Below are 216,923 nucleotides of genomic sequence, written 5' to 3'. Positions count from 1 at the left end.
AATACCTGAATCCGTATAAAACTAATTTTCATTGGTAAATCTATTTTCCCACACCATGCGCATAGGAAGCTCGCATATAAGTAGGTAAATTTATTTTTTATATAAAAAATATAAATGTACATTTTGTTAAAACATCACTCAGCTTGAAAATGACAATAAAATTTACACACTTTAACTCTCAGTGTATACTGAAATCTAAAACTGAATGTGACATTTACAATGTTATTACATTTATATTACCTATTTAGGAAGTTGTAATATTGAGAAAGTATAATATTTTCCCTCTGCCTACCCTGCTGTGTGCGGGATACAGCGTAAAGCGTTTTTTAATTTTTTTTTATAATATTTTCACATAAAAATAACAATTTGCTATCAGTTTTTTTGGATATTCGATCGTGTGAACTGGCTTCGTTAGTTAATTTTATTCACATCAAGTAGTAAATTATTATAGATGAAACCAAGCACTAAATTATTATATAGACATATAAAAAGAAAATGACTAGGTTTATATAAAAAATTGAAAACCTTACTGAAATAGATGCATATCCCGATGACATAAACTTTTGGAGTAGGATAGGGTAGAATTACATAAGCAGGAATTGACTTAAGTTACGTAACCTACATCTCAATGATAGCTATAAAAGGTCTGACCTTATTTCATTTTAATTTTGAATGTATAATGTGTATTAGTAAATAAATATTTTAAATAATAATAAATCAATTTCTTGCTTTGAATTTGAGTTTCTTTTTGTTTTCTTTATATGATTTAGGTGGTTCATTTAAATGTTATGTCGACAGAGTTAGGTGTAAAACTTATCTGTTAGGTGTATAATTAATAGTGAAAACTGTACAACACAAGTTAATGTACTCGAGATAACTGATACAGAATGATTGTGATATCATTAATAAAGATAATACGACGGCCACGTTGTTTAATTTCAAATGAAATAGATATTGAACGAAGACATTTGTTTTGTCGCGAACCTTTTTGTCGATGTGGGAGCTCCGAGCGGGCTGCGCAAGTTCTTCTACGCATCCGCGCCCTACCGCGCTTGGGCGGAGAAGAGGACCTCTACATTGTCCAGTCGTGCAACATTTGCTAGGGTCGCTGCACTGTAATAACACGTAACACAATTGTATCTATTTATCGTAGTGCTTGTGTGTGATATTAAGGATGTCCTTCGATAATGACGAACTCCGCGACGAGTGAGTATCATTTAAATTAGACATTTGATTTATACATATAAATTTGCAAGTTATTGTACGGTCCAGATGAATATCATAATACAAGGTTGGTTCTGATTAATTTATAATTTTTGTATGTATAGGTATGTCTAGTTTGTCTATTTTATATTGACACAAAAAATAACATTTTTAGTACATCCTCTCGTAATTACATAATTCAGGATATATTTAACAGAATGTCAAATACTATAAGTAAGTATCTACTTCGTTTTTCATTTAAAATGAGTTTTTTTAAAATGAAAATTAATTATGATGGATGAATCGTATTGTTGCATCAGTAAACAATAATAGTTTGGTCATAGTGAAAACTAGGTGAACTTGACTCGACCTCTTGTAACCAGTAACCTAGTTTAACTGTAGGCTTATCTACGAGTATACGGAAACACGGATATAAAGCTCATTGATTTCCTTAATTTTAAAAATATCTTTTGATTTTCTATTTATTTTATCTTTGACTCAACAGAATGTAACCAAAAAGTACGTCTGTACATATCTACATCAAATATTTTTACAAAAAAATAATATACAATGATGAAAAAACAATAAACTATGATTTTAAAAATGTTTGTCTACCAAATTGTACACGCAAATCTACGGAATAACTAGACTGTAATAAATGACTTAAGTTTTAATTGATTGAATGGAAATCAATAAAAATAATAAATGTAGGCTATTGTAGCACAATGTGCAAGCGTTAAGACAGTTATTGCGATAGTTGTGAGTTCGGTTCTATTCAGGGGTGTATTTATGTTTAAATTATTTTTATTCCACTCCGGCTAGACAACGTTGAGTAAATAAGTCAACAATGTCACAATGTCTCGCGTATTGGTAACGGAGAACGAAGACACTTGATATGAGCTGTACGAGAACTAATTTATTAAAAGGATAAGATTTTTTCCAGTATCATTATGTAAGTAAGCTTCATCATAATCATTACCCCCGCCTTTACACGCCCACTGCGGCATTGGTTTCATTAATAAAATGATCTACTTAATAATTATTTAGGAAAAGTGGGATAAGTTTGAAGCAGCCTCAAATATTAATATAAAAGATTACTTATATGTAGAGATGGACTTATTATTCTGTAAATAAATGATTCATTTTTTAAGGAAAAATTGCTCGGAATTAGGTAGCTATTATAGAAATTGTACACCATGCATTGTGCATTATAACTATATACCTACCTACGGGGTCGTGGGGGGCGGTGATCACCATCAGGTGAAAAAAATAATTCTCACTAGACATCTTTCTTTTATTAAAAATAAAGCGAGGACGGTCATTTTCATCATATTCAGAAGAGATATGCGACTTTTTTTATTATTGTGGCTAATGCTGGATATCACGTCTCTTTGATACCGGCTAGAACTGCTGGTAACATTCTCTCTCATCTTGGCTATTTTCATATCCGCGTCAACGTCCGAGTCCAAGTCCGCTTCCGCTTTCACGATTTTCTCCTGATAGCAAAGATTCGCACAATTGATGGGGGACAACAAATTTTATCTAGGCATCTGTAAACAAGTAAAAAATTCAAATACCATATCTGTTAAAACATATCATTGGTATCATATGGTATTAGAAAATATATGTGTTATATGGCCCCCGGGACCATTATGCAAGCAATATGAGGGGGCCCGAATAACCAACATCATGGAGTCTATTAACAAGCCTATAAAACATTCAATATTGCTTATTTTCTTTTTTTAATACCATTTGATAAACATTGAGCAGAATTAAAGAAATTGTTATAGTTTTTTTCTGTAGTCTTTTATGTAACTGTTATAAAAAATAAAATATTTCTACTTTAGGTACTACCGGCTTAATAGAGCCACTTTTTTTAAAATAAATCTTGCAATTATCAAAAATATTTAAAGGTTTTTATATTACAATATAAAACAGTTAAGAAAACAATAAAAAAAATAACGTAAAGTATTTTGTTTTTTTGTACTATATAAATGTACATAATTGTACATGCTATATAATTTTTCAGACCTAAACATATGATATGCAAGGGCAAAGTAAAAACACCCTAAATGTATTTCCTTAATTTCTTTAACAGTATGGTTAACTGCACATACTTACTCATATTTATTAATTCACATGATTGTCCACACGTGTGCGTCGACTGGTTGGTGGTTGGTTAAGGATTAAGCGTTTCTATGGTTGCCTAGAGACTCTAGAGAGCCCCAGCTGTCGGAATCTTATTTGTATTCGGGAAACTGACGTAGCGCAACGCTTTCGTTGTGCTCTACTGTGATTTACGTTAAATATCATTTGTGTTTATATTGTATACGGTAAGTTTTTTTTTCTATTTTGTAATATTTATTATATTTATGGTATTATTGCACTTTATTAATAATTTTTACATATTATGTGGTTTTATAGTCTTTTTCTTAATAGTCTCTACATGTTTATATTAAATATTATTTTATGAATTATTAACAATTTTGTTGCAAAATAATAGCTTTACGGTATACTTTCATAAAATGTAAAGTGCACTCAAATGCAGCTTGCGCAACAGTGGCTATTCGTTGCAACATGCATTTTTTTACATAATTCCTTGAATCAACATCAGTAAAATTTCTATATTGAATTATATTTTAAGAAATATATAAAGTTAAAATTTTATATGCAGTTAAGCTTGTGGTATTTGTGTAAGTGAAAAATAAAAAAAAATATATATCGTATAATTAGAAACTTTTCAATTCAGTAAAAGACTAAATTATTTCATAAGCACATTCTTCGATCACTATTATCTTTTGTTGCCCTTCCATTTATCTATGTTTGGATGAAACAACTACTCAGTAACCTTGGTCGAGTTGTTTGCCAATATTAACAATCACGCAATTCTTTATTATATAATATATGATAAAAAAATATAAATTGTTTTTTGCAAACTTACAAACATTGTTTACAATACAGAAAATGAAATGTTATCATTTATTGATATTTTATAATAACGTATTGGGTTCTTAAAGTAAATAATTTTTTACTTCCAACAAAGTCATACGTAGTTCAATTTGCTTTACCTGGCAAAACATGCTGAGGTACACGCAGGTGGAGAGCATGCATTTACAAGCGGTAAAAAAAAAGAAAAAAAGGAGTAGAGCGAGTATAAGCTTTGTTATTTTATTTTTGCCAGTCCTAAGCAATGCCTCAAACCAACGCGATCTCTAACAATGTCAGAAGAATGTCAGAAGAATGCTTGAAGAATGTCGATCAGTCGCCCGGACACCAAAATGGACACCACACGCCGCACAGGAAGACATTTGACGGCGAAGAGTTTCATCCTAACAGTACAGAAGAGGTGGACGAAAACAGTGTTAGGTTGTTCTTTTAAATCGATTATACGGATGTTAAATTAATGCCTTGTGTTTTTTAATTAATCAATTGTTAATTAATCAATTTATAATAATTATTGATTTGATTTTTTTTAAATAATAATTATTCAAAGAGATAGTTAGTTCCGCGGGTACTTAAGTAAGCAAATAAAGTTTTTGTTTTATTGACATTTCATTCTATTTTTAGAATAACAAAAAATATGTGAACTTTAACACGAAAATATATATTTGTATCCACAGAACTTTCTTATTGCTCCAGAGATAACAGCGTTTTCTTTAGTTTCACATTTTCGTTATGTATATAGTAGAGAAGACTTGAGATTACCTAGTGATAAAACACTCCGTGCTCCGCTTTTCGCCCACATTCGAGACGCTACGTAGATGCATAGTATTGAGAGAGGGACTCAACGCCGCTATTTGTCTACTAGGGTGGAGAAACGAGAACAATTCCTTCCCCCAGTGGGAATCGAACCCGCAACCGTCCCCAACAAGTCTAACGTTTCAATGGACCAGGATGGTCTCTATTATTTACTTGAGAAGAAAAATCATATTCTTATTCTTTATTTATTTTGTTTTCTTTTAAAAAAATATCTCTCAAAGGTTAAGGATATTTCAGAAACCCATTGACATTAAGGGGACAAAACTATTTAAATTTAGAAACATAATTAATTATGTATGTATCCTCATGTGACATTATTACAGATACTTTACGTTAATTTAATTTATTCGAAAAATAGAGATACAAGCTCAATTTTTGTATACTACTGCAATAGGTATCTTTACACCTTATAACCGTTTGATCTCATGAGTTTTAATAAATTATGCTAATATAGTTGACATTAACTCTAATATTGCCTATTTCACAGGAATGATGATATAAATGATATAAATGATGCTTAGTAATTATGATATTTATTTTTTAAGATATCCCGATGGCACTGTACGTCTTCGCAACCCCAATATCGAACTTATGGACCAAGATATCCTCTATCATTTGGCGCTGGGCAGTGGTTCTCATGACCTCGTTGAGATGTTTGGAGACGTTAAGGTAAGATGAGCTACCTACCTACCTACCTTTTGGTTAAAACAAATATTAAAAGACCAAAAACCATACTAGATTTAAATGTTTTATTTATTGTCTTTAGTTCGTATGTATGGGAGGGACACCGAAGCGTATGGAGCAGTTCGCATACACAATCATGGCAGAGATTGGTCACAAGTTACCTTGCGGCACCACGTTGCAGGATATCAGTCAGTTCTCGTATCGATATTCCATGTATAAAGTCGGCCCCGTCCTGTGCATCAGTGTAAGTTTAATTTAAGCTTAACAGTTTAATAGTTTTGTGTTATATTAATAGGACAAGAAAACTTTGAATAAAATATAGATTGCTGTTACGTGTAAGCTAAAAACCTCCTTAATAATTCATTATTTTAAAATAAAAAATATATATATTATATAAAAATATATAGCAAAATACATAATTGATTTAATATACGAGTACCTGTATTTAAACAATTTCTTTTTCTTCTTTATTCCGTCGTTTTTATGTGGTAAGTAGGTCGTAGGTACACACTGATTAATTCTGCACGAAGATGCTTTTTAATTTAAATACTGTTCGTGGCTTTCAATTATCTCAATGTTAACTGAGACGGACTGGTATCTATTAAGAGATATTAAGATAAATTATCGAGATAGATCTGATTTATTGAATTGCACTTACAATGCAATTGTTATTATACAATTATTTTTTTTAAAATGAATATTGGTATACTTTTTAATTCAAACATTTATTTAAAACTATCGGCCCCCCCGCGGCTTCGCCCGCTTGAAATACATGATTATTCATTTAATAAACAGAATTGACTGACAGTCAAATGTGTCAATGTCAATGAATAATTTAATTTACTCGTTCAGAAACAGCCTTAAATGTTAAATTATTGATTTGTGTAAGGATTTATAATATTCTTTGTAAAATAATTGTAATGATTGAATGACGTTAACAACCAATGGCAATTCGGCGGAAAATGAGGATCAGAGTGTCTTAACGCTAGGTTCCTTCTGCCTACCCTGTTGTGTGCGGGATACAGCGTGAAGCTAATGCTTTTTAATTTTTTGATGATCTCAATAATAAAATCGTTGCGAATAGAATGCCCAAATATAGTCATAAGATTTTTTTTCGCAGATAAGATAGCATAGCTTGAAAGATGCCGAAAATTTACCTACCTATCATAGAACTTACCAATTACTTTTTAATTGATGTTTTACATTTTAATAGATCGATGTGTAAAAGATTTATTTAGATTTTTTTAAAGTCGTGTTTGAAAATCGTAGGTAATTAATTTAAAGTAGCTGTCAACAAAATTTGATTAATAGTAATTTATTATATTACAGCATGGCATGGGTATACCTTCTGTCGGGATCCTACTACACGAGGTGATAAAGTTGATGTACCACGCTAAAGTGCGAGACCCAGTTTTCTTTAGAATTGGCACATGTGGAGGCATCGGCTATGAGGGTGGTACCGTTGTCATATCTGAAGAGGCGGTTGACGGTGCTCTTAAAAATGTTCTTGAACTGGTAAGCCTATTAAGATACATTTATTATACGCACAGGTACTTATTATATTAATTTCAGGTACAGTCGATTGCCAGATATTTTTTTTTACTTTCTTGCTATATTCTGCATAATAGCAGGGTAGGCAGTAAGAACCTCGCGTCAAGACACTCCGTTCCCCAAGTTTTGAGGCATTGTGTGTTGAGCGGCGGAACACAATACCGCACTTTGCCTCGTTACTAGATTGAGGAAATGAAAATAATTAATTCCCTGTTCTAATAAACCACGAAACAGGTGTTCAATGAAATATTTTTAAGTCTAAATTTAGAATTCTATAAAAATCAATGGCGATTTAAAAAAAAAATCCATACAAACTTTCAACCCTTATTTCATCCCTTTAGGGTTAATTTTTCAAAATTCCTTCTTAACGGAGCTGCTAGCTAGAGCTAGCTGTCTAGATTACTAAAATAAACATCTGTCCAAATTTCACGTTTCTACGCACAGCGGTTACGGCTGTCCGTGCATCTCACCTCCGTCGGTGGGAACATGTCCTTTTATATATACAGATAATAAGCCTTGGGATTGGGAATGACCATTTAACTTATAATTTTAAAAGAAATGATTTAATTTTGACTTGACTTTATTAGTAGCATTAAATATATATTTTTTTTATATGTTGGTAATAGTGCGTCCTTGGTAAAAATATACAACGCCCTGCAAAATTGGATAGAAGGCTCGCTCGCGAACTCAAGGGGCTCTCCGACCCAGAAGATCCTTATGACACGGTGACTGGCAAAACCATGTGCACGTATGATTTTTATGAAGGTATTATTTATATATTTTTAATTGTTACTATTTTAAGATTTCGATTATCTACTAATGTTTTGGCAATAATATTATTACTACAATTTATGTAATATGTTGTCGTAATGTAAACGTTATTTACGCAAGCTTGTGATTACACTTAAAAATATTTATCTGTTTTCTTTTGAAAGAAGTTTGTTTTCTTGTTTTCTTAAAAATATAAACTAAAAGGTCATCGCCTAAACGATAGCAAAACGTGAGACATCATACGTTAACATTTCAAAGATAAAAAATATTTTTTTAGGACAAGGCCGATTGGACGGTGCATTCTGCGATTTTACTGAGACTGACAAGATGGAATATTTGGAGAGCATCCACAAGTCTGGTGTCGTTAACATCGAGATGGAGTCTCTGGCTTTCGCGGCGCTGACCCATCACGCAGGGATCAAGGCTGCCGTTGTTTGTGTCACTCTCCTCGATCGTTTGAAAGGGGATCAAGTAAGTGCCAGTAATATTATAAATATCATACATATATACTTCATAGATATTCATAGAACCAAGTAATATACTTTCATGTATTTTAGAGATTGTTTAGTAATGAATGTATATTATAGAATAGAATAGAATAGAATATACTTTATTGCACACATAAAAGAAATATATAGAAAGAACAACACAAATAAAATTTAAAGAAAAACACGTATGCAAAGGCGGTCTTATTGCTTTAAGCAATCTCCACCAGACAACCTTTGAAACATTACGGATAAATTGTAATGAGGAGAAAGGGGACAACGTCTCAGTGCAAATTTTATGAAATATAATTAAGTATTATATAATATATAATAAACTAAGTCAATAATGTAAAATAAACTTACATAAAATGCACTTTATACTTACGAAATTAACTAGAAACATAAGTTTGTAATAGTTTTTAATTATGATTTTATAGATTTTTTCCTTAATTTATACTGTAAGTCCTCTTCTAGGTAAATTTCATAATTCTACGTCAACGTAAACGCCCATGTCTTTTGACTGCGTTGACTTAGAAGCTTAATTGTTTCTGTGCTATAAAGGAATGGAGACAAATTTCAGATCGAAGTATTAGAAAATAGTAGAAGTAGAATTTATAAAAAATATAATATATATTTTGTAATTAATATAGGTACAAATTTTAATTTTCGAAAACGCGGCATAAAATTTCATATATTTTTTATTTATACAATGTTTTCATTGTTTTTACTGGTACTTTTAACCTGCGCTATATGTTATTCTAGACATGCTATGTTTTAAAAGCTTAAAACATTTCCTACGGCCCGAATGCCTTTCATAGCAAGATATAATGTTTGCATTATTTATCATTTTCAAATAAGTATTTTTCCAATAACTAACGAGTCACGTATGTCGTTTTATAGCACGAGCCATAATTCCTGCATAAGGAAAAGCACTTTAGTTGAATTATTTTATATTGCTCCATAAAACGAGGAAAACGTGGAGTCATTTGTCTACTTATGTGATGCAATTTCACTGCAGTTGAATACACACAGAATACAATATAATTTAGGGAAAAACTTTACCATCAGACAAAAAAAATTATTAATATTGAATACAAGTATGAAAAACATTTACACACAAAATTGCTTACAACTTACATTACATACTTTCCTTAACATTAATATAGATATTTTAATTACCCGTAGCGCAGCCAGCGGACTGTTAGTATTTTGATTTCCATTGAAAAATTTTTATAAGTAAATTATTTTCATTCGCGACTCGCTCTGGTAAGACGGACCGCGCGGCATTATGTTCTGCCAGTACACGTAGTTTTTTGTCACGTAGGTACGTTGTCGAATTCGAGTGAAATGTTAAGAAAATTGTTTTGACATCAGTTTCTCTCTGCTTATTCCGCTATGAGGCAAAAAGTGTGAAACTGACTTAATAAATCTAAACATATTATAAGGTTTTCGAGTTTGCACTGTTAATTTATATTCAAAATACTTATATCAAAAAGCAATAACATCTTGTTCAAATAAAATAAAATAGCAAAATATCTATTCTAGGTTTTGGCTCCCAAAGAAGTATTAGACGAATGGCAACAACGTCCAACTAAACTTGTATGCCGTCATATTAAAAGGTAATTTACTTAAATATCATTGTATGTACGTTTCATTTATTCACATTTTATTTATTATAATTTACCTTGTACATTGTAGTGGTATTTCATACAAACTTATACAAAAATGATATTTTGACATTTGATTCATAGTTTGTTGAATCCAAGGCTGTTTGTTGTGTGACAACTTGACAAGGTAAAGTTGTCTTAATTTCTTTTTTATTTTAAGGTATTTACAAATGAAAGGTCGCTTATCGTTGGACGGCCATGGATCCGTCGCTGTCAAAAGCCCCCGGCGATTTAAACTTGTGCAGCAGGAATCGGAAACGTACGACTAATGTGACTAAAAGACTTCACAATGGCAAAAAGAACCTTAGAACATATTATAAATGTTCTATTCTCAATCCTTATTTTAGGTTTATTAGTTTATTTAAATTTGAAAGGTAGATCTGAATATGTTGGCACGAAGTTTGTGTGTCACTGCCAGTCCTAAAATTAGTTATTATTTAAATATTTTAACAATTTCGTACATGTCATTTGTTAAAGTTTTAAGGGTTATACGTTAGAGTTAACTATTTTAGCTAAGTTTTTGATATAACTTTTGGAATTTAAAGTATTATATTTTGAGACCCTGTAAAATTGAAATAAAAGCATCATACATTTTTCGAATTGTATAAATTGTTAGTTTTATAAAACTACACGCTGCACCAAGTAGATTCTAAAATTCTGTTTGCCTACGCACTAATTTATATGTGGGTCCTCCATGGTACATCTAATACATGTTAATTTACAGAAAAATAAACAATAATTTTGAAAATAATTTCAAATAGGTATGTACCTATTCCAATTTTAATGGATATAATTTTGAATTTATAAATTTTATTTAAAGACCGACATATCAATTTACACATTATTTATTTTACATTATAAACAAGTACCTACTTATGATAAGAATTACAAACGGCATTCCATTTACCTAATATTTAAATTAAATTTTTAAGAAATGTTACTAATGAATAAATATCTTTCAAAAATTGTCTAGTACATTTCAAGGTAAAATATATAATTACTGCTCAATTAGTACAGCCACGTTCATGACTAAATTTATTAAAATTAAATTTTCGTTAACTGCTAATCTACTTAAATCTGTTTATTATAAAAATTCAACATATGGTTTAAATGACATGTAATTTAATTATTTTTAAGTAAACTAAATAATCTTCTATCTGCCGGATAACAATGTTTTACCTACTTTATATCGATTATAATTATCATTAAAATAATAAAGCTTCAAATGTAATCATCTGCTATTGATAAGGTACATATTTTGTTAAAACTTTTTACTCTGAGTGACGAAAGTTTTATTATAAGTAATATCGATGTTTAACAATTAATATTTGTATTATTTATTATTATAATCAAATATCAACCTACACTTAACTAGGTAATTTCACATATCTAAAAGATGTTTATTTTTAACCAGTATTAAATCTGTACTAGGATTGTGATAAAAATAAATTTAAGGACCACCACAGACAACCTTCTTTTTAGTTGGTATTTTTAATCGATTATCGATATCGATTTACTTTTACTTACTTATCTATATAAAAAAAAACTTTATATATTTAATCCAATTTTTATTTTGACTTAAATGTAACATTTAAAAGTTTATTGTATTTATTCCAGCTAGACGTATATAATAAAGAAACATCGAAATAATTTATGAATCCAACTTAAAAGTTGGTCGTCTGAAAGATTTATGTGCTTCCACGAGTGATTTGTAGGTTGTTGTTCGTGCACAAATCGGGCAATTGCTATTAATGTTGGCAATGTTTTTACATATTTTGTTATCAAGATTAGATAAAGCATAAAACAGTCTTATTAATAAATGGTTTATTAATATTTCACGTCATATTATAATTACTTACCTCGTGACAAGATGCGTGCCCCTCACTTGTCTTAAGGAACCTTTATATGTTAATCTTCATTTATTAATAAGACGGTAAACGTTTGTTCAAATGTTGTGCTAAATCGACATTTTCAAATTGAATATTTATGAAATATATTCGTAAGTTATTAAAGTTACTGAAGTTATATTCATGTAAGTGTTAAGAGTTTGTGTGAGTATTAAGTCGATACGTGACTTTGACCTATGTTTATGGCACCAATATTGAGAATTAGTTATAGAATATAATTACATGTAAGCTTAAGTGTCAAGTTATATGTATTATTTATTTAATGCTTCGTATAGAGTTTTCGTTGTAAGTGTATATCTATAAGTCGCACGATCGCTATGGAACTTCTACAATATTTAGTTATAGTCATATGAATAACTACGAGTGACTTTTAAAATTTCAATATATTTTGTTATATTATATTAACAAAAAAATTAAAGTAGCTGTTCTCCAACCAATATGCCAAGTAGTAACAATAATTTCTTATGAAATACGAGGTAATTATATCAAGCAAATTTATTTGAACATTTTAATAATAGATAAGATTGTTAACATAATATAAAAATTTAATCAAATTAAATACATTTTTGTTATACCTACAAGTAAATATGTATGTTTATCTCAAAATCAAATTAATATAATAAAGCGTTGTGTCTGCTTGCATGTGTTATATACTAATAAAGCAGTTTGTTTCATCTATGACCCTTTTTTATTTTAAAATTACGTAGGAACATTTAGTTTTAGCAACATTTTTGTATTCTTAACAGGTTAACACTTCATGATGACCTCAGCGAGAGATCATTGTTATTACCGACACATTAAAACATCAAAATAAATATCACAGTAAACAAAATAAAACATTTTAAACTTGGGAAACATGCATCGGCATATTATAAGCCATATTAGCAAGTGAAAAAGAAAAATAGACCACAACTCGTAAAAAATATTTTATTGTGGTATCATACATTAAGATACAAGTAAATACATTACAGATGACATTCAGTCTTTTCCCATCAATAAAGTTACATGTTTAAGAAAAAAAGCATGGAAAAGCCATCAAGAATCCTATTTTTATATAAATAAAGTGAGCAAACATGTTCGTGCCAAATAATGAAATTATTCGACCAAAATTTCACCTATTTTAACTGCAGGAACTTCATAAGCGCATCATGAATAAGACGTGGGCTGGCGTCGCTGTCCGCCGTGTATCTAACCCCCCTGAGCGCACCGTCTTCATTTCTGACTACTCCATATTCCCCCACGATGAATCCATCTGGAGTTCTTTCTTCGACTCTATACTTCCTGAACTGCCGCCCTTCCACGACGTAGCCAACTTTGCAATTCTCTTGTTTACAGTTTTCTTGACCAGCGGGTTGTTCCCCGTGAGTTCTACCGTCAGTCATTACGCTCACTTTTTCATCTATTTCATAATTTTTTTCCGGTTGCTGTTCTAATACTCTATGATTAGAAGGATGGGGTGGGTTAGTGATAGATGGTGACGTCGTACTTATTACTGTGCTACTATAAGTTGACGTCGCTGGTTGTTTCCTCCAATTGACTTGATCTGATAAAGTATCAGGTGATAAATGTAAAGAAGCGGGTTGACTGTAAAATTTTGCTGGTTCACTATATATTTTGGCTGGTTCACTATAGATTTTAGCTGGTTCACTATATATTTTAGCTGGTTCACTATAAATTTTAGCTGGCTCACTATAAAACTTTGCCGGTTCACTATACACTTGTGCGGGCTGGCTATACACTTTAGAAGGTTGATTATAAAATTTATTTAAGTCTTCATTTTCGTTTTGATTTGTGTTTACATACGCTGGTAATGGTTCATTATTATAATTCAGTTCTTTAGGTGCATCATGCACCACATTGAAATTAACAGTTGTTAATCTGGAGCTACTACGATGCCCTTGTGGTGGATCTTGTATATAATTTTTGGAAGAGTATGATAAAGGTATGGATCGCGCCAGTGGCACGTCTTCAATAAGTTCATCATTTTCTACAACGGAGTGAACCGAAGATTCTGCAACAGAATCATTTGCTTGATTAGAAAAAGATTGGTCATCTTCTAAATGGTAAGGATGTAATCTCTCGTAATGGTTTAAACCTCTTGTACCCTTTTTTGCTTGGAGCTGTTTAATATATTCGATATTAGCACCAATAAGGCTTGGTGGTATATCTGTCGCAGTTTCAAGATCTTCTAAAACTGTTGTTTGAATAGTAGAAGTTATTATATCAGCTTCAGTCGTAGAGGCGAATGTTTGAGCTATGTCTATAGGCGAGACAGTAGTAAGGAATTCATTCTCGTTATTCATACTACTTTTAGCTGGTATTTTGTAAGTCGGTTTCGATTTTGTTCTGCCGACAGCTACTGATGATGTAATTCTTACTGAAATGATTTGTTCGTCATGGTTTGAACTTTCTTCAGACTTTGGTATAATTTGAGCATTAGGTAGTTGTTGATGTGTGTTCGCGAAACTATTTTCTGGTTCCACATGATGGGGCTCTTGACTATGCACCGGCTGTGATTTCACCAGCACGTCAGGCAAGATCTGAAAATAATAAGTATATATTTAATTTAAATTAGAGCGATTACAAAATGTTAAAGAAAATCGGTCTTTTCATAATTTTACAAAATATTACCGTTGCGTAACAGGACATCGTCTGATTGTAAATCCAACGGTTCAATCATTGCTCAGAGGGAATAATTATTTTCATTTCCACGCTCTTATAAGACAAAGCGTAGCGTAGAAATCCGCCACTCAACACATTAACATCTCAAATTTAGATACAAGAGTAAAACAGAGTGTTTTGAGTCTTAAGTTTTTTCTGCCTACACTATAAGCGAATTTGTATCCTAAAAAAATTAAACCAGCTGCACTCTGTATTCCGTACATTGCTATGGTAGGCAGAGGGAACCTAGTGTTGAAACACACCGTTCCCCATTTTCCGCCAATTTCTGGAGGCGTTGCGTATTGAGTGGCGGATAAATATTTCATTTCCTAGAGTAAGGATCGGGCCCACAATCAGTCGTGTTTACGGCTTAAGTTCAACTGATTAAAGCTTTTTTAAAAATGAGTATGAATTTAAACGTTAAGAAGAGTATATGCATCATCCGAGAGATAAAACGAGAGCGGAAATGATTCTCTGAATGTCGTAGTAACGACGGGCGGCGCCTGCCAGTGACCGCCGCCGGCCTTGCGGCTATGTGGAGCCGATGGTAGTAATGGTAGGTACAACGCTCTCTTACATTACTGTCTTCGGCATTAATAATAATATATAAAAAGAAAAGGAAAAAAATATGAACCAGTGAATTATTAATAAAAACCCTTTGTTAAACAAAATTTATTGATACAGCTTTTCTATTTATGACCCAATTGAAATAAAAGAAATATAAAATATTAAGGGAAGTTTCCACATTACAATAGTGAAAAATAAAATTTAAATCGGTTCCACCATTTCTGCGATTAGCGAGCACGAACAAACAGAGAAATAGGCAAAAAAAAACATTGCTTTTGTACTGTTACATTGATAAAAGCCTTAATGATTAATTTTCTTATGTATCTTCTATAAACAGACAGTAATTAATAACATTTTTATTATTATTTTATTTTTCATATTATAATAACATTTTTATTAGTATGAAATTTTTTCCCGACTGCTAAGGAAGGGTTCCGCTGTTTAGTTCCGCCACTCAACACGCAATGCCTCCAGAATTCGGCGGAAAGTAGGGAGCGGAGTGTCTTAACACTAGGTCCCTCTGCCTACCCTGCTGTGTGCGGGATACAGCATGAAGCTGATTTTGATTTATAGCAATTTTGTCGAACAAAATTCTTTAAAAATATGGTTGGTATATTTTTTAACCAAAAAATATACCAATAAAATAGTGAAAAATGCTATTAAATTAATTAAGTCATTTCTGAGGTTAGCGTAAACAAATCCAAAACAAATATAAAATAAAAACATTGTTTTTGGTGCTATTACGTTATTACATACCATCAATAATATTTTCCATGTATAGACACCGATCCCTCACGATTGTATTATAAGTATCGATATAGATGTAATGAAGTTTTAAATGCCACTTCATTAACAAAAAATGACGTTGGAATTTGGAGGTAAAAACGTGGGCGCCTTAATAGTTGTATCGAAAACAAAAAATATATTTAAGAAGATTTTAATTGGTGACATATAAGATAAGGACAACAATAATTATATTGCTGATAATCTTAAATAACATATTTTTAATGCAGACATCAATTAAGTATGAATATGGTAACCATATAAAATAATTAAGACAGACTTTGATAGAAATAAGGTTTAATAGTTTAATAGTTTAATAGTTTAATAGTTTAATTAAACATTTTCAGGTCCTTACTGATCCCCGTCGGCGGGGTCCTAGTTCATCTTACCATTTGTATTATCGATGTTTCGGATGCGGAATTTTTGTCCGCGGATACGAATGCGGATTCGGCTTTTAGACGCTTTTAAACACTTCAGAAAAACTTCTTAAAAATATTTTAATTTAGTTAACAATTTCTTGGGTATTCAATTAGTAAGAGGAAAATTGATATTAGTATATTAAATTAAATTCTAATAAGATTAAAAAGGTGAAGAACAATTCATCATTCATTCATTTCATGATTGTATGCAAATCATTTATTCGAATGATATTCTTTACAAATATAAGTTATTTTTCTGTCATAATAAAGAAAATCGGATTTTTTAATTTATTAGCACTGAAATCCGTTCTTTGCTTCTGATTACGCTGCGAGTATTGAAAAAAATATATATATTTGAAAGACACCAATCCAATATTATTTATATATTTACCAAATTTCATAATATGTCTATAAATACATAGTTACGTATGTACCTGTTGCAAAAGCCGAAATGAACTCTACAATTAAACAATTTACTCATTTTATCCGATAATATTTAAAATTTACAATTAATATAAGTATAATATATTGAATTATTAAAATAGAGTCTGTGGTTCGTTATCCTTGATAAAATATATCTATGTAAGTCGGTAATTACTGATAACTAGTACTTATCCAAAGTTGCGGTTCCGCTAGAGTTAGTTAGCAGGCCTTTGAAATATTTCTGTGCAATATAGAACGGTGATGATGTAATACTATAATAAAAATGAATTGTAATTTATGTATTCCTTACGTGAGAATACTCGTTAATATTATTTAAAAAGCCTAATTTATTTTAAAAATGCTTAAACTGCTTAATCTATATATATAAAATCGAAAGGTCACTCACTCATCACGAAATCTCAGAAACTACATGTGCTAGGAATCTGAAATTTTGCATAGGAGTTACTTATAGGACGCAGGTGCTCGCTAAGACGGGAATTTGTAATATTCGATTCGACTTCTAAGGGGTTGTTTTTGGGGTTGAAAGTTTGTATGAAACTTCGTTACTCCAAATGCTTGGAGTCTCAAATTTTGCATGGACGTCACTAACAGGACGTAAGTACTCAAGGGGACAGAAATTAATAATAAAGTAGTTTACGCAGACAAAGGCGCGAGCGAGCCGCTAGTATTATATATTTTGTGAAATGTTTTTATGAAAATATACAAATGTATTAATTTTGTTTGTTGGAATAAAAAACTTTGCTTGCATTTCAGATTGACAAAAGAGTCGTGTTTTGCTTTTGATATATAGAAAATTAAAAATTATTATTTCTACTAGCACTTTGATTTACGTAATTAGCTTCGTAACTGATAAGCTTGAAAAATTAATATTTATTTATATTTAGTATCCATCAATTATATTTCATAATTGGTGAAACAATTTTGTAAAATACATTTCATTAGTAGAAGTAGTTAAGTAGTTAACAGGCGGGGAAATTAATATATAATTGCTTTAATACATTTAATAATTAAGTACACGCATTGTAGGTACTTGATTCAAATAAAGGTAGACACATAAACCTACATAAATATCTATTCAATTATTATGAGGTTTTCCCCAATTATGTAACTAGCTCAACAATAAATCTGATTTTTTAATTTTTTGCTGACTTTATAAATAATAATTTAGTTGTTGCCTTTTTAGAATAAATGTCTGCGTATCTTTGAATTTATTGTTTAGTGAAATTTTGATATTATTACCTATTGTGCTCTTTAAAAATTTCACAAAAGTATTCGGTTCACCTTTTCCCTGCATGCCAGGGAACGTTGAGGGAACTTAATTTTAAGACACTCTCTTCTTCACTTTCAGCCCAATTTCATGAAAAATTGCATATTTAGCGTCGGAACTTACCGCTGTGCTTGGTTCTATATACCTACACATATATCGTAAATAATCTTGTAATGTAACTTATAAGCCCAACGTGTTTCCGAGATTTACGCTAACACCTACTCATAATGCGCTCATAATATATTAACCGCTCTCAAGTCTGAGACGGGTCTTGAAATGCTGTTTTCATTCATTAATTATATAACTGTGAATGATAACGACATCTTAAGATCGATCAGAGACTTGAGAGTGATTTATAAGTACGGGCCTTAAAGTGCCATAGGGATAGCCTCACCCCTTCCCCCACCGCGCAGTTATCCCGCGAGCCTGATCATAACCACAAAAGTACAGTTGAGTGCCACGGTTTTACAAAGTTTTCGGTGTGTTGCTTAATACTAATACTACTTTGCTACTAAAATATAAATAAATATGATTTGATACGCCAGTTTGTATTATATCATATTAGAAGAAAAAATACGCTTTCGTTTGCACATACATATTTTTGTTTTTTTCGTACTCGACTGTACCTATTCATGCGTGAGCTTGACTCGTGCCTGTTTTGTCAGACATCATAACAGTATATTATAGAATCAATGTATTAACATTAATTAACCAATTTTAATTAATTCCATCATGGCCGACATGGATTCCGTCGTAGCGCGGGCATACAAGCACGTGACTGTAACGCAACGGTTATGGGTTCGATCCACACTAGGGAGAATGAATGATTATTTTCATTTCTTCGATCTGGTACACGCAATGCCTCGAAAATTCGTTCGTTCGACGTTAACGTTAAGTTCCTCCCTCTCTGCTAAAGGCACAAAGGAAAGCTGAAAAAAAGCATAAATTCTATGTTTATATTACATAAACATTTATCAAAACAAATATACTTGTCAATATTATGATATTGTAATTAGATGAGTATTTAAATTATTTTGTTAAATTATTTTGTTTCATAATATTATTGCAACGGACATACACTTAAAGGCATTCTATCGCCTTATATAATAAGTATAATTCGTTCTGAAATCTTACATTGTTAGTGCCTAAACGAAATGAAGGCTTAAAATAATTGATCGTGATTTAAGTGTTTAAAATATCTATTTTTAAACGTTTGAATTCTATGAAATGAATGAAAACATATTGTTATCTACGTCAGTAGTGGCGCAGGGGCACAAGCGTGCGACTGTAAACATGACAGGTTGTAGATTCGATTACTACTCTGGTAACGAGGAAAGCGCGTTGAGGTCCTGAATATTCGATATTAATTTCAGCTTCATGCCCCCACGCTATCTCAGGTTTAATGTTTTTGACAGACGGACAGACGAACAGCAAAGTGAAAAAGGTTTCATTTTTCCTTTTGACGAACGGAACCCTAAAAAAATATTATAAAGAAACGTTCACAATCCTTTGTTCTATATTATCTGTATTGTGTTTGCCATAAATGTGCAGGGCAAAAAACCTGTTCTGATTTACCAGATCGTGAAGTATTTTAAACTTGAATGCAAATAAATTGTGAGATGATAGCGAACATGAGACCACAAAGGAAAATATATAGAGTACGTACACATTTTCTGTAGCGTTCACGAGTGAATGCCAACATGCATGCCAAAGCGAAGGAGTTATTAAAATTCATACGTTTGGGGAACTGCAGTTTTTTTATTAAAAATTTAAACCACTGATGGAGACCAGTCGTTGCAAAGAGGCACAAATGAGATTGTAAAAGCGGCAGTTTATTGGTTTGATTCCCACTCGAGGAAATAAGTCAAATCAAAATCAAACTTCACGCTGTATCCCGCACATAGCAGGGTAGGCAAAGGGAAAGGTAGTGTTAAGACACTCTTTAGAAATAAAACATTTAATATTGCCGTTTTCTTCGTTCTGGTGTGGAGGCAAAGCGTAACGTTGATTTCCACCACTCAACACGCAATGCCTTCAGGATTCGGCGGAGAATGAGGAACGGTCATCCTACTAAGTTCATATTTTTGTACGTTTTTTAAATAAGTATTTTTCTTCCTAAATGTGGAATGACTGGCCTCTTATATTCTGGATTATGACATTATTATAATATATAGGTATGAATATATTTGCAAATATCTATGTATTTATGTATAAATATTATACATTTTAACAAATATAGTTTACCTATATATTGTTTATTTCAAATATAATTTACATGCCACTGGATTAATGTTTTTGAAAGTGATTTGCGTAACTTTAAGTACAGTATAACTAGGACTACTCCAGTAAGTGGTGACAAGTCGGCATAAATCAGGGTTTTTTATAAATTATAGTTACTTTAAAAACTAAAATTACTAGTTACTATTGGCAATATTTCAAATAAAACCGTTACTATTGGCAATATTTCAAAAATATGATTAATATATTTAAAAAATACTAGGAAATAAAACACCTTACCTCGGGCCCTACTTTTATTCGTAGACTATTAAGAAAACTACCTACCTCGTAGTTTAAGGCTGATCTATGAATCGACAATTTATTTTCAGGAATGTTAAAGAGTTTAATTTTTGATTTGTTATGTCTAGTCGTATTAATCCGCTTTAGAGGCATATTAATGTAGACCGTTAAATATTTAAATATACGAATATACCGAATTATCTATGTATTTACCTATTTTGCAATAGTAATAATTATGCATTTTAAATCTATAGAGATGTGGTTATTGTAATAATGTGAATGTAAATATTTATATTATGTTTTAAATACATAATTTAGTGCCTAAGTGGTACAGCAGTAATAAAATGACAATTCCGTGATATAATTATACTTACTCATAGTTTTAATGAATGTATGTTTAATAAATATAATAAAAAGAATATATTCATCATTGATAGATTTTTAATAAAATGGTTCATCAGATGACAATTTTTCAACCTACATTTACATAGATATTAGGTACTAACTATGAGGTTTCGATTACGAGCGTTTGCGAGAGTATGCACACTTACTTTCTATGAAGTGAACTACAACTTTTCTATGAAATACCCATAAATTTTCGCTTTTCGGATCTTTCCCTTTATTTCCATTTGTAAGTTGTTACTTCGTGCTAAATTGCATAACTGTAGGTCCACGTGAAGTACCCTATAGGTTTTGATTATTGGCGAATTCCATACAAAATGCAAAAAGAATGTACCTATAAATGTTTTTATGTGCTCCAAAAGACTGTGTTATTAAAGATTTGATATTATTTTCAACTTGATATGTCCACGGGATCTTGAGATAAATGAACCTTTTTTCTCCCTTTTGAGTGAGGTACATAATCCCAAAAATTAATATTATAAAAAAAACATGAAAAAGAACAACTTTTTATTACCATGATATTTATATACTTACTCTGGTCTTTTTATTTAGATATCTTTATATCTGTCAGATCTTAAACAAACAAAATAGTAAAAAATATTTGCACACATACCACATTGAGGTCATTTCATAAAAAATCAAGGAAGTGTTTTACCCAGACCTGTTTCGCCCTCAACTGGAATAAATTCATCAGTATTTTTTATAATATTTGTTTAAAGATCACAGTGACATTTTATTACTTTACAATAATTGAAGATATGTAAAGTATATCACTTATAATATATACGTGAGTGCATTCAGAACATCATTTGTTGAGGTTCCATATATTAAAGTAAAAAAATAACAAATATTTTTATAGGATTAATTTGTTTTTTGTCCGTTTCTTTGTCTGCGCATCTGTCAAGAACTGTTTCTCTCAATATCGCTGGGTGACAAGTTGAAATTAATATTAAATATCGAGGTTTTTAGTCTCTTATATAGAAGTTTAATTTCTATTATGCTATAGCACTTAAATTAAATTTCTATATGCAATTGAATCAAAAGATGCGAGGATTTGTTTATGCTTTCATTTTCCACATTATGTATTTGATTCGCAAAACTTGTTGGGTAGGCTTATAATTACGAAATTGACAAGAAATGACAATTAACAATACATATTATAATACCGAACACCACTAAAAATATTATTTACATTATATTTAGTTCATTTCACAATAAATGACTGGAACAAGCACAAACTAAACTTTGTCAATTTTTATAAGTTGTACTTCTCATTGATCTTTTCAAGAAATTGGGACGGAACCCTCGGTGAGTGAGTTCCACTCGCACTTGATCAGTTTTTAGATATTAAGTGAAGTATTTCGTATATCAAAAAACCAAGAAACAAAATAAATATGAACAAATTACTAAACATTTGTTAATAATTTTACTATTAACATTAAATATGCACAAAAACTGTAACGCTATCTAATAATAAAAAATAGCAGTTAATTTAAGTATCATTTTATATTATCAGACGGTTATATTTTAGGTGAAGGACTTCATACCACGACGTAGCGGAGCAGATCGGAATGCAAGTTACTGTCTGGAATCTGAGTTTACACTACATTATATGGTTTTCCTTTTCACATGTTTATTTTATAGCGATAATGACAATTCAGGAAGTGACACATGTTAATATAATAAAATATATTAAAATATACAATTAACTGGACTGCAATCAAAGTGTTACAGTGCGGTCGAAATGTCGTGGCCCCCTTGAAGTTAGGTTTTCTGAAAATTTGCGAATTGTACACTCGTGAAGAATATTAAAAGTAAGACAAATTCTTAAAATCAAATATGTGCAGTCATCTACAGCTAATTTCAGAGCGGCCACGACTCGTTGACCGTACTGTAGTTGTATAGGTAAAAACAGAAATTTATAATGACAGTGCGTGTGGACTGGATTCTTAACACGCCTGAGTTTAGCGTCATGCTAGCTCAGGGTCAGGGTGAATTAAGTTGCAGATGCAAGTATCAATCTGGTCGTGCTCGCTTTTACTAAGTATGTAGTAGTGTAGTTTATAATAAATTAATGCTATAAATATTTTAAAAAACATTTTTTAGAGTGCTCTTGAAAAAAGAAAAGTTTTTTTTTATTTAATAAAAATCATCAATTACGCATTTTGTATTTACATAATACAATTTATATGGTATGAAAAAAGTATAACCAATAGAGCCATGAAAAAAGTATAACGTAGTAAATGATTATGCTAGTGACATGTGAACCCGCGAACGCAATTGCTGTGTGCAGTCAGATAGGTTTCGACTGCGCCATTATGTATATTGATAGCTAGCTTGGACATCTAACTAACCATTTGCGTCTAGATCTAGATTACAATTTACATATTAAAATAAGACACAGGTAAATAACAATATAAAATAATAATTCCTTCATAAGTAAGCAGACATGACGATAACAAGGTTACCAGGGTAACTTGTAGCTTATTTCAAAATTATTCTTTTTGAAAAACCACTAAACACTGCTTTTAGAGATGTCTCAAGTATTGTTAGTTAATTGCAATTATTTTTTACGACAAGTAATTATGTTTATGAATACTGAACCTAAACTGTTAACATTTGTGCCATATTATTTAGCAAACTTTTAAAATCTGCACGCGTTTGTTCTGGTATTGAAGGTCGAAATAAGGCTGTATGTTGAGTGAGCAATGTGGGCGTACTGCTTGAGACCTTTATATATTGTAACATATAAATCCAAGGGAATAATTTTAATGACATATTAATATTAATTACATATTTTTTTTAATATGTATTTAATGTATATTTCATACATATATGTTTCTCATTAAATTATTTTACACCTTACTATTTTAACTTCTATTCTATACATGTATACTATATATAATCCATACCAGTAAAATGATCCATATAAAATAGATCCTCATCTCGTTACAGAAGAATGTATTCCGCACCAAAACAGCTGATCTTTATTACTGTATTGATAGAGACATGTCCACTTTAACTATAACCATTAACAAAAACATCATTTCGAATCACTTTTGCTCTATAATTATTATTCTAAATCGGTCATTTTATTTTTAAATGTTTTGAGGCGGCTTTCACACAGTGTAAAACTAAGCGAGGCTTCTATTTCTCTATTCGTTATACGAATTTAAGAAAAAGCGATCACTTCTAGTACACGTGTGCCCTGCGCGCGCGCCGCGGTTAACTACTCCATTCAACAGTAAACACCAACTAGTGACCTTCCCAATTAAGTATTTAATTTATGTAATGCACTTTCTTAAAGAACGTTGTGACGTATGAGGTCTAATTCGCCACCGGGCTTAAATGTTATTGGCATGAAAATGAAATAATATTTGTTAAGGATAGCAATAGAAATTTTATTAATAACACCTACAATAATTAACCATGCGTATACTCAATTCAACTCATTTCTTTTAGTTTAAAAAAGACAAAGTGTTAAGAGACCAGCTCGATTATTTTGAGCAGTTCCACTTTAATTTAGTGCCCGTGGTAAGCATCGTGTTCATGCTGGAGAGCCTCATATTGTGGTACTTGTGGATCATACGAGGGATGTGGTACAGGCTGTAATAGATAAAAACTAAATAAAAAACACCATTTATTTCTTATATCGGTAAGTATTTCCAACTAATCGTTATATATTATAATAATTATGTATGAGTTATAGGCATTGTTTAAGACGCATAGACTTTTTTCATAGCTAAGTAGGTGTATGTACGATTGAAGGTTTTCCGGTCAGCTTGTGCTGGCGTGGTGATATCGTGATTATTTATTGAATACTTTAATGTTTACTTTTATTAATATATGTATTATGAGTTTTTTTTCAGCTTCCCGCTGTATTCCGCAGGGTAGGCAGAAGTAGCTTAGTGTTAAGACGCTCCGTTCCCCATTTTCCACCGAATTCTGTCGTAACACTACACTCTCTCTGTCTACCCTGCTATATGCGGGATACATCGTGAAGCTGAAAAAACTTACTAACCTGATAATTGTGAATAGCATTCCTCTTATCGGACTCGTGGTGGTGTGTTTTTAAGCTCATTTGATAAGCTACTAGCTCTTTTACTTTATGCTGCGTTGAAATTAAATTTGCTGCTAACGCTTTGTTAAAGGCTTTTAACTCTTTTAGTTTAGCTTTAACAGCCCATAAGGCGTCCTTGAGGAGGTCCAGTTGGCCAGAATGCAGGTCCTCTATGTCTTCAAAATCATCTTGATCATAGGACGGCGTGTCGTATGCAGCTCTTAACAGTTTTTGTTCGTCCTCGTTCAAGTCCGCGTATCGTGGCTTTGTCATTGCTGAAATGATGTATATTAAAATAGAAAAATATAAATAAGCAATTTATAAATATAAAAAACGATTTTTAGATTATGCATTTAAAACACAAAATTATATCTTATAAACTTTATATGAATATATTTTAAAACAATTTTTGTCTTAATAAAAAAATATGAAATGGCTAATGAGAAACGAAAAAAAATGCTGTCAGATATATATGATTACAATTAACTAAGTATATTTACTACTTACCTAGATTTCCACATAAAATAACTATTAAAATAATATTAAACATCTTTAAATTATAATTTTTCTGTAACTAAACTATTCTTTTTAATAAATCTTCTTATGTGCACGTTTTGTAGTACAGTGCAAATTGATGTTTGATATATCAAGTTCCTAGCCAGCGTCTACCCTCAAATTTATTATTTTTATTGCTACATAACATGTAGGTAGGTACGTATAGTAATTGTTATTTACTTTGTAACACTCACTATTACACCGTTGTTATTACAATATTATATAGGTATACTTATAAAATAAAAATTACATTAAGATCGATATTTTATTATAAAATACTTAAACACGTATCTAATAGTAAAAAAACTGGTAAAAACGTGCGAGTGGCTCACCTAGGGTTCCGTATTAATTTCAGGATTGTGGTTGAACGGCGACTATAACTTATAAAAATTTACAAATTTAAAGTTTCAGGCATATGATAATTTTGTATGAAATAAACTACAAATATAAGTTTGTAATATTTTTCACTTTTCGATTTTTTTCATTAGGAATTTGTATTGTAAGATCCTCACACTTCGTACCAAATTTCATAACTGAAGGTCCACGGAAAGCACCCTATAGCTTTTGAAGAATAAATGAAGAATTTATTTTATTTTTATATACCGCGTATTTGATATTAATTTCAGCTTGATATCTTCATGCGATTTCGCGATCGACATTTTGAGATCGAACTATAGAATTTTGCCATAGCCATAGTTCTTTGTATGAGTTGTATGAAAACTTACACCACCGAGCATTTGTATTATAAGTTATCTATAGTAATACAAACAATTATGAAGAATTTCCAAATAAAACTTACATAATTTTATTTTAGAATTTATTTATAACAATATATTACACAAATTGTTTTTTCTATATGACTACATTACATTTATCATTAATTATACTACTTTGTTGCTACTTAAAATAATTTTGCTAAATCCTAAGCACATTTTACATACTACGACTACGTTTGAAGATTTTGATACAGCTGGTTAGTTACATATTATCTCTAAATGCATCAAAGAAAATGTATGCAATTTAAATATTATTTTAGTATTGAAGGAAGGAGGAGAAGGAGGGTATTAGATCTTTCAGGGGGGCTGGTTTACCTGTTTTAATTACAAATGTGGCGCGTTTAAATATTATCTGAATGCAGTTGCGTGGATACAGAACACCTTGCACATTTTAGTACGTAGAATGACCTGCACATTTTATGGATATAGAGAGCTGTACTTAAAGGGAAGAAAACAAAATTTTCTTATATATCTATTTTATTTATATTACGAAACAGTATGGTATAAATTTTGTAAAAGAAAAGAATTCTGTTATTTTTGATGTATCTAGTGCATGTGCAAAACTTACTAATGAAAAATCTAATGATTATGTGGCTAACAAGGTTAACCAACCAAAGTCAAGTAATTACGATATTTTAGAAAGATTACCTTTAAATTGAGTGACGTTAAATATATTTTACACCTAAGTTAATTATAATGTAATACAGATGAAACATTGTAATAGATAAGTATATAATTTGTTTAATAAATAGACAAGAAAACTAAATAAACGTGATATGTGTAATAAATTCAACATTTTAATCGTTTTTAGATCAAAGTCGACTTTTTAAAAGGAAGAAAATGTGATGAAATAATACATTTTGTCTCGATTATCTCTACTTATGTTCGATTATTTCATATTTAGGTTCAAATCTGACCATTTATTCTATAAACGCCGAGCCTTCCGGCTAGAAGCGGGCACGGCGTCGCGACTGTCACAACGCCGCCCGCCCCTTGTACAGTTCCTCATCCAGGTCGAATGCGGGATCTGCATAGCCAGAGTCGTCGTATCGTAGTGACCTGTTATAAACAATTTTAATAAACAGTGATTTAAATTGTAATAGTTACTAATAAAGTTTTATTGTTATAATTTATTCTATATCGAGGCCGTCGTGGCGTAGAGGCACAAGGGTGTGACTGTAACGCGACGGTTGTGGGTTCGATCCCCACTCGAGGAAGTTAAATATTTATTTACGTTTATTTTTCCATTTCTTCGCTCTGGTGTCGAGGCAAAGCGCGGCGTTGAGTTCTGCCACTCAACACGCAATGCGTCCAGAATTCGGCAGAAAGTGGGGAATGGAGTGTCTTGACACTTAGTTCCCTCTGCCTACCCTGCTGTGTGCGCGATACAGCGTGAAGCTGACTTTTTTATTCTATATCATGGCCGCTCTGAAGTTCGCTGTAAATGATTGCACAGATTTGACTCTACGATTTTTCTTACTTGGTAATAATGCGCAAATGTTCAGAAAACCTAACTTCAGGGCGGCCATGACTTGTTGACAGTACAATAATAGATGTTGACGCCATGACGGATTTGTAACACACATTTGGTATACGTGATGATTTTGTGTTCGATTAACAATTTAAATATGAAAAAATAAATAATTTATATAATTAGGTGTCTACCTATTTTAGTTCAGTTAAGAAAACATGGAAGGAGAGTAAATAGATAAACTAATATATTTTGGTAAATATTATCTGTGACTTTTTGATTGATATGCACGATGTCATTGTTAAAAGTTTAATATTAATAACGGTAGTGTAAGCACTTCAAGTGAATGTTGAGCTATAAGGAAAGAATGGAGATTGGAATTAAATTTATGGGACTGCCGATGTCGCCGTGAAAATCGTTAAATATAATATGTTAGCTTGCAATGTTTTTTATTATAAGGTTTATACGGTTTCAATTTTTTCCTTGCCTACAAGATTTTATATAGATTATTTATAAAAACAAAATATTTTAAAATATTACCTTACCAATTGCAATAGTTACAATAGTAACTAAGTATTTTAAAATAAAAATAAATATTTTTTACCTTGTAGGTTAAGACTAAGAATTAATTTTGTTTTTAAATACAGATGATACCTTATATTGTAATTTGTGTGTAAATGTTTAAAAAATAACGTTATATATTTTTTTATATTGAGGCCAGTCGTGGCGCAGGGACACAAGCGTGTAATTGTAACGACACGGACTGTTGGTTGGATTCCCACTAGAGGAAATTAAATATTTCATATTTTCATTTCTTCGCCCTGGTGTCTAGGTAAAATCAGGGCGTTGAAGTCCGCCATTCGCAATGCCTCCAGAATTTAACAGAAAGTGGCGAGCGGATTTTCTTAGCACTAGCCTATTCCTTCCCTGCTACGTGCAGGATACACCGTGATGCTGAAAAAAAATATTTTTGCAATTAACTTATTTTTTCCTTTATGTTAAGTACCTGTCAGGAGTTCTAGTTCGACATCTGGAAGGAGGAGGTGATCTGGAAGACGCTCGTAACAGAGTTGGATCATCATATCGACGTGATACTATTGTAAAATCATGATGAGCATCTATAAGCTTCTGGAGCCTGGAGACCATCTCAAAGTCCGACACCGAAGCTGGCACCAGTATACCGAGAAGCTTGGCAATGGAATTTCTATAAAAGAAGATTTTTTTAAACATAATCTCCAAATCTAATTAAATTATATTATCTCCAAATTTAATTAAATTATATTAACCTTTAAAAAATAACGAGACCGCGACATCTAATAACAGTAACGATCGAACGTTTAATTTAAATTCTGTTGAGTTTAAGTGTCAATGAAATACAATTTCATTTTGTAATTCACGGTATCAACTCTGCATTTAAAACGGCAAGGTTAAGGGCAAGCAACTGTGTAATTTTCCGTGTGAAGGCAATAGGGCGTCCTGGGTAGGGAATACGTAATATATAAAGAAATAGCTTTCACATAAAAACATTCAGTATTTTTACGAGCACATTTCCCCAACTTAGCATTATTGTATTCCTTTCCGGGCGTATGGTATTTTTATTAAAAAGCATTTTTTATATAAAAAACTATCTGTACGAGAATGTATAATCCATTATTTATGAAATAACATTCGATCGTTAAGTTGAAGAAATTGTTGCCATATATGTAAATAACACAAATTTATGATATGACTCGTTTACCTGAAGCTTTGTAACTGGGCTTCTCTCCTTTGACATTCAGCAAGAGCTTCCTTTGTTCTAGAAATGTCGTCCCGCATCATATTAATCTGGTGTTCCGTGGTGGTTCTTTCTTGTTCGAAGGTTTCTCCGGTTGTTCTGACTTGGTCTTTTAATACGTTCACTTTGCGATTGTACCGGGACCGGAGGAGATCCGCTTCGTCGAGTTTCTTTTGGAGTTCGTCTATCTTACGCGCACGTTCTAATGAGGTTATCTAAAACATCAAATATATTCAATTGACCTGAATACTGAAGAGAACGAAATCATTAAAAAATATTTTATGATTTCGTCTCTTGAAATCTTACAAGGAAAGACAAGTAACTTGCCTTTCCTTATAACATAATAATAGAATTCCATTCCCCAAAAAATCCCAAATAAAATATTCGTATGATGACCTTAAGCGGTTTTACCCGCTCGCATAGCAAATATAAAATTAATTAAAAAAAAACATTCAAAATACATTAACAAATATAATATGGATATTATAAAAGTAAAACAATTGATATAATAACATAGTACTAGGTACAATTTATAAGTTAAGTGTGTTAAACACGGCCATGGCCTTTAATGTAAAAGATTTCCGAGAAGGAATTTACATAGTGGATCTAAAGCTTTACGTTCTTATAAAGTAACATTGATTGAAAGTTAATCAAACTTATGAAACATTTTATTTTATCTTCACTCTGTACTCCGATCATAAGAGGGTAGGCAGAGTGGATCTAGTAATATACTCCGGAGTTCCCTACATTCCGGCGAATGCTATAGGCGTTGCTTGCTGAGTGGCGGAACACGGAGAAAATGAAAATATAAGAAAATTCATGTTCTCGAGTGAGAATCGAACCAAAAAACGTGTCGCGCTTACAATCGCATGGTTGTGCCTCTAAGCAACCACTGGTTTCTAACATTACCAACATCAAGTCATCAAGTCTTTTCACCATACCACTAGCAAAACCTGTTAAATGTGTTTTTCTTGAGCCGTCATTATTCCTACAAAAGTACCTATAAAGTAACTTTATTAAAATCATACAAATAAGTGGGTGAATATCTAAGAATAAAATCACTCTGCAACCAGTAAATCGCTTTAACCTTGTAAACAAATTGTTCTAGTAAATCCACTTCCAATGTACTGACTTATTAGTATAACCAATCGCGTCTGTCATGCCGGCTCGGAGCAGCGATGGTTTCTTAAAGTAAATCATTTTTTCCTGTTTCTTAAGTGAGAATATTTATCGTCTAATTTCTAATAATATCTGAGACATTTTTTACCATTATAATACGGTTAACGCCCTCCATTGTAGGTATTAATTATGTACTCAGTATCCGGGTGCGAGATCTTTATAGCCAAACCACGACGTATAATATGAATAATGAAATTTAAACATATTTAATTGGCCCTATATTCAGTACTTTTTTTTCGGCTTGATGCTGATCCCGCATGTAGCAAGATATGCAGAGGGAGCCTAGTATTAAGATACTCCACTTGTGTTTCGAGTGGCGCTTAGCCTCGACACTAGATCGAAGAAATGAAAACATTTAATATTTCATTTCCTCGAATCGAACTCAAAACCTGTCGCAGTTATATACTCACACGCTTGTGGGGCACAAGCGTGCGCTATGACTCAATAATAAGTAAGTATATATATATGAAATAAATCGAATATCAGGAGAAATGGTAAGCTGACCTTGTACTCAGCAGCGTCAGCGATCTGTGCGTTTAGATCGCGTATCTGTGCGCGTGCGTCACTGAGCTGCACGCCGAGCTTATCGCACTGGCGGGAGAGCTTCTTACTACGATTTACAGCTTCATCGCGCTCTGCTTGTAGGACTGCACGGACTCGTGAGCTTTCTTCCTGTGAATGAATTTCTTATATAATATCAAATATAAATAATATATAAATAAGTCTTATACGTTTTTTAGATAACGTATAAAAAAAATAAACTGTTCAAGCGCTCTGACATCTAAGCTATACCAATTTATTTATTTTGTGTAGTTTTACCGTAATATAATTGCTAAGAATGGCCATTTATCATAAAGAAAGCTATTCATTAATATTTCTTTTGACATTTTTAGAGTTTTATTCGAAACTTAGAAAAGAGAAATACCTACGCAAAAAAGATAAATATTCTAGAGCGCTTGGACGGTGCAGGCTTAAAGGGTCCGCTATGTAGACATATTTATACTAAGTGTGGAATAATACTTTAAAATTGTAGATGAATTTAAATTTTATTTATTTCTCTGTCCATGTACAAACATTAATTTTTACCTGTACGCTAAGTTTACGTCGGAGTAAATCCAAATGCAAATCTTTTCTTTGTAGCTGTTCTCTTAATATCCGGATACGTCTTTGAAGCTGGTACACCACAGCCGTCTAAAAATAGGCTTACTACTTATATTATTAGTCGCGATTACTTCAAAGATATTTTTAATATAATTTAATATTTTAACAACATCTACATTAACTATTGCTATATTTTATACGTATATTGTATAATAAAATGTAAATATCTACATTACAAATAATTTAATGATATTGGGAATTTTCGATCAACTGCATGTAACGGTAACTGGCTTTCGATAATTAGATAGTGTTAATAACTATTTAATAACTATTGAATAGCGTGAAACATTTGTTTAGCGTGCTAATCACTTACACTGTGGTCGTCGCAGAAAATATCATTAAGTGTCATTTATATGAAGAATTTGCGGATAAATAATTGATATTTAAGCATGATTCGGACCTACATCAATTATGACATGCCAATTTTGATAAATCTTACTTCTTTAAGGTAAGGTAGGGGAATTGTGCTTAAGATGACATACTTTTTGTTTGAAGACAAATATTTCAAATAAATAAAATGATCTGAGAACAGCATATTGCGTATACTATTATATATTTCATAATCAACGAAATTATTTTAGTTTCAGAACAATCATCTTTCAAACATCATAAAAATAAACAAAAATCGCACTTATGTCGACTAGTGTAAGACGAAATATCTACAGGGTAAAATGACATACTTAGTATGTGGCATAAAAATGCCATCATTATTTGTCGAGCATAGTTCACAAATAAATAGTTTCTTCTTTGCTGGGGGGCTTTAAGGCCAGATTCATACATGTTGCAAATTTTATGAGGTTGGATTCCGTTATCAGTCACTTCCTTTTCCAAAAGGGAAATAAGCTTTGCCACATGCGGCTATTGAATGCCCTTGCTCTAGCAGCCTTATCCATGTCTTCTTGTGACCAATATATATTCGTTTGTAATTGCCAGGTATTTTGTCGGTAAAGCAAAAAAAATACATCGATTCTATTTATAAGGGTAAGACAGTATGCCATCTTATACTCACGTTTTGTATGTCATCTTACCCAATAGATATATGAATTTAATTTTAACCGTTGTGACAAAAGGTTATAGGCTAGGATGCGCTTTTAGCGTTAGTTGTGTCATATAATAATCCTATTTTACATTTATAATTAGTTAAAATAGAAAATCTTTATCTTACATGTCTTTTCGCCATCAAGCAAAAGCGAAAGAAAAATTTGTTACAATTGAAAATAACGAAAACATGAATTACTTGCCCATCTGCATTAATTTGCACCCATACTGAATTTAAGCACTAGCTGCATCTACAGACACTCTCTAAAACGTCACAAGATCGAACTTAGCGCTATTAGTTTCATCAATATTGGTAGTGTGTCATCTTATCATAGTATGCCATCTTGAGCACAATTCCCCTAAGTCATGGAAAGACCGTTCCCTTCGTAGTCTCGGGAGAGTGCCATAGTATCCATAATATAGCAGCTATTAAAAATACATAAATTATAAAATAACTGCTTTTTATGGGCAAAGGTATGACACAGGTCATTTTAATATATTATTTATTCTGATTTCAATTCTTTAGGTGGTATATTTTGCTTTAGCTGGCCATTGAATTTCAAACAAGTTGATTTATATACTGGCGGTTGTTGTCAGTAAATCCAAGTACAGTATGAAGATAAATGGTAGTGGTTAAGTCAATACACGCAAGAATCCAAGTTAATGTTTTTACAAAAAAAGGTAGAATGTAGTTTTTTTTTATCGCTTTTATGCGGTCTGATACGTACTTTTGCAGTTTGTTTTGCGTAACTCGTAAGACATATAGGTACTTATAGATATCGATAATTAACTTTAGGAAACATAGCAACCAACATACCAAAACACATATTTACAGATAATATTTTCATAGAACATAAATTGGATAAAGAAAGATGAAAACTCATTTGATATACACTACATATATACAGTTTTCTCATTATTATATCGTAAAGTAAAATGTAAACGTGTGTAAAAGGAATGTAATGTAAGCTGTATTTACTTTTTTCCTTTCCCGTGATATGCTATACAGAGAGTGACTGACTGACCTTGTCCACAATTTTATCGCTCTCAAGTCGCGCAAGCTGCTCCGCCCTGTGCATGATGGACTCAGTGTGCAGCTCCACGCCGGTGTCCTGAGTTAGCTCATCCATATTGAGTGTACGACTCAGCCGCTCGAGGAATGCCACGAACTGTAACAGTTGTTTTATGTATTGCGTTTAAAAAGGTTATATTTCTATGTTTTAAATATACTATATTTTTTACGTCACGCTGTTTTCCGCAGACCGCAGGGTAGGCAGACCCAGACTTAGTCCCAGTGTTAAGACCCTTCGTGCCTCATTTTCATCCGAATTCTGGAGGCATTGCGTGTTGAGTGGCGAAACTTAACGCCACGCTTTGCCTCGACACCAGAACGAAAAAATAAAAATATTAAATATTTCATTTCCTCCAGTGGGAAATCGAACCCACACCGTGTGCACCTGCGCCACGATTTGCGCACAATTCTTGTCCGTGTGTCAATTTAAGACCGATTTATTTGGACTTGTTTATTATAAAAATTGTTGCATTAAAAAATTTTAATACCTAACAGGAATAAACTAACTACACTTAATATAAATATAAAGCGTTTTAAAAGTCCAATGACAATTTAATAAAGTTATATTTATAATTCCATATAAATAAAATTAATTAACAATTTTTTACTTAGGACACATTTCGATGGGTACAATGATAACATAAGCAGATATGTCTGCAGAGACAATGAACCAGCATTCAGAAATGTCAATCAGCGTTATATTACATTAAATTAATTTATATTAACGTATTGGTTTTATAGCAGCTAAACAGTTTTTTACGTATCTGAATGTGGTTCGTAAAACTTAGGGACTTATATTTAGTAGACTTAAAGTGGGGTAGGACTTGAGTCTAAATTCTTTATTAAAACATAAATAAATATAATAATACATAAATAAATAAATATATATATAAGTCAAAGATAGTAATACTTACATTAGTTTTGTCTTTTCGTAAGTTTTCTCTAGACAACTCTAAAGCGTTGAGGTCTGACTCTAATTTGTGAACTTTTGATTCTAGCATATTTCGTTCATCTTCCAATATTCGAACCCTAGTAGTGGCTTGATCATGTAAATGTGCAGTTCTACCCAGTTGCTGAGATTCTAGGCCTAATTTTTCGCGGAATGCTTCCAATTGCTTAAAATATAAGGAATAAATAAAATTATCCATTTTCCATGGTTTCCATGGTCCTTTATATGGCTATATTTTTTTTATGAAAAATGGCTAAAATAAACAATAGCTCGATTTTGTAATAAATCTCCAATAAAAAATCTAATCCAAATTCGTCACAGCGGGTGAAAGTTTGTATATATTTTATACGAGGATAGATTAAATTTATTTCAAAAATGTACAAAGATATGACAAAAAAATAAAATAATATATTTGATCTTTCAAAGAAACGATCGGTATCTATAATTAAGGGATTTAAATGATTAAGTCGGTTTTCCTGTTCATCAAATGTTTATGCAAATTGAAATCAATGTCTTAAACTTTATGCAAAGTCAAATTTTGCTTTACGGCTATTAAATAAAGCGCGTGGTATCTCTTAGAAGATTTTTATTTTTATTTTTTTATAGTTTCACTCTGTTTTCCGCACATAGCAGGTAGGCAGAGGGAACCAGAGACCTCTAAGTTTGCACTCCGTTCCTCATTTTGAGTGGTGGAGTAGGACCAACCTACAATCTACAACCTGTCGCGTACAGCCGCACGCTGGTGTCCCTGAGCCAAGACTGGCCTTTCTGGACTGGACGTTTTATTATACACAAATACTAATGGATTTAAATGATATCTAACATTACCACAGATTTGTCCTTATTGTCACTCAATATTTCCCTTATTCGATCTTTGATAGTAGTTTCATGTGCCTCGACGAAACGTGTTGGCAAGCTGAGAAGGATTGCAATAGATTCCATCGTATTTCGAAATTCTGTTTGTAGTCTTTGATATTTCTCGTCACGATGTCTCAAATCCTCTACAATTATTGAGAAAGCATAGGATTAACATTTTAATGCTGATTTATTTTGAAAATGAAAAAGTTAGTTATAGTTTAAGTTATTATTTTAGTATAAGAGTGGAAAGAAAAAGTAAACGAAACAAACTGTATATACTAAAACTATAAGTATTTTGTGTGTGAGTGATTAACATAGACTACGGAGTCTCAGAGCTCACGTGCAACTTCTATGAACAACATGCATGTGGTTGGTGTGATTTTTTATAATTAAATATTCATACTTCCGCAATCAATGTACTTGCGATATTGCCTGAGACATTAGGCTGACTAAGTCCTTTAAAAATTCTGTTTTTAATAATTATATAGTAAATTTTGCGACGTCATATAAGTTGTATGGATCAGGATCCATTCGATGACCAGTGAAATAAACGTTTATTTTATACATTTTGGTTGTTGTTGTCGCAACTAAAATTTATTTATTCGATTTTTTTTTCAATTATTTAAGGTGTTTCGTATATTTTGTTCTTTATAATATGCGCAGGTCGTTGTTTTAAAATCGTAGAGAAATATAATATTTATAAATATACCTTTTAACTGTATGATCATGGATTCATTTTGATTGACATTATCTGTAACCACATTTAAATTCTTTGCACAGTGTGATAATTTGTCTCTTGCTTCGTGTAACTCTCTATCTAAGACTCTATTAGAAACGGCAAGAGATTCTTTTTCCTGTTTAAGTCTCTCTATATCTAGAAGTTGAGAAGAAAGCTGTCTTTGTAAAATATCTTTATCTGCGTTTGCCCTTTCCAACGTATCTCTACAGCTTCTAAGGTCTTGCTCAATTGTCGATAAGCTTTCAGTCGTATTCATGCATTTGTTTTTCATTCTCGTGATATCTTGTACAAGCTCCGCGGCTTTGATAATAAGGCTTTCGGGAGAATGAGTATGTGCCGTATCACAAAAGTCCGCGTCTAATGCTACGGACAATCGTCTAACCAAATCGTGGAACTGACAACGTGCATTTTCCTTTTGTTGTTCTTCACTATGACACTCTAATTCAAGCGATCTTAATTTCTTTTCTAAATCCTTTATTTTTTCTTCGCAATACCGATTATCTCTCTGTAGTGTCTGTACAGTCAAGTCACTTCTACCTTGCGATGTTTGTAAATTTCTCTGAATTTCTTCGAGATCTTGAATTTTCTTCTTAAGTGATGATATGATCGCGTTTTGGCGAGCATTTTGTTCCCGAAGATGATCTATCTCGACTTGCTGCTCCAATATTCTTTGATCGCGAGACAGCATTTGATTTTTTAAATCGCTATTCTAAAAGAAATCATATAAATATGTTATTATTATAATAATTTATTGTGCTAAAATTTTATGGGAAAAAAAATATAAAAAGAGCGTACTTCAGAAAATAATTTATCTCGTTTGTACTGCAATCCTGCTAAATCACTCCTCAATGCGGTCACCACGTCATTGCCAACATCTGCTTCCTTCTGTAAATCATTATTTGTAAAGTATGTGGGCTAATGTTATCATAAAAATAAAATTTAATATAACAACTGAGGTCAGTCGAGGCGCAAGGGCACAAAATGTTACGCTACAGGTTGAGGGTTCTTTTCCGATTTTAGAAAATGAAATATTTAATATTTCCATTATCTTCGCTGTGGTCTCGAGGCAAAGTGTGGCCTTAAATTCCGCCATTCAACACGCAATGCCTCCAGAATTCGGCGGAAATTGGGAAACGGAGTATCTTAACACTAGATTCCCTCTGCCTACCTTGCTGTATGTGGGTAACAGCGTGACGCTAAAAAAAAGAAACTTACAAAATTTCACCATAAAATTTAAAGTAATCTGATTGCCCGCGAGACGCTTATCGGTAGCGTGCTACAGCCGACTGGCATTGAGGGAGCGAGTACTTTTTGTTGGTAACTTAGCGTGATAAGGGTTGCTATTTCAGGCTCAGGAGACTCACGATATCTTCTTATGCACGGATAAATGAGCGCTCGTTCACAATTTAACTTCGTAATTTCCATAATAGTCATGGTAACCCTACGATCATTGTTTACGTTGCATGCAAATTGATTGTGTCAGAAATGTTCCTGTGACATGCCTTTTTGGTAAAGGTACTTACCTAATCTAAGTATATCTATATTGATATTATTAAGGAGAAGTGTTTGTTTGGTTAAACGTACTAATCTCAGGAGCTACTACGAATTGAAGAAACATTTTTGTGTCATATATTCCATGTATCGAGGAAACAGGAATGTTGCAAAATGACAATGTCAGAGGGATAAAAAGATATTGGATAGATTATCGTGCGAATTTAATATATTTTAAATAAAGCTTTTTTTTAAATTTTACCTCCGTCCTCTGTTCATTATACATATAACTTGGTTGTTACTTGTTTTACTTTAATCATGAGACATCACATGCGTTATGTTTACTTTAAGATAGGAAAGATATAGCTATAAGTACTACTTATATAAAATACAAAACATAAAAAAACTATTCTATAAACAAATAATATTTATGAAATACTTCCAACTGCTTCAAAAGCACTTAACCTATAATAATCGAAGCAAATGAAAAAAGTTGATTAGCAAGGAAGTCATTAATATCAACTTTAAAGAGTCGGGGAATTTTGTGCAAGGCACGAGGAGGCAACGTTTATCATGCTATTCGTCGCATCGAATGTTGTTGGCGAATAATTCAATAAAAGGTATAAAAATCTATTTCGAATTTATAAGATTTATCATTCTCTCTTGGGTCACCTTGTATGCCGCACACACCGAGGTAGGCGGAGGGAACCTAATGATAAGACACTCCGTTCCCCATTTTCGGCCGAATTCTGGGGGCATTGCGTGTTGAGTGGCGGTTCTCAACGCCGTGCTTTGCCCCGACACCAGAGCAAAGAAAATGGAAATATTAAAAATTTCATATCCTTGGGTTTGCACCCCTGCGCCACGACTGGCCACATCATTATCTATCTCTATGTATATGAAACATTGATAGGGACGTTGAAATGTCTCACACTATAAAAATATTGCTGTTAATGTGTCTACGATTAGATTGATTAGATAAAATTAAGTATATGAAATTGTTATAACGTTATATTTTATAAGTCAATAGCTTTTTTAGTGATTTAAGCTTGATATTATTTCCTGAACAAATACTAATGTAGCTTGATAGTTTTATATTTTTAATATTCTGAGGAGATTATTTATTTAGTAGGTACCTACTATTTCTCTACAAGCAATGTTAATTAAACTGAAAATTAATTGTAAAAAAAGCTTCGTTATAGTGATCAAGAAAATGTATATAAGTTATAATACAATATGACTACTTATACAGGGTGGAAGAGGCAGCGCTTCTTTTATTGAAACTGCATATAGGGTAATGTATTTCAAACCCACACCTAAGAAATTAAACAAGGTACCTCAACAGTTTGGACGTAGGATTTTTTTTACATTTCACGATTTTTATCCATACCTGTATTTCGTGTAACGCACACATAGGTGTGCGACGTTTCCGATTTGACAGGTAAGTGTGTGCGTGCCTATGTTATACTTTACAAATGGCGTTTTATTTTAAAACGATAATTTTATTATTTATTTTGTTTGAAAAAATAACTTTTTCATTTTTGGGAATTATTTTTTTTCCGAATTATATTAGGCTTTTATAGAGTAGTTAAAACTGTGGTTTCATTTAAAGTGGTGCTGACAATTCCACCCTGTATAAACCGCACATTTAGAAAACCCTTCCCTCTCGGCTTCGCCAGCTTGAACTATACGAATATTTAAATATATAAAATAAAAATTAAATCACCTTCACGCTGTACAGCCACACACAGCAGCGTAGGCTAAAGGAACCGAGTGTAAAAAACTCCGTTCCGCCGTATTCTGGAGGCATTGCGTGTTGAGTGGCGAAATTCAACGCCGCTCTTTTGACTCGACACCAGAGCGAAGAAATGGAAATTTAAATAAATATTTCATTTCCTCGAGTGGGAATCAAACCCACGACCAGTTTACAGTCACACTCTGTACCCCTGCGCCACGACTGGCGTTATATAATATTAATTATTTAAATATTTATACTGTTATGCCCTTAATAAACCCTAATTTAAAACTGTTGGGATTTTATTTTGGTCGCAAAAATTTGATATACTTATTTAGAAAGGCAGAAGGTACCGACGCGCGCGCGACCAGCACTGTTTTTCTTGTAAAAAACCCTATCGTTAGAGAATTTTGAGACAAAATTTTTGAAATTATTATTTCAAATATTTAGGTCTACGGTCCCTTAGAACACACAAATCAAGCTTCTTAAGTCAACGCAATCAAAAGATAGAAAGAACTTTACGAATAGATTTTACTGCATTTTGTATGAAATACACGGTGTAATCAAAATATAAAATTTCGCGTGGACCTACAGTTATTAAATTTGGCACGAAGTAAGTAATTACAATATAAATAAAGGAAAACATCCAAAAGATGAAAACTTATAGGTACTTCATAGAAAAAAATATTTGTATAAAACTTATATTTGTAGTTCGTTGCATACAAAATGAGTGCATATGTCCGCAAACATAAGTTTGTAAAATTTTATTTATTTTTGTACTTCCCGTTGACCTACAATTCTGAAATTGGCACGGAAGCCTCGGTGGGCGAGTCCGACGCGCACTTAAAAAGTTTTTTTCTTTTTACTCATTACGGTTCCGATTTGTGCTCTGAAGGAAAATAAACATCGCCTACAAATAATATTTTTGAGTAGTATTAAATGTCAATATGAGTAATTTATTACTTTTTACTATAGTGTTTTTTATTGCATAATTTTTTATGTTATACTATCCTAGACATAACGTTTGGCTTTATTAGAAAAATCTACTTTATGCTTTTGAACGTTTTTTGAATGTGAAATTATAGATTAAATGAGTAACATATAAATATTTTTAAAAAAATAAGGGCTTACTGTCTTATTTTCAAATAAATAATAACCTAATAAGATCAACTTACTTCTGATGGACTTTTTCTTGCCACCGTTTCGTATGCTCTCCAATCTTCTAGATCCTCTTTGCTTTTTTCTTCTTCCATTACCGTGAATTTTCCGTTAGTTTTGGCGTTATGAGTGTATGATAACAAAATATTGTAGTTTCAAGGCAACGACGACCGCTGCGTTGCTATGAAGTTACGGACTGAAAACATGTAAACAGATTGTCGATCGATCGGTCCTACGAGCCTGTAAAACCATGGTTGCATTTCACTATTACGTAAAAATTTTATTATAAAATTACATTAAGTTTGTTTCGCAATCACTAGTTTAATTAATGTAATATAGATACATCCATACAATTCTAAATGTAAATACTTTTGTTTATGCGTACTACAATCACCTAGCACCTAACGTATAAATATATTTTTCTTATTTTTATACATAATATACTCACGACAAACCACAGTGGTAGGTAGAGAACGTTTTTTAGACTCTTATTACGATTTTATAGATATAGGGAGAAAGAGAGATTGTAGAGTTAAGTAGGTGTGTTGTTTAAAAAAATATTTACATACAATACAATATATATTTTTAGTTTAACGCTGTATCTTGCACACAGTCCAGTAGGCAGACGGAACCTGGGAACCTAGTGTTAAGACACTCCGATCACATTAAGATCCAGTACCCCACTTCCCGCCGAATTCTGGATTCATTGCGGGTTGAGTGCAGGAACACAAAGCCGCGCTTTTGCCTCGTACTTAGTCCAAAACCTGTCCCTGTCCCACGACAATCGATCTACTCAAATCGTGGCCTCAAAATTTATTTTAATTATATATGTAATTTTATATCCTCACCTCACGTGGTCTCTCATACGCTCACGTGACCTGACATCCACATATGTGATTTCATATCCACACATGATCTCAGATCACATGCTCCATGTGATATACATCAGCGTTGCCAAATTTGTCTAGGGCAAAAGCGGGACATTTATCTCTGAAATTATCAGTAACTTATTAAAAAATAAAGTTACTGAAAAATAATGTTCCGAGTGCGTAGAATAATTCACGAAAAGCGGGACCATGTGTGTCTCGCTCAGGACATTAAAATTTTGGGTTAGAAATAGCTACGTCCCCAAATGTGACTAAACGTCCATAAATGCGATCAGTTATCCACAAATGTTTCCATACCACACATATTAACAAAATATTTGATCACACATAAACACATTCACATGCCCTCTCATAAATAGATTACTTCTAAATACACCGAACATATTGTTATATAAAAAAGTAATAAACCTCCATCACGTTATAATATAACAATTACATTCAGGTTTTAGTGTTGTGGTTAAAAAAATATTCAATAAAAAAAGTAAACCAAAGAAAAAAAATAAGAAATAAAAACGCTTTATTGAAAATTTTACAAAATAATCTTAAAAACTAAACAAACTACAATGAAAATAATAATGTAATGTAATACGACAAAGTTACCTTTAATAATCAAAAAAAGTCTTATGGTACGATATCATTTTAAATCTTAAAGCAAAAACAAAATAGCCAACTACTATTGGGCAACTTATTGGCACAACAAAATTAACAACTTCCAAATGACCACGTGAGTTCACAATAGCTGTCATGGAATGTTTTAACTCTATAATAACAAAATAATGAAGATATGTATGTTTAACTTTAAATAACTCTTATAGTGCGTGCCAACCACAAAAATTTTAGCAGCTTATCTGTTGTTTACATATTAACGTTATATGTATTATAGATAAAAATAAATCAAAATATTATAAAAAATAAAAAAAAAATACTGAACAATAACGTAAGAATATGGCAGTTAACAATTAATTAAAGTTAGACGGACCTTACCAATTAGATTAAAGTATTTACTATGTAGGAACTTAATTATCCCGTAACTGTCAAATAGTTAATATAATTACTAGGCACATTGATTTGAAAATATATAAACTTAGTATATATATATATATATATATATTGCGAAAGAAATTTTAATGCAGTTTTTGAAATAGTCTCAATTTTATACTAGTTTACTTATTCCTTAATAATTACTATAAATTTTGAACAATCAACATATCAAATATTTCCATCAAAAATACATATATTTTTCCTAAGTCTAGTAATAATAAAAACAAAGTAACGTTACACACGTCAATAAAGGATACTCTATATCAGAAAGTAGCAAACCACCACTTTGGTAAAGCTGTCATAATCAACTGTTGGTATATCAATAAATTTTTGTGTTCAAAAGTGTAAACTCTAAAAAACGTCACTGGATTTACCTAGACGTCATATATATCAGTAAGTGATAAATATTAATAAAAATATTTCTTTAAAAAAATATTCATCAACATTTCTTTTTATTTAATGGCCTCTCCATAAAAAAGGGCGACACTTCATCAGTATCGTTATATAGAGTTTACACTTACACTGTATTTAGATTCAAAGGCTCGATTTAATGAGTCGTTTACAAAAAGTACAGGGTCTCATTGAGCGAGTAGTGCGGCTGGTTGTGTAAGCTATTGGCCGCGAGGAAGGCCAGCTTGTGCGCGTACTGACACACCGAGGGGACTCGCACCTGCGTCGAGCAGTTGAAGTACATGTGGGTCAGCTTGTATGTTAGTCGTTGAATCTGTAAATACACAACATCAATTTATATTTAATGCCACTGTAGATTTTTCACTGCATCTTGCATTAAGCGGTGAAGGCATCTTCTAAGACATTGCGTCTGTTTAAGGCACACTTTCGTCTTCTTACCAGGAAAAGAAATTGAAAAGAATTCATTTATATTCATACGCGGTTCCGCCCCGTCACGATCGACCGACCGCAATTCAAAGAGAACAAATGAAGATGTCACAAAATTGGTATATCTATAAAATTTACTTAGTTTCATATCAACATTTTTCAAAGGTTGTTATAAAAAATACGACAGGAACCGTCAGCCGTTCGATCTGTAAATATTAAAACTTACAACGCAGCTACAAAACCAACAGTGAACATATAAAAAGGAAAACAAATAATTTGAATGTCTATACGGACAGTTTCGTCGTCGAAAAATTTCGACAATATTTTACAAAGGTAAAGGTTTAAAAAGGTTTACCTTAAAGTTAACTGTGAAATTATTTAAAGAATAAAAGAAATGCAAAAAAATGCAAAAAATGCAAATGCAAAATTATTTATAAAATATAATTAAAAAAACTTTCTTTAATAAAACTGCAACTTTTAATATTTCTACTAATTACTTACACATAGAACCGTGGAAATTCGACATAGCAGTGGCGAATTATACATTTTGAAGCTGTAGATTCGTTTAGTATTTACGGCCTACAATAATTGTCAGTTCGTAATTTATTGTAATAATCTAACAATTTCGTTGCAATTTTGCAGGAAATGATTTTGGACATATTCTAAGTCAATTGCAGCAGAGTATAATACACAAAGTGGATATAAACATTAATAAATATCATTCCCCACAAACAGCGCCGAGTTTTGTCTTCTTCGCCAGAAAGAGGAAATAAAACACCATGGCGGCCTCTCTAGAATCTAAAATGTAATATAACTTACACGATCTGGATTCAAGCCCGATGTATCTTCAATAACGTTGTAGGAAGTCGGCGCTATCGTGCCTTCACGCACATTCTGAGATACCAGATAGAAGTCATATCTAGAAATATAAATAAATAGTTGTAAATAAAGATAAGTAAAATCGAATGTAACACAACATATAAATTCTTTTTTTCACCAAGTTTACATGACACAATTTGCAAAATTTTAAAATGTGAAAAAGCTTCACGATGAAAAACAAAATAATAAAATCTTTTGTAGTCACCTCTCTGGCAATGTAATAACATCATCGATGACGGTGCCAGGGCGCGGGTTTTCTCCAGAGCGGCCATAATCCACAAAGACGCGGGTGTTTATCCTCTTTGATACTATTATAAACGCCATCTTGTATTCTGTTCCACCATACACCTCTTCAAGGTTCTTTTTGATTTCTGCCACCTGAGAATATTATTAACAATTTCGTAATGGACACCTAGAGATTTTGATGTGTTATAAAATGTAATGATGATAATGATAATGATGAATAAGCGAAAAAAAAAACCACCAATGTCAAGTTTTTATTTCAAATAAGAGTTTGGAAACCAGTATGCTTACTTTTGCATTGGTGGTGGTCATTGTTTATAACCAAATGTTGATTGATTCATTATTTTTTACCTGATTTGGTCGAAAGATTCAAAACATGTTAATATAAACATTGATTACGTAATAGAAAAACAATATTAAGATAGTAGAAAAAATTGTACTTACTTCATGGCTCTTGACATAAGGAATTTGTCCATCACCAACACCATCGCGATAAATAAAAATTCTTCCTGGTAATACTCCTATGAAATTTAAAATTCTATATTAATATGAGTATTGCGGAGAAATACAGTACTTTTTTTATGGAAAAGACTTATTCTTCTGATTAATTTTTATAAATGTACATAAAATATTTTTGTATTATTTATATGCATGTAGCAGAGAGAACATAATGAAACTAAGCGTCGCCGTCGTATGCAAAGTATAGACATACTATACTTTGCATACGACTACTGTACTTACTGTACTGTAGTAGTAAACGTAATGTTCTATAATTGGGGAATTGAACACAAATATGAATGGCATACGGTATGAATCTTCAAAAAAAAAAGAAATATATATAATGAAAAAAAAGAAAAATACCATTCTTTTCGCGGTATTTGCGCACGGCAGACGCAATGTTGAAGCCCATGTGCGCGCTGAGCTCCTCGCCTGAGGTGTGCGCGTTGACACTGGAGTAGTAGTGCGTCATGTGCTGATCGAGGGTCGCCACGAACGCGCCGAAGCTTTTCTCCTTAGAGCGCGTGTCGTGGCACACATCGTAGCCCACCACCATCACCGTGGATATTGGAATCTCCACTGCCCAAGGTGCGCCGCCGAGCTGGAATTATTTTAGCTTTATGCTGTATTCCGCACATAGCAGATCCTACACTAGGTTCCCAGGACACTCTGAGAAGACAAGACACTCTGTTCCCATTAGGAAACTTCAGGGCCCCATGATACTAAAAGTAAATATTAGGTAAGCATTCATTTTAAGTGGCAGAACTCAACTTCAAAGCAGTAAAATGTAAAAAATTAAATAATAATTCTTACGAGCAGCAATCGAATCCACACACTAACATTTAGATGTATTAATTTATAATTTTTATTGCACACAATTGATAACAAATATGTACTAATAGCTAACTTTATTACATGAATAGAAATCATATGTAAAATTGCAAATATATATATAAATATATTGTAAAATTTTGTTAGGTTCATGCATGATAAGCCATAAATTAAGCTTTCCAAAAAATGTTTTTGTTAGATATCTGTATTATTATAAAATGTTAGTTGCACGTAGTATTATGAAATTATAATTTTTTTAACAATATAATTTTTTTTGTTATCTGAATTCTGGGACATAACTTCATCTTCGCTTGTAGGACAAAACATGTATTTTGTCTTACATAAAAAATTGTTATTTAAATTTATAACTACTTAATTTCGCCTGTGTTACTATATCATTTATTTATTTCAACTATTTACCTTGCAGTTTATCTGGATAGCTACTTTTGTAGCGATCGACATGGCCGACTTACTAGTCAAATTTCTTGCACAAACAACTTGGGTAGGCACTGCTCTATCTACTGTACACTTTTTTTTGATAGCTTCATATCTAAAAAAAAAACAGAATAACTCAGTGTCAATATTTAAGCTCACTTCATAATAAGTAACAGTAATTAGTAAGAAAATTATAATTTGTGAAATAATATTTACCTGTCAGGGAAGTTACGTGCCAACACACACATTATCATGGCGGGATTTTTCTTGGCAATTACAGATTCACACATATTCGCATATTCCATTTGGCTATCACGTTGTATAGTGACTAATGACAAAAAATTGAAAAAATCTAAAGTAAAATCCACCATCATAACATTGTAGAAGTAATAGTGATAACACTTAATGGAGGCCAGTCGTAGCGCAGGGGCACAACGTATGACTGTAAACGCGACTGGTTGTGGGTTTGATCCCCACTCAAGGAAATGAAATATTTATTTAAATTTATTTTATCATTTCTTCACTCTAGTGTCGAAGCAACGCACGGAGTTCCGCCACTCAACATGCAATGCCTCCAGAATTCGGCTGAAAGTAGGGAACAGAGTGTCCTTAGCACTAGATTCCCTCTGCCTTTCTTGTTGTGTGCGGAGAAGAGTGCTGTGTACAGCGACCTGTTTTTTTTTTAAATTCAAGCTATCGTGGGACCGAGGCCTGAGCCTGATGTCTATAAACGTGACGGTTGTGAGCTTGTGGGTACGACCCCATCTTGGAGGAATAAATTACTTTCATTTCGTCACTCTGATAACAAGATAAACCGCGGCGTTCCAATCTGCCACTCAACACGCAAGATCTCGAAAACTGAGCGGTGAGAGGGGAATATATTGTTGTCTTAATTCTAGGTTCCCTGCTGTATGAGAAAAAAAATAACACTTACCAATCTCAGGCCTGGGCATTCTGAAGCCAAATCCAGCACCAGTTTTCATGATATTACCAATAAAACTTTCAGTATCTTTGTAGAGACGATCAGGCGTTATTACTACCCATGAAGGCATTTGAGCTAAACTGAGTAAGTTCTTTGACCTGTCAAGACATCATTTATTTTAATTAGGGATGAGTTCGATATATCAAAACGTAACGTAACGTAACCTAAAACCGATATGTTAAGGAAAACATAACGTATCGATATATGTTTTTAGAAAACCGTTTTTACAGAAACTTAAAACTCAACATAGCTGTGATCTGAACAAAACCGTAATAACGCAAAACTTTTGAAACGTCAAACGGTTTTATATTAAAACTAACTTCCTCTCTTTCTAAGTAACTTATTCCGAACGGGTGTAAATGAGATAAGGCGAATATCTGATAAACTGATATTCGCTACCTCTCCTTCTATCCGTATATTCTTCACGGGTGTAAAAGGAATGAAGCGAATACCCGATAACTAACTAACTAACAGATTCATGTTTCGGCGGTTTTCTTACATTACATCTACAAGTTATTATTTCGTCGTTATGAAATCGAACTTCTAAATAAATGATTAAAGTTGAAATTTGGATATGATTTTGTATTTTAATATTATTTCAATTTAATTACTAAATATTGTTTTTTTTACATTTGATTATAGTTTTTATTTATATGTAATACTAATTATTATGATATTATAATAATATATTATTATGATATTATAATGTTATAATTATGATTTTGCGTTTATTGACAATTCGAAAAAAAACGATATCTGAAAACCGTTTTTGATATCGATACGAAAACCATACTCGTATATCGGTTTCATAACCGTTAACGGAAAAAAACGATAACGCCCATCTCTAATTTTAATTCATATTTACATGGCGTATAGTATATATTGCAGCTATTTTATTTTTTATTTATAGCTTTACACTGTATTCTGCATATTCTAAAGTAGGCAGAGGGAACTTAGTGTTAGCAGAACAAAGAATTCATTCATCTCAGTGGAAATTGAAGCCATAACTGTCGCATTTACAGTTAGGACGGTATGCAATGCTTCAACAATGAATTACAAGACGGGGAAAAAAAAAAATCTTCACATAAGTTGTTTCATGTAAGTGTGTCTAAGATGGCTGATGAAACTCTGAAGTGTTTTTAGTTTTTATATTAACTTAACATTTATTTACTTACCGCATATCCCTAGTCCAGCCATCGAAAGTGTTACCAGCGGGGTATTTAGTATTTCCTCCTTGAAGAATGTTTTCAGCTGGTAACTGGCGGCCTTTGAAGCGAACTAAATCTTTAGACAATCTCATGGACCATGTTCCTAATTCCTGAAGAAATTCAGTTTAAAGTTTAACCATAACCTTATTCAGCATTATAATATTAGTATAGAAGTATATTTTGAAAAACAAAAAATCATCTCTCACCTCAACAACTTGTTGGTTTTGCGTAAACCTGCGGTTGAACGCTAATAATTTTTGCATACGCATATCAGGGCCAATTTTGGTGTGATTTGATAATGACCGCATCAGTTGGAAGTTGGCTCGCATCTCGTCAGTAAGTCCCGTCAAGCGGCATAACTCCGGAACCAGGTATACCAGCTCAGGCATACCGGCTCGCACGTCGCGAGGCTTGGAACGTGATATCAGCATAGGCTGCCCAGGGTCTCGTATACGTATGTTGTATTTCTGTAGAGAACAAATGTATCATGTTATTATTTAGTTAGCTTTTTGGTTCATGCTTCAAAAGAATAGAATAGAACCCTCATAACCACTTTGTTGTTTGCCTGTCCAACTTTTTCTCAAGAATGAAAGAGGGCAACAAGCTAAAATAAATATCAAATGTCCAGGTCTACTCTCTTGGAAAGATAAAATTAAAGGTTAAGTCAACATGATCAAAAGATATCATTGTTTTTGCCATAGGTTATGGGTAATGGAACTATATCTAATAACCATGAACCGAAAAAATACATTCCATTGAGGTACAGGTTATAATAATTATCAATAAACACTTTTCTACTTACCTTCTGATAATAATCAATGTACGAAATATTTTGGTCTTTCATTTTAAAAGTGGAAGTTGGATTCTGTTCCCAAGTAACATCATCAATTCTGTACGTCTTTTTATTATAATCAGTCATCACAATTTGTCCTATTACTTCCTCCATGAATTGTCTCTTAACATTATTTCCTTTGCCACTCAAATGTTTTTGCATTAGTTGTAAGACAGTGTCCAGGCGAAGTATCTAAAAAATTGAGGAATGAAGATGAAGAAAATGAATCATATAGATACAAATACAGCAATATACTTTTTTTTTCAAGTAAGTTACAACACTTTTTCGATATTTTTGCAAAATCTAGTTCATTTTATTTTTTAATACTACATATGTGTTATGATATCTCGATTATAGTCCTATATTATACATGGATTAATCTAAGTAGATTGTTTAATTCCATAGTAAATAAAATGAAACTAACCTTATGAGTAATTTCTGCCACTAGAAGTAATCTGTCTTCATACTGATTTATAGAAGTTTTATAACCAGGCCATATTTGTAAATTGTACTCTGGAATGTCAACCTAAAACAAAAAAAAATAAAATAAAGGATAAACAAAGGAACTTCTTGTAGTTGGTTATATCCATTGGCCTTAGTGATTAGATTCAGTATGATTGGGATACTGGAAAATGGCTTCTCAGTAGGACATTGAAATAAATATTAAAATGTAATAAATAAACATATATAGTATCTTATTCCTTACCTTTGCATCTGGATCAAAATAATCTCTTCCCATTAGCTGTAGTTTTAGAATATTGAAGCACTTCCTTATGATAATATTGAATATCTGAATATAGTGGTAGTCCCCTGGGCTTACTTGAGTTACAAGCTAAAATGATAATATACATACATCTATTAGTGAAAGAGAAAATAGACATAAGTAATATTAGAGCTCACTTTTAGGGAGTCCGATAAATCAATTGTAATTTTTTTATATTTTTTCTATTATATGTGACTTTATAAATACGATATCTCGAAGGTTCTCCTCAGGTTCGTCCAAAAAATGAAGTATGTAACTTTTTATTTTGAATAAAATTATTTGATTTTTGATAATATGTACTTAGTGAATATATTTTAAAGACTGCAGCAGAATATTTTTGAAAAAATAAAAAAGAATACAAAAAATATTTTCCATAAACATTATTATTATCTAACATTGAATTTATATATTAAAATATTATTATAAAATGTATATGACAGCTTGTACTTATTCACCTTAATCAGCAGTCTCATGCGTTCATTATCAGTCTTCCGATCTGAGTATAGTTCCATAGGATCTGGATGTAATCTATTTACAGTGTAAAGTACAGTCCCATCAAACAAATATCTGGAAAAGAATAATATTCATAATAATAGATCTATTATACATAGGTATGCTATATTAATCAAGTATAAGTTTAAGCACTTCCATTTATGTACATTTTTATTTTAATAGAACTGCCTTTATATAAATTCATAATATAAAAATCTGTTAAGGCATGGTTGAACCTACAAATTCTGTTCTAATACTTAATCACAATGAATGAATGAATGAATTTAAGTCATATAAAAATATTTAAAACTCTAAATCAATAAAAAAAATACATTAAGCTCAATACATTAAAACAAGCTTATTAGTGTTTTTGTCAGCACCATGAAACCACAGTTTTAACTACACTATAAAAGCCTAATATAATTTTTTTTTCGCAAATATGAAAGTTTTTTTTCAAACAAAATAAATAATAAAATTCTCGTTGTAAAATAGAATGATATTTGTTAAGGACGACATATGCAAACTTAAATCTATCAACGGGACACCGCCGCACCCTCACTCCAAAATCGAGTCGTAGGTATTGGCGGCAAAGTTCAAAGTTGTTTAACCTTTAGTCGTATTTTTATAGTAGTATGTGTTTACGTTATTGGTATCTATGCGTAACTACGTCACATGAAATACAGATATGGATAAACCTCGTGAAATGAAAAAAAAATATATTGATAAATTTCTTTAGGTGTGGGTTTGAAATATTACCCTATCTGCTGTTCCCGTAAAGGGAGCGCTGACGCATCAGTCTGTATAACAATGGACTTTATAAATTAATTACCCGCCAAGTTTGTTTTGATGTATACGTAATAATCCTTTCCGAATAGCAGTATTGTCTTCTTCAGGATCAATATCAACCCGGTATTGATATAGTGACCAATTGGGTGTAGTTTCGACAGTGAAGTAATTCGCACATAAATCCAATAGGGTTCCAGTAATTCCTGAGAATAAAAACAAATAATATACAGAAAAAAAAACAAAGCAACATTTATTTACTAAAATTAATTCACATAAAAAAATAAAATATTTGAGCATATACATAAAAAGTTTTTTTTTAAATAATTGAAAATGAGGTGAGATGTGTATTTAATAAATATGTTAGTGATAGCTCAATATGCAGGTTGAATCCAAAATGGTCTAATTTTTTTTCTTTTTAGTGAAGGTGACGTTGAGAAAATTAAGTAAAGACATTTGATTTATTATTTTTCATCCACTTTACCGACATTGCTCAAGTTTATGGAGTATATAAAATACTATAGTATTTTATATACTCTTAATTCTATATTATTATTCTATATTATTATTCTATATTATTATTCTATAACTTAATTAAAAGTATTTGTGATGTTTAAAATCAATATGAGTATTGAGTTTTTTTTATATTTACCTTTCTTGGAAGTAACTGATTCAGGACGGGTTCTCAATATAGTCATTTGTTCAGGTAAGATTCTTCCTCCTCCTCTACGAGATCCACGGCCCACTACTGTAGATCCACCTTCTCCACTTGGTTGTGGCTGACCTGAACAGGATATTTTACATATAAATCATGTATTATAATTTTACAGCTTTTTATATTTTATACCGTACATAAAATATAAAAATTATTATTTAATATGAAAGAGTATGCAAAGAAAAACTTTAGTATCAAGACATTTATTCTCTGCATGAATTCGATACATTGTGTGCTGAGTGGCGGAACTCTACGCCGCACTTTCTCGTATTAGGGCGAGTAAATGAATATATAATTAATTTTTCACAACAACGGCTTTGATTATTGAAAATATGTCTATGTTTACTTGGTTTTGTTCGATAATTACTTATTTTAAAACATTTATTTTTAAAAATACTGTTGCTAAGAGGACACTTCTTAATGTATGTATGTAATGTATGTATCAAATCTCAGCATCTAAAAATATATTTGATGGCCTTATTTATAAACATCACTAATAAAATAGAATTTGTAGCTTTCAAGTGTTTGTATCTTACAATTCACATTTTGGGGACGTTACTTTTTTCATGAGAAAACCAAATTTTCTTCGTGGAATATGACCAGAACGAAGCCTAAGACCCATAACAATTTGTTGACGCGTCAATTTTTTTTCCGCGAACCAAGGGATATGAGGAAGCTTGTTCTGAATAACCCTATACCATATCGCTTTTATTATATATGTAACGTAAATAAAACACTGAGTTCACAATAAGTATTGTATTAGCTAGGTAGCCTAACATGAACTGAACTTGTCATATATAATTGCAGCTTACCTACTTGAATTCATTTTATTATTTAACAAAGCAAATAGTACCTTCTAAATTTAAATCTACATAATAATCATTGACAATTCATTACTTTATATATAACAGCTTTACTTTTCGATCTTTATCAAAATACTCTGCCCACATATTTCTCAAATTATTTTTGTACCTGATTAAAATTTCAGAAAAATCTGGTAAAATATTTAAATTTTCTCCTTCGACTAATGCCGTTCGTGCTAATTTGTCAGCTTCCTAATTTCCCTTTATTCCAAGGTGGGAAGGAACCCACTGGAGTTTTACAACAATACCCTTGTGAAGTAACTTGATTACCTCATTTAACAACTTATATGCAACTGGTATACCTCTATTGCCTTTAATACAATTATCTAAATGAAATAATGCTCTTTTACTATCAGAGTTATTTAACAACCTTATTATAATTAACACTAGAAACATAAATAAGTGCCATAAATATAGCAACAAGTTCCGCTGCCATTATAGTGATATTATTTTCAATTTTAAACATCCTACCAACTACACCATTTGCATCAAAAAAGGAACATAATTGGTACTTGGTACTATTTGGTAATAATTATTTGTACTTATTACATAAAACATGCAATATATGTAAACAGTTTGTGTTTTCTCATATTATTATGTCGAGGGGCAGTGGCACAATCATGTGACTAAAAACATGGTGGTCAAGGGATTTGATTCCCACTTGGAAGATGAAATTATTTTAATTTTTATTTCCTTACTAAATGGCAAATTCTATTCAATAGCAGATCTATAGAATAGACATATTTTACACTCCACCTATTAAAAAAAATATTGGATTAAATGTACAGTTAAGTAAACTTTCTATCAACAAATAGTATTTAAATAAGTGGTCTGTGAAAAATAAAATCCTTGGTATCTCTTGTAAAATTAATGCTGATGGCTGGCGAAGCTGGCTTGTAATTTAAGGTATTGCCCTAACACTAGCTGAATAGTGCTGTTTCTGAGATTATTAAATATATATAGATTAGTAATTATAATATAATATATAATCTACATAGATTATATCATTTATAATCTATTTTTTGAACCTCATGAAACTATAATAGCATTATATTCACACATGGATATTTAGCATTTCCGTTCCATTAGTAAAAGTAAACTGCATAAAAATATTCTAAAAGCTTCATTTGTTTTATTATTAACAGTTGTTAATCACTCTTTTAAGACAAACTTTACTTACAAAATTTTTGTAGAAAACTACTTAATTTTCTAACATGAGATATGATTTGTCTTCAAATTGTTAGTAAATGTATATTCTAAGCAAATTATATTAATAAATGGTCAAGTGTTTCCCAAGACAATCAAATGAGTATTTTTAATTAAATCCTGGTCCTGCATAGTTTTTATTTTTTAATAATATATAATTCACTGTACACTGTTATGTACATTCAATTCCTCTCAATTATTATAAAAAAATTGTCTTTAATAATATGTGTACATATAATAAGTAAAGTGGATTACTAAAAAGAACAAAAACTTAGTCAAATGTAATAATATTTCAAAACATTTTTTATAAAAGATAATTAAATCTTTTACAAGCACTTTTGAATCATTAAATGAACATAAAACCTGCAAAATATCTTGTATTGTATAAATTGTTGATCTGAAATGTTCAGAAGCCACAACTTAAGGATTGAATTAAATTTATATATTTAGTTATTGTTATTCTTATAACTTGGTTAAAAATTGGAAAGCAAATCAACAAAGTAGTGGCACAGCAGCACATTGATATCAATTACCACCTAGTTATTTTCATTTTCCTTGTTCTGGTAAAGACACAACATGGCATTAAATGTCACCACAATATCTAGAAAATCGGACAGAAAGATGTGAACAGTGTCTACACCCTAGGTTCTCTCTGCCTACCCTGCTATAAATGCAATATATCATAAAGCTTTAAATAAAGGAACAGACTAGTAATTAATAATATTAGCTTACTTATGGCCATGCTTGACATCCTTTGTTGAATGTCAACATCTCCAGGATGATCATGGGTTGATGTGGTTGTTCTATGGGAAGCCCTGCCAGCAGCTTGAGTTGGCATTCCCGCTCTTACAGCAGGTAAAACAGATGGCGCGCCCCAAGCTGACGGAGGCTGAGGTCGTGGACGTGGTGGTCCAGGCTGGTGCTGTGGAGGTCCTTGTTGGTGCTGAGGAGGTCCATGTTGTTTAGGAGGTCCAGGCTGCTCCCCAGGTCGCCTCGGTGGCTGTCCTCCACCACCTGCAACCCCTCTGCCCGCACGGCCCCTGGCTCTTCCTGCACCTCTTTCAGACATGTTTCTACTTGTCTAAAATTGAATTTGTTTTCTATTATAACAAAATATTTACTATATGCTATTAATATTCATGTTCTATTTTGAAATATATTATACAAAGAAATTCAGATATAGGTATTGTATTAGTCTTAGTAAGCACATTTTAAAATATCCTTTCAAAGGTTTTAAATATGGCGGAAAAATGAGGGGTATATTTTATAAAACTTCATAAAATACTTAGATTTTTAATGTATTAGTTAGTTTAAATAACTTATTATATATATTAACAATTAGTATTAATAATAGCGTATATCAATTAAAATGTTGTTATTTAAGGTAATTATAATAAAATGGACGTTTCTTTAAAAGTATGTACCTAAATAAGCAGTTTCGAAATCAATAAGTTTAACTAAACCTAATCAATGTACGAATAATCTCAACAATGAATAATAATGTAGTAACTATCAATTTAATTCATGTTATTATATAAATCTTTAATACATTATTAAAATAGTAAATTACCAGTTACTTATTGCTGAGCTTAGCAAGATGCAAATGACCACAGAACACATTTACTTGCAAATGACAATTGGCAAATAAAAACTACGAAATCAAAACACCAAACAATTCGTTAGAGTTCTGTGTTGCCATCTTGTCCATCATTAATTTACATAATCTGACGTAAGCAAAAAATCGCATAAATATTGAAAGATTATTTCTTAAATTGGAGTAAAATTAAAAATAAATTAATTTAAAACTTAAAATCATATCAGTTGGGAATGTGTAATTATATAAATAAGTTTTTTACTTAATGAGAGTATTAACTGCTGCTATTGTTATATAACAAAAATCGCTACCTGGCATAAACATCTACATATTATGTAATTACATTTTTAATTATCTTTAATTTAAATATTCAAAATCCTTTTTAACGATGATAATATTTAACGACGATAAAACGCTTAAGGGATCACTGTCGTATGTCTGAGTATTGCCATATGCATGTCTTATTCATGAATATATGCTGCATGGGATCTATTCAAATTACTGCATTACTTTTAATGATTGGTTGATATATTTTTAACCAAACTTGTAAACATTACAGTGGTTATAGTTTTAAGTAATAATATTTTTTATGGTAAATTTGTGTATAGCATGGTAAATTTTTGATTTTGGAATCACAAAAACTATAGCCTATAAGACTAAGTAAAATATTTTTAGCTGACATTGTATCATGGGTAGAAATTTGTATATATCATGGCGGGCGCAGAAAAGGCCTCCTTATACATGCACTCCCGCGCACAGCAGGGTAGCCAGAGGGAACTTAGTGTTACACTCCGTTCCCCACTTTCTTGCATGTTGAGTGGCAGTAATCAACGCCGCGCTTTGCCTCGAGACCAAAGCGAAGAAAATGGAAATATAAACGTAAATAAATATTTCATTTCCTCGAGTAGGGATCGAACCCACAGCCGTTTCGTTACAGTCACACCCCTATGGCCCTTTATTTTTGATAGTAAATAATAATTTCAGATTAAATAATATTAAAATATATTTTTATTTTAATAATATTTAGATATATTTTTATTTCTTAATATTGTATTTAAATGTCTTAAGAACATTTATTATAAGGCTATCGTTTGTCCTTTGAAAAATCACACCCTAATGTAGTTTTGATGTTATCGAAAGTACTATAAAAGAGTCTGGTGTGGTTTTCGTTCTATAGAAATTAATGGTCGTATGACCCTGTGACGAATCGCCGCTTTCGATTAAGGTAGGTACCTACTTACTTCTTCGTTTAAGGGATTCGACATTGATAAAGGTATGATAAGTTACGTTTGCTCATAAACATATTTAACATGTGAAAATTTATTACATATTCCATATTCAAAATACATACTTTAATATGTAATATCAGAGAATGCCCCCCCATTCTCTGCAGGTATCTTGAGCTATTAAGACTAGTGTCGTTTGAGGTCAGTTGTGGCGGAGAGGCTCTAGAGGGCGACTGTAAGTGCGAAAGGTTGTGGGTTCGATTTCCTCTCGCTCTTCGCTCTGGTAACGAGGTAAAGCGCGGCGTTGAGTTTTGCCATTCAAAACGCAATGTCTCTTAAATTCGGCGGAAAGTGGGGAACAGGATGTTTTAAGACTAGATTCCCCCTACCTTCCAGTGTGCGGGATACAGCGTGAAGCTATAGAAAGACCAGTGTCCGAGAAAACGGCAATAAAAGTTGATTTCGTAACTTAAATTTAGTGATTTAAAAAGGGACGGTTTATTTAAGTAATGTTTAAAATTTTCTGTAACCCTCCTCGCTACCATATTTGTAACGCGGAAGTGAATTTAGAATAGGGGTTTATGTCCATTTGACACTGCTTGAAAATAGCACGTTTTTATTCCGGCATTTTTATTAGCCCTCTTTTCCTCTTTGTAACGCGATGCAGAATTCTACCCTAATAGCAAAATTTATTTAAATTCTTAGAAGAATATTCTATCTTTCGTTTGTTCTGAAAGACTTAAGTGTGCCGGTTAGAATTTCTACTTGCGCTCATTGAAATATATTTTAAATTTGTATTCAGATGCAGTTATTTGTTTATTTCCTTTTGTTTATCTTTTGTTTTTTAGCATAAACTCTAAAGAAGAGATTATCAGAGACACTAAATACTATTAATTAATATTCAGTTGTGTTGTCCCTGCTTCCCCGTAATTAAGTGCTAGTAGAGTTTAGTATGTACCCTTCCCGAGGGACAGGATGCTGACACCGGGGCACATAAAACATTCACGCCCTAAAACCTGTTAATTGCGACAGTTTAAATATCAGAATATTAAATGTGAAACGTATTCTTTATTTATATTAAATTATTAATTATCAGATATCTGTTTACTTTTACCGTTTTCATTTGTTGTTAAATAAGAATTAATTCTTGAACAGTTTATTAAGGAAGTGATTCCTTGCTTATCTAACTATAGGGTGGTCACAAGAGGGATAAGTGACAAATCATATTCTTCTTTCGTCCAATTATTGGGCTAGTAATTGAAATTTATTTCAATATGAATTATGTTACTTTCAATTTTTTAGGCAGAGGGAGGGAGGGAGGGAGAGGAACTCAACGCCGCGCTTTGCCTCGTCACCAGAGCGAAGAGATTAAATATTTCATTTCCTCGAGTGAGAAATGAAAAGTAACATGAACAATACAAATGTAATTATTTTTAATATTAATCTGCTTATAATCCGCATCCGACGACATCATTGCAAACAATATCTCTGCAAATTAATCAAAGTTTGAAATGATTTAAATATTGATTTAACTCCAGTAAGTAGCGGGGCGGGCCGGCCGGCCCAATATTTGTTGTACGCAAACAGCAATATCGTTGCGCCTCCGGGCTATCCCCGCTTCCGTATTTCAATCCCGCCCGATATGATAATGACGGATTCCCGTAGTGATTGCTGATGCGTGCTTGAAACAGCTTTGTGTCGGATTTATTGCAATTTGTGCGGGCTTTTAATGGAACGCTCTGCAAATACAGTCGTACGTATTAACTGCTAAGTGATTTTGTACGTAGACTTCGTATATATTACGATTACGATACTTTCTATGTTCTACTTGTTTAGTAGTTTTAAGATTCAAGTTATGAGTAATTAATTCGACTTTGGCCCTTATTTATAAACCGCTTTCAACTCTGAGATCGACCTTGAGATGCCATTTTAGTCCAAAAATTATATATCTATGAATGAAAACTGCCTCTAATATAATTATTTTGAGTGAAAATTTTATCAAAGTTTAAACTTTAATAGGAAATATTATACCGTTGTGAGATTCGCCCTAATTACTTGTCAGTTGTCACTTTTAATGAGAGTTCTAATTATGTTTGGATATCTTAAACTTTTGTTTTTAGCCCCAAAGTATGTAATGGTACGTTATCGATCTATTAATTTACACTTTACGTTTACGAACGCAAAGAAATTTAACAATAATTTATATTTACAATAATAAATATACATTTGAGGCGGTCTTGGCGCAGCAGCGCAGCGTCTGATTGCAACGCGACGGTTGTGGTTCGATTCCCACTCGGGATTTTTTTTTTTTTATTTCCACGCTCTAGTTACAAGACAAAGCTACGCTACTACGGGAATAGTGTGTTAATGAATGAATGATAAAATGTGTGCCGTTATGTGTGGGTATATAAAGCGTGAAACAATTAAAAAAAAATGAATATAAGGAAGTTTTAATGTGCTATAAAATATAAACTGTATAAACTAAAAAAAAACGCAGCAAATCGTTCAAACTTTGTCATAATCTAGAACTTTAAAATAAGCTTATAAAGCCATATATTATTATAAACTATAGTTTCTAGTGTATAAAATATCCAAGAAAATGTTATAAGAGGGTGAATTATAGGATAATCGTTGAGCTCGTGGAGTGTCGCCTCATCAAAGTTTGCGGGTACGACTTTGATAATGAAGACTTATGAGTCTAGCAAGTACAAATCTCTTGGAACCTTCATTTTCCTTATTAGGGCTGAGTAGAAAATGACGTTGACACATTGATACTTCGTTCTTTTTTAATTATTATCATTAGTTAACCAGAATTATGTGCAAAAATATAGTACAAATTTATAGCCACATGTTGTAATTTTTATTTGTACTGATATTTTAGTATTGATAGATAGGTATTATAATTTTTTGCCTCGGTTCAAACAGGGCTTCTATTTTTTATTTTTCTTAAATATTTATGAATAAAATATTTATTTAAATTTATATTTCCATTCCTTCGCTCTATTCTCGAGGCAAAGCGCGGCGTTAAGTTCCGCCATTCAACACGCAGTGCCTCTAGAATTCAGCGGAAAGTGGAGAACGGAGTGTCTTACCTCTAGGTACCCTCCACCTACCCTGATATATGCGGGATACAGCGTGAAGCTAAAAAATAAATAAAACATTTGACTTATCGACTCTATCTATAAATAAACTCCTAACACATATAAACCCCTTTCCCGGTACTTATCGGGGTTTTAATGCGTTGTACATCGTTCCACGTGAACGAGTATGATTCATCACAGCCCATTCACAAAGATCCCTGGATTCAGACGTGCTTTTATAGGGATGTGATTTTGAAAATAAATTATAATCGATATCTATTTAAGCAGCCAGTCGTGCCGCAGGGGCACAGTGTGACTGTAAACACGATGAGTTGTCGGTTCGATTTCCATTCGGTGGAATGAATAATTATTTATTATTTTTTTAATTTCGTTTCTCTGGTACCAAGGCAAAAGCATGGCGTTGAATTTCGCCACTCAACACTCAATGCCTCCAATATTCGACGGAAAGTGAGGAACGGAGTGTCTTAACATTAGGTTCCCTCTATCCACCCTGCTGCGTGCGGGATACAGCGTGAAGCTTATTTATTTATTTATTTATTTTATTTATATTAAACTTTTATTTAGAAAAACATCGTAGCAGTCTGACCACAACGCCACCACTAAATTCGACAGATCTAGGCGACGCGTCGACCGACGGATTACCGTGATTTCCCAGGGGGCTACCACGGGAAAGACACCTTGGTTGCATTCACATTATTACTTTCCTATACCCCGACCGCACTGACAGCTGTGACGACGTCTGAGATGTGTAATTATTTCTCGTAATTATTATTTGTACGACTTATGGTTAAACGCGTTTGTCAGTTATTGATTTTCCCCCTACTGGTTTTGGATACTTATGTTTTAATTGATTTTTTTTATCTTAATTAAATATCATATCATAGATTTACTTGGCAGTTAAGTTATAATTTTAAGATTTTTACGCACGTTCGGGAGGACTAGTAAGTTCACGTGGTTCCTCAGATACTATTCAACTGCTTACATTATTCGGAAATAAAAAATCAGCTTCATGCTGTATCCCGCACACTGCAAGGTGCAAGCAGAGGGAACCTAGTGTTAAGACACTCCGTTCCCCACTTTCTGCTGAATTCCAGAGGCATTGGGTATCGAGTGGCGGAATTCAACGCCCGCGCTTTTGCCTCGATACAAAGCAAAGAAATAAAAATAAAATTTAATAAATATTTCATTTTCCCAAGTCGATCGAACCCCTAACCTGTCGTGTTTACATTCACACACTTGTGGCCTTGCTCCACGACTGGCCTCAATACATTGCATACTGGTTCATTATTCTAATTTTTTTGATACGAATGCTCTTACTATAGAAAGATTAATTACTTGTAAAATCGTACCTAATTTTTGTATTTTACTAAAAATCTATAACTAAATAATGGAAGATTAAAAAATAATAATCGCATACTCGTCTATATTAAAAATATAGCAATACAGCATATTGATGTTTGTGATGAAAATGAAAACATCGGTGTCCACCCTCTCCGAGGCGACGACAATGCATCACGAGGCGACATCCGGCGGAAGTGGCGTAACGAGGCCGTTGTTCCGAAGGCCCCCCCTTCCCCTCCTGTCTACTTTTCCATAGAACCCTGCAGAGATTATTTTCGGATATTCATAGCTCAATGCCACGGTGATGAATGCGAGCTCACATTAATATGTCCGCGGGCTCTCTTTGAATACTTTGAATAAAAATTGAAAAGTAATATCTCAATTAACGTCATTATCAAAAGAAAATTGGTTTAATTGGGCATTAGTTTGCTCATATCTGTATATGCATATATATGTATTTTTTTATCCTATCTGGTGTCAACACTGCGTTCTCTACTTTTAGCTACCGACATGTTGTACAAAATTTTATTATTATTAGTAAGGCAATGCAAAATTTATACGGCATCCAGTCATTTATGTGAGTTAGTAAAGCTTCTTAGTCCTCTAAGCTTGCCTAATTGGCGCTTTGAAGAATCGCAAGTATGAAATGATTGCCTCGTTAAGTTTATTTCTATTCAAAAATATATTTCTATTTAAAAGCAGGAAATCCACGTAGTATTAGTAATTTTTATTTCAATTAATATATTAAATTGTTAATGTAATAAGAAAAAAGAAATAGAAAATTATTTAATAATACTTAATATAAGAATTATTTTTAGTATCGTAATTTTTTATTAATAATAATAAATAGTAATAGATTTTTAGAAGTATTATAAGAGATTTTCTTTGTTTGCTCAGCGTAATTCTTAAAAAAAGCTTCATAACAAAAAATATGAATTCATAATAAATACGAACCAGTTGTCGTTTCATTACAAGGATAATTTGTAAAACTGTTTTTGTTGTCTTAAATAAATTAGATTGTTTCATTTGAAAACTCAGCACGACATAAAAAAAGGGTTCCCGAGACCCGACGGCGATAATAAAATCGGATTAATGCAAAATTAGTGATTTAAAGCTTAGCTGTAATAAAGAATATTGTTATACTAAAAAGTTGTATGACATAGTTTTTATAATTTAACAAATCTAAATACAATTCTGATGCATCCAATAAAAGTGATCTCTTGAAACTTGAATAGAGGAACTCGTCGCCGCACTTTGTTCATTCCCACGAGTGGAGGTCGAACCCACAAACCATCACGTTTACAGCCATATGACGTCCCACATACCGCACACCGCGACGGTGTTGGGCACAGTAGCGGTACTTATATATTGTTATTTGTACTAGGATGCTATTCAACAACAACACATTCAACATCCATAATTCCTTTGACAATGGGCACAGGGAACCTAGTGTTAAGACACTCATTTCTCCAGTTTCTGCAGAATCCTGGAGACCTTGCGTGTTGAGTGGCGGAAATCAACGCCTCGGTTTACCTCGACACCAGAACGAAGAAATAAATATATTAAAGGCTTGTGTTTAAACGGCACCCAAAAATGTACCCATTTTACTACCAATAAAATTTTACCAAAATGGATAAACGGCTACCAAATTACGTTTAATTCGAGAAAATGATATATTAAATAATTTCATTTGCTCGCTCTAGTAACGATGCAATGAAGAAGCTCAGCATTGGGTCCCGCTACTATGCACTCAACGCCTCCAGAATTCGGCGGAAAATGGGGAACGGAAGTGTCTTTTTGGGAACGTCGTGTCATAACATTAGATTCACGATAAAAAGACAAATTTTCAAGCAACTGCTACTATGAACAAAAACAAAAGTTTATTATATTCAATTCAGCTAAGCGAAATAGCCAATTTTGTTCTCCCATACTAATAAATACAGTTTTATGGCGCAAAGCCTCTTATCTCTCTTTCCAAGCAGGCGAAATCAGCAACGCAATGTCCAAAGGTCTTTAATAGTATACGACTGAAATTATTATGATCATTAATTATTAAAAATTTATTATCAATTTAAAAAGTTTTATGATTTATATACTACTTTACAAAAATAGTAAACCACTATATATCTACTAAATAATATTCGATAGCTAAAATATATAAAAATTCTAAATTTAAAATATAATATTTAAATATATTTTTTAATTACCTTACCTTACAGGAAACTTGGTCCAATAAACGACAATAAAATGTTAAAATTTTTTACTATGCATTCTTATGAGTAGGCAAATAAGCTATATACTATATACTATAATATAGCTTCAAATGTTTATTAACGACGTACCATGAAGCTATAATATTATTTTTATAATTATTATTAATAATTGTGATTCTTGAAAACGAAGAAATAAGTAAAAGAAATAACATTGTTTCTTAATTAATGGAAAAAATTATTCCAATAATATTTTCAACAGCTTGGAAAAGTATAAAGGCGACAAGAGGGGATGGAAAAGCTGAGGTATGAGGTAGAGGACGGGGGTGGTTGTAAACACAAAGGTTGTGCAAAGCCGGCAGTCACGTGGCGCGTTCGCCGGGGGCGCATCACTCTTAAGGGTGGTATCGCTACGAGTACCAATACAAACATTGAACATATCATCGGTTCAAATACGCACGTGAAGCGTTTCAAGTGAACACATAATATCAGTTGAACTAATAGCGTTTTGCAAAGTGTATACAATCCTTAAGAGTGATGGCCTCCGAAAAGTAAAAAAAAAATTATGTAGGTATTAAAATATAATATACCTAGTTCGTAGATTCTTTAAACTGAAACGTCTCTGTACCAACATATGAGAATTTGTATTTAATACAACAACCAGTCTAAAGAATATCAGTATAAGGCATATCAAACTAAATTAACATATCTAGTACATATGAATAATTTTTAATGTAGGATAATTCATATTAGTTATACATATATCGTCGTGAGTAGTTTACAGTCTCGTATATGTGACAGCGGTGAGTTTTTCATTTTGTTTTCTAAAATCTGGATGTTTTTATTAAAGCATGTTATACGATATGTTTTGTACAAATTACGATATTAGGTAAGTCACTTTTAATAGCACATATTGCATGGTAAGCACTTTAGCATGATTTTATTAGGTACTTTATTACCCAATTTATGGTATGCTACCCTTCATTTTTTATAACTATGAATAAAATGCAGTTTTAGGATTATTGTGATTTAAAACAACATCTGTAGGTCGAATATAAGTTAATTTTATAAAAACGTATACTTTTGTTTCTCGTTTATAAATAAACAAATAATTTCACAATAAGAAAATTGCAAGTAGGAATATATTTTTTAATCTGTACATATTAAGTACAGATAAAAAATATATATTCTTAATGTTTACTTAATATGAAGTATGATGTGTTGAAGACTCAGCGATGAGTTGAAAGCTCAGAGTCATCTATCTGTACATGAGAGATATAATTTGTGAAAATCTATTATTGGGGGGTATTTATTAATGTCATAGAATTTAAAACAATGGTTTTTTAATTTTTGACCGTTTCTCTGTTTGTCTGTGCGTTTATCCACGCTAATTTCGAAAACGGCCTCACTGATTTAAATGTAGTTGTCACAGTTGTGTGTATTTTGCCAAACTTTTCAAACCCTCTACATTTGGTGTTTGTTGTATTTCAATTGGTTAATAAATAAAAAAGTTATGTCAATATAAACAATTGCATGACAATTTTGCTATTAAATACTTAAGTATTTTATTAAATTATCTGGAACTTTAATTATCAGTTTATAGATAGTTTTATAATGATAATATTAGTTAAATAATTTTAACAATTACGCCATTAAAAAGTATTTTTAATGGCGTAATTGTTAAAAGATAGGTTGTTAAAGGATAGGTAGGAGTGTTTTAAAAAATTAAATTTATTTAAATGTTGATATACTACAGTACTCAGAGATTTTTTTTGTTAAGAGAATGATAAGAAATATTTAACTTACGCTGTAGGATCGATGCCAGTTAAAAATCTAAGCTCACCAACTGCCTGGAACGTAAATCTGACGGCTTGCTCCCTAAAATTTGTCACTTCAAAGTGTAGCTAAAAATAAATATATAAAACTGTATACATATATCTGTAAAAAAATAAGTAAAAAAATATTCAGGCCAGTCGTGGCGCAGCGGTAAACGTGACATGGCGTGGGTTGGATTCCCACTCGAGTATATGAAATGTTTAATGTTCTCATTTCTCCGTTTTAGCGACTAGTTTTGGCACATAGCACATTCCAAATGCCAGAAGTAAATGACTGGCAAGTAGGTACAGTGGTTTACATCATCATGTGCCATACGCATGAGTAACTATTTGCATTTTACCACAAAGGCGAAGCCGCAGATACCAGCTAGTTTCCCTGGTCTAGATAGGATACGTGCGGCATTTTTGGACTAAAGTAAAAAGCCCAAATAAACTAGCCTGTAAACGTTCCCCCGGAGCTCCATATAACCTTGTGCTTAAACCAATCTGTACAGACGTCAGTACTGCACCTCTTTGATTCACTAGCTGAAAAATTGAAAAAAAAAAAACACATTTAGAATTGGAATATATTCTTTACTAGCGACCCCCTTGCGGCTTCGCCCGCTTTTACTACTGGATTATTCATATAATGTATGTTTGCAAAGCACTTAAGATAATAATAGTTAAATTATTAATGATAATAATAGTTAAATTAAACCAGGAAAACAATTCAGATGAGAAAATAAATAATTGTGTAGTACGTACAAACGGACGAAGTCGCGAGCGGGACATTAGAATAAAATTATTTTATATATCAACCATTAAATAAATTGATAACTTTATAAACTTATCTATTTCTCTATTTAGATTACTTAATAAATTCTTCACTTTTTATTAGTATAAAAACGACAATTTTGTATTGTCTCCCGTGCTTCATGCGGGATACAGCTTGAAGCTGATTTTAATTAGATATTGGAAATTAAAAAAACAATAATATATTTACAAATACTAAATGTCAAAAGCTACAAAATGAGATGAAACACGGTTTTACACGAGAAATAATGCAGGTCGACAGGAATGTCTTTAGTATGTGGGATATTTATTATTTGGCTATAATATAAAAATAAGTCTAAGCGAGCAAAGCCGTTTTAGTTTCTAGTCCATATGTATATAAAAACACGAATGCTTTCGTAATTTCGCGAGCGGGTCGCTAGTAGGTACTAATTAATATATGTATGTGTATTCTTTTCTTCCAATGTATGTAAATTTAATATATTAATTAATATATGTATGTTTATATGGATGTGTATTCTATGTAGTTTATGAGAGAGTATTTATGCAGGTGTATAAATATATATAGGTATGCTTGATCGCGCCATGCCCTGTCTTTTAAATTGATTCCTCTAAGATTAGGTTGCCTGGAAGAGATCACTTTTAGTGATAAGGCCGCTCTTTCACATTTATTTGTTGTACGATTTTTTTTTGTATTTGTTAAATATGTTTAATATGGTGTGAAATAAAGAGTTTTTATGTTATGTTATGTTAATATATTCCTAAGTAATCGAATATTCATACGAAGATTAAGAATTAAGAAGAATTTAACTTTTATTAAGTTATAGGATATGAAAACAGCTATTCTTGCTAAGAACAACAGTCAATCAACAGTCCAACAGCAGTTCTTAGCATCCAATATGATTTTAAATTATTAAGTGCCTATAAAATAATTGTATTTTTTGATTAAGTTTAAAAATATAACAAAAAGTAATAAAAGATATGGACCTAGCAAGATCCAATTTCTTAATAATGCAGCTAAGGAAAATTTCTTCCAATGTATGTAAATTTAATATATTAATTATTTGGTTGTAAACAATCTAATTTTAATTTGTTCATATATTAAAACAAAAATCAATATAAAAAGCTTTTAACAACCCTCGTGAAAGCATCCGAAACTAATTCAATAACCATCCCCAGTAACGGACCAGCATACGTCAAAAATTGTTTGCGTCGGCACAAACTTAATAGATAAATTAAATTTGGCTTAATTTATTCAATTTGGTGCAATTGCTGCGGAACAGAGAGACAATGGCAGCGAGGGCCGAGGGCGGGGCCACGGCCGGCCCGCCCGTTTGCGCTCACCTGTAAACGTATTAACATAGACGTTATTCAAATTCGTAGTATTCACTTTGTCTGTATCTACCTACATATACGAGGTATATATGCGGTATTATCGATTGATTGAAGCTTTTGGTAGTTGGTTCGATCTGCTTTATTACCGGCTTTAAATAGTTCATTCATAATTAAAGTAGAGGGTCTCTAGTGTTAAAACTCTCCGCTCCCTACTTTCCGCTGAACACCACCAGTGCGAAGAAAAGAAAATATTTCTTAGAGTAGGAACTGAACCCATAATTTGTTGCGTTTACATCCACAGCCTTGCGGCACAATTGTGCTCAAATAGTTATTAAAAATAAAATAGCTTTAAAATATAATAATGGTACTGTTCAAAATTAATATAATTTTTCTCTTTTCTCTCTTTTTAATCTTTTTCAAATGAGGCGAATTTCAATTGCATTACTGTATTTTTACACAATTGGAAAAACAATTTATGTGAAGCGAAACTGAAAAAGAACTTATTTAATTTTATAGAAAAAAAAAAAATCTTTTGAAACTAATTTTAAAAAATCAAATAACACAATAGAACTTGTAAAAGAGTCGTTGAAATGTTACCTCAGTCGTTTAAGGAACGTGATATTTATTGCATTTTGAGAGAGACCGCTCGAGTGGCGTCCCCGAGGAGCGATCGGTCGGCAAACAGTGATCCGTCGCGGAATCGCTGCGATCGTATTTGTTTCTTATTGAAGCTCTTAGGAAAATAAACTTTGGTTATTGCTTTTTCCCCAGCCTTCTTTTATATGTAGAAAACTTTGTATGTATGTTGTTTTTTTTTTTAAGATGGTGTTGTCTTATATAAATAGATTTTTTAAAATGGTTGTACCAGAACTTAAGACTATTAGAAATGTAATTTGAACAAGTAAAATAAAAAAAAAATCGTCTACAATTGACAGTTCATTGTCATCTAAACTTGATTTCTCCTTTCATTTCGTTTTTTTATGATAAAAATGCAATGGAATTCTTTTTATTTTACTTAATAAAGCGTACCTATATAAATAGAATAGTACGCAGGAACTGTTTGAAAAGTGATAAACAACTTTAATAATAACTTTTTATGTTTAATGATGAATATTAAAGAGGGTGTAACAATTCAATAAACTCCTTCTAACATTCGCTTGAGTTCACAATTTTCTATATTAAATCTGCACACCGTTTCGGAGTGGGTGAGTTGCTATGATACCTCAGAGAAGTTAATAAGTCATAAATAGAAGCGAGAGAGAGACGGCTTGATAGGTGCGCCAGTGTGTAGGACAAAGAGGGAAGCAACCCCCAGGTATAGGTGGTGGACTGGTGAGAGGCAATCGAGCAGAAAAAGGTGATTTTGCATAACTTCAATGCTACCTCTATAGAGATTAATGAAATATTTAAGTTTCATCAATACTGGATTTATTTATTTTAATTTATTAATAATAAAGAGAGAATAGTGTAGCGTCACTAGGCTAGGATTTCTAGTTGAAATTTCTGTTTAGTTGAAACGAAAAGAAAGTAACTGGAACTGAAGTAATGACAGCAGTACGTATTTCATGAATATCAATCACCTCGTCATGAATTAATTTATTAAATTGATTAGATTTTTTATTATAATTATTTGTGACTTGCTTAGTAAAATATGTGAAATTTAAATATAAAATAATAAAAACTTATAATAATGTTCAATAGTGAATAGAATGAAATAAATGTACAATATTTGAGTCGTTGAGAATCCGTTGCAACTAGCCTAAAGCGCATTAGGCACATTTTATTCTCCGACGGGATTTTCTACGCAGAATATTGATAACCTCCACTGTTCTAAAATATACTAGAAAGCATTACTATATTTTAAATGTTATTATTAATAACATTGTTTTATTTATATACCTATACTCGAGCGTATATGGAATAACAGCTTAACTGTAAATATTATATTTGTCATATAATTCAATTTACTAAAATCAGCAATCAATTTCATAATTTTTTATGAATATTTTAATATTCCTACCTATATTTACACTTCTCGATAAATTTAGGTACATCTATTTTTTCTGAAAGTAATAAAAACATACATGTTATATTTCCTATCTTTATAGAGAGTAAAGATAATGAAATAATAAAAATAAACCATAACGCAAAATAAACGAAATTATTCTCTTTCTTATTCTTGTAAAGAACACTGTCTATTGTATATATATTTTTTGTCTAATCTTAAATAGGCAATTTTAGAGACGTCTAAATCACATACATTATCATTAATTATATTTATCTGAGAAAACTACTCTATAAATTCAATATATATACGTAATATCAATGCAAAGATTTAAGATCGATAAAGTAATATTGTGGTCATTATTTACGTATTTTTAAATAGAACATCTTTTCATAAATATTCATTGAGATCTTTTCTTAAAAGAAACCTATTTTCTTGAAGTAAGTGACGAAAATTTGTCTTTACATGCATTTGAATAACATTAGTAATTTGTCTATTACCTACTCGATTTATCATAAAGTTTATCCCAAAATTAAAATTTTGTTTCTTTCTGCATAATTGTGGTCGAATTTCGTTGTTGCGATGTTAATTTTTGTATTGCACCAAACCGAGACAGTAAGTAATTGTTTACATTTTGAATAAAATTATTTGAATTTGAATTTATAATATTAGCACTGTTTCTTTATTAAAAAACAATATTTAAGGAATTTCGCTATATTTATAACATATCTTGGGTACTAAGTAAATGAATAATTTTCATGTCAAAAAAATATTGAACGTACTTTATTGACGAATAACCTATTGTGACACAGTATTGGGATTTAGAACCATGTTCAAGTAAAGCTGTATCACCCCTTGGCTTGTAAAGTGGTAACGTTAAAAGCCGATAAGCGCTGAGAATGCTTTTTGAAAGTAGTCGATCGCTGTTAAGTGCTCGCCAGCTCGCTCTTAAACCAAAAGGATACTTAAATATCTTGAAATGTATAGAGAAAACGTAAACTTACATTTTTTTATTTTGAACTTAAATAAAGTCACTTTTGTTCTTTTTAATTACTGGTCATGTGTTGTAAGACCTAGTAGTCGCTAATATGTAACTACCTTTATTTGTTGTTAGTGTTCTTACAGTGATTTGAAAATATGTATTACTTTTAATATCTGTCTATTATTAAAAAAAAACAATTATTGAGTGACTGACAGACAGTGTATAGAATACTTCTAGATTAAAACAGTTCAAATTTGGCTGATAACTTAGGAAGTGTAAGAAAGCGCTAGGAGAGGATTCCTCTAAATTCTTGTAGGACCGGGAAAAATACCATTTTCTATTTTACGTTCGTTACTTAATGTCCAAATAACAAAATTAAGTCAATTGTTGAGCGTATTATAGCGTATTATATACGACTAGTATTATGATAGAAGAATATAATTATAGGATAGGATACTAAAAGTAAAAATGCTAAAAATACTAAAAATAAAATTATAATTTTAAAACTAAATTAAAGGAGCATCTTATAAAAATTAAATAGAATCCGACCCTGTATTATGACTTCTTCAAATGTGGGTAAACCTAACTTCATTGTAAATGGTCATGGTCAAATATGTTTAAATTATCTCAATGTACCCCCTTTTATTTACATTTGTTAATTGATATTGTTTTCTTTTTGTTATTAACTATGTTTTGCTGATTCCAACGCTCACATTGTTTAATATGTATTTATTTAAGATAACTCTGTATTTCTCTTTAAGTGAAATGTAATTTCTTTTGAGAAATAAATAAACTCTTTAACCACAAAATGTATAAATGTCCTATAAATTACCATAGACTAAATACATTGTTGTGGCTGTTTTTAAAATATATTTTTAATATATGTATAATTATATATTCAACTTAAAACGTTTGCGCCAACAAATCCACGAAGTCAGCGTTTAACTAGATTGCGTTTTACCCCCCGCTGACGTTTCAACTCATAAAAGAATGCATTAATCAGAGTTAGAGAGGGTTGCCGCAGTTTGTCAAGCAGAGTTAGTCTACATGTCTGATGATTATTGTGATGTGCATTAGATGGAAAGTATGGCAACATTTAAATGTTGAGCATTAAGTTTTTATTATAATGGTTATATTATTTGTAAGGCCACTCGTGGCGTAGGGGCAGCGTGTGACTGTAAGCGATAGGTTGTGGGTTCTATTCGTATTTGAGAAAATTAAATGTTTAATATCTTTGAGCTCTAAGAGATTTGGTAACGAGGGAAAGCGCGACGTTCAGTTTCGCCACTCAACACGCTATGCTTACAGAATTCAGCGGTAAGTGGAGAACGCGGGATACAGCGTGAGGCTATAAACATATTCGTAAAAAGGCAAAAGACATTTTATTGAATATAGGAGGAAAAATATATTTAAAATACCTAATGAATCAATTAAACACAATGGGTATTAAATTATCGCAATTAGAAAACATTTTCCGAAACCTTCCCAACACAGTTTCCCTTGTGCCTTTAGTAAGCATGGCCATTTTCTTAGCCAACACAAAAATATATCCCACTTTTTATTTGTTTATAATTATACATTGGCATAAATATTTAAATAACTTACTTAAGAAAGCGGGGAACGAGGAGGTTCCCGGAGGGAAAAGATCGAATCCATACACCTTCCAGCTCTAAAGCCTCCTTGGGTCTCCCACAACAGCCTGTCAGATCTCTCTTGCATTCTCCTCGTTAAAATTTTAGCATACACTTTACTACCTAACGTAATCAAACTGATAGCCATATGGCTTGTGCAGTCTATCTGTGAACCTTTGCATTTATACAAAGGCACGATTACTGCACCTCATCAATCGTCTGCGACCCCCCTGATTTCCAGCATAAATTGCACAAAAACCAGAACAAGTTCAAGACGCGTGGCCCACCATATTTGATCATCTCAGCAGTAACTCCATCTGCTTCTGCTGACTTACCACAGTTCAGGCTTTGTATTGCACTGTCAATTTTTTTATACTGATTTCGCCGTCAGCTACATCAAGACTCAGCGTTTCGCTGCAACTTGAAACTGAGGCGTCATCACATTCATACATCTCCTTGTAAAAAACAATAATTTAAAAAATAGCAAGTTGGCACTGACTCTAAAACTTCTACTACTTTCTCAAAGTTTATATTTTTATAAAGTTTATAATTAAATATAATGAGACTTATTAAAAACTCATTTTATTGTAGTTAACAAATATTATTGAAAACGTTATTCATATCAGTGAAGTACATTCATTAAAGAAAAATTTAATACTGTTATAGATAAAATATTATACAGATTTGCGTTCGGTGGACCGGGGAAACTTCATTTGTGAAATCCTTTAGCCGTGAAATGAACTCGGGCCGATGTCGATATTATAGCGAAGTCAGCAAACGTAAAGGCGGGGGTAAATGTTCTCTCTTCAGCATAAATTTGATCTCTTTTAAATTACCATTTTAACTTAGACTTTTTTATGTTGATAATTTTATAACTGTTGAATATAAAAGTAGCTTTTGGTTTTTTTAATGTTGCCATTGTTATTAAATCGTATATGTTTATTTATTTATATTATATCAGTATTATATATTTATTTATAACTATAACTATCAGTAGCACAGGCTACAATTTAAGTAAATATTAGCAATACCTAAGGCGTTATTCCGATGTATGAAGCTATATTGCAGCAAAGTTTGATCAAAATCCGTTCCGTAGTTTTTCTTTGAAAGTGGAACAAACATCCATCCTCACAAGCTTTCACATTTATAATATTAGTGGGATGTTTTATTATAAAATGTTTCAGAAGCTACTGTTTTCACTAAAATAATGTTTATTTTCATTATTTACCTTTTTCTTTAGTAATAAATTAATTCTTTCTTTTTTTTTTAATTTCCTTTTTCATTTAGTTTAATTTTTCTTAGAAAAGTGATCGTGGTCCCATTATGATGCAATTTAAAACTTTATTTCTGATCAAAATAGTAGCTACGCTAGGTTTCACAATTGTGTATTCTAAAATTAAATGCGATTTACACGCATGTGATAATAATAAATACATAAATATATAGTAATAAATACATTTATATGAAATAGGAAATGATTATCAATTTTAAGTGCTTATTAGACATAATTTTTTTAAATTTTCTGAATGTCTTATGAATGACTCGCTGCCATTCTATATACTACTTATTATTCTCCAAACCAGTAACGTTTTTTACTTTAGTATCAAATTTAAACATATATGAAGAGTCAGGAAATTTATAAACATGTTTTTGCATTTTCACTTTTATCGAAATAAAAACAGAGTGTTCTATCATTACAAAGTTAATTTGATAAATAATTTACGGTATTTGCCAAAATGCTTTACAAATACAAGAGAAAAAAACTGTTTAAAAAATAAGTAATAATCTGGGAGTTACATTTTTATTTACTGCTATCAGAAGGATAGCAACACAAAAAGGCAATATAAAAAGACAAAATTTGAATATTAAAACAGTTAATTTGGTATGTAGAATAATGAATTTGATAAGTAAAAATGTTAGTGTGAAGGGAAAGGTATGAATTTGGAGTTAAAACCTTTATTAAACATTTGTTAATGACATATATATTTCCTTCCATAGTTTTCGATTTTAATGTTGTAACGAAAATTATGTTATGGTATTTATTATTCAATTGTATGTAAAATAATTAACTAGAATAGATGTTAAAATTATAAAAGTAGGTAAATTACAAATGTGTACTCGTGGATAACTTTGTCGTTATATAAGATAATTTTTCTTGTAAAATATTTTCGTATATTAAATATCACTTAAAAAAGATTGACACTTGCTAATGTACACGTACAAATATACGTATTATTACACATTTGCTATAGTTTGTATCGTGAATTATCAAAATTATTTTCCCTACTTTGCAAAAAAAAAAATTATGTAAAATATGGAAAATAATTAAAATTTTATTCAAACTACTTTTTGAGTTGTTTTTATATAATCAATTTGAAATACATAGGTTTTCTTTGCATGAAATATTGCACATATTTAATTATATTATAGTTTTATTTAAAGTATTTTTTGTAATATTTTTTAATATATAAAATATTTAATAATTGTTGAAATAAAATTAAAATAATACCACTAAACAAGTTATTTATTTAGTGATATTATTTTAATTTTATTTTAGGTAAAGTATGTTCAGATAAAGCAATAACAATTAAAGACTTTAAATAACGAAGTAAAGATAATTAAAGTAAATTTTGTACACAATCTAAATCAGAAATCTCAGTTGTGTGCTAGCACAAACATTAAGCCTGCGCTCCTCGCAAATTATTATCAAAGAGGAAGCACTGTTGGGTCGATATCAACTCTATGTACTTTTGGACCTCCTGAAAATTTTCTGAAATGTTACAAATCTCCGCCCCTTTACAGCTAAGGCTTCTATTGGTGGATGTTCGCGTAGCTCCGTAGATATATCGACCAATGACGGTAGGGGCTACGCGCAGCCGTAGCGTACCGTAGAGCGGTGCGGGGCGCTACACGATCGACAGACGCTGCTACGGACCTGCTACGCCTAGGAACAGAAAAAATGTAAGTAAAATACTTATTTATTAATCTACAACAAATTACATATTCTATGAATAAAAGTTTAGCTTCATATTGTATGGAGAAGTATGTATAGAGGTATATTTAGATTTCAAATACAGATATAGAATTGAATACATATATGTATATGTGCTATATGATATGCATTCACATATATATCATTGATGATAGGTTATGTAACTTTGATTCAGTAAGATTTCATATTGCACCACCTTGATTTCTTTCACAAGTGTTAGTGATATTTGTTACGTAATCATTTTGTTACACTTAATGTCGAATGAAGAATAATTATTGTTATTTTTTTATTAATTTGGTTTTACAGTAGTTATTTCTTTGTTTTATTGTATTTTAATTATATTTTTTTTCTTTTGTAAAAATTGTTAATTAATTAAATCGCATATATTTAGTAATTATATATTTGTGCTACCTCCGGCTCCTTTCTCTTTATGTGTTGGATTAAATTAATAAAGGAGTAATTAAAGGCAAGTAATTAAAGGCAATCGTGGCACAGGGTCACTAGCATGTGACTGTAAACGCTACAGGAAAACTGACTGTAAACGGTTGTGGATTCGTTTGCTACTAGAGGAATTGGAAATATATATAATTTTCATTACTTCGCTCTTATGTAGAGTCAAAGCGCGGAATTGAGTTCTGCCGCTTAACACGGAATGCCTCCAGAATTCGGCAGAAGGTGGGGAGCGGAGAGTTTTAATAGTAGGCTTCTTCTGCCTAGTATAGGATACAGCGTGAAGCTGAAAAAAATAATAATTTTAATCCACATATAATCGTAATTTATATTAAGATATTGTTAAGTTATATAACTTTATATTTATTTTTTCAAATATCGTCAATAATATTTATTCATTGAAAACTGGCATACTGTTAATTGTTTCTGAAATTGATCCTTTGGTAACAAGACATGGCGTGGAGTTACGTCAGTCAACTACTAAAACTAGGTTCCCTTTACCAATCCAGTGACATGCAGAATATATCACAATATTAATAAATATGTATCAAAAAATTCATTGTTGTATTTGTACAGGTGTTAGCATCGTATAAGTGTGGGTACATGAAGAATATCGGGCTCCCACAATGCAGGGGCTACAGGCAGCGAAAGAGAAGGCCTCTGGCCTTTTTGCTAACAAACCCCTTCTACTCAAGTAAGTGATTTTGCCCATCATATCTATGCATGAATCTACTCGTGGCGCAGTGGTGTGACTGTAAACGCGATAGGTTGTGGGTTCGATTCCCAATCGAGGAAATGAAATATTTAATATTTTCATTTCTTCGCTCTGGTGTCGAGGAAAAATCGTAGCTTGAAGTCCCGCCACTTAACATACAATGCTTCCAGAATTCGTCGGAAAGTGGGGAAAGGAATGTCTTAACACTAGGCTTAAAATGTATTTAAATAATTATATATTTTTATATATGTTTTTCCCTGGACAAATGGGACTCATTTCAACATACAGTCATATTATAAAATTGCATTGTCTAATAAACAAAAAAAACAAAAGGTCTCATGGCATATATATATATATATATATATATATATATATATATATATATATATATTAAAAACATGATTTTTAATAATTGTAATGTTTAGAAAAAATATATTCACCTCTTCTGTTGTGGTTTTTTTATTATGGCGTTCGGAACTTGCCAGTTGAGCACAAATCACTTGGTCAGTTACATGGTGTTATTCAATGTTTTTTTGTGACACATTTTAAAATATAGAAAAAATAAACATACTTATAAGCAAATATAGTTAGAAATGTAGCCGGCTTTTTTTTGCCTATTATTGAAATTAGAATTTTTAAGATCAGAAAACTGAAAGCTTCCATATTTTTTAAACTATCATATTTATTTCTATTGCTTTTTCTATTTGCTATAAAGTTATACTAAAATACAACAGTAATACGAAAAGAAAGATGAAAACTAAAGCGACTTCGTTAGACGATCGTCAATAATATTGACAGCAGATAATACTCGTTGCAATAGAAATAAAATAAGGGCGAAATCACGAACATGCCTTTAGCGAATACTTTGAATAGGGTCATCACAGTAACATAATAAATTTTATTTTATAATAATTGTTGTAGGTTAGTTAATGTTAAAAAAATAATGTGAACAGACACATTATTTTTTTAACATTAACAGAGTATATTAAAATTTTATCGATAAAATTTTTGCCAAGCCATTTTTTAAAATTATAGTTAAATGATTTTTATTAGTATAATTGTACCTAAGTACCACAAAACAATATTTATTGATTGATAACCTGTACCCTAATTTGCTACCAAATCTGATTACGAAAAAATATTTTATTCTCTGAAGTTATTAGAATTAGACATTAATAATTTACAACAGCAATTTTTTTTTTAAATAAAATAATTTAAATTATATGAAAAATCAAATCGCCATCTAATTCCATAGCAACCAAAGCAGATAAAGTACAATCGTCTTAGGCCCAGTATCAAATGGAGTGAACGCACCAGTAATGCGATTACTTGTATCGCAGCCCTGGCCGCGGGCGCGCGCGACTGCTTCACGTTGATAACAAATAGATAGATCCGGATTTGCGTCGTCATGCGAACCACTCGTTGTTTTGTGTTTTGGAGATATACACATGTGTGTTTGTATGGTCTACAGTGAAATGAAAATATATGGTAGATGTTTGTTTAAGGTATTTTATTTTGTTTAGTTCAGCTCAGCTTTACTCTGTGTCCCGCACCTAGCAGTGTAGGCAGAGGCAAGTTCGTGTTAAGACACTCCGTTCTCCATTTCGACGCTAGAGCGAAGAAATGAAAATATAAATTTAAATAAATATTCCATTTTTTCGAGTGGGGATCGGAGTTCTTTTAAAAGAACTCTAAATATTTTTTATATTATAAATAACTTGTATGTATGAATGTAGGTAAGTTCTTTTGTTAAGACGTTTCGAGTATGCCAGTTGAGCACAAATCTACGAAAAATGAGGTAAAATGAAACATGACGTTTGGCGCAATCCGTCATATGAATAAATCCGGATTGATGTCACGTAGTCCGTCTTCTTAGTTTGTGAGGTTGACTGTAGTTTTTTACTATAAGTATATTTTAAATATTTTCTTACAATATTGAGAAATTTTAAAAATGGATTTTCTCAGACAATAATTTTAAAATAATTATCTTATGAAATGGAAATGTCTTAGTGGGAACGGAGTGTCTTAACACTCGGTCCTTAGGTTCCCTCTGCCTACTCTGGTGTGTGCGGAATACACGTGAACACGTGAACGTGAAGCTAAAAAAGAAAAAATAAACAAAACAAAAAAAAATCTGAACAATTTAATAATATATCTGAATAAATCTAAACATTATATTATTTTTTTGGGAAAACACAATTTAGAGTTTTTTGAAGTTTTTAAGAGTAGTTTAAGCATAGCGAGCTTTTTACTAAGTATTTCCAGCTATTCCAAGACATAGTCTTATGTATACTATAATAACGTAATTGGGAAAAAAGTGGTAGGAGCAGCTGTAATTTAGAGCCCCTTTTTCAGTACTAAATAAGTCCTTGAATACAGGAATAAAGTTGCGAGCACATCTTAGTATAAATAAAAAAATAAATAACTGGTACGATAATTATTGAGTAAAAATTTATTTATGACTATTTTAATCTAGGTGTTCATTATTATTAATATTAGATTTTTTGTAAATTACTAATTATTTAAAAGGGTTTAAGATCTATTAGCTGCGTATAGTCTTCTCGAAACTAAAATTAAGATCCTTCTTGTAGCAGAAATCCCTAACGTTTTAAGCTCTTAAATTGCGTAACGGGGTAAGGGTAGCCAGTTCATTATTTAGTCCGTTTAAATCACTAAGTCCTTAAAAGACATTAGTAGGCTTTGTAGCGTTATCGCAATACACAAAAGAGATTTTCAACGAGCTAAAAGGGGGAGCTACCCATCAATTATTAGACTTAAAATCGTATGATATATACATACATATTATAAGTATAAAGTGTATAATATCAAGGATTATAAACAAAATTGAATTTAATGGCATTTGTTTGTGACATGTTAATTTAATAACATAATTTGTATGAGTGATAATAGAATTTTATTTAAAAATATAGTCAGGCGATAAAAATATTGTAAATAGTAGCTATCTAAACAGTAGTTAGCGATAATTTTAAAATGAAAGACGACTAAATAATAAACAACAAACTAATTTTTAATCAATTATAGAATTATAAGGGTTATTGAAAAATGGCTTGCGGTAATTAGAGATTTGAGTCCTACTCATTTGATTGTTGATATGTGACATCAGATGTTTTCCTAGTATGTTAAAACAAAATTTACACAATCATAAACAACAAACGAATTTATATAGTTCGCGAAAAAAAATCAGCTATATTCTTATACGCTCGTGTTTTTTGATTGCGTCAATTTAAAAGTGTATTATATAGGCAGACTTACGGGCAACAAAGTTGTTTTTTAAAAATTTCGCTCTTTTGGAGAAAATGTACATTCAACAGAAACATATATTTTTTAAGCATTAATAACATGTCACGTCAATCCATATTTATGGTAGCAACCAAGAGAAACTAAATCTACAGTTGTAGATGAATATTTGTTAATCAGGGTGTCTTTTATCCGAAGCTAAGATGTTCTATGGAAAAGAGAAAAAAACTACTTCCTGCAAAATAAAAATGTCTGCAATATACCTTCTTATATTTATTACGGCCATAATTTAAAAGCAAAGATAAATATATAAATTTCTTTACATAACAACTTAAATGATTATAGTTAGTATTGTAGTATATTAAATGATTATATGAAAATTATCTCAATTTAATAGGGAAACATAATTAAGTTCAAAAATTAACAATATTTTTTTTTAAAAAAGATCCAATCCTCCAATTTATATGTTATGCCAATTTTTTATAAAAAAATGACATTCCTATAATAAAATTCCAATATAATTAATCTAGTGAGATCTAATTTCCATCAGCTGTCACCCGTTCTTGGTATTAGGGTGGACAGCTAAATATATTTACAGCACTCACGCTAATTGTTTCCGCCATTTGAATATTGCGATGACAATTACCGGATTGGTCCACGGCTGGAGGCTGTACAACGGACCCCCAAATTAATTGCTCTCAGCCACTTTGTTTTATTTCACCCTATACAGAACCTAGAACAATTGATCAGGCGAGAAAATTAAAATTCACTTTTGCTTATTGAAAAATACGTACGTAGGTCGTATTTTTCAATAATTAAAAGTGAGTTTTCATTTGTAGATCCAAAGTGCTTTTTATAATATGTAAATAATAATTGTATAGTTGTTACAAATTATTAATATAAATTAACTTGTATCATTTATCTATCTTATCAAAAGCCCTCAGTTAGTTATTTTTTTTATTAATAGTGTTAAACAGTGTATAAAATAAACATAAGTTAATTTTTGGTGTGTTTTGAATGTGAAGTGTGATTGTAAACGTGACCGGTTGTGGGTTCCCCACTGCATCAAATGAAATATTTATTTACATTTAAATGTGCATATCTTCATTCTGGTGTCGCCGCAAATCGTGGCGTTGAATTCCGCCACTAAACACCCAATGCCTTCAGAATTAGGGGAACGGAGATAGGGAAAATCTCCAGATAGAGAAAAGTGGGGAACGGAGTGTCTTAACACTAGGCTCCCTCTGCCTACCATGCTGTGTGCGGGCTATAGCGTGAAGCTGAAAAAAAATTGATACATAAAATCCTTAGATTTTGTAAATATTAATAAATAATAGCACAAATTACGATTAATTGTAGGCTATACAGTATACATATTTGATGTCCATTTACACCCCACGTCGTACAATAACTAATTCACTTCCTGTCATTAGTCGTAAAAATTGCCGGATATTAGTTTATCGGATCTTTCACCGGATATCTACAAAAATATATATTCAGAAAATATTATTATAATATGACATTTACTTATAAGGATATCTGTGTTTTTATATTGTAGTGTACGTTACTGTAGGGTTAGTGAAAGTTAGTAACAAAGATTTTATGAAAACATGAAATAAAAATGCAAATAAATTTAATATTTTTAACATTTCAAAGAGTTTTTAAGAGTTATCAAAATTTTAAATTGTGGGATTTGATTTGAACCCGGTATGGTGGTTTACGATAACCGAACCGGGTTCAGTTCGGTTATCGTAATCCACATTTAGTCGTCCTGAATGAAGGTTTCCAAGAGGCGCGGTTCAAATACAGCTACGTTTAAATTTGGATACTTTTCCTAAATAAAGATTTTAAATTGTATATATCTACTATATTTAAAATATTTCATCTCATCACATACAAACAGACGTAGAGTTCTTGATATAATTAAGGTAATTAGCTATAGTAAATTGATATATTTCCATATTAGTCGCGTCTATTCACAATTGAAAGATTTTTGGTGTTATATTTCTGATCGGCAACTGTCATAATATAAAAGCAGTGGCTGTTGATTAAATTTAATGAGCAAGCGGTAGTCCTTTTGTGGTCCCGTTGCGGCGAGATGCCCAATTAGCCGCGTCGAGGGGTATTGCTGGCTTGTTAATAACTGTTAAAAGGATGTTTAGCATAAACATAATGGCTACGAATATTTCGTATAAATAAATATACAAATTTAATGTCAGAGATTTTATCATGTAGGGGATGTCTTTAAATATTTTTGCAATTGAGGCCAGTCGTGGCGTGGGGTACAAGGGTGTGACTGTAAACGTAACGGTTGTGGATTCGATCCCCACGCGAGAAAATTATTATTTATTTAAATTAATATTTAATTTTTTTGTTCTGGTGTCAAGGCAGCGATATGTATTTTGAGTTCCGCCACTCAACGCAATGCTTCCAGAATTTGGCGGAAAGTGGAGAAAAGAGTGTCTTAACACTAGATTCTCTCCGCTAACCCTGCTGTGTGACGGATACAGCGTGAAGCTGATTTTATTTTTGATTTACTGTAAAAGTACATACACATATTTCTAAAGCGATTACTTTTTATAATGTTACCCAATTTTGAGTAATAAGTATAATAGTAAATTAATCAATATATCCAATACGTCCTCATTTACGGAGCTCCTCGAAATCGTGTTACTGTGACGATGGCATTGTATCAGAGGCATCTCCGAGGATCGATACCCGGAGCCGGAGCGTCTGTCCGACGGGACGACGGGACGGCGCCAGGGGGTCGCGCTATAAATCTAACAAACAAAACGATTCGAATAAAATATTACAATTTTTGGGGGAGATGACGAGACAAGTTTGTTTATTAGCATTAGCATGTAAGTGCGTAAATGTACGTTGAATTATTTTTTTTTCAGAACATTAGACGACAAGAAACATTACGAGATATTTTTTTTAAATAAATAAATATTTCTACGAAGGCTATTTATTTATATTAAAATGTTTAAGAATATATTTAAAAAATATTGTAGGTTACTTTATCTGTTAGGTGTAAGGGTTGCATACTCTATTAATTTAAAACAACCCTACATTGGTGTTACCAGATTTTAATAAACATTTTTGTTAGTGTTTTTATAAAATATTGTAGGTTACTTTATCTGTTAGGTGTAAGGGTTGCATACTCTATTAATTTAAAACAACCCTACATTGGTGTTACCAGATTTTAATAAACATTTTTGTACTGTACTGTAAACTTTGTATTCAGCATGTATATTTTTATAATACGAATACATATTATGTTGAATACCAGGGGTTGCTGATTAACATTTGAAATGAAAAATGTTAATTAAGTTTCAATGATTTTTTGCTTTCAAAGCCCAGCACTAATTGTTACGTATAATGAGAATCTCTGAAAGGACAGGATTTAATTTGCGGTGACCAGTGCCACCGAGGGCGGTACCCACTGGTTTTAATCCAACATCAAAGCGAAGAATCTACTACGTGTAATACCATACCGATTGAAATTTTAATCTAAAGTTTATTCCGGTTCTAATTAATGTTCTTATAAATAATTTTAATAAAACTGAAATTTAATAAAGCTATACGTAATCTATACTAATATAATAAAGCGGAAGAGTTTGTTTGTTTGTTTGTTTGAACGCTAAGATCTCTGGATCTACTGGTCCGATTTACTTTGTTTTTGTTTTGTATAAAAGCTGCATTCTTCAGAAGTGCTATAGGCATTACACATATAAACTAATATATTTTATAGTACTTTCTAATTTGACATGCAATTTATTCTGCCATGTTAATAACAATCGTCGCGTCGCTACGCAACCGTTCCCGCGACATTTTGATATTCATCCTTATGAAAATAAATATTATAGTCACTTTTAGCATTTTATCTAGATTGAAATCATATTATACTACTAAATAATTAAGCCTACGGGCGGCACAGTATGACCGACGCGAAAATATTCTTATAGTTCAAGCAGGCGTAGCCGCGTCCGGGTCCACTAGTTTACTATATTTAGAAACAATGTTTTGTATATGAATTCAACATACAAAAGTGAATTAGAAAAGTCGATATAAAAATAACATGAACACAGAAATGGAAAGAATAGAACACTCTTATATCAAAGTAAAACGCGGCGTTCAGTTCCGCTACTCAACAGGCAATCCAGAATCCGGCAAAAAATTAAAATGAAAACTATGTGTCTTAACACTAGGTTCCCTTTGTGTACCCTGCTGTGTGCAAGATATCGCGTGAAGCTGATTAGTCAATATGGAATTAGCGAGCTATATACAGAAATAAAATAGAAACGTATAGTAAGAATACAAATACTTATAATGAATCTTATTTAGGCGAGCTCTCAATACGGCAGCCGAAATAGATGTCTGGCGCCAATTTAGGAGACTCCACGGCGCCAGTTTTTGTCCCGGGTCAAAGATTATTTATCCAATATTTTCTGGAACTCGTAATAGCACTTATAGGTACTTTAGAATATTTAGAAAAATCAAAATATTTTATTGTTTTAGTTTTCGTATTGAAACATTACAACTTCTCTTTTAATGATCTTTCCCGCTTTCTAAGTACGTCAATGTATTAAGATTAAAATTTTTAAGCACAATATATATTTAACTTAATATGGTTTTAAGAACTTATGATCATAAAATTCGAAATCATTACATAGGTATATGACCGTTGATGCCGCCGTAGTACAGGGGCACAACTATGCGACTGTACGTGGGTTCCCGCTCGGGGGAATGGAATATTTAATATTCTCATTTCCTCGCTCTAGTAACAAGGCAAAGCTTGGCGTTGAGTTCTGCCACTCAACATGCAATCCCTTAAGAATCCAGCGGAAAGTTGGCAACGGAAGTGTCCTAATGGAAAACAGAGTGTCTTAACACTAGGTCCCTCATGCGGGATACAGCGTGAAACTAAAAAAAAAGAAGGTATATGACAATTGTTTCGGAAACATTCTCATCGATTGACTCGATTGAAAGGACTTGTCTAATGAGTTGATAGTTAGCGAGGCCAGCTTCCATAGTTTGAATCCCTATAGATAGATCCCTATAGGTAGATATATGTTAGCGTTATAAGGGCGAATATATTATTTATATTTATTTATTATTATTATTATTTCTATTATCTGTATTTTCAATTATACGGTCTATACACTAAATTACTTAAAAATATAAAAGTTACCCAATATTGTAAAATGTTCAGAACATAACAATAAATGGATATCTCATAATATCGTATCTTCGTCGTCAGATATAAAAAATAGTAATAATGTCGGTTGGCTTAATGTTCTTCTTGTGTAAATATTTGACTTGGTGACTTATTGATCAGAAGCGGGATCATGACGCTTCACTCTCCACGCTCCAATATTACATTTACGAGTCAGTGGATGCAGCTTCTGAACTGTTTGTTTAATATTGGCAACAGTCTAGAAAACCAAACCTCATTTCTTTCTATAGTTTTGTAATCAATTCAAAACATAGTAAAGCTTAAGTTTAGAAACTAAATATAATTTAATAATATTAATAAAACCTAACTTAATAAGGCTAGATACATGTTAATAACACATCTTCTACAGATAATAATCGATTTCAAATTAAATAAATACTGTAATTGACGGCGGTGGTTTATAACCGAAATAGAAAATTTGAATCTGTTATCTGTATACTATTATAATTTATGTCCAATTTACAATACACAAATATCGTATCGTCCTCGTTCCGAACGATATAAAAGCACTTGCTAAAGAGCCGCACTAATATTCTCCTTGTGCAAATATTTAACTCGAAGTCTTATTGATCAGGAACGCGATCAGGACGCGTCGCTCTTCGTAGAGCTTCCGTCACGTTTGGAGTGCTTGTAAGTGGTGGTGTGCGCAGTTTCATGTCACCACTTCTGTTGGTCATTTTATCTTGCTGGTACAAAAAAAAATGTTTAGTAAGACGTTATCTATAGTAATTTTCGATTAAATTCTTTGTTTTTCAAGTATTTTTACACTGAGATAGTTACACATTGGAATTTTTTATATAAAATTCTAAATAATAGAAACTGTGTCGTTACTTAAGAATATAATACATGTAATTGTATTTATATTTAACACAGCTATTTGGGTCAAGTGTCGCTATTCGATAGGGAGTAGAAAGGCGAAACTCCATTGAATTTCCGGACGGTGACGATACGACGGGGACGTCGCGGGCCGAACGCAGGAAACACCGCTAATGCATGTCAATTGTGCTTCTAACTTTATTACTAAAATATTCAGAGGGAAGTTGCCACCTAACTAAACGTTTTACAATAATACAATTTACGAATATACAATTTATAGCTTGAGAAAAAGTAACAATTGCCCAAAAGTATTTTTAAAATATAAATAAAAAAAATAAAGAAATATCTGCGCTGTTCTAATTACTTAAAAGCCTTAAACAGTATGAAAAATATAGGGAAAATATGTGACAGTCTGGGTCTTTCTTAATGGCGTTAAAATTTTATAACGAACGTACAGGATAGTAGGGTTGTTTTACAGATAATATTTTTTAATTTGAGGGTGTATTCCGTATATGGCAGGATAGGCAGAGGAAACCTAGTTCTAAGAGCATCACCTAATTTTTAAGACATTACGTGCGCATCTCAACGCCGTGCTTTGTCTTACTACCAGCACGAGGAAATCGAAATTATTTTTCGCTTTATTGGAAACTAAACCTACAGTCATCACGTTTACAGTCAACTGCTTTGCCACTGTACTACGACGATCTTACCAACACATAATAGGGTGCTTATAGTTTAGAGATAGTTGCAAGATTTACATTTCCTTGGTGATATATTATAAGTATCGTTTTGTTGATACAGTTTGATATTTCACACTTTTGCCTTATTATAGCTTAATAATTCGTAAGTACATTTTTCATATAAACAGTTAAAAATGTGATAAAATATTTTACTTGCAATAAGAAATTTCGCTCTTATTTTGCCATATAATATTTGCATATAAATTCTAGAACTTATTCCCAAATTCGAAGTTGCGTTTTATGTAAAACTTAAAATAAAATTCATAAATTCCCTCAACTGGCATAGAACGTACAACCTCGTTACGAATGCTGTACCTACTGCGATAATCCTAATTCTTGTATCAACAATACAATTATTTTAAATACAACTTTATATTTAGAATCACAACTTCCAATTTTTATTAGCTGCTCTAACAAAATTAAAAGTTTTAACTATATTTGGCTCCAATTTCCTTTTAGGCAAGAAGCATGTTCCTTCAAGCTTAATTACGTCATCAACTTTCTGCAACTTGTCGCCCCCGAGATTGGATTTTAGATAATGGCTCGGTAATCACGGCGGTGATTTATCACTCCTATATCAGCCTTCACTGTCCATTAAGCAATCGTAACCCTTTTGTTGTCAACGCATCGTGCGTGTACCCGTCCCGTACTACCGGTGTAGAAAGTATTCATATTAAGTATTATTCATTTTTTTAGCTTTGGTGGCGGAATTTAACACCGCGCTTTTTCTTGAGTGAAATGGATTTTTTAGTCCATCAAGTGGGAATCGAACTCGCAACCGTCGTGCTTACAGTCCGTAGCCGATTTTCTTGGGATAGTCGTTCGTTGATTACAAAAGCATTACAATAACGAATATGTGTATATATAGTTTTTAGTCCAAACGTGGCACAGTGGCACAAGGGTGCCATTGTAACGTAGGTTGTGGGTTCGAACCCCGCTCGAGGGAATATTTCACCACTCAAGACGCCTCGAAAACTTCAGAGAAAGTGGAAGTGGGGAACGGAATGTCTTAACTCTAGGTTTTCTCTGCCAACCCTTCTATAAGCTGAAAAAAAATTATAGTTTTCGTATATTATTATTTTTTATTTATTCAGCCAATCAATAAAATAAAATAAGCTACAACTTAATATGCTGGTTCGCGTCTCTCTAAATTACATTTCGCCGCGGAATAGCACCCTACAAATGTACGAGACGATCAATGGCAAACAAATAAGTATATCGCTGGCACAATCGAGTCTATTTCATGTAAGCCCCTCAACTGACGCTCTCAAAGCGAAGCCTGGAGATCAGACGAATGCGTCTACTTCTGACGATATATCCTGCTAGCAACTATAGCTAACAAGATTGCTTTGGTATATGGGTAGTAAATTGCGTACTGAAACATGATATAATACTTCTTTTTTTTTTCACATATAGCTGAGTAGGCAGAGGGAACCTAATCTTAAGGCCCTCCGCGCTACTTTTCACCGATTGGAAGCATTTGCCAAAAAAAAATCGACTCTCCAATGCTGGTGGAAAGTGAAAAATAAAGAGCTTTAATCTATTAAAAGTCAGTCAGTCAGTCAGTCTACACTTCGTGATAAAATGTAAAATAAAAAAATATATATCCTCGAATAGGATTTGAATCCAAACCTGTCGTTAACGCCTCACATCTCCTAGAGTATGCAAATGTTACATATTTAAACGTCAGCTCACTATTAAAATGAATTTCCATTTGCAGTTTCGAAACACGAAAATAGCGTGGCTCTCCCGTATAGAGGGGGCCCTGCGACGACTTGATAAAGTACACCAAATGGCTACGGAAACGATTTATGTAAATTAATTACTTTGAATTCGTATAATTCTTTAAATATCTTATCTTGAAATGTGCACCGTTGTCTGAAAATTTTGTGTAGATTGATATATTAATATGCTAATTGAGTTAAGATTCAAATTTTGAAATTTTACCTAAGTATAATACATTAGAAACTGCAACATTTTAAATGTTACTATACTTATTTCCCCGAATTCTTGAGTGTCGGAACTTTCCTAACTCCTCGACCTCGACACGAGAGCGAAGAAATGAAAATATTAAATATTTCATTTTGTCAAGTGAGAATCGAACCCACAACCTGTTTACAGTCATACCACGTGACTCTGCGCCACGATTGGCCTCACCTATATGTACTATATTATATATATATATATATTTTATACTAAATTCTTTTATAAATATTAAATATTAAAACAGAACAATTGTCGCAACATTCCACCTCTAAAAGTTCTTAGGTCTGAGCTACCAGTACTTTTAAAGGATATTGCGTATCCTCATACATACGTATGGCGGGGCATTGTTGTTTTTCAAAGCCGAGTAACGGTGAATGTTTCGCCTAACAAAAAGGGGTTTCGTACGGTTTCACTTTGCTCTTACAGATTTTAGCCAGTTGAAGGTCTTTTATGTTTGCGGTTTTTTATTGAGTACTAAGGAACCATAAAAATGTAAATTTGATTCGATAAATTCATTCTGGAGTGCTTGTGTTTTTTTTATTGCGATGAATTTGCAAAAATAATCAGCAATGGTGCTCTTAAAATTTTATGGCATCTTGGTAACATAACGAAATGACATTTTACAATTTTTATATAATTTTGCCGTCACGGGATGCAAACTTGCTGTGATATTTATGCAGAAGTGACTAGAGCGCTCAAACGAGTTATTTAAATGAGAGTAATCAGTTAAAACTTTTATATGAATTCTTACTTCTTTCATAACTTCACGCTGTACCTCGCACATAGCAGGCTAGGCAGAGGGAACCTGGGAACTTAGTATCAAGACAACCTATTCCCATTAAGTCACTTCCGATCTCCATTTCCGTAAAATTTTTGAAGAGTGATCACACCAGAGTGATGATATGAAAATAATAAATATTTAATATCCTCGTGTGGAAATCGAACCCACAACCTATTGCGCTTACAATAAATGTGACCTATTCGAGTCCATAAAATATTTATAATCTCAAATTTATAAACAGTACTCTAATTCATCATATATATTTAAAAAAATACGTTTTCAACGTTTATTTCCGATTTAGCTGATGTAATAAAGTTATCGGTATTTATAACAGGAAATTGAAGCAACTTAAATAAGCGTTAAGGAACATTTTGGCCTCCTCGGAGATAAGTTGCCTTGATCCCCGGCCATTGTGATAGTCATCTGTAGAAAACTCCGTGAAAAGCCGGGGTTCATTCCCCATTCATGGGGCTATTTGATTTACTTAAGATCTTTGGCTTGATACTGTCTATTAACCGAGTGGTTCGACCGTCGTTTACAAAGGAAATAATACGATGTGTTTCTAAGTATCTGTTGAAAAGATAAAAAAAAATTGGAACTTCCCATTTTGTATTTTATTTGTGTGTTTTCAGGTTAGATATAGAATATTAAAAAAAGTCATATTATTGTGTTAAAACCTATAATTTTTACTTTCTCATAGGATATGTTTTTTTTTCTATATTTTTTTTACGGGAGTATTTTAGTAGGATAGGGTGACTTAACGCGTGGTTCCGGGCGAACGAATGAACGATTTATAAAATGAGTTTGCGGTGCAACCAACCCGTAATACCCCATTGGTTACGTCTTACTTTGTTAGTGTGGTTCGCGGTACATGTCGATAAAATTTCATGTTGTTATTCTAATTTTAAAAAAATAGATTTAATTCTAAATAAATTATAAATAAGATCTATTAACAATTTTACATTTTAGTACAAAATAGTTATACCTACACTTTTATCTGAAATAACATTGTCTCAAAATAGTAAATATTATTTTAGTAAAATTACTTTAATAATATTTAATATTTGTTGTGTATAACTTTTTTTTAAAATAGAATATTTTCAAAAGTTTATTCGAAAACCTATGATTGTAATTCTTAAAAAAAGAACTACTAGTATTTGTACAAAAATGTTGTTTTTTTACAATTTGTTCATCGATAACTTAATAGCGCAGCTACAGCTCTATCGCCAAGCATTTGTCGCGGGCCGTCACCATTTTTCCCTCGCCGCCATCACTGGGAAGTTAAAAGCATTGAAAGACATATCGCGGGTTCCTTGCAGGCTCTATTGTTCTCCGCCCTTTGTCCCGATACGAATGTTTTAATGTAATTGGCTTTACTTTGTATTTTGACTTTTACATTTCTATCGTTATATAACACGCATATCGATACATATAAGTAGTAATAGCAAAAACAATTAATTACATAAACTTTAAAGATAATGATATTATATTAAATATATATTAAGGCCAGTCGCGGCACAGGGGCACAAGCTATGTCTTCAGAATTTGGTGGAAAGTGGGGAACGGAGTGTCTTAACACTAAGCTCTGCCTACCCTGCTGCATTCGGAGTAAGGCGTAAAGCTAAAAAAAACTGATGTAGTACTTTTTTAAAGAAAACATAAGTACTTATTTAGAAAACGTATAAAAAATTGAACGTAGCAGGATCAAATTTTTATACATTTTCTAAATAAATATTTTTCTTTCCTAAGTGTGGAATAACACTTTAAATACATAAAAAAATATGTACAAATTCTGTATAAGTACACATGAATGACAACGGTGCGGCAGGGGAGCATTTTGTCCGTACTTTGATTATGATTTCAAATGTAGGGGTATATTTGTTTTCAAAGTATTGGCTTCACGCTTAATCTTGCATAAAGCAGGATAGACAGAAGGAACCCTCTGTCATGTCACTCTGTTACCACGTTCTCTGTTTTCCGCCAGAATTTTCGAATTCGTTGCCTGTTCAGTTGCAGGATTTCGCGACGCTTTTGTAATGTCGGGGTGGGTCTATGAACATAATTAATTCCCCCTTATGAAAACTGAACCCAAAATTCAAGCTTACAATCACACTTTGCTCGTATTTGTCACTTTCCGTCTGCTCGTATTTGTCACTTACTGTCTGTTGAGTGACGTAACTTAACGCCGCCTTTTTTCATTTAAGATAGGAGAAATGAAAATGATTCATTTCCCAAAGTAGGGATTTCATTTCATATTTCAAAGTAGGTACTATAAGAATAAACGATTTTTTTTCAATTTTTTAACTCATTACAATAAAAGGTTTTAATCTTTTATTTTAATAGTTTTTAGGTCAATAAGGTTCTTTTAAACCTCGTATTTTTATCATGGCTTAATAAATAAGAAAGCAATGTAAAGAAATCATAGTAAGAGATATGTGTTATCCCTTTCCCTCACTATCTCATCTCGCCTGACTCCAGTAAGTGAGTTGGATATAAATTGGGGCATTGTCTGTGAATCTGGAGCATTCGCAAGACTTTTAACGCCATTCCGCAATTTCTTGCGAATTTATTTTATTTATTTATATATATTTATTGATAATATTATTCTTTTTTTTAATTGTTGCCATGTTATGCTTGCGTTTAAGAATTAAGCCAAATATCTTATCTTTATATGCAATTGTATTTAATATAAATTTAATTAAATTTATTTCTATATCGAATGTGAATGTTTGATATAAAATTTGATTTTAAAAATGAATATATTAATTATGAAAATAAATATATATTTTTCAAAATAACAACTTATTCCTACTGACAAATATAAAAAGCAGCAAGAAAATAGCTAAACTACTTAATAAAAAATACGTAATCTTGACAAAAATAAATATTAATGCTGTCAATCTTACTTACTTCAATTAAGTATAATATTTTACTTCCACTATATTTTATTATTAAATAAATAGATACACTAAACACACAGACGGACTTACATATATTGTACAAATACAATAAAATATTTACATTAATTATATATCACAAATTAATAATTTATTAAAAAATAATTACAGAAGTCAATATCGAAAAGGTTGTTGAATGTCACGGCGGGAGGACAGAGGGAGCGTAGCACGCATTTCTGGCTAGTTTGATATCAGCTCCCGTGACGTCACTACCGTTTCATCGTTCACGATCAAATACGATAAATTGCTTAAGCATAAGCTGTGTTTTCATTCACAAGTTATCTTCGTAAGAAATCAGTGCTCGTGGTCTCGTTATACTTTTACCCAAAGTCGTTTCATAAATCGTCTTTATAATAATTAATAGAAAACGTGGAAGAAATAATAGAAAAACTATGAAAATTATAATAATATATCAAATATATTAGATTAAATCCTCAGGTTGTTTTACATTATAACATTAATTGAAATAGACTTTACTCGTAGGGGATAAGGCGGTAAATTGTTAAGAAAACGTGAAGGGTGTGATTTTACTATAACCTGTTGATTCCACGCGTAGGGCGCTGTGAAAATGTTTTGGCGTCGACTATTGTAAGTAATGTTGTATTAAATTACTGTTACTTTGAATATATCTAGATTTTTAATTTTTAATGTGGTATAACAGCATAATTTTGAGCATTATGTGAAATGATGTTAATAACGAGATGAGCAATTATTAAAAGAAATGTACATAGTTAAAGAAAGAATGTTAATAATATATTTGAACTTATATCAATCTTCAGAGCGATTGGTGCTAATAAATCCTAAATTTAACAAGCGTATTAATATCCATATATTATAATTATTATTTATTAATAAAAACAATATTTTTTATTGACAATGGTATACAATAAAAATAAAAATGGTATAAAATGGTATAATATTATTAAGAACAAAAATTACCTTTTCAGCTGTCTTCAATTGTCAAGTAGTTAGACCCTTGTTACGATATATCAAGCCTTAGTTAGTTTTATGGGTATGGGTTCACAATCATTTATACCGTATATGGATGTCTCTAGGGACGGTATTACGTTGCCGCCCTGCCAATTTGTTTTTATGATTGAACTAGCAAGGAGAATAGTTTTGAAAGTACCTTATGCATGTATGTATGTATGTACATAATTACGATATTTTACGTATTTTGTATATTTATTATTTATGTTCAAATATGTTTTTTTAACATTGGAAAATGTTATAATAGTTTTTTTTTTTTGAAAATATTATAATAGCACTGTATAATATACTGTATAATATACGAGTATATAGTTGATATATTTTAAAAGGTTTATGTGAGTGTCTATGGGTGTAAAGTATTATGAGAGCACTAGTAAAATGCTTTACTCTTGCAATGTGCTCCAAATTTTAAGATATAGTGTAAAAAGTCAAAGTTACCCAAGTTGGCTGTACCGACTCTATTTTGACATTCCGAAAGCCAAATATTCAATATACATATGAGGTATACAAAATATTAAAAATCTCCAAATGATAATAAAAAATCTCAAACAAATATGGCAAAAATGCTATATATAAGTAGTAGACATTTTTTTTCAGTACGTAGTAAACTACGATATTGTTTCTATAAACTTAAATATTAACCTTAGTTATTAATTTTAACCTTATTATAATAATAATTAATAAACAATTATCATGTCATAACAGCAAACGTCGAAGATTGTTAAAAATCGATACTAAGCGAGATTTTGCTACACGAATATTAAAATTGTCTTTCCATTCCTACCTATAGATGATATAAAAAATACCCACGGGACTGAGGTCCAATTGCCTGTATCAGCGTCTTTCATTATTTCGTTGTTCGAGTTGATCATTTTCATATTACAAATTCATTTGGTTCTGTAAATATCAATTAATATAATATTATTTTTTATATTTCCATATAAAATTTTATTTTAAACTAATTATTAATAACTAGTTAGTATATTTACTATTTAAATAATTACGAGTATTAAGAGGATTAATGTATTAATCCCGATAATTAATATTCTCTCTCGAGACTGTATTTGGTGAATGCTATCTATAAAGGACCCACCATTTTGTACTACATATTATATTAATAAATGTCATTTTCAAATTGTAGTTCAGTTGTCATTTTTGTAAATTATCGTCCATATTCTTCAGTGTTAGAGCCATTTTGCATAAGATATTACAAGAAAATTTGACAAGGCCTTATTTTGGAAATTTTTTGAAGCATAACACTATAAGGTCTATAATGAAATAAATTTATATTGTAGCGTCCGATATATCTACGAGTATATTGGTATGCTACGCCTAAAGGAGTGAGCTACAGAAAAGCTACGCGACGGATCATTGTTCCTGACAATTGAGCATATAATTCGTTTTGCGTGTAAGGTTCTTCACCCTAAGCCGGAGTATTTGCGTAATTGATATTTACAACTAACCTGGATCTCAAAACGCTTCCCGGGATTAAGCGGAGATTTGTAGAGATTTTCCGCCTTCGAGTTCACTCCAATTTATTTACAGCCTGCAATAATGTGCTGATAACATTTACAGTTCGAGTCGGTTAGAGGGAATGAGATTGTTTCCTTTTGTCGGTTTATTGAATAAATTAACATTTATCTTTTCCTTTTTGTTTTTCTTTAACAGCGATTAAAGATATATATAACTATGTATCTTTTGAGGTATTTGGGACTCTTTGATAGTGGGGTGGAATCTTTTTTGGGGTATTGATTATACGTGAAATTTTTTTGTATAATATGGGCATATTATATGAAATATTACATGAAATGTCCAGGTTAAGGCGGAAAGTGGAGGGTGAAGTGACTTTCGCTTCAAAAATAACTATTAAAAGAGGTGTGTAATTTGTATAATATTTACCCTATTTGCCATCGATTTCAAAATATAAGCCATTATATGTAGTAAATTACTTCGTTCTCTATTTTCCGCTTATCCGGGGAATAGAGTTATATTAAAAATTCTCCGAGTGGAAATCGAACATACAACCATTGCGCCTACAGTCACACGCTGTGCCACTACGCCACGAGAGTATCACTAATTTCAAATGACATTATAAAATACATTGTGAAGGTATAATTAAAATTATTTTATACAATAAATAGCAAAAGTAACCTTGATAACAGAAGCCATATCTACATCTACATTGATCGTTGACATCCAAGAAACAATAATGGCCGGACTGGTACGTGCGCGCCGCTCCTCCCGACAGATTAGGCCCCGACAAAGAGAATAAGAATCTGTGAACCAAATATCATAGCAAATACACGCGGTGTTGTTTGCTTTCCATTTTTGTGTTTCTATTTGGAAAATTGGAACGAAAAAATAGAATGAAAAATCTAAATGGCCCCAGTCAAAGCACGTTCTGTTTATTCGAATTGTTTTTGTAGTTCTCTTTTTGATATATTGTTACCAGTTATATATAATGAAAAAAAACTTAAAATATTTAAATGTATTTATATATTAATATAATATTTTAACTTGCGCTGCTCAAGTGTTTTAATTAATTGTTGGTAATATGACTTAATAGCAGAAAATTAAAAAGATTAATTAAAGTAAGATCAACTGAAATCTATAAAAGATGTATAAAGATTTTTACTTCATGATTTTACTTTGATAAAAAATTAAAATAAAATCATACATTTTAATTGATGTATCTTATTGTTATTTATTATATTTGGAAATTAATGTTTTTTTTAACCCATACATATAAAGTAAACTACAATAAACAGTTCTATGTAGTATAACGAATATAAATACATTTCAATTTAGTAAAGTAACTATGAATGTGAGGCAAGACCTTTCGCTAATGAGACGGATGAAGGCGTGAGGCACTTTTACACTACAAATTGGTGTGATTGACCTCTTACATCACCCACATAAACATCTTTCAGCACTCTGTTCCCTATTTCCTTGACAAAAGATAAATTCAGAAAGTTTATTAGTGTCCTTTTAACTTTTGTTACATTTGTGTAATTACATTATTTTTGGGAGCGAGGATTTCATTTCCCCGAGTGGGAATCGAACCCACAACTTGTCGTTTTTACAGTTGCACGCTTGTGCCCCGCTTGTGGACTGGTCTCATTGCTATGACCATAGTCTGATGCAATTACATATTATTAATACGTTATGAAGTTACTTCAATTTAGTTGTCATTTATTAAGTAGATATATATTCAAAATATTGCGACAAAATTTTTAACTAATGGAGATAGATATGCATAATAAGCATATAGGAACAGTACTAGCATTTTAGGAACAGTACAACTCGGGCGAAATTAATTATTTATTATTTTTCTGTTCTGGTAAAAATTAAACCGCAGTTTTGAGTTCCAATCGACATTCTGTGTCTATCAGTGTCAATTATCTGCAACGAAAAATGGAGTGTCCTCACACTTTGGTCTCATTCACTACCCTGCCTATATTCTTATGTATAATGCCTAAACACAACACAACATATATGCGTACACTATAATAAATTTGAATCGACGCCATAGTGGCGCAGTTAGTACGTGTCTGTAGATTTATATTACACTTCAGGGAATGTTCATATTAGTGATCTAAATTTCTATAGGCTTTTCAGACAAACTACAGTTACTAACCCCCTGTATGAAGGCATGTATGAAGAGGTTGATGACAGTGGACGAGGCTAAAGATGTATGTAGATATCGTAGCGTTGGGCGCTCCGTTCTCTCTGACTACCCCGCAAGGGATAAAGCGTGAAGCTATGTATGTATGTATGTACAGTTCCATGTCATCTCCATCTTTTACAAGGCAAATTAATGACAAGTTTATTCCGTAAAATATAGAATATCTGTAAAATGAAAAAAAAAATATTTACGATATAATAGTTATGTTCAATAAACACCTATTTAAATGTTATATCTAATTTATTTTGAACTCTACGTTAGATATAATCACAGTAAATCTCATAAAAAAACTAAAAGGAACTAAAAAACTAAAAGGAACTGCCGTCCATCCCGTTAGTCCCAAATCGATCAGAATATTGTTTTTGTAACAGATTTCCAGTTGATTCGATTCAGGGAGTATCCAGCCCCGGTCATAAAATAAATCTGCCCATAAATAAAGACGAAGACGCTAACAAGCGTCTCGGGTTCACCCAGTGATATTTCTTAGGGAGCAACGCCATTTTTGTCATAACTCTATTATGTCCGCGGCTGAAATGTGAGAATATACGTTCATTTATTTGCCACCGATGCCTAGACTATAAAAGAAAACCCTATAAAAGAACGTGTTAAGTAAAAAAAGGATCGATGATTCAATTATAAATCAAATCTATATGAGTAACTGGTTTACGAGTACATGAATGAATTTAAATTTATTCATTTAAACCAGTCACTCATAAAAATTCGAACTAAAAGGTAAAGTAATTGATATTATTTCTTTTTTATATAAAGATACCTAAATTCTTCGTTCTCCTATCGTCTTTCAAATTCAGCCTAATACGCTTCTAAATTTATTACATGTTTTATTCACTGAAGGTGGTGAGGTCTCGAAGTTGACTGACACGCTTTACCAAGATTCTTCAGCGACATTCCTTTGTAATTTTTTTAGAAACTTTTCTAAAAGTCTTGCTTCACGAGAGAAAGATTTTTCACTTCATTAGCATTTAGAGCGGTGATAAGAGAACGCTTCTACTCACTATTCAATTGTCCGCTTGCCGTTTTTCACAAGGGTTAACTTTATAGTACTGTACTGCACTGTTTAAAGATTAAAGTATTTTATTAGTTACTTTTTACGTAGTTACGTTACTAAAGTTGTTGATGTGTTATTAAAGAGTTAATTTTTTTCTTTCCTATTTTTTATTTGTTAATTTAAATTAACAAAAAAAAGTAAAATCTATAAATAATTATATAATTATATAAATACACTATACATAGTACATTAATTTGTCAACAAATTATAATATAATATGTAATTTAAAAAAAAGCTTAATGGGGAACATGTCCCCAATTTGAAAAACACCATTGACTTTCCGTCGTTACATATAGCAAAGTTATGCATTCACGATCACCGATCACTGGGTGGTCGGGAAACAAATTTAACCGACAATTGTAAATCAATTAGAGGGGGTGGCTCCCGGGGTGTAATAGCTACCCCCACCCACGTGCTAGCCAGGGACGTAATGTTCAACTATATTAATAAAATGATGTTTTTATTAATATATTTAATAAAATATTAAAATATTTTATTTTTAGTAAGTCAAGCCCCACGACGGACTCAAGATATTAACGCCCTCTTGGGGTAGTAGCGTATGGCGTATAAACTTGATGGTTCTGGGTTCGTTCGGTGTATAAAACTTTTCATTTCAAAATTTTTCTTTTTTGTAAAAAAATAAAATTAAATATTTTCTTCCAATAAACCGATGAGAAATAAAATATTTACATATTTAATAATATGAAAATATACAAAAAAAATTAATTAAGAATTAATAAATTCGAAATTCCCCCCTGACAGGGAGATGTTCATAGTGAATCCTCAAGTGCATATTGTGATACGCAACGCGCCCCTTGTAGCGTCGCGCTCTTCACGTCTCTACCAGGTCTGTCTTCGAAAATTGGAGAAAGCTGAACACTATGATTATTAAGTTATTCAAAATTTTACCCTTTTAAAATTAATTAGGTAGTAAGAATAAATAATGATTTGTCGATATGAAAAAATAAATTATTTCATAACACATATTATTTAATAAACTATATTAAACCAATTTATTGACCCCAACCAGCCATATACAAATGTAAGAGCAAAAGAGAGAAGAAAATAATTTAATAATGACTTTAAAAATTACTATGATAGAATGTTAGTGTAAGTAACTCATAGTGGAGTAGGAGAGAGCTGGATCATGTCGTCAGAGACGACAAAGTTTATTAGAGAAGTTGGCAAAGTGGAACTCGGTCAGCGCTAATTTGGAAATTAACTACAAGATTGTTACTGTCGTCTAATAGCACTTATGTGCGTTCCGGATGAGCTTTTGACAAAAGAACTTTCCAGTTTTAATTATAAATTCGGGCTAGTTAAAAGTTAGTGTGGAATGTGTTGCCTCTGAAATACGCAGAAAGTACAGATGACAATGATATTATATATATATATATAGGTACCTAAGTTTGCGGGAAATGAACTACAATTATCTCTATGAAATAACTTATAAATTTTCGCTAATCACCATTTTTTTCTTTATTTATACTGTAACTGTAGGACTACGGGAACCCCGGGACCCGGGACCACGGATTTTGATACAAAATGCCGCAAAATCGTTGCATAATTGTTCATATGTTTTGAGTGCGATGACTGATTTAAGCATGATTTTGCTGTGTGCCCAAGGCACCGCAGGCCTAAATATTTAGTATTAATTTTAGCTTGATACCTCAAAGCAATCTCGAGATAAATCTCGAGACAGACAGACAACAAAGCGATCCTATAAAACGAAATAATATATATATATATATATATATATATATATATATATATATATATATATATATATATATATATATATATAAGGTTTTTCCTTTTGAGAGACGGAACCTTAAAAAAAACAATAACTGAGTACATACAGTTAAATAGCATAAAGCCTTAAAATTATACTATACGTTATAATGTACCAGGACGAACAGTAATTATAGCATTTAGTGACGTCACATAATGATAGGCGTAGGGTGCATTAGCGGCACAATACGCGACGCGATCAAAGGGGACCACGCGATAACAGATAATCTCTGTTTTATGTTGTTACCCTACCTATTACGTATATATATTATTTTTATTAAAACATGACGATGTCATTTTAAGTTATAAATCATTTTATAGATTTTATTAATTTTTTTTTACTTTTTTTTCATATAAATATGTTTTAATTTACTAAAAAAACAAAATATTTTCAGTTATCTGTATGTTTGGTTTTGTATGTATGATCGAGGATCTGGAGCCGCATGGTGCGCTCGGTGCGCACGGGTGTGAGGGTACGCGTCGTTTCCACTTGGTTATGCCTTTTATGCGACGATTCATTAACGCCTGCCGCCGCCGGAGGGGACGCGAACAGATAGCCACATTTATTACTTTTGTCAGCGGAAAAATGAAGTTACACATCAGGAACTTTGACGTTGTGAATGTTCTATATAATTGTTGTTTTTTAATGCCCATAAAATTTAGAAATACAAAAAAATTGATAAAAAAATTGGTAAATTTAAGTCCGACCAGGAAATTTATGAATATATATGTATGTATCTGAGAAAATTATTAAAAACTCGAATTGAATTTTAATTCGAAATACATTTTATATAATAAAATAATTTCTAATAAACACATGCACAAATATAAGAGAGAATATAACATGAATATGTTATATTCTCTCTTATATTTGTGCATTGCATCTTATATTTGTTAATATGAATATATTCAATACTGGTAAACAATGAAAAATACAAGAAGGGGAGGCTGACTAATTCAATAATGGCTCTAATGGATCTGTTCTGAGTATTAAACTCAAAATTTTGGTACTGTGTATACAGTTCGGAGTCTTATCGTATAGATACATAAACGAATAAATAATATTAAATAATCTGTTTAATTCATTTGATGTTCAATTTAAATTTATTAAATTCTAAATTAACCACTCGCATATTAAAACGTATGCTTTTAGTGTTGAGTGAAGAAATGAAAATATTAAATATTTCATTTCCACGTGTGGAAATCGAACCCACAATCTGTCGCATATACTGCCACATTTAGTGTCCCCGAGCCACGACTAGCCAACGGCCTCTGGGTTAATTAAAAATCTTTTTCCTGCACTACCAATATTTTCACAACAACGCTTTAGTGAGCTAAAAATTGCGTTAAATCGCAAATACGAAACGATTTCCATGCATAAACGCCTAGCTAATGGACTCCAGAACGACGTATTAAAATTGTAATAAAGCTATCAAGGTGTCTATACAATTATCCCTGCAACGAGCTCTCGAGTTCAGACGCAGGTGCGCACCTGCATGTCTCTCCTATATGCTATCGGCACATTCTAATTCCATTTGCTCCAGCCAAGTACCGGCGTGCTTTAGATCGTTTTAATTATTGAAAAATAAACGTGTGATAAAACGACAGGAGTCAATTTAAAATTAACATATTATAGTATATTTATATTTTATTAGAATTGTTTGTGGTTAGGTTCTGCAATAGAATAAATTTGACATTTTTTAAATATTTCCAATACATTTCCAGAAAAGCAGAATGATTGCAATTTTTGATTGAAGAAATGGTAAATGCAAATAACATAAAATTGTTTGGTTAATTAATTTTATTTATTTATTCAACAGAAATACTCAGTATGAAAATTTTCACGTGGAACAGAAGGGATATGATCAAATGTACGATGGAGAAGATCTTGAAACGCCGCCATCACCAGACCGTCCACCGCCAAGACACATAGGTAGATTAAAAATTACTTTAGATATTATTGCTACTTGCTAACTCTGAAAGGGCCCCACTTTCAAATTAGTGACTATGCATACTGTTTTACTAAAATGGTGTAGGTCTGGAGGCTCTGGGATCTTGGACTATACAGCCTCATTATACATGCTTATACAATGCTTAGATAAATTGTAGTCTATATGTTAGGTATCCTGATGTGTGATGTATAAGCTATATTTGTAAAGTTTCATCTAAATCCATTTAGTAATTTTTATGTAAAAGTGGAATAAGCATCCATCGTTACAAATTTTCACATTTGTAATATTAATAGGATATAGGATTAAATATTCACATGAATTTTTGAATTTTTGAAGTTTCATATAAAATCCAACAAATGTTTAATTTTCTATACTAGATAAATACATCCGTGCGGAATGTCCGTGTTTAAGCGCCCGTTACACCGTAGCGCTGTTGGCCTGCTTCGGATTCAGTATTATGTTTGGCATGCGATGTAACATGAGTATGGCTAAGCTTAAAATGACTGAAAAACATGAAGTAAGTTTATTCATAAAATAAATTAAAGATTTTCATTTGTGTTTTCTTTTTATATTATTTTTTAAATTATTTTACAGACGGCTTCGGGTGTCGTGGAAGATTCACCATTCAATTGGACTGTAGAGGTGGAATCGTCTATAGACTCATCGTACTTTGCTGGTTACCTAATTACCCAGGTTCCGGGGGGCTTTTTTGCATCGATGTACCCTGCAAATAAGATTTTTGGTGCAGCGATTTTTGCCTCAGCTATATTCAACATGGCTATTCCTGGGGCTATGTCAGTCGGTCCTGTGTCGGTGGTTATGTTGAAAGTCGCCCAAGGATTCGTTGAGGTAAGAATATATGGAAAAAGAAAATAATCATGGTTGATAAAGTGAAATGTGTTAATAAATAAAATTAACAAGATAAAATTGTAAATACATATGTAGGATGGCCTATTATAGCTATATATAATTAGTAGCATTTTTTTTTTATAAAAACATAACTATTAATAACTAGTCTTACTTGTGGTTTCTTCACATATGGGAGCTTAACGTGAGGGCTATGATAGATAGACAATGCAAAAAAACAACAATTCGAACCTGTAGTACCCGAAATTAGATCGTTCAACAAAACAGACTTCAGATTTATAATATTAGTTCAGTGCAGAAGTAAATATACATCTACAGCTTATTGGAAGACAAATATCACAGATCGGAGGGTTAAATAAATGTTTAACGAGCGAGCATCATGTCACTTAAATTTTGAACATTTGGCATTCAGTTCGTGACGAGACATGATCAAGCTTATTATTGATGCACAAATTTGAACACCGTAGTGGGTGTTCCTCGTTACGTTTGGATCGCTCCCCCCATCTTTCCTATTTAGATATGCTATGTGTAATATGTTTGGTTAGCAGAATTTTACAAATCATTTTAATATATATTTTTAAAAGTCAAGCGTGTGTAAATGTGACAGAAAAGTGACACACGGAGAAATAAAATATTTAATATTTTCATTTTTTCGCTCTGGTGTCGAGGCAAAAGCGTGGCTTTGAATTCCCCCACTCAACACACAAGCCTCCAGAAGTTGGTGGAACGTGGGGAGTGGAGTGACTTAAAACTAGGCTGTATCTGCCAGGGTAGGCTACATACAAGATACAGCGTGTAGCTTATAAAAAGATATATTTTTTATATAAATATTTCCATATACACGTAATTGCTTAATTTGTTTTATACGTCTAGAGGCCGTCGTGGAATTAACAATATTAAAATTATTTTAATTTTTTCGCTCTGATGGACCAAGCGCGGCGTTGTTTTAAATCAATGTCTAGAAAAATTGGCATACACATTTACCTTATTTTTTATTTTATACGTGTTATCATATATTTACTATATCATTACACGTATTACTGACATGTAACGTGGATCGACCAAATCGTTTTCTAAAGTACAAAGCCTCTTTAGGATTATTGAGCCCTCTGTTACCATAGTTACGTATTTATTCGCCTATACCCGGCTTAGACGAGTCGTCAATGGCATGGTATCCTATTAAATCTTATGGCGAATCATTGAAATACAGATACGATTGTATAAAATATATTTTATTTGGCAAAGAGTTCACGATAAAAGGTCTCTATAATATAGATAATCTTGTTAGAGAAATTGATTTTTGTTATTGAGATATGATTAATATTACTATTTTTTTTAAGATTTATTTTTACATTTCTCATGGGGTTGTTTTAAATAAAATATGAATTAATTATGCTCCCTAGGGTGTGACTTATCCATCTTGCCACGGAATCTGGCGTATGTGGGCACCTCCTCTTGAACGTTCTCGATTGGCAACACTGGCTTTCTGTGGCACATACGCAGGCATTGTTATAGGCATGCCTCTATCAGGTCTCCTCACTGATTACATCTCTTGGCAGTCGCCCTTCTATTTTTACGGGATTTCTGGAATTTTATGGTTAGTATAGAATTATATAATATAATTTCATTTTTTACTTTAAAAAATCCAAATTTACTCTGATAGTACATCAATATGAAAAATAATATTATATTCAGCATTAATAATTCTCAAATTTTAATTTTAACAATTCTCAAATTTTAAAGTGCTTTAACTACTAACTTTAATGTGTCTCCCAAAAGGTATTTCCTTTGGCTGTGGTTGGTATTTGAAAGACCGAGCAAGCACCCTCAAATCTCGGGAAAAGAATTGACGTATATAGAGCAGTCCTTAGGAACTAATATGCAAGCTGCTATGCCTGGTTTCTGGAATACACCGTGGAAAGAATTCGCCACTTCGCCACCGGTACTAATCTAACTATAAATACTATTTGGCATTGAATTTAGTCACTCATGCGGAGTTTTGAAATGGGGCGGAAAGCGGAGAACAGAGTGTGTTAATACTAGATTCCATCTGCGGAATAAAGCGTGAAGTTATGCGTAAGCATGTTTTTTAAGCACTTAAAAGAGTAGTGTACGTAAATAATATTTTTTTATAAATTTAATTATTTCCTGCAGTAGTCATCACTTTCCAATCTTATTTCAAAGGTATATGCCATCATCGTAGCAAACTTCTGTAGGACGTGGAATTTCTGCCTGCTTGTCATATTTCAATCTTCGTATTTTAAGTCTCGATTCAATATGCAAATTACGGAGGTAAGTTACACTTATTTGTACTTACAACAAAATCTTTTAATTGTCAATTTTAATATTAGATATATAAAAAATCTTAGAACAATAATGTTTTTTTTTATTTCATTTAATAATTCTTATACTCTGGAAAATAATTTCATTACTTTGATAGTCTGGATTTGTTGGAGCTATACCACATTTAATTATGACGTCGCTGGTACCGATCGGAGGAATGATGGCTGATTATTTAAGAAAAAATAACATAATGACTACAACAAACGTGCGAAAACTCTTCAATTGTGGTGGATTTGGCTTAGAGGCGTTCTTCTTCGTGCTCATTGCATATGCAGATAACAAGGTAAATACTTATAATAAATTTTCAATTAAAGTCTTAAAATAATTTTATATTCTTTGTGTATTTTCAATAAATTGTAACAAGACATTGTAATTCAAAGTAATTATATTTTGGAGTATACACAGAATGCGATTAAACTAGGAAGGAAGGAAGGAGGAAGGAAGGATCAGGTTACTCGTATCTAAATCAGTCAGTTTTAGTAATACATAAAAAAATATTTTTTTTAGTACTTGGCCACTATAGAAATGACATTGGGAGTGGCCTGCAGTGGTTTCGCCATTTCTGGATATAACGTCAACCATTTGGACATAGCGCCTCGATACGCTTCTATTCTGATGGGGTTGTCCAACGGTATTGGCACCATTGCTGGTTTCATCGTGCCAATCGTCATTGATCACATGACGCAAGAAAAGGTAAATAGATATTTTAAGTATCCTGTTTTCGCAAAAATACAGAGTTGCCGTAATAAATTTCTTAATTTTAACTTTAGTGATATATATTTCCAAAGCGCGGCGTTCAGTTCCGCCACTCAACACGCAATGACTCCAGAAGTCGGCGGAAAGTGGGGAACGGAGTGTCTTAATATTAGGTTCCCTCTACATATCCTGCTGGGTGTGGGATACAGCGTGAACCTGATTTTATATTATATTCAATAGGTACCTACTTACCATTACTATTTATACTGAAAATGAAAGCCATACAAAAACTCATTAAAACTAGCCATTTACGAGGGTGGAACAATGGATGGCTTATTATATTCAATATCGTTTGAATTCTTTGAAACGTATTCGTGCGTTCTTATCAAGTTTGAAGTGACGCTCCCCCGCGAAGCCCTAGGTATTCTTGAGCGAAACAAAAAGGACAGTGGGTCGTGGTTAATTTTAAAAAGGAAATCGAGCTCAGCCAGGGCCGTGGTGTGAATTTGAAATGAGCGGAGTCGGGGTGCGCGATGATGCGTCACGCAGTTACATTACGCGCCGAGCACTTTATTATCGCTTCTTCATGCTACGCTGGAGCCTTGTGGATGAGGATGAATTATATACTTATACCCCATAAATAGATTGCATTGTGATATGAACGGCTCTTTAAATATTATATGATATTATATTTATGTAAAGTCAATATTATTTCATATTCGTATACATTATTCGTTATTCCGGATGAAATCACTTTTGTTGTGAGGTCAAATGCCGCTTGGGGAATGTTTATTTATACAGCTGATTTGTTTAAATAAAACTGTCACCACTAATGGTCAAAAATTGAAGGAGAGTGGTGAAATTATATAGAATTTCTTTCTCTTTGTTTTTAAAGGAATATATGACTCAAAATGTAGGAGAGACACGAAGAGAAAATATATTTTTTATGTTAATTTTGAGTTTCTTAAAACAAAAATTATTTAAACAAGAATAAAATATTATTTTGTCAGGATAAATTAGAAAAAGCTATAACGGAATGGCGTGCTGTATTCCTCATGGGTGCCACGGTACATTTTATTGGCATCACTATCTACGGTATATTCGCTTCTGGTGAATTACAACCTTGGGCAGAGCCTACTCCACCTTATGAAGCTCCTATGAAGCCGTTAGACCAAGAAACAACGTTTGTAAGTAAACTACTTTTTATTATATTCAAAGATATTTCAAAAAACACATAAAAAAATAACTGTCTATCTCAGGCTATTTTATAGGGCTGTAAATCATTAAATTATTAATCTTAGAAATATTTTGCCCACTAAAATACAGGTAAGTGCAGTATTCTTTTCAATTTTGTTTTATTTTAGTCGGAGAAGCCAAATGAGCCTTTAAAAGGCACTGATCCACCAGGCTACGGAAGTATCGCACCACCGCGTCCCCCACCAGTTCAACAACATGTTCCGAATAATCCTTTCGTATCCGGAGCTTTGTATCAGGCTGAGCCCATACAGCCTCCCGCCCAGCCTTACGAGGACCTCACCGATGATGGCACCTACTAAAAATCAGGTGTCTTTCTCATAGTATCGGTTTTATAACTCATAAATATTAAGTGCAATATATCAGGCTGCAACTTCAAAATCGACCAGCCGTCGGGATTTCACCGATAAGAATTTCTTTAATTATTTATATTGTAAAAATTTAAGTGTTCCAATTGTTCATTGTATAACTTTTTTTCCATAAAAACAAAATGTTACTTGTTATTTGTTTTAATAATTTTAATAAATATTTATAAGGTACTTCTTATAAGTAAATTTCAATATCTCAAAAACTTAGGATCTTTATAATTTAACTGTTATGATAAAATGATTTTATAAATATTTAATTTAGTTTTCCTTTTTAAAAAAAATATATTTACTTTTCGGTGAAGTCATTTTATAGTTAGAAAATATATAATTGTTCTAGAATTAGCTCGTAACGTCAAATACATAGCTACTACATACGTATTCCTACTAAATTGTTTTCTCGTACAAATTTTATTAACACGTTAGCTATTTACACAAGCGATGGTTTTTATTATGCTTTTTAACTGATAATATTTTCTCGTTGTTTCATTTGCTCAGTATATTGTACAGATGTATGTATATAACTTACATTGGCATATCAATTAAATAGGTATTGTTTTTGATAAAAAATATTTAAAGATAATTTTTTCATATGCATTTGCAGCCGTTTTATTAAATAATTATAATTGAACTCATAACTAAAGCGTCTAAAAAATTTTCAATTTGACAATGTTGCCATGCTTGTATATGTTAAAATGGCTCTCAAAACAGTATTCTCATAACGCTGTCATTAAAACTTGTTACTGTCTCTTGTTGTTGTAAATGTTTATAATACATATATTTACGATATTATTTAAATAACCTAGAATTGTATGTCAAATTTAAATAAAAATATAAAAATAAAACGTATGTATATGATAGGCGTAGGAATTGTTTAAAACACAAAGGGAAGTAGTGTATTCATTTATGTAATTTAGGTAATAATTACTTCAATATAAATTCGGCAAAATGTTGTTATATGAAAATAAATGTTTATTTGTGCTGTCATACTACTTAAAAGACATTGAATCCTCTGCAAAAAATAATAAAGAAAAGATTTCTTGAAGGCATATCCAAAACTATTTATTGTGCGCTTATAAAAAAATATACTAATAAATATATTGGCGTTTAAGTGATATTTATTTATAACCTTTTTTAAATTAGTTTGTGCGTATTTAAAATTTTATAAATCGAATTTTTACACGTTTTAAGCAATAATTTTTCTTAAAAAATAAATAAAATGTTATTCTTTAGAATTGACAATAGAGTTGACAATAAAACTTACTTACATAATTGTATTGGGAATATTTTTATCTGTGGTTGACAATAAAATAAGACCAATTGTTTTCCAATCTTAATTCACTTCTTATTATCAACACAATTAGATTACAAATAATATATTTTATAGAAAATTTAAGTAAAAATGCTCAATTTCAAGTTATAATAGTCATCAGTAACATAATTTTCATTATATTGAAACAACGAAGTGATCATCAAAAAAAAAATAGAGATAGAAAATGCATTTCATTTAATTTTAATTGAAACATTTAATAATTGCAAACAAAATGTAAATAGTATGTACTTAATATGTAGTTTAATCATAACATCCTGTCTTATAAAAAAATTAAAAGCTTTGCTTGAATTACGAAGTTATTTGGACATAGGTGAGAATTATCATGTTTATATTATGGTTACGTTATTTTGTTTATACTGGTTCTTAGGTATATATTATTAGGATTGTATTCCAAATTGAAATTCGCCACTTACTTTTAACTGATTCCTGTAAAAGGAGGTTTTCAATTTAATTGTTTTTTTTTGTCGTACTATCGCAGCCGTTTTCATAATCATTTGTATAATAATATTAAATAATTTCGTTTACATTACTAAAGTCGTTAGATTATTAGATTTAATAATAATGTAATGAGTAAAATGTTATTTTAACGAATCTCTACGCCGTCAATTCTGTGTTGTAAAGATAATTGAATTAAATCTCATAAAGAAATATTACTTGAATATATAAGAGATTTACTATATATCATTGAAAAAAAAACATCATTTGATTATTTTTTAACATTTTCAAAGTGTTATTTCACACTTAGGAAAGAAAAATATTTATTTAGAAAACGTATAGAAAATTATAAAAAATATATTAAAAATGATTTCCCGCTACGTTCAAAATTTTTACACGTTTTCTTAATAAGTATCATTTGATTAGTTCTCATTTTCATAACAATGTATTTTTAATATTTCTTAGGTTAAAATTTAAGAGCACATTTGCAGTAGAAAGCTATATTTAATTTAATACAACGATAACTAGTAGACAGATACTGTTGGGAGAAGCGTAAGCGAAGTAAATATTCCTAAGGAATATAAAAAGATTTGTTTCTTTATTATAAGTCTAAATCTACAATATCTTCACATTATTTATTTAAAGATATTTTTATGTATGGATATATATTATTTCAAGAACGAAAAAATATAGTTTTCAAAAAGTCAACAAATGTAGATATCAAAAATATGATTTTTTTTAAATGTCATATGGCATAATGATTTTTTTAACAAATGATTCACTCTTAAAGGAAGATTTTTTGGCAAAACAAATCACCGTTTTCTTGTTTATTTTTTTTTAAATCGATAATTTTCACGATGTCCAAAAGTATGGCGGAAAGGGTAATGATTCCCCACACACTTGTTGCAAATGCACTATGGCTCATGTATTTAAAAATATTCTTATAACCATATTATTAAAATCCATATACGATTTTTAATAAAAATAAAAAAAAAATGCAAAAAAGTACAAAATTTAAAATTAACAAAAAAATAATACCTACATATAAGACAAAATGTGTTAAACACAAAATATTTTAGATTTAGAATAATTTTTTTTTGTTTCTTTATTGATTACTGATTTTTAGATTCATGTATAATTAAAAAAAAAACTTAATGAATGTTAGTTTGTCCTCTTTTTTAAATAGTAAATTTATTTACATTTCATTTCATTATTTTATTTATTTACATTTACAGTCTTCTGTCAAAATTAAGTAATATTTACATATTAGGTATATATAGATAAGACAATAATAGCTAGGATTAATACGGGGTGATCTCACTCTATAAGGCTGTGCCGACAATAAAGCTTTTACGAAGCGACCGTAGTGTATAAAAAATTAGAAATAAATTTAATATTAAATATATATACTTTTTTTGTTACAAAATTGTGCAGTACACCGTTTTAATTTTAATTTAAAACGAATACGTTCTGTACAATTACATTATAATACAAGATATTACACATTAGTTAAGGCCGACAATAAATGACAATAAAAAAACGTAGTGTGTAAATACGTAGATTCTATATTAAGTCATAGTATAAAATTGTTTTAAGCTCTACTTACATTTTATTAAAGTAAATCTTATTATTTTTTTATTTACATAATAATTTTTTTTATACGAAAAAAATCTAGTCATATCATTTTATTATATTTTAAACTTTATTTTATAATGCTTTAGTTTTTAAAAAATTGCTTTTCTCTAAAATAATATTTATAAAAAACGTTTTAGTTTTTAATATTTGCGAATAGTCTAACATATGATACGTACAGCAGTAATAATACATATTAGAAATTTATATATTAGTAATAAACTAACATATTTCGTATAATAATTATAAATAAGGTAAATATTCTTTCAAGAAAGCACTGACTGGTCAATTATGGATTAGACTCATATATAGGGATTTGGTTTGAAAAGTCCTAAAAATGCAACACTGTACATACAATACATATATTGTTGCTTTTTTTTATTTTAATTTAAAATCATAAATTATTTATTATCATTAGCTTTAAGATTTGTCTTTTATATTTTTTATTTCAATTGTACGCAAAACATTTTGAATCATCTATAATTTCAAAGTATATATTTTTTTAAGTGAACTCAAGTAATATGATTTTTCGTTTTTATTTTTAATATGTGACATCGTTTTAATTTTTAAGTAGTAATATTTATCGTATTCCAAGCAATTAATATATTTAACCATTCTATTTACATTTAGAACTCTGCATTTTATAGTATATAATTTATTATAATTCTTTATTATGATGGTAGAAGTAAAGTTTGATAATACTCGTAAGTAAAACTCTATATTAGATTTAATAAAATCGGTTTTTAAAGCATTGCGGGATTTCAAGCAATGTTCAGTTTCAAACGGGCCTATAATAATTTTATTAAGATGAAGTACCAAATGGTAATACAAAATAAGTTAAATTATAGTATTTTTGTATAATAAATAAAACATTTCTGTTCATAGTTATTTTTTGTTTGTGCATTCTTTAAATACAACGATTTAAAATGTATATACTTAAATATATAAAAAAATTATGAATATTTAGCTTAATTAGAGACTGTGAAACAAATTTTATTTGAAAAAATATTTAAAATACATTTTAGTCCAAGCAAACTCCTATTAATGAAAATGATTCCCAGTAATGAAAATTTTATTTCTTTTTTTAGTCGATTTCTACGATTTCAAATAGTATTATTATATTCAAATATAATAATTATTCGATTTTGTTAGAGGATTCAATGTCTGTTTCATTTTTTAAAAACCTATTTCTATATTACGTAGTATGTTTATTAAATTTATAAAAAAATATGTAACAGAATTACTATAATTGATTTTTTTAATAAAGATGATTAATTAGTTATTGTAGATATCACCAATATTATATTTTATTTTAATAAATTGTTATTATATTATTAAAGCAACATAAGTAAAATAATAAATGAACACAATATCTTCCCTTTAGCATGTATATTGAGAGAATAAAAATTCTGTTTATTTAATTGTTGCTGTAATGTGTGATAGGACTTGATGTGTTATTTCATAGTACCTACAAAATTCCATTCAGTATGTACAGGATACAGGTAAGAAGATGAGATATTATGTTGTTCCTTATCTTTTTGTTGTTTTTATGTTTAAAATATTGTAACAATTGTATTTTAAAAATACGTAATATGTCCTCCTCATCTTATTACGTGTAATATCTACATTCATTGTTTAATGAACTTTATGTATTTATGAAATTAATTCGTGAATTAAATAAAGTAAAATAAAAATAAATAAAAAATATTTATTTATTCACTTACGCCCAACCACGAAAACAATGTACAGACGTCTATTAAATAAAAAAATAAATTACAAATATTAAAAATGGCAATTTGAGAGTAAAATTACCAAATATAAAAATTTAAAATATCTTTAGATATCTATTACAATCTAATAAAATTACATCTCAGTTTTGTTTTACATATATTATTATGTAAAGTCAATGGTAACTAATACGAGTATAATAATCCATAAACCAAGTAAATCAATTGGTCACCTACTTAAATGAAAATTTATCGCATTATAATGCCTTTGTAAGCACCTAATTATTAATTATATTACTTTTCTTGTAGAAAGAATAAAAATTATACAATAAATATAACCGAAATATATTATGTAGTGCTTAGCTCTTTTTTTCATTCAATCCCAACTATTCGAATTTCAACATTATTAAAAATATTTTTTACATACCCTTTACCAGGTAACTTAAAATATGAGGTAGGAACTAAATATTAAGTTTAAAAATAGTTCACAAAAGTATAAATTTCGCATTTAAAATGACAGTTTTGTTCTATCAACTATAGGATGTAATAGATCTTAATCTTCGAGATTTTCCCGGGAATCCCCTGGCATAGGGAGGATTTGCATTGGTCGTCACATAGTATACGCCTCGTGCTCTTAAAACAAAAATATTATATAAATATTACTGGCACCATCTCATCATTGCACAATAATTCTTCTTCGCATTTCTCTTCGCAATCTTAATGTAAACGTGAAAATTGTGGGTATGATAGGGGGGATGAATGAATTATTTTCATTACTTCACTATGGTGTGGCGTTGAGTTCTTTGACACAGCAGGGTAGGTAGTGGGAACCTAGTGTTGAGGCACTTCCCCACTTTCAACCGAATTTCGAGGCATTGCGTGTTGAGTGGCGGAACTCAACGCCGCGCTTTGCCTTGACACCAGAGCGAAGAAATGGAAATATAAATTTAAATAAATATTTCATTTCCTCGAGTGGGGATCGAACCTATAACCACTTGCGCTTACAGCGTTTACACTTTGTGCTCCTGCTCCATGACTATTGAGAGTTCTGTCACTCAATCTGCATTTCTTAAAATTCGTGTGGAAAACAGAGCACAGAGAGTCATGACACTCGGTCTACTCTGCTTATTTCTCCACGTACAAGAAACCTCGCAAATCGTTGATATATATGCATTTTTTTTAGTTCCTGGCTTCATCATAGAGCTACTCTATAGAATTTTCGTTTTGGACAATGTAATAACTTGTAGTATTTAAACTTGAATTTTAGTAAAGTCACTTACTTGTGTGTTACATGTTCACCCATTAGGACATATTCAGTGTCCTTTGGTTCGCACCAACCGATTAAGTAAGAGAATAAATTTGGACACGGACCAGCCCAGAAACCAACTTTACTGTTAATGGACTCTATAAAGTATGGTGTGACTTTCGTGTGGTCACAGGATAGAGTCTCTGAAAGGTAAAAATTGTTTTAAAAAAATTAATATATATTTAGACATTAAATTATTACATCTAAATATATATTAACATTATACATGTAGAAATATAAGAAATTACAAAAAAAAACTAAGAAATGTATCTAAAAACTTAAGCTAATCAAGTTATCAGCGCCATCTTTGGGATACAAGGCATATTAGAAAATGAGCGACATCTAGTGTATTTTGACATTATTACTTCGAACAGCCTCACTCAAGCAATTGAAATTGTATAATCATAGATGTCACTTATTCCAAAATATATAAAATTTATAGATAGATAAACTTTATAGATAGGAAACGTACGGAAAATAGTGTCATGTGCACATCCAGGCTGGCTTGAACCACCATTGACGTAGAAGTCCGCGTGTCCATTCGGCCCCCATTGTCCAAGTATACCGGCTCCGGTGTGAACAATATCAACAAAATGTGCATCAGTATAATCCAAATCTCGAGATCTGTTGTTACCCATATAGAAAAATATTGTTGGATCAAGACCTAAATTAAAAATCAGGAGTTAATATTATTTTCTTTTTAAATATTGACAATAATATGACTAGAATTGTTTACCCACTGTATGACTGATTCCTATATAAGTGGAATATGTAAATTAAAAGCAAAAAACATTTTTTAGAAAAAGCTCTAAAAAGGAGAAAATAAAAAAATATTTTTATTTTGTAGATATAATAATGTGAGACATACGTGACTTAATATCAAGTCCTCTTTGCAACCTACCACGATTGCGTCTATATATTTATAAAGGCTGTTAAAATCACGCATAAAATAATAAAATTTTATTAGTTATAATACCTGTTATTCTTCCTAGTTTCCCTTCTGCTAAATGATTAGCCACTAAACCAAGAATATGTGCACCGACGCTATAGCCAATAGTGTGTATTTTCTCTGGTGGAACTGGTTTTATTGGGTGGTACTGAATGTACTCCACTAGCTGCGTTATGCACATGCTTGCAAAGCGGGGAGCCCATTCTATCTAAGAGTAAATTTGATGTTAAAATAAACATAACAAAATAAAATGAAATTTTATTGAGGCAAGTCGTAGCGCAAGGGCAGAAGCCTGCGACAGGTTGTGGGTTCTATGGGAGGAAATGAAATATTTAATATTTTTCGCTTTGGTAACGAGTTCCGCCACTCATAGTGAGGAAAACGGGGAATGGAAGTGTTAATAGGGGAGGAGTGTCTGAACACCTAGGTTTTCTCTGCCTACTCTGGTATGTGCGTGAATCTATAAAAAAAGAAGAAACTATAATCAAACTCAAGAAACCAAAGTTCTTTAGTAAAATTATAATTCGTCAGTATTTACCTTGACGTTTTAATTTTGTTTTTTATTAACAAAACCAAAATTATATAATAATTTAATATAATTTGACCAAAATTATATGTCGTATTGTATACGAAGGTTCGGCGTGTTTCGACATCTAACCCTCACTTATTAGCACTTCTAATTTAGTGCCTACCGCAAAATTTTACCACAACAACAACCGACTGCCTAATGTCTTAAATCTTAATATACGTATTTAATTACTATAAACATTATATCCTAACGACTGTAAAATTTTATATTTAATAAAAAAAATTACCTATTAATAAATTTAATTATACATGATTCAATAATTTGGTAAAACTTTCCTCTTCACTTTGTTTGCAACAATATATAAATATAGAAATTACTATCATTTCTCATTACAAAATAAACAAATGTGGTGCCTTGAAATATAGTACCTACTATAGCCACATTCTTATACATACATCAACATTAAATTAAATAAAAATTTTTGTAGATCTTTGAACTTTTAAAACATGTCGATCTAAAATTGCAAATGAAACTGGTTTATTCATTAGTAATAACCTGACTGAGGCAAGGTTCCTTCACAAGTGTTCCATAATCCACTATAATAATATTATAGTTCCCCCTTTTAAAGTAGGCTTCTCTCATGTCAGTACTAGGAGATAGGTTCCTTCCTCCTCCAAATCCATGGACCACTATTTTCGTAGCGTGCTTAGGATTGTACCGGGAGAATGTAAGCGAGTTATTGTCAAGTGTATTTATCAACTCTCCTTTCTCTTGTGTCGATCTGAGGACAAAAAATTATAAACGACCTTGACTCAATTTTTAACTGTTTTATTTTTACATTTAATTTTTATTATTACGAAACTGTTAAAATCTGTAGACTACACATAAGAACGAGAGAGTACAAATGAGATAAAAAATACAATTTTATAAAGTAAAAGAAAAAAAAATAAGTAATTTAAATAGCTTTGCGCTATACGCATATGAGCAAGTAGGTTTAAAAGAACAAATGTGAACATCACTATACATAATAATTAACTTATTACTTAACTTTTAATATATTTATTTCAAAAAACTAAAATTACTGGTGAACAGTGTGTTTCAAGGTTCCCTCTGCCTACCCTGCAGTGTGCGGGATACACTGTTAAGCTGATTATTTTAAGTAAAAAAAATACAGTCCAATTGATAACCTCCTTCTTTTTGAAGTCGGTTAAAAATTACAACTAATATACCATTTTATATCAATGTACCAAATAAACAAACCTTGTATATAAAAAATATTGCATGTTTGGATGTGGACACCGAAACGGCGGCGGGATACATGATCCTGTTTTAAAAAGATCTCTCACAGACTGAGGTTTCTTTTCACGTTCGTCTTTTACCGAGTTCTGTTCTTGAGATTGAAGCACTGGAAAAATTATGTGTGTCAAAAGATTACATTAATGCTATTGTCATATATATGTATGAGATTATGCAATCTTCGTAAGAATGTGTTATTACAAAATTATTAGCTCATATACGACGGTTGACGGAAATGTGAGCAAGGAGGTAGCTGTTTTTTTAAACGTGTTTCTTTGTTGCAAATGTTGAGCGTTTACTTGAAATACCTGCATAATAAATTGTAGACTCTTTTTGTGGAACTGATCTTTTATTATTTTTAAATTCTTAAATAACTGTTACTTATAGTTTTTAGTGTTATTTATATTTTTTTAGTTCTTTTACCATATAACAGGGAAGGCGAAGGGAACCTAGTTTTCCATTCAATTTCGAAACATTGCTTGTAGAATGGTGGAATTCAAAAGCTTTGTCTTGCCATTGTAGAATATTAAAAATAAGGTTGCGGCTATAGCGTTTACAGTCAGTCTATCTATCCAGTGTTAAATTAATTTCAACAATTATTCATGTACAACCTTCGTAAAATTATCTTTACTAGCACGAAGGTCAACTCATTTTTATAGTTTGAAGCATGCAAACTCATTCACTATTATTATGCAAAACAAAAATATAACTTACATATTAAAAAAATATTATATTATAACATTTTATAACGAGACATGTTTTACCATATAAAAATTATAACATGTTATTGAAGTATGTTACAAAACCTCCGTGTTTCTTAACATTGATCGGCAAGGTCTTTAGGTAAACATAAAGTCTACACTAATTATATTCCAAAACGTTTATAGTCATTAATATAAATACGTTAATATTATATAGATTAAAATCAACTTCACGCTGTATCACGCACACAGCAGGGTAGGCAAAGGAAACGTGTTAAGACGCTCCGTTCCCTACTTTCCACTGAGTTTTTCGAGGCTTTGCGTGTTGAGTGGCTGAACTCAAGGGCAGGTTTTTGCTTTGACGCCAGAGAGAAGAAATAAAAATTATACGAAATAATAATTCATTCCCTCGAGTGGAAATCGAACTCACAATCGTCATGTTGACAATCAAACACTTGTGCTCCTAAGCCATAATGGCCTCATTCGGTATATATATATATGACCGATTGTAAGAATTCAAATTGATAAAAACATGTTGATTGTAGGTACTTAATTTCTTAAAGAATTCTTGTATCCGTTCGACTAAAATGGTTTCAAAATTTTATACCAGTTTCACGAAATAAGTTGATAATTTTTAAATAAATGAATTTATTCTAAATATGTAAATGTACAACATATATTTTATTATAGTACCTTTACTTACTAAATATTAAAACTATAACAATAAAACGTTAGTTTCACTTAATTTGGTACCTACATGATTATACAGCATAACATGTTCACATATAATTTTCCTTGTTTTTATTTAGGCTTCGTCGAAATTGTATCTGTAATTTCTATAAAATCGGTATTTTCGGAATAAACTTAAAACCTTCGCAAAGTAATAATTATTCACTATCAAAACATCAAAAGGTCCGAAGCTATATTTTAATAAAATATTTAAGTTGTGTGTTGAAAATTAATTATATCGTTAAGGCATATTTGCATACTGTAATTATATTTAAAATTTAATATTTTACCTAGCTACCGTCTGTTATTACACAATATAAGTAGTCAGTAGTTCTAAATTCTAAAAGTAAACAATTCATACTTGTAGGCGTAAATAAAAACAAAAAAAAATATTACAATGAAGAGAACTGTGATATGAGAAGTTTATGCAATCGGGTTTCCCACAAGTGTCCAACATAGTGTGATCTTTCTGGAAATGTATTATGTACCGTATAAGGAGTCAAGTATTACTGGATAGCGCAGTGATTATAATCGAAGTGAGACAGGTCACGACACTTTCACTTTTAAACTGATTTGCTTTTTAAATTATCGAATATAAACTAATTTTAAATAAAACGTTAAAAATTATATGAAGCCAGTCGGGGGGTAAGTGTGTGAATGTAAACGCGACTGGTCGTGGATACGATTCCAACTCGAGGAAATGAAATAATTAAATTTATATTTTCATTTCTCCACTCTGGTGTCGAGGCAAAGTGCGGCGCTGAGTTCTGCAACTCGCAATGCCTCTATCAATGATTCAGTTTAAAATGGGGAGCAGAGTATCTTAATACTAGGTTCTAAATGCATACTTTGCTGTGTGCGGGATACGGCGTTAAATAGATTTTTTTAAAATGTAGTAGAACCAAAATTAAAATTAAGTTCTTCAATCGAATGACAATTGTATTATATTATATCATATTTGTTTATGTTAAACGCTAATCATTTTAATAGCCTATCTAGTTTTAATAATGATTACTTCTCATTGTTTTACATTTTTTGTATTGTTTACGTAAACAGGAACAAAAGACATCAACGAGCACCAAGACGAAACGAGCAACTTATATTTTTGTCATTGACATTGAGCTATTATAACAATTCATGTGAGTTATATCTATTAATAGCAAAAAATATATTCTAAAGTGAATAAAACAAAGTGAAGGAGACTCCAATATAAGTGATACTAATACAAGTAAATTTATGCATACGTTTTTATTTAGTGTTCTTACATAATCTGTTCGAATACACCAAAAACGAAGTTTTAAATAAATACTTTATAGAGTTTCATCATCTAGAAGAGGTAGCACTCGATTTAAGTAATAATTAATTTAATATTATCTGTATTTTTGAAGTTTATTGACTTCATTATATCAATTTTTGCAAAATAATTTTCAAGAAATTGTGTATTAAGTGGCCGCCGCTGTCACATCTCGCTTTGTTTTATTACCAAAGCGATAATCGAATCACTAACCATTGTGTTTATATTCATATGCTGAGCCGATATGCTACTACGGCCTCTTCTATCATAAACAATACTCCTTCTACCACTAAAAACTATATTCCTAATACAACAACATAATTGGTTTACATTTTTTTATTTTTAGCATAATAGATACCAGCTATGGTTGTTATTTATTTCATTTAAATTATAGCTCTCGTAATATATACAAACATCGTATGATATGTTATAGATTGCTTAACATATTGATAATACATGTCTCAAGATCAACTTATTGCTCAACAATTTTCAAGGCAACTTATAGTTTTATTTTCATTTATAAAAGCAATATCACGTAATATCAGCCTATAACAATAGTAAAAACTGTGTAAAAAACATAATATATTAGTGTAAAAAATGCAATAACCTATTGTACAAAGCTAACACGTCATAAATAATTATTAAAGATGATTATATATAGATAATGATTATTTTTTGTAAAATTTTTTAGCTATGTTCAATCATTACTACATCGGATGACCTCTAGCACTAGTATGTAGAGGTTACGCGTCCTTACTCGTAACTACTGTATAGCCAACTATACTTACCGCTTAGAAAAAATATTCTTTCAATAAAATTAGAGTTAAAAAAATGTTATTTATTCTTTATTAAAAATAGTATAAATATATGTTTTTAGCAATTGCTAAATTTTAATTTAATAATTTAATTTTAACTTAAAATAATTTTTATTTAACAATATAAATATTTATTTTTATTATAAAAAAATATATTTATGAGAACATTTTAAATCAGTTTCGTTAATAATATAAAAAAATAAACTTGAAATATAAAATAATATATTAACTTGTATGTGAGAGCAATGATTATGCAACGAATGTTGGCCGACTCACTTTTGTAACGTAACCCACTCGGAAGTAGGCGCATTGTGTGCAATGCGTCTCTACGCGCTATAATACGCTTCATTTATTTCAATATATCACTTCATTGATGGAGTTAAACTTACATATTTTAATTATATAGATTTATAAAATTTAATATATATTTGTCAATCGTAATAGAAAATAACTTAATAAATAGTTTTTTTTAAATATATATAATATTATTTAATATCTTATTATTTAAAAAGTAAATACATTTTTAAGTTTTTCCAAATTAAAAGCCAAAATGATTAATTCATACGAAACCAGGTCAGTGTTTATATTTTACATATAAAACATAAAATGAATTTCCTTTCAAAAATAAATGTCTAAAATAACGAAACATAATTACGAATATTTAGGTAGTATAATTTTAAAACATTATAATTATGGTAATTAGTGGAGTTGCTTACCAGACACTTGCAATGCTGAAATTCCAATAATTAACAACCACTGTTTGTGTGCCACCATTATTATTATATTATATATAAATAGTAAATAATAAAAAAAATATCACATAAAATCACCAAAGTAACATAGTGAATTAAAATTATTGTTTTATTAAAAAAATATTGAATAAGTATGCACGTGAGGTTTATATTTCAAGGAACCCTAATACGTCTGGCACGTACGTTCTTAGTTTCGTTACTGACAGCGAAAGTGAGTGTACAAACCTTGCCGTATGGTTCCTCTTGCGAAAACAAAGACATAAATTTGCTTTTAAATTATCAGTATGTTAATATAATTATAATTTACTATCATAAATTTAAGGTATGGAGATTTTTTATTATTATTATTAAATAATTATGGGCCATGTAAGAGCAATAACACTGCGTCTGTCTGTAAACGCAATGGGGATGATATCCTCATATGAGGGATTGATAAACTTATTTCAATTTTCTCGTTTTGGTAAGAGGAAACGTGGCGTTGGGTTCCGTTTCTTAAAAAGCTGCGTCTCGAGTTCGCACGAAAAGTATTTACTATGTAAAACTATATTAACACAAACTAGTCGTTTACCCTTTTATATGGGGAAAACTATACAACTAAAAAATGTATAATTTATGCTTTTTTTATTTCCATACATAAAATTATTAATAAATATTTTGTAACTGTCGTCTATTATACATTTAATAGTTAGCTTATTTATCACACTATTAAAATTTACACTATAGAATAAAATTAGCTTCACGCTGTATCCCGTTAACAGCAGGGTAGGCACAAGCAACCTGACGCCGAACCCGAACGGCAAATTTCGGTCCTTTGCGGGTATGCCTCGCATGGCTATGGTTTGCCTCGACATCAGAGCGAAGAAATAGAAATATAAATTTAATTAAATATTTCCTCGAGTGGGGATCGAACCCATACTTTAGTTATATACCCTATACCACACTTTAGGTATTATCATAATATTGAAAGTGGAAGGTATCAAATGGTATTTCATGTAAATAATATGTAAGAGTATACCCTTATTTCCTCAATAAAGTACTCCTACCGTTGAATATTCAGAAAGCTAATGCACAAGACATGTCGTGAAATTGATACTGAAGCAACTACAAATACAAACAGTTTTTTTTCCCCTGTTTATGTAGATTTTACTCAATTTTTTGTGACAAATAATATTCTATTACGAATTCTAAAACATTTATTAAGTAACATTCTATTAAGAATTCTAACATTCGTTGTTGATATGATATAGATACACGGATGTCCAGTGTTATTGTTTATTTTTTTAACTTCATACTCTGTCCCACAAATAGAACATAGTATTAAGATACTCCATTCTTCTCTTTTCGTCCAAAAGTCACATTTTGTCTATGAGAGTGGGAAAATGGAAAAGATTTATAGCCCCGACTGAGGTTGAACCCACACCCATCGCGTTTGAGACCGACGCTTTCCTATTCTATTATGATTGTCTCAAATTACATATTTATAAGTAAAAATATACTGGAAATTATAAAATTTTACATAATGAATATTTAAAAGTATTTTCTACATACCATGACCTTTTTTGATATATAGCTAAATATAAAAATTAGACATATGTCGAGATCGTTGCAACATTTGCGCCATACTATAAATACAGGTTATTAATAAATATGTCAAAGTCGCGATTTTGCAATACAGAACGAGGATGACTATAAGGATATTGACAAAGCTGTAGAGTGCAAGCGACTGTCCGCCGTCTGCATCCGCCATGAAATGTGGTGTACCGGCCCCGGCTGGTTACCTAATAATGGAGCCGTGTTCCTCGACTCGCACAACGTAAAAACCAGCTAACAATTCTTAATTAAACTTGATGTCGTAATACCTATTTGGCGCCAAAATGTTATTAAATATGTCTATAATTTATAGATTAAATGTGAGACTAACATTATGTATATCCTTTTAGATTTTTTAAAAATATATTTTGAAATTATAAAATTATGGTCTCTTATGGTTGTGCAGTTCGTTTATAAAAGTTTTTGGTTTCTGCTTAGCATTTTTTGTTATTAATACACATAAGTAATGAAGGTTAACGTGTTTCTATATGAAATGCGGAAGATAATTAATAAAAACGTTAAAAAAACCTCCTTACTTGTTTTTTTTTATTTAACCCAGTAACAAGAGAGTTGGGTCTGCTACACCCGTCACGTTTTATTTTGCTTATAGTTTTTTTTAGGTTCATGCTATATCGCGTACACAATAGGGTAGGCAGAGGGAACCTAGTGTCTTGACACTGCGTTCCCCACTTTCGTATTCTAATTGTTCGTGTTTTTTAGGTGTTTAGTAAAAAATAGATCGATCTATATGATTTATTTAATTGTACTGAGCCATTTTGAATCTTGCGTATCTTGGTCCTCGAGCATAGGGTGATTTAGAATTTGTATTAAAGAAATAAATACCTGAAGCACTGAAAACCAATTACATATTTAAAACATTTGTTCTTTTCAACAAAAAATAAATCTGAATGAAAATGAATGTAATGCTAGAAGCATTACCTTCATTTTCATTCAGATTTATTAAGATTCATTTCAGATTTACTAAGCAGAGTTTGAAAGCATATATTAATAATTGATCAAAATAAAATCCAAAAACTTACAACGTTATGGTTTGTTGGTTTGAATAGATTAATGCTAATTTTCATATTATCATAATATATAAAAAAAACAAATTTCAAATGCTTCAGAACTCCGCCTTATCTTTTAAAATAGCAAAGTTGAGTTACGTATTCTTTTATAAGGTAAAAGTAAATAAATGTTAGGCTTTTTTACCTCTGGGAAACATATTCGCCGAATATAATTTCTTCGTTAGACTGTATGAACTCGCACCAACCAATCATGTACGTGAACCACGAGTAGCATTTCGTCGCGTAGAAGCCTTTATTTGTTATAATTGATTCGGCGAAGTATGATGGTGCCCGAGCATGGTTACATCCAGATGTTGCTGAAAAATAGAGTGTCCAGTAGAATTGAGATATTATATGATTTTAAATGATCTCTTGGTGAACTTGGATGAATTTATTATATATAAAGTTTGTTTATAATATAAAGAGAAGATGAGATAAGAAGTAAAAAAGAAACAAAAATAAACTCGTTTCACGTTAATGAATCAATTTATCACATACTTTGATTGTGAGACGGCCTACATCCAGGTTGGTGCATTCCTCCATTTGCATAGAAGTCGACATGCCCACATTGTTCTAATTTTCCTTTTTCTAAAACATTAGTATGTAACACATCCACAAAAAGTGCATCATCCGCATCCACTTTATTATTTTTATCCTTCGTTGCAAACATCGGTAAGGCAGGGTCTAAGGCTAAATTACATTAAAATTAATTTATTTAAATTTAATAAATAACAGTCCGTATTTTGAAAAATATTATGTTATTTTTTTCAAAATAATTTTTGAGCCTTTAATTAATTCTTATAATTTTTAAACGTTTATATAATAATAATCGTTAATTATTAGTAGGTACGTCAACCTCATTTACCTGTAATTCTTTCCAGTTTACCTACTTTTAAATAGTTTTGAATGTAACCAGATGCATGTGCGCCGAGACTAAAACCTATGACATGAAAGTATGACAGCTGCCACTCGTGCTCCTTTACTAGCTGGTCTATTAACTGCGCAGTGCACATGCCGACCAGCTCGGTGTTAGTGGCTGCTTGGACATAACATGGCTCTAATGCCACTTTATTATAATCCACGCTTATAATGTTATAATCACAACATTCCAAATATGCTAAAATAAAATAAATGTTAAAATGTGTAGTATTAGGCACGAACGTATCATGGTAGGATTCGTCTTTATGGCGTTTAATGTAAATAAAAATAGACGAAAAATTAAAATTATTTAGCGCAAATAATATCTTCTTAAACTTTTAAAGAATATAAAAAATAAATAGCTGAATAAAAGCATAATTTATGTTAAATACCTGGTCTTATTTCAACATTAGGAGAAAAATCTCTATGGCCAGTGTATCCATGCAGTAATATTTTAACAGAAGCGTTTCTGACCCAAGGCGCTGAGGTAATACTATTGACATCTGATGTTTTCAACTCGTGTGGGTTATTTTTATTCTCTCTAATATGACAATGAAAATCGACAATTGTGTTAAATTTATATAAAACAAATAAACGTTAGTATTAAATGATTCCTATAATAGTTTTTTAAATATTTTCTTACCTGGTGTATAACCAAAATGAAATATTAAGATTTGGACATTCTAAAGGTGGTGTAACACAATCATCCGTCATCGAGCCAAAAGATATTTGATCTGAAAATTTGTCGATAATTCATGTATATATAAAACTGTGATTGACTAACTGACTGTCTAACTAAATGTGCATTGGCACAAACCTACAAACCTAAAATATTCTAAATAGGTATTTTATACTAAGAAGGGATTTTTGCAAAATCGATCCCTGAAGTAGTAAAATATAGAGTTGAAAGTTTGTATTATATATCATTTCAAAAAAAAGGAACGTATAGGAATTTTAAGTTATAGTTTATAAATATAAAATAGTTCATGGAAAATCGAAAAGCACTCACAAAGCAGCAGGCGACATAGCATCTATTTAAAAACTTCTTGTAAGAACTAAATAAAATTTACTTCTATAATATGTAGACGTGTACATATACTTTTTTATATTATTTAGTAAGTATCCAATGAGATGTAAAAAATAAAAATATATATTTTTACAATGAATCATTTTGCTTAAGCAACATTAAAAAACACCTTGACGATAACGTACGACAATAAATGATAAGATATACTAAGAAAACATAATATTTATATTTATAAAAAAAATATTCAAATACTATGAAGGTGATACACAAATTAGCCCAGTGGATAAGAGAGGAGGAGTAGTCAAGTGCGAGTCGCATTTTTTCGTTTTCGAGTTGGCATTACATATCTCGACTTAGTCTTTTTTATTTAATTTGAAGCACCCAGTATTTACTATGAAGGGTTTCAGGATTATCAAATTATTAAGGGTCAATAATTGTATTTCATATATAAATGTTAATATATATGAGTCTATCATAAGCTTATAAGATATATAAATATTAGTTTTTTATATATGAAAGGAATTTATTTTAAGTTTTTCATAAGAATACATATTGTTGGGATAACTAGAACGAGTAATTAGTATAAACCGAATAAGTACAACGCCACAAATTATAATTATTTACAATTAACTGAAAATAAGCAAATAAATTACATAAATATTTTACGTATCAATAGTAAAATAACTGATTTGCATTCCGGTAAAGCAATATAATGAAATTAGGTAGTTGTTTCTTTTTTTTTGTAAATAAAAAATGCCGGTATTGCTAATAGTATGAGAAAAGAATAGAATACGCCTTACTTAATTTGTTCGTAATGGATTTATAATTGTGTCATATGGTCAATATTAACTACGATTAACTTCAAACAATTAAATTATATAATTCACATTAATTATACGCAATTAATACACACGACAAAAAACTTTTCCATCTGAGAGATGAATCTACTGGACTTGGCATGTAAATATAGAAAATGTTAAAAGAGAATTTCAAAAAATCCTACGCGAACGGAAACAATTTTCTATTTTATATAAATATGATTCTGAATTCTATACTGAATTCTGGCTATATATATTAAAATCTCAGGAGATTTTGTTGACAGCTTATTAAAAACTATAAAACTGACTATTCAATTCTTGAAAAATACTTACAGATGCATATGAAGATTAATAATTGTAATAACATGGTCGTTGTTTTATATAAAAAAAAATATTTTCACTCACTGTAAATTTAAAAATATTAAAAATATAAATTTATAGAATTCTAAAAAAATACCGCTAGCATCAATGTCATTATCATTAATGCCTATATATTATCATTGAGTCTCTACGTTTAAGGTGAGCCTATAATAAAAATGTAACTGTACATTAAGTAGGTTGTCTTTTGACGAATAATACTAAGATTTTTGCTTCGTCACTTTTTAAAAATTCTACACTAGTATTGATAACTGACACAATTTTGTAATAACTCAAATAGGGTTGTACAACATACTGCGTGCATTTCATTAGCGCGCACTTAAAATTGAACAGAAAAACGTTTAGCTATTTTCTTTTTGTGTTTCTGTTTGATTACTAGTATAATTTATTTATTTATAATTTATTTATAATTTATTTTTTTGTTATGTTTATATTTCACGAATACATTTATTTTCCAGCTTCACGCATTGTATTCCTTCCGGCATGTAGAGGGAGCCTAGTGTTAAGACTCTTCGCTCCCTACTTTCCGCCGAATTATAGAGGCATTGCATGTTGAGTGGCGGAACTCGACGGCGCGCTTCGCCTCGACACCAGAGCGACACCAGATATTAAATATTTCATTTCCTCCAGTGGGATGCGAACCCACGTTTACGTTCACACGTTTGTACCCCTACGTCAGGACTGGCGTTAATATATTATATTTACAATTTCTGTAAAAATTTTGTAATAAAAAATATAAATAATCTATATGGAGTATCCTAACACTAGGTTTCCTCTGCCTACGTATGCATGCTGCATATACGGGATGCGGGGTAAAGTTTAAAAAAATAATATAATATGTCAGCATTTAACTGCTGTACCATTAAATTCTGTCGTAAATGTATCTATTAAAAATGTCTATGTGTAAATGTGTCTATTAAAAAAAGTGTAGTAAATGTGTTATTCTCATGTATAGACTACGAGTTACATCATTGTAAAGTTTCATCTAAATTCGTTCAGTAATTTTTGTGTTTACAAACGTACACATTTATAACTTATACGTAAAGCAAAATGTATATTTTACACTCCATTGCTTTTATTGTTCCAAAATATGTAAATAATGTCACAGAACAAGGTTTTGTCTCCTTATCGCTGTAATGTACCATTTGACTCGGATATGTTCTTTTTAATAGGCCCTTTTAAAGCCCTATTTGATAATGAAATTAGTACAAATACGAAATTAACTAAAATGTTCACAATTGTATTTCTACTATAGTATTTGTATAATAAATACGTGATAATAAAAAAGAATATTACTGAAATATTGATTACGACAAGTATAAACTAATCGAGATAATAAAATTGAAGTTCTATTTTATTTTTCATATTCTAACAATATAAATGTTAATATATAGATCTCAATATAAATGTGCTCTTGTGTGTTACTAGCTTTTCAAAAGGATAAGTATGATCTGGTATTTTAAATAATATAACAAAATAATTTAATTCATTTATTATTCATACAAATATAAAATCAGTCATTTTGTTTGTAAAAAGACGCATTTGGCACGTAGTTTTTTAATTAATAATATGGCTAATACAAAATTGCAATACAGTTAATGTTTTTTTAAAATATCTTGTAATATTTTGATAGAGGTCCAAAAATATATATATACAATAAATGTCTGTATTTTTTTATATCGTATATCCTTGCTATTCTTGACATTTCAGTAAATGTCACAATGCGTTAAACAAACTAATAGGATATCAGATTTACAGTAATTTCTAAGGCAATATCTACATAATATTACTACATCTATTTACAATGAGGTTCATGATAATATCTTTTTTAAATACATAATTACTTAACTTTTATCTCTTATTTTTCAACAAGATATGGCAAGAAAGAGAAAACTAACATAGAATCTTGATACAAGATCCCAACAATTTTGTACAAAATTAGTATATCCTAGAATATATTTACAACGTCTAAACGTACTCTTCGGACGGCTTCGGCGTTCCGTTTGGTAGTCTTAAAGAGGAAGACATGCGACCATTTACTGCAGAGTCGGGTAACTCCGCAATGTCTTTATAAACACCAATCATACTTTCAAAATTAGGACCCCAGTTTAGATAGTCACCCCAACTTAAAGTAGCTGGAGCTGGTGATCCATTTGCTTGTCTGTATAGCACTGACCCCACATGTGGAGCTAAATCATCGTCCGACGCGACCAAAGTACTTAAAGAACCACGAAAGGATGAGTCGAAACTTTCATATGGTGGTGGTAAGATTGGCTTCTTATTATTATTTCCATTATTTATATTTTGTCTTCTCACTTCTTCTGGTTTATCAGCGCTAATGCTATTGTTGTCATATTCTATTTCAGAGCATGTAAAGCTATCATTACCACTTTCATCATCTGAACCAGTTGAACTTCTGTTATCAACAGGAGGAGAATGATGTCTATGGGACATGTGATGACCAATGACACCAACACGTGGTGCTTCACTTGAGCTAGATACTGCATCAAGGGTAGAAACTAAGCTTGATGTTCGTTGTCTTGCATTCATTCTTTCGATTTCTTCTGCAGTTAAGCCCACTGCTCCAGATCCTACAGAGACTACTTTTGAAACTTGAGGTGTCGCGCTAGGGGTTTTTCTTCCCGCAGAAGAACTTTGACCACTAAGCTGTGACATTACGGGACTATTTAAACTGCGTTCACTATTACTATGTAAGGCGTCCTTACCGACACCTCCTGAACTTGAAGTTGTTGCTAATAAGGCACTTTGAAGTGGTTTTCCTGATATATCATGAAGAGTTAGTATTCTTGGTTGCTGACTTAATTCACTGCTGGGTGACAATCTTGCTAGAGGTGTAGTTTGATGTTGTCTTGACTGTGGAGGTTGCTGTGAGGATTGTGTGATTACTCTAGGTGGATATCCACTCGGATGATGAGGGGAATGTCTATGTTGTGGAGTTTGATGCTTATGATGATATCCTGCCATTGGAGGTGGAGTAGCCTTATATTTTCTAATTCCACTAGCTTCTCGAAATCCTTTATAATGGTAAACAATATCAATATCAGAAGGAGCTATAGAGCTTGCATTTTCAAGGTCATAGTGTTCAGGTATTTCAGAATTCATATCTATACCATTCGGATGATCATGTGGATGGTGTGACGTATTTATAGATGGTGGAGGTTGAGAATGATGGTCTTCTCTAAGCGCTGGACTTTTACCGACGACTTCTCGTTCTATAATATCTGGTCTTTGAGGTCTTGGTGCGTCTAAGTTCATTATTTCCCGATCTTTATATTTTTTTGACAATAACTCAGGACCGACAATATGCCCAACGTTTTCAGAAATATAACTATTAAGACTTGTCTCGTTGTTATGTACATTTCTGCTCATTATACTGTCATTTGTTCCAGCTATCAAATTAGGTGCATTAAGCATAGCAGCACCACCATTTTGTTTAGTCTGCACTACGTTTGTTTTTCCAACGGGAGTGTTAAGTTGGTCTTTATTTTTTTTACGAACTCGATAAACTATATATGATACTACAATTGCACAAATTACAATTACAAAGAACGTAGCGACAGCCGTAATACCTATTGATAGTGGGCTAGAACTTTTCGTTGATCCAGCACCAAGTGCACTGTGACACCCAGTAAAAATTTTGCCTGATTTAATAACGTCTTTAAATATACTGCCATTTCCTATAAATGGTTGAACCTCGTTGTTTATACTAAAGTTGGCTAGACATCCCTCAAACTTATTATAATTTGATATTAATTCAGTTTTTATGCCTCCTAAGGAAATAGTAGTCAAATAAGGATCCAAAAAATCATGAACACCTGCTGCGTCTAACTCTTCACCAACATTTTTTCCATCAACAATTAATCGAATACTTCGGCCATGTCCTAATAATGTTATATTATGCCAATTTCCATCTGCAATATCTTCCTGTTCTATTTGACTCATGTTCACAATAGTGTTTTGCTTAGAAGTATAACTAATTTTACCGTTTAATAGTTCGACTAAAGTATAATATTTATCGGTGCCAGCATAAAAAAGGACTCCATCCTTTTTAAGCGTTCTAAAGGAAAAAGATAAAAGTTTTGTTGGATTAGACACTTTAACATTTAACTTTACTTTAGTTGATTTTCTTTCCCATAATGTGCTTCCAACATAAAATGAATCTAGTAATTGCATTCTTCGATGTTTTTCTGATATTATGTAAGTTATATATCCATTTTCACCAACTGAAATGCTCTGAAGAGAAATTTGACAGTCAGGCGAAGTTAAGCCGTTGTGACACTTACAATAATGAGTTTTCCAAGAATCAAAGCATTCGCCAAGGCCACAGATGTCTTCTTTGTAACAAGGTCCATTTTCTTTTCGTTCACAATTAGGTACGACTCCATGAGCGTTTAGGGGATTGGTTAAGTTTAAGACTCGGCCGTTTATTGTAATGCTATGCATACATCCAACGAAATCGTCAGAATGGATTTGCCCTGGACGTTCTAATACAGGATCAGATTTGTGAAGCCCACCAATTAACAGTGGCTCGTTGTTGAAGTTTAAAGTTCTGAAAAAAAAAAATATATATTATACTTTAATTTTGAGTAATTATATTTTTTTATGTTATTATGTAGAAATATTTGAATAAAAATGAAAAAACTTTTAATTCATTTTAAAACTAAATATTTTCACTGTGTTTAGTTACGTATATTATTATAAAGCTCTTTATATCTCTATTATAGTTGTGCATTCTATCATCTAAGCCACCATATAAATAATAATGTAAAATAATGTATTACATGTATAAATTTACTCAGACTACTCGATAGAATGAAAAGGAAAAGGAGATCAATAGTATATATTTACACTAATTATACATACCCTGCTTGTCCCGTATCGTCTCCGTAGCACACGTCGTCACCTGGTTCGCATTCACTACATACATCTCCATGGTTAGTACAAGAGGCCATACTGAGGGATATAACCCGGCCGTTTCTTGTAGCTGTTAGCTTGTGCCAATTACCATCAGCAAGATTTTTGGCATTATTTATTAAAGCTACTGATGTAATAGAAGTTCTAGCGCCACCAAATGAGAAAACTGGTTTTCCTCCAATTAATTCAATTGCAATAAAATCAGATCGGCCACCAGTTTGGGCACCATAGTTATAAAGTAACAGAGCGTCTGATTTTGTAGTTGCAAATATAATTGTTATATCATTTGTAGATGCGTCTAATGCTGGAAATTGCATGTAAGAAAGCTCATTGAAACCAAATGTAGAACTTTCACAATGTGTGCCATAACGACCATTTGTACAACTGCATCGATATCCGGGCTTAAGGCTTATACATATTCCGCCATGCATACAAGGATTCGGTCTACAAGAATCTACAAGTGCTTCACAGTGACTACCACGATATCCAGGTCGACATAAACAAAAGAATGCATTTCTATCGGAGCTTTCTTTACAGGAACCACCATTTTTACACGGATTGCTACTACAAACATCATCTCGTTCCAGTTCACATGTTTTACCTTCACGTCTTGGCGGACAACTGCATACAAAGTCGTGGCTCTGCTTTCGACATTGTCCTCCAAATACGCAAGGATTCGGAGAGCAGGGATCTTGTCGTTTCTCACAATTTTCTCCCATAAATCTATCAGTGCAATGACATATATATTCATGACGTACAAGAGGTGAAGAAAGTATCAAGGTTGAACTTTCAGTATTTTTTATACCTTCAAACACTTTAATTGCATCACTACATATACCTTCATTCTGACATTGATGCACAGAACAAGGGTAAAAAGGAACAATAATTTGTGATTTTAAAACTTTCTGAACTTCTGATTTTTTTGATTTTAAATATGATTCAGTATTTTCTCTTTTCCAGATTACATTATTTTCTTTTATAGCAATAGTTACATCTATGCCTCCATCGACTTCATTAATGCTATATAAATAAATATTTTCTCTATTTTTTAAATCTACTTTAAGAATTTCAAGCAAAACTCTGTAAAAATGAGTCAAAAAATCAGATGATGTCATATTTACTAATTTCATAGTTACAGATTGTTCGACAGTATTATTATCAAAAGAAAAGTACTCAATACTAACGGATGAAATTACTTCTTTGTGTATACCGTCATTTCCAGATACTGAAAATGAAAATCCTTGCCCTGGTCTTACAGCGCTTGTATAGAGATCACATCCTTTTCTTATATTAAATATGGATAAAGTGCTATCTGACGTTGAGTCTTTTACAATTTGGCACTTGTAGTCACCAACTATATCTGGGTCATTAGGCTTAACATCAGCAATTTTTCCAGACGGTATTTTTTTATTAAAAGTATGAACAAGAACGTGAACAGATCTAGGGGTTGGTGAGTTGTCATTTCTATCTAATACATTAATCTGAATTGAGTAATTCGAGCGCATAACAGGTGTACCACTGTCTTCAATTTGTATAGTAACATCTAAATAAGGAGTGATTTCTCTATCAATTTTTTTAGTGGTTAATAAAATACCTGTGTGTTTATGAACTTTAACATAGCTTTGATGCTTACCACCAACAATACTGTATGAAAAAGGAGCACCGTTTGGTGGCAAATCTGGATCTGTAGCTGATAGGGTAGTAATGCTTGTGTTAGGAGGTTCATTTTCGTATACGGATCCATCGAAGTGAACTATATCAAATATTGGACCGTTATCATTTACGTCAGTTACTGTTATTGTAACAGTTGCAGTACCAGTTTGTGGAGGAATTCCTGTGTCGATAGCACCAATTATTAATGAATATACTGACAAAGTTTCACGATCTAAATGTCGAGCAACTTCGATTTCACCATTCTGAGGATCAATCTTAAAATCTTGATTAGGGTTTCCACCAATAATTGAAAAACTAAATTGATTGTTTTGTGGACGAACATCTTTATCAATAGCTGCTACTTGTATAACTTTATGACTGATGCCGGTCCCCTCTGAAACACTAGCTTCATAATAATGTCGTAAAAATTCAGGTGGATCATTACCATCTTGTATTGATATAATAACTTGAGCTTCGTCAGTGTCATTTCCATGTATACCACCGGAATTTTTTGCAAGCACCGTTAACACTACTCTATTCTGAGTTTCTCTGTCTAAATACCTTGCGACTCGTATCACTCCTGTTTGTGAGTTAATACTAAAACCTTTATCATTACTAGATCCAACAAAAAGATAATATATTACACCATCATCGCCCCTATCTTGGTCAGTAGCTTGAATGACACCAACTTTAGAACCAACTTCAGCAGATTCGGATACGTCAAAATGAAATACAGGTTGTATAAATTTTGGATAGTATTCATTTACCCCTGTTACATAAATAATTATTTCGGTTGTACTACGCATTATAGAGTTTGGATTCTCCGCCATGATTTCTAATGTATACATAGCCTTTTCTTCGTAATCAAATATTTCATTAGAAAATATTTCACCTGTATTTTCATCTATTTTAAACAACGATGACATATCGTTATTAATATGATATTTAATTACGGCATTCTTAGAAGAGTCGACATCGATTGCTTGAACCTTATATATAAAACTATTAATTGGTGCGTTTTCTTGTAAGTAAGCAATATATTTGCTTTGATTAAATTGCGGGGCGTTATCATTAATATCTGTCAAAATGATTGTTATAGTCGCTGTTACCTCTTTTGGTTTAAAGCCGAGGTCTCTAGCGGTGATATTTAATCGATACTCTTGAATTTCATCATAATCTAGTGGTCTTAATATGCTTATAGTGCCACTCACTGGATCTACTGTAAATTCTTTTCCTTCGTTCCCTGATGTTATTGTATACCGTACGATTCCATTTGGGCCTGCATCTGCATCATTGGCATTCAATGTAAGTATAGAAGAGCCAACCGGTTCATTTTCTGGGACAATTACTTGATAGCTTAGAGCTGTAAATTTCGGACTATAGATATTTTCTCCAGTTACAACAAATATAATTTTAGTTTCGTCCCACTGAGGTGGTACTCCACGATCAATAGCCTTTACTTTTAAGTCATAATATTGACCAGTATAATAAAATTGTTTGCTCACACTAATCCAACCATTCATCTCATCTATAGAAAAGTAGGATGTTCCATTTCCATCATACACAAAATAATTTATTTCAGCGTTGATTCCAAAATCTAAATTATCTTCAGCCTCTAATTTAATTATTTTTTCCCCAAGTGTTGCGTCATGTGGTACTGGGACTAACTTCTCATGACTCTGAAATTTAGGTTTATTGTTGTTTGCATCTACAACATTGATAGTGACTAAGCATTCTGATGACATAGGCGGCTTGCCATTATCTGTTGCAACAACTATAACTGAATATGTGTTCTCGGGAGAGGAATTAATCGACGTTCTTTTGTATGTCATCACAAATTTACTTAATATTTCTCCAGTGGCGGGATCTATAGTAAAGAGATCAGATGTTTGTAGCAACGAGTAAGAAATTATGGAGTTTGGTCCTTGTTTATCTTTATCTGTAGCTATAACTTGACCAACGAAGCTATTCTTTATTTGTAGTTCTGGAAAGTTAAAGCTATAATAGGAATATTCAAATTCGGGCGCATTATCATTTTGATCTTGTATAGTTATTGTTAAAGGTGTTTCGGAACGCCAAGCCCCATCGATTGCGGCCACCTTTAATATATATTCATCTTGAAGTTCTCTATCTAAGGATCGGGCAACTGTAATATTACCACTTATAGCATCTATGACAAACTTTTCACCAGGATTATCAACAAAGCTATATGTGGCATTAGCATTTGGACCAATATCTAAGTCGGAGCTGGTGACTCTTATAACAAAAGAGCCTATTTCTGCATTCTCAGTGACGTTAACACTAAACAAACGAGTAAATCTTGGTGGATTATCATTCTTATCGGAAACAGAGACAAGGACTGTTGATGTGCCAGTTAATTGAGGAATTCCATGATCGACTGCTTCAACTAATATTTCATAAAATGGTATTGACTCCCGGTCTAATGCCATATTTGTATATATTTCTCCGCTATCTGAATCTATTACAAAAGTTTCCTCATAATCATTTATTAATTTAAATGATATTCTTCCGTTTTCATTGGAATCATCATCGTGTGCTACAATTCTAGTAACTACCTGTGGTGGTGACTCTTCCTCAGGTACCGTGGCGTTGTAAAGTAGTTTTTCTATTACAGGGGCATTATCATTCGCATCAGTTACTTTGATTTCAATTTCTATAAAAGATTTAAGAGGCGGGTTATCAGAATCTTTTACCTCAAACCATACCTCATAAAGAGGCATAGTCTCATAATCAAGTCCTTTTCCAGTTATGAAAATTTCTCCACCTATTGGTTCTACTCTTAAAGCATCGCCAACATTTCCTCCAGCAATGGAGTACTGAAGTAAGCCTGTTGGACCTTTTTTTGGTGAAGTTGCGGAGAGTCTTGTAACAAGAATACCTTCTTGAGTATCTTCAGAAAATGTAAAAGTTAATTTGTTATTTATAGTAAATTTTGGAAAATTTTTGCCTGATTTAGGAATAAGAATTAGTTCAGCGGAACTGTGTCTCGAAGGTGTACCATTGTCAGTAGCTAAAATTATTAAATTATATGTAGATCTATTTTTGTCTTTATATTTCAACAAGTTTTCCTTTGCTTTAATGACACCAGTATCTCTATTTATATTAAAAATATTTTGGGAGTCCCCTTCTAAATCATAAAATATTTTCTTATTTTGGCCAATGTCATTATCGCTTGCTTTAACACCAAATATGAAATCGCCTGTATTGGTACGTTCTGAAATATAAACTTCATACACTGCTTGAGGAAACGAAGGGGTGTTATCATTTTCATCTTCAACAATTATGGTAAGATTTGATGTAGCAGTTCTTGGATCGGTAGTTGAAGAATCTTGAGCCATGATAATTAAGTAGTAAGTATCCCATTCTTCTCTGTCCAATGAGGTATTAGTTGAAATTTCACCAGTTAGAGGGTCTATTTTAAATCTTTCCGATTTATCACCAAGAAGGCTGTATCTGATCTTTGCATTATTTCCAACATCCTTATCTATAGCTTTTGGTTGAAGAATAATAGTATCGGAAGGTAAATTCTCTTTTACATTCGCTCGATAACTTTGCCTTTGAAAGTCAGGATTATTGTCATTTACATCTTGAACAATAATTTTTACAGTCCCAGATCCAGTAAGGGGTGGCGATCCTACAATAAAAAGAACATTTTAATATTGGTTCGGTTTTTAATAGTACAACAAGAAAATAAGTTATAGAAGTTGATTATATGTTTTATTTAATTATTAATTCAGCGAGTATATAAAAATATTCGATAAAACCGAATAATTGAATGTTAAACTATATTTAAAGTAAAAAATACAGTTTTACTATAATTTATTTACCAAGTGACTTTTTTATATGTAGTTGGCATACCTGTATCCATAGCGACCAACGAAAGTATGTATTCATCTTGAGTTTCACGATCGAGTGTTCTTAAGAGAGATATTTCTCCAGATGATGCATTAATTTTAAATAAATCTGCATCTCCTTCTTTTATAAAATATCGAACTTGATTATTAAACGGTGGTGAATCGGCATCATAAGCGTGTACTTTTAATATAAAACCACCATTTGGTGGTATAACATTTTCCATGACGTATGCTAAATATGGGGAATCTAAGAATGTTGGAGGGTTGTCATTAATATCCTCAATAGAAATTGATAATTCAGCGGTATCAAATTTGACATCATCTTTGGAACAGTCTTCGGCTCTTATTGACAATATATAACGTGATTTCCTTTCAAAATTAAGATTTTTAGCAACCCTCACTATACCAGAGTCTTCACTTATACTGAAATCTCTATTTTCATCTCCCGAGGCTATAGAGTATCTTACTCTACCATTAGCATCTTCATCAATATCTGTTGCAGAAACCTGTAAATATAATTTATATTTTACTAATACATTTCATAACACTTTTTGCTGTGCTGCTTTTTGCTGATTTTTACAAAAATAATAAATAAATGTAAATAAATGTTTTTTACCTCTAAGACGCTCGCACCGATACTAGCATTTTCAGGAACCGAGGCACTATATTGTTTTGGGTCAAATACAGGACTATTATCATTCTCGTCTAAAATAGTAATAGTTATTTTTGATCTGGTTATATTAGGTGGTTCACCTCTGTCTTTAGCAGAAACAAATATAGTATAATTTGATTTTAGCTCCCTGTCAAGTTTTCCGGTTGCTCGAAGTATACCGTCCACATTTCCTAATGTAAAGTAACCATTTACTTCTGGACTTGATTCCATGAAGTATTCCACATAACCGTTACGACCTTCATCTTTATCTATAGCTTTTATTGTCATAACTACAGTATTAAGAGGTATATTTTCAGATATAGCAGTTGTATTTGGAGAAATAAACTCAGGCGCCATATCATTTACATCTTTTAATTGAATCGTGACCTGTAAATTATTTTAAAAAATGATTAAATTTATTATTTATATTATTACTCGAATGTATATTAAAAATATACATATTATTTAGTATCTTTGTGGAAGAATCTATAAGTTATATTTATTTTTAATATAAAATATTACATCGAAAAGAATAAGAACGTTGAGTAACGGACCTGAACAGTCGCTGAAAGTTGCGGCTCAGGTGGCTTTGCTGAATCTTTAGCAGCAATTATTAAATTATATATAGGAAATGTCTCCCTATCAAGTTGTTTTGCAGTTACAATTGTACCATTTGGTGTAATAGTAAAATCTTGGTTTTCATCCCCAGATGTGATGTAATACGTCAGCTTACCATTTGGTCCTGGAAAATATACACAAAAAGACTTAGATAACGTTCGTTCACACGTTCTGTTAGGAAACCAATAGTATATTTGTTATAAAAATTGTTGTTCTTGCCCATATTATTATTTTACATGTGAATTGAATAAGTAATGCTAGTGTGAAATAACGTCAAAAGTACATCTAATACTAATAACAGAATACTGATGAAATGCATGTGTGTATGTACTATGTGTATACATATATAACTATGTATATCATTGCCTTAATTAAATAATAAATATAATAAATGTTTAGTACTAAATACAATTTATAATTATTATTTAACTTGGGTTATTTTACTTTAGAATTAATATTATTACTTATTTTATTATTATTGACAACACAATAAATAATATAATTTCAAAATATATTAATTACTAGCGGCCCGCTCGCGGTTACACCCGCGTGAACTATGTTATTATTAATTTCTGTCTCCATGACTACGTCCTAGTGACGTCTTTGCAAAATTTGAGACTCCTAGCATTTGTAGTAACGAAGTTTCATACAAACTTTCGACCCCAAAAATAACCCCTTAGAAGTCGAATATTACAAATTCCCGTCTTAGCGAGCACTTACGTCCTATAAGTGACTCCTATGCAATATTTGAGATTCCTAGCACTTGTAGTTTCTGAGATTTCGTGATGAGTGAGTGACCTTTCGATTTTATATATATAGATTTAATCCTTATATAGGATCGAACCATCGAATGTACACATACTTTCCAACATATCTTAGTATATATAATTTACTCACCTGAATCTATATCAGTAGCGCTAACTGTAACCACAGACGATCCAACTGGAGCATCTTCTAAAATCTCATTGGAAAAACTCATTGGGTCAAATATGGGAGCATTATCATTAAGATCAATTATGTTAATATAAACAGTCACAGTTCCAGACAATGAAGGGTGGCCATTGTCTTGTGCTTGAGCTACGAGTATGTAATGCTGCGTCTGAAAAAAATAATGAAATAATGTATTCAAGAAAAGTTGAAACTCAACGGATTGATGGTAGAGATCGACGATAAACAGAAATTAGCTTATTGTCTACAAAAAAATATACAAATGTATAGGTAATTAAAGAGCAAAGCTTAGCATCTCCAATGGTATACCTCCTTCTTCGATAAGAATAAACAATAAATATATATTTTTATAATTATATTTATTAATATAAAAATCAGCTTCACGCTGTATCCCGCACACAGCAGGGTAGGTAGAGAAAACCTAGTCAAGACACTCCGTTCCCCATTTTCCACCGAAAACTGGATTTATTGCTTGTTGAGTGGCGAAACTCAACGCCGCCCCCTCGGCACCAGAGCGAAGAAATGAAAATATAAATTTAAATATATATATATATGATTTCCTCGAGTGGGCATCGAACCCACAAACAGTCGATTTTACAGTTACACTATGTGCCACTGCGCCACAACTGGCCCTTATATAAATTAATTATATATGGGCCAACTCTTGTAAATTTTTAAAGATTCCAGAATAGGCACCTAAATAAATATCCAATTTGTATACACTAATAACAGAATTGTATGCAAGTAATTTACAAATGTTCTGAGAGCAGAATAACATGACATCATCATATTAAGGATGAGATCGGATCGGCATTCACATTTCCCATATAATAGGTCACCAAAGCTTCCCAACTATGACAAGCTCCCTCATTCGCAGATCGCGACGCGAGATGGCGATTTAAAAAACAAGCAGTGGCCTCGGAATCCGGCTCTCGGATGTTTTGCCGACGGCCGCTTTGTCAGACATTGTTTGGACCTTAATTTCGATGGCGGATCGAGCGGCCAAATGCCGAATATGATGCGCGACGCGAAAAAACTGTACCGGGATGAAATTAGCAGCTCTCTAGCGGGGTACGCAGAACTGGCGGGCGGTCGACAAAACGAATGTACAACGAATTGTTTTTACTAATTAACAGAGCCGGTTGACTTGATGAAGGAACGGCGAGCCACTCCCGGACTCGAGACGTGCGCTATTATATATATCGTTGGAATGTTTTTGTAGTTTAACAAAAATTATAATTAAAAACATTTAAATAAACAAGTTTAACGGCTCGTATTCATATAAAAACATTGAAATGAAAGCATTTTCTCGACTGCGACGTTTAGTAAAGTTCGCCACGACCGTGGTTCGGGACAGACAGGTTTGCATGAATAGCGGGATTAAATAATGCCTTGTATAGAACTACTAATAACAGGATGCCACAAATCATATTGTTTACTTGTGAATTCTATGTTTATTATTGTATAATCCAATATATGAATAGTATAATCATCATTTACATTTGAAAAAAACTGAAATTTTGTTATTTATTGAAACAGAATTGCGTCTTATAAAAGTACTAACAGCATAAAAACGAAGTAGATATATATATATATATATATATAGAACTTTATTTGATAGAGTACAGAGCAGCTGACTTATGACAATAAAAAAATAACGACCTACATGTTTTACAAGCTGAATATAACAATAGCTTACAGATAATTATTTTGGTAAAAAGTAAACTGCGTAGTTATAAAAATAAAGTATGCAACATTACAGTTTAAGAGCTTCATCCATCGTCGTTCTTATACTAATAGAGTCAACATTTGTTGTTCTTTTAGAAAATTAAATTTTAACAAGGTAATTGAATTTTAGCATTATGATGGAACATAGAATAATCGATTATAGAATGGGCAATTTTTTTAGGTTAATTATATTAACAATTGTATCACATATTTCTTGTTGTATTGGTATTATCAGAAATTTCTATCTATCTATCTATTGCTTGTTGAATCATATTAAATTTTAATAATCTTCTATTTTATTTTATTATGTGAATATGAATAGGTATTCACCTAACCAGTAAAATAAAGAAGAAGTGTAAATAGTTTATGAGTTTGTGGCATTTAATAATAGACGATCCGACCTTCACATCGATTGCTGTATAAGAACCATTCGACGGACGGTCATTTTACTGGACTCGTATTAAAACCCGCTCAAGGGCATCATCGCCCTTCGTCTCTGAATTGCACATCTTACCCACAGCATGCAATATTTTATACACCTTGAAATAAATTTTACTTATTTTTACGCCCAAAAGGCATTCACATAAGTGACTCAAAATGTTTTAACGAGAGAAATTTGATGTTCTTAATAATTTGCAAAGCTTTATAATATTTGACATTCGTTTAACGAAAGCAATTTGTCACTGCTTAAATAACATATTCTTGCAATATTTATAAATTTGACTAAAAAATAAAGGTATATTTATCCTTTTAGTTCAAGAATAGTAAGAAAAATCTTTTCACGATTCTGGATTTTAAGTAAGTTATTAGATTTGTGACGTTTTATATCACAGTATTTAAGCACAAACAGCTTTGGATGTGTAACATCGCGTCGTGCAATGTAACTACTTGAGCGGTCATCGCCCTGCCTCTAGATCTATGCTGAGATAATTGTATCAACCACAAATACAAGCACACGGGGCACCATCGACCAGGCTATAGCTGAGCCACCATGCAATCTACTTAATTTTCTAATCGTCCTAATCTAACATATTAAGAAAAATATGAATACTTAAATCATTATTACCATAATTTTATTTTTTCATTATAAATCTAACATCTTTAACAAATATTTAAACAAATACAAATATAATAAATATATTAAAGATAATAATAATAATAGCATACATATTTAAAGAGTATAATAACTTTTTAATGCATAAGGAATTTGAAAATTGAATAAGAGAAGAAAGATTTTGATCATAAATTTTCTTGGTCAATCATAAACAAGGGGCAATCTCGAGAGCGAAGGAGCGGATTCATATTATACCTAGAAGGACTGGTCAATGCCCTGTCTTGAAATTTGTGCAGAAAATTCATAACCTCTAGGCACACAGTAATAACGCTAGATGCACGTTTCTCTCGCGAAAAGTAGCACGAAGATTCTCGAACAAAGGGTAAACAGGTTAAATTCAATGAATTTTATGATTATATTTATTTATAAAGTACAAATTAGGTATTATATTTGCTTTTTAACTTTATATTACTTAATCATAATAATAATCTAAATCAGCTTCAAGCATGTAGCAGGTTAGACAGGGGTAACCTAGTGTTAAGACACTCCGTTCCCCACTTTCCGCCGAATTTTTCGAGGAATTGCGTGTTAAATGGCGGTACTCAACGCTGGCTTTTATAAGGTACTTATTGACATAATTATAAAATAAATACTAACATATTATATCTCCACAAAAATAAGTCCTATATAGTAATCAACATTATAGTTCTTTAACCTTATAGTTTGTAAGAATTTTTATGTTTCAATTAACATTTTTACTATTTTCAGATCTGATAACGGCCGATGTGTAAAGTGTTCAATTAAATAAACATGCTATACAAGAAAGATATGCAGTGTATTGGCAATAATTGGTGACTTACGGTTGTACGAGTATTTAGGTAAACAAGAAAGTTAACATTAAAATTCTAATACAAATTCAATGTTGAAATTAAAAATGAAATAATTGGATTAATTAATAATTAAATTAGTTCTTTTTAAATGGTGTAAGTTTTTCGCGTTAATTAACATTTAAAATAATACCAGTAAATTAAAATTCAAATATTAAATAACAGTTGTGAAAATATATATTGATCTTATTATAATATCTTACCTCTTCGTAATCAAGTCTCGCCGTTAATGTAAAAATTCCAGTTTGGGGATTAAGAGAGAACACATCGTTGGCCCAATCCGATATCACAGTATATGTTAGTTGAGCATTTAACCCAGAATCTGCGTCAACGGCCCCAACGGTCCCAATAATGGAACCTCTGGCGGCGTTTTCGGGGATGTCAAAAGAATATGCACTTTCTTTGAAAACCGGTGGATTGTCATTTGTATCGGTGACCTGAAAATATTTTGAAATATGGTTATTAATAGGTATTTTCAACTTAATAAATAGAGGTAGTCAACTTCTATTGGATGAACTAAATATATCTAATATTTTATATAAAATGTATAGTAAAATCTTTATATTGCGTTTTTTATTTGTAAATACATATATGTTATATTCAATGATAATAATATAACTAACCTGCACGATAATTTTAACATCTGTATACTGTATTCCATCGTCAGCTCTTATTATCACCTGGTATTCTGAAATGTTTTCGCGGTCAAGTGGTTCTTTCAATGTCAGTTGACCGCTTAAAGAATCTAAAGAGAAAGGCGTGGGCTCCTCTGTCTGTATACTGTATGTAGTTGTGCCTATTGTATCAGGATCTTCAGCTAAAATCGTTGCGATAAGCTGTCCAGGTGCTAAGTCTTCAGAAGCAAAATATGCTGAAGGAATATTCTTGAATTCTGGTGGACTGTCGTTCTTATCCAAAATTACGACTTCAACCTGTAAACAAAGAATTAGAAAATTAATTAGAAAATTGGCCAAATCAAGAGGAAAAAAATACTATTGTAACAATAACGCATTTTAGAAAGTCTCAACTTCAACAAAACAGTCCCAGTCAAGACGTCTGATGTTTTATTTATAATACTAGCAGAAAATCGGCCACTTTAACACAGTATAAGAACACAAACTAAATTAATAATTCTAAAAATGCAACCTTCGAGCGATTGTCTCAAAAATTACGTGTCCCTACTGACCGGCGGAGCGACAAAATACCTATGCTTAAGGTTCAAATTGCTCTAATCTATAAATTTGTTCCGGATTTTAACGTCAGTAGCAAACGTGCAAAAACTTTCAAAAAGTAACTAATTTAACCAATATATGTAATTAATACATATTTTAAACATACACATGTATATTTTGCCTTCCGATATTATATGGCGTTGTCAGATTTATGCGTCAAAGAGAAAAAGGTATACAGCTCGGTGAAGATAAGATGATTTAGATAAGATTTACAAAATTAGAGGCGAGCTTTACAAATGAAGGCGGTGAACGTTTACAAAAAGCAGCTCGAACAAAACTCGACAAGTCAACAAAGGGTCAGGGAAGCGAAAGACTTGAACCACCGTAGTTTCGTCATCTGTACATTTGAGCACGGAGAATTCGGAGCACAATGATCGAACCCGTCACAGATAAGAAGAAGCCGATTGTCAAAAGTTCTCCGGCCTCGTCGTGAAGAAGCTACACATTTGTTATGATGACTCAATATTTTCTTTGTATTTCCACGAGGGTGCCGTCACAATACCACTGCCTAGAAACACTATATACACGCCTACGATGATATTCTACGTAAGAGAAGCAGCAATTAACGTTGATTGTACGACCGTGTCAATCAAGGAAATAAATTGAAATGTGTTAATAAATTTATTGTACAAGAAATAAGAAAGCTTGAGAATATTTAAGAGCGATTGTAAATGCTGGACGCTGTTGATATTACATCCTATGTTCTCAACGCATGTATTAATTTGTGAACAATATAAGTATATGTACTAAGTGAATTAATGAAACGTGTATTATAATATAAGTATACAAACACTTGCTTGAAAAGAACACAAAAAAAACCAAATTAAAAAAGTTGAACGTTTCTCGTCTTTTCCTATCGGACCCCCTAGAGTTCATGTTTGAAGTAATCGATTAAGGGAAGAGAAATGACAAGACGTCGGTTTTCTTGAAACGTCGATTAATCAAGTTTTGATAATTGATAGTGGTACGCTACTAGATTAATACGAAATACTAACGTTTGTTTAAGCTCACTATTAAATAATGGTCTGTGCATTCGGAACTTGTGTAATGCTGGTATTGGGAATATACAATCAAATATTAATGTTCGTTACAAAGATTGATAGCCGGATTGGTAAGCTAAATAATTGAAAAACATTTTCCAAAAGGCCTATTTTTAACTAAAACTTGTGTTATTTTTCGGTAATCATTTATTATTATTATAAATAATATCATTTAGGCTTTTCAAAATATATTAAACTTTAACAAAAATCGTTTTATAATGTTAACAAGATATTAAAGTTGATTTAAACATATTATCTTCAACATCATCGTCGTCCGAGCCTTAGTAAGCCCATTGCTGGACCTTCAATTATTTCCACTACGATTGGTCCCGCGCTTCCCGCATCCAATGACTTCCGACGACCTTCGGATCATCGGGGACATATTATATTCTCTCAAAAATATTATAAGACAATATGAGAATTGTATTTAAACAAAAATGAAAAATGATAAAACGCGTATAAATATAAAGTGTTATTATATATGTTATGGCTAAAATTAAAAAAATAATTAATGAGTTCACAGTGAGTTCTTTTGTAGTTTTTTTATAGTTACCGATCGTGCTCCTCCAGATCGTTCGGTAACCAAAAAAAGAGCCCACAATTTTGTCGTTTTGGTGCCCTGCAATGTAGACTCAGGAACATCAATCATTCTAGTCATTTACCTCAAAAATGTTGACGTCACGCCTTGATTGCCTCTCTCTCCTCATTTTTATACAATTTCCCTCGGACCTCCAATTTCAAAGGATATTTGTTACTATGGTGATTTTGAAAGTAATTTATCATTATGCAAAATTGATTGTTCCTTTAATACAATACATGTCTAATTTGCGTTCGGCCAAGTGTACGTAATATAAGCCGACAATTTCGGCCAACATTTTAAAATAGTGTTTTTAGAGTATCGTAAAACGTGAAATGCAAAATTTTTAAAAATAAATATGATTTTTCATAAAGAAATTTACACTTTCGATCAATTTCAAGTTCGATCCTGCTAATTGCAATTCACATTCGAGGGAATTAATTATTATTTATTAATATTTTTATCTCGTCGGTCTGGCACTAAGGCAAAAGCCCAGCATTAAATTCCACCATTCAACATGTAATGCCTCAAAAAAAATACAGAAACGGAGTGTCTTAACACTAGGTTCCCAGGCTCCCTCTACCTCTGTCTGAATATCTATATTCAGACCACACAGAAAGGTAAATAAAATAACATTCCGTAATCAGCGTACACAACAAAAATAAGTAAGTGTTTAATGGATAATATTTGTAATAGGCGAGAAACTATCGTAAAAGTAAAACCTCACTAATTATGTAGCGTAAAACGAAAAGTATTTTTAGTTTTCGTAGTGTTTAAACTTACGCTCAATAAATACTTAGAAAATTAGTAACAGCTAATACTAACACGAGCTTTAATTATATATAATTACGCAACAGGTGAAATTACCTTTGGCTTTTGAATATTGAATATAATAGAATTTATTGTTTTTAGGTTTTACACAGAATTAATCTTTCTTCAATAATGTTCCTTGCTTTTTTTATTTTTTTTACAACTAATAATAGTTTATAGTTTTTTGTTAATAGTTTATAGTATTTATTAATTGTTTATAGTTTTTTTTCGTATAAATAATAATAACTTGTTTGTACCACAGCGTGTTGAGTGTTCTTTTGTGTGAACATTGTGTTGAGAGAACTCAACACAATGTTCACACAAAAGAAATAATATAAATATAACTATTTAAGTTTAATATTTTTAATTATATAACTAATTTTATATTCTTACACAGGTTTTACAAAATACAATATTTTACTGTATTTATTTATGTATATTTTGAAACAAGTTGGGTTCGTATGCCTACATGTAAGCAATTAGATGTTACATTAGTATGCGAGCGCGCTCCGCCTACACTGCCTATCGATATTCCGTACGTATATTTAAATTATTATTATATACACACACGCACAGAATATTGAAGTGATTATACAAAAGACTCTTAGTTGTGCCTAAATATCGTAATTTATATTCACTTGCACTAAATTAGGTATCAGGTAGACCATATTGCCAGAAATATTTTTATTTATATTTAGTCATATACAATACTCGTATAATTAATCCAAGATAGTAGTAAGAAGATAAAATATTCCTAAACTATAAAGATACAAGTAAAGGTGTGTTTCATTCATTTCTTAAGATACTGATCCTGTTTGCTTGTAAGTATATTATCCATACCTATATTATAAATTCGAAAGTAACTCTGTCTGTCTGTCTGTCTGTCTGTCTGTCTGTCTTTTACGCAATCAGGGCCAAACCGCTAATTTAATTGTGATAAAATACTCATATAGAGATACTTGAGGGTCCCGGGATGAACATAGGATACTTTTTTTTTCTCATATTTGTAATATTTTCGATATATACCAATATATTAAAATAATTAATTTGACATGCAATTTATTCCGCCATGTTAATAACAATCGTCGCTACGCGTTGCTAAGCAACGGCTTGCAAAGTTTGTTGTTTTAAGAAAACGTCACCCAAAGTGAGTTTGCTTAATGCATACATGGCGCGCGTCGATATAGATTTGTATACATTAACAAAAATTAGATGATTTCTATAATTTGATATTCATCCTTATGAAAATAAATATAATAGTCACTTTTAGCATTTCATCTTGATGAAAATTATAGTTTACTGTATAACATTCTAATAAATAATTAAGATGTCACTGATTCGGAATGACCTAGCCTACGAATGGTATAGTATGACCGACGCGAACGGGCAGACGACTTTAATGGTTTTGTAAATTTTTATATATTTTCGAATTACTATTATTTCTTATGTAATTATTTGCTGCTTATAATTAATTTATCTCAGTTCGGTTATCTATACCGATGTTATACACTTAAAATATCGTAATTTTAATCATTTGGGATTTTATTTAATATTGTTCGCAAAAATTAATAATTATTTAATATAGAAAAATGTTTAGTACGCGCGCACGGCAAACTTTAGGTACTTTTTCTAATATTAAGAATTTCCTTTAGTTACTTTTACTTCTTTTGTTTGTTCATTTCGGTTACTCAGATATTTTTTCTAATAATAAATCTCCACTTATTATTATTTTTTAACTTATTTTAATTATTTAGGCTTATATTTTCGCGGGCGTAGCCGCGTCCGGGCCCACTAGTTTGTATATAAAAATAGAATTTACCTTGAGTTGGGTTTTAGTTTTCATAATGCACAGTAATTCCTCATTATTTGTATTTGGCTAGTTATATTCTTTAGGTTACGGGTAATTTATAGTGTTTGTGCTGCAGTATCATATCTTCTAAACATCTAAATCGATTCAAATATTAAAATTATAAAAACGATCATTATTTTTAAAACTTTCTTATATATTATACAAAGCATATTATAAGATTATAATATTTTTCTAAACAGAAAAGCTAAATTTTAAATATAATTTATTGAACATTTAGTAGTGAAATTTCATTCTCATCCTTTAAAATCTGTCCCTTCAGTGGTATATGATTTCGTATAATGGTTATTGTTAGTGTTCATGTAGATTTATTCCCTCGAGGCAACACGCAGGACTCTCTCAATTTGTCCTAAATTCCTGACCTAAGGCCATAATCTTCGCATTACCGATTGATCGATAGTATAATTTTTATTATAAAAAAAATATTGCAATACTTAAAGTATATATAATTTGAAATATATTTAAGTTGTAGTTTAACTAAGATCGCTTTAGTTATAAAATATTTAACTTTTGTTTATAATTTTTTGACATTAATAACTAATACATATTACACGTAGTTCAATATTCTAATATCAAGGGAACCAAAATAAAAAAAAAGGAAAATTGTTAAAATAATATTCCTAAATAACTTAGCTGTCTGATTTAAATGAGATCAGAGATCAGACTGTCTTTGAAATATGGCAACGGATTATAAATCCGTGAACAAAACTCAACCGTTAGAAGCTTTAACTGTAATAATATAATAGCAATTCGTATATTCATATAATGGTTAAGTGAAACAGATAGTTGGAAACCTTCTAATATCTCGCTGTAAACAATATTCGCGGTCTCTCCGCAAATAAATGAAGTACACGAACGAAAATCACGAGTTGAGAATTTTTCAACGTCGTCCTCGGATCGAAATCTGCGCAAGCGCTTGGGCGACTACAAAGAGGTTAACGATTACCGAACTCAAATTAAAGGAGAACGTTTTTTTTTTTGTTTTTGTGTTATTTGATTTTGTTGATAGAAAATACTACAAAGATATATCTACTACAAGGGAATGTCTTGACACTAGGTTCCCTCTGCCTATTCTGCTGTGTGCGGGATAAAGCGTGAAGCTGATTCATCTTGTAAACATTATATAATAATTAAAACTATTCGTGGGTAATATACTCGTATTATATAATAATGACTAAACTAAAAAAAAAAGCATTTCACAGCAACACAATGCAATTCGTTTCATGACATTGCTATTAAAGATGAAAAATATGAAATACCACTTCTAAGTCCGGCTGGACACGAGTAAGCACAATAGTGTTGCCTGACAAGGAGAGAGTCGTGACCGCTTCAATGGGGGCGGCGGGACGCTGCAGGCGTAAATAATGCTGACGTCTGATCTTAATTATCCCTCCATCGTTAGAGATGACCGGAATCAGAGAGTTGCGACACTCAGCCCATTATCTCAACGGTTCTATCGCCCACTGATAAATCGATAGTAACTAGAACCACCTGTAAGCTACGAGTATAATGCCATTTTGGCAGCGGACATTGTAATTCTTTTGTTGTTATTGCCATTGTTTTCGCCGCGATGACTTGGAATTTATCTATAATCGATACTTCTAGATAAGAATATGAAAGGTACGTTTATTATAATTCCATGTACATGACTCGTCAATAGAGCTGAATCTACGTTAGAGTTCTATCATTAGCAGTATCATAATTTATATCGGATACACCTACGTACTTTAAACGTGCTGAAATGGTCGTAGATGTTAAAAGCTATAGTGTAGGTTTTAATAGGAAATATAAAAGATCCACGAGGTACAGTAAATAGTTGTGAGTTTGATCCCACTAGGAGAAATGGTTTTTTCTCGTTTCCTCGTTCTGGTCAGATGTCAGAGCGCATGCTTGAGCAGAGCGCGTCAACGCGACGGCTGTGGGCTTTCTCAATCCCCAATGCTTCAAGAATTCGGCAGAATGTGGGGAACGGAAGTGTCTTAACTAGGTAACGTAGGTTCCCATCCTTCTTCTGCCTACGCTGCCTTGAGCGGGATTCAGCGTGAAGCAGCAGAAAAGTTAATTTGGAGTGTTTTTAATGTAACAAAAGCAAAAATGTTAATTGAGAACGTTTAAGCGAGAAATACGGACAAATAGCAACAATCCTACAATTTAATCACAATCAATTTCCCACGAATTGCGTATTATCGTACCTAGTTTTAGATATGTATCTATGCGTAAATTGAATAATAAATACCTTTTTCGTAGCGGCTGGTATTGTGACAGCGTTGAAATTAATGCTTTATCTAAATGCTAACTAGTTTCAGGTTATTACTCATTCAAAGCTTAGTTATGGCGCTTTGTTTCAACTCTAAGACCGCCAGTACTTGGACGATACGCCCATTACGTAATACATTTGGCACCCAATTGTTGAATTGAATTTACATACTATTTTTGTGTAATTAGAAAATTGATATTTTTTTTCTATTAATTATTTAAAGTTATATAAGAAAATAATATGTATCGTCCATATATAAATCGTAATTTCTAATGTTACTAACATAATATATATATGATTCATTTGTTATATTCGAATATATATTAAAAATTCAGCTTTAAGAAAACTCATTATGTTTAGTTGAATCTGGTTTGGTTATCGATAAACTTCGCAAAAAAATATCAAGCGACAATACAAAGCCATTACGTGATTAAATAAACGTTAGATGTGATTTATATATTATGTACAAAATTATTTGAACAACTTTAATTGATTATATTTATTTAAGACAAATGTTTAAGTTATTTTCTGCTCGGGTTCTAGTGATATATTATTATAGGTAACTTATATACAATAAAATACACGTGCCGAAGACAATTTTGGCTTTGAATATTAAATAATATAATTTTAAACACATAAAATAATACAAATATATACAGAATTGTATATTCAATTCCACAAATTCTTTAATTAATCTAAAAAAAATTCGCATATTTCGGATTCGCTCTGAAAGTCATCTTGAAATTGCATATAAAATTAAAAGGACGTCTCTTGAAATGTCGTCCGAACCAAAAATTAAAAGTGATAATTTTTAATTTTTGATATGGAGTTTTATATGTACTATAGTACTTTTATTGTATTTAGTTTTTGGCTAACAGTTGATTTTAGTATTTTTTACAGTTTATTATAGTTTTTTTAAAAAAACAGAATAACATCGATTTTAGAGAACACGATGGGCAAGATCGTTGTCTTAGTTCTGCACGACGCGATGATTAAAACGGATTCGAATGCTTTAAAAGGAAAACCAGGTTAACTAACGTGATTACTAAGCATTTTTGTGTATACCATCGTAAGAAAAAGATATACCTATATAAAAAGTATAGTTATCATTATAACAATATACTAAAACTCGCCACTGCGCACGAGCACGCTGTATACTACACGAAGCAGGGTAGACAGAGGGAACCTGGGAACCTAGTGTAAAGACATTTTCGTTTCCCACTTCATGCTGAATTTTCAAGGCTGTGTAAGTGGCGGAACTCAACGCCGCGTTTGCCTTATGTCCATAAATAATAAATTATAATAACTTTCCAAATATCTAATAAACTACTTATTTTATACTAACTTTCATACCCTAAGCTTAATCAAAAAAATAAAAATAATGAATCATCAGAGGGAAAATAATTCACACACTTGTTTTAAGCGCCAAATATTAAGGTATAATCACACTCACGTAGATATAATTTGTTCATAATATAAATGAATATATTAATAATCTACAATTGTTAACGTAAGAAAAATAATAAAACAAAATATCTACTATTACATTTAAGTACAAGCCATAAAAACATTTAAAATATATGATTCTAGAATATAAAATAATAATAATATCTTAACAGCTTCACACGTACCGGAGCTGATATCGTAGAAACAGTTCCCGAGATTACACTCACCAGTACGTTTTACAACCAGGCCGATCAAGTATATAATTGAAAGACTTTATTACCTTACTCCAATAGTATGAACAAGGCTTAATTCTGCGTATTATATTACCTAAAGGCTTAAGCCAGTTCATTAAGGATCGTTCAATCATTTGTTAAGGGAAACCTTTTATTATTTTTGTTCGACATTCTTTTGTGCGCGCGCACAAAACGCAAATGGCCCTCACAATTAGATATATAATATGGTTTTTGAAAATTAAGACAAGCTGTATTACAGAACGAATACTGTTCAGGGGTAATTATTTAGTTATGGCTAATCATATTTAAATTCTAATATGTGATTTCTGTCTTGTATATTTGTACCAGTGTAGATACAATCTTATTTTACATGAAGTTTACACCTATTCGTATGTCAATACATTGTTTGCACTTCAAGAAATAAAATTTGGGACATTTGAAAAGATAAAAATAAAAGTCCCATTTTATGCGATTAGATAAAAATAAATATTTCAAACTACAAAACTGTTTTAGCTATTTTTTTCGTTTGTTTGTTACATTTATTATGTTAATGAAGCATACCTCTAGCGCGATTAAAAGAGTAAACATAATAAAAAAATAATAAAAAAAAGTGTTTCAGCTTTTACAAAACCAGCACTAAATAAGTACAGCCGTAAAGGTTTTATGATCGCTCAGAACATTAAAAGTAACAACTTTATCCACTATTCTTATCTAAAATCAATTTTTACTCGTTGGCCGGTCCCCTTCTGCTAGGTATCTACTTATAAGCGAAACCAGTTATGTGCGTGTCAGAATACGAAATTAGGGCTCCGCAGTCCGCAATCCGAGGCTTAAAAAATTCCTCATTTAAATATGCGCCTATTTAATTTTTTACATAAAAAAATCAAACGTGTCCGCTGATTTTTTTGTTATCACGAATTAAATCTACATAGAATACAGGCTTTTAGCATATACTTATAGATTAGTAATATGTTGATTCATTATAGATGTTGTAATATGGATATTTTTACTATTATATTACGTTTCTATTTTATTATAAGGACATTTAGCTATCTAAATTTTGCAGGTTAAAATTCATAGCGATTGTAACATATAACGAAATATTCAATATAAGGAATAAAGAGTATCTAAATATTTTAATATTGCAACATTTTTAAAATAAACAGGTATGGTAACATAATTTACCCAGCCACGGGCTCTCGACATCATAATACTAATTTTCGCACGCTCTATACGAAGCATATAAAAGTTTATTACTGTAAATATATCCGGCTTCATAGGTGTCACATTATTTCACATATTTTATGGGATTTTATGTAATCATCTTCTCGTTTTGTGTTAAAAACGTATAGAGTAAATAGATTTTGAAATAAGTTAAGGTGCTTTTTATGATTGTTGATTTATTATGAATGCCTCATACCTGTATAATAAATGTTAATAAGTGACAAAGAATTTAAATGTTATATATATACTTTTATTTTAGATACGTATATAAAATCTTAAATGTCAGCTCTGTTTAATATTATACATTGCTATAAAAGGGTACAATGCAAGTGAAAAAACAAATTCTGGGAATTTCCCTTACCTCGTCTAAGTACCTGTATCTATCTCTACCTACCCTGCTATGTGCGGGATACAGCGTGAAGCTGATTAATTTTTATTTATATATCATTAGAAAATACCTGTCGCGTTAAACACTAAAGCGGCATTCCATTAGTTTATATAGTTTAGCTGCACTATTATGGTTCCTCTTCAAATGCTCTGGATCTTCAATATCTTTAATTTTTATATGACGTAGGTATATGTACAGTCAATTACCACCATATTTTTAATAGAATATTTAATAAATTTCAAGAAAATTTAACAATATATTAATTATAAAATAGCGAGTCTTGAGATTCAAGAACTAAACATTACTAGTTATGTTAGACCTTTTGCCATAATTGTAGCTTATGCGTTATATAGTTTATACATCAGGTATATGTAAACTTTCATAGATCCATTCAGTATCTTTTGTAAGAAAACCCAAGCCCCTCCAACTTTCAGTTACGATATTAGTAGGATATACATATTTATTTTCTGTGTATTTTTTGTGGTTGTGAATGTTTATTTATTTACTTATTTTTTATATAATACGATCAAAATTCCATCGACTGTGACGACAACATGGATTCATTAACGCTATCGAAAGAACGAACCCAGCCGATATTGTATACGAGGTTTATCTCTCAAAGCTTTTAGTCTCAAGATTTGTGTTCAGATGTGTAAATTTCAATGTGACAGCTGATATCTTCTTAAAATAGGTTGTTTATCAAGAAAACTACTTATTTAAAAAACTCAAGAGTAGGTGGATACTTCCTTTCACATGTATGTATAATACAATGTGTTCAAAAAATGCATTATTTAGTAATTATAAGTCTCACATGTCGGCATATTTACATGTTATATACATTATCTGAGCCGTGGATAAAATATTATATGAGATCTTTAGATCTAACTGAACAGAATTTATTGACAGTTTTCAAGTGATGTGCCGCATCTAGCCCATGATGAGTGTATATAAACTAATATTTACATTCGCTACGAATAGAGAATACTAAATACAAAACCCACATCAAAGACAAAGGAAAAAGTAATGTAAATATAAACATACCCAGGAAAAGAACAGAAAATTCCTTTTAATTTGCATTAAAAGAGTGTTTTACCTCAACACACAAATCGTACATCGATCTTTAATATACATAAATATGTTAAAATTAAAATTATTATAATTATTTATGCATACAACAAAAGCCCGTAATTAAATTGGCTTTTAAGCGACACGAGCGCATTGCGGGCTGTCGCATGCGCTCGCTGCATCGACTGGAACCGCGAGGCGGCGCGTAAAACTGTCACGATAAGAATCGATTGCGAGATACCATCGACTGGATCGACTCGTCCGTAAGACAGTTGCCTGACTTTACCGACACCGCTCTATCCTACTATTAATGATACCCTAATGAACCAAATAGAAAACTTCGTTCAGTTACATGGTCATGGGTTCAGATATAATATTTATATACAAGCGACCCGTTCGCAGCTTTGCCTGTTTAAGCTAGCTTTAAGCTTTGATATAGTTAATAGCGTTTAAATATATTATGTTTTCAGCACATGAATAGTGTTTCTAATGTTATTTTTTTATATTTCGGTGTTACATTATACTAAATAAATACTGAAACCTTTATTTATATTGTAAGTTCACTTCATGCCAAATTTCATAACTGTAAATCCACAGAAAGTACCCTATAGGCTCTGATTACGCAGTAAATTTCATATAAAATACAGATAACGATGCATAAGTGCAATGGATCTTGATTTTTGCTATGCTTCCAGGACCGTAGATCCGGATATTTGATGTCAGTTTGATACCTCCACAGAATCTTTAGATAAATGATCTACACCGACACACAGACAGACAATAAAGTGATCCTACGATCCGTTGTTTCAGTTTGAAATACGGAACCCTAAAAAAATATTTTAACCTCTTAGTTGAATGGTACATCAAAACATTCTTGTTCAACTAGATATTATTAACGGGTCATAATTAAAATCGTTTAATTACATTAATTTAGCTGTCTTATACATTTTATTCTTGGTTATCTTAACCTGTCACAGTTTATTTACTAGAAGGCTGGAAAGACGTCTTCCAAATTAAAGCTATCTTTATTTTATACATTACTAATAGATAGTTAATATTAAATCTGCAACTTGTTCCTGAACCTAGCTTTTGTTTTCCGCATGAAGCAGAGTACGCAGAGTGCCTAGTGTTAAGACACTCCGCAGCCCATTTTCCACTAAATTCGTCGCACTTTGCCTCGACTAGAGAGAAGAAATGAAAATATGAAATATTTCATTTCCTCGAGTGAGAATCGAACCCACAACCTGTCGCGTTTACAGTCACTCATTGTGCCCTTGCACCACGACTGGCCCCTTGTTACTTCATCGTTATATACTAGTATACAAGCAAAACCACGTAGCCGACAAGGATTAGGTACTAGGTCCACAATACCATAATATCATGATAAATTATTAAATGGTCTGACTCATACCACGAGAGTATCCCGGCGCGTCGCTTGCACATACACAAGTATATAAAGGTACCTACATATCTGGAAGCAGCAATCGTCGCAGGAGCCGGTCGTTCACACGGCGTTGTCCAATTTATGGACTTTTTTCCCAGGTGTAATGTTACGGCTATAAAATTCAGTTTTTGTTGGCCGGGCGCATGCTCGCTAGATCTCCCGTCGCGAGATATGTTGATTTACGTTTAACGCGCGTGACCTCTCGTCGGAGCCGATCATAGGATCGATAGACGATTCGAACCCGCGCTCCGAACATATCAGCACATAGCCCATCGAAGCGATGTATCTTAGGAAATATTTCGCTGTATATAACCGCTCTGCCGGCCGTTCGGACCGAGATTGCTAGATTTCTTTGCATTTCACACGATTCAGTTGAAATAATCGAATCTACCATCCAAATATCATAAATTTTAATTTAAATTGTATCTTAGTTCGTTGATTTTTATCTAAGAATTTAATAGGTTAGTTATTACAATTATTGTTTCAGATAAAATATGAGAAAAAATATTATTAACTTATTTTTGTTGTATGTGCGAATAACGAGATTATATTCTAAGAAGTTCGACAATTTCATGTTCTAGGCTTAATTAGGTAACGACAATAACCTTAGATCTCTTGATCTAAAGATAAAATGCAATCTAAAGATAAAATGTTACAATGAATTGTTGTATGGAAATTAAAGTAAGATTAAACTGTGACCTATAGATAAGAAATGATACAATTGACATTCTTGATTATTTTTTTTACATAATATAACATGTGGCGGAAGCTAACGCCTCGTTCTTCCTACCCCCTACCCCTCCACATGCGGGATCCAGCGTTAAGCTGAAAAATATGGAAATTTTTATATAACTTATAATTATTTAAAAATGTCTTGAGAATCGATATCAAACTCACTTAAAATGAGCACTCATCGACAAGACAAGTCATCATTTTACACCGAGTAATTTTAAAATTATCATATTTTTACTTTTATATTTTAAGTACATAATAAGTGTGTCTTATTTCAATACAAAAACTAAATAACGTCATCATCGTATCTTTCTTGTTTTTCATTTATAAAATATATATGTATTACTACTTATATAATAAAACTCTGCAAATTGTTACAAGCTTTCATATTTTTTCCTTGTATCCCGCTGTGTTCAAATATAAAATATTTTGTTGAATAAAGGGAAAAAATTATGAATATGAATGAAATATATTTAATAAGCGCTATTATCGCCAAAAACAGTTATAAAAAATATAGAGGAATCCGTGTTTTGGTTATTAAGAAATTATTTAAATGTAAGATTTGTAAAGAATGTTTGAACGCAATATATTATTAAAATAGAATATTTTTTTATAGGCTACCTTATATTTTTATTACAATGTACTACGCAAAAATAAATATTACATTACAGAATATTTCATTAATAAAATACAAAAAAAACCTTTTCCGGTATACGACAAACAAAATAAACTCACTACTCGGTTGCGCAACCAAACAACCAACTGGTCGCCATCCACCGTCGTACTATCGAAGGGACAATTGAGCGATTTGTCAAGTATTGCATTGGGTAACCGGTCGCAGCAATAAGAGAATCTACGGGACGACGCTCCCGCACCCATTCTTATTCATTTCTCTCTTAAAGTTATATGGACGTCGAATAAACGTCGAAATCGACGAGTAATGTATATTGTATACGTTATAGACGATAGCGTCCGAACTAGACGTGGGTCGAAACCCGCAAGAATGGCGAGCTTTACGTAAGATATATCTATCTACGAGGGACAATGGACGAGGAATGCTCGAATAACAAGCTTTTCGGGGATTTATTGGAAAGGTTTTATGTGGGATGGATTTGGTTTCCTTGCATCCGCCTACTATAGTATATTCTAGAAGAAATATAAGTTGCTATTTTTGAAATGTCATTTTCTATTATAATTTTCTATATAATTGTGTAAAATATTATTTTGTACTTTGAATGTTGTAAGTTTTAACTGTCAACTAATTAAAATTAATATGTTTAACAATTTCTGTAAAGTTACAAGGCATCAATTCCCCGTGACTCCTCGACCTCACTGAACTTACGTTGCCGCCCGATATACTGTAGCTTGTTACTGGGTCGACAGCAATTGCTCCGCATCACAGCCTATTTGTACCGTTTAGAATATGCTTCTTATACTATTAAATTATATTGTTTTAATGTACTTACTTTCATTTTATAATTTTAATAGGAATTTATCAAGTATTATTAAAATAAGTTATACACATATATAGCTTATATTATCGTAAGGAACGAACGAGTAAAAAAGGAAAACGTATAACGTTAAATCATCGCCTCCAAAGTATATAAATAAGTAAATTTATTTCTATATCCGACAACTTTTAACAGAAAAAATGAGTGGTGCTAAGATGATTTGAATATATAATCGATAGCTTCTACTGTGCTATTAATAAAACAATAACATTATCACTAAAAAGAGTAACTTTCATTTGAAAGTAATTGCAAAAATGTATAGGAAGAAAATAACATTTTTACATTTAAGCTGGATTTCCATTTATAACCACCTAAGTAATTTGAAACTACGAAGTTTTATTTTTAATCGTACATGACAGATTACAACCAACCATAAATAATATTATTCATTTTTTTCTCGTAAGACAAATAAATTAACAAAACCTATCTAATTATTAAATTTCTAAGCTTAATAAAGAATAACGAACGTCTCCAGTAATAAAACAATATAAACAATCTATAGAAATGTAAACTTTATCACAATGGTGGTATTTCCAATACAATTAAATAAGAATACACTCACGCAACGGAGTATCTCTCGTTTTGATATAAAAGTACGGGTGCTAATGAAACCGTGATTTCTAAACTAAGGCTTAATGGTTTATAACCCTTTGGCTAGTGCCTAGTGTGCTTTGGCTGGGTAACGGTGGTTTCGCCCACTCTAGGTGTCGCCGGGCTCCGCCATCCGTCCTTATGTACCGACGATTTACGAGACATCGCCTACTTTATTGGGTAAAGCGATTCACATAAATTCACTAAGAACATCTTCGAGTATATTTTTAACAGGGCAGTTTATTTTCGTTATATTTGAATTGCTGTAACACATATTAAGCCGACGACTTATCTAAGTAGAGGCCAGTCGTGGCGCAGGGGCGCAAGCGTTGATTGTAAACGTGATGGGTTTTGGGTTCAATTCCCACTCGAGGAAATGAAATATTTAAAATTTGAATTTATTCGTTCTGCTGTTGAGTTGAGCGCAAAGCGCGTCGATGAGTTCCGCCATTTAACACGAAATGCCTCCAAAGTACAGCGGAAAATGGGGAACAGAAGTGTCTTATATGACCAGAGTGTCTTAACACTAGGTTCCGGGTTCATGCCTACTCTGCTATGGGCGGGATACAGAGTAAGTTAAAAAAAGACTTATATAATAGTCATTTAAAACGTGGTAGTCTTTTCATGTAATGCATTGCAATAATACTTACAAGGGCATAACTTAATAAACATTTAAATAAAGTTAATATTATTTAACTAAAATTGTTCTCAAGCGTGTTTCTAAATTTAGATAAATATATTGAGTCCAATCTGTAGCAATCTAGAACCAAGCTGCTTTCAAAACTAAGATATATTATTATTTAGATTACCAAGTGTAACAATTGTTAGTGTTAAAATTTTAAACGAAATTTACTTTAAATTGATTATACCTTTAACTTAGATTCGATAAGTAAGAATGAAAGTATAAAGTAAGTAGTTTTACTTACATTAAGGAACCTGGAATGTTCGTATACAAGCAAGAAAAACATTCTAACTACTCTCGAATAAGATTTGATCTTATAACTCGCTCATTGCAATCAATGATATTTTTATGACAGTTGTTGCTCTACAAAAGTAAATATATTATTGTTGTCAATGGGAACTAAACAATAAAAAAAACTTGTTAGAAAAGAAAGGAAAATGAAAGCTATTTTGGAAACTTGAAATACGAGGAACTTGCCTACTTAAACGCATGAGGTACCGGATCTGACACAAAAAGTGTCTCACACTCTAATTAATAATTATATACGTTTTATTTTCTTTTTTATAGTAATTTAGACACACATACTGAATAATGAAAAATAATATATTTTATATACTTTTTTTTAAATAGTTATCAAACATAGATAAATAATAAACTAATCATAATATTTATAGATTACAAGACAATTTCATTTAAACATATAATACGCTGTACAGTTACTAGCCTACAATCTGAAAGACTGACTGACAGAACAGACGCTGGGGCTGGCATCACACGCATAGGATATATCCGTTAGGCGTTCCAGGAGGTTTGGAATTTGACTAGATATCATCTGCTTACAGATCATGCTGGGTTATGACCTGGGATGTTTTCAAATAAACAATAATACTCAGAATATTAGAATATTTATGTAATATATTATAGTGAGGCCAGTCGTGGCGCAGTTGCAGTTGGTAGTGGGTTCAATCTCCACTCGAGGAATTTTCATATTTAATATTTAAATTTTTTTCCTTCTGGGAAATAGGGAAACAGTGTCTTAACACTACTAAATTTTATATATTATGTAATTATTGCATTATTATTATTTTTTTATTTAGGCATAATAATTGTCTTGTTATTAATACTGGCACAATAAATCTGTCTCCTCTGTCATGTAAAAAAAGTCGTAAGATATCTTAATCTCGATCGTAGATCATAACTTTCTAATCGGGTCAACTAACGTTCAAGTTTACAAACTAGTTAAAGAGCGGACGTTACTACTTTAAACAAACTAAAAAGTAGCTGCTCCGATTAAAATTAAAAACATTATTTAATGTCGCTTAGCTTCCGCAAATATTTAATGCAATTTTAATGACAGCGGCGTATAAATGAATTGTCAAGTATCTATTTATTATCTATTAGCGGATTAAAAATTATTAATAATAATACTAGTGCTATGTATTTTTGCTAACTATTTATTTTTTTTATAATAATTTATATTTAAAAATGTAAAATTGATTCACTAATTTAATAAAAGTATATCATGAAACTAGTGCAACAGGAGTAGGTATATAGATGATTCTTTAGTGTTACTAATGCTATTAACTAAAGATAGCAATAATTATGTTTTAAATGGTATATATTAATTAACAAATAAAAAGTATACATAAAAGTACTAACAAATTGTTAATATAAGCGCCTACTTCGACAAAAATCGACTCGTTCTAGCCTTATTAATAATATATTCAATATAAAGCCATAAGATGGATAATTGGTGCCGCGATATCACGGATCAGAAGTAATTTAAGTGTTCAATTGCCGTATATATTATCTTATCTCCTCTAACATTATACAGTTTAACTTACAAATAAAGGAAATGTTCTATTGGGCACTCGGGATGTCCCAAGTTTTGAAAGTTAATTAAATACGTATTATATAAATGTAGAAGATTTTCAGTTCTTCGCTCTGATGTCGAGACGTAGCGCGGCGTTTAGTTTCGCCACTCAACACGCAATGTCTCCAGAATTCGGCGGAAAGTGGGGTACGGAGTGTCTTAACACTAGGTTCCCTCTGCCTACCCTGCTGTGGTGCTTGTGGTGCATGTCCTGGCATCTCAAATTATTATTTTGATCTTGTTTTAACAACGTGACGGGATTTATCGTTTCGTCCAACAACTGCACAGACTGCACTCCACACGCAATGCCAGTGTCACAAAAAAGCACTACGAATGTAAATTGAACAGCTAAATTTTTATTCTCAATATTAAATTTCAATTCATGGAAGGATATGCGAAGTTAAAACACGAGATTTTATTTACATTAATATTTATGTTATATTGTATATTAAAGATTAAAGAGTAAAAAATAAAAACAATTTTTACTTTATTTTCTAAGATTATAATGATCCACAGTGGTAATAACCGGAAGTGATTTGAAATGGAAGCACTTGTTTCCATTTATGATTACAGATATTCAGACCTTATTTAGACTATAGTAACATATTAATCCTCACGCAATACATTGTATAAACTTTTTCTACCCACCTGCATATTTTTCTGTGGCATTAATGCAAATATTCCATATTTCTATAGTAACTTTAAAATTTATATTATAAATATAAAATTATATACAAGATTGTAGGTTAAATTCATAGTGTCATTTGATATTGATTATAGTAAGTTTTGTAAATACATGTATAAAATGTGCATACAGTGAAAAGTTAATATTACTGCAGGTATAGGGAGCAATACTAATAAAGTGTGATTAATCTACAAGTTGACCAGGAGGTCTAATAGTATGAGCAAACTGTTACGTTCAGCCTGCAGGCGGCCTAGACTTGTTAGCCCTAGATTAGAAAGTCTCACATTGATAATAATATTAAAATAATGTTCTATATTTACACCATTTTACACTTAAACAAACAATGAAATGTCAAGTATTTATTTTTAAGCACCGTTGTCCTCCTCAATTTTCCCATAGATGTTGGTAGCCGAAAAAAGAAACCCATAACCCCCAAATTATATTATCATAGATATTCGAAACTAAGAAGGTCAAATGTGCAAAAAGACCGTCTGATATTATTCATAAAAAATTAAATGATAAAAACGGATATTCAAGAGTGAAGTTTCTTTATAGTTTCTTATATTAGACACTAAGTTAAAGTCCTGTGATTTAAAGTTAAGTTAACTTAGTCTTACGAATATCTTGATTAAAATACACATATTATCTGGATGTCTGTTCTTTGTTCAGGGGTGGCCAAGTCATCCATAACTTAAACCTATGACTATAAAATAATTGCTATTTTCATACGATTTCCTATCCACCTATTCCTAAAAAAGTAGACCAAAAACAAAGAAATAAATTAAAATAGATATTATATTTGAGATTGAATCTCGATCTGGTTAAATCTGATTCATTTTAAGTCACGATAACCTAACAATGTCATGTTCTATACTTCTATAGTATTCGTAACTGCACTGCGAAGATATTCTTTGTCCGCGATACCATCAGACGCCCCGTTGCCTTATTGATAAGGTTTCCATACTTCCCGTGTATGGTGGAATGCTTCTGAGTTTATTTAATGTAATTTATATGAAGATCCCGGGATATCTCGAAGGTTTATTTATAACAACGCAAGCGTATAACAATCGTGCGTTATATGATAACGAGTACAGTATTTATTACGTAAATATGTTTAGAATATATTGCTTTCTTTTTTTGGTGTTCCTTGTTTGTATGGTATTTCGGTTTCATGTATTTATGTGTAGTTTTTATGCATTTACTTTAGTCTGAGTGAATATCTTGGTATGCGAGTCATATGTTATTTAGCATTTGATTTTTTTTATATATAAGTAGGTAATCTATTGTGTTCATAAATTTGTAGCAGTAATTAAAACAAAATAAATATCTATGTAGGTACATAGATATTTATGGCAAAAGTTAATAACATAGTTGTTTAATATATCCTATCTTCATCAAAAATTATTTAATTTTTTAATATGTATCTATTAAATAAACAAATTAAAAGTATTTTTGCGTTATTTTATTTTTCCTACATTAAAATAGTTAAAATAAATATGTTCCATTTACAAATATGATGCATTGACTTCAAATAACAGAACTACAATAAGCATACGTTCTTGTTTATAGAAAGTCATCGTTAAACAAACAACGACACCTCCACGGGTTAAGCGATAACAACCAATAACTACGAGTATAAGAAGCGTACATCAAGTTCTGGAACAGCCACCTCAAATTGAAACGGTTATGATGTTCAGAATAGATTCGCTCGGGGTCGAAGCGACATCACGAAGCGAGCGAGGTTAAAGAGCGAACTGATAGTTGTGAATTCATCCGATACAATGGCCAATTTCATGATGAATTTTACCGTACAACGAGCTCTTTAATCACAACCTTTAAGTTTTATAACTTTTATGAACTATAGCTGGCCAGTCGTGGCGCTAGGGCACAAGGGTGGGTGTGGGTTCGATCCCCACTCGAGGAAATGAAATATTCATTTAAATTTATGTTTTCATTTCTTTGCTCGTTCGTCAGAACGGAGTGTCTTAACACTATGTTCCTTCTGTCGATGTTGCTGTGTGCGGGAAACTTTTTAATTATAGCTATATCCGCGTGTTTTCGTTTGGTTGATAAATTCTTAGTTACAAAAGCCTGAGCCACAACGCCGCGGGACCGGTTGACGAAACCTGATTTTGTGAAAACGTTGATTAGTATTGATGACAATATTAGAGAATAAATTTTCACTGTTGTATATAATTACCCTTTAGCTTGTAATTTACGTATTAACATATTATATGAGCCTATTTGAAATTCTTCAAAACAGCAAGTGGTAAAACGTCTTTTTTTAAATTAAATTACTATGATAATTATTATTTAGCTTAATTAATAAATTATTATATTTATAATACAATACATTTTGGTCCTTGGCATTTCCCTTTTATAAAGAAACATGGAATCTCCTTAAATCGGAGAAAAATTAAGCAGAGTGACTCATCACTAGATCCTCTCTACACTCTACAAAATTGAAGAGACAAATAAAGTAAATAATAAGTATTTACATCAGTTTTCTGCCAATAATCAACATGTTTTACTAAATATTTAATAGCTCTCTTATATTCTGGTACAGCCTTGACTAATATATCCTAACCTCAGCCTACCGCAGCCTTCATGTTAGTATTTAACCTTTAATTGTTTCAAGATCCAGAACAATGTATGTCGGCGTGTTCTTAGTAAGTAACAATAAATCCATCTAAATACTCCATAGCTAAGTACAATAAAATTGTCCTACAAGCGTCTAAACGACCCCTTGCCCTGCAGTGATGGGAGAGGCCATTACTCTACTTGCTTTACGGTGTCATGTACGGAATAAACGCATTTCAATGGAAATTAACACTTACACTTACTAATAAATATCTGTTTAAGGACCACTCATGTATTACGTCAGTAACTGTCTTGAAATAAAATGAATTTATTTTATTGTCGTATATGGCTTATTTTATTTATTTAATATTTTTTTCTTGTTTTTGTTGTTGAATTTTTTATGTTATAGTAAATCATAATAACAATTATATAAGTGCTTAAAAAGCTAGTAATGTGAAAATAATTTTGGATTAATTTAGAGGCATTCTCTCCGTTTACAGTCACACGCTTGTTGCCAGTTCTCAAATGAAAAAGAAATTCCCAATTATTGCCTGAACTTTCTTTAAAAAAATTACAAGACTTACTAATTCTCCATATGATCCTTGTTAAATAAAAGTGTAATGGGCATCGCAGCAATTCGACACAGCGCGGACTGGCTCCGTGGACCACAAAGCTATCTCATTAAACCGTCAACGTTCGGGGCCGTGACACTAAAAGTCATTTCAATGAAAAAAAATCTCCGGACCGTTTTGTTACATTTCTTGACGCTCGGAAAAAGAGCACAAAAGATTTTTCTTAGGTGAAGCGTGACTGTCGTAATTAAGTGGCGAGAATGCAATCGTGTGGACTGACTTTTCGGTTCTTACAACTTGAAAGCTTTAAAACGAATTCGATTTGTCGTTCACGATAGTTATGCGATAAAATATTATATTATTAATAAAGAAATATATATGTATTTATATATTTATTTAAATTTAAATATAAATATAATGTAAACACATACTTATAGCAAAAGGATTGATGATTAACCGTATTCCACATAAAACTCTGGCTTAATAAGTTGCTTCCAATTTAAAGTCAAAATTATTTTTAAGGCCGCGTCTCTGACGAGGGGACCGACGGGCCAGATTATAAATCATAAATGCCACGTTAGGCCAGACGGGCCGCTTGTATCGAAATTATCGCCCGCGAGCCTCGCGCAAAATATACAAAACAGTTTCAGGTTACCACGTCAAATATTTCTTCAAGACGTCTAAAATAAACCGCGCTGACTCATTAGCTCATACCAATTTCTCAGTAGAGTGGCTGTGAAAATTAATTTTGCTAATATACTTGTGTGTTTTTTCTTTGTAAAACGAATTCGCAGTTTGGATACAATAAACATGTGTGTACTTCGTGTTATTTAGTTGAGAAATTTCTATAATCATATACCACTACTGTTAATATTTTCCCGTATAATAATAATTTATATTAAACTTAGTAAACTTAGAACAAAAAGCTAATGTTGGATATATTAATATACACAAAAAGATCTTGAAATACAGGGTGAGTCATATTGAACTTTCCGGTTTTGGAAGGACGTTGCACGAAGAAGGGAAGGAGTAGAAGGGTGGGGATGGTGTCATTAGACGCGCCATGACATGCAGTTTTAGTGTGAGCAATGGCTTGGTCGGGACAACATCGTGCGTTCGTAGTTGAAGAGTTTATTAAAAATGGCGGCTCCGTGATCACAACACAGCGTGCGTTCCGTTTACATTTTGCTATTGGTCGACGTGATCCCATTCCCACTGGACCAACAATCAGAAATTGGGTATCAAATTTTAGAGCAACATCATCAGCATTAAAAACAAGACCACAAGGCCGAATTAGGACGTCAACGTCAGCGGAAAACGTGGATAGAGTGCGGGCTTCAATTCAACAATCCCCTCGGCGTTCTGTTCGGAAACATGCCGCTTCACTAGGATTATCTTTCAGTAGTGTCCGCAGAATACTGCATAGAGACCTTAAATTTCACCCATACAAGATTCAGGTAGTGCAAGAATTAACAGTTAGAGACTTAGACACACGAACAAATTTATGCCGCGACATTCAGCAGATCCCCCGCACTGCTGTTTTGATCTTCAGTGATGAGGCACATTTTCACCTCGCCGGAACTGTCAACAAACAGAATTTTCGATACTGGGCTGAGAATAACCCACGAAACCTACACTCTGCAATCACGGAAGAAATCAATGCTATTCCGCTGAATATGACTCGACGAGTAATGGACAACTTCCGGGAAAGGCTTCAGCAGTGTGTGGTCAATGGAGGTAGACATTTACAGGATATCATTTTTAAAACCAACTAAATTAAAACTGCATGTTATGTGCTTTCAAACAATAAAATAATTTTTACTGCATGTCGCTTTGTTTTTAATACACACCTTATTGAAATCGGAAAGTTCAATATGACTCACCCTGTATCACTTGTCTCATCATCATCAATTACTAATAGGTTACCTTATGTTTTTGGATGTCTTAAGGTAAACAGTAATAAAAAATAAAATTAAAAAAAATGTTGTGTTTTTTGTGTAAGTATATACAATTTTAAAGTCACTTATGTGTGACTAAAAAATTGTACAAAATACTATTGTAAGGTAGTAATCCGTAAATGTATTTATTTATTAATTAATATTAATACATCGACGTTACACGCAACGTCTCCATGATTCGGTGGAAAATGTGGAACGGAGAGTATTAGCACTAAGTTCCCTCTACTATTATATTAAGTGTTAAATTTTGGTAATAGTTTAATAATTTATTAAATAAACAGATAATAAATAATGTGAAACATATAAAATGATCGTGCGCATTCGGAACATGCTATGAGTGGGCTTAAATAGGACCATATAAATAACAACTTTCATTGTTCCGAAAGGTTCAATGATAAATGTATTGTATTCTTAAATCACTCGTCTTTACGAGACGATAATATTATAAAATATTTCAAAAATGTCGCATGAAACTTGGATAATATGACTCAAATGCAATTTTTTTTATAATTCTGCTAAATAATTCCTTTATATAAAGTAAACTTAAAAGGAAGTGAGATATAAATAATAATTAAATATAATACACTTAACATATATCAGTCGAAAATAGTAAAAAGCAGTGTCAGGGCTTTGTGACAGTAATCACAGTTACAAAAACTCGACTTGCACCTCCAATTACGAACCATCTAAGGAAATTCTACGTGCCTAACATTACCACCGGATAAAATCTAACGCTCTCGCAGTGCGTTCATATAAATAGCAATTATTTACAAAGTTTCATCCTTAAGTAAGGCTTCTAGAGTATGAGGACCTTCTGTAAAATTACATTCATAAATACTACACAGATCACTTAAGTATTAATTTATATGAAATACTAGCCCAAACGACTATTAATTACACCCGCTTAAGCCTTTGTTATCTTAAAGTCAAATTACATAAAATCTTTACATAAATATGCCTATGTGTTATTCTGATGTATAGCTATATATAGCTATATTACTGTAAAGTTTCATCCAAATCCGTTCAGGAGCTTTTGCTTGAAAATGGAACAAACGTCCGTCTTCACGTTTATAATATTAGTAGGATAGGATAGGATAAGATAAGGCACCTGAAAAATATAATATGTATAAATAATGTGAACGGTACGTATACTTCTAGGTATTTAAGAAAAACCTTTAAAGGAGGATAACAGTGCAATTATAGCAGAAGCGTCTTCCATACGTCTGTCTGTGAGCGGCACAAAATGGCTGCCGCATGCCTGTTCGAGATTGACTAGTAGCAGAACGCCTCGCCGACGGCGATCTAGGGTAAGTCGATCTATCACAAGCTGGCCTGCCATGCAATGGAAGTTTTGCCCTTGGTAAATTAAAATTCTTTTTGTTTGGTAAGTGTTCTGCGATTGCCTGTGCTTTAATGCAATGGACGTTTCATTTAAAGGATTATTTATTTTATTGTGATATTTTTTGGTTAATTTATAAAAACATCTTAACTTCGAGATATTTTTTTAGTTGAAGTCCAAGAAAAGCTTTTAGTTATACTTAAAAATGCAATATTCTTCTTCTCTTCACAAAAAAACTTTTAGTTGGCTGATCCGACTTGAACTTTTGATTGTTATAATATTATACTTACTATAAAATATGTACTGTGAAATGACGACGTACGTACCTGTGAAATAAGAAAAAATAATTTAATTAACTGATTCAATATAACATACATCGGTGTTAAATGTATCGATTAATCCGACGCCTAACCGGTATACCGGTATACCGGTAGAGCGCCAAAAAACATAATAATAACGTTCACACATTAAACGATCCCCGCCTAACCTGCCAAAACCCGTCATTACTAAAATGTATTCGCCGTTAGGTCGAAACCACATAAGTCACGTTTGTCGCTACATCAAAAAGTCATCAAGGGACAAAAGTTAGGGCGAATCGTCTAAGAACTGGTGCAGCTTTGAAACGCACTAATCGATTTGAAAAACCACGACCAAAAAAATAAATTAGAAATATACTCGTATGTAAATCCATTAGTAAAATTTAATAAAGTAAATATATTCCTTTTATTTTTTTAAAAGGACAAAAATACAAATATATTTATGAAGGCTGACTGATTAATTTTAAATATTACAAAATATATAACATTCAAAATTTAAGAATATTTTCCGTAATAAATATAATTTAAACATAATAACAATAATATACAAATTCCTATTGAATCACCAAAGTAATGTATAACTATACTTTTAACTTAATAACTAGGATCATTCGTACTCGGACGCACTGCCGATGCCGTGCCTCCTCCGGGCAGAGACACCCCCCGCAGCCTCGAGAAATATGTTACCTGCGCCTGATCGAGGAAACAAACACTAAAATATTGACGACGCCATAAATTTCTAAAATGACCTCACATTCTGATTAAAAAACCAATTTGGGCATCGGATTTAAAGTGTCTTACGTTATGCTCTCGCATATCTGATTTCACGTTATTAAATTTAACATAATCTTTGTTTAGTGTCTTTATATTTTAAATGTCAAGAACGGTCGATGTCTAGATGTTTCTTTTAAGTATTATTTTTTAAGGTGTAAAATTATTATGATATGTCACATAATAAATTATATATTATATAAATATTACAACATAGGTCTGTAAAAATGTCCTTTTGTAATGGGGACGGTCGTTTGAAATAAAAGAAGACATTGTGGTTGCGGTTTTACGATATCATGTCATAACATTTTAATTATTATAAAACATACATATACAGGGTGGAAGAGGCAGCGCTTCTTTTATTGAAACTGCATATAGGGTAATATATTTCAAACCCACACCTAAGAAATTAATCAAGGTACCTCAACAGTTTGGACGTAGGAAATTTTTTTTCATTTCACGATTTTTATCCATACCTGTATTTGTGTGAACTCACACATACGTGTGCGACGTTTCCGATTTGACAGGTAAGTGTGTGCGTGCCTATGTTATACTTTACAAATGGCGTTTTATTTTAAAACGATAATTTTATTATTTATTTTGTTTGAAAAAATAACTTTTTCATTTTTGGGAATTATTTTTTTTCCGAATTATATTAGACTTTTATAGAGTAGTTAAAACTGTGGTTTCATTTAAAGTGGTGCTGACAATTCCACCCTGTATAATATGACTTATCCATATACTATACAGTTATCCATGTTGAGTGACCTCTACCTTAGATTTTATTTACATTATTGTAGAATAGTTACCTACATAATTATAAAAGATGATTAAAATTTTTCATGAATTTTCCATTGAATTTGATATAAATCAGGTCCCAATTACACTTTCTTAGTTTGATTAAGTAACTCATACAAAAAGTAAAGATGGATTTTAAAAAAAATCATAAACAAAATTAGGTCTCTCTTCTTTTTTTATTATCCATAAAATATAATAAAATATACATATTGATTAAATAAAAATGCAATATATCAAACATCTATCGATATATCTACAGATATTAGATATATTCATATTTCTCGTACTTTATAGAATTTTTCATAAATTTAGTAGCATGTCATACATATTAGGGTCAAGACACAGTACAGTCCGGAAGCCTATGTTTGATATTCTTGGCAGCCTACATGGCCTGCTCTCCTGTTCTAACTACTAGTTTAAGCTTAGTAAGCACTGGTTTGTACATATCATAGTAAAGTTAAAATGCAGACCTTAATAGGATCCCATATTTTAATATTTATAATATCGATAAAAAATATTAGAAATCACTTCATTTATATTTGTATATTTAATATGTTAAAGTAAAGAAATACTAGGGTATGCCCTAGTATTTCTTTACTTTAAATTTTCACTAAAATGTCAGAACTGTGTACAGGTTCCCTTTAAACCACATAGCTACCGGCGAGCATAATTGAAAATAGCAGGTAGTGTCCCTAGGTATAGCGTATTAATTAAATTTAAAGATTCCCACTCCCCCCACTTACGATACACACTTGTCCGCTACCACTTGTACCTGCTCAGGCCTACTCACACCGATACAAATTAAATATTCTAACTATGGTTTAAAGACTAAATTTCAATAACAATTTCCGAAACACGATGTACAAATTTAAATTGTAATGCGACGTAATAAAGTTTATTTTCATTTGTCAAACGCCAAGTAACAATATAAAATCAAACAAGGCGCGTAGTTAATAATTTATTGATATAAGACATGCAAAGCCCATAAAGTTTCCAATGGCACACGTCTCGGTCTCTTTAATTTGTAAGTCGTTAGTAAGGAGGGGACGCTGGGACATTTTAGATTGAGATTCAGGTTTAAGTAATTTCTATATTGGTATTATTTTGTACGTCCGTGGGTAATGTTAAGGGAACTTTAAAAATATAATCAAGTTCTATTCCTTATTATTCATTATTGAATTAGACAAATTCTTAATTTTATTACCTCGTTTATTATACGGCAGCATTAGCTTTAATTGCTGAATGACTGTTTTATCACCCACGTTTTTATGAAGGAATGCTTTAAATTTCGTAACCAATACTAGAATAGGTATCTACATACATAAAAAATAAATGGAATTATAATAATTCACAAATATAATAATAGTTTTCTTATAATTTACTGAATAAACAGCCGTCGAACGTAACAACGCGAGTGTCGCAAACAATGCTAGTAACTATTGAACAAACAAAAGTTATCGTTCGACTCTCGAGCGTTAGGTCGAAACCCACGGGCAGTGCGCTGGGAGAACGTTAGAAAAACTTATAGAAAATGACAAGCGAGTGACAAGGACGGACAGACAAATGTAACGTAGAGAAGAGCGGGACAGATAGAAAACTCGTTCGCCGGCATTCCGCCGCCCGGTGGATTTAGGAACGGGGGCAGCGCGATACGATTAGGCGGTTATGCCTTGTTATTTTTAAACCTTCGATGTTATTTTGTAGCGGAAGACGATATTCCGCTACCAAATCGCCGTTTTCTTATAATTAATATATATTTTTGTTTAATTATTGGTTTGAAAGTGAAATCGTAATCGACCTGTATGTTGCAGTGATAGGTTTTTTTTTATTATTAAGAAATATATATTTCCTTTTTAACTGTGTAATTGCTGGTTTTGTTGTTATTGTTTAATTACTCACTTTCGTCCGAATTATATGATCATAATAATTGCTTTATTTTCGTACATATGACCCTCCCCTTTAATACTGAATTGCAGTTTCATACATGTTTGCAACGCTTTTACAATGACTTCAAGCGTGGAAAATTCTATTACTTTAGGGTTACATTATTATAATTTCAATAAGGAATTTTAATTGTCCTGGAAAAACTACAACCTGTGATATACATAATGCAACTCTATCACATGAGCACCGCTATCTCAAATTATACTTTGGTAAGTTCATTTGATCGTTTACTAAACCGTTAATGATAATTTTTTTCACAATTTCACATCTATCGTCGTCAATTCTTGGGATATAACTATAAAAATATAAATTAAATTTTATTACTTAAAAGGTAAGACGATTTTCAGAAAAAAAAAATTATTAAACTTGCCCTGACACTTGTAATAAGAATTGGATTTTGATTCGCCCGTGTACGCACAACAAGAAACACAAACAAACAAGTCGTGCCTCTTCGCACGTTACCTTCGTGTTTAAATTAAATTTCAATACAGGTTCATTATATGACTTGGATACTTTTTAATTTATTTTACGACTACTGTATTTATTTCTACATGTCAGATGTTCAGGTGGAAGAATTTCAAAGAATTGTTTACAGGCCCGAAACACCAGTGGGCCCCACATGCGAGGTGTCCGGTTCCTTGTCGTGTGCCTACTGGAGTGGAACGAGCGCCGCCAAGACGACTTGTGACACGACAGCAAACGCCGACACATATGATAGAGATTTTCTTTATTTTTGTTATGTAACCCCCGTTGAGAAATCATTGTAGCATCATTTAAGTAATGCTGATCTATGCTTTTTTTTGTTTTTGAATATCTCTATGAATTGTTTGTTTTTTTGTATTTATTTATATCAGGCACATAGTAGGTTAGGTAGAGTAACCTGGGAACCTTGTGTTAAGACACTCCATTCCCATTAAAACAATTCCATTTCCCACTTCCAACAAATTATGGAGGCATTGCTTGTTTAGTGGCGGAATTCAAAGCTTCGCTTTTCCGCCACACCAGAGCAAAGAAATAAAAATATTTAATTTCCTCGAGTGGGAATCGAACCCACAACCCGTTGTGTTTACAGTCACATGTGTGCCCCTGCGCCAGAACTGTCCTAGAGAAAATAGCTAATGCTAAATTATTCCTAAACATAGAATATTTAAGACATAGGCTTAAATATTGTTTGCTAATGAAAGCTTATCCTTTGTGAATGGTCGTAGCATAACGCAACCGCAAGGTTACCACGATACAAAAGAACGAGTATGAACAGAAATTTTATGCAAATATATCTAAATTATAATTTTGCATTAATTTTTTGTTCATATATTTATTTATACTTTTTTTAGCTTCACGCTGAATCCCGCACATAGCAGATAAGACAGAGGGAACCGGGGATCTAGAGTTAAGATAAGGAGACTCCGTTGCAATTAAGACACTTACAATTTTCTTTTAAAGGGGCATTATATAATAATATATTGAAATTTAGTAAAAAAACATATCAAAATTATATGTAATCACATCAAAACTTGCATCCGAGCTTACGCTTGTATTTTATTTAGTAAATATCCATACGATTTTAATAAATAGTTATTGGCATGTAAATAATTCTTTAAAATATTTCAAAATAAGACACGATTAACTATTTAAAAGTTAAAAGTAAAAATACAAGATAATAAATCGGCTCAAATTTATCTTATAAATTTACTTATATTAGCCCAATCTATTTTTTCTATGTTTATTTTTCATGGTTTTTCACATAGAAATTGTATGGAACGAAACAAAATGAATGTTATAAAACTAAAGTTGAACAAAAAAAACATTACCTCATGTACATTTAAAGTGATGTAACAAGATACGGCAGATCATAAATTTTACCACGCAGATAATAAAAACGCAATATTCTTTATACTATACTAGCGGCCCGCCCGCGGCTTTGCACGCCTGAACTATTTGATTATTTATTTACTTAACATTTTTCATCTACTGTCGCAGTTTTTACCGGGAGCCTATACATTGCACCACTACTTCCTCTAGCTTTCCGTGAAAGTTCAATAAAAATCAGTTTAGCAGTTCAGAAAAGACAAATAGAAAAATGGACAGACAAAAAATTTTAAATCGTTTGTTTGTGTTTTTTGATCGTGTAAACAACTATAGGTAGTAAAAAAAACCCAGTAATTTAGAAATCAAACACATAGACAGACACTTCGATTTTATTTATGTATAAACTTTTAAAGCTTAAATGTTAGAACGTTGAACTGTTAAAGCAATAGTTTATTTTTTAGTAATGGAGAAACCTAAACGTAATATCAATATAATATTACTTAAGAAGTTTGAGGGCATTCGAATGCCACCCAGAGGAAGGTATTATTTTAATTATCATTGTTCTTGTAACAAGACAAAGTGCCGCGTTGGGTTCTGCAACATGGAAAAAAGAAGGAAAGGAGTATCTTAACAGTAAGTTCCCTTTGATTACTCTGCTATATGTAGGATACATGATGAAGTTAAATAAAATGAAAAAAAGAAATTAACAGACTGGTGTTTCCATTTATTTACTTCTCTATAAATTCTACTTTCTCATGCATGTAAAGACAGAGAAAAACAAAACCCATTGAAGTATAGAATAATTTATAATTGCTTCAATTAATGTAATTTAATAGACATTTACAATACTTGAATTGGATACAATAATCAATACCAAGTTAATGGTACTCGTAAAGTAAGGCAAATCATACTGCCATATAGGATCCTATCGCGGGGAATGTTTAGAGCTTTAGCATGAAATAATAAAACCTACTATCGGGATTACAATCGATTTACCATCTACCCTCAAGCAAAACTTATCTTATAAAATAAAATATAGTAGAGATTTTAAAAGACAAAGAAAACAGACTCTTAGTGTTTGTGTTTTAGGCACCAAAATGTACTAAGACTTGTTTGTGAGTCATTATGAATAATTGACCTGTAAAAACAGTTTCGAAAAGTATACGTAAGAATATTTATACGAGCAGAATTTTCAAATAACTATGATTTATCTAAAATTTTTAAATAGATAATTATATAAATAACGATTTCTTATTAAATATGTGTTTTTTGTAATAAATCGATTTCTGTTCATATTCACATGTCACTGTAAGTTTTCGCAATAAAGATTTCTTAAAATGTACACACATCTTTTTATACAAACTATCAAAGTCAACACGCGAGGTGACAATATAAAGCACTCTATAACACGAGAAGGCTAGAGACAATGCAGGCGTTTTTGTGCTCAGTAGCGACTCTTAGACCATCACAATAGCATAAAGTAGCCAGTTATGAAGCAGCCATACGCCGTCAAGACTCCCCTCAACCGGTTCGTGGCTTAACGCTTTTTGTAGAAAAAGTCATCGCTCGTAAAACAGAAAAATAAGTATTTCCCAAACTTAAGAACGATTTACTTTACGAGCTGCCACGACACGGGCTCGGCTGAGTAACCATCGCTTGTACCGGCGCGGCGTTTAGAAGCATAAAATAAAAGATCTCGAATTATCGATACATCGCCAACAAACGATCCATAAAAGTCAGAAAAAAAATCAAGTATAAAATCGCATCTACAGAGATAAGGGCGGCGACGCGACCATGCTGTCCGCTGCATAGCCCTCGGCTGCGACACAATATTTCATGAAACAGCCGATTTATATGCGCGTTCCAGCAAACTTTAATGTGGATTGTATGTAATTACTATTAAAAAGAACAACATACATGAGGTACATACGTATATACTCGGATCTACACGATATATATATGAAATAATTTTAAAAATATAGCCTCGTCGCCACGAACATTCTATAACGTCTTTATTATGTAAATTACTATATTGAGGTTACAATCGTCGATATCAGAAGATTTTCAAGTTCAATATTTTCATCGAATACCTTATGTTTTTTTATATAATATTTGTTATACAAACAGGTATAAGCATTCCATGTTACACGCGTAAATGATTATAATATAAAGTAGAACTTAATGAATTCATATTAGATGAAATGGAACCCGGTGTGTATATTATATTTTTTAGATTGGAATCATAAATCAAGAGGCAGCGGACAGCGCGACCTAGATACGAGCTCCCCACAGCCCCACACCACATGCATCCGTTGGTCGTCGCAGATGTAAGGTATGTCAATTAACATACAATAATGATACATACGAATACATATATACATATAACGTGACCATTCAATAGTATGTTAGCAAAGCACCCTCGTATGAAAATATAAATATAACAATTTTTATTATATTAAAAAAACCGGTTAAGTGTGAGTCGGATCTTTCCACCGAGGATTCTGTAAAAATTTCAAGGTTGTAGATCCACAGGAAATACAATTTATAAAAGTTTGCGGACGTAGGCACTCATCTTGTTTGAAATGAACTACAAAGTTGTTAATTTCAATTTGATACCGACACGCGATCTCGAGATAAATGGTCTTGATAGAACAGATACACAACAAAGTGATCCTATAAGGGTTCCCTCATTTCTTTTTGAGGTACGGAACCCTGAGACCTACAATCCTATTTACATTTAACTAAGCTCTGAAATGGGGATTAACGATATCTTCCACAGCCCCATCTCCTCTCTCTATCTAAGAAAATTCTAAATTGTCTGATTATGTTGATTGCCCCTTTAGATTTTTATGTTAAGTACTTAAACGCGACATACATAAACAAAAGTCGGATAAATATCAATTAATATTTATTATTATTGTCAAAATTTTATATGTAACATGTCAAAAAGATTATTCCTTTTTAGACGGGTAGGTGCCCCCACTTGTCACTCCAAGCATTATCTGATATATGTACCACAAATGAGTTTCTTCATTTTAGCGGCAGTTTATCAAGTTCACTTAAGATATGCATCTAGAGTGAACGTTTTATTTTTATTAATATAAAATATTTTGTCCCCAGATTACAAATCTCGACGTAAAGCTTATCCATTCGTCATAAAGTCGTAAACAACTTGTTGTTATTAAAAGGGTCCATGTTGCTGTTTTGTAAAATAAAGTAATTAATATAATACGTATGTTGTTATTTAACTTCATTTTAAAATAGGGTTATGTCGAAGCTAATTATAATGTATAATATACATATATTTATGTAAAAATCTGCATTTAAATTTATATTATTATCTTTATTCAGTAAAGTTGTTATTGGATTAGTACGTAGATAGCGCATCGCATGTCTTTAATGAATAGGAATGCTTTTACTGTAAAATTAACTTTGAATAATTAATGCAAATCTCTAAGTAAGTAAGTAAATAACTAAGTATATGCAATGCACAGAATACATAATAAAATTATAAATTAATATTATTAGGTAGCAAGGTTGGCTAAGATATTTTCAAACACCCAACTTACAACCCTGATATAGTTTTCCGTCATTTACAAACGTTTCACGTAGACAAACTTTCAAAAAGAATTGGAATTTTCTGACTCGTACTGCCTGTACTCTACAACCAACATGAGATATGTGAAATTAGAAAGCAAGCATAATCAGGTAATTAAATACTCTAATAAAAAATTAATTGAAATAATATCAAAAGACGAATACAATCTGTATATCCAGAGTTTCATAGTAGATAAACAAACAACTTTAATTATATTAGGTTTCATCTATACGTACGTTTAGTATGCTAAAGTCTGGCAAGTCCATGTTGTCTCACGTAGCAGTCACGCCTGATATATGGATTATATTTTAATCGTAATATGTCATACTATAATATATTAAGTAATATTCTACTTATATAATTAACTATATTGGGTTTGAGTATAGCAAAAACATTAAATCTTATAATTTATTTTAATAAATGCTAATATAATTTTAAATCCGATTGGTGGCTACCAAGTTGACAGTCTAGGAAACCTGATTCGTACAAAAAACGGTGACATATGCACATATCTTTTATTAAGCTCGAGCTTGCCACGAGATGGTATCTATGAGAACAGGTAACAAATAGCAGTGGAGTTACATAAAAACCTGAAGGCCCCTCACCAAACCTACACAACAGGCACGCTACAATAGAGTCTGTCAGATTAAAAGATGAATGATTTCGATTTCTGCGATCCGTCTGTTACGAAACTTTTTTAAAAGAAACTTCGTTATTTCAAATACTTAGCTGCAAGTAACTATGGTGTTATTTAAACTTTTAATTATTATTACTTTTCGGCTTTACGCTGTGTCCCGCCAATAGCAGGGTAGGCAGAAGGAACCCAGTGCTAAGACAATCCGTTCCCTACTTTCTTACCGGGTAAGGCATTTCATGTTAAGTCGCGGAACTCAACGCCGCACTTTGCCCTATTACCAGAGCGAGGAAATGAAAATATTATTAATAACAATTCATTCCCCCGAGTGGGAATCGAACTCACAACCGTCGCGTTCATAATTATACGTTTGAACCACTGCGCTACGACGGCCTCTCAACTTTTAATTAAATCTCGCTTATTTTCAGTGTAGCGTTTTTAATAGTGAATTCATCAACGCCATTGTTAATTACGGCGGGATTACGTTTATTTAGGATTGAATTGTACCACGCTCAGACGGCCGCGGTTGCATATTAAGCTACGAGTGTCGGATATCCGACATTAACCTAGAGTATCGTTGGAAAAAAAATACAGATTTATTCTTAATAAATTATCTTACCTTGGATCTGATCCTTTGAGTATCCAGAAATACTTTAAAAAATATTTTAAAAAATTAAGTTTTTTTATTTTTGGTGTTTGTTTTTAGTATAAGTAAGTACTTATGAAAGACAAAGTTTTTAGTCTTATTAAATGTAAAAAAATAAAACATTTAATTTATAATATTTTCTATTATATTTTTGTTAGTTAATTAGTTCGTTCTTCATCGATTAATCGATATGGTTTCTCACATCTAAATCTACTGACGCTACACGTACAATCCCGAACAATAGCAGCTAATAATAAGGAACGTAGTATTTACGAGCATACGTGCCCTCAAAGCTGAGACGCACCAACTCTATTGTACTCAGACCTCCTATGATTATTTCAACCGCCAGCATTTTTCCATCCAATGGCACCTTTTAAGTTAGTAAATTTTACGATCGAAAAATAAAATAAATGTGCCAGTCGCCATATAAATTAAAGTTATGGAGTTAAATTAAGTTTTTTATGAATTTTATGGTCCACTGTTAAGAAATATAAGACAGACAGATCCCAATATTATATATGTGATATATTCTGTATAACGAAAATTAATATAAGCACTTTAATGTTAATTTATAGCAATACTAAAACAAACAATACTAAATATCTAAAAGCACCCACAACTTCTGTGTTGCATAGTTTGCATAATAGAAATCTGACTCTAGTACTCGGCAGTAGGTTTGCTAAATTCAGCCTACACAATGACCTAAATACACGAGCCTGCCACCCGGCGCCCGCCAATCATAGGACACAGTTCAAATTACCGACCGGCGCCAATTCACCATAAAGGAATTATAATTACATTTGAAGCTTAGATAAGCTGTGCCCTTTGTATAATATTTAAATTAAGATCGCGAATGATTAATATTTTAAATTGAACTGTTGTAATATAAAAAATAAGTCAGTTTCCCGCTGTATCCCGCACACAGCAGGGTAGGCTGATGGAACTTAGTGTTAATACACTCCATTCCCCATTTTCAGCCGAATTCTAGAATTCTCTCTTTGCCTCGACAACAGAACAAAGAAATGAAAATATAAATTTAAATAAATATTTCATTCCCTCCCTTTGTGCCCATTTAACGCAACTGGATTCTTCTATTAATAATATAATCAATAATATATAGACACGATAGACAAAAACTATAATAAATAAAATTAAAAATAGATCATGGATGACCTAATTCAATTTCATTTCGTAAACGGCTTCCAAGTTACTCGTTATTATTACTCGATTAATATGAACATGGTTCATTCAATACTACTTTTGTTTTTATATTCCAGTGTTTCTTTCAATATTTTAACATATGTAGTAACTAATGGCAGTTTCACTTTTTAAATCAACCTATTACATTTAATAGCCATGTTTTTAAATACAACCCATATTTATAAATATAAAATGGAAATGTATTATAAAATTGCAATCGTAAAGCGTGCGATTTGCAAATCTATTCTATATTTAGTAATTATGCATGCGTATTTAGTATATTGAGGAATGTAAAGGAAAGACTAGGTTAAATTGGCGGTTTGTCTTACGTGTTAATTGATTTCTTGCTTGACTAAATCTTTTACGGCTGATATGTTAAGCTTCTAAATTGTTTTTACACTTTAATGAGAAAAACAAATCAATTTATATTTTTTGGTTTTGTAATGATAGGTATATAAAAATATATTCTTTTTAGGGTTCCTTGCTTCAATAGGAAAGAACGGAACCCTTATCTGGATACGAACGTACGTAAGGGTACTTCCCTTGAAACTACAGTTATGAAATAAAAAAAGCACAAAGACCTGTTTTAGAATATTTAATTTTTCAATTTCAAAAACATCTATATTTTTTTGTATTTCCCATAGGTACCTATAGAAATTGTGTGTCGGATTCCGATGGCAACATGTACTAGAACGAGCATGGGTGTGAAAAACAATCTGTCACGTACATTTTTAAGCTTTGTGCTTACGAGTACATTAGCTTTCACTTAAAATATCCTATTGCAAAATACTTCCAAGTAATGATCATTTTACATAAGTATGAGCGTGTCTAAGCAAAGCAAGCTATAAAAAGAAAATAAAAATGTATGTTTATTTATAGTTAGAGACACCAGTTATGTAACAAATATTTTACATACAATTTAACAATAATCAATTATTGTTTTATAACCCATTTAAAAGTTAGGTGTTTTTGCAATAAATAATAAAATAACTAATAGATTTTTTATTGTTTAAATAATAAATAAAGCCTTGAGATTCATTACAGTGCCTAAGACATATTTAAAGCGCTGAAATACTAACTAAAACCAGAAATAATAATAAACTACAATCATAATTAATCTAATATTAAAAACACTAAATTCAACAACTAGAATGTAAGTATATTTTTTATTTACAAAGAAGATCCGAAGTTCTTAAGAAATGGCAGACAAAAAACTGTTTAAGATGCTTTACATGTCCTGCGCATGCGCAACTCACAAACAGTTAAAAAAAAGAAAACCTTAATACATACTACAATGATCTCCATAGCTCTAGGGATAGGGGAATCTTAAAAGCCTTCTTCAACGTGCAGCATTAAGACCAGCTTAAGGCTCGGAGATAAAATACAGCACCACCGCCATAAGTATACTTAATTTCTTACTTTTGTTATAGGCACGTCTCAATCATTTCTTCAGTATTTTTTCGTCTTGAGAAAACTGTTTTTAATTAGACGCTAACCTTACTGTTTGTTGTTGATTCCCGTCGTTTGAAATTTATTGCAAATTAAAACTTTTATTGGCTACTTTAAGTTCACTGTAATAATTTGAGTTTATTTTATTTATATTTTATAATTAATTAATAAAAAGGTTTATTCGTTCTTTGTGTAATTTAAATGAAATATATTTCTGTGATATTTTTTTTCATCTTCACGACGTATCCCGTAAATAGGATAGGCAGAGGGAATTTAGTATTAAGACCGTTCCCCACTTTGCCCACTTAAGGCATTGCGTGTTGAGTGATAACGATTATTATCCCTGAGCGGGAATCGAACCAAGAACCGTCGCACTTACAGTCACACGTCACGTGCATTGTGCCACTGCGACGCGCCGTCAATTAATTATAGAGCAATAAATTATATTATGTAAAAAACTAATATAATATATTTTTTGATACAAAAATAAATTAATGAATCCTTAAATACTGACTTAATTTTTCGAAATCAAACACGTTTAGCATACACAAAACATACACACTTAGTAAATAAATCTTGTATGGCAATGACAAAAACCTTCGATCCGGAAAAACATTCTTAGGTCAGATAATAAATTGCTGTCGCTTAAGCAAAAGTAGATTCGATATTTCAAACTGCGGTTAAGTTATTGGCTGTTATTAATAACGTGCCTTTTCTTACTTAATCTGACTTGAAAGCACCGAGTCGCACGTCGTGTAGCCAATGTATTGTTCTGATAGCACGGAATGTACCTTATCTACGCATTATGCTTTAGGCCCACTTATTACAAGTGGGATGACAATAACCAAACTAAACATATAAATTCTTGTAGCGTTTGTTTCTTCTATATTCTGAGGAAATAAAAAATTTGAAGAAAAATTTGAGAAGAACCTCTTCAGGAACGAAGTTTTTTAACCGAAAAGGAGGTTATCAATTCGACTGTATTTTTTTTTTTTTTAATTTTTTTTTTTATGTTTGTTACCTCATAACTTTTAACTGGGTGGACCGATTTTGATAACTTTTTTTTTATTTGAAAGGTATAGCTTCCCGAATGGTCCCATTTTTTTTTAGTCCATGTCTGACAATGGTATCCATGAGAAAATCACATAAGTCTTAAATTTGCATTATGCATGTGCGCGACTAATAGCCGAATAACTCAATGTCGCGCCAACCGATTTTGATGATTCTTTTTTTATTTGAAAGGATACACTTCAAGGATAATTTGGTGAAAGTTTGGTTAGGTTTCGATTATGGAATCCGGAGAAAATTGTGAAAGTTTGTTTTTTTTGTCAAAAATTAATTATACTGTAATAGTTACAAGCAAAAACTTTTTAAATTGATGTCAGAAGTGAGATTCCTGATCGTTGCATTTCTTTTCAACCAATCTCAAAAAAGAGGATGTTCTCATTTTCAACCAACTTCAAAAAAGGGAGATTCCGAATTCACCCGAATACTTTTTATGTTTGTTCTTGTCAATATACCAAAATGTAACTTTGCACAAAAATAATAGCTAATTAAATGAAGTTTTACATAGAACAATCACAACCACTCGTTGACAACCACTACCACCACCATCACCACTCGTTCAAGAAGCATCATTTTAAGATCTACCCGTCACTAAAAATCGTAAAATAAATTAATTTTTAACAAAAACAAAAACCGACTTCTAACAACGAACTAAAAAGTGAAAAATAATTATATAAAGATTTTATAATTTTGAAGTCGGTGTCAAACTAATGCTACAATACCTTTACTACAATATCTAATTACTAAGCCTGTTTGTTTTACTTGGCACCGACTACAAAATTATAAAATCTTTATATAATTATTTTTCACTTTTTAGTTCGTTGTTAGAAGTCGGTTTTTGTTTTTGTTAAAAATTAATTATGGTATATAGATTTCATTTCGAATTACGAAATTATCTTTAAAAGATTGAACCCACAACCATCGAGTTTTCAGTCAGATGCTGTTCTTCTCTATTTTCTAAAATTTTAGATATTAAATTAGATTCAGGAATACGGAACCTAATATTGCTACTCTCATAGTAAGGTGATAGTAATAAAAATCTTTTAAATATAAATATGCTAGAGCACAAACAAGTTCTAGTACAAAAGTAGTTACAGGTTAACACTTCCCAACTGTGCCACAGCGATGTCAATGTACTTCTTAAATATATGTATATGTGGTTACGTGTGTTTTTGTATATATGTAGATATAATTGAAGTCATTACTCAACATATATTTAAAAAATATCTCCAGTCAATTGTTCCTTGTTAGCGAGGCTGCCTCAAAGTTTACGTTTAAAGAATCAAAGTATCTCTTGAGACTTAGCGCTGTGTCATTCCTCGAATGGAACAACAAAATGTTGGGAGTATCAAAAGTAATAACAGTGCAAGTGTATTTTTAGAAATATATACATACATATAACGTAGAAATTATTGTAGTTTATAATTTTCTCACCTTGTGTATTAATTAAAAAAACATTAAGTCAGCTTCACTTCGATACCGCATTCAGCCGGGTAGGCAGAGGGAACCTAGTGTTAAGACACTCCGTTTACCATTTTCTTTCTTTGTAGAAGTCAATGCCGCTCTTTGCCTCGACACCAGAGTGAAGAAATGAAAATATACATTTAAATCCCTCGAATGGGGATCAAACCCGCAACCGATCGTTTACAAACATACACTTGTGCAATGAGTACTCATTTGTATGTAGATGTATTAATTAAATACAAAAATATAAAACATCAAAATTTCCGTAAGCCAATTAGAAATGTAATGATTAAATATAGCACAGTTTTTTTTTAATTATAATTAATTGAAAATTATGCAAAGTGCCATAATATCAGTCATAAAACAAAATGTAAATATCGTTTCCTTATTAATCTACTCTATAGTTTTTTTACGTCGGTAGGCTGAATACGAGCGATTGAGTGGCCATTGGTTGTCGCGTGGGCAGCGGAGGACTATTCAGTGTTTCTCTTTTTTCGTCGTTCGAACCTCGTGGTTGCTTTTGGCTTGGCATTGTCCAATGCGCACTAAAATAACCCGCATTTTAACTTCAGTTAAGTATATAAAATTAAATATTATTTATAGTGTTCGTTTGTAAAAGTAAAATGATTTTTACAAACGCTACGTATATTATAGTTGGCTTAATTCGTTTTTATATTTAAAATAGTATTTAAATAAAAGTTTATGCATTCACCAAGTCTCTCTGATTGAGGTTCTACTAAGGTTCTAATTTATAAATCGCTTTCAAGCCCGATATCGATCTTGACATGCTCTTTTAATTCATAGATATCTAATTTTTGAACAAATACAGCATCTCAAGATCGATCTCAGACTTGAGAGCGGTTTATAAAAATGGGCCTAAATATACTCTTCAAGAATGTATAGTAAAGTACATACTATAGATACCTAACACACAAATCACTGACTATAAAAATCACGAGTGCACTAAGTAAGATAGCAAATATCTCAGTGATTTCTCAAAGGACATCGGAAGAGTAAAGCGTCCCTTATCGTAGCTGGTTGTTTTAAGCCGAGAACAAAGTGCCCACTATATTCTCACGTCTGAATTATGCTCGTAATTTTTACGAGCAATAAACTTTAACTGTATACATTTTTGTTTTAAAAACAAGATATTATGTCGTCCATTGAATTTTTTATGTCAAAAATCTCATTATCAAAAGTTTGTGAGAGTTGCTATCTCTATGTATGTACTTTAAACGGTATCTAAGTATTTCAAATGAGCAATGTACTTGAGGGCAGTTGTGGCGCAGGGGCACAAAGTATGCTGCAAGCAATGCTTCCAGAATTAAGCGGAAAGTGGAGAACGGAGTGCCTTAATACGAGGTTCCTTCTGTCTACCCTGCTGTGTGCGGGATACAGCGTGAAGTTAATTTTTAAGTACTTCAAATTAACCTAGTATGCAATTATAATACGACTACATATCAAGTATAAAATTTAAACTATGCCCGTCCGTAAGCCTGGATCAAATCAATTTTGTACTTTACTGGTGAATGTCATAATAAATACTATTATATAGCTTTTCATTTCCAACTCGTCTCTGAATTAACAACCGTAACACAACTCAATCAAAAATAAACCTTATTACGCTGATATTTGCTTTAAAATCGGAATTTCGGCCATTTATTATAGACGTTAGCTTTCATGCCTTTCTCATGTTTCGTAAACAGTATTTATTTTTGTGTTAGTCAAAAATTCTTGTTAGAAACGACTCGTTGGAAGTAAACTGGTTTTGAATTTTTATCTCATATAAATATGTAGATAGTAACGCCCCCGAGAAGATCACTTGTTGGGGACTTAAATAACATGGAGTCGTTTTCATAACAATATTTAATATGGCCCATTTAATATTGTAAATAAACATGTTTATTTAAATCATTGTAGTTCTAGTTCGTGATTAGATTTGAATTCCAGTCGGTGTACTTGTATAGAGAGAGAGAGAGTATTTGAGAGATTTTTAGAAGTAAAAAAGAAAAAAGAAAGTGAAAAATTGAGGCCGTCGTAACAGGGGGACATCGTGCGACTGTAAGCACGATGGTTGTGAGTTCGATTCCCATTTGAAGAATATTTAATAAATTTATTTTTCGCTCTGGTAACGAGCCGCCCTTACATCCGACAATTTGTTGGTGGGAATACAAATATACAGTTTACTCTTACGAGTTCAATGTAGTCCCGTCCCGTGGTGGAAACCGGACTTACTCGTATATTGAGAGTGACGGAGAATAATTTATATTTATTAATTAAAACAAGAAGATGTGGTTATTTGTTAAAAAAAACAATGTTAAATATTGACATGATTGAAAGATTTAGAGCAAAGGATGAATTTGAATAAATATTAACATTCTTACTTAAGAAAAAAAAGCCAAATGGATAATTAATGGCAAGTAGTTAAAATCTCATCTCGATCATACATCTTTATAAACATTTTTTTTGTTCTATAAAATTACATACGCCATAAAATTAAGATATTCTGAAGTAAGTTCAACGTTTCAAAACAATCAGTATTCAGAACTCATGAGCCAGTAAGAACGAATTAAGGGCAACATGTTGTGATACCAGAGAGAACAATAGAAAGGGTATCGCACAAAAACAAGCGCGCAAGCACAAATACAGCCCAAAACCCGAAACATACCTGTGCCGACCGACAGAGGGATATTAATTAGTAATTGTAGGGTGACAACTCTCCGCTATACACTGAAAAACTTGCAATAAAAAATTAGTCTATATCAAATACGTCAAATGACATAAATATTTATAAGCTTATTCAAATTTAAGAAACAATATAACGATTAAGCAATTTCAAAAATACATTTGCTCTAATGAATATGACAGTCCGGAAGATTTCCATTAATGATGGTTATCCTAATTAACGAAAAACTGTCGCCACGTTGACGGAGTACCCGAAAAGGATGCCCGAATGTATTCGTGCATTGGCCGTTGAGAAACTCAAAAAACCGTTTAAAAATCACTCGCTCCGCCCCCAGCACGCCCAGCGAGTGTACCACACTTATGATTTATCGTCGCGAGGACATCCCGCCCCTGCACTAACCACCCGGCTTCCGTCTCGCTAATTACGTTACCATACATCGTCTCTGCCAGATCCTTAAGGCGATTCGGGCAAGTCTCATTAACCTATGAACACGAAAAATCGAAAAATAGGGACTAAAAATAAATGCTTGACTAAATGGTAAATTATTCCTATTATTAGAAACGCTAGGAAATTTTTCGATATATTTTTTCACGCGAGCATCTTGCAAGAAATGTAATATATCAGAACTGTACTGACAATAGGGTTCCATCCTTAACCCATCATTCAGCCAAATGGCACGAGCAAGAGAGTAATGGAGTGCGTTAACATAACAAAGCACTGATAGGCGCAACAGCTACAATGCTAGCTCAGCGTGTCTCGTTAAGAAGTGAAACATATGTCCAGCAAAGTGGATGTAGATGTACAACAAAATGTTTTTAACCCATATATTTGTTTAACGCTTCAACCACTTAGGCACGGGCTGTACAATAAAATTTTAAAAGATTATAAATATTTGTGGAATAATGCCAAAATGTAAAAATTATTTTCAAAAGATAAGGCTAGTTTTACTTTTACTAATTAGGTACCTAGTTAAGACAAAGTTGTGAGCATGTGTGTTGCATATTAAAGAACCGTATCATGTAGATTTTCATAATAACCCATATCATACTTTTGTACTTAATATTTGTATGAGGATTTAAAACGACTTATATATTTAACAGATATTTTTGTTTTAATATCTTTATTCATTATAATGTAAATCTGCAATCTGATTTTATTATATTTTGCAAAATAGCTTATAAGTTATGGACCTATGACGCAGAATGCTCACAGATAGCTTCGGTAAACAATATAAAGTACTTGGGTATTATTTTGGACAAGACATTAAATTTTAAAGCTCACGTGGAAGCCCTAACTGGCAGAATACGAAAATTAATTTTTATTTTTAGGACACTTCGATACGTTGCGAATCAATTTATTATACGCAATGTCTATTATGCACTCGGTCGATCTGTAGTGTCTTATTGCATATCTTGTTGGGGTGGGGCCTCTAAAACAGTGATGCTCCCACTCGAAATTGCACACAGAGCCATCCTGAAAGTTACCACCTTTCGACCGATCCTTTATTCGACTACGCAACTTTATAAGGACTGCAATGTTCTTAGCGTCAGGCAGTTATTTGTGTTGGATACAATCGTACGTCAACACAAAATCACCCCCTACGTTAAGATAACTAAGCGACGTAAAGATAATGTTTGTCCTCTCCCTGTTATACGTTACTCTTTTTCTAAAAAATTTTTCTTCTATCTGGGCCCTTTCTTATACAATAAAATTAATACAAGTACTTCCATGTATAATTTATCTATCCATAAATGTAAAGCAACTGTCCGTTCCTTCTTACAAGAGAAAACATATGAGGAAACAGAATTATTTCTACAAACATTATTATAAACTATATTATAAAAATCTTATACTACATGCATAAAACATACATATTCATATACATACCTTACATATAACACAAATACACATACACACACACACGCACACACATCTTATATACTCACCAAAATATTTATAATATTAAAGAAATAATTAGGTTATAATATAATATGTACATTAAGACTTGTAACTCGTATAAAGGAACATTTCATTTAATACCCTCCGTGGGACACGGCACTGTTACTCTTTACTACGGGTTACTTTGTAACCTATCTAAGAGGACAGTACCTTAACCAAATTGTATCTAATAAGTGTTTAAATAAAGATATTATTATTATTATTATTATTATTAGAATTCCCACGTTATTCTCCTTTTCCGGAAGAAATTATAAAAAATATTCCGAAACGGGAGTAAAAGACTTGTTTTATGCGGTAATAATGTTAATGTATGCTAGTGTTTTTGTTTGGTTTTATCAAACAGTATTTGTAATCATATATATGCATTCCAGTTCAGTGATTTTTTTACCTTCACGCATTTCCCCCATGTAGTAGGTAAAGAAAATCTAATATTTAGACACTCCATTCTCCGGTAAATTAAGGGACCACACGTGCTGAATGACCTTACCCTGCGTAAATTCATATTCTTGTTTACTTATTTTCTTTCCATTATTACACATTTTAAAATAAATATTTTTGAGGCAAATATAAATAATTTAATTTATAATTTCACTTCTGGAAAATAGTAAAATGAATATCGCATGGTTTACTTATAATAAGATTTATGTAAAAATATTAATTGGGCCGGTTAATATTGATAATAATAGATAATGATAGATTCTATCTAATAACTTAAAAGATTTTTTGTCTGTCTGCCTATTAGTTAGTTTTCAAATAATGTAAAAACTACTGAACAGAAATTCATTAATTTGATAATAGCTTATTAAGTAAACACTTATAGCTACTTGATAAAAGTGAATGAATTTAATAATTCAACCCCCAAATGACCCCCAAAAAATCTAGTTGGCAACACTGCGCGGGGGCCGCTAGCTGATAAATAAGAAGGCAAATGTCTTTTACAAATAAATATCTAGATATTATTTATTGTAACTTATTTTTGGAAAATAATATGTTCGCATTTCAATATTTCTATATGAACTCAGTACGGACGTATGCGTGCGAAGTATGAATTTCCATGTAAAACCTTATACTTAGCTACCTAGTCACGCATCAAGGACGTGAATCAAACGTATTTAGAATAATTTTGAAGTGGTCACTGGCAGTTCTCACGCTAGTGGCATTCTTATTTTTATATTCATATAATATGTACATACTAGCTCGCAATGCAATACTAGCTTAAGAACTATATATATACCTACTATTACCCTTTGATTTTATATGATATTTCTCATATTTTTTTGTGTATAATTTGTTTTAAAAGTTACGAAAATAGTATTAACTAAATTGTACTCCACCTCTAACTTGTATTTTATTTAGCGTGTAGCAAAGGTATATACACTACAGGGTATATACCTACTTGTAGTGTTAAATATTAATTTATATTTTTCGGATTGTTTCATTTATTTGTACTAAAAGTTCTCACTTCGTGCTTATTTTGCTGTACTTCAAGGGGCCGTTCAATTACAGCTTGAGAGGTATCCAAGAAGTATTAATATAAATAAATAGTCTTGATAGACGGACAGACAGACAACAGCCTAATCCTATAAGAGTTCTGTTTTTTCTTTTGAGATACGGAACACTAAAAACAATATATTTTTATATATTTTTAACCATAGACTTTTTCAAATGTTATCTTAGTATATCTACAAAATTTTATCTAAGTAAGTATATCATTTATTTTTACATTTAATAACAGACTCAATGTTAACTTTTACCATACGCATTGAAAAAATATGTTACACTCATTAAATAAGCAATATTATAAAACATTCCCATGACTGTCTTATAATTAGGTTTGAATAGCCCATTAAATATATAGATAACAGAGAAATTATTTTATTTAAATTACCATGAAAAGCTCCTACATAAAATAAATATATTCCATTCCATTGTAACAGATCGTGGATAGAACAAGAATACGCGTACGAACATTACATCTGTTAAGTTAATAGAAAATTTGTCCGTGACAAATTAGTCGGATAGCGGGCGCTCGGTGCACTGAATAAATTAGCTACGAACTTTGGAAAAAACTTGTTGCGTTTGTTGTGACAGAGCCAAGATTTGGGTGCACGTCGAAGCTAAATGAAGCATAAAATCAACGTCCATTACGATAGTAATTGAAATGTTATATAAATACTATTTGTGTTATTATGTAATGCTAGCTACCCACGCGCGGCTTCGCCTGCTTTAACTTAAACAATTATACAACTTATATTTATACTTATACAACTCGAAATCAATTTGATACCAATAGTCTTGGTGTGTTTACAATCAGGTAGGTAAATATTTTTATTTTACCTTTATCGCCTCGTAGCATTAAATACCTAAATAAATATGTTATACAGCAAATAATTAAAGATTCGATCTAGATTTCAAATTGGAGTAAAAAACAATATGTTGAATGAGCGCAACGTAATTCTCAAACTTGAAATGTGAAAAAAGAAACAATAAATTTTTAAATCGTCCGAGAACATATTTTTTATAATTAAACTTTATAAATATTTTAGTATACGATATTTTAATATTTAATTAAACAATGGAATGTACGCATGAGTGTTCCGATGCGTATGTATAACTTTAAAACATCTCATGTAGATCTTGTTTTGCGTTTAAAATAAAATACATAACAATATTACCAAGGTAAATTTAAAAAAACGTTCTTTAGTGAGATGAAATTACTGATTTTATCACCAATACATTGTTTTTTTATAAATATGCAGTAAATTCTAAGAGGAGATGTTCTATTTATTTAATAAAATATATTTTATAACACTATATGTATACAAACTAAATGTTTTATTAAGGTAAAGCATTTTTATTATAATAAATCTCAAGGAAACTAAAACCCCCATAATACCAATACTTAATTAAGAATGTTATTATATTGATTGGTTCAATTTTATTTCTTTATGATATTATTTCGCATTTTAGTGTCAGCACATAAAGTGGTCGGGCGTTGTCTGTGGAGATAGGAAATGGCATGTGAATCAATATAAATAAATTGCTCAATATAATAGCCTAAGGAACGTCTTATACGCTTGGACCTAGATCAGATTCCATAATTCAAACCAACATATCTATTAAACTGTAGATTAATATTTCTCCTCGCTAAATGTATCAACTACTAGGTCGTGTTTCTCCATTAATTCCAACAGCATTATTTATAAGTATTAAATAGCAATATTTATAAGTATTACATGAAAAATATCTTAGCTTGCACTGTTACGAGACCTCTTCTGAAAATTTTGTATCTATATATTGTCATTTTTTTAGCGTCACGCTGTATCGTGCACAAGAGAACCTAGTGTTAAAATACTCTGTTCGCCATTTTTCATCGAATTCTGGAGACATTACGTTTGCCTCGAGACCAGAGAAGAAATGAAAATATTATATATTTCATTTCCTCGAGTGGAAATCGAACTCATAAACTGTCGTCCTTTCAGTCACACGTTGTGCCCCTGCATAACCATATATCTCAATATATACCTACATATTTCCATTTAACATTTTATTTTACTAATTTAATTACTAATTAACTTACTAAACATTTTCTTTATTATTAGATATAATAAAGTTAGAAAATGAGAAGTTTCATTAGTGAGAAGCGAAGCATCAGCATAGCTACGGGTATATCGTTCAGGCGGTAAAAGATTTATGTATTTTGTCATAAATCGCAACTATATTTACGATCAATATCTTGCGGTGATTTACAGCGACAATATTATTAAAATGTCTATGGCTACATCTGCGTTTAGGTACAATGAAATTAATGTAACCTTAAAATATGCCAAATCGGTATATAAAGTAATTTTTTAGCATACTTTAAAACTCAAACCGTTCTCAAACCGGTATTGATATTTATTTATATTCAATACAAATACGAATCACCTAATATCAAGATTTAGATGTCGTTTTTGTTGTATTAAAGTCTTAAAGATTATATTTGGTCAAATTAAAAGGTTTCTTTCTTTATCATCATCCTGGCATTGTTTACTAAATAAACAAAGCTAAACGTTAAGCTAAGCTTTTTTCGCTTTCTTGATAATAATCATCAATTTTCAGATTTTCACCTAGAAGTGGTTTAGGTTTTCGATGAGTGAGTCAGTCACAATAATAAATAATAAAATCTATAATATATGAATAACAGTTTGAGTTAAATTGTTTAAGTGTTATAAATATTACAAGCTAGGGGGTTTTAAAAATGGATTAAATTTCATCATAAATTACGAATTATAAATTCCAAAATAGCTAATGGTTTTGGTAAAATACATATTGCTCGTTTCCTTCCAGCTGCTTAACTTGGCTGGACGCGCTGGCGCGTGTCTTGATAACTTATTTTACAGTTAAAAAACTTATTTTACTTATATAGTCATAATATTTATTACATTTAAATAACATCGGGTAATGTAACTTTATCATGAATTATATTAAAATAGTGACAGCCTTTAGCGTAAACGAACGAGCTATCTTTATTGCGAGTGCCCGAGAGGTCGCGAGGTTATCTCGGGCTGCGGAGATCTTTGTCAGGCCTCATAAGTGCCGATGGTTTGAAATGGCCCAAGATCGCACGTTAAAACGCAAGTAAATAAACATAACTTGCATAATTATAGACATTCCACGAGACTAGCGAAGGAAGATCCGTGATTGACCAAAAATGTAAAGCTTATCTTAATCTTAATGTTGTCAGATAGACTAACTTGCGCGGTAAGTAAATTAGATACGCGCTGGTGTCTCTTATCGTCCATTAAATAAATAGGCAATAAATATTATAATATTACTCCTTTTTAAGATTTTACAAAGTGTGTAAAACGAGGCAAAGAAAAATTGTATATTTTTATAGCTTCAAGTTGTATCCGGGTAGGCGGAGGAAACGTAGTGCTCAGACACTCTAATATCGATGTTTCGCCAAATTCTTGAGATATTGTGTGTTGAGTGGCGGAACTTCACTTTGTCCATACTCACGACGTACCCTTGTGATTCCTATTGGTCGTGCTTAAACATTCAAAATATTTCAACTGTACCAGAATAACTTTACTGTTATATTTAGTTTTTATATGGAATTGATAAGATTATTTAATTTATATGGCAAAATTTAAACGTTACTTTAAAATTACCTTTAAAATGACTATACAAAAATTACTTTTCTTACTAAATTTTTTAAATGTCTTTATAACAATATTATATCCGTATGTTTAAAGATATGGTACTTAGCATAATGCAAATTAACTCGCCCTGCCTTTATTGGCCGAGATAAAAAATGTTGTAAGGAATTCGAACTTGATACCTATTAATAATTTACCTGCTTAGTTTGGCAATTAGCGAAACGTTGAAGAACAATTTATGTGTATTTATTTATTAAATTAAGATATTTTATTATTTTACTAGTTCTGATTAGATCTTTTAGAACAATCTTTCGATATAATTGGATTCTTTGATAAGAACAACTAAAAATGTTGTTTTCTAGCTTCACGATGTATCCTGCACGTAGCAGGGAAGCCTAGTGTTAAGACACTACGCTTCCACTTCCACTTTCCGACGAATTTAAAAATATTAGAACTGATATACCTATTATAAAGAATAACATTTTTTGTAAAACAAAAGAAATGCCTACAAATGTTAATACTTAATGTAAATATATACTTAATGTTATATACTTTATTTAGTGGATACATAATTTTCAATTTATTGTTAATTAATAGCAGTAATATTTTTTATTACATTTATATATTTAAACGATTTATTTACATATGTAATTGACTAAATAAAAGATTAACTAAACACTTTATATAGAATTTTATCCATTGACTAAACATTTTTGAGATAATACAATATAGATTTTATAATTTTTTATTTGGACCAAAATTACATCTGGGGAATGGAGTGTCTTAACACTATGTTCCCTCTGCCTACCTTGCTGTGTGCGGACTACAGCGCAAAGAACATTTTTTATGGCACTTAATGTAAAAAATAAGCATGATGATCACATTTCGCCAATATTTGTACCATTTAACTCACGTAGGCTATTGGCGGGCGGGCCAAACTCACTAAACCGGTTTTTATTTATTACATACAATAGATCGTGATGTCCATGCCGGCTCCTATGCATAACTCAACATTGTAGCTACTAATCTGATATTGAAAACGACTGAACTAGTAAGGAAGAGTTTGACAAACTGTTGGCTATGGGAGCTGATCTTATCTTACAACGCTCTCCGTCCTCCTGTCAGATCCACTGGCGGCCACGCTCTAAGATTTAAAGGCCGCCTCGCTAACTCTTAAATATTTTACTGTGTATCGCGATCAAATTATATATCGAACGATACGACTTGGGTACCTTCAAAAAGCTCGTCTATCTCCACCTTAAAGACCGGCTTTCTCTGCTACACTGGTCTGGGTCGTGGACGGCGGTGATCACTTACCATCAGGTGACCCGTACGCTGGTTTGCCTTGTCTTTTTCCATAAAAAGAAATTAATTAAAAGGCCACAGTCTCACCATATCCCCCCACTGAATATCATACATGACATCGTGACTACCCTCGCCTCGCGTGGTCATTTAGATCATAAAACAATGGAGCAGTTGCAACCAAAGAAAACGCAATGTGCAGTTATGCAAATAGGAGGGGTCGCGACCGAAGCATGAATATTGATACAGCATTGTCGAGATTGCAGATTTCCTCGACGATAGCCCGAGCTCCTAGTTTCTATGAGCACGATTCGGAAACGAATTACCCTAAATCGATTATCAAATGATAGTGGGTTTTGCAAATAAAAAGTAATAGAATATTTCAAGCATTATATATGTATGGCAATAAAAATAAAATATTTTTAAATTACGAAAAGCATTACGAAGAGAAAATATATGGTACATTCGTTCAACTATATTTTAGTATAATACGAACGACAAGAACGCACTGAGGACTGGTCATGCCGGCACAATGGTTGGTTCGTCTAAGAAATGGCTTCAAAAACGTATATAACTTCGTCAAATGGTCATAAAATGAGACCCGTTTTATGGCGCACCTTTATAGCCGCGGGGTGCGTAAGGATGGACGGTAGGTACATCACTAGTCGAGACCGGTCTGCTCTGGTCTGACCAACTAAATAATAAAATTTTAGTATAATTTTTTTTTTTTTTAAATTATAATACAATATATAGTCTATATTTAATACTTTAAATAAAAATCCATTTAACATGATAAATTTATTTCCACATTAATTTTCATAGGCAAGACTATTGATTTAATAAAAACGTTAAAATGTTAAAATTTGCTTTAAAACATGTTTATGTTATAAAATGCTTTTATATTTCGCATAACATCAAAGTCAAGAGGACATAAAGGCCTTAATGTTTATTTTAAGTTGACAATTTTCATATGTTTGTTAATTTGAATACGTTAAAAATTATTGATATTATATTAGTCCCTAAGTATATTTACTATTGTATTTAGATACTTTATTAAAATAATTTTTAATATTTTATTTAATTTGAAAATGACAACCAATAAGCAAATAAAGCTAGCATACAGTCAGACAGCGGCAATTTCGAATAGTAATAAAAGACTATTGTTTCATCGTTATAATTTAAAGACATTTTCATGCATAAATTGTTTTGATTTAGTGTCGGACGGTGCTCGAACTCATAATTATTTATAGTTTAAATGAAGCAGTGTCGTAAATGTTCACGTTGATTTATTTACGAAGTTATAGTAGTTAAGCCGGCCAAAATCCTAAAGAATCTCCTATGTACCAAGCTTAGTTATTCTTTTAGGGATCCGTACCTAAAAAAAACGGAACTCTTACAGGATCAAATTGTGTCTTTAGGTATATATGTCTATCTGTCAATATCATTTGTCTCGAGATAGCTTGGAAATCAAGCTGAAATTAATAGGGAATATCCAGGTCTATCCAGGCCATAGTCCTTTGGAGTACTTACAAAATGAAGCTTCTAAGTCAACGTAAACATGAGGTATGGGCCTTGAAGTATCGTTTTTTGCTGCATTTTGTATGAATTTCACTATGTAATCAAAACCTATGAGTCCCGTGGACTTTCATCTAAATCTATTCAGTAATTTTGGCGTGAAAGTGGAACACACATCCATCCTCACAAACTTTCTCATTTAGTAATATTAGTAAGATATTTCGTAGTAATTCGTACTCTACATATTTTAATAAATATAATTTTAAAACTACTACTACACTATTAATAGTGTCACAAAATTTATTTATTAAATATAAAAAAAGTGATGACGTCACGCACAACGCAATAGTAATAAAGACGCCTACCTGTATTGGCATTTCTACCTGTAGCAGGTAACAGGTTAACATAATCCATGTATAAAAAGCTGGCTTTGTATGTACACTCAAAATGGATCATTATTGTTTGGAACACGTTTCTGCTGTGATATTCCAAAATACGAAAAAGCAGAACGTACAAACATGGCCTTGAGCTATTAAAATAAAGCAAGACTAAATAATATTACCAAAACTATTTTATTATACTGTAAACGTTTATATGTCGCTAAAAATTTTACAAGTTTTGTATTTTTGTAATTATTTTCATTATTAACGTATTACACATGAAATATGTAATACGTTTGTCTCTTTATATATAGAAAAATGCTGCTGAGACCACAGGTAAAATAAAAAATATAAAACTCGCTTTTACACGTGGCTTCGGCTGCGTATTCTAATAAAAATAATTAAGAGTTGTATACGACACATGACGAGGTAGTTCTGAGGTAACGTAATATAGTCTATTATAGCCTTTCTTGATACATAGACTATCCAATGGGATTTCAAACAAATAGTTCTTGAGACCAGCACGCTTAACCAAAAAACTTATAAACAGTCAAAATTATTTTTTTTACTAACACAATAATATCTAACATAAAAGAAAAACACCACGATTCTAGTTTTAGAAAAGAAATGAGGAGAGACATGAATAATTTCTCATAAATATGTATAAACCCTTTGATTACAATGTTGGCTCAAAATTTATCGACTAAATTTAATACCCATGAAATTATACCCACTTAGATAAAACGACTCCAAAAGATCAAAATCAAAAAGGCACAAACGCGAAAATATTAAACGGCCTTATTCTCTTGGCATTATTTCACGATTATGTTTTTGTAATTGGATTGACAAAATATACATTAATTTAATTTATTAGAATTATTATCATTATTTTCAATTCATATTTTAATAAGCTTAGTTTAAAGCGTAAGCGGCGTAAAGCAACTCATTCCTTCGAATAGGAATCTAACCTACAACCATAGCGCTTACAGTCAGAGCCTAACTACTGCGCCATGACGTCCTCAAATCTTATCAATAATCTAATAAAAAAATATAAATTTGAAAGAAATACGGGCACGACCCTGCTAAACGACTGCAATATTTAAATTGAAATTCACAAATTTAAATATAGACCCTATAATATCAATGACAACAAAAAAGAAATCGTGAAAAGAAGTTATTTAGTATCTAATAATATTTTCCAATTATATTACCATTCTTTTCTCCACATAACTAATAAGTTAATGAACGTTCTCTCCACTTTCTGGGATAAAATTAAAATATCATATACTTTTGAGGCTGTCTTGGCGCAGCGGCACAAGGGTGTGACTGTAACGCGACGGTTGTGGGTTCATCGCCACTCGAGGAAGTGAAATATTTATTTACGTTTATATTTCCATTTCTTCGCTCTGGTGTCGAGTTCTGCCACTCAACACGCAATGCCTCCAGAATTCGGCAGAAAGTGGGGAACGGAGTGTCTTATCACTAGGTTTCCTCTGCCTACCCAGCTGTGTGCGGGATACAGCGTGAAGATAATAAAAATATATACTTAAATTATATTCTGTAGGAGATAACAGTAAATAATCCATGTGGGTGTAAGATTCTTAACATTTCACTAGGGCCATTTGCATTTTGCAACTTTTATCGATGTACCTAAACGAGATTTTGCCGCGAAAGGTGAGAATCTGCTCGCTCTCTATATTGCTTACATTTTATCGTATGACCTCGAGTGTTAAAGGGCTAATTGAGAGTTGTACTTCAAAGAATAAATAAATGACCAGCCAGCTTAATGTTAATTAATTTCTTACTTTATAAATTTAATTCTCTATATTATTTATCTAGCAATTAGTCTCGGCTCCGCTCTCGTTGCTGGTTTATATTTGTATTAGCGGTATGGAGAAGTTTTTTTGATTAAAAGAGAGACTTTTATGGTTGTAGATTAATTTAAGAAATTATTGAAAAGGATATTACTTTATAAGAATGATTTTTTTTACAGATAGGCATTGGGAACCTAGTGTTAAGACACTCCGTTCTCCATTTTTCGCCCAATTCTAGAGGCATTACGTGGCGAAACTCAATGCCGTGCTTTACCTCGACATCAGAGCGAAGAAATTAAATTATAATGAATATTAAATATTTCATTTCCTCGAGTGGGGATCGAATCCACAACCTGTTGCGTTTACACTCACATTTTGTACACACATAGGTACATAGCCGATTTAATTATAATTGTTATATATTTTTGTCAATTCATATTGATTTCATTCAGTAGAATAAAATAAGGGAGCACAATAATTAATTCAATACTCATTATTTAGTTTAGAACGCCTAAAGCAAGACGCCTATCCTATAACCCAAGCAACATAGCTATTGAAAATCTCCGATCGGCACGAACATTGTAAATGTATGTATTAGTTCATTTATTAAACTTATAAGCTTATAATTTACATGTAGAGCACAGCAACTGTTATTAAAATATTTATTTATGCGAAGTATAGAATAGCATTGGTATAAACGGTAATTATATTATTTAATTCATATTATAATATTTTTTATAGCTTCACTCTTTATTCGAGATATAACAGGGTAGGCAGAGCGAACCATTAATAAAGTTCAATAAAAGTAATTATTAATTATCTAAGTAAAGTTACTTCTTCTGAGATACATATAAAATGTACTGAAAGATATATCGTTCTATACGACATTTATAAGCATTGGGTGCTGTTCAGAGGAAACGAATGTCTTATCCTAAATACTTGCAATAAACTTTGCTAAATAAGGAACATTACCACTCAAAAACGAAAATATTCTTTTATATAATTTCTTGCTGTCGTAGCGAGGCAAAGCGCGGCGTTGAACTCCGCCAAACAAAACGAATGCCTCAATGGGAACGGACTGTCTTAACATTTGGTACCGAGATTCTCTTAAACAAAAATACTAAAACATATATTTTGTTCTACTTATGTTCACTATTGTGATAAAAGCTCGTATCACTTCAAAATAATCAATTAACATTTATCAAGTACATCGAGATTTTTAAGCTTAGATTTTTCAAAACTAAAACTTAGCTTACTTTAGTAGCTCGTGAAATCAAGATCAGATATGGGCGGAACACGTAAAGCACATTACGCCTTAAAACTATAACCGAAATTTAAAAAATCTATAATTGTATACAATAAGTCATTAAATCATGTTAAATCGCATCACTACGGAGGTGTGCCGGCTGTGGAATTAAAATGCAATAATATATCCGGCGTGCCGTAACTCCGGCCTGTCTCTGATCTCTGGAGATATACTAAAGTATTTATTTATCCACAATTCCCTCGGGAGGTTAGATAGCATCGAGGAATCAATTTTGCGCTAAAACGTCGCGGAGGCGTAAGGCGAGCCCTAACTTACAGGTGGCAGTAATGATCATTTAATAGCTATTGGCAAATGCCATCCAAAAAGGTTCAGCATAAATACTGCTTTCAAGTCATATATATATTATAATATAAAAATTATATCTTAAAATTTTGTATCTGTGATATATAAAAAATAATAAAATATATTTCTATAACATAATATTTTGCTTAGTATTTAATGTTGGACTTGTGTAAAGTTTAAAACATTTTACTTGCTTGTAAGTCAAAATTGAAATAAATTGCTTTACATACTAACCTCGACGTAAAACTATATTCATAGCTTATGTATGAAAAGCTGGCAATTGAAGAACATCAGCTCACTCTGCTTAACGAAAGGCTTTTATTTACTTTCTTATGTTTCAAAGAGAATATAATACTTGAATTATTACTTCATTAAAAATACAATGGCAACCGTGAGCCGGATAAAAGTTTAAAGTTTCAAGTAGCGCTGTTATTGCAACGAATCGCGCACAGTAAATTAACGGACGCGATGTCGCTCTAGTAAAGCGACTTTCCTCTCTCACGCGACGCACAGATCCTAAACTCGCTTAGCTTCTACAATACTACCAACATAAATAAACGACGCGCTGCCAACCTATGCGCACTTGTCTTCCATTCTGCTTATTAAGTTATCGGGCAGTCAGCATCCTAAATAAATTAATGATATAGTATATCTAATAAAGTCGATAAGTACGCCTTTGCCAATGGTATACAAGTCATAATGCATATAGCTAGCGGTACACAAACAACATATGTATGTATGACGTACATCAACTTACTAGGAACAGGTTTTGCTTCGTTGAAGCACACATAGGAAGACAAGGGTCCAGCGGAAGTAGACCTGTGACTGTCATGAGTATCTCCCCCCGCTTAGGTTCCACCGAAGGGAGTGGGGAAGACGGGTAGGTCAGGTTCGAATGGTAAACGCACTCAGAAATGATAAGAAAGCGAGCACTTTAGACTGTTGGGGAAAGATCTATTATAATATTTTGATTACAGTTACAAAAATATGTATTTGCAAATATGAATACATGTTTTGAATAAATAATAATTAAAATATTATAAAACACGTGTTCTTTTTTATAAGATGTAGGTACGTAAATAACATAATATATTTATACATACTAAAATTAATAAAACCAAGATACTCGCTTTTAGTAATAGGTATGGAATTTACCAAAAAACCGGTTATTGTAAAATAGCTCTATGAAATGGACGCGATTGGAGAAAAATGTCTTTATATTTTTTTTTTATTCGTAGTGAATTGTTAAAAACATTAAGATAAGTAATGGCTATAAAAAGTGTATAATTTTGAATATACACATTATATTAAAATGTTTAACGTGGTGTTTGTTCATTTAAATACTGCCTAATCATACAAAATAACTAGTTTTAAACAGAAAACTAACGACGTCCTCTGAGGATCTTATAACGGTTATGTATAGAAATGTTCAAAGCTTTGATAATAAGCGTGATTAGTGGTAAATATTTAATGAAAAAAGAACTATTCGTCTGTCTTTATTGATTTGAAATATAATTTGTGTGAAGACGAGCTGATAATAAGCATAGAATATATAATATCGAATGAAATGTAAACAATTTATAATATATATTATATATTTTTATAATATATATTTTCAAAGTGGAATAACCAACCACATTGATGAAAGAAAAATGCTATTTCCGAAACGTATTAAAATTTGAAAGTAAAGAGATTAGTACTCGCGCCTCTCGAAAAACGTCGAAGTTCTTATACGTTTGTTACTTAATGCTATCAACATAAATAAATTGTAACAATTTCTTAACGTTTCTTATAAAAAAATGTAAACATATTTAAATCGATCAGTCTTAACTTGTAGCAAGATAATTTAACACGTTCATAATCTATGATTTAACTCGAGCAATGTTTCTAATTTCAAATTGGAACACACTGTATCAACAGGTCGACTCAATCAACTCTCTCTTAAAGTAATGATTTTCTAAGTCGATCTCACAAGCGGTATAAAGTAAGAAATATAATGTACTTTATACGCTTTAGAAAAACACAAAAAGATAAATAATATAATAAAAAAAAATACGATTTTTTTCGTGCTTTAAACATCATCATCAGACCAACTCGTCTTCACACTTTATCCCGCACATAGCATAGTAGGTGGAACCTATTGCTAAGACACTCTGTTCCCCACTTTCCGCCAATTTCTCGATTCAATTTTTTTTGCGTAGGTACCAGGAGTCTTTGCAGTAGGTTCCCTCTGCCTACCTTGCTATATGCGATATACAGTATGATGCTAAAAAAAAGATTTAAGCAAATAATTTACATACTGTTGAATCAAATCACGGAGGCTCTACCGGGTAGTAAGTGGGAGTTTCAAAAAAAGGCTAACAAATACGTCGAAGTGATACTTGTCTATAATTCTTATCCTACCTGAAGGTACGTAAGTGACTTTGTCGTCGATAAGGCTTTTAGGGTACGCGCCACCCAAATTCGTTATCAGTTGTGCTTCAAAACGCATTAGACGCATTTACGTTAAAATAAATGCTGATTTAAAGTACGTAGTCTCCTTTCAACGAACGCGTCCATCTTATCCAATAAATTCGTTGATAAGACTGAAACGTTAATATTTTAAAATATAAATACAAGATTTAAGCTTTTCAAACCACTCTATATGCTAAAATTATCTTCGCGTAGTTATTTATATACATATTCGACAATTTAATACCAAATTGGCTTTAAAAAAACAATTCGTTCGACTGAGCTAGGTATAGTATGTAGAAAAAGTATTTTTTATCGTGACGCTTTCTTGCACCTAGTATTAAAACATTCCGTTCTCCATTTTTCGAAGAATTCTGGAGGGATTGCGTGTTGAATAGCGGAACTCAACGCCACGCATTGCCTTGACAGCAGACTGAAGATAATGGAAATATTAAACATTTCATTTCCTCGAATGGACATCGAACCCACACTTTCTGCCTCTGGTAGAAATAATAGTAAATATTTTTTTTGGGATATAAACATGTAATTGCATAATAAATTATACAGTTTTTCCATACCAAAGCCGCAATGCTAAATGAGCAGTCACAACACTATAAGTATTGGCGTGAAATAATGAAAGCTATTTCACAGTATACGTAACGTAACTTGTACGTTCATTAAGGCGGGTGCCTACCGCCTATGCCCGCTCGGGAGCATGTGCATAAATCAGACGAGGGAATGCGGCCTGGCGCCCTAATGCGCTTTCGATGTCAGTTGATAGTCACTCTCATATAGAATTTACCAAAAAATATTTTAAATCTCGCTATTTATTATATTTCAATGTTTTAAATTTTACCAATTGTACAACTGGGGCCAATTTGTGTGACTGTGAACGCGACAGGTTGTAGGTTCGATTATCCCTCGAAGGAATTAAATATTTAATATTTTTGTTTTTTCGCTTTGGTAACGAAGCAAAGCGTGGCTTTGAGTCCCGCCACTGAACAAGCAAGCTTCTAGAATTGGAGAGAAACTAGAGAACGGGTTCCATCTGTCTACCCTGCTACGTACAGATTACAGTGTGAAGTTAAAAAAATATATAACTATGTAAATAAAGTTCTACACAACTAAGATATAAATATATAAAAAGGTGTAAATAAAGTATATAAAAATTTTCAGTTTAGTTAGGGCTCTTGAGAGTTTTTTATTTATATTTATTACTCATCCCTATATACAACTAAATGATATTATAACAGAGTTAAATATAGGAGGTTGCATTTTCTAAGAAAAACTATGATTCCTTAGTGAGGATACTTAAAATACCTTTAGGAGATTTAAAGATCTCTAGCCGGCAGGTGCAGGCGGCTGTTACGAGTACCTACAGGTTTACTTAACGACGGTACGTATTGGTGCAATTTTAACACTTAATCATAATTATGGGCAATAAAGTACGTGTAATATAACATAATAAAAAGATTAATTAATTAAGATGGAATGTTATTTTTATTTATTGTAAATTTATAACAAATATATTATATTTTTATGAAATAATATATAAATAATTCAGTTATATTTAAAAAATATATAAAATTTAATATATTATACTTTTAATAAAATATTAAAATCGAAAACCATAAAATATCTCGTTTTAGAAGTCTAAATGTGTGCACAACATCAGTATATCAGAATAAAGTGAGTATAAAGAGTGACACTTAGCACTTAACGGTCAACAGCCTTACGATTAAATAAGATATTTGGAATTCGGATTGTGTAAGCGAAAAAACTGGATCTGATGCTCAAAGTTTTATTTAAGCTTTGTGATTTCTGTTACCTGTAAAACATTTTTTTTATTTTAAGTAAAACATTTTGTTTATTCTAAGTGTTAAGTCACTCCGCTCCCCACTTTCCACCAAATGAAAGTATTGCGTATTGAGTGGCAGAACTCAACGCTGCGCTTTGATTCGACGCTGAAAGAATGAAAATAATAAATATTTCATTTTCTGGAGCGAATCGAACTCTGTCTCCTTTATTGTTAACACTAAATATATTTTAATAAATATATACTGAATCAAACAGTATATGTGATAAAAGATTGGATACAGAACGTTTTATTGCTAAGCAGCAGACCGTAGCAGAATGTGTGCGTAATTTTATAAAAATAACATGTGTATTTACATACACATATGAAAAAATTGTGAGGCCTTCGCGACGAGGGCTTTTTAAAAATCTGGCATAGATAAAGAATACTATTAGATTTCATAACAATATTGAGAGATTTCGTTTTTACATAATCTTGTCTGTCCTCTATTTAATTAGCTATTTAAATATGAGAAAAATAAAGATGCATGAAGAATTAATGCAGTAGATGCTCTACTGCATTAAGAAGAATTATGTGCAAATTTTACAATAATATATTATTTTCTTAAAATTGTATGGTCAGATGGGACGGTAACTTTTTTAGTTAAAGTTTAAAGTTAAGTTTAAGGTATTTATTCCACTATAGACTACTCACTGTCATGAAAGTCTTATTCTCTTTATTTGTTCTTTTAAACTCAACGCCGCATTTTGCCTCGATACCAAGATATGGAAATATAAACGTAAATAAAATATTGCACTTCCTCAAGTGGGGAACGAACCCATAACCTCCGCGTTACAGTCACACCCTTGTGCCGCTGCGCCACGACGGCCTTTTTTTATTACTTAAAACATAATAAAATAGTACCGTCAATATTATCCTTATCAATACCATATACGAATGCATTTAAAAAGAATAAATTGTAAATATTGTAATAATATAATGTGACAATAACTTGTAAATGTAAATAGTACTGGTAATATGTGTTATATTTATTGATTAAATTACAAATAAAATTCGTGTTTCATTTAATCTTTAGAAGGTTTCAGAACGAATGTTAAGATATCGTTGTGAGACACAGCTTATCTTTAATTTAGAGTTTTCGATTAGAGTCTCCAGCCGACGTCCGCTAACGAGCATTCGATTTTAATTTATTTTTATTTTAACAACAGTACGGTGCTGATGTTTTGTCTTCTACCGACGATTGTGCGAAGTTAATTGGATTGCCCGCTTTTAAATAATAACTAAAGCTTACCCACATTCTTACAAGTAAACTTGGATCGAGACATGTCTAAGGTCTTCTATTTTTAACTTGTATTTTATATGAGCAACGAAAATTTAAGACCCTGGAAGTTTTTCTATTATTTGTTTAGGTTTACAATTATTAAATCGGTTGTATTAATTTTATGGAAATTTTACTAAAAATATCCTATTTTTATTTCCTTTTTGTGAGTATCTAGAGCAAAGAATATATAAAAAGTCTATATGTATATCCTTTTCTTTTTACAACAAAACAAGTTTAAATAACAAGTGTGTTCTGATGTTCGTATATAATAATTGACTATGTTTACCTTAGTTGTTGTAGACTGCAACGGCGAAGAAGAGGACACGGCACATATTTCTACTTCATATCTGTCCGCCCCGGCTTCTCTGTCCAATGAAACTGACGTAGACAAAATACCTAACGACGAATCTATGTCAAATAATCTATCTACTTGTTTGTTATCACCAGTTACATTAACTATGTAATATTCTAAACCAAGTTTAAAGTTATTAGTCATATTTAACACTGCTGTCCCTGCTGGTTCGTTTTCTGCCACAGACACTGATCCGACATTTGTCCATGTAATGCCTTCTAACTCCGTTCCACCCATGATAACCGTCAGATACGTTTCAGTACTTCTTTGCTCACTTAGCACAGCTTCATCTGTCGCCTTTATTACTAGATTCCACCTCGCATCAGGCGTAGCAGGAGGATATCGTAGTGTTAAAGCACCATTGCTTCTATGCAAGTCAAACATATCATTTCCACCATGAATTAATTTGTAAGTCACAAGTCCATTGGTTCCAGAGTCAAGATCACGAGCCAAGATATTCATTATAAATATTCCACGATTAACACTTCTACCCAATCTGGCAGAGTTTATAACTGCAGCGTTCATAGATACAAAAACAGGTGCATTGTCATTAATATCTTCAACGATAACTGTGACTAGTTTCTCTGCAGAGAGCCTTGAAGATGCTGGTTCTGCTCTATCATATGCAACCACAGTAATTCTGAATGTATCAATATTTTCTCTATCAATTGGTAATAATGTGTGTATAACACCAGTTACATTATTTATTGCAAAATGTCGTTTATTATCTTTGGGATCCTGATGCTTAATTGAATAATAAACTTTACCATTCAACCCAGAGTCTGGATCTTCAGCTGTAACTGTCACTATAGGAGTATGTGTGGGAATGCCTTCTCGTATTTGTCTAACTATTGCTGTATTTGTAAAAATAGGTGCATTATCATTAGCGTCAATAACATTGACGGTAAATGGAATACTTGATGACAAAGTTGGATTTCCATTATCAGTAGCAGTAATATTTAGAATATAAGCAGTTAAGTCTTCATAATCTAAATGTTTATGTAAAAATAGTTCCCCGGAATAACTGTCGATAAAAAAGGTTTCTTTCCTATTCCCTGATGAAATAAAATATTGTACTTCATTGTTTATACCTAAATCAGCATCTGTTGCGTGAAATTGCATAATTTTTCTATTTATTGGTTCTGTCTCTAGTACTGAAACCTTCAATTGAGATTGAGTAAATATAGGAGCATTATCGTTCTCATCAAGAACTTCCACTTCTATTGTTGTCGTTGAAGTGAGTTTTAAGTCTTGGCCTGAATCATGCGCAATAACTGTTAACTGATATCGATCGGTAGTTTCTCTATCTAAAGCTCTATTGATAAATAATTGTCCTGTCGCTTCATCCAACATAAATTTTCCCATGTCATCACCACCTTTTAACTTATAATATATATCTCCATTTAAGCCTTCATCAGCATCTGAAGAATATACTCTCATAACAGAAGCCCCTACGACAGCTCCTTCAGATACTTCAATTTTATATGGTGTTCTCATAAATACAGGAGCATTATCATTAACATCTGTTACAAAGATAGTAACTCTGACTGAATCCGACAATTTAACTTTACCATTGTCACTTACAGTGACTGTTAAAGTTATATAATTTTGACCTGTACTCGAAAACAAGCTTTCTCTGTCAAAATATTTTAACGTTTTGATAAAGCCATTTCTAGAGTCTATTCTGAAATCGTTTTGTGCAATAGGTAAACTAAAAGTTAATTCGGCGTTACGACCTATATCTTTATCTGTTGCTGTCAACTTTCCTACAAAAGTGTCAGGTGGTTCATTCTCTTTAATTTTAAATATGAAAGTGGTATTTGTAAATTGTGGACTATTATCATTTTCATCCAATACGTGAATAACAACTGGCACTTGTGAAGATCTTGGAGGTTTTCCATAATCTGAAGCTACTAATGTTAAAGAATAATAATCACGTTCTTCTCTATCTAAAGAACTCTTTACATAAAGATATCCATCTGGAAATATTCCAAATTTTTCATCTGTATTACCTTCAATAATAGAATAAGATATCTTGCCATTTAGTCCCAGATCAGCATCAGAAGCAGAAATAGCAAAAAATCTAGTGTTTACTAATGTTGATTCTAGCAATGACGTTTCATAAGAAGTATGATCAAATACTGGAGTGTGGTCATTAACATCAGTTACAATTGCGGATATTGTATGCTTTGTAGATAGGACTGGTTTCCCATTATCTGAAGCGGTAACTTCTACAGCTAATACAGTACTCGGTTCACTGACAATTGCTGTATTCAAATATATGACTCCGGTGGTTTCCGATATTCTAAAATAATTTTCTGGATTATAAGTTAATGTATAAGAAACAGTGCGATTAGATCCAGAATCACGATCTGTTGCTCTAGCAAAATAAACTTCTTGACCAACTGCCATATTTTCTGGGATATAAATATCGTCTTTACCTTCAATAAAAAATGGATAATTGTCATTCACATCTAATACTGAAATATTTACAGTCGTGAATCCAAATGCTTGGCCACTTTTTGCCATTACTTTAAGGTGATAAGTCATTTTATCTTCACGGTCTATATTCAACTCATTTGTTATAGTGCCACTTTTTTCATCTATTTTAAAAATATGTTTAGGATCTCCATCCAGAACGAAATAAGATATTGATTCACTTAATGTTTTTGTACTGACTTTTCCAACGAATCGACCTATTTCAGGTTTCAATGTACCTTCATCTTCCACTATTCTGAAATTATAACCATTGTATCCTTCAAAGTCTAAATTTTTGCGATAAGAAGCATTTATTATTTCAACAATTGCATCATCAGAAGCTCGTCTTTGACCTTTATCTTTACAAGATATACGAAGAGAGTAAAGTGGTTTTTGGGCTTTACGAAAATCTTTTTGTAAAATAATATTACCAGTTTGTGGCTCAATTTCAAAATATCCGTCACCACCACTCTCAAGCTTGTATGTAATTTTTGCGTTGTCTCCCTCATCAAGGTCGAATGCGTTAACTTGCAGTACTGTAGATCCAAGAGCTGTATCTTCTCGTATACTTTCAAAATATCTTTGAGGATAAAAACTGGGATCGTTGTCGTTAATGTCAAAGACCTTAAGATATATTGTTGCTGTTGATGACTGCGGTGGATATCCTTGATCTTTTGCAATTACTTGAATTTCGTATTGAGAATTTTTTTCTCTATCCAGCTCAGTTACTGTACTTAACTGTCCCGTTATTGGATCTAATGTAAATGTATTTGGATACTTTCTGTCGACACTGGGAGACAAATAGTACGATACCGATCCATTTGTACCTTGGTCGTAGTCTGAAGCTGTCAATATTAATATTTCTTTAATAGGTTGCATATTCTCAAGAATTGTGGCGTTTATTTGATTTTGAGGAAAAGAGGGCGCCTCATCATTCTCATCAAGTATTGTTATTTTTAACCTTGTATAGGCCCATTTTGGGTTTGGTCCTCCATCACGTGCTGATACGTTTAAATCAACAGTTCCTTGAACTTCTCTATCCAACGTGGACCTTGTTATAACTAAACCTGTTAAGTGATCTATCGAAAACCATTGCTGTTGGTTACCATCGTAAAAATCATAATAAATTTCAGCATTCACTCCAGAATCTTCATCAGAGGCTGTTATACCAGCAACATAAGTTCCTGCAGGTGCCAATTCACTTAAAACAGCAGAATATTCAGATTTTTCAAATACTGGCTCATGATCATTGACGTCATTAACATGTATTACAAGGAAAGATGTAGCGGTTCTAGCTGGAACTCCTCTATCAGTGGCCACGACTGTCAAATTATATTTACTTATTTCTTCTCTATCTAAAATACCATTGACGTGAACAATATATACACTGCTTGAATTTTCCAATCGAAAATGATTCAACTCATTGCCCGAAATTATTTTCACACTTGTAATGCCATTAAGACCAGCATCTAAATCAGTTACAGTAATAGCAGCTACAAGAGATCCATTTTTAGCATTTTCATCCACAGTTGCAAAGTTAGCCGTTGGAGGTACATAAGTAAAAGTAATCACAGGATCATGGTCATTAGCATCTATAAGATTGACAGTTACATATGTGCGTGCATCCTGACGGGGAGAACCATGATCTTTTGCTATAACAGTAAGGACACACGTCATATTGCACGTTGTATTACTACAATATTTTGGACAATTTAATTTTTTTGTCGTAGTTATCACACCAGATTCGGGGTCCACTGCAAATTGTTTTTCTGTATCAGTCACTTCATATGTTATTTTGCTGTTATCACCTAAATCACTATCTGTAGCTGTAACTTTAAGAACTGTAGTCCCTAGAGGTACACTTTCATTTAGAGATACGGAAAAATCACTTTGATCAAAAATAGGAGGATTGTCATTTACATCTAAGATAGAAACATTTACTTGCAGATACCCGTATTTAGATGGATTACCACCATCACGTGCTGATATATTTAAAATGTAAAAATCTGTAGTTTCTCTGTCCAATTTCCCTGTGGTCTCCAAATGTAAATAAGACGTTTGTCCACTAGGATTAACTGTTACGTTTAATCTAAATTTTCCTTCGTTATCTCCATCCATTATTCTGTAATCGTTAGTAATTCCATTTTCACCTAAATCGTTATCAGTTGCTGCATCTAGCAGCAATTTTGTTCCTGGAGCCGCACTCTCCGAAAACGCAACAGCTATAACAGGTTCTGGAAACTCAGGGTTATTATCGTTTACGTCCGTTACTCGAATTCTTACTTCTATAGGATATGTGGGCTGACTCGATAAAACAACGAACGCATAACGATCTACACTTTCACGATCAAGAATCATATTCGTTTTAATTTCACCAGACACTGAATCTAGAATGAACTCTTTTGGTGGTTCATTAAAGCGATAAGTAAAACCAGGCTTAATTGGAATTCTTCCAACAATAGTTCCAATAGGCTGAGCTTCTGGCACGCGAAGATCAACGCCAGTGTCTACGGCACGAGATTGCATCTGTTCGGCGGCGGCGCTAGCGCCTGCGCCGGTGAGCAGCGCCAGCGCGACCAGCACCACGTGCCACCGCCCCATCCTGGTCATGAGACTGTAGACAACATCGCCAGCTTAATTCTCCTGCAGCAATAATAAGCTTCGAATATGAAGCTTACTGTGTCCCGTTCGCGCAGTGTCGCGCACTCACTCGTTTCAGGTATGCAACATGGCCGCAACGACCTAAGCGAACACAAATATCTCACAGAAAGTGCGACCCGCCGTTGCGCTTACACCGTCACATTTATCCGTAAACACACGTGACACTCACAATCAACACCAGTTACAACTTAATATTTTCATAAATTATCTAAGACATATATGTATATATCAATAGATTATGTTTCAATTTGTTTTTTGAAAAAATATCACAGTAAAATTTCACTTCAAGTTTAAGTTTATATCACAATAACGTTTCGAATTCGTAGCAATAACGGCAAGTGTATCGCGTCGCGCTAACCACGTTACTGGCGGGCGGAGGCTTACCGGCCGCCCCGCAACCTCCCCTCGATCGGTCCCCGCAACTTTAGAGCTTCGACTGGTTGCGGGACGATGATGTAGAGATAATGGCCGCTCAAGGATTGCTCTATCTCTTATTCAAAAATATGAAATTTTATAAAAATGTTAAAGTAAAAATATATTTATCAAATCTGATTGATCTGATAAATATATTTTTACAGTTTTAGTTATAAGTTATATAATTTATAATATGTAATTTTGTATACAATTTGTAAATACACGTGCCAAAAAATGTATTCTTTAAATTTTTATCAATTTGTAAAAATAAAATTCATATTCATAAATTTCAAAAACAACAAATAGTATAAAAATAACAATTAAACGCGTTGATGTCTTTTATACGAGTAATTCGCTTTCGTAAGAAAAAGTGTATTTATACCCACAAATTGTTAAGATATCGATAGAAGATTGCGCTAATTTTAATAAATTTTATTATTCAAATTGTTTATTATTTGATCATATAGCTATAAAGAAGATCTTTTGTATTTTTTTTTACTTTTGTTGTAGTAAGTAGGTGCTCTACTACTATAATGACTAGAGCATAAAATTGATCTAAAATATCCTTATCCTGTATTATGATTATTCAAAGCTTAATTTTAACCCTAATCAAGAAGCATAACATTCAAAGTAAATGACAATCTCGTTACCACATTTCTTGCACATTTTATGATTTTAAATTTTTGTTACAAAATTTGCATTACATTACACAAAACTTTAGTAAAATTTGTGCAACAAAGTTTTGTATAATTTTTGTATTAACGGAAATTGAATATATAACATATTCCAGATTATTGTAGATCTTCCTATAAGTTGTATAAGTATAAGGAAATTGTTTAAGCTAAAGAAATTATCGTAAGTTACACTTACGTTAAAAAACAATTTATTTTTTAACGTCGCAACTCATTAAAAACCATAGAGGTTCTTAATACGTTGCATATATTTTTTTTAATTGTTTTGTTTCCATATAAATTTTATGAAGATTAGAAGCATTTTAGAAGAAATCAACAAAACACTTTTTTAATATATTTCGTTTAGTTAACATAGTTTTTTTAAGAGTTCTACTAAAAAAAAAATATAATAACGTAGAAAAAAACAACTTTTTTTATTGAATTCTCAAGGATATCTTAATGGAATATACAAAATAATAATAAGCAGATTAATTTGACACACTTCAGACGTTAGGTTATGGAAAACAAATAACGTTATGTATTTGAAGTAATAGACACACTTTTTACGTCTTATTATACTAAACTAATTATAACATACTACAGCGAAACAGAAGGTTATATATACCTACCATATAGAGAAAATTGTTGCTCAATTCCATTAAAATATACTGATTGAATTTCCTTTGGATATTCTTCTTCTACTACCTGGCATTAGTCCCGGCTTTTGTTACCAAAATATGTTTTCTGACTCAACTTACTCTACTTAGCACGATCTTCAATATTCTTGGTGGTTATTTCATTTCCAGCTTAACAGCTGGCTCAGGATTGATAATTCTGGAGTCCAGGCTCTTAAACTTAAAATTACCGTTTCAAAGATCTTTCTTTTCTCTTACGTATTGTGGGCTCGTTTCCCACTGGAGAATATGAAATAATTAATATTTTCGTTTACTTAACTCTGGTGTCGAGGCAAAAAGCAGCGTTGAGTTCCGCCACTTAACAGGCTATGCCTCTAAAATACGGAATGGATGGATAATAAAATGGAGGAAAACAGAAGTGTCTTAATTGATACGGGCTGTCTTAACACTAGGTTCCCAGGTTCCCCCTGTCTACTCTGCTTTTAGCGGGATACAGCGTAAAGCTAAAAATCCCTATGTATTACGCAAATTGTCATAAATATTCATATTTTTTTGCTTTAAATAAATATTTACATATTTTAATCAAAGAAAAACTTTAATAAATTGATGCAGGACATAATATGATTTATTAGATTTTTGTTGCATTTCATGTAATACAAAAACATTTCTAAAACAATAAAAACGATATGACACCAAAATATTAGCTACAAACAATCAAAAAGATCCTTAATTACTTATAATTTTTAATAAAATCTTCTTTTTTTATATTGTGAGGCGTGGCGCAGTGGCACAAGGGTAAGACTGTAACGCGACGGTTGTGGTTTCGATTCCCACTCGAGGAAGTGAAATATTTATTTACGTTTATATTTCCATTTCTTCGTTCTGGTATCGAGGTAAAGCGCGGCGTTGAGTTCTGCCACTCAACACGCAATGCCTCCAGAATTCGAAGAACGTGGAGGAGGAGTGAACGGTGGAACGGAGTGTCTTAACACTAGGTTGCCTCTGCCCGAAAAAGTGTAATGCAAAAAAAAAAATTAAACACAAAAATATTATATCAATTCTTCTACACCGGACATTACGTCTTCATCATTTTTTGAGTGAGTGAGTGAGTTGGTAAGGTTATTACAGACAAATTAAAAATACCTAAGGTTTTATACCTTCAAATACTCATTTTATTAAATAAGTTCTTTAACTAATGTATACTGTATACTTTATACTTGTATACTGTTTACTTAAGTAATTTTCAGTCAGCGTCAAACAATTAATAATCGAAGATTATTAAATTATCTTTGAATTCTCAATTGAAAAAACAAACCAAATCAAATTAACAATGCAAAGTAACAATTGTAATTTAAATTTTCGAAAAATGCATGTATACTAACGCCGAATAAAAATTACTTAGGTATAATATAAAACATTTATTTAAGAACTTAGTTATTAAAAGTAATATTTAAAAGGTTCATATTTCACATTCATTATTTAATTTATGATGTTTAGTTTTTTTTTAATTAAAAAGTTTTTATTCTTTTAGCGTTATTTCATGATCAACATATAAAATACTTATTTTTTTGTGAAAATCACACAAACTGTGTTTTATCTGAACTGACTTGATAAGATAATATTTTTGCTTTCGTTCAATGTAGCCAGTTTAGTATTGATTTACATAAAGTATTTCTATTTAAAAGTTCTTACTCGGTCTGTATTTCTGAAGTATATTTTAAGTTAGTACAAAATGCTTAACTCTTTATGCAAAAACCTTAAACCTCCATCTTCACTAATAAAATATGAATTAGTGGTATTCCACGCACTCCTTGAGCTTTTATCTACTTGTTTTGTTTCAAGAGAGATGGCGCTGTTCTTTATAGAAATATAATGTTTATTTTATAAACATTTACAGTTAAATACGATATTGAATTAAATATACTAGATAATTAAATATATATACTAGATAATTAAATATATATAGTCCTATTAACGAATCAGGTAAAATATTATTAATCAATTTTTTAGATTTTTTTTTCATTTTTATCATCTATTCTACATATATTTATCGTCATAAAACTGTTTATTCAAGTATATTTAACTTGAACACAAAATAAATAAATGATTAATATTTTTGTTGCTCTACGCTCTCTACGCTTTTGTTCTCTTACAACTTTTAAGAGAGATGGCGCTTTAAATTAGTATAAAAACTGAGATTAACAACATTAGCGATTAAAATCTTAGATTAAAATATTAAAAGAAACTGCAAAAATGAATGTTTAAATTAGAGAACATTATCTATTTACATGCTCTACTGATGAATGTGAATGAATATTACATTAAAATGAATTAACATATTGTATTTTTTTTAATTTAGTGTGTCTCAAACAATATAATAAACAGCTTATAAAATAAAAGTGCATTAAGTAGAATTTTTTGGCTGACACATTTTAAAATAATAACTATTTTATCATTCGTCATCCTTAATTTTTTAATAGGTTGAAAGCTTTCGTATTACTGTTGAGTGACGCAATATTACTAAAGATGGCTCTGAGAAAAATTTACTTGAATTTAGTCTATACTGGCATTGAACATATTATATTTGAAAATAAGTATTTAATGATTAGATTTCTGAAATTAAAAATAAAATGGAACGTTTAAAAAATATTTTCTTATATTATCAACAAGAAAAAGCAAACGGTTTTATGTAGAGTAAC

At 31.6% G+C, this 216,923-nt stretch overlaps 9 protein-coding genes across 15 annotated transcripts; 2 read left to right on the top strand and 7 right to left on the bottom strand.

Moving 5' to 3' along the window:
* Positions 1-929: 929 nt before the first annotated feature.
* LOC146528797 (uridine phosphorylase 1) lies at positions 930-12,705 on the top strand. 5 transcript variants are annotated; one of them, XM_085203299.1, is made up of 9 exons: positions 985-1,206; positions 4,385-4,569; positions 5,508-5,631; positions 5,729-5,890; positions 6,976-7,161; positions 7,824-7,962; positions 8,246-8,439; positions 9,999-10,072; positions 10,281-12,705. In XM_085203299.1, the coding sequence occupies exons 2-9, from the start codon at positions 4,394-4,396 to the stop codon at positions 10,387-10,389; spliced, it is 1,164 nt and encodes a 387-aa protein (XP_085059425.1). In that variant the 5' UTR covers positions 985-1,206; positions 4,385-4,393; the 3' UTR covers positions 10,390-12,705. The 5 variants fall into 5 exon arrangements, with proteins under 5 accessions (XP_085059428.1, XP_085059425.1, XP_085059430.1 ...); XM_085203301.1 differs by having other exon boundaries at positions 1,006-1,125; XM_085203300.1 differs by lacking the exon at positions 985-1,206 and adding an exon at positions 3,399-3,536.
* A 235-nt stretch (positions 12,706-12,940) lies between these two features.
* On the bottom strand, positions 12,941-24,303 carry LOC146528796 (uncharacterized). Its single transcript, XM_085203297.1, has 2 exons — positions 24,000-24,303; positions 12,941-14,567 (listed from the first exon to the last, which is right to left on the bottom strand). Exons 1-2 carry the CDS (start codon positions 24,030-24,032, stop codon positions 13,143-13,145), a joined length of 1,458 nt encoding a protein of 485 aa, XP_085059423.1. The 5' UTR covers positions 24,033-24,303; the 3' UTR covers positions 12,941-13,142.
* A 159-nt stretch (positions 24,304-24,462) lies between these two features.
* Positions 24,463-25,425, bottom strand: LOC146528795 (uncharacterized). Its single transcript, XM_085203309.1, has 2 exons — positions 25,109-25,425; positions 24,463-24,693 (listed from the first exon to the last, which is right to left on the bottom strand). The coding sequence occupies exons 1-2, from the start codon at positions 25,418-25,420 to the stop codon at positions 24,610-24,612; spliced, it is 396 nt and encodes a 131-aa protein (XP_085059435.1). The 5' UTR covers positions 25,421-25,425; the 3' UTR covers positions 24,463-24,609.
* Positions 25,426-27,313: 1,888 nt separating this feature from the next.
* LOC146528794 (coiled-coil domain-containing protein 170-like) lies at positions 27,314-42,431 on the bottom strand. Of its 3 annotated transcripts, XM_085202726.1 has the most exons (14): positions 41,952-42,431; positions 41,121-41,299; positions 37,515-37,604; positions 36,690-37,428; positions 35,951-36,123; positions 35,088-35,288; positions 34,127-34,270; positions 33,454-33,527; positions 32,503-32,530; positions 31,989-32,093; positions 31,407-31,574; positions 29,688-29,938; positions 28,956-29,153; positions 27,314-27,537 (listed from the first exon to the last, which is right to left on the bottom strand). In XM_085202726.1, exons 2-14 carry the CDS (start codon positions 41,196-41,198, stop codon positions 27,453-27,455), a joined length of 2,334 nt encoding a protein of 777 aa, XP_085058852.1. In that variant the 5' UTR covers positions 41,199-41,299; positions 41,952-42,431; the 3' UTR covers positions 27,314-27,452. The 3 variants fall into 3 exon arrangements, with proteins under 3 accessions (XP_085058852.1, XP_085058850.1, XP_085058851.1); XM_085202724.1 differs by lacking the exons at positions 32,503-32,530; positions 33,454-33,527 and having other exon boundaries at positions 41,952-42,430; XM_085202725.1 differs by lacking the exons at positions 32,503-32,530; positions 33,454-33,527; positions 41,952-42,431 and having other exon boundaries at positions 41,121-41,739.
* A 59-nt stretch (positions 42,432-42,490) lies between these two features.
* On the bottom strand, positions 42,491-56,304 carry aub (piwi like RNA-mediated gene silencing protein aubergine). The gene is made up of 18 exons (XM_085202722.1): positions 56,169-56,304; positions 55,331-55,679; positions 52,467-52,598; positions 51,861-52,020; positions 50,995-51,106; positions 50,483-50,608; positions 50,201-50,302; positions 49,747-49,968; positions 49,151-49,411; positions 48,912-49,054; positions 47,689-47,834; positions 46,971-47,082; positions 46,740-46,869; positions 45,852-46,089; positions 45,435-45,511; positions 44,953-45,125; positions 44,688-44,787; positions 42,491-43,755 (listed from the first exon to the last, which is right to left on the bottom strand). Exons 2-18 carry the CDS (start codon positions 55,665-55,667, stop codon positions 43,591-43,593), a joined length of 2,736 nt encoding a protein of 911 aa, XP_085058848.1. The 5' UTR covers positions 55,668-55,679; positions 56,169-56,304; the 3' UTR covers positions 42,491-43,590.
* An 8,129-nt stretch (positions 56,305-64,433) lies between these two features.
* VGlut (Vesicular glutamate transporter) lies at positions 64,434-112,677 on the top strand. The gene is made up of 13 exons (XM_085202758.1): positions 64,434-64,873; positions 75,432-75,590; positions 76,648-76,765; positions 101,916-102,028; positions 102,425-102,564; positions 102,642-102,896; positions 104,318-104,511; positions 104,694-104,856; positions 105,099-105,206; positions 105,355-105,540; positions 105,765-105,950; positions 106,964-107,140; positions 107,318-112,677. Exons 3-13 carry the CDS (start codon positions 76,698-76,700, stop codon positions 107,507-107,509), a joined length of 1,782 nt encoding a protein of 593 aa, XP_085058884.1. The 5' UTR covers positions 64,434-64,873; positions 75,432-75,590; positions 76,648-76,697; the 3' UTR covers positions 107,510-112,677.
* Positions 112,678-112,865: 188 nt separating this feature from the next.
* LOC146528791 (phospholipase A1 member A-like) lies at positions 112,866-121,271 on the bottom strand. The gene is made up of 7 exons (XM_085202760.1): positions 121,035-121,271; positions 116,744-116,888; positions 116,039-116,264; positions 114,982-115,162; positions 114,478-114,669; positions 113,980-114,148; positions 112,866-113,332 (listed from the first exon to the last, which is right to left on the bottom strand). Exons 1-7 carry the CDS (start codon positions 121,090-121,092, stop codon positions 113,230-113,232), a joined length of 1,074 nt encoding a protein of 357 aa, XP_085058886.1. The 5' UTR covers positions 121,093-121,271; the 3' UTR covers positions 112,866-113,229.
* Positions 121,272-123,399: 2,128 nt separating this feature from the next.
* On the bottom strand, positions 123,400-126,917 carry LOC146528790 (pancreatic lipase-related protein 3-like). The gene is made up of 7 exons (XM_085203358.1): positions 126,824-126,917; positions 125,289-125,379; positions 125,038-125,186; positions 124,593-124,844; positions 124,226-124,417; positions 123,873-124,044; positions 123,400-123,511 (listed from the first exon to the last, which is right to left on the bottom strand). Exons 1-7 carry the CDS (start codon positions 126,855-126,857, stop codon positions 123,418-123,420), a joined length of 984 nt encoding a protein of 327 aa, XP_085059484.1. The 5' UTR covers positions 126,858-126,917; the 3' UTR covers positions 123,400-123,417.
* Positions 126,918-128,345: 1,428 nt separating this feature from the next.
* On the bottom strand, positions 128,346-212,841 carry ft (cadherin-related tumor suppressor fat). The gene is made up of 9 exons (XM_085203872.1): positions 207,300-212,841; positions 143,842-144,150; positions 143,422-143,655; positions 139,499-139,700; positions 138,538-138,725; positions 137,948-138,370; positions 137,336-137,837; positions 131,753-137,111; positions 128,346-131,438 (listed from the first exon to the last, which is right to left on the bottom strand). Exons 1-9 carry the CDS (start codon positions 212,451-212,453, stop codon positions 128,837-128,839), a joined length of 14,973 nt encoding a protein of 4,990 aa, XP_085059998.1. The 5' UTR covers positions 212,454-212,841; the 3' UTR covers positions 128,346-128,836.
* Between the last annotated feature and the right edge of the window lie 4,082 nt (positions 212,842-216,923).

This window comes from Heliconius melpomene, chromosome 19 (assembly GCF_056956725.1).
Source record: "Heliconius melpomene rosina isolate 202511_hmr_F chromosome 19, ASM5695672v1, whole genome shotgun sequence".
Classification (NCBI taxonomy): domain Eukaryota; kingdom Metazoa; phylum Arthropoda; class Insecta; order Lepidoptera; family Nymphalidae; genus Heliconius; species Heliconius melpomene.
Note: the sequence above shows the minus strand (reverse complement) of the source record. Positions and strands in the feature narration are given on the sequence as shown.

What these genes read in the sequence shown, in the direction of transcription:
- LOC146528797 (XM_085203299.1), top strand. Translation starts at nt 4,394, where the DNA reads ATGCCTCAAACCAACGCGATCTCTAACAATGTCAGAAGAATGTCAGAA. An exon ending in GCCCCGTCCTGTGCATCAGT is followed by an intron (nt 5,891 to 6,975) that starts GTAAGTTTAATT and finishes ATTATATTACAG; the next exon opens with CATGGCATGGGTATACCTTC. An exon ending in TTAAAAATGTTCTTGAACTG is followed by an intron (nt 7,162 to 7,823) that starts GTAAGCCTATTA and finishes TGTTGGTAATAG; the next exon opens with TGCGTCCTTGGTAAAAATAT.
- LOC146528796 (XM_085203297.1), bottom strand. Translation starts at nt 24,032, where the DNA reads ATGAGGATCTATTTTATATGGATCATTTTACTG. An exon ending in TTATATGGATCATTTTACTG is followed by an intron (nt 14,568 to 23,999) that starts GTATGGATTATA and finishes TATTATTTTCAG; the next exon opens with ATCTTGCCTGACGTGCTGGT.
- LOC146528795 (XM_085203309.1), bottom strand. Translation starts at nt 25,420, where the DNA reads ATGACAAAGCCACGATACGCGGACTTGAACGAGGACGAACAAAAACTG. An exon ending in ATGCTATTCACAATTATCAG is followed by an intron (nt 24,694 to 25,108) that starts GTTAGTAAGTTT and finishes TATCTATTACAG; the next exon opens with CCTGTACCACATCCCTCGTA.
- LOC146528794 (XM_085202726.1), bottom strand. Translation starts at nt 41,198, where the DNA reads ATGGAAGAAGAAAAAAGCAAAGAGGATCTAGAAGATTGGAGAGCATAC. An exon ending in TACGAAAAGACAAAACTAAT is followed by an intron (nt 34,271 to 35,087) that starts GTAAGTATTACT and finishes CAACTGTTACAG; the next exon opens with TTCGTGGCATTCCTCGAGCG. An exon ending in GCGATAAAATTGTGGACAAG is followed by an intron (nt 33,528 to 34,126) that starts GTCAGTCAGTCA and finishes TATTTTTAATAG; the next exon opens with CTGCTATATTATGGATACTA.
- aub (XM_085202722.1), bottom strand. Translation starts at nt 55,667, where the DNA reads ATGTCTGAAAGAGGTGCAGGAAGAGCCAGGGGCCGTGCGGGCAGAGGG. An exon ending in ATCAGTTACTTCCAAGAAAG is followed by an intron (nt 52,021 to 52,466) that starts GTAAATATAAAA and finishes TTTTATTCTCAG; the next exon opens with GAATTACTGGAACCCTATTG. An exon ending in CTTATGTCAAGAGCCATGAA is followed by an intron (nt 45,126 to 45,434) that starts GTAAGTACAATT and finishes TAATATTCTCAG; the next exon opens with GTGGCAGAAATCAAAAAGAA.
- VGlut (XM_085202758.1), top strand. Translation starts at nt 76,698, where the DNA reads ATGCAGGGGCTACAGGCAGCGAAAGAGAAGGCCTCTGGCCTTTTTGCT. An exon ending in AACAAACCCCTTCTACTCAA is followed by an intron (nt 76,766 to 101,915) that starts GTAAGTGATTTT and finishes TTTATTCAACAG; the next exon opens with AAATACTCAGTATGAAAATT. An exon ending in AATTCGCCACTTCGCCACCG is followed by an intron (nt 104,857 to 105,098) that starts GTACTAATCTAA and finishes CTTATTTCAAAG; the next exon opens with GTATATGCCATCATCGTAGC.
- LOC146528791 (XM_085202760.1), bottom strand. Translation starts at nt 121,092, where the DNA reads ATGGTGGCACACAAACAGTGGTTGTTAATTATTGGAATTTCAGCATTG. An exon ending in CAATATTTTTTATATACAAG is followed by an intron (nt 116,265 to 116,743) that starts GTTTGTTTATTT and finishes TTTTGTCCTCAG; the next exon opens with ATCGACACAAGAGAAAGGAG. An exon ending in GGTGAACATGTAACACACAA is followed by an intron (nt 113,333 to 113,979) that starts GTAAGTGACTTT and finishes TTTTGTTTTAAG; the next exon opens with AGCACGAGGCGTATACTATG.
- LOC146528790 (XM_085203358.1), bottom strand. Translation starts at nt 126,857, where the DNA reads ATGTTATTACAATTATTAATCTTCATATGCATCT. An exon ending in TAATGTTGAAATAAGACCAG is followed by an intron (nt 124,845 to 125,037) that starts GTATTTAACATA and finishes ATTTTATTTTAG; the next exon opens with CATATTTGGAATGTTGTGAT. An exon ending in TAAACTGGAAAGAATTACAG is followed by an intron (nt 124,418 to 124,592) that starts GTAAATGAGGTT and finishes AATGTAATTTAG; the next exon opens with CCTTAGACCCTGCCTTACCG.
- ft (XM_085203872.1), bottom strand. Translation starts at nt 212,453, where the DNA reads ATGACCAGGATGGGGCGGTGGCACGTGGTGCTGGTCGCGCTGGCGCTG. An exon ending in ATGTTAAAATTATCGTGCAG is followed by an intron (nt 143,656 to 143,841) that starts GTTAGTTATATT and finishes AAATATTTTCAG; the next exon opens with GTCACCGATACAAATGACAA. An exon ending in CGAGACTTGATTACGAAGAG is followed by an intron (nt 139,701 to 143,421) that starts GTAAGATATTAT and finishes TATTTTTTTCAG; the next exon opens with ACGCAGCATTACATACTCGT.